This window comes from Bombina bombina, chromosome 4 (genome assembly GCF_027579735.1).
Source record: "Bombina bombina isolate aBomBom1 chromosome 4, aBomBom1.pri, whole genome shotgun sequence".
Lineage (NCBI taxonomy): Eukaryota > Metazoa > Chordata > Amphibia > Anura > Bombinatoridae > Bombina > Bombina bombina.
The window spans coordinates 435,064,861-435,312,747 of NC_069502.1; the positions used below are offsets into that span (position 1 = coordinate 435,064,861).

General features: G+C 40.6%; 2 protein-coding genes across 5 annotated transcripts; both read left to right on the forward strand.

Annotated features, from left to right (window-relative positions):
- Positions 1–36,684: 36,684 nt before the first annotated feature.
- On the forward strand, positions 36,685–85,086 carry LOC128656389 (dynein light chain Tctex-type protein 2B-like). Its single transcript, XM_053710262.1, has 5 exons — positions 36,685–36,799; positions 61,834–61,967; positions 62,652–62,721; positions 69,623–69,686; positions 84,870–85,086. The coding sequence occupies exons 1-5, from the start codon at positions 36,741–36,743 to the stop codon at positions 84,915–84,917; spliced, it is 375 nt and encodes a 124-aa protein (XP_053566237.1). The 5' UTR covers positions 36,685–36,740; the 3' UTR covers positions 84,918–85,086.
- A 13,242-nt stretch (positions 85,087–98,328) lies between these two features.
- On the forward strand, positions 98,329–223,958 carry LOC128656390 (choline-phosphate cytidylyltransferase A). 4 transcript variants are annotated; one of them, XM_053710264.1, is made up of 10 exons: positions 98,329–98,436; positions 125,294–125,355; positions 136,247–136,410; positions 169,598–169,697; positions 171,888–172,004; positions 173,120–173,271; positions 174,840–174,918; positions 176,086–176,228; positions 187,314–187,502; positions 222,897–223,958. In XM_053710264.1, the coding sequence occupies exons 3-10, from the start codon at positions 136,294–136,296 to the stop codon at positions 223,101–223,103; spliced, it is 1,104 nt and encodes a 367-aa protein (XP_053566239.1). In that variant the 5' UTR covers positions 98,329–98,436; positions 125,294–125,355; positions 136,247–136,293; the 3' UTR covers positions 223,104–223,958. The 4 variants fall into 4 exon arrangements, with proteins under 4 accessions (XP_053566239.1, XP_053566241.1, XP_053566240.1 ...); XM_053710266.1 differs by lacking the exon at positions 98,329–98,436 and adding an exon at positions 107,306–107,325; XM_053710265.1 differs by lacking the exon at positions 98,329–98,436 and adding an exon at positions 107,665–107,790.
- The last annotated feature ends 23,929 nt before the right edge of the window (positions 223,959–247,887 follow it).

Sequence of the window (247,887 nt, forward strand, 5' to 3'; positions counted from 1 at the left end):
GTCAAGATTCTGGCAATTACTTACAAGGGCAAAACCTTGTTTGGACCCGGTTACGCAGAAATTATCTCTAATATTACGGGTGGAAAACGATATTCTCTACCTCAAGATAAGAAGAATAGGCCTAAAGGACGTCAGAGTAATATTCATTCCTTTCGTAAATTCAGAGGAAAACCTTCCCCTTCTCCTTCCAAGCGGGAACAATCCAAGTCTTCTTGGAAACACAATCCAGGATAGGATCAGGTGGGGGGCAGACTTTCTCAGTTCTCTCAAGCATGGATATGAGATGTTCCAAATCCCTGGACTGTGAACATAGTATCCCAGGGTTACAAATTGAAATTCAAGACTTTTCCTCCCAGAGGCAGATTCCATCTCTCAAGATTATCTACAGACCAAATAAAGAGAGAGGCGTCCTTGAAATGTATACAAAATCGTTCCTCCCTGGAAGTGATAGTTCCAGTTCCAGTGCAGGAACAGGGTCTCGGGTTCTACTCCAACCTATTTGTAGTTCACAAAAAAGAGGGAACTTTCTGTCCCATTCTAGACTTGAAGTGTCTAAACAAGTTTCTCAAAGTTCCATCCTCCAAGATGGAGACTATACGCTCCATTCTTCCTTTAGTACCATAGACCTAAAGGATGCGTACCTTCATGTTCCTATTCACAGGGACCATCACAGATTCCTGAGATTTGCCTTTATGGACAAAAATTTCCAGTTTGTGGCCCTTCCATTTGGTCTAGCCACAGCTCCCACTATTTTGTCAAAGGTTTTGGGGGCTCCTTTGGCAGTGATCCATTCTCGTGGAATTTCTGTGGCACCCTACAAGGACGACATATTGGTTCAGGTGCCATCTTTTCAACAAGCAAAATCTCACACAGAGATATTGTTGTCTTTTCTTCGTTCCCATGGATGGAATGTGAATCTGTAAAAAAGCTCCCTTTCCCCTGCTACAAGAGTAGTGTTCTTTGGGACCATAATAGATTATCTATTGCTGAAGATTTTTCTGACAGAGGTCAGGAAAAACAAAATAATTTCCTCTTGCCTCTCTCTTCAGGCTACTGCTCATCCTTCTGTGGCTCAATGTATGGAGGTAATCGGTCTGATGGTGGCTTCCATGGACATCATTACTTTTGTTCAATTCCATTTCAGAGCTCTCCAGTTGTGCATGCTCAGACAATGGAATGGCGACCATGCAGATCTAACTCAGAAAATAGAGTTAGATCAGACTCTCTCCCGTGGTGGATTTCTCAAGAACATCTGTCTCAGGGCACATGCTTTTGGAGACCTTCCTGGATGATCGTGACCACTGACGCAAGCCTGCTGGACTGGGGAGCAGTCTGGAACTCGTTAAAAGCTCAGGGCATTTGGACTCGGAAGGAGTCTGCTCTTCCCATCAACATTTCGGAGTTGAGGGTGATTTACAATGCTCTATTGGCTTGGCCTCAGTTGTCCTCAGCCCAGTTTATCAGGTTCCAGTCAGACAACATAACCTCTGTGGCTTACATCAATCACCAGGGAGGAACTCGGAGTTCCTTAGCTATGAAGGAGGTTACTCGGATTCTTCAATGGGCATAGACCCACAATTGCTGTCTATCTGCCATCCACATTCTAGGAGTAGACAACTGGGAAGCGGATTTTCTGAGCAGACAGACTTTTCATCCCGGGAAGTGGGAACTCCACTAGGAGGTGTTTTGCAGCTTAGTCCTCAAATGCGGGGTGCCGGAGTTAGATCTGATGGCGTCCCGTCAGAACGCCAAGTTTTATGTTGTCTGTCAGTTAGTACATTATCACTTACTGAACCTTTAATTGGAGGTGGGTCTTAGATCAGTGATAAGTCTCAGCATTTGTCTCACACTTTGCTTGTTAATCTTGTTGACTTCCTGTTTCTACTGGAGCAGTGATTGGAGAAGCAAACCAGCTTCCGGCATTGTTGTCCTGAGTCTTTTCGCTTCAGCTTCCGTAGCACCACGGAGTTATCTGCATTGGAACTGCCTTTCCTGCTGCACAGATCACACCTCCTGCTGTAAACAGCTGACCTATCCGACCCTTTCTCAACCTGACTGCGTGCTCAAACTAAACCAGGTACGATCATTCCTGCAACACTACAGGAACTCTCAGCTGCACATTTATTACTTACTTAATATAGTAAGACTTTCTATGAACTGCCTTATTCTAAAATTGCCTGACATAACATCATTACCGCAAGGATTACATTTGCAATCTGTGTTCTCATAAGTTAAGTAACGTCACTTGTTATAATCTTGTTATAATCTGCCTGCTCTAACGTCAGTATTTCTGTGTGCACAAGTATATTGTTTCTTTAGCTGTTTATTATGTTCCCTGCAATCTCTCAAACTTTTCTGCGGTCCACTATTGCTTCCATACACATGTTTTCAATATTACATTCTAAGAAGTAAGTTCTTACGGCTAGATTACGAGTTTTGCCTTATGAGTGAAAAAGCAGCGTTATGGGTAATAACGTTGCTTTTTCACTCCCGCTGGTATTACGAGTCTTGCAGATTTAGGGGCACCGCACACTTTTTTGGCCGTACCGCAAATTAAGTTACGCAATTTGCGTAAAGTCTTTTGTCAATGGGACTTCCATAGCGCCGGTATTACAAGCTTTTTCAGGGAGGCCAAAAGGTGAGCGGTACAGCCTATCCCGCAAGATTCGTAACGCAATCTAAAGTCAGTAGTTATGAGTTTTACGCTACAAAGCTGTAGCATAAAACTCAAAACTAAAGTGCTAAAAAGTACACTAACACCCATAAACTACCTATTAACCCCTATACCGAGGCCCTCCCGCATCGCAAACACTAAAATAAAATTATTACCCCTAATCTTCTGCTCCGGACATCGCCGCCACTATAATAAACATATTAACCCCTAAACCACCGCACTCCCGCCTCGCAAACACTAGTTAAATATTATTAACCCCTAATCTGCCGCCCCTAACATCGCCGCCACCTACCTACACTTATTAACCCCCTAATCTGCCGCCCCCAATGTCGCCCCCACTAGTGATATCGCGAATAGTTAGTCGGCGAATAGTTCCCGGCGAACATAGCTTGTTCGCGTTCGCCGCAATGTTCGATCCGTCCCCTATTCGTCATCATTGAGTAAACTTTGATCCTGTATCTCACAGTCTGCAGACACATTTCAGCCAATCAGCAGCAGACACTCCCTCCCAGACCCTCCCAGCTCCTGGACAGCAGCCATTTTAGATTCATTCTGATCCTGCATTCTTAGTGAGAGGAGGGATAGTGTAGCTGCTGCTGATTTTATAGGGAAATTGAAAGCTAGGCTAGTGTATTCAGTGTCCACTACAGTCCTGAAGGACTCATCTGATCTCTGCTGTAAGGACAGCACCCCATAAAGCCCTTTTTAGGGCTAGAACATCTTTTTTTTTTTTTTTTTTGCCTGTGTAATTTTGACTGTGAAACATCAGTCTGCTAGTGTAATCTAATTGCAGTTGCCTGCCTGCAGTGCCACCACTCATATCTGTTGTAATAGTAGTGTAAATTTTGTAAAAAAAAACTTTTTTGACTGTGAAACATCAGTCTGCTAGAGTAATCTAATTGCAGTTGCCTGCCAGCGTGTGTGCCAGGCCCACTTGCCAACTAGTGCCACCACTCATATCTGTTGTAACAGTAGTGTACATTTTAAAAAAATAATAATTTTTGACTGTGAAACATCAGTCTGCTAGTGTAATCTAAGTAATCTAATTGCAGTTGCCTGCCTGCCAGCGTGTGTGCCAGGCCCACTTGCTAAGTGCCACCACTCATATCTGTTGTAACAGAAGTGTAAATTTTTTTTTAAAAAAACTTTTTTGACTGTGAAACATCAGTCTGCTAGTGTAATCTAATTGCAGTTGCCTGCCTGCCAGCGTGTGTGCCAAGCCCACTTGCTAAGTGCCACCACTCATATCTGTTGTAACAGTAGTGTAAATTTTGTAAAAAAAAACCTTTTTTGACTGTGAAACATCAGTCTGCTAGTGTAATCTAATTGCAGTTGCCTGCCTGCCAGCGTGTGTGCCAGGCCCACTTGCTAAGTGCCACCACTCATATCTGTTGTAACAGTAGTGTAAATTTAAAAAAAAAAACTTTTTTGACTGTGAAACATCAGTCTGCGTGTGTGCCAGGCCCACTTGCCAACTAGTGCCACCACTCATATCTGTTGTAACAGTAGTGTAAATTTTTTAAAAAAAACTTTTTTGACTGTGAAACATCAGTCTGCTAGTGTAATCTAATTCTAGTTGCCTGCCTGCCAGAGTGTGTGCCAGGCCCACTTGCCAACTAGTGCCACGACTCATATCTGTTGTAACAGTAGTGTCAATGTAAAAAAAAAACTTTTTTGACTGTGAAACATCAGTCTGCTAGTGTAATCTAATTGCAGTTGCCTGCCTGCCTGCCAGCGTGTGTGCCAGGCCCAATTGCCAACTAGTGCCACCAATCATATCTGTTATAATAGTAGTGTAAATATTTAAAAAAAAACTTTTTTGACTGTGAAACATCAGTCTGCTTTTTTGTGTCAGGCTCACAGCGTATACTGTGCCCACTTGCCCAGTGGCACCACTCATATCTTGTTTAATATTAGTGTAAGTGTACATTTAAAAAAATAAAAACTTTTTGGACTGTCAAACATCAGTCTGCTTTTTTGTGTCAGGCTCACAGCGTATACTGTGCCCACTTGCCCAGTGCCACCACTCATATCTTGTTTAATAGTAGTGTAAGTGTACATTTAAAAACAAAAAAAACTTTTTGGACTGTGAAACATCAGTCTGCTTTTTTGTGTCAGGCTCACAGCTTATACTGGGCCCACTTGCCCAGTGCCACCACTCATATCTTGTTTAATAGTAGTGTAAGTGTACATTTAAAAAAATAAAAACTTTTTGTACTGTGGAACATCAGTCTGCCTTTTTGTGTCAGGCTCACAGCGTATACTGTGCCCACTTGCCCAGTGCCACCACTCATATCTTGTTTAATAGTAGTGTAAGTGTACATTTAAAAAAATAAAAACTTTTTGGACTGTGAAACATCAGTCTGCTTTTTTGTGTCAGGCTCACAGCGTATACTGTGCCCACTTGCCCAGTGCCTCCACTCATATCTTGTTTAATAGTAGTGTAAGTGTACATTTAAAAAAAAATGACAGGCAGAGGCAGGCCACCCCGCAGGTGCCGTCGTGGTCGTGGTGCTGTGATTCCCTTTGGCCCTAGAATAATGCCCAGTGTTCAGAGGCCACGTCCCATGAACTCGAAAAATCCTGAAGAAATAGTTGACTTTTTAACACAGGACACCCAATCTTCTATAGCTTCCGCTCCGAACCTTGATGCACCATCCTCCTCCAGCTTATCTTCGGGCACCTCTCAAGTTACCACTCGCCCGCCTGCCGCCACCACCAACACTAGCACCACAGCCGCTTCACTTGATCTGTCAGAGGAGTTTTTTACACATCAGTTGGAAGAAATGATGTGATGCGCAACCATCATTGACAGAGGATGTAGATAACAGTGATATGTCTCAGTCAGGCAGCATTACAGACATGGACGTATGGTGTGATGATGGTGATGTTGTACCCGCTGCTGCTTCCTTTGTTGATTTGTCAGATACAAGTGAAGCGGTTGATGATGACGATGTGTCCGTGGATGTCACGTGGGTGCCCGCTAGAAGAGAAGAAGAACAGGGGGAAAGTTCAGATGGGGAGACAGAGAGGAGGAGGAGGAGACGAGTTGGAAGCAGGGGGAGGTTGTCGCAAGGAGCTAGTAGCACAGTCAGACAGCATGCATCGGCACCCGGGGTCAGCCAGACAGCACGCCAATCAATGCATGCTGTTGCCACCACCAGAATGCCGTCATCGCAGAGCTCAGCAGTGTGGCATTTTTTTTGTGTGTCTGCCTCTGACAACAGCGATGCCATTTGCAACCTGTGCCAAAAGAAACTGAGTCGTGGGAAGTCCAACACCCACCTAGGTACAACTGCTTTGCGAAGGCACATGATCGCACATCACAAATGCCTATGGGATCAACACATGAGTAGATGCAGCACACAAACTCAAAGCCGCCATTCTCCTCCTAGTCCAGCATCTTCAGCCACGTCAACCACTGCTGTCCTCCTTGCCCCCTCTCAACCATCCGCCACTCTCTCTTCCGGAGCAGTTCCTGCTCATCTGCCCACAGTCAGGTGTCTGTCAAGGACATGTTTGAGCGTAAGAAGCCAATGTCACAAAGTCACCCCCTTGCCCGGTGTCTGACAGCTGGCTTGTCTGAACTCTTAGCCCGCCAGATTTTACCATACAAGCTGGTGGAGTCTGAGGCGTTCAAAAAATTTGTAGCTATTGGGACACCGCAGTGGAAGGTACCCGGCTGAAATTTCTTTGCACAAAAGGCAATCCTCAACCTGTACTCGATTGTGCGAAAGGAAGTAATGGCATGTCTGGCACACAGTGTTGGGGCAAGGGTCCATATGACCACTGATAGCTGGTCTGCAAAGCATGGTCAGGGCAGGTATATCACCTACACTGCGCATTGGGTAAACCTGCTGACGGCTGCCAAGCATGGAATGCGTGGCTCTGCAGAGGAGGAGTTGGTGACACCGCCACGACTTGCAGGTAGGCCTGCTGCCACCTCCTCTACTCCTCCTACTCAATCCTCTTCCATAACCTCCTCGGCTGAGTCCTCTTCTGCTGCTGCGTCTTGCTCCACATCAACGGCACCCCCCCAGCTCCGCAGGTACTATTCCACATCCCGGATACGGCAGTGTCACGCCGTCTTGGGGTTGACTTGCCTGAAAGCAGAGAGTCACACCGGACCAGCACTCCTGTCCGCCCTGAACGCACAGGTGGATCAGTGGCTGACTCCGCACCAACTGGAGATCGGCAAAGTGGTTTCTGACAACGGAAGTAATTTGGTGGCGGCATTGAAATTGGGCAAGTTGACACATGTGCCGTACAAGGCAAATGTGTGTAATCTGATCGTACAATGCTTTGTGCATAAGTACCCAGGCTTACAGGACGTCCTGAAGCAGGCCAGGAAGGTGTGTGGCCATTTGAGGCTTTCCTACACGGCCATGGCGCACTTTTCCGATATCCAGCAGCGAAACAACATGCCAGTGAGGCGCTTGATTTGCGACAGCCCGACATGTTGGAATTCAACACTCCTAATGTTCAACTGCCTGCTCCAACAAGAAAAAGCTGTTAACGAGTATTTGTATGACCGGGGTGCTAGGACAGCCTCTGCGGAGCTGGGAATTTTTTTGCCACGTTACTGGGCGCTCATGCGCAATCCCTGTAGGCTCATGCGTCCTTTTGAGGAGGTGACAAACCTAGTCAGTCACACCGAAGGCACCATCAGCGACATCATACCATTTGTTTTCTTCCTGGAGCATGCCCTGCGAAGAGTGCTGGATCAGGCCGTAGATGAGCGTGAAGAGGAAGAGGAAGAGTTGTGGTCACCATCACCACCAGAAACAGCCTTATCAACATCGCTTGCTGGACCAGCGGCAACACTGGAAGAGGATTGTGAGGAAGAGGAGTCAGAGGAGGAATGTGGCTAACAGGGGAAGAGCTGAAAGTAATCCTCCGACTCCCACGACAACGCCGGCAAGGAAAGGACACTTTATAGACGTGTTGTTGATGGAGGACATGCGGAGCTTTTTAACTCCTATGCATCGCCACAGCCCTTCGGGGTCCACCCTCAGAGAATGACTCGACCGATAGGTAGCAGACTACCTCGCCTTAACTGCAGATCTCGACACTCTGAGGAGCGATGAACCCCTTGACTACTGGGTGTGCAGGCTTGACCTGTGGCCTGAGCTATCCCAATTTGCAAAAGTCCTGTCAGAAAGGACCTTCAGTGCAGCAGGAGGTATTGTCACTGAGAAGAGAAGTCGCCTAGGTCAAAAAAGTCTAGATTACCTCACCTTTATTAAGATGAATGAGGGATGGATCCCGAAGGGACTGACATTGGGCGATACATTCGAGTAAAAAAGGCCTGATGAGATGAGCTGCCTTGGGCTAAAAATGGTCCACACGCTGCTGTATTTTATCTTCGAATGCCGGATGACTTGCGTGACTTATCCGCCACCAACTAGGGTTCAAGCCGCAATGTTTTAGGGCACTTTCTGCCTGGGAAACAAACATCAATTTTTCTGGCCGCTGCTACAGCAGCGGCTGCAACAATACCTAATTTTTCAGGCATGTGTACATGCCAAATTTTTCTGGCCTCTGGTGCTGCACTGTGGCTTCAAAAACCAAACCAAAAAAAAGACACTTAACAGGGATTAAACTGATATGAATAGTACTACTTAACACACCACTCCTATCTGGTGGCACATTAGATTGCATGCGCAGTGCCCCAAATTTGAAGTAGGAGGACCGACCAAGCATATTTTTCCATCTCCCGGTTCCTAAAATCCATGCCATATACACATCCCCTGATAGGGGACACCGCAGTGGAAGGTACCCGGCCGAAATTTCTTTGCACAAAAGGCAATCCCCAACCTGTACTCGATTGTGCAAAAGGAAGTAACCTTACCATGGGTCTCAGCCCGCACATCTATCTATTTATCTATCAAATCTATCTATCGTATCTATCAAATGTATCTATTGCATCTATTGATCTATCTATCTAATCTATGTATCTATCTATCTATCAAATCTATCTATCTCGTGGCCGGACCGACCAAGCATCTTTTTCCATCTCCCGGTTCCTAAAATCCATGCCATATACACGTCTTCTGATAGGGGGCGTAACAGGGATTAAACTGATCAGAATAGTACTACTTAACACACCACTCATATCTGGTGGCACAGTAGATTGCACGCGCAGTGCCCCAAATTTGAAGTAGGAGGACCGACCAAGCATCTTTTTCCATCTCCCGGTTCCTAAAATCCATGCCATATACACGTCCCCTGGCGCCGCAACTGAATCTGGGAACCTTACCATGGGTCACAGACCGCACATCTTGTAATTCTCTGTCTGGGAAATTATCTATCTATCTATCAAATCTATCTATTTATCTATCAAATCTATCTATCGAATCTATCAAATGTATCTATTGATCTATCTATCTAATCTATGTATCTATCTATCTATCTATCTATCAAATCTATCTATCTCTTGGCCGGACCGACCAAGCATCTTTTTCCATCTCCCAGATCCTAAAATCCATGCCATATACACGTACCCTGATAGGGGACGTAACAGGTATTAAACTGATAAGAATAGTACTACTTAACACACCACTCATATCTGGTGGCACAGTAGATTGCACGCGCAGTGCCCCAAATTTGAAGTAAGAGGACCGACCAAGCATCTTTTTCCATCTCCCGGTTCCTAAAATCCATGCCATATACACGTCCCCTGGCGCCGCAACTGCTTCTGGGAACCTTACCATGGGTCCCAGACCGCACATCTTGTAATTCTCTGTCTGGGAAATTATCTATCTATCAAATCTATCTATTTATCTATCAAATCTATCTATCTATCGAAACTATCAAATGTATCTATTGATCTATCTATATACTTTATGTATCTATCTATCTATCAAATCTATCTATCTCGTGGCCGGACCGACCAAGCATCTTTTTCCATATCCCGGTTCCTAAAATCCATGCCATATACAAGTACCCTGATAGGGGACGTAACAGGTATTAAACTGATAAGAATAGTACTACTTAACACACCACTCATATCTGGTGGCACAGTAGATTGCACGCGCAGTGCCCCAAATTTGAAGTAGGAGGACCGACCAAGCATCTTTTTCCATCTCCCGGTTCCTAAAATCCATGCCATCTACACGTCCCCTGGTGCCGCAACTGCCTCTGGGAACCTTACCATGGGTCTCAGACTGCATGTCTTGTAATTCTCTGTCTAGGAAATTATCTATCTATCAAATCTATCTATTTATCTATCAAATCTATCTATCGTATCTATCAAATGTATATTGCATCTATTGATCTATCTATCTAATCTATGTATCTATCTATCAAATCTATCTATCTCGTGGCTGGACTGTTTTGTGACAGCCACTTGTGTTTCAGCCAAATGTCCGTTGGCCAAATGTCCGTCTGCCAAATGTCCGTCGGCTAAAAGTCCGGCCACGATTGCACGCGCAGTGCCCCAAATTTGAAGTAGGAGGACCGACCAAGCATCTTTTTCCATCTCCCGGTTCCTAAAATCCATGCCATATACACGTCCCCTGATAGGGGGCGTAACAGGGATTAAACTGATCAGAATAGTACTACTTAACACACCACTCATATCTGGTGGCACAGTAGATTGCACATGCAGTGCCCCAAATTTGAAGTAGGAGGACCGACCAAGCATCTTTTTCCATCTCCCGGTTCCTAAAATCCATTCTATATACACATCCCCTGGCGCCGCAACTGCCTCTGGGAACCTTACCATGGGTCCCAGACCGCACGTCTTGTAATTCTCTGTCTGGGAAATTATCTATCTATCAAATCTATCTATTTATCTATCAAATCTATCTATCTATCGTATCTATCAAATGTATATTGCATCTATTGATCTATCTATCTAATCTATGTATCTATCTATCAATCAAATCTATCTATCTCGTGGCCGGACTGTTTTGTGACAGCCACTTGTGTTTCGGCCAAATGTCCGTCGGCCAAATGTCCGTCTGCCAAATGTCTGTCGGCTAAAAGTCCGGCCACGATTGCACGCGCAGTGCCCCAAATTTGAAGTAGGAGGACCGACCAAGCATCTTTTTCAATTTCCTGGTTCCTAAAATCCATGCCATATACACGTCCCCTGATAGGGGGCGTAACAGGTATTAAACTGATCAGAATAGTACTACTTAACACACTACTCATATCTGGTGGCACAGTAGATTGCACCCGCAGTGCCCCAAATTTGCCCCCTAAAATCCATGCCATATACACGTCCCCTGGCGCCGCAACTGCCTCTGGGAACCTTACCATGGGTCAAAGACCGCACGTCTTGTAATTCTCTGTCTGGGAAATTATATATCTATCAAATCTATCTATTTATCTATCAAATCTATCTATCTATCGTATCTATCAAATGTATATTGCATCTATTGAATGTATATTGCATCTATTGATCTATCTATCTAATCTATGTATCTATCTATCTATCTATCTATCTATCTATCAAATCTATCTATCTCGTGATTGTGCAAATGGACTGTTTGCGGTGCGTTAAACGGGGAGTTTGGTTTGTCACTGTGAAGCGGGCGTAACCCTTACACTACCTGATTGATACAACATCATACCTGATGTTTTAAAGCACGCTATTCCAAACAATTTAGGAATGTTAGGTGATTTATGCCCTTTATGGATTAAAACCAGACTCTGCATCAACTATGTAATTTTCCGTGCGAGTTTTGCCATGGATCCCCCTCCGGCAAGCCACAGTCCAGGTGTTAGTACCCTTGAAACAACTTTTCCATCAATATTGTGGCCAGAAAGAGTCCCTGTGGGTTTTAAAATTCGCCTGCCTATTGAAGTCAATGGCGGTTCGCCCGGTTCGCCCGTTCGCGAACAGTTGCGGACATTCGCGTTCGCCGTTCGCGAATGGAAAATTTTAAGTTTGCAACATCACTAGTTATCAGATATATGAGCCGCAATACAGGGGTGTAGTGAGGAAACTTCTGCATTCTGTGGGGCCTCCGGAGGCGCTGTAAAGGGTTGGGCACTATCATCCAGTGTTACGGGCTGAGGTTGGGTGTTGAGTCCCCTGGTAATTAAATAGGTCGGCTCCTTTATCGGCTCAGCCATTCTTGTTGTTTGACCAGTGTATTTAGGCTTTGGATTTAGGAATAGGTTACATAGCTCGAGTTCTAGGCTTTTATAGTGATCTCCGATAAGCTGCGTCATCTCAGCTTCCCACCCGGCCAGGGCCTCCATTTTCCGGAGGAGATTTCAAGCTGCTCCACAATGTGAATATTTGTTTACAAGCTTGGTGGCTCCCACAATAAACTGCTCTAGGTGGTGTAGGTTGTGAAGGGAGGAGTATCCTCCGGCAGTCCAACTGTGACTGCTTTACCCGGATAACAGGGGGGGGTGCCTAGGCCTTATGTTGAGGCCGCAGCCTAAGGCCTTGACGGTCCGGATCAGCACTTCAGGGTCATAGGGTCTACAAAACTGATATCAATCGGTTCAGCATAGCGTGATACACATGTAAATGTCCTGGTTTTCCAGAGATGTAGTATAAATCTGTTCAAAATCGGCGGATTGTCCAGATCTCACCCGGAGTTACTGATATTGCATCCTATCATGGACGCTGCCCAGACATGCCCCCAATATTTGTTGTTTTTATTAAGCATTGATGCTGTTGCTTTTTTTTTTTTTTAAAGGTCAATAGATGCATAAAGTATGGAGATATCAACCACACAAATACTCAGCTGCAAACTCAACAAAAATAGGTTTGTATTAATTGTACCAACAACTGGGGGGAAAATGTACCAAATAAAATCTAACGCCTAGATTACGAGTTTTGTCGGTAAAGACCCGCGGTGCTAACAAGCCGTTTTTTTTCCAGCGCAACCTTAAGACAACGCTGGTATTATGAGTTGAATGGCTGCGTTAGCCTCAGAAAAGGGAGGGTTGAGCATAATTTAGATCCACTTCAACCCGCAATACCAGCGTTGCTTACGATAGCAGTAAGCTGGAAAAACGTGCTTGTGCACGATATCCCCATAGGAAACAATGGGGCTGAGCTGGCTGAAAAAAAACCTAACACCTGCAAAAAAGCAGCGTTCAGCTCCTAACGCAGCCCCATTGTTTCCTATGGGGAAACACTTTCTAAGTCTACACCTAACACCCTAACATGAACCCCGAGTCTAAACACCCCTAACCTTACACTTATTAACCCCTAATCACCAGCATTATACTATTAACCCCTAATCTGCTGCTCCGGACACCGCCGCAACCTAGATTATAGCTATGAACCGCTAATCTGCTGTCCCTAACATCGCTGACACCTATATTATATTTATTACCCCCTAATATGCCCCCCCCAACATCGCCGCCACCTACCTACACTTATTAACCCCTAATCTGCCGACCGGACATCGCCGCCACTATAATAAATGTATTAACCCCTAAACCGCTGCACTCCCGCCTCGCAAACACTATAATAAATTTTATTAACCCCTAATCTGCCCCCCCTAACATCGCCGTCACCTACCTACAATTATTAACCCCTAATCTGCCGCCCCCAACGTCGCCGCTACTATAATAAAGTTATTAACCCCTAAACCTAAGTCTAACCCTAACCCTAACACCCCCCTAACTTAAATATAATTTAAATTAAATGAACTAAATTTAATAACATTAAATAAATTATTCCTATTTAAAACTAAATACTTACCTATAAAATAAACCCTAATATAGCTACAATATAATAGTTACATTGTAGCTATTTTAGGATTTATATTTATTTTACAGGCAACTTTGTATTTATTTTAACTAGGTACAATAGCTATTAAATAGTTATTAACTATTTAATAGCTACCTAGTTAAAATAATTACAAAATTACCTGTAAAATAAATCCTAACCTAAGTTACAAATACACCTAACACTACACTATCATTAAACTAATTAAATAAATTACCTACAATTATTTAAACTAAAATACAATTAAATAAACTAAACTATAATACAAAAAACCAAAACACTAAATTACAAAAAATAAAAAAATATTACAAGAAGTTTAAACTAATTACACCTAATCTAAGCCCCCTAATAAAATAAAAAAGCCCCCCAAAATAATAAAATGCCCTACCCTATCCTAAATTACAAAGTAATCAGCTCTTTTACCAGCCCTTAAAAGGGCTTTTTGCGGGGCATTGCCCCAAAGTAATCAGCTCTTTTACCTGTAAATAAAAATACAATACCCCCCCCAACATTACAACCCACCACCCACATACCCCTACTCTAAAACCCACCCAAACCCCCCTTAAAAAAACCTAACACTAACCCCCTGAAGATCTCCCTACCTTGAGTCGTCTTCACTCAGCCGAGCCGAATTCTTCATCCAAGCGGGCCAGAAGAGGTCCTCCATCCGGTTGAAGTCTTCATCCAAGCGGGGCAGAAGAGGTCCTCCATCCGGTTGAAGTCTTCATCTAAGTGGGGCAGAAGAGGTCTTCCATCCGATTGAAGTCTTCATCCAAGCGGAATCTTCTATCTTCATCCATCCGGAGCGGAGCGGCAGCATCCTGAAGACCTCTGACCCGGAACATCCATCCTGGCCGACGACTTCCCGACGAATGACGGTTCCTTTAAATGACGTCATCCAAGATGGCGTCCCTCGAATTCCGATTGGCTGATAGGATTCTATTAGCCAATCGGAATTAAGGTAGGAAAAATCTGATTGGCTGATTCAATCAGCCAATCAGATTGAAGTTCAATCTGATTGGCTGATCCAATCAGCCAATCAGATTGACCTCGCATTCTATTGGCTGTTCCAATCAGCCAATCGAATGTGAGGTCAATCCGATTGGCTGATTGGATCAGCCAATCGGATTGAACTTCAATCTGAATTCGAGGGACGCCATCTTGGATGACGTCATTTAAAGGAACCATCATTCATCAGGAAGTCGACGGCCAGGATGGATGTACCGCGTTGGAGGTCTTCAGGATGCTGCCGCTCCGCTCCGGATGGATGAAGATAGAAGATTCCGCTTGGATGAAGACTTCAATCGGATGGAAGACCGATTGGATGAAGACTTCAACCGGATGGAGGACCTCTTCTGGCCCGCTTGGATGAAGAATTCGGCTCGGCTGAGTGAAGACGACTCAAGGTAGGGAGATCTTCAGGGGGTTAGTGTTAGGTTTTTTTAAGGGGGGTTTGGGTGGGTTTTAGAGTACGGGTATGTGGGTGGTGGGTTGTAATGTTGGGGGGGTATTGTATTTTTATTTACAGGTAAAAGAGTTGATTACTTTGGGGCAATGCCCCGCAAAAAGCCCTTTTAAGGGCTGGTAAAAGAGCTGATTACTTTGTAATTTAGGATAGGGTAGGGCATTTTATTATTTTGGGGGGCTTTTTTATTTTATTAGGGGCTTAGATTAGGTGTAATTAGTTTAAACTTCTTCTAATATTTTTTTATTTTCTGTAATTTAGTGGTTTTTTTGTATTATAGTTTAGTTTATTTAATTGTATTTTAGTTTAGATAATTGTAGGTAATTTATTTAATTAGTTTAATGATAGTGTAGTGTTAGGTGTATTTGTAACTTAGGTTAGGATTTATTTTACAGTTAATTTTGTAATTATTTTAACTAGGTAGCTATTAAATAGTTAATAACTATTTAATAGCTATTGTACCTAGTTAAAATAAATACAAAGTTGCCTGTAAAATAAATATAAATCCTAAAATTGCTACAATATAATTATTCGTTATATTGTAGCTATATTAGGGTTTATTTTATAGGTAAGTATTTAGTTTTAAATAGGAATAATTTATTTAATGTTATTAAATTTAGTTAGTTTAATTTAAATTATATTTAAGTTAGGGGGGGTTAGGGTTAGGGTTAGACTTAGGTTTAGGGGTTAATAACTTTATTATAGTAGCGGTGACGTTGGGGGCAGCAGATTAGGGGTTAATAATTGTAGGTAGGTGGCGGCGATGTTAGGGGGGCAGATTAGGGGTTAATAAAATTTATTATAGTGTTTGCGAGGCGGGAGTGCGGCGGTTTAGGGGTTAATACATTTATTATAGTGGCGGCGATGTCCGGTCGGCAGATTAGGGGTTAATAAGTGTAGGTAGGTGGCGGCGATGTTGGGGGGGCAGATTAGGGGTTAATAAATATAATATAGGTGTCGGCGATGTTAGGGGCAGCAGATTAGGGGTTCATAGCTATAATGTAGGTGGCGGCGATGTCCGGTCGGCAGATTAGGGGTTAAAAAAAATTATTATAGGGTTTGCAATGTGGGGGGGCCTCGGTTTAGGGGGTTCATAGGTAGTTTATGGGTGTTAGTGTACTTTGTAGCACTGTAGTTAAGAGCTTTATGTTCCGGCCCATAAAACTCTTAACTACTGACTTTTTTTTGCGGTTGGAGTCTTGTCGGTAGAGGCTCTACCGCTCACTTCTTCCAAGACTCATAATACCAGCGTTAGGCAAATCCCATAGAAAAGATAGGATACGTAATTGACGTAAGGGGATTTGCGGTAGCCTCGAGTCGCGGAAAGAAAGTGAGCGGTGAACGCAGAACTCGTAATCTAGCCGTAAGCATTTTCAGAAAATATTTTTCTTAGTGTATTTATCCGGACATAAAACCACCCAAAATTATTTTTGTGATCAGATAGAGTGTATAATTTCATAAAACATTCTAGTTTACTTCTTTTATAAAATCAAATTCATTCTCCTGGTATCCTTTGTTGAAAGCAGATAGGAATGTGTAGAAGCATGCATGCAATATATGGAATCAGTTTTAAAACTGTTATACATTTGTATAGTAGTAGTTAACAGCAGTGTTTCCTGACATGTACTGCTCCATCTAGATAGCTCTTTAACAAAGAATATCAGGAGAATGAAGTAAATTTGATAATAGAAGTAAATGAAAACTTTGTATAAAATTGTATGCTCTGTTTGAATCACGAAAGAAAAAAATCTTTTTCAATTTTTTGTAAAAGGGCAAGTAAAAAGCCATTATTTTAACTACATAATTTGAGTTGCAGTGAGAGGTACAGGCAGGTAGTGTATCAAATACGTGTGTGTGAAATGTGATGATTTGCTCATAATAATTTATTAAAGCAGTGACATAATTATACTTTGTGAATACATGATTGGTTTCTATGCAAGAATAATAAAAAAGGTAAGTTTCATGTATAATTTGTATCCAAACTGTTAAATATGATCTATAAACCAATACAATACAATACACAGTACACATATAACTTTTAAATGAACATTTTTCTTTGCACATTAACTCCGCTCTTTGCATGTGCAAGCTAGTGCGCGTATTACAATATGAAAGTAAATCTTTTTCGATCCCATGCGCGAAGAGCCGAAGTTACAATATCGCAACCTCGTTAACATACTCTCCCATAGACATTAATGGAGAGAGAAGCGTGAAAATAAAACTAACATCCATACTCTTGCGTTAACCCGAATCCCCATAAGCTCCCACTCTAATAACCCCTAACCTGCCACATAGCCCACCGCAAAGTATCAACTACGCTATTAATCCCTAACCCCCCACATAGCCCACCGCAAAGTCCCACTACATTATTAACCCATAATCCGCCACACCCCCACATTGCAAAGTAACACACTACACTATTAACCCCTAAACTGCCACAACCCCCATCGCAAAGTAACCCACTTACACTAAAAATAAAAAACCTAACCTTTCCTTAAAACTAACAAACCTAACATTACTGGGGGGGGAACTAGCATTACAATAAAATAAAAAAAAATACTATTACAGAAAACAACAAACAAATTACCAAAAATAAAAAAAGAGTTATACCTATTCTAAAACCTCACTTAAAAAAACCACCCCAACAACGCTCACATAAAAATATTAGGAGCGTTAATTAACGTGAATTTGCGTAAATTAATTTGCTGTAATTTTAAAAGCCCACCAATTGTAATATGGATTTGAGCACAAAGAACACTGCAATCTCTTTATGACATTTACACTCCTTGTGCTAACGACAGTGCTCCACTTGTAATCTGGCCCTGTGTTGGCTGAATAAAAGAATTTAAACATATTGCAAATTGTCATTTACTGTTTAGGCGTCAATTCATATTTTTAACCCGATATGCAAAACAAGCAATGGAAAAAGTCAGTTATGTTTAGACAGCCTTGTTACACACAGTATGATAACTGATTTTCCACTGTGAGATGTTTACCAAACAGATTTAAAGTGAAAGAACATTTCAAATTAGATTTGTATATATTTATATATTACATATACATATTTAGACATATATTTAGCTATATATATACACACACATACATTGGAGTCCTTTCCGGTCAAACACTTTGCCATATACCATATTCTTTTCAACCCTTTAAAAAACTTTTTTGTTAAGATTAAAATAATGTATTTTCATTAAAAGGTGTATATGTGTGCAATAGTTTAATGTGTTTTGGATTTGTTGTATGAATTTGAATTTTTTTTTTAACCTTTGCAGTTTACGTCAGGTCTAAAGTTGCTCTAAATATTCTAGCACAGTTTCGGGCTTCGCTCGAGCTCAAACTATAACTTTTAACTTGTAATGTGAGCGCAAGTTAGCGTTCGCGACATGCATTGAAAGTATAGGCTGCACTCAAGCAAAATTGGCAGCGCTAACCCTTCTCTGGTTAACGCGCTTTACCTTGGACTTTAAGAGGCCCATTTATCAAGCTCTATATGGAGCTTGTGGGCCTGTGTTTCTGGCGAGTCTTCAGACTTGCCAGAAACAGCAGTTATGAAGCAGTTATGAAGAAGAGTACGATCGGATTGATTGACACCTCCCTGCTGGCGGCCATTGGCCACGAGTCTGCAGGGGGTGGCATTGCACCAGCAGCTCTTTTACCTTCTCATCTGCAGGGGGTGCAACATTCAATATATTGGTAAAACTAAGAGACTGCTGAAAGATAGAACTTTTGAGCATATTAGGGATATTAAAAAACCTGTTGTTGTTTTTTACTTCAGTTGCCAAACACTTTAAAAATTAACATTCAGAGTATTCTTACATGGTTCAAATCCAAGCTATAGATCATGTTCCCCTAAGGAAAAGAAGGGGTGGGGGAAAGGGTTTATAGTTTGAGTAAAAAAGAGGTACAGTGGATTTTCCACTTAAATACTAGGATACGACTAGTTATAAATATGGAAGCTTATTTGTATGAATCTGCTCTGTGAAAAGCATCAATTTATTCATTTGAAAACTTGGTATCAGATAGGAAAATATTTCATTATTAAGTTGTACACAATTTTGTATATAGTGTGTTTCACACATTACTCTGTTAAATCTGTCATGAATAGAGTTATTTTTCCCATATTTTTTAAATTTAGTGTATACCTTTAAATTGAGCATTGGGGAACAGTTTTCTGAGCAGTGAACAAGTGTGGAGGTAACGCATGAAACGCGTCTGCGTGTTGCAGTTCCATTACCCTATTTTTTGAGACATGGGACTTTTCTGTTGTTATGCTGTGCACTTAATAATGTTTTTCTACTTTTAGAAGCTATTTTGTATTTTCAGGTGGTGCTGTGAACCATTGCGGCTGCTTACTGTGTAATGTGTATGTTTAGCATCTAGACAAGGATGCTGTTTATCTGGCACCCTGGAGTTCCTGTTTGGTTTGCAGGATGATGATCAGTGCACACACTGAAGGAACATGAGCCTCAAGGGACTGTTGCTGGTAAGCGCCATTGTTTCTCTGTTCATGTGTATGTATTTGAGCTAAGTCACTTGGTTCCAGTGAAGGGTCATCTTAATGCTACAGTAAACAAAACATTTTAGTTACATTTAGAAATACAGTTACACTCATAATAACACTGTCTAATAAAAAATATTTTAAAAATTGCAATAAATAGTTATAAGGGCTCAAAGATATGAGGTTTATATATATATATATATTTATATATGTGTGTGTGTGTTTACATATGTATTATATATTATATTTTATTATTATTATATATTATATATTATAATATGAAAGGGCTTCTAACAGGGCGATGATACACTTTTTGCAATATAAGATCTCATATAGTTATCTAACTTAGTTATAATAAGAGGAATGATTAGTTATAAATACAGCAATTCTCTTCTTTCTCTGTTTGCCTAAATGGGATATGAATGGTCTGACTAACAACTATATTATATGATTAATGAAAATGACATATGTAATAAAGGGCAGCTAGCTGGGAGATGATGTCATAATGTTTAGACCACTAGATATACTGTTTCAGATTTATTAACCTATCAATGACTCTGGTGTATTCACATGCCCATTAGGGGTGTAATTCCCAGCTGATTACTGATTGGCTACTTTAGTGTTTAAATATACTGTTTGTACACAGGTGCCATATGCCTGATGAAACAGCCGTTTTGTGGCTGAGAAACGCGTTGCATTGATAGGGGGCACAATAGATTTTGCCATCTATATCCACTGCTTGTTTGTTTTTATATACTTTTGTATATACTTTTAATTAACCTGTTTTTATTACAACAAATTGAGTGGTAGCACCTGTTTAGTTATGGTCGTCATTGGACTGCACCTGAATACCCAGAGTAACCCACTTTGGTTGTGGGTTGGACCGTATTGATTCTCTGTGTGGAAACCAAAAGAGGGTTAGCTGGTACACCCCAAGTCACCAGCCTGCCCCTACCAGTACATAAGTGTACTTATATCAAATGTGAGTATCCATTTGGCTAGAATACCTGTATGCACATTTATGGATATACTGATGTACACATGAAGCGCCCCTCTGTCTTCTGTTTTTTTGTACATATGTATTATGCATTTATATGTATATATATATATGTATTTACAGAAATATAAACACACATGTATACATATATAGACATATATTTATAAGTGTTTTGGAACCCTTTGCAGTCAAGTAGCTAAAAACATGTAAAATCATCATATTTAATAAGATGCTTAACTGTATTACTGTATACTGTAAATATTTCACATTCCAATGTTCTTTACATAAGAGAATATGTTCTAAGTATTTTAAAATGGATAATTCTATATATATTTTTAAATTTATAATTATATATATATATATATATATATATATATATATATATATATATATATGTACAGGTGGCCCTCGTTTTACAATGGTTCAATTTACACCGTTTCAGAATAACAACCTTTTTTCCAGTCATGTGACTGCTATTGAAAAGCATTGAGAAGCAGTGCATTTATTAAAATAGCCAGTAGGTGGAGCTGTCCGCTTGTGTTGCAGCAAAGCCAAGCAAGCTGAAATTAATCAGTTTAACCAGACCTGAGCTATCGAGCAGATTTCAAAGGAACAAGATCTTCCTGTCTATAAATCAGTCCAGATTGGAATGCATCGAAAGAACCGTTTGCAGAAAAATGCAAGTGAAGTCTGTGTTGTGTGATAATTTTATTAGGTTTATAATGCTGTTTAGCAAATATTTTTGTTCATTTAACTTAATTTAATTATATATTCTGTGTTGTGTGATTATTTTATTAGGTTTATAATGCTGTTTAGCATTTAAAGACTTCATTTCAAAGCTTTAAAAATAATGTATTTGGTGTTACTTATGACAATTTTGAGAGGGGCCTGGAACCTATCTCCCTCACTTCCCATTGACTTACAATATAAACTGGGTTTCAATTTAAAACGGTTTTGATTTACAACCATTCCTTCTGGAACCTAACCCCGGCGTAAACTGAGGGCTACCTGTATATATATATATATATATATATATATATATATATATATATATATATATATATATATATATATATATATATATATATATATATATATATATATATATATATATATATATATATATATATATATATAAAAATATATAACTATATATACCTATATATAATCATGTGTATATATAGATATATCCAATGTGGATCCAGCACTCGCTTTAGTAGACAATCAACCTCCGGGGTGCACTCAAACCTAATTGCACAAGAATAACGAAACAAGGCACTCTCCATTTTCAGCTTAACATAAAGATTACTAAGTGAACGTTTTCTGGGTTTCCCCCGTCCTCAGACTTACATAAAATCACAAACAATCAAATATTTATGTGTTACCTGCACCCGTGTAGCCAAACTTAAGTAGCGTCCCCATCACGCATATATATTTATGTGTTAATATGTGTATATACACATATTAATACATACATATATATATGTATATAAGCACATACATATATATTTACTGGGAACACACAATTCCCATAAACACTTTTCATTCCCTTTTTTTTCTAACACCCCACAGCCGCCAACTTACCCCCAAAATACTGCCTATTGCAGTTATTTTATTAAACAATAAATATGCTGCATTCTTTCGCCTAGATTACGAGTTTTGCGTTATGAGGGGTGCGGTGCTAATGAGCAGTTTTTTCTCACCGCTCACTTTCATGCAACGCTGGTATTACGGGTTTTTATAAACCCGGCGTTAAAAGACAAGAAGTGAGCGTAGAGCAAAATTTTGCTCCCAATCTCACTTCAATACCAGCGCTGCTTAAGTCAGCAGTGAGCTGGTGTAACGTGCTCGTGCACGATTTCCACATAGGATTCAACGGGGAGAGCCGGCTGAAAAAAGTCTAACACCTGCAAAGAAGCAGCGTAAAAATCAGTAACACAGCCCCATTGATTCCTATGGGGAAATACAATTTATGTTTACAGCTAACACCCTAACATGAACCCTGAGTCTAAACACCCCTAATCTTACACTTATTAACCCCTAATCTGCCACCCCCGACATCACCAACACCTACATTATGTTTATTAACCCCTAATCTGCTGCTCCGGACACCGCCGCCACCTACATTATAGTTATGAACCCCTAATCTGCTGCCCCCAACATAGCCGACACCTACATTATATTTATTAACCCCTAATCTTCCGCCCCAATGTCACGCCACCTACCTACACTTATTAACCCCTAATCTGCCGCCCCCAACGTCGCCGCCACTATAATAAGCATATTAACCCCTAAACCACCGCACTCCCGCCTCGCAAACACTAGTTAAATATTATTAACCCCTAATCTGCCGTCCCTAACATCGCCGCCACCTACCTACATTTATTAACCCCTATTCTGCTGCCCCCAACGTCGCCGCCACTATATTAAATTTATTAACCCCTAAACCTAAGTCTAACCCTAACCCTAACACCCCCAAATTAAAATATAATTTAAATAAATCTAAATAAATATATCTATCATTAAAGGGACAGTCTAGGCCAAAATAAACTTTCATGATTCAGATAGAGCATGTAATTTTAAACAATTTTCCAATTTACTTTTATCACCAATTTTGCTTTGTTTTCTTGGTATTCTTAGTTGAAAGCTTAACCTAGGAGGTTCATATGCTAATTTCTTAGACCTTGAAGCCCACCTCTTTCAGATTGCATTTTAACAGTTTCTCACCACTAGAGGGTGTTAGTTCATGTATTTCATATAGATAACACTGTGCTCATGCACGAGAAGTTATCTGGGAGCAGGCACTGATTGGCTAGGCTGCAAGTCTGTCAAAAGAACTGAAAAAAGGGGCAGTTTGCAGAGGCTTAGATACAAGTTAATCACAGAGGTTAAAAGTATATTATTATAACTGTGTTGGTTATGCAAAACTGGGAAATGGGTAATAAAGGGATTATCTATCTTTTAAAACAATACAAATTCTGGTGTAGACTGTCCCTTTAACTAAATTATTCCTTTTAAAACTAAATACTTACCAATAAAATAAACCCTAAGCTAGCTACAATATAACTAATAGTTACATTGTATCTAGCTTAGGTTTTATTTTTATTTTACATGCAAGTTTGTATTTATTTTAACTAGGTAGAATAGTTATTAAATAGTTATTAGGTATTTAATAACTTCCTAGCTAAAATAAATACAAAAGTACCTGTAAAATAAAAACTAATCTAAGTTACACTAACACCTAACACTACACTATAATTAAATAAATGAACTAAATTAAATACCATTAAATAAATAAAATTTAATTATCTAAAGTACAAAAAAACACTAAATTAAAGAAAATAATAAACAAATTACAGATATTTAAACTAATTACACCTAATCTAATAGCCCTATTAAAATAAAAAAAGCCCCCCCAATATAAAAAAAAACCCTAGCCTAAACTACCAATATCGCTTAAAAGGGCCTTTTGCGGGGCACTGTCCCAAAGTAATAAGCTCTTTTAAAATACAAACAACCCCCCCAGCAGTAAAACTCACCCACCCACACAACCAGCCCCCCAAATAAAATACTATCTAAAAAAACCTAAGCTCCCCATTGCCCTGAAAAGGGCATTTGGATGGGCATTGCCTTAAAAGGGCAGTTAGCTCTTTTGCAGCCCAAACCCTAACCTAAAAGAAAAACCCACCCAATACACCCTTAAAAAAACTAACACTAACCCCCTGAAGATTGAGTTACAGGGAGACGTCTTCATCCAAGCCGGGCGAAGTGTTCCTCCAGATGGGCAGAAGTCTTCATCCAAGTCGAGCAGAAGTGGTCCTCCAGACCGGCAGAAGTCTTCATCCAAGCTGGGCAGAAATGGTCCTCCAGACGGGCAGAAGTCTTCATCCAGATGGCATGTTCTATCTTCATCCATCCGGCGCGGAGCAGCTCCATCTTCAAGACATCCGACGCGGAGCATCCTCTTCTTCCGATGGACTAACGACGAATGAAGGTACCTTTAAGTGACGTCATCCAAGATGGCGTCCCTTAGATTCCGATTGGCTGATAGAATTCTATCAGCCAATCGGAATTAAGGTAGAAAAAATCCTATTGGCTGATGCAATCATCCAATAGGATTGAAGTTCAATCCTATTGGCTGATCCAATTCTATTGGCTGTTTGTCGTTAGTCCGTCGGAAGAAGAGGATGCTCCGCGTCGGATGTCTTGAAGATGGAGCCTCTCCGTGCCGGATGGATGAAGATAGAAGATGCCGTCTGGATGAAGACTTCTGCCCGTCTGGAGGACTACTTCGCCTGGCTTGGATGAAGACGTCTCCCGGTAAGTCGATCTTCAGGGGGTTAGTGTTAGGTTTTTTTAAGGGTGTATTGGGTGGGGGGGGTTTAGGTTAGGGTTTGGGCTGCAAAAGAGCTAACTGCCCTTTTCAGGGCAATGGGGGCTTAGTTTTTTTAGTTACTGTCGGGGAGGTTGTTTGTATTATTATTTTTTACAGGTAAAAGAGGTGATTACTTTGGGGGAAATGCCCCGCAAAAGGCCCTTTTAAGGGCTATTGGTAGTTTAGTTTAGGCTAGGGTTTTTTATTTTGGGGGGCTTTTTTATTTTAATAGGGCTATTCGATTAGGTGTAATTAGTTTAAATATCTGTAATTTGTTTATTATTTTCTGTAATTTAGTGTTTGCTTGTTTTTTGTACTTTAGATAATTTAATTTTATTTATTTAATAGTATTTAATTTAGTTCATTTATTTAATTATAGTGTAGTGTTAGGTGTTAGTGTATCTTAGGTTATGTTTTATTTTACAGGTACTTTTGTATTTATTTTAGCTAGGTAGTTATTAAATAGTTAATAACTATTTAATAACTATTCTACCTAGTTAAAATAAATACAAACTTGCCTGTAAAATAAAAATAAACCCTAAGCTAGATACAATGGGCTCTATTTAACAAGCTCCGTATGGAGCTTGATGGCCCCTGTTTCTGGCGAGTCTTCAGACTCGCCAGAAACAGCAGTTATGAAGCAGCGGTCACAAAGACCGCTGCTCCATAACCTGTCCGCCTGCTCTGAGACATGGCCGCGAGTCTGCAGGGGGCAGCGTTGCACCAGCAGCTCTTGTGAGCTGCTGGTGCAATGCTGAATACGGCGAGCTTATTGCTCGCCGTATTCAGCGAGGTCTGTCGGACCTGATCCGCACTGTCGGATCAGGTCCGACAGACCTTAATAACTAGAGGCCAATGTAACTATTAGTTATATTGTAGCTAGCTTAGGGTTTATTTTATAGGTAAGTATTTAGTTTTAAATAGGAATTATTTAGTTAATGATATCAATATTTATTTAGATTTATTTAAACTATATTTGTTAGGGGGTGTTAGGGTTAGACTTAGGTTTAGAGGTTAATAACTTTAATATAGTGGCGGCGACGTTGGGGGCGGCAGATTAGGGGTTAATAAATGTAGGTAGGTTGCGGCGATGTTAGGGACGGCAGATTAGGGGTTAATAATAATAAACTAATGTTTGTGAGGCGGGAGTGCGGTGGTTATGGGGTTAATATGTTTATTATAGTGGCGGCAATGTCGGGACGGCATATTAGGGGTTAATAAGTGTAGGAACGTTGCGGTGACATTGGGGGCGGCAGATTAGGGGTTAATAAATATAATGTAGGTGTCGGCAATGTTGGGGGCAGCAGATTAGGGGTTAATAAATATAATGTAGGTGGAGGCGGTGTCCAGAGCGGCAGATTAGGGGTTAAAAAATGTATTTTAGTGTTTGCGATGCGGGAGGGCCTCGGTTTAGGGGTTAATAGGTAGTTTATGGGTGTTAGTGTACTTTTTAGCACTTTAGTTATGAGTTTTATGTTACAGCTTTGTAGCGTAAAACTCATAACTACTGACTTTCAAATGCGGTAGAAATCTTGACGGTTTAGGGTGTACCGCTCACTTTTTGGCCTCCCAGGACAGACTTTTTAATAAAATACACTACACTGTATTTTGGGCGCATTTGGGGCACATTTATAAAATTAACCAGAGATCTGATGTCTTGTTAATTTTATAAGCGCTAATTGCTACCTCAAGCTCGCGGTAGCAATAACCAGCCACTTGTAATGGCAGATTAATTATTACGCGCCCACAAATGGGCTATGAGAAACTAACTTCATTATAAGTATTTAAAATTGTGTTTTTAAACAACTGGCAGGAAAGTAGCTGTTTGTTAATATATTATTCACATTCTTATAATAAAAAGTTAGTTCTGTGATTCTGTGGAAGGGGGCAAAGAGCTGAGGGCAAGCCACAGCTGTCTCTCTTTTACCATGGGCTAGATTATGAGTGGAGCGCGCTAAGAGATTCGTGCTCGTATTACGAGTTGAAAGTAAAAAGTTTGTGACCCACTTTTGCAAAGTTACTGTAACAAGTAGATTTTGAGAAGTCATGAATGCAAAATCGCATTCTCCATAGACTTCAATGGAGCTGAAGAAGTTGAAAAAAAAACACAAGTCTCGCAAACACGCGGTTATTTAAAGGCGCAATTTAAGAAGATAATATTGCATATTTCATAATCCAATGTTTTGCACATAGCAGAATATGTTCTATTTATTCCAACATACATCTGATTTTTGCAGAAATATATATACATACATACACTAGCTCCCTTTTCAGTCAAACACCTTGTCATATACCATATACCTATCAACCCTTATAAAAATGTTTTTTTATTTAAATGTATATGAATCATTTTAATCAGATAGTGTGTATATATATATATTAAGACCATTGCTTCGTAACTTATGTTTCTGGTGAGCCTAAAGGCTTGCACGGAAACAGCTGTATTCGCAGCTACTTAAATCGGCCCCTTAGTCTGAAATGCCCAGTCCTGTAAAGGGTTAAGGGGGTAAACATTGGGTATTTCTAAACTCAGGTCAAAATTTAGAAACTATTTAGCATGGGTGTTTTTTGGTGGTTGTAGATGCGTAACAGATTTTGGGGGTCAAACTTAGAAAAAATTAATTTTTTTTCTATTTTTTCATCATATTTTATATTTTTTTTATAGTAAATTATATGATATGATGGAAATAATGGTATCTTTAGAAAGTTCATTTAATGGCGAGAAAAACTGTATATAATATGTGTGGGTACAGTAAATGAGTAAGAGGAAAATTACAGCTAAGCACAAACACCGCAGAAATGTAAAAACAGCCCTGGTCCTTAACGGTAAGAAAATTGAAAAATGGTCTGGTCACTAAGGGGTTAAAGAGAAATCCTCAATGAGCTCAGGGGATTGTATATGTATTTAGCCATCTGCCAGCTTTGTTTTCAACATTGATTATTGTAGTGTTATACATTGTTATAAACACTGCTGCCATGGACTGCTAAAGACACATGCAAGTTCCTAAGCTCCTATCTGCCTACCTAGGCTTACTCTTTAACAAAAAATGGCCAAGTGAACAAAGCAATTTTAATAATAAAAGTAAATCATGAATGTTTAAATTTGACTTTACTGTCCCTTTAAATAGATTGGCATGGCAGTTTACATGCGGTGTCATTCTTAGAGGCCTACAAGCTTCCAATTAGTTTTCAATTAGCTGTGCTCCATAAAAATACTGCACAACTTATAGGTGACTGAGCATGGGTATTAGCTGGAGTCACACAATGTCCCCCCCAAAAGCTTAAACTTAGGGCCATGTTTGATCCCACCATGTATATTTTCTTTCATAAAGTTGGCGAGAGTCCACTAGCTGTTATGTATGGGATATACATTCCTACCAGGAGGAGGCAAAGATTCCAAAACCTCAAAAGACTATAAATACCCCACCCATCTCACACATACCTCAGTTTAAAACGTTGCCTCCTTAGGAGGTGGTTGAAGCATAATGTGCTTGATTCTTCAGTGAGAGGTGCTTCAGAGCATTTCCCCTCAGAGTACAATGCTTGTCTGAGGAATGTGAAGGGAGTATTGCCTCATGACTCCAAGTTTTTGCCTCTGGGAAAATCTCTTCAAAGGCTCTCTGCAAATTCAGTCACAGGAATTCATCTTCTGCCTCCCTTTACAGATAGACATTATACTCCTATTCCATTACCTCTGCTGATATGTTTCAGTACGGCTGTCTGCTTTCAGTGGGCAAGTGTCTACAAATCAAAGGTAAGTATTAGTTATTCTCTTTTTATTCATAAATGTGCCTTATAAAGCTTTGGGAAAGTTTGCTTATTAAGGGCTTGTTAATATTTGGTACGGTTCTTTTTACAAATCAGGGTCATACCTTTTTAACAGACACATGGGACTGAGCTCTCGAGCAAGCGCACCCTCGTGTTTTACAGTTTCCAATATGATGTCACTGATGCACAGTTTTTCACACGTTTTTTTGCGCTCAAATTTTGCGCCAAAAATATGTTTAAAAGACTCGGCTTTCCATCTCCATGCGTCCTCATTTTTATTAAGGGCTTTATATAAGCTTCTTGTCGTTCTCTCATAAGTGCTCAGAAATTTTTTGTTTTTAAAGGTTTTTTCTATAGCAAACTTTTCCATACCTTAAAGCTTATAAAGGCGATTAAATTATTTGACATTATTGCTTATTTACAATTTTTTGTTTCTTTGACAAAATAGAGCAGCCTGCACCTGTCCCTAAAGTAACCATAGGACCGGAGTCTGTTGAACACCTTTCTATCGAACCTAAGTGTGCTTTTTTGAAAACTTCTGAAGTAGCTTCTTTAGCTAATTTGTGTGACTCATGTATAGAATTTTTATTGCGTACTGATGATGTTTCTATGGTTTCAAATGCATCAACTGTTTCACTTTCACAGAAGGATGCAGATGGCGTACCCCCAGCAATGAAAAAAAATATTGCTACTGCCATTGAGAAAACCCTGACTGTGCTACCACCTTCAAATAAACGAAAGAGGTCAGCCCATATTTTACAGTCTACAAGTAATATATGTACTGAGTAAATAAATACTGAAGTATCTTCTTATGATGAGGATTCCTCTGATTCTGAGGCTACCTCATCCGATACAGAATCATATAATTATTTTTTATTTAGAATTGAGTATTATCGTTCTTTTTTAAAAGAAGTCTTAGTCAATTTAGGGATTGAAGAAACTAAACCTTCTGAAGATAAACCCTGTAATCATCTAACTTCAGTAGTAGTGTGGTTAATCTCCCTGAGATTTTTCATGTTCCTGATATGATTGCAAATGAATGGTCTAAATCAGGTACCTTTTTTAACCCTTCTTTAAGGTTTAAAAAAATTGTATCCTCTACCTACTGCTAGTTTAGAGCTTTAGGAAACGATCCCCAAGGTCGATGGGGCCATTTCTTCTCTAGCTAAACGTATTACTATTCCTTTGGAAGATAGCACTTCTTTCAAAGATCCTTTAGATAGGAAACTTGAATATTATCTTAGGAGGGCATATTTACATACTGGTTATGTTCTTATACCAAAAAATCATATTAAAGCAGCAGCACTGAAGTTAATTAAGTTTATTGGCACCAAAAAATGCTCACGTTTCGGGAGTTACCCCTTAATTATTGTGGTACTGGTGTGCTTGACTCTGTTTGGACATTTGTATGTTCTGAGACCAGCCATATCTATAGCGGATGTAGCTGCTGCCTCTAATTTTTGGTTATCTATTCTTGTTCAGCAGTTATCTTCAGATCCTGAATGTTCTAACATTCCTAATTTTCTTCAACAGGCGAATAATTTTATTTGCGATGCAGTATTTGATATTATGAAAATCAACATCAAAACTATCTCTTTAGCTATTCTTTCCAGAAGAGCCTTATGGCTTAAATCTTGGAATGCTGATATAGTATCTAAAATGAGATTACTGTCTCCTTCTTTTCAAGGTGAGAATCTATTTGGTTCTCAATTAGATTCCATTATTTCCACTAATACTGGAGGTAAGGGAGTTTTTCTTCCTCAAGACTACAGGGCCAAATTATCAAGCTCTGAATGGAGCTTGATGCCCCTGTTTCCGTGGGAGCCTTCAGGCTCGGCCGAAACAGCAATTATAAAGCAGCGGTCTAAAGACCGCAGCTCCATAACTGGTCCGCTGTCTCTGAGGCTGCGGTCTGCAATTCACCTGATCCTATATGATCGGGCTGATTGACACCCGCTGCTAGCGGCCGATTGGATGTGAATCTGGACAAAAAACAGAAAACTACACCCTCTCTTAAAGCCTCTGGCTCTAACTGAAGCCCATCTTCAAATTGGAATAAATCCAAACAATACAAGAAACCGAATCCAGTCCCTAAGACAGCATGAAGGTGCAGCCCCCAACCCAGTTCTTCTGGTAGGGGCAGACTAAAACTTTTTCAAGAATTTTGGTTAAGATCTGTCCAAAATCCATGGAGCCAGAATATCGAATTGGATTTCGAATAAGACCTCCTATGGCAAGATTTTTTTGTAACTCATATTCCAAAACATCCGATAAAAGCCCAGGCTTTTCTAAAATATGTTTCAGACCTGGAACTCATGGGAATGATTGTCCCATTTCTTTTACAAGAACAGGGGATGGGTTTTTACTCCAATCTCTTCATTGTACCAAAAGAGAGAATTCTTTCAGACCAATTTTGGATCTCAAAACACTAAACAAGTTTGTGAGAATTCCAACTTTAAAGATGGAAATTATAAGAACTATTCTGCCTTTTGTTCAGCAAGGTCACTTTATGTCCACAATAGACTTACAGGATGCTTAGCTTTACATCCCAATTCATCCAGAACATTATTAATTTCTGAGGTTCTCTTTTCTGGAAAAGCATTACCAATTTGTTTCTCTCCCTTTTGGCCTAGCAACAGATCCAGGAATATTTTCAAAGGTTCTCGTGCCCTTCTATCTATAATCAGAGCGTAGGGTGTTGCAGTGTTTTTTTATTTGGATGATATCATGGTACTAACTCAATCTTTTCATTTAGAAGAATCTCACATGAAACAACTGTTGTCGTTTCTTCGAAAACATGGTTGGAGGATCAATTTACCAAATCATTTCTTGATTCCTCAGTCAAAAGTCACCTATTTGGGTTTCCAAATAGACTCAATGTCCATGACTCTTTCCCTGACAAAACAGAGACAAATGAAATTGGTTTCAGATTGTCTAAGCCTTCAGTCTCTATAATTTCCTTCAGTGACTATGTGCATGGATGTACTAGGCCTCGTGATTGCAGAATCGTACGCGATCGCTTTTGCTCGTTTTCATTTGAGGCCTCTTCAACTTTGCATGCTGCGCCAATGGTGCAAGGACTATACTCAAATATCACAACTGATATTCTTGGATCCTAATACACGACTTTCTCTGGCTTGGTGGTTAAACCACCACTCTATTCTTCAGGTGGCTTCCTTTGCTTGTCCTACCTGGTCTCTGACAGCACAAGGAGTTTGGAATCCTCGGGAAGCAAGGTTTCCAATCAATATCTTAGAACTCTGTGCTCTATTCAGGGCTCTTCAAGTTTGGCCTCTATTGAGGAACAAGCCTTATATTTATTTCCAGACAGACAATAACACAACAGTGGCATATGTCAATCATCAAGGAGGAACTCATAGTTCCTTAGCCATGATGGAAATATCTTGAATACTTTCTTGGGAGGATTCTAATTCCTGCCTCATCACTGCGGTTCCATCCCAGGTGTGGACAACTGAGAGGCAGATTAACTCAGTCGTCAGTCCCTACATCCGGGGGAGTGGTCTCTCCACCAAGATGTGTTCTTTTGGATAGTTCATATATGGGGTCTTCCAGAAATAGATCCGATGGCCTCTTATTTGAAGAAGAAACTTCCCAGGTACCTTGCAAGGTCCAGGGATCCTCAGGCGGAGGTGTTGGATGCTCTAGCAGTTCCTTGGTCTTACCAGTATGCTTACATATTTCCTCCTCTAGTTCTGCTTCCCAGAGTAATATCCAGGATCAAAATGGAACAGTCCTATGTAATTTTGATAGCCACTGCGTAGCCTTACAGGATTTGGTGTGCAGATCTATTTTGAATGTCCAGTTGCCCGCCATGGCCTCTTCCTCTAAGACCAGACCTTCTGTCTAGAGGTCCCTTCTTTCATCAAGATCTAAAGTCTCTGAACTTAATGGCATGGAAATTGAATGCCTAGTTCTCAGTCACAGAGGTTTCTCTGACTCCGTGATTAAACACCATGATTCAGCACAAAAACCTGTTTCAAGAAAGATCTATCACAAAGGTGGGAAAACTTATATTTTATGGTGTTCTATGATTACTCCTGGCACTCATTTAGAATTCCTAGAATTCTTCAGGATAGTTTGGATAAAGGTTTGTCTGCCAGTACCTTGAAAGGACAAATCTATGCTCTTTCTGTGATGTTTCACAGAACAATTGCTTATCTTCCAGACATTCATTGTTTTGTTCAGGCTTTAACTCGTATTAAACCTGTTATTAAAAGGTATAGTCTAGTCAAAATTAAACTTTCATGAATCAGATAGAGCATGCCATTTTAAGCAACTTTCTAATTTATTCCTATTATCAATTTTTCTTCGTTCTCTTGGTATGTTTATTTGAAGGCAAGCTTAGGGGCCAGCCCATTTTTGGTTCAGTACCTGGGTAGCACTTGCTGATAGGTTGGCTACATTTAGACACCAATCATAAAGTGCTACCCAGGTCTGAACCAAAAATGTGCCGGCTCCTATGCTTACATTCTTGCTTTTTCAAATAAAGATACCAAGAGAACAATGAAAAATTAATAGGAGTAAATTAGAAAGTTGCTTAAAATTGCATGCTCTATCTGAATCATGAAAGTTTAATTTTGACCAGACTATTCCTTTAAATCTATTTCTCCTCCTTGGAGTCCTTGTCTGGTGTTAAATATCTTACAGGCTCCTGCTTTTGAGCCTATGCATTCTTTGAACATTAAACTACTTTTTTGTTAAGTATTGTTTCTTTTGGCTATCTCTTCTGCCAGAAGAGTTTCTGAATTGTCTGCTCTCTCTTGTCAGTCTCCTTATCTGATTTTCCATCAAGATAAAGCAGTTTTGCGGACTTCTTTCAAAGTTTTACCTAAGGTTGTTACCTATCACAACATTAATAGGGAAATTATCGTTCCCTCTTTGTGTCCTAAACCTAAGAATGATACTGAAAGAACTTTACATTCTTTGGATGTTGTTAGAGCTTTGGAATATTATGTTGAAGCTACTAAAGATTTCAGAAAGACTTCTAGTCTGTTTGTTCTTTTTTCTGGTTCCAAGAAAGGTCAGAAAGCTATTTCTTTAGCCTCTTGGTTGAAACTTCTGATTCACAAAGCTTATTTGGAAGTGGGCGGGCCAGAGAATTGCAGCTCATTCTACTAGATCAGTTGCCACATCTTGGGCATTCAAGAATGAGGCTTCAGTTGATCAAATTTACAAGGCAGCCACTTGGTCTTCTTTGCCTACAATTACCAAATTTGACCATTTTGATGTATTTGCCTCTTGAGAAGCAGCTTTTGGTAGAAACTTCAGGTGGTTGTTTTAATTTGATAATGGTGCCTATATTTTGAGTGTTTTTTTTGTCGTATAAGACTTTATTTTTGGATTTAATTTATCAGCAAAAAAACTTTTTATTTTATCCCTTGCTTTATTGTTACTCATGGACTTCCACATCTTGGGTATTATATCCCATATGTAACAGCTCATGGACTCTCACCACCTTTATGAAAGAAAACATAATTTATGTAAGAACTTACCTGATAAATTAATTTATTTCATTTATTTTACTCCTTAAACACTTCACCACTTGGCTATACAATAAGCTGAGGTATGTGTGAGGTGGGTGAGGTATTTATAGGCTTTTGAAGTTTGGGAAACTTTACCTCCTCCAGGTAGGAATGTATATCCATACATAACAGCTTGTGGACTCTTGCCGCCATGAAAGAAATTTTTCATTTAAATTGTTACATAAATTGTGTTTTTCACAGCTGAGCGGTCATTTTATCCCCTTGTCTGCCAGTAACACACATATGCCATAGTTTGTCCTGTATATTTGTATATATTTTACTGTACAGCTTGCTAAAATAAAGGACTGTCTGGTTGAATACTGGACACCTGGCAACCAATGTGAATTTTTGCTTCTTATGAACTGTCTAGACCTGTATATAAGTCACATGGTCCTGGGCTTTAAAGATTGGCCAGGTTTTCAGGATTACTTTGGAAGAGAGCAGGTAAAATAACCATGTTTACTAATCAGCTGATTACTTCACCTGTGCTTCAGTTTAGATATCTTCAAAATGTGTCCCTAAAGACAGGTTTGAAAAACAGTAATGTATATTAATGTTTAACTTTAGTCTCTAACTTGCAAAATATCCTTGTCCGTATAGGGTTCAAATTACAACATACCCCTCTTCTTGAAAAATACCCAGGAACCAATTGTCCGATTTTTGGAACAATGTTCAGCTGGCCCTTCTTTATGTCCTTTGTTTTCCTGGACTGCAGTGTCCAAATCCATGCATTGGGGAGTGTTCAAAGCACAACCAGGAAGGGCTTGTCAGATTCTTTATTATTACCCCTGTGACCATATTATGGACTATATGCTTGGCTGACCTGGCCTTGCCACTACTGCAAGGTGTCAGCATTTAAAGGAACATTGTACATTAGATTTTTCTTTGCATACATGTTTTGTAGATGATCGATTTATAAAGCCCATATAGGAGTGTTTTTGTAACTTTGTAAAGTTTTGCTTACTTTGTAATAACTGTGCTGATTTTCAGACTCATGACCAAGCCTCAAAGTGTCAAATGTAGACTCAAGTCTACAGATTCCTGCTTGCTCCTGTTTGTGTAAAGGGTATTTTCATATGAAGGGGAGGAGGGTGTCTGCTCTTCCTTCTTTCTCAGCCTCTTTCAATGGGTGTCTCCGCCTAACCTTGTCAAATTTGCTAAACTGGGAGTTTCTAAGTAAGTTTTTAAATGGTTTTATATACTGGATTTTTAGATCAGTATTGGTGCATATTCTTCTTTATAGTAGTGTATATTACAATTAGTTATTTGAAAATGTGTGTATACTGTCCCATTAAAATGGAAGCAGAAGGTGCCAGGTATCCTATTGATCATATTGATAAACGTGCACACACTTTAATAATAAGAACAATAAACAGTACAATTCACAAATTGTTGAATTCTTGTACTGTTTGTTTATTGCACAGAGATCACGATTCATTTAATTGATCCTCAGACATACTCAACTAAAAGCTTTAAAGATAAACATACAAACTACCACATCAATCAATTCTAATTTGGATATATTAGTACAGAGCTTTCCAAACTTTTCATGTTGGTGACACACTTTTTAAACCTACATCATTTCGCGACACAGTAATTCAGTTGTACTAGCAAAAAGGAGGTTAAACTAACTTGTTTTAAAAGATACGGACACATACATAAATTATATAATAACAAAATGCATTTACAAGTAACAGTATGTATGTGCAAGAATTAAAAAAAAGTTTAATAACACCAATAGCTACTTACTATTTTAATGGGATGTATGAGGTTGATGGGATGAACACAGTTTCAGAATATTTGGTTTAATATAAGATAAAGACACTCGCATTTCATCATCAAGCATTTTTAAGCTTCCACTTCCTATCCATATATCAAGAGCAGAAGCAGCAATGCACTACTGGGAGCTAGTCGCAAAAAAAATCACACTGACTTCTGACTTCAGCTCAGCGTTTAAGCTGCCACCCTCAGAGCTCTGTGAGTCCGACTGACTACTGCCCGCACTGCAAACACACTGCTGTCCCACTCACTGGCTACACTTGCAGTCACGAGCCAATTAAGGAAACTACACGTGCAGTCAGGAGCCAATGTGCCGCCAAATCCGCCAATGGTAATAGTTTCAGTTCCCACTGAGCTGTGCGAATTGGTTAGGATGATCTGTTACCCACTAGGTATCAATCACGTGTCAACTATGTGATATGTGTAGCAGGCAGGTGGAAAGTCAGAAACCAAAAAACAATAAAAAAAAATAATGTAATTTAAAAAAAATTTGTGCTGAAGCAGGGACACACCTACACACTGCTGCCGACACACTAGTGTGTCCCGACACACAGTTTGGAAAGCACTGTATTAGTAGTTCATCACGTTTGATGATGCCCCTGAACGAGTCAAAAGAACGTTCCCAATTAGTGGACACTGCAGTTTTACTCAAGTTTTTTAACCTAGATATTTGATGATTTGATTTGAAAAAAAGTTAGGATTAAAATATTATATTGATATAATGTATACGTTTGCATTTTACACACGATAATGTATACACATTTGTATTCAAGTCATACTGTTACGCCTACGATACACTTTCCCCTAAAGAAATATGGCTGACACTGTAGTCACCGGAAGTGTGACGTACAGAACAGGATGTTGTGGTTGCTGTAGTAGCAAGTCAGGACGCTTAGACAGCTGTGTTCTTTCTTCTCCGTGGTCGCTATGATGGACACCGAAGCTTCAGAGAACACGTATACTATACGGCCCAACTTCCAGCACAAGTCAGTAATGCAGTTGTATAAGTTAGTAAGCGGGTGTTTTCTGTTTGCCGTCAACAGTGTCAGTAGTTATAGGGTAGCAGCACGGTAACCTATGGGAAGATAATTTCATTCTGAAGTCAATTTAGGGTCACAGATATTATCACAGTTCAGCATAATCTGCGTTAATTAGTGAATGGTCAGCACCAGTCTCGGCAAACTGAACGCTGTTTTGACATATTGGGAATCAATCAGTTAAATATTTTTTTTTTCTCACAAACTTGATCTATCTAGCTAAATATTGTGCGATAGAAATACTTCAGCTTGACAATGGTATTTCAGTAGGTATTCAAAGGTATGCTAGATCGAGCAGGTTCCCCCACTGAAACACTAATTTACCTATGTTTATCTCAGCCTAGATTTCTTTATAGTCAGCAGCATTGGAAGCTTTAAAAATATATTATCCAAGTATTTCCATCTACAAGAGAATGCTTCAAAATACAAGGCTTTGTTATTTTGAAAAGAAAAAAAGCTCCTGTGCTGAATAAACATATTTTTTGTACACGAGAGTTGTCCCTATCAGCTAGAGGGCAGTAGAGTCCCACTTCTTGTTAGTTTCTACTTAAACAGTTTCTACTAATTATTATTATTATTATTATTTTCTTTGTGTTTAAAGGGATATGAAATCCCAACATTTTCTTTCATGATTCAGCTAGACTTTAGAGCATACAATTTTAAACAACTTTTCAGTTTACTTCAATTAGCAAATTTGCTTCATTCCTTTGGTATTCTTTGTTAAAGGAGCAGCAATGTATTACAGGAAGTTAGCTGAACACATTGGGTGAACCAATGACAAGAGGTATATATGTGCAGCTACCACTTAGCAAGTGCAACCCAGGTACTGAACCAAAAATGGGTCTGCTCTTAGGGCTAGATTTATTAAGCCTCTACGGCAGCAAGTTCTCTAAAGAACTTGCTCGCCGTCATTTATCAAGCAGCGGTCACCAGACCGCTGCTTCCTGAGCCTCTTCGCCACCTCTAATCTGGCGAAATTCAATCTTCTCGGTCTAGTCAGAGCGAGGAGATTGACGGCTCCTGCCCGCGCGCGATTGGCTGTGCGCAGGCAGGGGGCGGGATTGCACGCGAGCGCAAAATTGCGCTCGTGTGCAATGCCAAATACCTGCGGGTATTTTCGCCCCGCCACAGGCGAGCTGAGGTGTACAGGGGCGCGTATACGCTCCCCTATACGCCTCAGCTTTAATAAATCTAGCCCTTAAGCTTTACATTCCTGCTTTTTCAAATAAAGATACAAAGAGAACAAAGAAAAATTGATAAGAAGGGTAACTTAGAAAGTTTATTAAAATTGCATGCTCTATCTGAATCATGAAAGAAAAAAATTGGGTTTAGTATCCCTTTAACTGCTGATTTTCACATATATAACAAAAATGTTTTGCGTTCCACTTCTCTTTTAATGATTATTGCTATTTGGATAGCAGTAACACTAAACAGAAGATAAAAATGTGGCCTTACACATTTTTCAGGACAAGCATCTCCTATTAACATAGAATATTACACAAATTAAATATCTCTTCTTTCATCTGTGCAATTTGCTCCATACAATAAGCAGTACTGCTGTAGAAGCTGAAAGTGTATCTAATGCACTGGGATAAAAAAAAGAAGTAAAATAATAGAGTAATCCGCAATTTTTAAATCAGCGTGATTTAAAATCGCGGGAGTATGCAATTTTTAACCCCGTCCACTATGATGTCACCTATGACTTACAGGAGGGCTCCGCTGCGGCCACATGCGGATAAGGGGCGTGGCAGTGACTTCAATTCCGCTGCAAGGAGTGGGAATGGGGGCAAACTCGGGGCTGTGATGTCTGACCCGGTATAGGCAGGACCCCAGTCACGTGGCTCGCTTACAGCGGCTATGCGGGTGTAGAGCTGTGCGGGTCACCAGGCTAACAGGGCATGTAGGGACACTAACGGTACCGCTGGGAACAGCAGTAAGAAGTTGCAGTGCCGGAACTCTTTAACGGGCGAGAAGGGCCAAGACTTCACCGTCCACCGCACGTTGCTCTATTGCTTGTTCGTTCTCGGCATCAAGCTCTTCTACATCTCCTTCTTCCCCTTCTGGATATGGACAACATGTGTAGTGAGGAGCTGCACATTACAACCCACAGTAGCGACTGCAGGGCGGCAGTGCTGGTTTATTATTCTGTAGGCCTTCCTGCAGCCGCTACTGTGGGCTGTAATTTGTAGTTCCTTACAACATATGTTTTTATTATGCCTAATGATTCTAAAGGGGCTGCAGGATCAGATGTGTAAGATGAACTGTCTGTCTTGTGGTGGGGGGAGGCTTGTCCCTGCTAGCTTTGAGTTATTTTTAAAAAATTGCTATATAAATATATTATTTTTTTTTGTTAAAAAATTGTTAGAAATGTAACTGATATTTGTTTGAGCTGACATTAAAGGACAATTATAGTCCAAAATCTGCATGCTCTAATTTGTTAGGGCATGTAATTTTAAGACTAGCGTAAAGGGGCAAGACACACATTAAAAAAATTGCTCTGGAACCACAGAGCACTGCTGGTGCACAGCAGAAATCGCTGCTGATCAAATCAGCAGCACTAATTGTGCATTTAAGTCGTGCCACTTTTTTTTCATTTTCTTGTTATTCTTTGTTGAAGATATCCATATAGGTAGCGCGCACATGTCTGGATCACTACATGTTAGTAAATAGCGCTGCCATCTAGTTCTCTTGCTAATGTATAATATTGTTAAAAAACTGCTGCCATATAGTACTGCAGGCACGTGCACACTCCTGAACTTACCTTCCAGCTTTTCAACAAAGGATAACAAGAAAACAAAGACATTTTTCTAATAGAAGTAATTTGGAAAGTTGTTTAAAATTGTATGTTCTATCTGAATCTGAAATTGTCCCTTTAAAGGGATCTAAAACAGCCTGTTTCATCATTGTTGTAATAAAATAAGCAATAAGCAGTGGTTTATTTAGTAGAAACCATAACAGAATGTATTATCTATCATTTTAAAAGGATTTTACCTTTTTTTTTTTTTTTTTTTTTTTGGCCTGGGGTCGCTACAGATCAGATTTTCCTTTAAAGTGTTTCTAGGAGACACAATAAAATTGCTGCAGTTAGTTTATTGCTAATACTCAGTAGAGGACTTTTGCTAAAAAAACATGTCATAATATAACTTAAAGGGATACTAAACCCAAATTTTTTCTGTATTGATTGAGATAGAGCAAATTTTCTTCGTTCTCTTGCTATCTTTATTTGAAACAGAAGGCATCTAAGCTAAGGAGCCAGCCATTTTTTGCCATTTTTTGGTTTAGCACCCTGGAGGACAGTACTTGTTTATTGGTGATGTCTAATCAGCAAAGACAACCCAGGTTGTGAACCAAAAATGGGCTGGCTTCTAAACTTACATTCTTGCTTTTCAAATAAAGATAGCAAGAGGACGAAGACAAATTGATACTAGGAGTAAATTAGAAAGTTGCTTAAAATTGCATGCTTTATTTGAATCTTGAAAGAAAAAAAATAGGTTCAGTTTCCCTTTAAAGGGACTTTCCGGTCAAAATTTCAATGCACGTAGATGAATTACATCTTCGAGTAGAAACATATTTGTAATATAAATGTATTGGCAAAAATGCTTCTTGTAAAGGTTATCACCGTTTTAGTGTTAACATTTTTCTCTGCACGTGCATGTGAAGCATTGCTAGCTTTTCTTAGTTGACCAACATTTTAAATACTGCAGCTGCTCAGAGCTCCAATGGGGCTTGTATCATGTCAGTAGTTAACAAATTGAGCCATTATCAGATGGCACAAGCAGCGACTCTCTGATCAAGTGCTGTGATTAAAATGCTGGTGCACGGTGCATACTTAAATACACTTTTGAGACAGCTATAGCTTTTATTAAAGGAATTTTTGCTAAAACATGCATATTACAAAAAGGCTTCTTATTAAATCTGAAATGCATCCATGTGGATTACAATTTTGGCTGGATTGTCCCTTTAAAATGACATGAGACCTCAATATTTTTTTTTTTATGATTTATTTATTTATGTTATCAAATTTGTGTTCTCTTGGTATTTTTTGTTGAAGAGAATATCTAGGTAGGTAGGGTGGCAGCAGATTTATAAGAATGCTTTTGAGCACAAGATTGCAGCGGTGTCTGCACAATGTACAACATTCTTGCAGAAGTGCTCCATCTAGTTCTACAGACAAGTGCATGCTCCTAAGCCTACCTTCCTGCTTTCAATGAAAGATACCAAGAGAACAAAGTAAATTTGATTATAGAAGTAAATTAAAAGTTTTTATTTTAAATTATATACTCTATCAAAATCATATAAGAAAAATGTTGGTTTTCATGTCCCTTTTGTAATAGTGACACTCATATCTAGCTGCAGGCAAGAACACAAGTAAGTTGTTTGCCGTTTCTTTTTATGCTTACTTTGATTTTATATATATATTTATATATATATTATAATCTATCATTAGCTTTAAAGTTTTGTTCAAGAACAACAGAGATTTCTGATGAACATTTGTCGAGCATCTCAGAAAACAAGATGGGAACTAAGTAGGCTCTGCCTATAAGAAGCTGAGAGTATAACGCTATGTGTGTTTTTTTCCTCCCTGCATAACTCTGGGAATCCTTGCCAACCGCTGTTCATACACCTAAGGAAAAAAGATTCTCACCATCGCATGAAAGATCATCAGAGAGTCCAGGGTTACCATTGAATATAAAGACTCAGCCAAACTAATGGGATAAGAAATAGATTAAGAATTCATAAGGACACCATTTTGGGAAAGAAAGATTGAATCACCTTTACACATACAGAGCTGATATCTTACCTCATATGATTGAGGTCTTAGCTGGTAAGAGGGAATTTTTTATTTCAACACACAATATTAAGAAGCTTTCTACAAAAGAAACCAATAAGAACAACATACAGCTACTATTTAAGAACTGTTTAGCTCTATTAAGGCAAAAAAATGTTTTCATATATCAGAAAGACTAACTATAGCAGAGCGCCTTTTAACCTATATTGATTGCTCTTTAACATATATATCTGCTGATCTAACAGGGGAAAGCCTAACCCTGACATCGGAACCAGAACCTTGTGGAGCGCTCAATGGTCTCAGTAATGGCACTGAGCTGGCACCAAGCTCTCCCCGCAGAGGATAGGCTATGTCATTTGCCTGTAGAAAGCAACGATCCACTCATTCAATGGGTAAAAAAACACTTTATTCAAAACTTGTTTAAAAGCATAAAGGGAAGCTCCAAGGATAGAACATAGCGGGCGCAGCACTAGTGTCCCTAGGGACAGAAAATTGGTGTTTTCATAGAAAAGCTCTTCTTCAAGTGGGTTATTTATATCAGACAACTGTCAGTATCTGGTACGATAATTTATTTGCCTAGCTTTCAGATTGGTCTATTGAGGAGGAATTTCTCTGTTGTTTGAAACTTATTAGGTCAGAAAATGCGTTAATCTTTGATGCAAATATTGACATTATTAAAATCAATGCTAAGGATATGACATTCTCTGTCTGTTTTACCAGAAGAGCCCTGTGGCTTAAATCATGGTTAGCTGCCATGGTTTAAAAATCTAGATTATTATCTCTTCTTTTTCTTTTTTTTTGGCCTGGGTTAGATCCCATAATCTCTTCAGTTACTGTAGGTAAAGGATCTTTTCTCCCTCAGGACAAAAGGTCTAAGGGAAATAACAGAGCTACTAATTGCTTTTGTTCCTTTCATCAGTCAAGGAACGAAAGATAATCCTCCTCTCCCCAAAAGCACGATTCTTCTGGATCTTCCTGGAAATCTACCCAAATTGGATCAACACTCAACTTAATGGGTTCCACATTAAGGCCTCCCAGAGGAAGTTTTTTCTTCTGTCCCATGTTCCAAAGGACCCTGTAAAGGCTGAAGCTTTTATCTTTGTTCTCAAGATCTAGAACTCTTGGGAGTGATAGTTCCATTTTCGATATCAGGACAAGGCCATGGTTTTTAATCCAACCTTTTCATAGTTCCCAAAAAAGAAGGAACTTTCATGCCTATTCTGGATTTGCAATGTTTGAACAAGTTTTTCGAGGGTTCCTATTTTCAAAATGGAAACAAGGGCAATATATGTCCATGATAGAGTTGAAAATTGCTTTCTTTCATATTTCTATCCACAAAGACCATCCTCCAGTTCCTAAGATTTGTCTTTCAGGACAGATATTTTCATTTTTGTTGCTCTTCCGTTTTGTCTGGCTACTGCTCCCGGAATTTTTACAAAACGTCTGAGAACTCTTTTTTTGTCTGTAATAAGAGCTCAGGGTATTTCAGTGGCATCAGGGAACATTTATTATCTATCGAGAATGCGGACACAGAAATAAAGAACTACCAATCCCACATCATTTTCTAAAATGTAATGGAGCTGATACTAAATGCTTCTACTACACAGGGATAGCTAAACTAAACATAAATTGGAGAGGGGGAATAAACATAATGAATTATTGAAACTAGAGTCCAAATGGATATATAAACTGAGTACTTTAAAACCTAAATGATTACATTAAGAGTTAGAAATGAATAGCTTTTTATAGCCTTTTTATCGTTTTTTATTGATCTATTCCTATAATTTTTTTCATGATGCGTTTTCTATAATATACATTTTTTTTTATCTAGATATCATGATGTAAGATAGTGAATATGAGTATCTGTTTGTTTTAATTATTCTTATATATAAACCCTTTTGGGTTAGGCTTTTAGGTAGGGTAATTGTTACTGAAGTTCTGAGCATTCCAAATACTTATACGGGACATATAAAATATCTATTGACATAATACAGTAAATATATAAATTTAATTTATATAATTTAATTTTTTTATTCTAAATACACCTTTACATTTTAAACTATAAACTATTTGGAGCAGTTCCACCTTAAGATCCCAATATAAGCATGAGAATGAATCTTAGACATCAGAGCTTGAGAAAGACTTGACCAAAGTTGAAACCCGTTGCTTTAGGCTGTTGGTGTACCTTGTGGCCTGCCACAATCTCAGACGGAGTATCCAAAAAGACTGGAGAAGTCATTAAAGCGAGACCAGAGTTAGGGCTGCATAGACATCCCAATCTGCCAATGCCAGGAATCGGCCATTAAGTTTGGACAAGTATTCATACACACAGCGCTAATACAGAGAGTTTATGGTGTAAGTAAAAAAATACACCTTATTTTCCGTACTTTTATCTTGTGTTCAAAGAACGCTGTCTCTTTTTGCTTTTAGCGCACATTTGAATCACAGAGACTGTATAACATCAAGGACTCTTCTCTGAAACTGATTTATATGTATGCTTGCATTTTTTTATGTGATCTGGAGTATGTGATTTTTATATTGTTATGAAATAGTGCATTATATTTTGTGTACACATAGTGCTTATTTTATTAAATTATTGTTTTATATTATATTTGTTGACACGTTGCTATTTGATACATTGCTGCATTTTTTTGTGTCCATTTAGCTTATAGTATTAGCGTAATCTAAGAAGCCAGTTTTTTTACTATTTCAGTGGCACCATACCTGGATGATATATTGGTACATGCTTTATCTTTTTTCCTTTAGCAATATCTAATAACTACAAGTTTTTTTTTGTTTTTTTTTGTTTCTTCGCAACCATGGCTGGAGTATTAACATTCCCAAGAGTTCCTTATTTCTTCAAACCAGAGTCTCCTTTCTAGGTGTCATTATAGACTCAATAACTATGAGACTTTCCTTCTCAGATCAAAGGCAATCAAAGTTACAGTCAACATGCTTTCTAAAGGGATCTTTTTGGGTCCAGCTACAAGGAATTCTTTGTCCTGTTGGATAAAGAACAAATCCATTTTGTTTGTCAGTCCAACATGGACCATTATCACAATTGCAGTATGGGGGTCTAGTAGAGAACAGGGATGTTGGTCTCCTCAGGAGCGAGGTTACTAATAAGCATCCTAACTCCAGGGCTTTTTAGAGTTGGCCTCTCCTGAAAGAAGAGACTTTCCTTCCCTTTCAATCAAGCAATATCACAGCGGTGGCATATATCAATCACCATGGGGGAACTCGCAGTTCTGTAGCTATGATGGAAGCTAAATTTGGTTCTACGACTTTTACAGGTTTCACTTTTTGAATAGATGCATAGTTTGGACATCCAGTTATTATCATGGAAAGTATTTTTTCTTCTAGCTATATCATCTGCCAGAAGGGCTTCTGATCTGTCTGCTCTTTCTTGTGACCCTCTTTATCTCATCTTCCACAAGGATAAAGCGGTCTTAAGGATAAAATTGAACTTTTATGAAAAAAGTTGTGTCTTCTGATAACATCTGTCGGTAGGTAAATTTATTGTTCCTTATCTTTCTCCTAACCTTCAAAATTGTAAGGAAAAACTTTTACATAATTTGAATGGTTTTAGGGCTTTAATGTTTCTCCTGCAAACTACAAAAGATTTTAGCCAATCTTCTAATCTATTTATTCTTTTCTCAGGTCCACGGAAAGCAGGGCTTGACAAACCCAGGAGCCTGGGAGTCCCTGGCTGCCATTTTTTTTTTTTAATATATATTTTTATAGAGGTTTGCATAGATAACAACATATAGACATACCACTATAACCGTGGTTATGCAATCAAAAAAGTCAACTTAAGTAAGTGTATAGTTAAACAATAATTGGTAACATGGTAATAGGTCATCTGGTGGATATTGCAATTAGACAGGTTGGTAATTATCTATACATGTACCTTGCAACCACATAAGCATATCTACCATAAACAAAAAACAGACTTGGCGATGATGTTGGTACATGTATCGTTAAAACCTCAATTTTTTTTTAGATATAGTACAGGGTCCTCTAATTATACTAAAGGCCACTCTGGGACCATATGACTCTTATGGTGCAGGGTAGAGGACTATTAGTTTATGAAGCAGCCACTTATGGGCCATAGTACATATAGGTATAGTTTTGTATCAGAGAGGGAGAATCAATTATTACAATGTTAAATGGTATAGATAATATAGGAGAAAATAACGCAATGAATCTTTAGTGGATGGGTTAGGGTACAGTGAGATAAAATTGTGAATTAGAGTGGATCTGAGACCTCTAGGTTGGGGTATATTTAAGGAGGCAAGTTTGGGCTATTGGTGCATCCAAAGTGAGATGATATTGGGATCTTGACTAAAGTCAAAAGGGATACAGGAGCATGTATTAATTTATACATGGGATTAATTAAAACCGGTGATATTGTGCTTAGGATAAATGTTAAAGGGAACATATTAGGGTGAATACACTGTGTGGAAAAGCACACTGATAGTCATATCTATAACGAAATTTCACATTTATATATCAGCTAAGCTTGTTGAGAACTGGGAAATAGTCATTAGGCTAAAGAGTAGAGGAATGACTCTCTATCTAGAGATATGTGAGCTGTGTGCAATATATGTGTTCAACTGATGTTTTGAAAGGAGTTTAGGTCTTATTAATACCTAAAATAGGCTTCCTTATAGAAGTGCCATGCTGCCACGGCCGCTAGCAGCACAGCTTGGTAAATAAATGGCATTGGTTTTTCTTTTCACATACAGAGAATTATAACATCAAATAGAAATAGTTGATTCCGTACAATGTGTGCACATCAATTCCTCTTTCTACAATATCTGTGTACAGCCCATAGGACGCCCGTTTACATATCTAGCTATATATTTATCACATATCTTAATTGCAAAATAGAATGAGGAGGGGGCCATAGTAATTTGACAGGAGCGTTCAATACATATTTACCAGCAAAATTAGTGAAAGTCAACTTAGCCTAAATAACTGTAAGCCTTCTTAGAGCTGATTAAAGTAATAGACATCTTTAAAATATTTGGGGTTATAAACACTGCATTGCTACCCATCTCAAACACAAAATGATGGCTAGTAGATATATTTACCCACCTTTGACATCAATATGTATAAAATATCATTGGACAATTATTAATAAACTATGTTTACAAACATACACTGGTGCAATTCTGATTAGGACAAAGAACAGGTAAATAAGTTTAATGCATTTTTTTTTTTTAAACTGTGAGGGCAGGTTGATGAGAAAAGTAGAAGATACACAGTTAGTATCAGGTCTCTCAAACGTTAGATCCCTGGATAAACAATGAACTTGAGGTCTCAGACCGCATGGTCCTCATAAAAGGTTCCGTCTAGTGGAGAAGCACCTATGTAGAACTTAACGGGGAGTTCTTAAGAGCTGGACTGTAGAAATACTTTCTTACCCCACACCAGCTCTCTGCAGTTTAATTCCTATGAGAGTGTCGCCTAGCTGCTGCTTGTCGCAACCGTACAGATCCGATGGGCATAGGAAAGGGACCTTCAAAATATGGATTTTTCTTCTATATAGGTAAGACGAGTCCACAAATTCATCCTTTACTTGTGGGATATTATCCTTCCCTACAGGAAGTGGCAAAGAGCACCACAGCAGAGCTGTCTATATAGCTCCTCCCTTAGCTCCACCCCCAGTCATTCTCTTTGCCTACTCTAAGTACTAGGAAGGGTAAAGTGAAAGAGGTGATAAAATATTAGTTTTTAATTTCTTCAATCAAGAGTTTGTTATTTTTAAATGAAACCGGTTTGTACTATTTACTCTCAGGCAGCAGATGGATGAAGACTGCTGCCTGGAGGATGATGATCTTAGCATTTGTAACTAAGGTCCATTTGCTGTTCCCACAGAGGCTGAGGAGTACAGGAAACTTCAGTGTGAGGAACGGTTTTCATGCTATGCAGCAATGAGGTATGTTCAGTAATATTTTTTCTGGAGAGACTGTGTATTTCAGAAAGGCTGACATTATACGCAGGAGGGTAAGCAGTAATCCTAGAGATAAAAGAAGGGCATTACTTAGCTTGCATATGGGGCCAATTACATATATGTTTACACTGAATGACAAATGTTTGTGAGCAAACGTTTTTTGGATGGGAGTGCTTTAACATTTTTGTGGGCAATAAACGTTTTGGGCAACTTTATTAGGGCACACATGGCTTAACTTTAGGGTTTTGGAACCCACATGGCTAGTTATAACTGCTCTGGTGCAGTTCTTTAAGGCTGAGGAAACATCGAGTGAGATGGGCGGGGCCTATTTTCACGCCTCAGATGCGCAGTTTGTCAGCAAGCAGCAAGCTCTAACTTCTGAGGGCCCTGTTCTATGTTTTGGGCCAAATTGAAGCTTTTACCCCATATTTTCGATCCCTGAGGGCAGGTAGGGCCACAGCAGGGCTGTGGCAAGGTGCTGAGGGGTCTTTTTCCGGATCTGGGCCTATTTTCGATCCGGTTTGGACATTAAGGGGTTAATTGTTAAAAAAAATTGTGGTGCAATCTTAACTACCTATAGTGGGTCTACATACAAAATTTTGAAAAATTTGGTGCATGTTTAGAGTGTTTTGCAGAACGTGTATGCTTTTTTTTCTTTTAAAGGCGCAGTACCGTTTTTTAAGATTGTTATTTTTTTCACTAAATAAATAAAGTGTTTTCATGCTTGTTTGTAGTCATTACTAGCCTGTTCAACATGTCTGACATTGAGGAAAGTCAATATTCAATATGTTTAGAAGCCATTGTGGAACCCCCACTTAGAATGTGTCCCTCATGCACTGAAAGTTCAATAAATTGTAAAGAACATATTTTAGCTACTAAAAGTATGTCGCAGGATGATTCTCAGTCAGAAGAGAATCAGGTTATGCCATCTAATTCTCCCCAAGTGTCACAACCGTTAACGCCCGCACAAACGACGCCAAGTACTTCTAGTGCGTCTAATTCTTTCACCCTGCAAGATATGGCCGCAGTTATGAATACTACCCTCACAGCTGCCTGGGTTGCAGGGGAAGCGCAGTAGGTCTGATGTGAGAACAAACGCTGAGCCCTCTGACGCTTTATTAGCTATATCAGATGTACCCTCACAATTTTCTGAAGTGAGGGATTTGCTGGCTGAGGGAGAGATTTCTGAAAATATGTTCCCTCAGACAGATTCAGATATGACGGGTTTTAAATTTAAACTAGAACACCTCCACTTATTGCTCAGGGAGGTTTTAGCGACTCTGGATGATTGTGACCCTATTGTAGTTCCAGAGAAATTGTGTAAAATGTACAAATTCCTAGAGGTTCCTGCCTACACTGATGTTTTTCCGGTCCCTAAGAGGATTTCGGAAATTGTTACTAAGGAGTGGAATAGACCAGGTATTCTGTTCGCTCCCCCTCCTACTTTTAAGAAAATGTTTCCCATATCAGATGCCGTGCGGGACTCGTGGCAGACGGTCCCTAAGGTGGAGGGAGCTATTTCTACCCTGGCTAAGTGTACAACTATACCTATTGAGGACAGTTGTGCTTTCAAAGATCCTATGGGTAAAAAAATTAGAGGGTCTCCTGAAGAAAATATTTGTTCATCAAGGTTTTCTTCTCCAACCTATAGCGTGCATTGTTCCTGTAACTACTGCAGCGTCCTTTTGGTTCGAGGCTCTGGAAGAGGCTCTTCAGGTTGAGACTCCATTAGAGGATATTCTGGATAGAATTAGGACTCTCAAGCTAGCTAATTTTTTCATTACAGATGCCGCTTTTCAATAGGCTAAATTAGCGGCGAAGAATTCAGGTTTTGCCATTTTAGCACGCAGAGCGTTATGGCTTAAGTCCTGGTCTGCTGATGTGTCATCAAAAGCTAAGCTTTTAGCCATCCTTTTCAAGGGTAAGACCCTATTCGGGCCTGAACTGAAAGAGATCATTTCAGACATCACTGGAGGAAAAGGCCATGCCCTTCCTCAGGATAAGACGAATAAGATGAGGACCAAACAAAATAATTTTCGTTCCTTTCGAAACTTCAAAGGTGGTTCCTCTTCCCCTGCCGCAGACCTAACCAGACTTGGAACAAGGGTAAACAGGCCAAGAAGCCAGCTGCTGCCACCAAGACAGCATGAAGGGGTAGCCCCCGATCCGGGACCGGATCTAGTAGGGGGCAGACTTTCTCTCTTCACTCAGGCTTTTGGGCAAGAGACGTTCAGGACTCCTGGGCTTTAGAAATAGTAACCCAGGGGTATCTTCTAGATTTCAAAGATTCTCCCCCAAGGGGGAGATTCCATCTTTCTCAATTGTCTGTAAACCAGACAAAAAGAGAGGCGTTCTTACGCTGTGTAGAAGACCTATATTCCATGGGAGTGATCTGCCCATTTCCAGATACAGAACAGGGGCAAGGATTCTACTCCAATCTGTTTGTGGTTCCCAAAAAAGAGGGAACTTTCAGACAAAAATTTTGGATCTCAAGATCCTAAACAAATTCCTCAGAGTCCCATCCTTCAAGATGGAGACCATTCGGACTATTTTGCCAATGATCCAGGAGGGTCAATATATGACCTTCGTGGACTTAAAGGATGCGTATCTACACATTCCTATCCACAAAGATCATCACCAGTTCCTCAGGTTCGCCTTGCTGGACAAGCATTACCAGTTTGTGGCTCTTCCCTTCGGGTTGGCCACGGCTCCCAGAATTTTCACAAAGGTGCTAGGGTCCCTTCTGGCGGTCCTAAGGCCGCGGGGCATAGCCTTATCTGGACGATATCTTAATCCAGGCGTCGACTTACCAACTAGCCAAGTCTCACACGGACATCGTGTTGGCTTTTCTAAGATCTCACGGGTGGAAGGTGAACGTAAAAAGAGTTCACTTATCCCTCTCACAAGAGTTCCATTTCTGGGAACTCTGATAGATTTGGTGGACATGAGAATTTTTCTGACGGAGGTCAGGTATTCAAAGATTTTATCCATCTGCCGAGCTCTTCATTCCATTCCTCGCCCGTCAGTGACTCAGTGTATGGAGGTAATCGGTTTAATGGTAGCGGTAATGGACATAGTTCCGTTTGCTCGCTTGCATCTCAGACCACTGCAACTTTGCATGCTCAAACAGTGGAATGGGGATTATGCAGATTTATCTCCTCAGATAAATCTGGACCAAGAGACCAGAGTCTCTCTTCTTTGGTGGTTGTCGCAGGATCATCTGTCCAAGGGAATGTGTTTCCGCAGGCCAGCGTGGGTCATAGTGACGACGGACGCCAGCCTATTGGGCTGGGGTACAGTCTGGAATTCCCTGAAAGCACAGGGATTGTGGACTCAGGAGGAAGCTCTCCTCCCGATAAATATTCTAGAACTGAGAGCGATATTCAACGCGCTTCAGGCGTGGCCTCAGCTGGCGTCGGCCAGATTCATAAGATTCCAGTCGGACAATATCACGACTGTAGCATATATCAATCATCAGGGGGGAACAAAGAGTTCTCTAGCGATGATAGAGGTTACCAAAATAATTCAATAATTCAATCTATCAGCAATCTATATCCCAGGAGTGTAGAACTGGGAAGCGGATTTTCTAAGTCGTCAGACTTTTCATCCGGGGGAGTGGTAACTCCATCCGGAGGTGTTTGCACAATTGATTCAGCAATGGGGCACACCAGAATTGGATCTGATGGCGTCTCGTCAGAATGCCAAACTTCCTCGATACGGGTCCAGGTCAAGGGATCCTCACGCAGTACTGATAGATGCTCTAGCAGTACCCTGGTCGTTCAACCTGGCTTATGTGTTTCCACCATGTGTTTCCACCATTTCCTCTCCTTCCTCGTTTGATTGCCAGAATCAAACAGGAGAGAGCTTCGGTGAGTTTGATAGCACCTGCGTGGCCACGCAGGACTTGGTATGCAGACCTGGTGGACATGTCATCTCTTCCACCATGGACTCTGCCACTGAGACAGGACCTTCTGATTCAAGGTCCGTTCCAGCATCCAAATCTAGTTTCTCTGCGACTGACTGCTTGGAGATTGAACGCTTGATCTTATCCAAGCGCGGGTTCTCTGAGTCGGTCATAGATACCTTGATTGAGGCTCGAAAGCCTGTCACCAGGAAAATTTATCATAATATATGGCGTAAATATCTTTATTGGTGCGAATCCAAAGGCTACTCATGGAGTAAGATCAGGATTCCTAGGATTTAGTCCTATCAGCTAGTTCCTTAAAGGGACAGATATCTCCTTTATCAATTCTACTGCACAAACTTCTGGCAGATGTTCCAGACGTTCAGTCGTTCTGTCAGGCTTTAGTTAGAATCAAGCCTATGTTTAAACCTGTTGCTCCGCCATGGAGTTTGAATTTAGTTCTTAAGATTCTTTAAGGGGTTCCATTTGAACCTATGCATTCCATAGATATTAAGCTTTTATCTTGGAAAGTTCTGTTTTTAGTTGCTATCTCTTCGGCTCAAAGAGTTTCTGAACTATCTGCATTGCAATATGACTCACCTTATCTTGTTTTCCATGCTGATAAGGTGGTTTTGCGTACCAAACCTGGATTCCTTCCTAAGGTTGTTACTAAAAAGAATATTAATCAGGAAATTGTTGTTCCTTCTCTGTGTCCTAATCCCTCCTCTAAGAAGGAGCGTCTATTGCACAACTTGGACGTGGTTTGTGCTTTAAAAATTTACTTGCAAGTGACCAAAGATTTCCGTCAAGCATCTTCTTTGTTTGTTGTCTATTCTGGAAAACGTAGAGTTAAAAAGCTACGGCTACCTCTCTGGCCTTTTGGCTGAAAAGCATCATCCGTTTGGCATACGAGACTGCTGGACAGCAGCCTCCTGAAAGAATTACAGCTCTCTCTACTAGAGCAGTGGCTTCCACATGGGCTTTTAAAAATGATGCTTCTGTTGAACAGGTTTGTAAGGCTGCGACTTGGTCTTCGCTTCATACCTTTTCCAAATTTTACAAGTTTGATACCTTTGCTTCTTCAGAGGCTGTTTTTGGGAGAAAAGTTCTTCAAGCAGTGGTGCCTTCTGTTTAACCATCTGTCTTGTCCCTCCCGTTCATCCGTGTCCTGTAGCTTTGGTATTGTATCCCACAAGTAAAGGATGAATCCATGGACTCATCTTACCTATATAGAAAAAAACTAAATTTATGCTTACCTGATAAATTGATTTCTTCTATGGTAAGACGAGTCCACGGCCCGCCCTGTCATTTTAAGACAGATTATATTTTTTTGAGTTAAACTCAGTCACCTCTGCACCTTGTAGTTTCTCCTTTTTCTTCCTGTACCTTCGGTCGAATGACTGGGGGGTGGAGCTAAAGGAGGAGCTATATAGACAGTTCTGCTGTGGTGCTCTTTGCCACTTCCTGTAGGGAAGGATAATATCCCACAAGTAAAGGATGAATCCGTGGACTCGTCTTACCATAAAAGAAATCAATTTATCAGGTAAGCATAAATTTAGTTTTCCTTTATGCGGTGGTCTCACAAAGGAGGATAGGCTTACTGGGCACATGAGCAGACTATGGTTTAGCCTACTCCCTTGTGGCTCAAAACGCTGACCTGGCTGTTTAGGGAAAAGTCTCTTTGTTGGGAGCTCAGGGGTAACATGGCGCCAGGATGTCTGAGGTAGGTAATGTTCCGATCTGTTAGATAGGGCCCTAGTCTTACCCTTAGGTTCCGGATCATACACTCGAGCAGAAGACAACCTCATAGTATAAGTTAATGAGAGGTCTGTAGTATCATGATATTGACAGGATGTCTGTTCGAAGTGTTGTGCCGTTTGTGTGGAAACCAAGTCCAATTGAACTGGTGTGGCATCGCAAGCATACTTTTGAGGCGACCGAACTTGCGCTTCACCGATTAGCTGTGGTGTACAAAGTAGATCACAGAGGTCTTTCAGCAGACTCTGGTGGTAGTTTTGAATGACTTGCGTCACTCGATGCTCCCATCTAGCTAGCGCCTCCATTGTAGTCTCCCGGAGACTGTTAAATTATAATAGCAGGTTACCTTTTTGTTTATCCTATTGCAGGATATTTAACCCCGAAGTTTGGGGGGGGGGGGGGGTTATGCGGCAGCCCCAGACCTACGCTTAGTATCCTTCTCTGGAGTCGTTGACTGTAATCAATCGACTGCTTGATAACATCCAATGACAAAATGGCTACTAGGCCCTTGTAGAATGTCTACTGCGTAGCTATCCCAAAGAACATAGGCGAAAACATTGTAGTGACTTCAGCTCTAGAGATTATCCTAACTTTAGCTGAAAAGTGAACACAAAAGTGTAAAATAATGTAGATTTGTGGTATGTAACTTGATTAAAATATTTTAATCTCCAGGAGCTTCACTGAGATGCGTCCTGCTGCTTTGAGAGTAGGCTCCACCCCCTTGCTGCTAGAATTTTACTCCTGGCTCCTACCTTTTTAGGTTATTTTCCATATGTCTATATACAAATCCAACTGTCTGGCTCCTAAAAATATGCCTGGCTCCTAAATAGTCTTACTGGCTCCTAATTTTTAATCAGATTTGTCAAGCACTGACGTAAAGGTTAAAAGGTCACTGCAGATTCTTTAGCTTCTTGGCTAAAACTTCTGATTCTCAAGGCTTACTTGGAGGGTCTCCCCAAAGTGTTTTCCGAGGCCATTCTTAAAGATCAGTTTAATCTTCCTGGGCCTTCAAAAATGAGAATTCTGCAAATTTGCAAAGCAGCAACACAGTCAGTCTTTTTCTGAATCTTTCCACTTATGTTTTTTGCTTCTTCTAAAGCAGCATTTGGTAGAAAAAGGCCTCCAGGCAGAAGTGTCTGTAAATTAGGTGCCTGCCTTTTTGTCCTGCCCACCATTACTTGTGGACTCCACAACTTGGGTATTAGTTCCCAGGAGTACTGGATCATAGACTCTCACCACCTTATAACAGAAAACAAAATGTAGGCTTACCTGATACATTTATTTCTTTTACTTAAATTTATGTGGAAGTCCTAATTATAGATAAAGTAAAGTCTTCAAATGTTTCTTCGTATCCTTTGTTAACACTCAGCAACTGTTTGCAACAATGTTTGTAACAATGTTATATAGTGCTCAAGACTTGTGGAGTGTCTTTAGCCTAGATATGCTTGTAAAAGGGCTAAGTTTCAATAAAGGAAACGGAGAGAAAAGGTACATATAATGGCAAACTGGAAACTTTTTTTTTTATTATTTATTTAATGTACACCCTTATCATGAGTTTCATTTTGATTTCCATGTCCAGTTATCCTGTATATATTAAAGTGATGGTAAATTCGTATGTATTGCAAAACATATTCTAGATGCTCTTACTTTTAACTAGCAGATCGATGTGCTTATATTTAAAAAAATAAACTTTTTTTACTTTGTTATTCCGTTTTTATTAGGGTAACCGTACAGTCTAATAATCTGCCTCTCTCTATATTTTTCACAGGGGCAGCTGTGATTGACATCGGTTTTAGCCAAACATCAGCTCACCATGCGCCCCATGTGAAATCGGACCTGCATGCTCCCGTGCTCTCAACTCACTCATTGCTATGGACTGCGCATGCGCAATTCTTAGGCTAATTGCGCATCTCTAAATGATAATACTCATTATTATTATTATTAGTATTATCATTTAGAGATGCGCAATTAGCGTAAGAATTGCGCATGCGCCGTCCATAGCAATGAGTGAGTTGAGAGCACGGGAGCGTGCAGGTCCGATTTCACATGGGGCGCATGGTGAGCTGATGATTGGCTAAAACCGATGTCAATCACAGCTGCCCCTGTGAAAAATATAGAGAGAGGCAGATTATTAGACTGTACGGTTACCCTAATAAAAACGGAATAACAAAGTAAAAAAAGTTTATTTCTCTTGTTAAGTGTATCCAGTCCACGGATCATCCATTACTTATGGGATATTAACTCCTCCCCAACAGGAAGTGCAAGAGGATTCACCCAGCAGAGCTGCTATATAGCTCCTCCCCTAACTGCCATTACCAGTCATTCTCTTGCACCCAACGAATAGATAGGATGTGTGAGAGGACTGTGGTGATTATACTTAGTTTCATACCTTCAATCAAAAGTTTGTTATTTTATAATAGCACCGGAGTGTGTTATTCCTTCTCTGGTAGAATTTGAAGAAGAATCTACCTGAGTTTTTCTATGATTTTAGCCGGAGTAGTTAAGATCATATTGCTGTTTCTCGGCCATCTGAGGAGAGGTAAACTTCAGATCAGGGGACAGCGGGCAGATTAATCTGCAAAGAGGTATGTAGCAGCTTATTATTTTCTGACAATGGAATTGATGAGAAAATTCTGCCATACCGATATAATGTAAACTCAGCCTTAAATGCAGTAGCAGCAACTGGTATCAGGCTGTCATGTATGTATATTTTACACTTCAGTATTCTGGGGAATGGCACTTCACTGGAATTATACTGTATGCATAAAACTTTAGCCTAATTTGCAGGGACTAGCAACAGGCTTTTTAATAACACTCAATTTATTAATGTTAAACGTTTTTTGCTGGCATGTAAAATCGTTTAATTTTCTGAGGTACTGGGTGAAAAAATGTTTTGGGCACTATTTTTTTCCACTTGGCAGTCGTTTTATTTAATTTATGACAGTTTACTGATCTCTCTCACTGTTAGCTATCAGGGTTAGTTATCCTTTGCTAATGGGAGCAATCCTTTGCTAAAATTGTGTTTTTTACAAAGATTTGATGCTATAACTTTTCAGTTTATTAATTTTCAACTGTCATAACTTTTTCTGTGCTTCTTATAGGCACAGTACGTTTTCATATTATAGTAAATTACTTGAAAAGTATTTCCAAGTTGCTAGTTTATTTGCTAGTGTGTTAAACATGTCTGATTCAGAGGAAGATATCTGTGCTATATGTGCTAAAGCCAAAGTGGAGCCCAATAGAAATTTATGTACTAACTGTATTGATGCTACTTTAAATAAGTCAATCTGTACAAATTGAACATATTTCACCAAACAACGAGGGGAGAGTTATGCCGACTAACTCGCCTCACGTGTCAGTACCTGCATCTCCCGCTCGGGAGGTGCTTGATATTGTAGCGCCGAGTACATCTGGGCGGCCATTACAAATCACATTGCAGGATATGGCTACTGTTATGACTGAAGTTTTGGCTAAATTACCAGAACTAAGAGGTAAGCGTGATCACTCTGGGGTGAGAACAGAGTGCGCTGATAATATTAGGGCCATGTCAGACACTGCGTCACAATTTGCAGAACATGAGGACGGAGAGCTTCATTCTGCGGGTGACGGTTCTGATCCAAACAAACTGGATTCAGATATTTCAAATTTTAAATTTAAGCTGGAAAACCTCCGTGTATTACTAGGGGAGGTGTTAGCGGCTCTGAATGATTGTAACACAGTTGCAATACCAGAGAAAATGTGTAGGTTGGATAAATATTTTGCGGTACCGGCGAGTACTGACGTTTTTCCTATACCTAAGAGACTTACTGAAATTGTTACTAAGGAGTGGGATAGACCCGGTGTGCCGTTCTCACCCCCTCCGATATTTAGAAAGATGTTTCCAATAGACGCCACCACACGGGACTTATGGCAAACGGTCCCTAAGGTGGAGGGAGCAGTTTCTACTTTAGCTAAGCGTACCACTATCCCGGTGGAGGATAGCTGTGCCTTTTCAGATCCAATGGATAAAAAGTTAGAGGGTTACCTTAAGAAAATGTTTGTTCAACAAGGTTTTATATTGCAACCTCTTGCATGCATTGCGCCTGTCACGGCTGCAGCAGCATTTTGGTTTGAGTCTCTGGAAGAGACACTTGAATCAGCTCCATTAGATGAGATTACACACAAGCTTAAAGCCCTTAAGTTAGCTAACTCATTTATTTCAGATGCCGTAGTACATTTAACTAAACTTACGGCTAAGAATTCCGGATTCGCCATTCAGACACGCAGAGCACTGTGGCTAAAATCCTGGTCAGCTGACGTTACTTCTAAATTGCTTAATATACCTTTCAAAGGGCAGACCTTATTCGGGCCCGGGTTGAAAGAAATTATCGCTGACATTACAGGAGGTAAAGGCCATGCCCTGCCTCAAGACAGAGCCAAACCTAAGGCTAGACAGTCTAATTTTCGTTCCTTTCGTAATTTCAAAGCAGGAGCAGCATCAACTTCCTCTGCACCAAAACAGGAAGGAGCTGTTGCTCGCTACAGACAAGGCTGGAGACCTAACCAGTCCTGGAACAAGGGCAAGCAGGCCAGGAAACCTGCTGCTGCCCCTAAGACAGCATGAATCGAGGGCCCCCGATCCGGGAACGGATCTAGTGGGGGCAGACTTTCTCTCTTCGCCCAGGCTTGGGCAAGAGATGTCCAGGATCCCTGGGCGTTAGAGATCATATCTCAGGGATACCTTCTAGACTTCAAATTCTCTCCCCCAAGAGGGAGATTTCATCTGTCAAGGTTGTCAACAAACCAAATAAAGAAAGAGGCGTTTCTACGCTGCGTACAAGATCTTTTATTAATGGGAGTGATCCATCCGGTTCCGCGGTCGGAACAAGGACAAGGGTTTTACTCAAATCTGTTTGTGGTTCCCAAAAAAGAGGGAACTTTCAGGCCAATCTTGGATTTAAAGATCCTAAACAAATTCCTAAGAGTTCCATCGTTCAAAATGGAAACTATTCGGACAATTTTACCCATGATCCAAAAGGGTCAGTACATGACCACAGTGGATTTAAAGGATGCTTACCTTCACATACCGATTCACAAAGATCTTTACTGGTATCTAAGGTTTGCCTTTCTAGACAGGCATTACCAGTTTGTAGCTCTTCCATTCGGATTGGCTACGGCTCCGAGAATCTTCACAAAGGTTCTGGGTGCTCTTCTGGCGGTACTAAGACCGCGAGGAATTGCGGTAGCTCCGTACCTAGACGACATTCTGATACAAGCTTCAAGCTTTCAAACTGCCAAGTCTCATACAGAGTTAGTACTGGCATTTCTAAGGTCGCATGGATGGAAGGTGAACGAAAAGAAGAGTTCTCTCTTTCCACTCACAAGAGTTCCCTTCTTGGGGACTCTTATAGATTCTGTAGAAATGAAGATTTACCTGACAGAAGACAGGTTAACAAAGCTTCAAAATGCATGCCGTGTCCTTCATTCCATTCAACACCCGTCAGTAGCTCAATGCATGGAGGTGACCGGCTTAATGGTAGCAGCAATGGACATAGTACCCTTTGCACGCCTACATCTCAGACCGCTGCAATTGTGCATGCTAAGTCAGTGGAATGGGGATTACTCAGACTTGTCCCCTACTCTGAATCTGGATCAAGAGACCAGAAATTCTCTTCTATGGTGGCTTTCTCGGCCACATCTGTCCAGGGGGATGCCATTCAGCAGGCCGGACTGGACAATTGTAACAACAGACGCCAGCCTACTAGGTTGGGGCGCTGTCTGGAATTCTCTGAAGGCTCAGGGACAATGGAATCAGGAGGAGAGTCTCCTACCAATAAACATTCTGGAATTGAGAGCAGTTCTCAATGCCCTTCTGGCTTGGCCCCAGTTAACAACTCGGGGGTTCATCAGGTTTCAGTCGGACAACATCACGACTGTAGCTTACATCAACCATCAGGGAGGGACAAGAAGCTCCCTAGCAATGATGGAAGTATCAAAGATAATTCGCTGGGCAGAGTCTCACTCTTGCCACCTGTCAGCAATCCACATCCCGGGAGTGGAGAACTGGGAGGCGGATTTCTTAAGTCGTCAGACTTTTCATCCGGGGGAGTGGGAACTTCATCCGGAGGTCTTTGCCCAAATACTTCGACGTTGGGGCAAACCAGAGATAGATCTCATGGCGTCTCGACAGAACGCCAAGCTTCCTCGTTACGGGTCCAGATCCAGGGATCCGGGAGCGGTTCTGATAGATGCTTTGACAGCACCTTGGACCTTCGGGATGGCTTATGTGTTTCCACCCTTCCCGATGCTTCCTCGATTGATTGCCAGAATCAAACAGGAGAGAGCATCAGTGATTCTAATAGCGCCTGCATGGCCACGCAGGACTTGGTATGCAGATCTAGTGGACATGTCATCCTGTCCACCTTGGTCGCTACCTCTGAAACAGGACCTTCTGATCCAGGGTCCCTTCAAACATCAAAATCTAATTTCTCTGAAGCTGACTGCTTGGAAATTGAACGCTTGATTTTATCAAAACGTGGTTTTTCTGAGTCAGTTATTGATACCTTAATACAGGCTAGGAAGCCTGTTACCAGAAAGATTTACCATAAGATATGGCGCAAATACTTATATTGGTGCGAATCCAAGAGTTACTCATGGAGTAAGGTTAGGATTCCGAGGATATTGTCTTTTCTACAAGAAGGTTTAGAAAAGGGTTTATCCGCTAGTTCCTTAAAGGGACAGATTTCAGCTCTGTCCATTCTTTTACACAAACGTCTGTCAGAAGTTCCGGACGTTCAAGCTTTTTGTCAGGCTTTAGCTAGGATCAAGCCTGTGTTTAAAACTGTTGCTCCACCATGGAGTTTGAACTTAGTTCTTAATGTTTTACAGGGGGTTCCGTTTGAACCCCTTCATTCCATTGATATCAAGTTGTTATCTTGGAAAGTTCTGTTTTTAATGGCGATTTCCTCGGCTCGAAGAGTCTCTGAGTTATCTGCCTTACATTGTGATTCTCCTTATCTGATTTTTCATTCAGACAATGTAGTTCTGCGTACTAAACCTGGGTTCCTACCTAAGGTGGTCACTAACAGGAATATCAATCAAGAGATTGTGGTTCCATCTTTGTGTCCTAATCCTTCTTCGAAAAAGGAACGTCTGCTACACAATCTAGATGTAGTCCGTGCCCTGAAATTTTATCTACAGGCAACTAAGGATTTTCGACAAACGTCTTCCCTGTTTGTCGTTTATTCTGGTCAGAGGAGAGGTCAAAAAGCTTCGGCTACCTCTCTCTCCTTTTGGCTTCGTAGCATAATACGGTTAGCCTATGAGACTGCTGGACAGCAGCCTCCTGAAAGAATTTCAGCACATTCTACTAGAGCTGTGGCTTCCACTTGGGCCTTTAAGAATGAGGCTTCTGTTGAACAGACTTGCAAGGCTGCAACTTGGTCTTCTCTTCATACTTTTTCCAAATTTTACAAATTTGACACTTTTGCTTCTTCGGAGGCTGTTTTTGGGAGAAAGGTTCTTCAGGCAGTGGTTCCTTCCGTATAAAGAGCCTGCCTGTCCCTCCCGTCATCCGTGTACTTTAGCTTTGGTATTGGTATCCCATAAGTAATGGATGATCCGTGGACTGGATACACTTAACAAGAGAAAACATAATTTATGCTTACCTGATAAATTTATTTCTCTTGTAGTGTATCCAGTCCACGGCCCGCCCTGTCACTTTAAGGCAGGTAATTTTTCCTTTAAACTACAGTCACCACTGCACCCTATGGTTTTCCTTTCTCTGCATGTTTTCGGTCGAATGACTGGTAATGGCAGTTAGGGGAGGAGCTATATAGCAGCTCTGCTGGGTGAATCCTCTTGCACTTCCTGTTGGGGAGGAGTTAATATCCCATAAGTAATGGATGATCCGTGGACTGGATACACTACAAGAGAAATAAATTTATCAGGTAAGCATAAATTATGTTTTTTTAAATATAAGCACATCGATCTGCTAGTTAAAGTAAGAGCATCTAGAATATGTTTTTCAATACATACGAATTTACCATCACTTTAACTCAGAGAGTGGCATGGATGTTTTGCTCACTAGAACATTCTAATCTACTCTTTAGTACGTACACACCATGTTCCTAGATCGCCATCTAGTGCATGTTTTTGTGCAAACCTTTGAGCTATAGAAAGGCTAAACATTCTTTTTTTTTTTTATCAGGTTTGTTACAAACTTGCAAACTATTCTCAATAGTCTAAGCTAAAATGTTACTTAAAGGGACATGAAACAATTTTAGAAGCATAGTATTGAGGTTATTTACCGTCTCCCTCTAGCCATGGGTGCCGCAATTTTGAAGTGTATCTTTCTTTGCATTGCAGTGCTGACATGTTTGAATGTATCTGAAGGAGAGTTGCTGCACATATGCAGGTTCCAGAATGGCAGCACCCTTAATTAGAGGGAGGTGCATGACATGTATTTAGTGTTTAATATGCCCCTTTAAAGATAGTCTCATTAAATATGTTGGTAGTGGTTTGTGATATTATAGTCATAGGCCACATATCGGTGCTATAATAATGAGTTTATGGTGGTATTTTTTCCTTTGCAGATTTAGAACGGCAGCAGTAAAAGAGTGTATTCGATCAGTGCTAAGGCAAGAGCTTGCAGATAAACAGTATGTGCCTGAAGAGATCCCACAGCTTACACGCTTTTTATCAGATACAATAAAGGACAAACTCAAAGGTAACAAAAAAATGGATTTTATTATTCTAGTTAACAAAAATTAAATTTTGAGTGGCTAAAATAATTAAAAAAAAATAACTAACTAATATTCACCTATAAAATTAAATTTATGAAATACAAATAAAAGTATAGCTGTAACATCTTAACAAATATCATAGGGCTTTGATCAATATAATTGTCAAAAGGTAAAATTTAAAAAAACAAAAACAAATGAAGGGCAAATAATTTGAGAGGATTCCAAAATATAATATTTACTTTTAATGGAGCAGGCAGTATAGCATCTAATTGGCTGTACCACCTGCCAATTCATTTAAAAAAAAAAAATGTTGTGCAAACAGAAGTTTAGATCCGCATTGGGTGCATGATTACTTGTGTCTCGTAGGTCTCCCCTGCTGAATAAGTAACCGAGAGCTGTAGAAGCAGAGAGGCAGAAGAGTTCTCTGATATCTTTCCATGGGGCAGATGATATGGGACTGTATAGCCTGTGATTAAATAGAAAAAAATATAGCTTCAGGGCAGGGTAGTTGGCCACATTAATACACACACAGGTTCTAAACAGTGGTTTGGACACTTTTTTTTAAAATAAATACAGCCTTAAAAAAACAAATTTATGGTACCCTAAATTTTTAATTCTCGTTCATAAAAAAATAATAATCTGTATATATTTCTTTTCATAATCTTCAGAAAAGGCATTTGACAGATACAAACTAGCGGTGCAAGTTGTTATTGGTGAACAGAGAGGAGAAGGAGTCAAGTAAGTATTTTGCATATATCAGATGGTTGAGGAACAATACTAATTGTAATAAAAAGGTAGGAAGAAATGGTTTGCTGCTTTTTCTGAAATTAAGACATTTATTGACATAAAATAAATGGTTTATGTTTTTATAGACAGAGGTCTCCAATGTTTTCAAATAAGGTGAACACATTTTCTTAATACTGTTAATCGTAACAAAAATATACTTTTCCGTACAAACCCATTATTAAATTACAAATGGAGCGGTTATTTTCACTACACTTAGTTTTTCTGCGCGTGTCGAGTAGCGCGCATATTACAATTTTGAAAGTAAAATGTTTTTGTTCGCTAACCTGATACGTGCAAAATGCCGAAGTTAAAATATCACTACCGCGTTAATGTTTGCCCCCATAGGCTTCAATGGAAAGCGAAAAGTGGGGGAAGTCTCACAAATCTGATCGCATTTAACCATATTGTGCTAACCCAACATAAAATATTAATATTTCACATTCCAATGTTCTTCACATAGAAGAATATGTTCTATTTATTCTTAAATACATATATATATATATATATATATATATATATATATATATATATATATATAAGCAATGCACTCACCAATCCAAAATGTGTAGTACCGGGGTGCTGTGTAGAAAATAGCAAAGTTGAAATCCATTCATCCAGAACAGAACACCGGATTTTCATTAGAATAAAATGTCCTTTTCTTTCATGTAATTAGCAAGAGTCCATGAGCTAGTGACGTATGGGATATACATTCCTACCAGGAGGGGCAAAGTTTCCCAAACCTCAAAATGCCTATAAATACACCCCTCACCACAACCACAATTCAGTTTTTACAAACTTTGCCTCCCATGGAGGTGGTGAAGTAAGTTTGTGCTAGATTCTACGTTGATATGTGCTTCGCAGCAGGCTGGAGCCCGGTTTTCCTCTCAGAGTGCAGTGAATGTCAGAGGGATGTGAAGAGAGTATTGCCTATTTGAATACAATGGTCTTCCTCTACGGGATCTATTTCATAGGTTCTCTGTTATCGGTCGTAGAGATTCATCTCTTACCTCCCTTTTCAGATCGACGATATACTCTTATATACCATTACTTCTACTGATTCTCGTTTCAGTACTGGTTTGGCTGTCTACTATATGTAGATGAGTGTCTTAGGGTAAGTAAGTCTTATTTTATTATGACACTCTAAGCTATGGTTGGGCACTTTATATGTAAAGTTCTAAATATATGTGTTTAAACTTATATTTGCCATGATTCAGGATAATCAGTATTCCTTATTTTCAGACAGTCAGTTTCATTATTTGGGATAATGCATATGAAATATTTTTTTCTTACCTTAAAAGAATTTTTTCAATTGACTTTTTTTCCCTGTGGGCTGTTAGGCTCGCATGGGCTGAAAATGCTTCAATGTATTGCGTCATTCTTGGCGCGGACTTTTTTGGCGCAAAAATTTTGTCATTTCCGGCGCCCTAATTGACGCCGGAAGTTTGTGCTTGTTTGCTTCATTTTTGACGTTCAGACATTTTTTTGCGCCAAAATTGTGGGCGTCGTTTTTTTCAGCGTCACAGGATGTGGTGTCATACTTGGCGCCAAAAAATATGGGCGTTGTGCTTGGCGCCAATAATGTGGGCGTCATTCTTGGCGCCAAAAAATGTGGGCGTCATTCTTGTCTCCACCTTTTTTTCACATTATTTCAGTCTCATTTTTCATTGCTTCTGGTTGCTAGAGGCTTGTTCATTTGGCATTTTTTTCCCATTCCTGAAACTGTCATTTAAGGAATTTGATAATTTTGCTTTATATGTTGTTTTTTCTATTACATATTGCAAGATGTCTCAACATGACCCTGGATCAGAATCTACTTCTGGAAAGACGCTGCCTGATGCTGGTTCTACCAAAGTTAAGTGTATCTGTTGTAAACTTTTGGTAACTGTTCCTCCGGCTGTTGTTTGTGATAACTGTCATGATAAACTTTCTAATGCAGATTGTGTTTCCATTAGTAATAATCCATTACCTGTTGTTGTTCCTTCAACATCTAATGTTCAGGATGTCCCTGTTAATGTAAAAGAATTTGTTTCTAAATCTATTAGGAAGGCTCTGTCTGTTATTCCTCCTTCCAGTAAGCGTAAAAGGTCTTTTAAAACTTCTCATATTTCAGATGAATTTTTAAGTGACCGCCATCATCCTGACTTATCTGTTTCTGATGAGGATCTATCTGGTTCAGAAGATTCTGCCTCAGATATTGACACTGATAAATCTTCATATTTATTTAAGATGGAGTTTATTCGTTCTTTACTTAAAGAAGTGTTAATTGCATTAGATATGGAGGAGTCTAGTCCTCTTGATACTAAATCTACTAAGCGTTTAAATTCGGTTTTCAAACCTCATGTAGTTATTCCTGAAGTTTTTCCAGTTCCTGATGCTATTTCAGAAGTAATTTCTAGGGAATGGAATAGTCTGGGTACTTCATTTACTCCTTCTCAAAGGTTTAAGAAATTGTACCCTGTGCCATCTGATAGATTAGAATTTTGGGATAAAATCCCTAAAGTTGATGGGGCTATTTCTACTCTTCCTAAACGTACTACTATTCCTACGGCGTATAGTACTTCCTTTAAGGATCCTTTAGACAGGAAGATTGAATCCTTTCTAAGGAGAGCTTATTTATGTTCAGGTAATCTTCTTAGACCTGCTATTTCTTTGGCTGATGTTGCTGCAGCTTCAACTTTCTGGTTGGAGGCTTTAACGCAACAAGTGTCAGATCATAATGCTTATAGCTTTGTTAAACTTCTTCAACATGCTAATAACTTTATTTGTGATGCCATTTTTGATATCATTAGAATTGATGTCAGGTATATGTCTTTAGCTATTTAAGCTAGAAGAGCTTTATGGCTTAAATCTTGTAATGCAGATATGACTTCTAAGTCAACTTTGCTTTCTCTTTCTTTCCAAGGTAATAAATTATTTGGTTCACAGTTGGATTCTATTATTTCAACTGTTACTGGGGGGAAAGGAACCTTTTTGCCGCAGGACAAAAAATCTAAAGGTAAATACAGGGCTGCTAATCGTTTTCGTTCCTTTCGTCAGAATAAAGAACAGAAGCCTGACCCTTCCCTTAAAGGAACGGTTTCTGTTTGGAAACCTTCTCCAGTCTGGAATAAATCCAAGCCTTTTAGAAAGTCAAAACCAGCTCCCAAATCCGCATGAAGGTGCGGCCCTCATTCCAGCACAGCTGGTAGGGGGCAGGTTACGATTTTTCAAAGATATTTGGATCAATTCGATTCACAGTTTTTGGATTCAGAACATTGTTTCTCAAGGATACAGAATAGGTTTCAAGATAAGACCTCCTGTGAGAAGATTTTTTCTCTCTCGCATTCCAGTAAACCCAGTGAAGGCTCAGGCATTTCTGAAATGTGTTTCAGATCTAGAGTTGGCTGGGGTAATTGTGCCAGTTCCAGTTCTGGAACGGGGTCTGGGGTTTTACTAAAATCTATACATTGTACCAAAGAAGGAGAATTCCTTCAGACCAGTTCTGGATCTAAAAATATTGAATAGTTATGTAAGAATACCAACATTCAAAATGGTGACTATAAGGACTATTCTGCCTTTTTGTCCAGCAAGGGCATTATATGTCCACAATAGATTTACAGGATTCATATCTTCATATTCCAATTCATCCAGATCACTATCAGTTTCTGAGATTCTCTTTTCTAGACAAGCATTACCAGTTTGTTGCCCTTCCGTTTGGCCTAGCAACAGCTCCAAGGATCTTTTCAAAGGTTCTCGGTGCCCTTCTCTCTGTAATCAGAGAACAGGGTATTGCGTTATTTCCTTATTTGGACGATATCTTGGTACTTGCTCAGTCTTTACATTCTGCAGAATCTCATACGAATCAACTTGTGTTGTTTCTTCAAAGACATGGTTGGAGGATCAATTTACCAAAGAGTTCTTTGATTCCTCAGACAAAGGTAACCTTTTTGGGCTTTCAAATAGATTCAGTGTCCATGACTTTGTCTCTAACAGAAAAGAGACGTCTGAAGTTGGTTTCAGCTTGTCGAAACCTTCAGTCTCAGTCATTCCCTTCGGTAGCTTTTTGCATGGAAATTCTAGGTCTCATGACTGCAGCTTTGTATGCTGAACCAGTGGTGCAGGGATTATACAAGGATATCACAAATAATATCCTTAAATCCCAATGTTCGATCTTCTCTGACTTGGTGGTTGGATCACCATCGTTTAATTCAAGGGGCCTCTTTTGTTCGTCCAACCTGGACTGTGATCTCAACAGATGCGAGTCTTTCAGGTTGGGGAGCTGTATGGGGATCTCTGACAGCGCAGGGGGTTTGGGAATCTCAGGAGGCGAGATTACCAATCAACATTTTGGAACTCCGTGCGATTTTCAGAGCTCTCCAGTTCTGGCCTCTTCTGAAGAGAGAATCGTTTATTTGTTTTCAGACTGACAATGTCACAACCGTGGTGTATGTCAATCATCAAGGTGGGTCTCACAGTCCTCAAGCTATGAAAGAAGTATCTCGGATACTTGTATGGGCGGAATCCAGCTCCTGTCTAATTTCTGCGGTTCACATCCCAGGTGTAGACAATTGGGAAGCGGATTATCTCAGTCGCCAGACGTTACATCCGGGCGAATGGTCTCTTCACCCAGAGGTATTTCTTCAGATTGTTCAAATATGGGGACTTCCAGAAATAGATCTGATGGCCTCTCATCTAAACAAGAAACTTCCCAGGTATCTGTCCAGATCCAGGGATCCTCAGACGGAAGCAGTAGACGCGTTGTCGCTTCCTTGGAATTATCATCCTGCCTATATCTTTCCGCCTCTAGTTCTTCTTCCAAGAGTGATTTCCAAAATTCTAATGGAACGTTCGTTTGTACTGCTGGTGGCTCCAGCATGGCCTCACAGGTTTTGGTATGCGGATCTCATTCGGATGGCCAGTTGCCAACCTTGGACACTTCCGTTAAGACCAGACCTTCTATCTCAAGGCCCATTTTTCCATCAGGATCTCAAATCCTTAAATTTGAAGGTATGGAAATTGAACGCTTGATTCTTAGTCATAGAGGTTTCTCTGACTCAGTAATTAATACTATGTTACAGGCTCGTAAATCTGTGTCTAGGAAGATTTATTATCGAGTCTGGAAGACTTACATTTCTTGGTGTTCTTCTCATAAGTTCTCCTGGCATTCTTTTAGAATTCCTAGAATTTTACAGTTTCTTCAGGATGGTTTGGATAAAGGTTTATCTGCAAGTTCTTTGAAAGGACAAATCTCTGCTCTTTCTGTTTTTTTTCACAGAAAGATTGCTAATCTTCCTGATATTCATTGTTTTGTACAGGCTTTGGTTCGTATCAAGCCTGTCATTAAGTCAATGTCTCCTCCTTGGAGTCTTAATTTTGTTCTGAGGGCTTTACAGGCTCCTCCGTTTGAACCTATGCATTCTCTGGATATTAAATTACTTTCTTGGAAAGTGTTGTTCCTTTTGGCCATCTCTTCTGCTAGAAGAGTTTCTGAGTTATCTGCTCTTTCTTGTGAATCTCCTTTTCTGATTTTTCATCAGGATAAGGCGGTGTTGCGGACTTCATTTCAATTTTTACCTATGGTTGTGAATTCTAACAACATTAGTATAGAAATTGTTGTCCCTTCATTGTGCCCTGATCCTAAGAATTCAAAAAAGAGATCTTTACATTCTTTGGATGTAGTAAGAGCTTTGAAATATTATGTTGAAGCTACTAAAGATTTTAGAAAGACTTCTAGTCTATTTGTTATCTTTTCTGGTTCCAGGAAAGGTCAGAAAGCTTCTGCCATTTCTTTGGCGTCTTGGTTAAAGTCTTTGATTCATCATGCTTATGTGGAGTCGGGTAAGTCCCCGCCTCAAAGGATTACGGCTCATTCTACTAGGTCAGTTTCTACTTCCTGGGCTTTTAGGAATGAAGCTTCTGTTGATCAGATTTGCAAAGCAGCAACTTGGTCTTCTTTGCATACTTTTTCTAAATTCTACCATTTTGATGTTTTCTCTTCTTCTGAAGCAGTTTTTTGTAGAAAAGTACTTCAGGCAGCTGTTTCAGTTTGATTCTTCTGCTTACGATTTCAGTTTTTTTCATTATTTAGATTAAAACTTTTGATTTGGGTTGTGGATTATTTTTTCAGCGGAATTGGCTGTCTTTATTTTATCCCTCCCTGCTAATTACATGAAAGAAAACATAATTTATGTAAGAACTTACCTGATAAATTCATTTCTTTCATATTAGCAAGAGTCCATGAGACCCACCCTTTTTGTGGTGGTTATGATTTTTTTGTATAAAGCACAATTATTCCAATTCCTTATTTTTGATGCTTTCGCTCCTTTCTTATCACCCCACTTCTTGGCTATTCGTTAAACTGAATTGTGGGTGTGGTGAGGGGTGTATTTATAGGCATTTTGAGGATTGGGAAACTTTGCCCCTACTGGTAGGAATGTATATCCCATACGTCACTAGCTCATGGACTCTTGCTAATATGAAAGAAATTAATTTATCAGGTAAGTTCTTACATAAATTATGTTTTATTGATATAAAGTTAAAACATGAACTTCCCCAAACGTTTCGGCACCCACTGGCGCCTTGTTCACTGGGAGCTAAAGTGCAAAAAATTTATTTTATATATATATATATATATATATATATATATATATATATATATATATATATATATATATATATATATATATATAATCTCTGATGTTTGCCAAGAAAGAAAATAATTTATCAGGTAAGCATAAATTATGTTATCGCTCGCATGCTACATTCAGCGCACCACTTCTGTAAAAAATAAGGCTTCTATTGTCGGAAGAATACTTTTTGTATTGTTCAATTCTTCTAATGCATTCTACAGTGCTTTTTTATTTTCTACCCTCAGAATGGCTGCTAGATGTTTCTGGGATGCTGACACTGATAACTACGCTGAAGACGTTTTTATGAATGTAAGAATTTCCTTTTGCTCCTGTACTGGGTGCTGTAAAATATGATGATTTCAATGATTATAGTTCACATACTATAGGAGGGTTAATGTATTTGACTATTTCTGTATGCCTCACTGCCTGAGGTGTGCAGAAATAGTACAGTCTCACCTCTGTTGGCGAGACCTACGCTATTACAGCTCTGTAAGCACTACAGTCAGCTGACTTACAGGCTACATTAGCTGTTGTTAAGGGGTAAATCTTCAAATATAACCAGAGAATAAAGTCTAAATTATTCTACTTAGCAATTCGAATTTATTCTGAAGAAGAGACTAATGTATAGTTTGATTCAATGTTATGGTTGCTTAGTGTCCTCTTTATTTGAGCGATAGCTCTAGGAGTGTAAGTTCATTGCTGGGAGAAATATATATAGTTTCCAAAAGCTCCCACTAGATCCTATTTTGTGTAGAAATAAAGAAAAAGCCAATACCGATGATTGGTGGGCTACTAATACAAATATGGAGACGCTGAATTATTTTGTTGTAATTGTAAGAAATAAAAAATATATCATTAAAACTGTATAATTGTGAGCATTGAAACCGTATTTGGGATTTATAAATGCTTATCCTGCAGAGACTCGAGATAAGTGATCTACCCTGTACAGTGCACTATTGTGAGTCTAGAACATTTTAAGTTTATACTCTGCAATTCATACTTTTACTTCCAAGTTATGAGATACGGAAGTTATTTTTTGCCAATTAACCCTGTTACTGACGCTAAAAAACACTAGCACCTCTATGAGATTAACCCCTACAAAGGGATTAAACACATAGTAGAATTGCCACTCAGGACCAGCAGCTGCTGATTGTACTAGTGCCAATGCCCACTCCCTTTGCGGGGGTTAAACACATAGAGGTGCAGGGTCGCTAGTCTTACACTTACATGCTTTAATGAAATAAAGCATGGACATTTTTGACTATAATGGTGCTTTAAAATGTGTTTTCATTCTATCTTTTATTATAAGATCTTTTGCTATACCATCACTTCCTGTATATGTGTTAAAAAGGGACATGAAACCCAAAATGTTTTCTCTTGTAAGGTGTATCCAGTCCACGGATCATCCATTACTTGTGGGATATTCTCCTTCCCAACAGGAAGCTGCAAGAGGATCACCCACAGCAGAGCTGTCTATATAGCTCCTCCCCTAACTGCCACTACCAGTCATTCTCTTGCAGCTCTCGACAAGATAGGAAGTAGCTAGAGAGATGTGGTAAATTTATGTAGTTTATCTTCAATCAAAAGTTTGTTATTTTCAAATGGTACCGGAGTTGTACTGTTTTAGCCTCAGGCAGAAAGTTGAAGAAGAGTCTGCCTGTGGTTTTTGATGATCTTAGCAGGTTGTAACTAAGATCCATTGCTGTTCTCACACATAACTGAAGAGATGAGGTAACTTCAGCTGGGGGAATGGCGTGCAGGGTCTCCTGCTATGAGGTATGTGCAGATTAAATTTTTCTAGAGAAATGAATATGCTAGAAAATGCTATTAATACCGGATTTATTTAAGGTAAGCCTGATTACAGTGATTTAATAACGACTAGTATCATGCTTGCTGTAAAAGGTAATATTCTTATTACTTTCTCACATTACTGAAAATAACGTTTGCTGGAAGTGTTTAAACGTTTTTTTCTACATATTGGTGATAACATTTTATTGGGGCCCAGTTTTTTCCACATGGCTGACTAGATTTTGCCTAGGGTTAGTTTTGTTAGGCCCTCTCACTGTGAATACAGGTTGGGAGGGGCCTATTTTCACGCCTAAATGCGCATTAGATTTTGCAATTTGAGACATCCAGTTTCCCTGAAGGAGTTCCCTGAACACTTAGGACCTCTACAAAGGGTTTTTGTGCCTTCAAAAGTCGTTGTATCGGAGGTAGGGCCACAGCAGAGCTGTGGCAGTTTGTTGTGACTGTTAAAAATATGTTTATATCGTTTTTTTTATCCGGTTTTGAAACTAAGGGGTTAATCATCCATTTGCAAGTGGGTGCAATGCTCTGTTAGTCTATTATACACACTGTAAAAATTTCGTAAGAAATTTACTGCTATTTATCACTGTTTTTCAATTTCTGACAAAATTTGTTTCTCTTAAAGGCACAGTACCGTTTTTATTTTTTGCTTGTTTACATTTATCAAAGTGTTTTCCAAGCTTGCTGGTCTCATTGCTAGTTTGTTTAAACATGTCTGACATAGAGGAAACTCCTTGTTCATTATGTTTAGAAGCCATTGTGGAACCCCCTCTTAGAATGTGTACCAAATGTACTGATTTTACTTTAAGTTATAAAGATCATATTCTGTCTTTAAAAGATTTATCACCAGAGGAAACTGACAAGGGGGAAGTTATGCCGACTAACTCGCCCCACGTGTCAGAACCTTTGACTCCCGCTCAAGGGACTCCCACTCAAGTGGCGCCAAGTACATCTAGCGCGCCCATGGCGTTTACTTTACAAGACATGGCGGCAGCTATGGATCATACTCTTACAGCGGTATTGTCCAAACTACCAGGGTTACAAGGAAAGCGAGACAGCTCTGGGACTAGAAAAAATACAGAGCTCTCTGATGCTTTAGTAGCTATGTCTGATATCCCCTCACAATATGCAGACGCTGAGGCAGGAGAGCTTCTTTCTGTGGGTGATTTTTCTGATTCAGGGAAGATGCTTCAACCTGATTCTGATATGTCTACATTTAAATTTAAGCTTGAACACCTCCGAGTGTTGCTCAGGGAGGTTTTAGCTACTCTGGATGACTGTGACTCCATTATAGTGCCAGAGAAATTGTGTAGATTGGATAAATACTATGCAGTGCCTGTTTACACTGATGTTTTTCCAATACCTAAAAGGTTTTCAGAAATTATTACTAAGGAATGGGATAGACCAGGTGTACCGTTCTCTCCCCCTCCTATTTTTAAGAAAATATTTCCAATAGATGCCGCTACACGGGACTTATGGCAAACAGTCCCTAAGGTGGAGGGAGCAGTTTCTACCCTAGCTAAGCGTACAACTATTCCCGTCGAGGACAGTTGTGCTTTCCTAGATCCAATGGATAAAAAGATAGAGGGTTACCTTAAGAAAATGTTTATGCAACAAGGTTTTATTCTCCAGCCTCTTGCATGCATTGCCCCGGTCACTGCTGCTGCGGCCTTCTGGTTTGAGTCTCTGGAAGAGGCCTTACAGGTAGAAACTCCATTGGATGATATACTTGACAAGCTTAAAGCACTTAAGCTAGCCAATTCATTTGTTTCTGACGCCGTTGTTCATTTAACCAAACTAACGGCTAAGAACTCAGGTTTTGCTATACAGGCGCGTAGGGTGCTATGGCTTAAATCCTGGTCAGCTGACGTTACTTCAAAGTCTAAGCTTCTCAACATTCCCTTCAAGGGGCAGACCCTATTCGGGCCTGGACTAAAGGAGATCATTTCTGATATTACTGGAGGAAAAGGTCATGCCCTTCCTCAGGATAGGTCTAATAAATTAAGGACCAAACAAACTAATTTTCGTGCCTTTCGAAACTTTAAGACGAGCGCGGCATCAACTCCCTCTAATGCAAAACAAGAGGGAAATTTTGCCCAGTCCAAGCCGGTCTGGAGACCTAACCAGGCCTGGAACAAAGGTAAGCAGGCCAAAAAGCCTGCTGCTGCCTCTAAGACAGCATGAAAGATCAGCCCCCGAACCGGTAACGGATCTAGTAGGGGGCAGACTTTCTCTCTTTGCCCAGGCTTGGGCAAGAGATGTCCAGGATCCCTGGGCGTTGGAAATTGTGTCCCAGGGATATCTTCTGGACTTCAAAGCTTCTTCCCCAAAAGGAAGATTTCACCTCTCACAATTATCTGCAGACCAGATAAAGAGAGAGGCATTCTTACATTGTGTTCAAGACCTCCTAGTTATGGGAGTGATCCACCCAGTTCCAAAGGAGGAACAGGGGCAAGGCTTCTATTCAAATCTCTTTGTGGTTCCCAAGAAAGAGGGAACCTTCAGACCAATCTTAGATCTCAAGATCCTAAACAAATTTCTCAGGGTCCCATCTTTCAAGATGGAGACTATTCGAACCATCCTACCTATGATCCAGGAGGGTCAATACATGACTACCGTGGACTTAAAGGATGCTTATCTTCACATTCCAATACACAAAGATCATCATCGGTTTCTCAAGTTCGCCTTCCTAGACAGGCATTACCAGTTTGTGGCTCTTCCCTTTGGGTTAGCTACGGCACCAAGAATCTTTACGAAGGTTCTGGGGTCACTTCTGGCGGTCCTAAGGCCGCGGGGCATAGCAGTAGCCCCTTACTTAGACGACATTCTGATACAGGCGTCGAATTGCCAAGTCCCATACGGACATTGTTCTGGCATTCCTGAGGTCTCATGGGTTTAAAGTGAACGAAAAGAAGAGTTCTCTATCCCCTCTCACAAGAGTTTCCTTCCTGGGAACTCTGATAGATTCTGTAGAAATGAGGATTTACCTGACAGAGGACAGGTTGTCAAAACTTCTAAATTCCTGCCGTGTTCTTTATTATACTTCTCGCCCTTCGGTGGATCAGTGTATGGAAGTAATCGGCTTAATGGTAGCGGCAATGGACATAGTTCCGTTTGCCCGCCTACATCTCAGACCGCTGCAACTCTGCATGCTCAGTCAGTGGAATGGGGATTACACAGATTTGTCCCCTCTACTAAATCTGGATCAAGAGACCAGGGATTCTCTTCTCTGGTGGCTATCTTGGGTCCATCTGTCCAAAGGTATGACCTTCCGCAGGCCAGATTGGACAATAGTAACAACAGATGCCAGCCTTCTGGGCTGGGGTGCAGTCTGGAACTCTCTGAAGGCTCAGGGCTTGTGGACTCAGGAGGAGGCACTCCTTCCAATAAACATTCTGGAACTAAGAGCGATATTCAATGCTCTTCAGGCTTGGCCTCAGCTAGCGGCAGTGAGGTTCATCAGTTTTTAGTCGGACAACATCACGACTGTAGCTTACATCAACCATCAAGGGGGAACAAGGAGTTCGCCAACGATGTTGGAGGTTTCAAAGATAATTCAATGGGCAGAGATTCACTCTTGCCATCTATCAGCTATCCATATCCCAGGAGTAGACAACTGGGAGGCTGATTTTCTAAGTCGACAGACTTTTCATCCGGGGGAGTGGGAGCTCCATCCGGAGGTGTTTGCACAGTTGATTCAACGTTGGGGCAAACCAGAACTGGATCTCATGGCATCTCGCCAGAACGCCAAGCTTCCTTGTTACGGATCCAGGTCCAGGGATGCCAAGGCAGCGCTGATAGATGCTCTAGCAGCGCCTTGGTCCTTCAACCTGGCTTATGTGTTTCCACCGTTTCCTCTGCTCCCTCTTCTGATTGCCAAGATCAAACAGGAGAGAGCATCAGTAATTTTGATAGCACCTGCGTGGCCACGCAGGACTTAATATGCAGATCTGGTGGACATGTCATCCTTTCCACCATGGACTCTGCCTCTGAGGCAGGACCTTCTACTTTAGGGTCCTTTCAACCATCTAAATCTAATTTCTCTGCGGCTGACTGCTTGGAGATTGAACGCTTGATTTTATCAAAGCGTGGTTTCTCCGAGTCGGTCATTGATACCTTAATACAGGCATGAAAGCCTGTCACCAGGAAAATCTATCATAAGATATGGTGTAAATATCTTCATTGGTGTGAATCCAAGGGTTACTCATGGAGTAAGGTCAGGATTCCTAGGATATTATCTTTTCTCCAAGAAGGATTGGAGAAGGGTTTGTCAGCTAGTTCCTTAAAAGGACAGATTTCTGCTCTGTCTATTCTTTTGCACAAACGTCTGGCTGAGGTTCCAGACGTGCAGGCATTTTGTCAGGCTTTAGTCAGAATCAAGCCTGTGTTTAAACCTGTTGCTCCGCCTTGGAGTTTAAATTTAGTTCTTAAGGTTCTGTTTTTAGTAGCTATCTCCTCGGCTCGAAGAGTTTCGGAAGTTATCTGCTTTACAATGTGATTCCCCTTATCTCATTTTTCATGCAGATAAGGTAGTGTTACGTACCAAACCTGTTTTTTTACCTAAGGTGGTATCTAATAAAAATATCAATCAGGAGATTGTTGTACCGTCACTGTGTCCTAATCCTTCTTCAAAGAAGGAACGTCTTTTACACAATCTTGACATGGTTCGTGCTTTAAAGTTTTATTTACAAGCTACTAAAGATTTTCGTCAAACATCTGCATTGTTTGTTGTCTACTCTGGACAGAGGAGAGGCCAAAAGGCTTCGGCAACCTCTCTTTCTTTTTGGCTAAGGAGTATAATACGCTTAGCTTATGAGACTGCTGGCCAGCAGCCTCCTGAAAGGATTACAGCTCATTCTACTAGAGCGGTAGCTTCCACGTGGGCTTTTAAAAATGAGGCTTCTGTTGAACAGATTTGTAAGGCGGCGACTAGGTCTTCGCTTCATACTTTTTCAAAATTCTATAAATTTGATACTTTTGCTTCTTCGGAGGCTATTTTTGGGAGAAAGGTCTTGCAGGCAGTGGTGCCTTCCGTTTAAGCGCCTGCCTTGTCCCTCCCTTCATCCGTGTCCTATAGCTTTGGTATTGGTATCCCACAAGTAATGGATGATCCGTGGACTGGATACACCTTACAAGAGAAAACATTTATGCTTACCTGATAAATTTATTTCTCTTGTAGTGTATCCAGTCCACGGCCCGCCCTGTCATTTTAAGGCAGGTGTTTTTTATTTTTAAACTACAGTCACCACTGCACCCTATAGTTTCTCCTTTCTCTTGCTTGTCTTCGGTCGAATGACTGGTAGTGGCAGTTGTGGGTGATCCTCTTGCAGCTTCCTGTTGGGAAGGAGAATATCCCACAAGTAATGGATGATCCGTGGACTGGATACACCACAAGAGAAATAAATTTATCAGATAAGCATAAATTATGTTTTTTTCATAATTCAGATAAAGCATACACTACTGGGAGCTAGCTGAACACATTGGGTAAGCCAATTACAAAAGTATATATATGCAGCTACAAATCGGCAGCTAGCTCTCAGAAGTGCATTACTGCCTGCTCCTGGGGCTACCTCAGTATGCTTTTCAACAAAAGATAGAAAGTTACACAATATAAGTAAATTGCACGCTATATCTGAATTTTTTTAATTTACTTTCCCTTTTTAAGGACTGTTTTTATTTTGCTAAATCTTATCTTTTTACTGGGGTGACACAGGCAACACTAGGTAGGTTCTCTTATAACCTGTCCAAGCTCTTTAATCTCACTGGTTTTATGTACATGAACTGTATTAAATGGGCTGCAGCTGCTTAGGCTGTTAGTGAATCTGCTTCATTGACATACTGAAAGTAACCAGTACATTGATGGAAGATTTTTAGAAATACATCTAACAATCAAATTAATTGCAGGTGAAAGTTCTACTGGGGCTTGCAGCTTTCCAATACTATAACAATATGTTAGATAGGCAAACACTCATCGCTCATATCTCATGTTACTTTTAACTATGCAAATATTTATCCTTTAAAACTATTGTGCTCATAAGGTTTTTTTTTAACCTGATTTAAAGGGACATAATACTCGTATGCTAAATCACTTGAAACTGATGCAGTATAACTGTAAAAAGCTGACAGGAAGATATCACCTGAGCATCTCTATGTAAAAAAGGAAGATATTTTACCTCACAATCTCCTCAGCTCAGCAGAGTAAGTTTTGTGTAAAAAGTTATACTTCAGCTGCTCCCAGCTGCAGGTAAAAAAAATAAAAAAATGAAGAAATGAACAGCAGCCAATCAGCATCAGCAGTGCTGAGGTCATGAACTCTTTTACTGTGATCTCATGATATTTGACTAATCTCTCATGAGATTTCATTGTAACCTTCCCTAATCTGAATAGGGAAATAATATGAGAGTGCACGAGGCTCATCCTTTCAGCTGTCCCAGGACATACATACTAACATGCTGCTTAGAAATCCTTTACAATAGGATGTGGCTACTGAGGAACTTTTGAGATAAAATATCCTTCTTTTTTACATAGAGATGAAGTGTTTAAACATTTGGGTATTATAGCCCTTTAAGCAACAAGATAAGGATCATTTAAATAACCTAGATCTTCTTGCAAAAGTGCAAATTGTATGTGTATTTGCTGTATGTCCGTCTTAAATTCTTTCAATCTATTATAAGATTAAATATATTGAGAGTCAAATAACACATGGTAAAGCAGATACATTGAAATTGTTTTAGCTTTTTCATTTGGTAGTCTTTCCTGTGACGGATTTCATTGCTGGCCACTTATGACAACCTATGTTTACAAAAACACTATTTACTGGTTAGCTTTTTTTACATTTTCATTGAATATATATGTGTGTGTGTGTGTATGTTATAGCCTGAAATACATTCTTAGATTCAACAAAATTTAGGCATAGCTGTCGTGATAGAGAACTGCAATTGAGAAACACTGCACTAAGCGGCTCTTTGTTCACTGTCTTCAACAGGTTGTAACGCTAGGGAAAACAGACTTATTTCTCCAACATAGGTGTGTCCGGTCCACGGCGTCATCCTTACTTGTGGGATATTCTCCTCCCCAACAGGAAATGGCAAAGAGCCCAGCAAAGCTGGTCACATGATCCCTCCTAGGCTCCGCCTACCCCAGTCATTCTCTTTGCCGTTGTACAGGCAACATCTCCACGGAGATGGCTTAGAGTTTTTTAGTGTTTAACTGTAGTTTTTATTATTCAATCAAGAGTTTGTTATTTTAAAATAGTGCTGGTATGTACTATTTACTCAGAAACAGAAAAGAGATGAAGATTTCTGTTTGTATGAGGAAAATGATTTTAGCACCGTAACTAAAATCCATGGCTGTTCCACACAGGACTGTTGAGAGCAATTAACTTCAGTTGGGGGAACAGTGTGCAGTCTCTTACTGCTTGAGGTATGACACATTCTAACAAGACGATGTAATGCTGGAAGCTGTCATTTTCCCTATGGGATCCGGTAAGCCATGTTTATTAAGATAGTAAATAAGGGCTTCACAAGGGCTTATTAAGACTGTAGACTTTTTCTGGGCTAAATCGATTCATTATTAACACATATTTAGCCTTGAGGAATCATTTATTCTGGGTATTTTGATATGATTATATCGGCAGGCACTGTTTTTGACACCTTATTCTTTAGGGGCTTTCCCTAATCATAGTCAGAGCCTCATTTTCGCGCCGGTATGGCGCACTTGTTTTTGAGGACAGCATGGCATGCAGCTGCATGTGTGTGGAGCTCTGATACATAGAAAAGTCTTTCTGAAGGCATCATTTGGTATCGTATTCCCCTTTGGGCTTGGTTGGGTCTCAGCAAAGCAGATTCCAGGGACTGTAAAGGGGTTAAATATAAAAACGGCTCCGGTTCCGTTATTTTAAGGGTTAAAGCTTCCAAATTTGGTGTGCAATACTTTTAAGGCTTTAAGACACTGTGGTGAAATTTTGGTGAATTTTGAACAATTCCTTCATACTTTTTCGCAATTGCAGTAATAAAGTGTGTTTAGTTTAAAATTTAAAGTGACAGTAACGGTTTTATTTTAAAACGTTTTTTGTGCTTTGTTATCAAGTTTATGCCTGTTTAACATGTCTGAACTACCAGATAGATTGTGTTCTGACTGTGGGGAAACCTAGGTTCCTTCTCATTTAACTATATGTATTTTATGTCATAAAAAAATTTAGTAAAAATGATGCCCAAGATGATTCCTCAAGTGAGGGGAGTAAGCATGGTACTGCATCATCCCCTCCTTCGTCTACACCAGTCTTGCCCATACAGGAGGCCCCTAGTACATCTAGTGCGCCAATACTCCTTACTATGCAACATTTAACGGCTGTAATGGATAATTCTATCAAAAACATTTTAGCCAATATGCCCACTTATCAGTGAAAGCGCGACTGCTCTGTTTTAGAAAATTCTGTAGAGCATGAGAACGCTGATGATATGGTTTCTGAAGGGCCCCTACACCAGTCTGAGGGGGCCAGGGTGGTTTTGTCTGAGGGAGAAATTTCAGATTCAGGAAACATTTCTCAACAAGCTGAACCTGATGTGATTATTTTTAAGTTTAAGTTGGAACATCTCCGCGCTCTGCTTAAGGAGGTGTTATCCAATTTGGATGATTGTGATTATCTGGTCATTCCAGAACCACTATGTAAAATGGAAAAGTTCTTAGAGGCCCCGGGGCCCCCCGAAGCTTTTCCTATATCCAAGCGGGTGGCGTACATTGTTAGTAAAGAATGGGACAGGCCCGGTATACCTTTAGTACCTCCCCCCATATTTATAAAATTGTTTTCCTATAGTCGACCCCAGAAAGGACTGATGGCAGACAGTCCCCAAGGTCGAGGGGGCGGTTTCTACTCTACACAAGCGCGCCACTATACCCATAGAAGATAGTTGTGCTTTCCAAGATCCTATGGATAAAAAATTAGAAGGTCTGCTAAAGATGTTTTGTTCAGCAAGGTTCCCTTCTACGACCAATTGCATGCATTGTCCCTGTCACTGCAGCCGCGTGTTTCTAGTTTGATGAGCTAGGAAAGGCGATTATTAGTAATTCTTCTTCTTATGAGGAGATTATGGACAGAATTCGTGCTCTTAAATTGGCTAATTCTTTCACCCTAGACGCCACCTTGCAATTGGCTAGGTTAGCGGCGAAAAAATTCTGGGTTTGCTATTGTGGCGCAGAGCGCTTTGGTTAAAATCTTGGGCAGCGGATGCGTCTTCCAAGAACAAATTGCTTGACATTCCTTTCAAGGGGAAAACACTCTTTGGCCCTGACTTGAAAGAGATTATCTCTGATATCACTGGGGGCAAGGGCCACGCCCTTCCTCAGGATAGGTCTTTTCAAGACCAAAAATAAACCTAAGTTTCGTCCCTTTCGCAGAAACGGTTCAGCCCCAAGGGCTACGTCCTCTAAGCAGGAAGGTAATACTTCTCAAGCCAATCCAGCCTGGAGACCTATGCAAGGCTGGAACAAAGGAAAGCAGGCCAGGAAACCTGCCACTGCTACCAAGACAGCATGAAATGCGGGCCCTCGATCCGGGACCGGATCTGGTGGGGGGCAGACTCTCTCTCTTCGCTCAGGCTGGGGCAAGAGATGTTCTGGATCCTTGGGCGCTAGAAATAGTCTCCCAAGGTTATTCTCTGGAGTTCAAGGGGCTTCCTCCAAGGGGGAGGTTCCAAAGGTCTCAGTTGTCTTCAGACCACATAAGAAGACAGGCATTCTTACATTGGGTAGAAGACCTGCTAAAAATGGGAGTGATTCATCCTGTTCCATTAGGAGAACAAGGGATGGGGTTCTACTCCAATCTGTTCATAGTTCCCAAAAAAGAGGGAACGTTCAGACCAATCTTAGATCTCAAGATCTTGAACAAGTTTCTCAAGGTTCCATCGTTCAAGATGGAAACCATTCGAACACTTCTTCCTTCCATCCAGGAAGGTCAATTCATGACCAAGGTGGATTTCAAGGATGCGTATCTACATATTCCTATCCACAAGGAACATCATCGGTTCCTAAGGTTTGAATTCCTGGACAAGCATTTCCAGTTCGTGGCGTTTTCTTTCGGATTAGCCACTGCTCCTAGGATTTTATCATAGGTACTAGGGTCCCTTCTGGCGGTGCTAAGACCAAGGGGCATTGCTGTAGTACCTTACTTGGACGACATTCTGATTCGAGCGTCGTCCCTTCCTCAAGTAAAGGCTCACACGGACATTGTCCTGGCCTTTCTCAGATCTCACGGATGGAAAGTGAACGTGGAAAAGAGTTCTCTATCTCCGTCAACGAGGGTTCCCTTCTTGGGAACTATAATAGACTCCTTAGAAATGAGGATTTTTCTGGCAGAAGCCAGAAAAACAAAACTTCTAGACTCTTGTCGGATACTTCATTCCGTTCCTCTTCCTTCCATAGCGCAGTGCATGGAAGTGATAGGTTTGATGGTAGCGGCAATGGACATAGTTCCTTTTGTGCGCATTCATCTAAGACCATTACAACTGTTCATGCTCAGTCAGTGGAATGGGGACTATTCAGACTTGTCTCCGAAGATACAAGTAAATCAGAGGACCAGAGACTCATTCCGTTGGTGGCTGTCCCTGGACAACCTGTCACAAGGGATGACCTTCCGCAGACCAGAGTGGGTCATTGTCACGACCGACGCCAGTCTGATGGGCTGGGGCGCGGTCTGGGGATCCCTGAAAGCTCAGGGTCTTTGGTCTCGGGTAGAATCTCTTCTACCGATAAATATTCTGGAACTGAGAGCGATATTCAATGCTCTCAAAGCTTGGCCTCAGCTAGCGAGGGCCAAGTTCATACATCAACCATCAGGGGGGAACAAGGAGTTCCCTAGCGATGGAAGAAGTGACCAAAATCATTCTATGGGCGGAGTCTCACTCCTGCCACCTGTCTGCTATCCACATCCCAGGAGTGGAAAATTGGGAAGCGGATTTTCTGAGTCGTCAGACATTGCATCCGGGGGAGTGGGAACTCCATCCGGAAATCTTTGCCCAAGTCACTCAACCGTGGGGCATTCCAGACATGGATCTGATGGCCTCTCGTCAGAACTTCAGAGTTCCTTACTACGGGTACAGATCCAGGGATCCCAAGGCGGCTCTAGTGGATGCACTAGTAGCACCTTGGACCTTCAAACTAGCTTATGTGTTCCCGCCGTTTCCTCTCATCCCCAGGCTGGTAGCCAGGATCAATCAGGAGAGGGCGTCGGTGATTTTGATAGCTCCTGCGTGGCCACGCAGGACTTGGTATGCAGATCTGGTGAATATGTCATCGGCTCCACCATGGAAGCTACCTTTGAGACGAGACCTTCTTGTTCTAGGTCCGTTCGACCCACTCCAGCTGACTGCTTGGAGATTGAACGCTTGATCTTATCAAAGCGAGGGTTCTCAGATTCTGTTATTAATACTCTTGTTCAGGCCTGAAAGCCTGTAACCAGAAAAATTACCACATAATTTGGTATATCTGTTGGTGTGAATCTGCAGGATTCCCTTGGGACAAGGTTAAGATTCCTAAGAGTCTATCCTTCCTTCGAGAAGGATTGGAAAAAGGATTATCTGCAAGTTCTTTGATGGGACAGATTTCTGCCTTGTCTGTGTTACTTCACAAAAAGCTGGCAGCTGTGCCAGATGTTCTAGCCTTTGTTCAGGCTCTGGTTAGAATCAAGCCTGTTTACAAAATTTTGACTCCTCCTTGGAGTCTCAACCTAGTTCTTTCAGTTCTTCAGGGGGTTCCGTTTGAACCCTTACATTCCGTTGATATTAAGTTATTATCTTGGAAAGTTTTGTTTTTGGTTGCAATTTCTTCTGCTAGAAGAGTTTCAGACTTATCTGCTCTGCAGTGTTCTTCTCCTTATCTGGTGTTCCATGCAGATAAGGTGGTTTTGCGTACTAAACCTGGTTTTCTTCCAAAAGTTGTTTCTAACAAAAACATTAACCAGGAGATAGTTGTGTCTTCTTTGTGTCCTAATCCAGTTTCAAAGAAGGAACGTTTGTTGCACAACTTGGATGTAGTTCGTGCTCTCAAATTTTACTTAGCAGCTACTAAGGATTTCAGACAAACTTTGTCTTTGTTTGTTGTTTATTCTGGTAAACGGAGAGGTCAAAAAGCAACTTCTACCTCTCTCTCCTTCTGGATTAAAAGCATTATCCGATTGGCTTATGAGACTGCCGGACGGCAGCCTCCTGAAAGAATCACAGCTCACTCCACTAGGGCTGTGGCTTCCACATGGGCCTTCAAGAACGAGGCTTCTGTTGATCAGATATGTAAGGCAGCGACTTGGTCCTCACTGCACACTTTTTCTAAATTTTACAAATTTTATACTTTTGCTTCTTCTGAGGCTATTTTTGGGAGAAAGGTTTTGCAAGCCGTGGTGCCTTCCATTTAGGTGACCTGATTTGCTCCCTCCCTTCATCCGTGTCCTAAAGCTTTGGTATTGGTTCCCACAAGTAAGGATGACGCCGTGGACCGGACACACCTATGTTGGAGAAAACAGAATTTATGTTTACCTGATAAATTACTTTCTCCAAGGGTGTGTCGGGTCCACGGCCCGCCCTGGTTTTTTTAATCAGGTCTGATAATTTATTTTCTTTAACTACAGTCACCACGGTAACATATGGTTTCTCCTATGCAAATATTCCTCCTTAACGTCGGTCGAATGACTGGGGTAGGCGGAGCCTAGGAGGGATCATGTGACCAGCTTTGCTGGGCTCTTTGCCATTTCCTGTTGGGGAGGAGAATATCCCACAAGTAAGGATGACGCCGTGGACCGGACACACCGTTGGAGAAAGTAATTTATCAGGTAAACATAAATTCTGTTTTATCTTGTCATCTGAAAGTGGCAGGATGGACAGAAATAATGTTCAGCCATATAAGTCCTATCAGTATTTACAATTAGAAGGGTATATACATTAAACACTGATCTTTATCAAAAATGCAACATTTTAATTGACTTATAAGATGTAAGATTCTATGTATAATTTGTGTTAAAAATAGTAAAGTTGCATAAAAGAGTTCTCAGATGTCCTCCTCTGGGTTTACATTTTCCTTTCTTATTTTCAGGAAATGGAAGATAATTTTTCCCAATAATGTGACTTATGCATCAAATGCAACTCTTAATCATGTTGTTTCATGTAAATCACAGTTTTTTTTTAAACCTGTCCTCAGTCCTCCCTAACAGGCCAGATTTTCAGGATTACCTTGGGCGAGTGCAGATAAAATAACCATGTTTACTAATCAGCTGATTATTTCACCTGTGCTCTAGTTCAGATATCCTCAAATCTGTCCTGTTAGGGAGGCCTGAGGACAGGTTTGTAAACTATGGCTGCCTGTATTTTGAAAAATGCATGTGCATTTAATGCATCACCTGCTTTGACATGTATGTAATATTTTGCCTGTAAATTGCACGTAGGAATATTGTTTGAAGCAGTTGGCATCAGTGTAGAGTGCCCATATAGGGTCAATTTAGAGAGGCAGCATATTGGTTTGTAGCTACATGGTTCATCACACCAAAATAACATCATATAGCACTGTTCTAGATCATTACATAAAGTATTGATTTGTTATTCTATTTATATGGAGATACACAGGTATACACATTTGTGCAGTAATTCTTTTCTATTTGATCAATTTTGAAATATAATAAACTTTAATTTCTTTATCTTTTTTTAGGAACACCTGTTTTGTGTTGCTGCTGCCTTTGGTTGTTTTTACTATTAATTTGTAATTATTTAAGTGTAAGTGTTTCTAAATGTAAAGAGAAGATATTGTGCATCATATATGTGTAAAAATATCAATGTAAATAAAAAGCCTCTTTATACCATTGGCACAAAAAACATATTTCCTGTAAATATATTCTATAATAAATATTAATGTTCATTGTGTTTCACTGAAGTTTCCTTTTATTTTTCAATTAGAAATGTATGAGAGATTGGAAGGTTAACACTAAACAGTTTATTGAATGGCAATCCATATTGTTTTTATTTTGTTACAATCATAAAATTTTCCGATGAATGTAGGGAAGTGTATGTACAATTGCAAAGGCCTGTAAAACTAATGTCAATACAGATGTTGTAGCACACCGACCAATGACAGAGCTTGCTATGCTATTAGTAGGTGTCATTCTTGACCATTAAGTCTGGAGTACAAAAAGCGAACACAAAATTATTAACTAGTTTTTGGGGGTAATGGTAGGGCCCTCATCCAACCTAATATTTTGTTTAAAAATGTCACTGTCTGCATATTCAGGGCAACTGGAACCTTTGAAGTTTGTGGGTGATGTAATAATGAATAGGAGCGCATAGCATCCTTGTAGAACCTTTGCATTTCAGTTTTAACCATTATGTCCCTTAAAGGGACAGTCTACACTGTAGTTATCTTAAAGTCTTACTTTAGATTATGTCCTGCACCCCTTTCTATATCATGCAGCTGGAATGGTAAAAAAGCTCTTTTAAAAGGAATATTGTTTCTGGCCACTTTGAAATGGCTGCCAAGCTCCACCCACTGATGACATCACGATCTGGGCTGCATATGAAGTCCTCACTAGTTGGATTTAAGACTGTCAATGCTATTCAGCAGAGTGCCTAGATGCAGCTGAAGATTATCCTTCCTTTCCGGGCATACACACAATGAAGTTATCGTGAAATTTCATGTCTCAACTGTAAAATGATGGTCAGCATCTGGAACACTTCCTGCATAGGTGCAGTCTAAATATTGCCTGGATGAAGGCCAAATATAAGTTAAAAATGTAGTTGCCTTAGAGACTAGAATTTTGCAGGAGATGTGTTGGAGGCCGAGGGTAGGTGAGGGTCAGAGTAGACTCCAGATAAGCAGCATCAGCAGAGGGTAATCAAGAGAGGTCAGGAGTTAATACCTAATTAGCAGTCAGGAACCAAACATCACAGCAAAGGGTTAATGCAGAAGAATACTCCAAAGTTCTGTTCTAAGGGTCAACAGTCAATCAGTCTGCAAAGCACAGTACAGCTAAGGATGAGTCAACAGTGTACATGCCAGGGTCAGAATCGGGGAAGCAGGCCAAAAAAAGGAATGCTAGAACTTCCTTAAAGAATAACCAAAAACAGAACTGGTGTCAGTAAGGGTCTTTTAACATCCCCCATAGGCCTTGGCGCCGAAACATTTACAGGGGTATTTCTGACATTAAGGTCACAAATAGCACTACCCTTAGAGAAGGTCACTATATCCTTAATGCTAGTAACTTCAAAAGAAATCACAGCTGCTCTATACTGCCAAAGCCGGGCTATCCTTAGCGCAGCTAACAGTATCTTGATTGACAGCAACTTAAAGGAACATTAAACCCAATTTCTTTTCTTTCATGATTCAGACAGAGCATGTGATTTTAAACAAATTTCTAATTTACTTCTATTATCTAATTTGGTTTGTTCTCTTGATGTCCTTTGTTGAAATGGATAGATAAGCTCAGTAGCTGCTGATTAGTGGCTGCACATATGCTTCATGTTATTAGCTTGTCCAATGCATTCAGCTAGCTCCCAGTAGTGCATTGCTGCTGCTTCAACCAAGGATACCAAGAGAATAAAGCAAATTAGATAACAGAAGTAAAATGGAAAGTTGTTTAAAATTATATTCTCTATCTGAATCATGAAATGTTTTTCTTTTTTGTGTTTCATGTCCATTTAAATGGGAGCCACGCTATTCCTAGTTAGCGTTGCGGAACCTGTTTGCGCTCTACAAATACCCGATGATGATGATGATAATAATAATAGTGCACTCCTCCATAACCACCGCTCTAACCTCAATGCTACGACCCCTCACCAAAGAAGATACCAGGAGAGATACAGTGCATCCCAGACCACTTCCTGGTAGGATGTGCATTCTGGTGGGCTGTGTTACACTGGATCTATACACCAGGTACTGTCTCTGTAGTTCAGAATATGTGAAGTGCCAGGGAGACAACCACTGAAAATCCTATTTCTCTTGTAAGGTGTATCCAGTCCACGGATCATCCATTACTTGTGGGATATTCTCCTTCCCAACAGGAAGCTGCAAGAGGATCACCCACAGCAGAGCTGTCTATATAGCTCCTCCCCTAACTGCCACCTACCAGTCATTCTCTTGCAGCTCTCGACAAGATAGGAAGTAGCTAGAGAGATGTGGTGAATTTATGTAGTTTATCTTCAATCAAAAGTTTATTATTTTCAAATGGTACCGGAGTTGTACTGTTTTAGCCTCAGGCAGAAAGTTGAAGAAGAGTCTGCCTGTGGTTTTTGATGATCTTAGCAGGTTGTAACTAAGATCCATTGCTGTTCTCACACATAACTGAAGAGATGAGGTAACTTTAGCTGGGGGAATGGCGTGCAGGGTCTCCTGCTATGAGGTATGTGCAGTTTAAATTTTTCTAGAGAAATGAATATGCTAGAAAATGCTGTTAATACCGGATTTATTTAAGGTAAGCCTGATTACAGTGATTTAATAACGACTAGTATCATGCTTGCTGTAAAAGGTAATATTCTTATTACTTTCTCACATTACTGAAAATAAGATAACGTTTGCTGGAAGTGTTTAAACGTTTTTTTTCTACATATTGGTGATAAAACTTTATTGGGGCCCAGTTTTTTCCACATGGCTGGCTAGATTTTGCCTAGGGATAGTTTTTTATGGCCCTCTCACTGTGAGTACAGGTTGGGAGGGGCCTAATTTCAGGCCTAAATCGTGCAGTAGTTTTTGCAGCTTGAGACTTCCAGCTTCCCTGAAGGAGTCCCCTGAACACTTAGGACCTCTACAAAGGGTTTTTGTGCCTTCAAAAGTCGTTGTATGGGCAGGTAGGGCCACAGCAGAGCTGTGGCAGTTTGTTGTGACTGTTAAAAAACGTTTATATTGTTTTTTTGATCCGGTTTTGAAACTAAGGGGTTAATCATCCATTTGCAAGTGGGTGCAATGCTCTGTTAGTCTATTATACACACTGTAAAAAATTCGTAAGATTTACTGCTTTTTATCACTGTTTTTCAATTTCTGACAAAATTTGTTTCTCTTAAAGGCACAGTACCGTTTTTATTTTTTGCTTGTTTACATTTATCAAAGTGTTTTCCAAGCTTGCTGGTCTCATTGCTAGTCTGTTTAAACATGTCTGACATAGAGGAAACTCCTTGTTCATTATGTTTAGAAGCCATTGTGGAACCCCCTCTTAGAATGTGTACCAAATGTACTGATTTTACTTTAAGTTATAAAGATCATATTCTGTCTTTAAAAGATTTATCACCAGAGCAGATTGACAAGGGGGAAGTTATGCCGACTAACTCGCCCCACGTGTCAGAACCTTTGACTCCCGCTCAAGGGACTCCCGCTCAAGTGGCGCCAAGTACATCTAGCGCGCCCATGGCGTTTACTTTACAAGACATGGCGGCAGTTATGGATCATACCCTTACAGCGGTATTGTCCAAACTACCAGGGTTACAAGGAAAGCGAGACAGCTCTGGGACTAGAAAAAATACAGAGCTCTCTGACGCTTTAGTAGCTATGTCTGATATCCCCTCACAATATGCAGAAGCTGAGGCAGGAAAGCTTCTTTCTGTGGGTGATTTTTCTGATTCAGGGAAGATGCTTTAACCTGATTCTGATATGTCTACATTTAAATTTAAGCTTGAACACCTCCGCGTGTTGCTCAGGGAGGTTTTAGCTACTCTGGATGACTGTGACACCATTATAGTGCCAGAGAAATTGTGTAGATTGGATAAATACTATGCAGTGCCTGTTTACACTGTTTTTCCAATACCTAAAAGGTTTTCAGAAATTATTACTAAGGAATGGGATAGACCAGGTGTACCGTTCTCTCCCCCTCCTATTTTTAAGAAAATGTTTCCAATAGATGCCGCTACACGGGACTTATGGCAAACGGTCCCTAAGGTGGAGGGAGCAGTTTCTACCCTAGCTAAGCGTACAACTATTCCCGTCGAGGACAGTTGTGCTTTCCTAGATCCAATGGATAAAAAGATAGAGGGTTACCTTAAGAAAATGTTTATTCAACAAGGTTTTATTCTCCAGCCTCTTGCATGCATTGCCCCGGTCACTGCTGCTGCGGCCTTCTGGTTTGAGTCTCTGGAAGAGGCCTTACAGGTAGAAACTCCATTGGATGATATACTTGACAAGCTTAAAGCGCTTAAGCTAGCCAATTCATTTGTTTCTGACGCTGTTGTTCATTTAACCAAACTAACGGCTAAGAACTCAGGTTTTGCTATACAGGCGCGTAGGGCGCTATGGCTTAAATCCTGGTCAGCTGACATTACTTCAAAGTCTAAGCTTCTCAACATTCCCTTTAAGGGGCAGACCCTATTCGGGCCTGGACTGAAGGAGATCATTTCTGATATTACTGGAGGAAAAGGTCATGCCCTTCCTCAGGATAGGTCTAATAAATCAAGGACCAATCAAACTAATTTTCGTGCCTTTCGAAACTTTAAGACGAGCGCGGCATCAACTCCCTCTAATGCAAAACAAGAGGGAAATTTTGCCCAGTCCAAGCCGGTCTGGAGACCTAACCAGGCCTGGAACAAAGGTAAGCAGGCCAAAAAGCCTGCTGCTGCCTCTAAGACAGCATGAAAGATCAGCCCCCGAACCGGTAACGGATCTAGTAGGGGGCAGACTTTCTCTCTTCGCCCAGGCTTGGGCAAGAGATGTCCAGGATCCCTGGGCGTTGGAAATTGTGTCCCAGGGATATCTTCTGGACTTCAAAGCTTCTTCCCCAAAAGGAAGATTTCACCTCTCACAATTATCTGCAGACCAGATAAAGAGAGAGGCATTCTTACATTGTGTTCAAGACCTTCTAGTTATGGGAGTGATCCACCCAGTTCCAAAGGAGGAACAGGGGCAAGGCTTCTATTCAAATCTCTTTGTGGTTCCCAGGAAAGAGGGAACCTTCAGACCAATCTTAGATCTCAAGATCCTAAACAAATTTCTCAGGGTCCCATCTTTCAAGATGGAGACTATTCGAACCATCCTACCTATGATCCAGGAGGGTCAATACATGACTACCATGGACTTAAAGGATGCTTATCTTCACATTCCGATACACAAAGATCATCATCGGTTTCTCAGGTTCGCCTTCCTAGACAGGCATTACCAGTTTGTGGCTCTTCCCTTTGAGTTAGCTACGGCACCAAGAATCTTTACGAAGGTTCTGGGGTCACTTCTGGCGGTCCTAAGGCCGCGGGGCATAACAGTAGCCCCTTACTTAGACGACATTCTGATACAGGCGTCGAATTTCCAAATTGCCAAGTCCCATACGGACATTGTTCTGGCATTCCTGAGGTCTCATGGGTGGAAAGTGAACGAAAAGAAGATTTCTCTATCCCCTTCCTGGGAACTCTGATAGATTCTGTAGAAATGAAGATTTACCTGACAGAGGCCAGGTTGTCAAAACTTCTAAATTCCTGCCGTGTTCTTTATTCTACTTCTCGCCCTTCAGTGGCTCAGTGTATGGAAGTAATCGGCTTAATGGTAGCGGCAATGGACATAGTGCCGTTTGCCCGCCTACATCTCAGACCGCTGCAACTCTGCATGCTCAGTCAGTGGAATGGGGATTACACGGATTTGTCCCCTCTACTAAATCTGGATCAAGAGACCAGGGATTCTCTTCTCTGGTGGCTATCTCGGGTCCATCTGTCCAAAGGTATGACCTTCCGCAGGCCAGATTGGACAATAGTAACAACAGATGTCAGCCTTCTGGGCTGGGGTGCAGTCTGAAACTCCCTGAAGGCTCAGGGATCGTGGACTCAGGAGGAAGCACTCCTTCCGATAAACATTCTGGAACTAAGAGCGATATTCAATACTCTTCAGGCTTGGCCTCAGCTAGCTGCGGTCAGGTTCATCAGATTTCAGTCGGACAACATCACGACTGTAGCTTACATCAACCATCGAGGGGGAACAAGGAGTTCCCTAGCAATGTTGGAGGTTTCAAAGATAATCGATGGGCAGAGATTCACTCTTGCCATCTATCAGCTATCCATATCCCAGGAGTAGAGAACTGGGAGGCGGATTTTCTAAGTCGACAGACTTTTCATCCGGGGGAGAGGGAGCTCCATCCGGAAGTATTTGCACAGTTGATTCAACTTTGGGGCAAACCAGAACTGGATCTCATGGCGTCTCGTCAGAACGCCAAGCTTCCTTGTTACGGTTCCAGGTCCAGGGATCCCAAGGCAGCACTGATAGATGCTCTAACAGTGCCTTGGTCCTTCAACCTGGCTTATGTGTTTCCACTGTTTCCTCTGCTCCCTCGTCTGATTGCCAAGATCAAACAGGAGAGAACTTCGGTGATTTTGATAGCACCTGCGTGGCCTCGCAGGACTTGGTATGCAGGTCTGGTGGACATGTCATCCTCTCCACCATGGACTCTGCCTCTGAGACCGGGCCTTCTACTTCAGGGTCCTTTCAACCATCCAAATCTAATTTTTCTGCGTCTGACTGCTTGGAGATTGAACGCTTGATTTTATCAAAGCGTGGTTTCTCCGAGTCGGTCATTGATACCTTAATACAGGTGCGAAAGCCTGTCACCAGGAAAATCTATCATAAGATATGGTGTAAATATCTTCATTGGTGTGAATCCAAGGGTTGCTCATGGAGTAAAGTCAGGATTCCTAGGATATTATCTTTTCTCCAAGAAGGATTGGAGAAGGGTTTATCAGCTAGTTCCTTAAAGGGACAGATTTCTGCTCTGTCTATTCTTTTGCACAAACGTCTGGCTGAGGTTCCAGATGTTCAGGCGTTTTGTCAGGCTCTGGTTAGAATCAAGCCTGTTTTTAAACCTGTTGCTCCGCCATGGAGTTTAAATTTAGTTCTTAAAGTTCTTCAAGGGGTTCCGTTTGAACCCTTGCATTCCATAGATATTAAGCTCTTATCTTGGAAAGTTCTGTTTTTAGTAGCTATCTCCTCGGCTCAAAGAGTTTCGGAGTTATCTGCTTTACAATGTGATTCCCCTTATCTAATTTTCCATGCAGATAAGGTAGTGTTACGTACCAAACCTGGTTTTCTGCCTAAGGTGGTATCTAATAAAAATATCAATCAGGAGATTGTTGTTCCGTCACTGTGTCCTAATCCTTATTCAAAGAAGGAACGTCCATTACACAATCTTGACGTGGTTCGCGCTTTAAAGTTTTATTTACAAGCTACTAAAGATTTTCGTCAAACATCTGCATTGTTTGTTGTCTACTCTGCACAGAGGAGAGGCCAAAAAGCTTCGGCAACTTCTCTATCTTTTTGGCTAAGAAGTATAATCCGCTTAGCTTATGAGACTGCTGGCCAGCAGCCTCCTGAAAGAATTACAGCTCATTCTACTAAAGCGGTAGCTTCCACATGGGCTTTTAAGAATGAGGCTTCTGTTGAACAGATTTGTAAGGCGCGACTTGGTCTTCGCTTCATACTTTTTCTAAATTCTATAAATTTGATACTTTTGCTTCTTCGGAGGCTATTTTTGCGAGAAAGGTCTAACAGGCAGTGGTGCCTTCCGTTTAAGCGCCTGCCTTGTCCCTCCCTTCATCCGTGTCCTATAGCTTTGGTATTGGTATCCCACAAGTAATGGATGATCCGTGGACTGGATACACCTTACAAGAGAAAACAAAATTTATGCTTACCTGATAAATTTATTTCTCTTGTGGTGTATCCAGTCCACGGCCCGCCTTGTCATTTTAAGGCAGGTGTTTTTTATTTTTAAACTACAGTCACCACTGCACCCTATAGTTTCTCCTTTCTCTTGCTTGTCTTCGGTCGAATGACTGGTAGGTGGCAGTTAGGGGAGGAGCTATATAGACAGCTCTGCTGTGGGTGATCCTCTTGCAGCTTCCTGTTGGGAAGGAGAATATCCCACAAGTAATGGATGATCCGTGGACTGGATACACCACAAGAGAAATAAATTTATCAGGTAAGCATAAATTTTGTTTTCTGACAAAAAACACTATTGGGTTGATGAAACTTTCAGGGAATGCATAATTTTATTAAAAAAGGTGAAAGTGGAAGCATACTGTTTCATCTCCTTTGCAAAGGAGTTATCAAAAATCAACCCTTCTACAGAGGCAGCTTAGTCTCATTTGGGGTCTATATCTATGAGAATGTCGCTCATTTGTTAGACAGAAAGTGTGACATTAGCGTTTCCCAAAAAGCAAAGGGCCCTTTGTTCCCTTTCCACAATAGTGTAGGTATCCAGGAATGAGCCTGAGGAAAGGGCCTTGATACTGTATGTCTAATAACTTATCTTCGGATTTCTGAAGTGATTTTTTTCAAGCCCTTCCATACCCGTCTTGGTTAGGAAAGCCACATGTTTCAGGTTGAACTCAGGAGTACCCAGCTCTTTGTTAGTGTGTGATAGCCAAGTAAATTCAGCCAAATGTTTATTGTGGGCCTGCTGCTCAAGTGGTATGCACGGTCACTGTTGGAGAAAAGTATTTATGTAAGCTGCTGGGGTCCACTCCTAGAAGCAGTAGTGTTGTCTATATTTGAGTTGAAAAAGTAGACACTCAGAAGAGTCTAAGATCTCTTCTATTAAGTGGTAAGAAACCATTGCATCTAAGGTTCTGTATCAGAAGGGAGGTCAGGGTAGTAAAGGTCAAAATATTAAGTACGAAGACAATGATTTTGCTTTGAATGGGTCCTCTATAGCCCAAGGTTTTTTATCGCCTTTCAGCTCCTGGGGGGGACTATGTGGCTGCAAAGGAGAATTTTACCTTCTGTGTTTGAGCTGAGGCTAAGAGCACCAAATGTGTTCATCAATATTAGAGGATTCTCTATCAGAGTCTGAAGAAATAGATGCTTCTTCTGATTCTCTGCATCTATGGCTTTATTGATGGCAGGGTCAGATGGGTACATTTTAAGTATATAGAAATATTAATTCTTAAGACAGAGGCCTATAAGAAAATGGTTATAGGAAATATAGGTTCTGATAATGTGGATATTAAACAGTTGTTAAAAAGACCAGCAAAAATCGCCACATCATTTTGTGATAAATGTGAAGTTATTCGAAAATATATTGTAAATAACACCTGGTTGTCTAGTGGATTACAAATTTAGCACAACAGTGGATATATTATGGAGGACCATAGCTCCACAACTAAGTTCAATGTAGATACACGATAGCAGCTAAAAGTCAAAGTGGGTGCATACACCCTAGACCAGGGATGGGGAATCTTGGCACTCCTGATGTTTCAGAACTACATTACCCATGATGCTTAGGCAATTTGAAGTCCAGTTGAGCATCATGGGAAATGAAGTTCTGAAACATCTGGAGGGTCAAGGTTCCCCATCCCTGCCCTAGACAGACAGTGGCAGCAGAAACTAAGGGGAAGACCTCCAAGAAGGGGTAGCTTTAAAAGCGTATTGAATGATATTCCTCTTACTTCCTTTCCTGTTGCCAAATTAGGAGCATATATAAACAAGGAATTCCACATATAAACCAATCACTGTGCATCATGTATCAGGGACAGTGTTTTGTTTTCCACAAAATGCACTTCAGCCTCGCTAATAAAGTGGAATAACTAATAAATGGACATGAAGTCCAATTTTTTTTTTCCCAATTCAGATAGAGCATACAATTTTAAACAACTTTCCAATTTAGTTCTTGTATCTAATTTGATTTGTTCCTTGGTATCCTTTGTTACCTATGTAGGCTCAGGACCTGGGAGCTAGCTGCCGATTAGTGGCTTCACATATATGACTCTTGTTATTGGCTTACTAATGTGTTCAGCTGGCTCCTAGTGGTGCATTTTTGCTTCTTAAAGAAAGGATGCCAAAAGAATTAAGCAAAATTGATAATAGAAGTAAATTGGAAAGTAGTTTACAAATGTATGCACTATCTGAATCATAAAAAAAAACATTTTGGGTTTCATATCCCTTTTAAGAGACACTATAGTGATAAAATGTCATGCTATAATCTGTAAGCAATACTGCAAATCTATGTGATTACACAGTAATTGGTTAATACGTGCAGGACCTTGTTTATATCTGCCCCTAACTGGCCACAGAAAAGGAAGTAAGATCAACATCATTCAAGAGGCTTTTCAAGGGGTTCTACCTGCCTGCAAAACAATTTGTTTTCTAGCAAAATGGTCAAATTCCTCCATCTCAGCTTCACATACCTCCAAGATCCCTCATTTGAAAGAGAATTACCTGTGATCTTGGAAAGCCACAACAAACCCAATTTTTTTTATTTTATTTTAAAGTCAAAACTTAACGCATGGAGTTTTGCTGGGGAATGGGACATTATTGGCTCAATAAAAATAAAATATATCTGTTATGTCTTGAGATCCCTAATGATGTTTATTATATAGTAGACAAGTCCATTAAATATATATTATGCCTGTATAACCATGTGATCACCTTGCAAGAAAAAAAACAAACTTTTATTTATGTACATAAAGTGTAGATTAATAAGCGCAGGGTAAAAACACCAAACTCCTGAAATACCTAAAAAGTCCCTAACATAGGTGTGTAAAATAGACAGAAAATATCGTTTAAACAGGAGCGCTATAGCTAAAGGTGTAGACTAAAGTGAAAGGTAGTTAATAAACAAACTGATAAATTTACGTAGTAGTGGGACACATAAATACGTGTCAAGTCATAAAATGTGATGAGAGATATATCAATAGTGTAAAATGCTTAGTGATAAAGTGATTCGTGCATACTATAAATAGCCAAAAAGTTAAATAAATAAGTGACAAACTTAGTGTTATTAGCAAGGCTCTGCCTAAAGTTTAATGCAGCAAAAAAGAAAACAAATGTCAACGTTAAAAACACAGTAAACTAAAAACGGACGTCTCCGTATATAAAAAAAGGGGTTGCCAACACACCAAAACCAGTAGTAAAATGTCTATCCTTATGGCCAAAAGTATTTGAACAGTCCAGATAAGAGTTATTATGTAGATAGACGATGCAGGCTTAACCCCAAACAATGCGGCTCTCAATACTGGGAAAAAGAAAATTGCAAATTACTGCCGTAGCGGAAGTGACGTTACCTATATGGGCGCTGGCCTGGCTGAGCACTCCGATTGGTCCCTGTGCGATCGCTCTCAGGTTTCAGCTGCTTGGTTCTGCGAAGACAAAGTATCCGCTCTTTAAGTGCCCAAAGCACGCAGGATACTATTGCGAGGTGCTGTGTAATGTGTACAGCTGTTAGAGTTGGTATAAAGTCCAGTATTCCCACCTTCAATTAGGCTGGTAATTTCAGTGCATAGACAAGCACCAGGATAATGCGAAATTCAGAGTTTCACAGATGGCAAACGGCATCAATCTGTGACAGCAACTGTTGGCTGTAAAATCCTCTTTAAAGTTAGATAATAGCAACAAACATCAACGCGTTTCTCCCTCTACAGGGCTTTCTCAAGAGAAAGCCCTGTAGAGGGAGAAACGCGTTGATGTTTGTATATATCATATATATATATATATATATATAATATATATATAATATAATATATATATAATATAATATATATATAATATAATATATATAATATAATATATATATATATATAATATATATATTAATATATATATATATATATATATATATATATAATATATATACAGGTAGCCCTCAGTTTACGCCGGGGTTAGGTTCCAGAAGGAATGGTTGTAAATCGAAACCGTTGTAAATTGAAACCTAGTTTATAATGTAAGTCAATGGGAAGGGAGGGAGATAGGTTCCAGGCCCCTCTCAAAATTGTCATAAGTAACACCTAATACATTCTTTTTAAAGCTTTGAAATGAAGACTTTAAATTCTAAACAGCATTATAAACCTAATAAAATAATCACACAACACAGACTTCACTTGCATTTTTTAGCAAACAGTTCTTTCTATGCATTCCAATCTGGACTGATTTATAGACAGGAAGATCTTGTTCCTTTGAAATCTGCTTGATAGCTCAGGTCTGTTTAAACTGATTAATTTTAGCTTGCTTGGCTTTGCTGCAAAACAAGCGGACAGCTCCACCTACTGGCTATTTTAATAAATGCACTGCTTCTCAATGCTTTTCAATAGCAGTCACATGACTTGAAAAAAAGGTTGTTATTCTGAAACGGTGTAAATTGAACCGTTGTAAAATGAGGGCCACCTGTATATATAATATAAAAATTGATTTTATAATAAATTTGATGCAGCGAGAAGCCATGCCCCAAACCACGCCCCCAACCCCCCCCTCCACGCCCACTTAAAAAGTGTCCAGGAATTTTCTGGGCAAAAGGTGGCAACCCTAGATGCAGATCCAGACATCCCAACCTGCAAAAACTCATTTTAGGGAGGTGGCTACTGAGCCGCCACCCCCCCCCTCCCAGTTATATATTGGACACCTTGAAACCCTAAATAAGAAGATAGGGACTTATCATTAAAGTAGCTTCCCACTAAAGTCACAATTAAAAAAAAAAAGTAGCTTTATTGCACAACCACATACAACAAACCTATTTTCCAGTGATCGTACGCATGTTGAATGCTCAAAAATGATAGAATATGAAGTTTAATTATGTGCAGTAAATAAGGTAGTATTTGTGTTATATTAAAATCAGTGGGGGCTTTTTGGTTACTGGTGCATGCTTTGAGGGATCTATAACGTCCCAGCAACTAAAGGCATTCCTTAAAGAAACACTTTTCCGGATTTGGGCCACATTGCATCATGGTACTTGGAGTTTCATGGAGATTGCATTCCATTTGCTGGCATCAGGGAGCCACTGTTACCATCAGGGAGACTCCCTGAACTTCAGGGAGACTTGGGATGTCTGCAGATCCTTCAACTCAACATAGAGAGCATGTAATTGTGAAACTATAATAGCCCTTTAAATTACAAGAACCGACACATTGTAAAGTTTTTTAATGATGCATAATTAAACACTTTACGGGGAATAACATTTTGATTTTAACATCTCTGTAAAACTAAAGGTAAAATTAGAACTGCCAAATATGTGCAATATACAAGACATTTAAATAATTATATTTCCTTTGCTGTTTTAACAAATAACAAAACTTACTATAGAAGGTAAAGACTAGCATTGACAGTAATATGTAATGCATTTAGAGAACAAAGTGTATATTACTGCTTCTAGTGCTCGACACGGCTTCAAAAACATTAGCTAGTGCTACTTCAATTACAGTAGCCGGAACCTTTGCAGATTGCCTCAGCTTTCCACTGACTAGTTCATGACATGCACCAATCCCTGTGTTGGTCATGAGCTGTACTTCCGGGCGGTGCTGTCAGACTGACACGGAGTAACCCCGCCCGGAAACCGGACACGGAGGCTAAGGTGAGTTGGAGGGGCTACCACTCTAATGCCAATGGGTTTGGGAACATGTGTATGTTTTTAATGCCCCGTTCAGTAGCAGACACCCATGTGTGTCTGTGTATCAGTTTCTCTATAATACCTAATGTGATATAGCACAGGATAAATATCAGAATTAGTGTACATGGAATGTTGGGTGCAGTGTATTCTTACCACTCCCTTGACTGCCTCTGCTGCATTCCTTTGCAGTTTCTTGTTGGTCTTTTTACTCGTGTTCTGCGTCTCTAGTTCTTTAAATGATAGTATATGCTATTTACCATTGTACCTTTTTATTATTTGTCTAATTACCCAGGTTTGTATATATATCTTCTTAAAAGTTAATGTCTCTTCTGATAATATATATCAATTACTTTCTTTTGTAATCCTGTGTCAAATTATTTACATTCTTGTGTTTTGTCTAAATATTTATTTTATGTTTTAAGATTCTAATGAATCTCCAGTAAGTAGAGTTTATCCATTTTCTATTTGTTATTCTGTATTGCACATCAATATCTTTATTTAATAAATTAGATAGGCACAGTAACATGAAATCCAGTATGGTCTAATCAGAATGTTAAATAGAGATATGATTTTGAGGTAAACTCCAAATATTTTTCAGTTAATGTTACATAGTTCCTTTTAATACCTGCCTGCATTCTTCTCAAAGCACATTGCAAGATCTATTTTAGCACCCTACTTGGTGCATGTTTATGTGGTTCCTTAGTCACCCGTTGCTCAGAGCCTTTTTTAACATTTGAGTAGACAAGTGGTATAGCCAGGTGCCAACCACCTGTCTTATTTTCTCTTATTATAAGAGTGTGTTCCCCACATGAAAGAACATTTGGGGGTTTCCTGTCCCTTTTATTTTCTCATAAAGTTTTTAATATCTGGTCTGTGTTATATTAGGGACACCAGTGAGGTTCTCTGTGACCATATACTTTTTTTGCAGGAGTCTATAGCCTCCCATACGGCCATGTGAGTGATTCTTTCTGAATTCCTACATATTTTTTCCCCGCTGATGCAGACTACTGCCAGTCTCTAGTGCAGGTTATGAATGCACTTTATAGGTTGTATTTCTGGTGGGACGTAAAACCTAATGAAAAAATAAATCTATATTCTTTTGCATATATTTGAGCTACTTTGTTGGAAGAAAGAAATGGGAAGTTTGAAACTAGCATTCAATATATGTTTGCACACGTCCTATCCTGTCATATAGCTAACTGGCTGATAATAACTCCTACTGCATGTTTTACAGATAGAAGCACACCATAGTTTTGACTTTTGGGGTTAACAAATCTTTTTGATTGCATGAAGGGCTCTCAGCCAAATGTTACACTACAGAGTCCTGCAACTATTTGGTGGCAGCTGTCCCAGTAAAGAGTAGCAGAATATGTCACTAGTAGAGACAGATTATGCAATATAAGGAGTGTTGGGCAAGATTTAAATAAATTAAAATAGAGAAGACAAACTTTTGCTTTGGTGTATCCATCTGACAGTATGGGCAGCACATATATTAATAATAAAGAAACAGCCAAGCACAGGTATTCATTGTGGCGTGATTAATGTAATTCAGGTGTAGGTACAGTGAGCAAAGTGTCAACATTTAGTTTTTCTATAAATTTGATGGGGACATATGAGTATTTTATTGCAAGCTATCTTCTATTCTGAAGAACCTACAATTTTAAATGATAATTTGTTTGTTGCTTTCCATTGACCTGAGGTAAAATTACCTTCTTTTCACAAGCAAGCTTGTTTAGAGTGATTGGGAATTAGCTAACATTACATATGCTGTCATATATCATGATTACATGTGTGTGTGTGTGTTAATAAATATATATATATATATATATATATATATATATATATATAACTATATAGATAGATATCCAAACAGGTGCACTCACTGTGACATAAGGCATCCGCCGGGGTGCTGCGTAGAAAACATATAGCAATATCCGTTCAACCCCTAGAGGTAGAGAAACGCTTCACTCTCCGGTCTTATTCAAAAATCCTTTATTAGGTATCCAGCATCAAATGACAAATCTCCCAAACGTTTCGATACCAATTGGTATCTTTATCAATGGGTAATCAGAACATATCTATCCCAAAAGAAGGTTCCTAATACTAACCACAAACCACTCACCTATATACACCTGTAAAGCGTCCCTGTCACTTCCGGTGTATCAGAAGCCGCCCCACCACGCGCATGCGTCCAGGAGTTAGCCAACCGCATGGCTAATTAGCATATTCAGTCACGTAATGACGTTTGCGCTCCATCCGCGCATAGTTACTCCTGCTAATGCGCATGTCCGGGTGGCTGGAGTTCCGATGACACCGGACTAACTATTACAAGTATAACTACTCTAAAGTGTAAAAAAACTAACTATACCAAACTAAAATCTATAAAAATATTATAACTACCTGAGTTCTCAAAACAGACTTTGTTCCTTATATTTATAACATCCTAATGTATTAATAAGATACTTTTCTACGCAGCACCCCGGCGGATGCCTTATGTCACAGTGAGTGCACCTGTTTGGATATCTGTACATTGTTAATTTGGTTTGCACCCTGCGCATTGTGAATTCTGTTTGACTGAATATAAGTGACTATGGTTACTACTATCAACTATATTACTACTAATGCTTAATATATCCCTGTGAAGTGCCGTTTCTTCACTTGCAGCTATACTGACTTTAAGTGTACTGCTGTGTTTGTTTTTAAATCACATGGTGTTGTGAATATTACCTGAGTTTTTTCAGTAGACCGGTTAACCTATTAAGGACAGGCTGATTTTATAGCGGATATAATTACTTGATCAACCAACATGGAAGTCAGTGGATCTGCTGCTACTGACACTCCTAATATTGGTGATGATACTGTCAATAGGGAATCCTTTATATTTACAGAAGCAGATGCAGAGCGCATCCTTGCAAATACAGACTTGCGTGAATTGAGAGGGGGGACACCTCTAGATGTTTATCACAAATTGTTGAATTTACAGAAAAGAGAGGTAGATCACCATCTACATACTGTGTACTTGTCTAATTACCATCGTAATAAAAATATACCACGTGGTTTTCGTATTAAGAATACACCCACGATAGGTAGGGCCAACCCTGAATTCTGTAGGAAGTGGTGCTCAATCTTAAACAAGTGCTCATATGACCTCATTTTATTGGTGATTGAGGAATCCAATAGATTATTACATTTAATTAGAGTGGAAATCAATGAGGTTAAAGAGATGAGCTACCAGATCCTAACGGAAGATACAGGGGAAGATTGGGTTAACAAATTACAAGGACAAGTTAACAAATATAAAAATGATTTGTTAACTTTTAAGAATAACAAATTAATTACTGTAGAGACTGATTACAGGGAGAGAAGAGTGTATAGGTGGCTCTATGGAAAAGAGGACAATAGACCACAATTTAGACGTAGGAGACGCTTTAATAATAGAAACATTGCTGACACTGTTGACAGTAGTGGAGGTGATTCATCTGGGCCAGATAATGATGAGACCAACCCAAATGGTAATACTGGTCACCCTTTAGGTGGGGTAAGCACCAGATCTTCCAAAAAACCTCCGCTTCCAGCAAAGCAAAACGAGCAAGACCGCACACGAGGAGGGGAGGATTCAAAGAAAAAAACAGGCAAGAAAAAGTAGATATTATCTACAATCCCCAAGGCAGAACATAGAGTGATCTGAGATGTCATCGCAGAAAATGCAGCATGTCTGCAGAAAGAACAGGAACTGTTAGCACTTTAACTTTTCAGTGCTGCTCCACATTAGGCTGTTCTTTTTAACTAGAGCTGTTCTCTGGCTGCATTGTATAAGTTTTCCTTAACAGTGCATCCAGAGCAAAGTGTTGTTTGAAGACCATCAAATATGCAGTAGTGCTGCAAAGCAGCAGTGCATTGATTGTTGTCTGGCTCTGAGATTTTTGCAAGCTCGTTCCCTAGCTTTTCACTGTCTTCAAAGCTTTTTTTCTCTGAATGTAAGATGTTCGTATGAGCAATGCACCTTTTTATTACTACATTTCTATGTTAGACTAAGAAAAAAGGAAAAAAAATAATTCAAGAGACATTTTACAATTACTTTTTTTTGTCTGCAGCTAATTTGCAATGCAATTTTCAACTACTGCACTAGATTATACAACTTTAAATATTGCTTTATTCTCCAGTTAACCAACACATTGCAATTGATCTGGTGCTTTAATGTAACTGACAAATTTACAATTCTATTTTATTTAAAAATGACCTGCAGAAAAATTTTCACTAAAAAAATCTCATCGCAGAAAGTGAAAAAAAGTTCTGTCTCTGGGTCTACAATTTAAGTGATAGAGCTCTTAGTATAGATGAGAAAAGTTTGCTAAATAAAGGCCTGTCCTTTGTCCCCACTCCAGCTGTGGACAAATTTAAAATGAATGTTGAAACTTACAAACTGCAGAGACAACTTAGGATCAAGGATTTTTTTAAAAATAGTGAACAAACTACAGTCAGCAAGTTCAAAAGTCAGAGCAAGTTTGATCCAATCAACTTAAACCCTTCTATCCGTAGATTTTCACGCATGATTAATGATACGTGTGAACGAGCAAAAGTGGAAAATTTGTTCCCTAACCTCACTAAAGGGGAAAAGGAGGCTCTAAAGAGTTTAAAGAATGATAACACGATCATTATTCATGCGGCGGATAAAGGAGGCTCTATAGTGGTTCAAAACTATGTTGACTATAGAGAGGAAGCCTATAGACAGCTGACTGATAATCGCATCTATTGTAAACTAAGAGGAAATCCAATAAATACATTTAAGAAGGAATTGGATCTTATATTGAAATGTGGGCTAGAATCAGGTATGATTGATGAAAATGAATTTGAATATATGACTACTGCATTTCCGGTTATTCCGGTATTATATCTATTGCCCAAAGTACACAAGACTCTGATTAAACCTCCTGGCAGACCTATTGTGTCTGCCAGGGATTCTTTGTGTTCTAATGTGGCCATTTTTATAGATCATCACCTGCAGCCAGTTGTAAAGGAGTCATATTCCTTTATACTGGATTCTCCCTCACTCATTCGGAGGTTACTTGCTTGGAATGACCTTGGCCCAGATGACTTACTTGTTACAATGGATGTTGACAGCTTGTACACTGTCATCCCTCATGATGGTGGTGTACAGGCAGTCAGATCCATGTTAAGTGAATCATTGGCGTATGCGGGACCACCCATTGAGTTCCTATTGGAACTATTGAGATTTTGTCTAGAAAAAAACTTTTTCAAATTTGAGAAGGAGTTCTTCTTACAAATATCAGGAACTGCAATGGGTTCAAACATGGCTCCCGCATACGCCAATCTGTATATGTCTTGGTATGAGACTATGGTCATGCGGATTCGCACAGTTGATAAAATTAAACTGTACGTCAGATATATTGACGATGTGTTTTTGGTATGGCGAGGGTCAGAGGAAACCCTAGAACAGTGGGTTGACAGCTTAAACCAGCTTGAGTCAACTATTCGATTTAAGGTTGCCCATAACAGGGTGAGCATACCATTTCTAGATTTAAATGTATCTGTCTATACAGAAGATGATTGTTACAAATTCTCTACCTCCTTGTATTCAAAACCGACGGATAGAAACTCATTGTTGCTATCCACAAGTTTTCACCCTAAGCATCAAAAAAAGAGTGTGGTCTCCTCTCAACTCACGCGGGTGGCCCGCAATAACACATTAAGAGAGACTAGAAAAATACAGGAGGATGAAATGATTATGGAGGATGAAATGATTATGAAATTGGAGCAACGCAATTTCTTTGCTACAACCACATGATCCTACTGATAAGGTGGAAAACAATAGCGATATCATTAACTTTGTAACCACGTTCAACCCCGTGTCCAAGATATTGTCTGAGTCTGTCAAGAAGAACTGGGACATTATTAATACTGACAAATCACTACCATTCCTGCACACATCAGCCCCACGGATGCTTATAAGAGAGCACCCAATTTGAAGGATCTACTGGTCCATAATGACCCTGTGAAGTGCTATGAAAAAAGTACATGGCTGGATAACAGGAAAAAAGTTGGCTGCTATAGATGTGGGGATTGCACTATGTGCAATAGTATGCTAACAGGGATGTTCTTTCACCACCCACATACTGGGAGAAAATACAAGATTTTGCACAGATTGTCATGTATGAGTACGTATGTTGTATACATACTAATGTGTCCATGTTCGCTGGTCTATGTGGGGAAGACCTACATTTCGTGAGAGGATGGCCAATCATCGCCATGCGATTAGACAAGCGATAGACAAGAAAACATCTGATCAACCGGTTGCCAGACATTTTCTCCAAGCTGGGCACACAGCGGCTAGTTTAAGGACTATGCTTATTGATCATGTGCCCCCCTTACGAAGGGGAGGAGATAGGAACACGAAACTACTCCAAGTTGAGACCTCCTGGATTTATCGTCTGGACACAGTGGCTCCTAAGGGTCTGAATGTACAGATGGACTTTGGTGTCTTCCTTTAAGTGAAATGTCCATGATTTATCAGTCTAGGTCATCAACATCTAGGAAGATAGACTGGTCCAGAATATATGTGTTCACAAAGTCTCTGAAAGTATGGTGTTCAGTGTATTGCGGTGGCCATAACAAAGTTTCTTACTGCACTCCAATTGGCATAGAAGCTATATGTTTTATTGATAATTGTAATATAACATACTTTATCTAGTAAATAGACATTTTGGAGATTATGGATAGGATAATAAAGGGGCAGTGATTAGCTTAGCAAACTGTATATAAAGATGCAAAGTATCTTATTAATACATTAGGATGTTATAAATATAAGGAACAAAGTCTGTTTTGAGAACTCAGGTAGTTATAATATTTTTATAGATTTTAATTTGGTATAGTTAGTTTTTTTACACTTTAGAGTAGTTATACTTGTAATAGTTAGTCCGGTGTCATCGGAACTCCAGCCACCCGGACATGCGCATTAGCAGGAGTAACTATGCGCGGTTGGAGCGCAAACGTCATTACGTGACTGAATATGCTAATTAGCCATGCGGTTGGCTAACTCCTGGACCCATGCGCGTGGTGGGGCGGCTTCTGATACACCGGAAGTGACAGGGACGCTTTACAGGTGTATATAGGTGAGTGGTTTGTGGTTAGTATTAGGAACCTTCTTTTGGGATAGATATGTTCTGATTACCCATTGATAAAGATACCAATTGGTATCGAAACGTTTGGGAGATTTGTCATTTGATGCTGGATACCTAATAAAGGATTTTTGAATAAGACCGGAGAGTGAAGCGTTTCTCTACCTCTAGGGGTTGAACGGATATTGAGAGATAGATATATATATATATATATATATATATATATATAGTATTGTGGATGCACTCTCACCATCCAACTGCAACTGCCAGGGTGCTATAGAAAGTTAGTACAAAAGTTGTCTGTATAAAGTCCACTAAGTGCTTTATACAGAGAACTTATATATATAATTTCAAGTCAGCGGCCTAGATGCAAGAATGTATATGTATATTATGTACAAAGCAAAATTCTATACTGCCTTTGGACAAAATGGTGTTAATTTATGAAGTTCAATTTCAAATTAATCTTCAGTAACGGGAATTTCAGAAAAAAATGTGTGCACGGTATAAGAGAATTTATAGTATTTTTGCTATCACTCCATTATTTTATTTTTTTAGTAGACAACCCAAGGTATTAATCTAGGCCAGTTTTGGTATATTTCATGCCACCATTTCGTCATCAAATGCGATCATATTTTTAAAAAAAAAAAAATCATTAACTTTTTCACAAACTTTTTATTTCTCACTAAAATTATTTACACATAACTTGTGCAGTCATAAGACAAAAGGATGTAAAAGCTTCGCTGGGACCCCCTTTGTTCAGAAATAGCAGCCGCGCACCACACTTCTGTTTTTTCCAGCATTGAAGGGGTTAATCGGATAGCTTGTAAGGTTAACGTTAGCTGTAGTGTAGAGATTACCCTCCCACCTCCTGATCTCTACCTGATCCCTCCCAAACAGCTCTCTTCCCTCCCTCTCTTCCCCCACTAGTCACCACCATCTGAGCCCCTTAATGACCCTGTACGTCACTGGTCTTTCTTTGGGGGGGTGCCATTTTCAATAGCGGTATTATAGCCACACAATCCCTTAATGACCAGCGACATACAGACAGTCTGCCAGTATGCAGTTTTAGGGCATTTTTTTCCACTGTAGGGATTCCTATTAACCCCCCCCACACACACACACACACACACCTACCTCCCTGATCCCTCCCAAACAGCTCTCTAACCGTCCCCCTCTCACTATAAGCTGCCATCTTAGGTGCCTGCAGCTGTCTGCCAGTAGTCAGTTTATAATATTTCTCTTAATTTTTTAAAATTATTTATTAATAAGAATGCTTTCTATTTTGCTGCGACCCCCCCCAATTATTGTCATCAGGGAACAATCCCCACCCCATTATACCAAATCTTTTTTCTTTAGTGCTCATAATCTTTTAATGGAAAAAATGACTCTTTGTATATCAATTTATGTCAAGGCAAGATCCATGTTTCAGTAGACTAGGGAGTCAAGGAATGGTGACATTTAAGAGCTTGGCTCAAGATTTGTCAAATATGTATTATATATCTTTTTCATTAAATAAAGTGTACAGCACACACTGTACAATCTGATTATTAATCACATTACCCTATTTCCAATACTGCCCTTTGAGCTTCACTGTATCTGTAGATTAGTACTGGCCAAAGTCCAGACAGTGCGATTTATCTGCAGGACACGTACCAGCTGGATATTTCTGCAGTGGGCTAGGATTTCACATATAGCCTTTCTTAGGAGATCTGATCAGGTCAGTCTATATTGTCCATTTTTATATTATAGCTAAATGCTGTCATAAAATGTATACTATAAAAAGTCCATTTTACAGTTTAGTTACGTGGAACAGGTTGCTCCTAGATGAGATTAAATGACAGTGTTGCAAATAATTTAACAGTGTGTTTCTTGCTTTTCCATGAGCTGAATTAGTCACTTAAAATCATTTTGTACGTCACATTTGTTATTTCTGTATTGTGATAATGCTTCACAATTGCATTTCTTTGCAAAAGGTGCGGTTTCAAGCATTGCTTTAGGGGGTAGGCTCTGATCAGTGTATAAAAACTGAGTTTAGTTAGTGGTCATAATATTATACATGAAATGTCTAGACCTCATATGACAGATTAATAATGCAGTGCTAGTTGCTGGCTGGCTGCACAGGCTTTGAGGAGGGAGAGTTGGAAAGAACCAGAGGAATGCTAGAAGAGAGGAAAAATGCCAGGTAAGACAAGAATGGAGAGATGGGAGTGAAAAGGGGAGAGATATTTAGTCATTTGAAACTAACACAGAATAATAACACAACATTCAGAGAAAATGTGTTTTTAAAAATGTTAGCTTTAAGTCTTTTAGCCATGACTTTAAAGGGAAATACAATCCAAAACATTTTTTTCATAATACAGAGAGATCATGCAATTTGAAACAACTTTTTAATTTACTCCTAATATCTAATTAGTTTTGTTCTCTTGGTATCTTTTGTTGAAAAGCATACTTAGGCTTGGTGGCTGCGGATATATGCCTCATGCTATTGGCTCATCCATGTGCATTGCTGTTCAATAAGAAATACCAAGAGAATGAAGCTAATTAGACAGTTGAAGTAAATTGAAAAGTTGTTTAAAATAGTATTTCTTTCTAATGACACGGTAAGTCCACGGATCATCATCATAATTACTATTGAGAATATCACTCCTGACCAGCAGGAGGAGGAAGCTGTTAAATACCACTCCATTACCCACAACCCCCATTCATTCTCTTTGCTTGTATCAGTTGCAAGGAGGGGTAAAGTTAGGTGTCTGATTCTTCAATCAAGACTTTGTTATTTTTAAAGCAGAACAGGGTTGTTCTGATCTTTTCTGGGGTTTAGCAGTAGTGCACTTCAGTCTCTTAAGTAGAGCAGTGGTGGCTTTTAAGCTTTTGGGAACTTGGGGGGTATAATCCCCTCTGTGCCTCCCAGGTTGTTATTGCTGCCCTTTTGGTAAAAGACTTTGTAGGTTTACTTGGACTTTTTTTCTGTATCCGGTCCATGTTAGGAGGGAACCCTTTCAAACCTATTGAGCTGCCCTGTGGTAAGTGCTACTTTTATTTTTCTGATGGGTCAGAAAGGTTTTGGCACTTATGAGGTTAATTTGGGATATCAATCCTGCTTTTTTCTTATGGCAGTATTTTTTTTTTATGTGGGGCACTGTGAGAGGATGGCTCTGTTAGGAGTGTTTTTTTAGCTCTCCTTATTTTGGCTAGTGATCGTTTTATTGGAGTTCTTAATGTAGGTTCATTTATTTTCTATTAGCATCAGTCCTGTTTAGCATTTATTTGTGCAGTTTCTATGATGTGCTTTTCTAAGTGATGCCTAGTGGGGTGCCACATAACGGCTTGTGTTGGAATGTGTCACGTTCTTTCTGTTCCTCCCGGTGTAATGATTAATGACGGTCGGGAGGTGGTTGTATACGGCCACGATGGGCGGAGCTTATTCGGTGCGACTTTTGCGCCCTTTTTATTTTTTCATTTCTGAGTGTAGGAAGTGATGCGTTGTCGGCTCCTGTTCCGGTGTGTGTTAGGCAGAACGGAGAGCGGTTGCTGACAGTGGGGTGTCCGGATTGTCTTTGGCTACGTTTTGTATTGTTCTGGTCCATGGGAGGTTAGATAAGCACCTCAGCAAGACTTGTAGAGGTGCAGCTAGGTTTTGGAATTTATTTTCTGGGTGAAATTTTTTGTGTAACGTTTCTTAAAGTGACAGTAACGTTGTTTTTTTTTTGTTTTTTTTGCTGCTACATTTTGTTGATTTTTTAATTATTTTTTTTGTGTGCTAAAGATGGAACAAGATGACTTGCAAGATGTTACTTGTACTTTATGTCTAGATGGTAATGTAGTGCCACCTATCCCTTTCTGCTCTTCATGTATAGAGAGAACATTAAATTACAGGGATAGGCGTTTTGATTCAGAGCCTTCATTTTCTAAGCAGAATGTTATTCAGGGGTCTCCTGTTCAAGCTCCCCTATCATCCCAAACTCTATCCTCTTCCCAGGCTATTCACATATCCTCTGCTGTATCTGAGGCTCTGTCTGCTTTTCCTGTGTTGCAGGGGAAACACAAAAGGAAGCTTTAGGTTTCTGACTCTGTTGCAGTTATGTCAAATGTTTCTTCCCATAGGTCTGAGGAGGAAGAGACTTCGGTAGTGTCTCAGGGGGAAATTTCAGACTCGGATAGTGTAATTCCTTTTCGTTTTCCTGATTCTGATGTGGCTTCTTTCAGATTTAAGCTGGAGCACCTCAGTTTGTTACTCAGGGAGTTTTTGGCTACTTTGGATGACTCTGACTCGATGGTAATAGGGACTCTCAAGAAGGCTAGTAAACTTAAACTTGTTTCAGAAATTATTTCTCCAATTTTTAGGAAGATGTTTCCTATTGCAGACTCTATTAAGGAATCCTGGCAGATGGTTCCTAAGGTAGAGGGAGCTATTTCCACATTGGCCAAGAGGACCACTATTAAAACTGAGGATAGTTGTATCCCTCAGGATAAGAGAAATAAACAGAAGGGTCATCAGAGTAATTTATGTTCCTTTCATTCCTTCTCTGGTAGTCTTCTTCTTCCTCCTCCAAACAGGATCAGTCCAAGCCCTCTTGGAAGTCCAATCAGTCCTGGAGCAAGGGGAAGCATTCTAAGAAGCCTGCTGCTGACTCTAAGTCAGCATGAAGGGTCTGCCCCCGATCCGGGAATGGATCGCGTGGGGGGCCGGCTTTTACTTTTCACTCAAGCCTGGGTTTGAGATGTTCCAGATCCCTGGGTGGTAGATATTGTGTCCCAGGGATACAAGCTAGAGTTCAAAACTTTCACTCTCAGGGGCAGGTTTCTTCTTTCCAGGTTATCTGTAGACCAGATAAATATAAGGGAATTCTTAAGTTGTGTTCAGGATCTTTCCGACATGGGAGTGATCGTTCCTGTTTCAGTTCAGGAGCAGGGACTAGGGTTGTATTCCAATCTGTTTATTGTCCACAAAAAGGAGGGAACTTTCAGACCCATCCTAGATCTCAAGTGGGTAAACAAATTTCTCAGAGTTCCGTCTTTCAAGATGGAAACTATTCGGTCAATTCTTCCTCTGGTTCAAGAGGGTCAGTTCATGACTATTGTAGATCTGAAGCATGCATATCTACATATTCCCATTCACAAGGATCATCACAGGTTTCTGAGATTTGCCTTCCTAGACAAGCATTTTCAGTTTGTGGCTCTTCCTTTTGGTATTGCAACAGCTCCCAGGGTGTTCTCAAAGGTCCTATGTGCGTTACTAGCAGTTCTCAGATTGCAGGGGGTTGCGGTAGCTCCTTATCTGGACGACATTCTAGTTCAGGCCCCATCTTTTCAACTAGCAAACTCCCACACGTAGTTGTTGTTATCTTTTCTGTGATTCCGGCTACAAGAGTGGTATTCTTGGGAACAATTATAGATTCTCTAGAAATGAAGATTTTTTTTTTTTTGACAGATGCAAGGAAACCGGAAATGTTCAATTCTTGCCTTGCTCTTCAGTCCTCGACCGTCAGTGGCCTAGTGTATGGAGGTTATTGATTTGATGGTTTCGGTCATGGACATCATTCCGTTTGCTCGGTTCCATCTCAGGCCTTTGCAGTTATGCATGCTCTGACAGTGGAACGGGGATTATACGGATCTGTCTCCAAAGATTGTTCTAGATCAGGCTGCAAAAGCTTCTCTTCTGTGGTGGTTGTCTCAGGATCTTCTCTCTCAGGAAACTTGTTTTCGCAGGCCTACCTGGGTGATCGTGACCACGAATGCCAGTCTGCTGGGTTGGAGAGCTGTCTGGGGTTTGCTGAAGGCTCAGGGTCTGTGGACTGGGGAGGAATCAACTCTTCCCATAAATATCTTGGAGCTGAAGGCCATCTTCAATGCCCTTTTGGGACTTCCCTGGCCATGATAGAGGTATCCAATATTATGCAGTGAGCGGAGGCTCACAACTGCTGTCTATCTGCGATCCACATTCCAGGGGTGGACAATTGGGAAGCAGATTTTCTGAGCAGACAGTCTTTTCATCCGGGGGAGTGGGAACTTCATCCGGAGGTGGTTTCCAGTTTGATTCTCAGATGGGGTCAACTGGAGCTGGATCTTATGCATCTCGTCACAATGCCAGGCTTCCAAAGTACGGATCGAGGTCAAGGGATCCTCAGGCTGTACTGATAGATGCTCTAGCAGTTCCTTGGAAGTTCAGCCTGGCTTACACGTTTCCTCCGTTTGCCCTTCTTCCTCGGGTGATTGCTCAGATCAGACGAAAGAGGGCGTCAGTGATTCTCATTGCACCGGCGTGGTCTTGCAGGATCTGGTATGCAGATCTGGTGGAGATGTCATCCTCCCCACCTTGGAGTCTTCCGTTAAGGAAGGACCTTCTACTTCAGGGGCCCTTCCTTCATCCAAATCTCGTTTCTCTGAAGTTGACTGCTTGGAGATTGAATGCTTGATTTTGTCTAAGAGTGGTTTATCTGAGTCGGTTATTGAGAGTATGATTCAGGCGTGTAAGCCTGCGACTAGAAAGATCTATTATAAGATATTGTGTAAATATCTGTATTGGTGGGAATCCAGAGGCTATTCTTGGAGTAGTGTCAGGATTCCTTGGATTTTGTCTTTTCTCCAGGAGGGTCTGGAGAAGGGTTTATCTGCAAGTACCCTGAAGGGGCAGATTTCTGCTTTATCTGCTTATTTTTTTCTGCTTTAGCGCTGCGAAATCTGTTGGCCCTCAAAATAACCGATAATAATAATATCTATTTTGTTGCACAAACGTCTGGCGGATGTGCTAGACGTGCAAAGGAGGGTGTGTGTGTGTATTGGCATACGAATCCTCACAACATAGATAATGAGTATATATAACACTCTTTTTGGCAGTCCTTTAAGGCAATAAAACAATACAATATGTCACGGTAATGGCTTGACATTTACTCACGCTTCTTATGATGGTGGGAGGACCTTCCGCTATTCCTGCGGTGCGAAGAGAGCCGTGCTCCCTATGTCAGCGTTTCTTCCTGTGCAAGCCGCGGCAAACAGCATCCGACTTCTTGGCGCTCTTCTGTACTTTCTCCTTGGCGCTATCCGATGACGATGGCTGAAGCCTTTCAGGAACAGCCGAAGGTACTGGCAAATAGATCGTTCCGTCCTGGAACTAACACCGGATCTGCTGAAATTCGTATAGAAACAGGGAAAAAGAGTCGATCTGATTCCAGGTATTATAAAAAATCCAACTTTATTGAAAACAAATGTTAAAAACGAAGGGGAAGTACCTTAGCAAATTGCGAGTTGTAGCAGGCAAAGCACTTGGCTTACGCGTTTCGGCTTAGTGAGCCGTAATCATAGCCTGGATGTGCTAGACGTTCAGTCTTTTTGTCAGGCTTTGGTTAGAATCCGGCCTATGTTTAAGTTTGTGACTCCTCCTTGGAGTCTTAATTTAGTTCTTAGAGTTCTCCAACAGGCTCCGTTTGAGCCTATGCATTCTTTGGATATTAAGTTGTTAACCTGGAAGGTTTTGTTTTTGGTTGCTATCTCTTCGGCTCGAAGAGTTTCAGAGCTTTCTGCGTTGCAATGTGAGTCTCCTTTTCTTATTTTTCATTCTGATAAGGTAGTTCTTCGTACTGCCCTAGGTTTTCTTCCCAAGGTTGTTTCTGATAAGAATACTTCTTTGTGTCCTAATCCTCCTTCTCATAAGGAACGTTTGTTGCACAATCTGGATGTAGTTCGTTCATTGAAATATTTGCAGGCGACTAAGGTTTTTTGCCAGTCTTCTTCTTTATTTGTTTTTTTTTTCTGGCAAGCATAAAAGTCAGAAAGCTATGGCTACTTCTCTTTCTTTTTGGTTGAGGAGTGTTATTCGCTTGGCATATGAGACTGCTGGTCAGCAGCCTCCTGAGAAAAAATCACAGCTCATTCCACGAGGGCTGTTTCTTCTACTTGGGCTTTCTAAAATGGTGCTTCTGTAGATCAGATTTGCAAGGCTGCCACTTGGTCATCTTTACACACTTTTTCAAAATCTTACAAATTTGATACTTTTGCTTCAGCTGAGGCTGTTTTTGGGAGAAATGTTCTTCAAGCAGTGGTGCCTTCTGTTTAGGCTGTCTTGTCCCTCTCTTATCATCCGTGTCCTCTAGCTTGGGTATTGATTCCCAATAGTAATTATGATGATCCTTGGACTCACCGTGTCATTAGAAAGAAAATGAAATTTATGCTTACCTAATAAATTTGTTTCTTTCTTGACACAGTGAATCCACAGCCCGCCCTGTACTCAGACAGTTTATTTTTTCATAAACCTCAGGCACCTCTCCACCTTATATTACTTCTTTTCTCTTTTCCCTTTGGTCGAATGACTGGGGGTTGTGGGTAGGGGTGTGGTATTTAACAGCTTTGCTGTGGTGCTCTTTACCTCCTCCTGCTGGTCAGGAGTGATATTCCCAATAGTAATTATGATGATCCGTGGACTCACTGTGTCAAGAAAGAAACAAATTTATCAGGTAAGCATACATTTCATTTTTCTACCTGAATCATGAAAGAAAGAAAAATGGTTTTCATGTCCCTTTTTATATTTCATTGTCTTACTTCTCTTTGGCAAGCTTCTTTAATTACACGTGGAAATAAATAAGAGACCACTGCATTTTTTCTGGTTTTACTATTTATGGTTATGTATGTGAGAAAAATTAACATTTTGTTTTATTCTATAAACTACTGACAACATTTCTTTCAAATTCCAAATAAAAATATTGAACATTTATTTGCAGAAACTGGTCAAAATAACAAAAAGATGTAGTGTTTTTAGACCTTGAATAATTTGAAGAAAACAATATATTCATTTTAAATAACACAATACTTTTAGAAATCAGTATTTGGTGGAATTAGCCTGATTATCAATAACAGCTTTAATGCATCTTGGTATGCTCTCCACCAGTCTTTCACATTCCTGTTGGGTGACTTTATGCCATTCCTGGTGCAACAATTCAAGCAGCTCGGCCTTGTTTGATCGCTGTTGACCATCTATCTTCATCTTGATCACATTCCAGAGGTTTTCAATGGGGTTAAGGTTTTGAGATTGGGCAGGGGATGACGGTCTTGATCGGGTTGTCCTCCATCCACACCTTGATTGACTTTGCTATGTGGCATGGAGCATTGTCCTGCTGGAAAAAACAATTCTCAAAGTTGGGGAACATTGTCAGTGCAGAAGGCGTCAATTTTTCTACCAGGATAACCTTGTATGTGGCTTGATTTATGAGTTCTTTAGAAAGATCAATTTGTTCGATTCCAGCCTTGCTTAAGCCAGGCCAATTTAGAGCTTCGCCCAACACCTGGTTGTCTAATAAATAGAAAGAGACCTGAAGAGGCCTACAAGCCATAGTGTCTGGCACCCACTGTGAATTTTGTTGGAGGATTGATCTGGGGGTGCTTCAGCAAGGCTGATATCGGGCAGAGTCATCTTTGTGAAGGTCGCATATATCAAGCCATGTAAAGGTTATCCTGTAGGAAAACTTGCTTCCTTCTGCTCTGAAGATTTATTTTTTTCCAGCAGGACAATGCTCTGCCACACAGCCAGGTCAATCAAGGTGTGGCTTGAGGACCACCAGATCCAGACCCTGTCATCGCCAACCCAATCTCTAGACCTGAACCCCATTGAAAACCCCTGGAATGTGATCAAGAGGAGGATGGATGGTCCAAAGCCATCAAACAAACCCAAGCTGCTTGAATTTTTTTGCCAGGAGTGGCATAAAGTCACCCAACAGCAATGTGAAAGACTGGTGGAGAGCATGCCAAGATGCATGAAAACTGTTGATAATAAGTAATAAGTTTTATTTATTCATAAATATTTATACATATATCTGATGGTATATTCCATAAAGAATGGCACACACCAACTATCAACAGCAGCCCGGTACACTGCTAAATAAACATCCAATGACTCCAAAGTGTATCCAGGATAGGCAGTTTCCTCAATGGGTACACAAGCAGGCAAAACAGGCAAAGGGTCTTTAAAAAAGCCTTTTATTTAATTGTTTAATGTTTAAACAATATTGCCCAAAGCCATAACATTTCAGCTCCCAATGGAGCCTTTATCAAATGGAGGCCAAAGTAGACTTAAACTATTGCACAAGAGAACCCCTTAATAGACCCAACACCCACCTGTGATAATCAGTGATCATCCATAACAGCTGTGCCTCGCATTGGACCAAACACTGTAACCGCACTATAGACAATACAAATTGACCGTGCATCGTGATGATGTCATCAGGAAGTTCCGATGTAGCCATGGCAACACATACACAAAAGCTGTGTATCAGACATCGCTTAAAGGATGCAATCAACAGCTGTTAGATGTAGATGTATAACTACATATAAAGAACATATAAACTATGTATAAATGACAGGACCATATCACAATACCAAAGCGTATAGTTAGTAACAACCACTTAAAAGCTAACATATAATTAATCAATTTATGGCAACTTAAAGCAACTTTATATATCTTAAAATATTCCCCTCAGTACAGCCTAATGTGGTAATCTATACATTGCTGTATCAAAACCACTACTGGCATCTTCTAATAAGGAGAGTATATACAGGACTTTCAACTTTGTGTCTCAAGAGTATGGTAGAAATTGAATTATTTACAAAGTCCTGACATAGAGGAGGATAATACTCAGACATCCTAGGTCCAAACAGTCCCCCTGCTTCAGAGGCGACATGCTGATTGTGTACTCCAACATTCTCATTTCATAAGCCTTCCCTGGGTACAGGGGCTTCACTGACAACTTATCCAGGCTCCTACACATCTAGATTAGAGATAGCAACAGGCAAAGTCCATCATGCTGTTCAGGCCTCTAGGTGAGACTGTATCCAATGAAAAATCCATCTCGCTTCCATCTTTAGCTCTATCACCCCCTTGCTTCAATGGCGGTAGATGGTCGATTAACATTGTACGTAGTGATGATATAGGATGGCCTGCTTTGCTTTCACAAAGTGCCTGGCCATGTGCTGATCAGAATCTTCCTTGTCAATGGCCTGTCTAATGGCTGATTTGTGGTCGGCTAGGCGCTCCCTGAAGGTAGTGATCGTTTTTCCAATATAACACAGAGAATATGGACAGATGATTATATAAATCACATATTCAGAAAGGCAAGTCAATCTGTGTTTGATCTGATATAGCTTATTCGTGTGTGGATGATGAAATGTGCTGCCTGTAATCACACTATTACAAGTCACGCAGTTTCCACAACGAAAACATCCCTTTTTACCTCTGGGCAACCATGTCTCTTTATGATAACAATGGACTGGATCCGTCAGTACCAGAAGATCACTTACATTTTTAAATCTCTTATATACCATTCGGAGAGGTGGAATACCACCAAATGGAAGACTGCTACCCATTGCTACTATAGGCCAGTTATCCTTGAGTGCTGCCGTCACAAATCTAGTTGCCGGAGTATAGGTAGTGATGAAATACATTCGGGTGTCAGGAGCATCATCAGCTCTTCTGATGGTGGTGTGTGCCTGTGTCAGGCCTTTAGCTTTATTAAATTGTTGGGAAATGAGAGAATGTGGGTACCCTCTGTTCAGGAATTTCATAGACATTTCATCAAGTTGTGACATTTTCTGAGTATTATCGATGTTTCGCACCACCCGCAGAAGCTGAGAAGAACTGACCCCATCTTTCTGAAAACGAGGATGAAAACTGCTATAATGCAAAATGGAGTTTTTGTCGGTCTGTTTACTAAAAAGATTAGTATGTAGTTGACATCCCTCTGCTTATAAACTCCTTATATATCTCAAGATCAAGAAAATGAACCATTTTTGTGTCGCTCTCTATCTTAACCCCTTAAGGACACGGCCATTTTTCAATTTCTTTCCCTTAAGGGCCAGGGCTATTTTTACATTTCTGCGGTGTTTGTGTTTAGCTGTAATTTTCCTCTTACTCGTTTACTGTACCCACACATATCTATCTAAAGATACCATTATTTTCATCATATCTTATAATTTACTATTAAAAATATGATAAAATATGAGGAAAAAATGGAAAAAAACACACTTTTTCTAACTTTGACCCCCAAAATCTGTTACACATCTACAACCACCAAAAAACAACCATGCTAAATAGTTTCTAAAATTTGTCCTGAGTTTAGAAATACCCAATGTTTACATCTTCTTTGCTTTTTTTTGCAAGTTATAGGGCCATAAATACAAGTAGCACTTTGCTATTTCAAAACCACTTTTTTTCAAAATGAGCGCTAGTTACATTGGAACCCTGATATCTGTCGGGAATACCTAAATATCCCTTGACATGTATATATATTTTTTTTAGAAGAAATCCCAAAGTATTGATCTAGGCCCATTTTGGTATATTTCATGCCACCATTTCACCGCCAAATGCGATCAAATAAAAAAAAATGGTAACTTTTTCACAAACTTTAGGTTTCTCACAGAAATTATTTACAAACAACTTGTGCAATTATGGCATAAATGGTTGTAAGTGCTTCTCTGGGATCCCCTTTGTTCAGAAATAGCAGACTTATATGGCTTTGGCGTTACTTTTTGGTAATTAGAAGGCTGCTAAATGCCACTGCGCGCCACACGTGTTTTATGCCCAGCAGTGAAGGGGTTAATTAGGGAGCATGTAGGGAGCTTGTAGAGTTAATTTTAGCTTTAGTGTAGTGTAGTAGACAACCCGAAGTATTGATCTAGGCCCATTTTGGTAAATTTAATGCCACCATTTCACCGCCAAATGCGATCAAATTTAAAAAAAAACGTATTTTTTTCCGCAATTTTAGGTTTCTCACTGAAATTATTTACAAACAGCTTGTGCAATTATGGCACAAATGGTTGTAAATGCTTCTCTGGTATCCCCTTTGTTCAGAAATAGCAGACATATATGGCTTTGGCAATGCTTTTTGGTAATTAGAAGGCTGCTAAATGCCGCTGTACATCACACGTGTATTATGGCTAGCAGTGAAGGGGTTAATTAGGGATCTTGTAGGGAGCTTGCAGGGTTAATTTTAGCTTTAGTGTAGAGATCAGCCTCCCACCTGACACATCAGACCCACTGATCCCTCCCAAACAGCTCTCTTCCCTCCCCCACCCCACAATTGTCCCCGCCATCTGAAGTACTGGCAGAAAGTCTGCCAGTACTAAAATAAAAGGTATCTTTTTTTTTTTTTCTTTTGGGAGCATATTTACATATGCTGCTGTGTAGGATCCCTCTTAGCCCCAAACCTCCCTGATCCCCCCCCCAAACAGCTCTCTAACCCTCCCCCTCTACATTATTGGGAGCCATCTTGGGTACTGGCAGCTGTCTGCCAGTACCCAGTTTACAAAAAAAATGTATATTTTTCCCCCACTTTTCTGTAGTGTAGCTTCCCCCCCCCCAAGACTAAACCCCCACCCCCTCCCAGATCCCTTCGATTAACATATTTATCCCCCCTCTCTCCCTCTAAATAGAAACCACTGTTCCATAGTGTAATGGTTCCCACCCGCTCCCTCCCCGTGCACGCGCCCGTCCGCCTCCCCTGTGCGCGCCCCCCAGCAATCCCGCCCACGATCCCGCCCACCGGTAAGCCATCGATCGCCGCCCACCCGCCTCCCACGTCTGCTCCCACCCACCAATGATCGCGGCATCGATGTCCGGTGCAGAGAGGGCCACAGAGTGGCTCTCTCTGCATCGGATGGGGAAAAATGTTATTGCAGTGATGCCTCGATATCGAGGCATCACTACAATAACCGGAAAGTGGCTGGAAACGATCAGGATCGCTTCCAGCCGCTTTCAACCCCAACGTCGTACAGGGTACGTCGCTGGTCTTTAAAGACCAGTTTGTGCAAGACGTACCCTGTACGACGCGTGTCGTTAAGGGGTTAAATCTAATAGTAGATTCCAGTGAGTTCAAGGCATCAAACCAGACCATCAATGAATCAGAGGTAACCCTCCAGATCAAAAACACATTATCAATATTACGGCGGTAAAAACGAATAGATGTGTTTGTGGAAAAGAAGATATTCGATTGTTCGTACATTGCCATATAAATATTGGCATATGTAGGGGCCATACTCGACCCCATAGCCGTTCCAAGGGTTTGCAGAAAAAAAAATGCCTCTTCAAAGTGAAAAAAGTATTTTCCAGACACAACTCTAATAACTGAACAATAAAGTCAATAGGGTGGCCGTTATATTGTTGGTTGCTAATAAGTATCCAACGTACCATATCAATACCGTGTCAGTGTGGAGTTACAGTATACAAAGTAAATTAATTAGTTCAAATGAATCTTTAAGATATGACCGAGTAATCTACTCGCTCATATCTTAAAGATTCATTTGAACTAATTAATTTACTCAAGGCACAAACTGACTTCTCTGAGTCTGATGTACTTGTTACCATGGACGTGGTAAGTTTGTATACTGTAATTTCACACCGACACGGTATTGATATGGTACGTCAGATACTTATTAACAACCAACAATATAACGGCCCCCCTATTGACTTTATTGTTCAGTTATTAGAGTTGTATCTGGAGAATAATGTTTTTCGCTTTGAAGAGGCATTTTTTCTGCAAACCCTTGGAACGGCTATGGGGTCGAGTATGGCCCCTGCATATGCCAATATTTATTTGGCAATGTACGAACAATCGAATATCTTCTTTTCCAGAGAAAGTGTTTTTACAAATGTTAGCTTTAAGTCTTTTAGCCATAACTTTAATATTTGTTTTCCTGTTTAAAACAAACACTATTCATGACACTACTTATTTACTTAAAAGGACAGTAAAATCAAAATTAAACTTTCATGATTCAAATAGAGCATGCAATTTTAAATATCTTTCCAATTTACTAAAGTTATCAAATTTGCTTCGTTCTCGATATCTTTTATTGAAGAGTATGTATATATTAAAGAGTATGTATTTGTGTGTGTGCATGTGTGTATATATTAAAAAAAAAAAAAAAAAATATATATATATATATATATATATATATGTGCGCGCGCACACATACACACACACGTGTGTGTATGTGTATATATATATATATTCACAACCCCGAAAACGTTCCTCAATAAAAGGTTTTGTGGAAGTCCTGTGAGTGCATCCTTACCTTCCTGTATGCTTTATATTCTTGCACCCAGGCTGTTAACTCGTGGTGGGCTGAGCTGGAAATTGGCTTGTTGTGTGTATGTGTATATGTATATATATATATATAAATACAAATTATTCCACTTCTCTCTCCTTTATCTCTGTCATTGGTTTGTATATATATATAAAAAAAGGAACAACTTTTCAAATGTAGATCCTCTTCCAGGTTTGAGGTTTGAACCATCCCTGCTCTCTGACAGATGAACTGTTGGGTTTGGAAGGTTTAGGCTAGTCATTGACACCAGTGCATGACTTGAGTTTGTACATAAGCAGAGTTAGGCATTTATGGGGGGCATTTAGCAGGTCCCTTTAATTTTGTTTTGTGAAACTGGAACCTAAAACAATTATGTAAAGTGGCAGAAGGGGCATAGGGCAGAGCTCCCAACCCTAGAGACAATCCCTTGCCGATTACTCATGTACCATCATATTTGTATGTACGACAAGATGGGACATCTTGGAAATAGGAGAGTTATATATTATTGATGTACTGAACTTGCATGTATACTTGACTGTACCTACATTTAGGCTGACAAAGGCTTGCTTATTTTGTATTCCACTTCATGTTAAAGTGTTGGGGTCATATTCTGCCTTTGGTACAGTGGTTTCTAGTCTTTGTGCAGATAAACACCTCTATGTATAGCTTTTGGCTACCTCATATCATTTTAAAGCTATAAAAAATATTTTTCTCAATGACCGCAAAATACTTTCTTAATTATTTTATCCACAAAGGGCACTTAACTTATTTAACAGATGAATTAAAAAGCTGTCATTAGAAGGGAAAAAAAAAATATGTTCATGTGACTTGCAATCAGTTTATTAAATCTGATTACTTTATATGCATCTATTTACATTGGTTATACGCATTTCAAAATATCAAGAACTTAGTTTTAAATAGTAGATGAGTCATTTTGCTCTTTAGACCACTTGTCAGCGTCACCCAAGTTCTCTTCTCTTTGCAATAAACAGACCAGCACAATTTAGTAACGTGGATTACAAGGCAAAGTTAAATATAGACTGAAAGCTGAGCCGGTTTGGCAGGAGGAAGCATATCTGCAAGCTTGTTTAGTGCATTGCTATCTCCTAGTGATAGGTGGATTGGTAAAACATTATCTGCAGGGTAGAATGCAAAGATCACAGCACATGCAGTACTTTAACCCCTTAATGACCAGAGCACTTTTCCATTTTCTGTCCGTTTGGGACCAAGGCTATTTTTACATTTCTGCGGTGTTTGTGTTTAGCTGTAATTTTCCTCTTACTCATTTACTGTACCCACACATATTATATACCGTTTTTCTCGCCATTAAATGGACTTTCTAAAGATACCATTATTTTCATCATATCTTATAATTTACTATAAAATTTTTTTATAAAATATGAGGAAAAATGGAAAAAAAAACACACTTTTTCTAACTTTGACCCCAAAAATCTGTTACACATCTACAACCACCAAAAAACACCCATGCTAAATAGTTTCAAAATTTTGTCCTGAGTTTAGAAATACGCAATGTTTACATCTTCTTTGTTTTTTTTGCAAGTTATAGGGCCATAAATACAATTAGCACTTTGCTATTTCCAAACCACTTTTTTTTTCAAAATTAGCGATAGTTACATTAGAACACTGATATCTTTCAGGAATCCCTGAATATCCCTTGACATGTGTATATATTTTTTTAGAAGACATCCCAAAGTATTGATCTAGGCCAATTTTGGTATTTTTCATGCCACCATTTCACCGCCAAATGCGATCAAATACAAAAAATCGTTCACTTTTTCACAAATTTTTTCACAAACTTTCGGTGTCTCACTGAAATTATTTACAAACAGCTTGTGCAATTATGGCATAAATGGTTGTAAATGCTTCTCTGGGATCCCCTTTGTTCAGAAATAGCAGACATATATAGCTTTGGCGTTGCTTTTTGGTAATTAGAAGGTCGCTAAATGCCACTGCGCACCACACGTGTATTATGCCCAGCAGTTAAGGGGTTAATTAGGGAGCTTTTAGGGAGCTTGTAGGGTTAATTTTAGCTTTAGTGTAGTGTAGTAGACAACCCCAAGTATTGATCTAGGCCAATTTTGGTATATTTCATGCCACCATTTCACCGCCAAATGCGATCAAATAAAAAAAAAAAGTTACATTTTTCACAATTTTAGGTTTCTCACTGAAAACATTTACAAACAGTTTGTGCAATTATGGCATAAATGGTTGTAAATGCTTCTCTGGGATCTCCTTTGTTCAGAAATAGCAGACATATATGACTTTGGCGTTGCTTTCTGGTAATTAGAAGACCGCTAAATGCTGCTGCGCCTCACACGTGTATTATGGCTAGCAGTGAAAGGGTTAATTAGGGAGTTTGTAGGGAGCTTGCAGGGTTAATTTTAGCTTTAGTGTAGAGATCAGCCTCCCACCTGACACATCCCACCCCCTGATCCCTCCCAAACAGCTCCCTTCCCTCCCCCACCCCACAATTGTCCCCGCCATCTTAAGTACTGGCAGAAAGTCTGCCAGTACTAAAATAAAAGTACTAAAATAAAAAAATAAAAAATTATTTTTTAGCATATTTACATATGCTACTGTGTAGGATCCCCCCCCAAACCGCTCTCTAACCCTCCCCTCTGCCTTATTGGGGGCCATCTTGGGTACTGGCAGCTGTCTGCCAGTACCCAGTTTGCAAAAAAATATGTTTTATTTTATTTTTTACCTGGTTTTTCTGTAGTGTAGCTTCCCCCTCCCCACAGCCCAACACCCACCACCTAACTGATTTATTTTTTTCGTTTGATTTATTTATTTTATGCTATTTTTTTATCATTTTCCTACAATTTTTTTCTGTAGTGTAGCGGTTCCCACCCGCTCCCTCCCCGTGCACGCGCCCGCCCCCGCCCTCCCGTGCACGTGCGCGCGTCAGTGCGCGCCCCCTGGCCTCCCCGTCCACGATCCCGCCCCCCTCCACATCACGAAGGGCCATCCATGGCCGCCACCCGCCTCCCGGTCCGGCTCCCACCCACCAACGCTATAAGCCACCGATCTCCGGTGCAGAGAGGGCCACAGAGTGGCTCTCTCTGCACCGGATGGCTTAAAACGGTTATTGCAGGATGCCTCCATATCGAGGCATCACTGCAATAACCGGAAAGCAGCTGGAAGTGAGCAGGATCGCTTCCAGCTGCTTTCCACATCGAGGACGTGCAGGGTACGTTCTCAGGCGTTAACTGCCTTTTTTTGAGGACGTACCCTGCACGTCCTCGGTCGTTAAGGGGTTAAAGGGACATGAAACCCATTTTTTTTTCTTTTATGATTTAGAAAGAGCATGCCATTTTAAACAACTTTATAATTTACTTCTAGTATCTAATTTGCTTTATTCTCTTGATATAGTGTGCTGAAAAGCATATCTAGATATGCTCAGTAGCTGCTGATTGGTTGCTATACATAGACACCTCCTAGTATGATTGGCTCATCCATGTGCATTTCTATTTCTTCAATAAAGGATAGCTAAATAATGACGCAAACTAGATAATAGAAGTAAATTGGAATGTTGTTTAAAATTTTATTCTCTACTTGAATCATGAAATAATTTTTTTGGGTTTAGTGTTCCTTTAATGTTGGCTTGTTTTTACTTTGCAGCCTTTTAAGGGATCACAGCACATAGCCAAAGTATAACATAATTTATGGATTATTAGATAAAATAATAACTTTGTCTGCAGTAGAAATTTGCCTTTTGAATCGTAACATGGAGTTAAATATATCTGTCCATAAGTAATGATTCTTAAGTAGACCCCACCATAGGATAGTTTAGGTTCATGAACAAAAAATTTGATTAGTAAAGCATTACGTCATTTTTGTCATCCTGCATTGTGTCACTTTGAATTATAACCTGGCCAATGCCTGGTATTAATAACAATTGTCTGTAGAAGTAGTTTATTAAGCAGAATGAAAACAAAGATATGTTTTAGTAACCCAAATGCTTTGTCTCATTAAATATAGGCTAACCGTTCAGGCGTAGAAGAAATTAATATTTTACTCTACTACCAGAAAATCCTTTAATCTCATCAATCAATCTCTCTGTTTCTCAGTTTGTCTCTATTTCTCAGCACAAAAAAATAGATATAATCTTTATTTTCCATATGTAAATGTTTAGCACAATGTATTGTGCAGTGTGGGTGTATTGCAGTTGTGATAAAAATCAAGTGTTGCTACAGTTATTTACTGCTTGAACAAGACTGAGTTAATGAGAAATTATGAAATGCATGCAATATTTCTTCTGTATGATAAATAAGTAAAATAACCATTTGAGTAGGGCTGTGCAAAATATCACAGTTTTTTGATTTAATATTGCGATTTGAATAAAATATTTTTTAAGCATACATTTTGCACTGCAGACTGAGTAGGCCAGAGAATAGAGCACTGCCAGTCCGCCATCTTCCTTGTCTGCGCACACCTCAGGACTGGAGCAGCAAACCATGAGGCTTGTGAAATGGCAGCAGTAGCGTTACATGATTTGACAGGTTTCATTCTTTAGTTTTCAGTTTAAGTAGATTTCATCAGATGATTAACTCCTGGTATATCTGTTGCCTCACAACCAGTGTGTGTTTCTTGTTTTACAGACACATGAGTTGATAGCTCTGCCTCTGAAGTACTGTCCTTTGTACAGCAAAATAACACACAGGTAAGTTGCATATTTATTAGATAATATAGAATTCAGATTATTTGTTTTCTAATTTTCTTAGCAGGAATCAAACCATTAATAATATGATCGCCATATTTTGGTGAAATGTTTATGGCCTATGGTTATGACGTAGCATGACAAATCCCGAGCATCATAGCGTCTATTGCAAGCAAGAGGTGCAGTGCCCACTTATGGCCAGCTGCCACAAGGAGACACATCCCTCCGTGGAACTACCTGCATGTGGTGCTAAAAGGCAGCACAGCTCATCCTAGCCTTGATATTCAAAGGATTCTCCAGCTTGGAGATAATTGTAGTTCAGACTTCACAGTGGTTGAACTCACCGAATACTCAAAAGAAAAAGGGTGGAACTCTGCAGAACTGCAAGATCTCTCTATGTTTGTGAAGGACAAGTCTAGGGCAGTATAGCACTGCATAATATACAAGTTTTGTTGCAATTATTTTATATTACTATACATTTCAGGTTGGCTCAATTGCAAACTTAAACTGACCCTTTCAGAAAGTGGGAGGGACAGGGGAGTTCCCTGGGCTGAACAATGGAGTTCCCAGGGTATGTCTGAAGCTCTCTCGCAAGTCTTGTGACATTTTGTAAGCATATTTCACAAGCTGGTCTCACTGAATTATCTCACCAGCTGTATGCAGAATTCACAATACTTATTTTAACTAACAGAAAGTAATATGTACTAAAATATTGACAAAAGCGAGTTAAATTGTAGTGAAAACATGTCAGTTTCATTTGTAATTGATGCATGTAATTGATACTGAGCCTTTAGATCAGCCCCAGGTGTTCGCCATTTACCTTTTCTCTCCCATGTGAAATTTTGTATCCCAGAGAGCTTTATTACTTTCTATGGAAGGCATCTCTCATCTCTCTAGGACTTTCAAGTTCCTCCCATTTACTTCGAAAATTCAGTAAATTCAGAACTTGTGAAGCCTGCACTATAATCTCTCTCCAAACTATAGAATGTTGGATTATCTGGCCCTTAGAAACTAATGAAGCTCTCTGGGAAACTGAAGCTGACATTTTTTTTTGTTATAAATTGAAGAAAAGCAAAGTGCAATGTAATTTGTAAAAGATGCACATACATGTACAAAGTATAAGACTGATTTGTTAAAGTTACACAGAAACTGTGAAGCCATAATCAGAATTTGTAAAATCCCAATCCTAAATACACTGCTGTGTACAAAATAAAATACATATTTGAAAGTGCAACGTTTAAATGTGATAAAAGTTAATCTGAAGTGTAAAGTGATATAAAATTCAAAGCACAAAGTGTAAATGCAGCAGAACTGTCATGTTATACAGTGCTATATTGCACTGAGGTTGTCTCTCTTTCACATACAGAAATGCAGGGAACTCCCAATGGAGAAGTATAGCAAAATCTGCCTTTAAAAATGTAACTAGGGATCTTGCAGTTGTGGAGGATCATTTTTAGATAATTGAACCTGAGCAGATTTTGTTTTGTAGCCCCCTGACTTACATGTATCATTGCTTTGTCTTTCTTCTGTTATGTGTGATCAGTCCACGGGTCATCATTACTTCTGGGATATAACTCCTCCCCAACAGGAAATGCAAGAGGATTCACCCAGCAGAGCTGCACATAGCTCCTCCCCTCTACGTCAGTCCCAGTCATTCTCTTGCACCCAACGACTAGATAGGATGTGTGAGAGGACTATGGTGATTATACTTAGTTTTTATGACTTCAATCAAAAGTTTGTTATTTTATAATAGCACCGGAGCGTGTTATTACTTCTCTGGCAGACTTTGAGGAAGAATCTACCAGAGTTTTTACTATGATTTTAACCGGAGTAGTTAAGATCATATTGCTGTTCTCGGCCATCTGAGGGAGGTAAAAGCTTCAGATCAGGGGACAGGGGCAGATGAATCTGCATTGAGGTATGTAGCAGTTTTTTATTTTCTGAATGGAATTGATGAGAAAATCCTGCTATACCGTTATAATGACATGTATGTATACACTTCAGTATTCTGGGAATGGTACTTCACCGGAACTACTCTGTTAAAGGTCACTAATCTTTTTAATAAGTATTATATCATGTTAAACGTTTTTGCTGGAATGTAGAATCGTTTACATTGCTGAGGTACTGAGTAAATAAATGTTTGGGCTTTATTTTCCACTTGGCAGTAGTTTGTTTTGAATTGTGACAGTTTCGTTTCTCTTCACTGCTGTGTGTGAGAGGGAGGGGCCGTTTTTGGCGCTCTTTGCTACGCATCAACAATTTCCAGTCAGCTATTATTATTTTTCCTGCATGATCCGGTTCATCTCTGACAGATCTCAGGGGTCTTCAAACTTCTTGAAGGGAGGTACATTCTCTCAGCAGAGCTGTGAGAATTTTTTATATTGACTGTGGATAAAGACGTTACTCAATAATTTTTATGTCAAATTAGTTATGTTATCTTACTAATGGGAACAAAACCTTTGCTAAAAGTTGTGTTGTTTTAAAGTTGATGCTATAACTGTTTCTCAGTTCTTTATCTCAACTGTCATTTAATCGTTTAAGTACCTCTTTGAGGCACAGTACGTTTTTGCTAAAAAAGATTATAACCAGGTTGCAAGTTATTGCTAGTGTGTTAAACATGTCTGACTCAGAAGATATCTGTGTCATTTGTTCCAATGCCAAGGTGGAGCCCAATAGAAATTTATGTACTAACTGTATTGATGCTACTTTAAATAAAAGTCAATCTGTACAATGTGAACAAATTTCACCAATCTGCGAGGGGAGAGTTATGCCGACTAACTCGCCTCACGCGGCAGTACCTGCATCTCCCGCCCGGGAGGTGCGTGATATTATGGCGCCTAGTACATCTGGGCGGCCATTACAGATAACATTACAAGATATGGCTACTGTTATGACTGAAGTTTTGTCTAAATTACCAGAACTAAGAGGCAAGCGTGATCACTCTGGGGTGAGAACAGAGTGCGCTGACAATACTAGGGCCATGTCTGATACTGCGTCACAGCTTGCAGAGCATGAGGACGGAGAGCTTCATTCTGTGGGTGACGGTTCTGATCCAAACAGATTGGATTCAGATATTTCAAATTTTAAATTTAAATTGGAGAACCTCCGTGTATTACTAGGGGAGGTCTTAGCAGCTCTCAATGATTGTAACACCGTTGCAATACCAGAGAAACTATGTAGGTTGGATAAATACTTTGCGGTACCGGCGAGTACTGACGTTTTTCCTATACCTAAGAGATTAACTGAAATTGTTACTAAGGAGTGGGATAGACCCGGTGTGCCGTTCTCACCCCCTCCAATATTTAGAAAGATGTTTCCAATAGACGCCACCACTCGGGACTTATGGCAAACGGTCCCTAAGGTGGAGGGAGCAGTTTCTACTCTAGCTAAGCGTACCACTATCCCGGTGGAGGATAGCTGTGCCTTTTCAGATCCAATGGATAAAAAATTAGAGGGTTACCTTAAGAAAATGTTTGTTCAACAAGGTTTTATTTTGCAACCCCTTGCATGTATCGCGCCGATTACGGCTGCGGCAGCATTTTGGATTGAGTCTCTGGAAGAGAACCTTAGTTCATCTACGCTAGACGACATTATGGACAGGCTTAGAGTCCTTAAACTAGCTAATTCATTCATTTCGGAGGCCGTAGTACATTTAACCAAACTTACGGCTAAGAACTCAGGATTCGCCATACAGGCACGTAGGGCACTGTGGCTAAAATCCTGGTCAGCTGATGTTACTTCTAAGTCCAAATTACTTAATATACCTTTCAAGGGGCAGTCCTTATTTGGGCCCGGTTTGAAAGAAATTATCGCTGACATTACAGGAGGTAAGGGCCACGCCTTACCTCAAGACAAAGCCAAAGCTAAGGCTAGACAGTCTAATTTTCGTCCCTTTCGGAATTTCAAAACAGGAGCAGCATCAACCTCCACTGCACCAAAACAGGAAGGAGCTGTTGCTCGTTACAGGCAAGGCTGGAAGCCCAACCAGTCCTGGAACAAGGGCAAACAGGCCAGGAAACCTGCTGCTGCCCCAAAGACAGCATGAACCGAGAGCCCCCGATCCGGGACCGGATCTAGTGGGGGGCAGACTTTCTCTCTTCGCCCAGGCCTGGGCAAGAGATGTTCAGGATCCCTGGGCGCTAGAGATCATATCTCAGGGATACCTTCTAGACTTCAAATTATCTCCCCCAAGAGGGAGATTTCATCTGTCAAGATTGTCAACAAACCAGATAAAGAAAGAAGCGTTTCTACGCTGTGTACAAGATCTGTTATTAATGGGAGTGATCCATCCGGTTCCGCGGTCGGAACAAGGACAAGGGTTCTACTCAAACCTGTTTGTGGTTCCCAAAAAAGAGGGAATTTTCAGACCAATCTTAGATTTAAAGATTCTAAACAAATTCCTAAGAGTTCCATCGTTCAAAATGGAAACTATTCGGACAATCTTGCCCATGATCCAAAAGGGTCAGTACATGACCACAGTGGATTTAAAAGATGCTTACCTTCACATACCGATCCACAAAGATCATCACCGGTATCTACGGTTTGCCTTCCTAGACAGGCACTACCAGTTTGTAGCTCTTCCATTCGGATTGGCTACGGCCCCAAGAATTTTCACAAAGATTCTAGGTGCCCTCCTGGCGGTACTAAGACCGCGAGGGATTTCGGTAGCTCCGTACCTAGACGACATTCTAATACAAGCTTCAAGCTTTCAAACTGCCAAGTCTCATACAGAGTTAGTTCTGGCATTTCTAAGGTCGCATGGATGGAAAGTGAACGAAAAGAAGAGTTCTCTTTTTCCTCTCACAAGAGTTCCATTCTTGGGGACTCTTATAGATTCTGTAGAAATGAAGATTTACCTGACAGAGGACAGGTTAACAAAGCTTCAAGATGCATGCCGTGTCCTTCATTCCATTCAACACCCGTCAGTAGCTCAATGCATGGAGGTGATCGGCTTAATGGTAGCGGCAATGGACATAGTACCTTTTGCACGCCTACACCTCAGACCGCTGCAATTATGCATGCTAAGTCAGTGGAATGGGGATTACTCAGATTTGTCCCCTACTCTGAATCTGAATCAAGAGACCAGAAATTCTCTTCTATGGTGGCTTCATCGGCCACACCTGTCCAGGGGGATGCCATTCAGCAGGCCAGACTGGACAATTGTAACAACAGACGCCAGCCTACTAGGTTGGGGCGCTGTCTGGAATTCTCTGAAGGCTCAGGGATTATGGAATCAGGAGGAGAGTCTCCTTCCAATAAACATTCTGGAATTGAGAGCAGTTCTCAATGCCCTTCTGGCTTGGCCCCAATTAACAACTCGGGGGTTCATCAGGTTTCAGTCGGACAATATCACGACTGTAGCTTACATCAACCATCAGGGAGGGACAAAAAGCTCCCTAGCAATGATGGAAGTATCAAAGATAATTCGATGGGCAGAGTCTCACTCTTGCCACCTGTCAGCAATCCACATCCCGGGAGTGGAGAACTGGGAGGCGGATTTCTTGAGTCGCCAGACTTTTCATCCGGGGGAGTGGGAACTTCATCCGGAGGTGTTTGCCCAAATACTTCGACGTTGGGGCAAACCACAGATAGATCTCATGGCGTCTCGCCAGAACGCCAAGCTTCCTCACTACGGGTCCAGATCCAGGGATCCGGGAGCGGTTCTGATAGATGCTTTGACAGCACCTTGGAACTTCGGGATGGCTTATGTGTTTCCACCCTTCCCGCTGCTTCCTCGATTGATTGCCAAAATCAAACAGGAGAGAGCATCAGTGATTCTAATAGCACCTGCATGGCCACGCAGGACTTGGTATGCAGATCTAGTGGACATGTCATCCTGTCCGCCTTGGTCTCTACCTCTAAGACAGGACCTTCTGATACAGGGTCCGTTCAAACATCAAAATCTAACTTCTCTGAAGCTGACTGCTTGGAAATTGAACGCTTGATTTTATCAAAACGTGGTTTTTCTGAGTCGGTTATTGATACCCTGATACAGGCTAGGAAGCCTGTTACCAGAAAGATTTACCATAAAATATGGCGTAAATACCTATACTGGTGTGAATCCAAACGTTACTCCTGGAGTAAGGTTAGGATCTCTAGGATCTTGTCCTTTCTACAAGAAGGCTTAGAAAAGGGTTTATCGGCTAGTTCATTAAAGGGACAGATTTCAGCTCTGTCCATCTTGTTACACAGGCGTCTGTCAGAAAATCCAGACGTCCAGGCCTTTTGTCAGGCTTTAGCTAGGATCAAGCCTGTGTTTAAAGCTGTTGCTCCACCATGGAGTTTAAACTTAGTTCTTAACGTTTTACAGGGTGTTCCGTTTGAACTCCTTCATTCCATTGATATGAAATTGTTATCTTGGAAAGTTCTGTTTTTAATGGCTATTTCCTCGGCTCGAAGAGTCTCTGAGTTATCAGCATTACATTGTGATTCTCCTTATCTGATTTTTCACTCAGACAAGGTAGTTCTGCGTACTAAACCTGGGTTCTTACCTAAGGTAGTTACTAACAGGAATATCAATCAAGAGATTGTTGTTCCATCCTTGTGTCCAAATCCTTCTTCAAAGAAGGAACGTCTTCTACACAATCTGGATGTAGTTCGTGCCCTCAAGTTCTACTTGCAGGCAACTAAAGATTTTCGTCAAACTTCTTCCCTGTTTGTCGTTTATTCTGGACAGAGGAGAGGTCAAAAAGCTTCTGCTACCTCTCTTTTTGGCTTCGTAGCATAATACGGTTAGCCTATGAGACTGCTGGACAGCAGCCTCCTGAAAGAATTACAGCCCACTCCACTAGAGCTGTGGCTTCCACTTGGGCCTTTAAGAATGAGGCCTCTGTTGAACAGATTTGCAAGGCTGCAACTTGGTCTTTGCTTCATACTTTTTCCAAATTTTACAAATTTGATACTTTTGCTTCTTCGGAGGCTATTTTTGGGAGAAAGGTTCTTCAGGCAGTGGTTCCTTCTGTATAATGAGCCTGCCTATCCCTCCCGTCATCCGTGTACTTTTGCTTTGGTATTGGTATCCCAGAAGTAATGATGACCCGTGGACTGATCACACATAACAGAAGAAAACATAATTTATGCTTACCTGATAAATTCCTTTCTTCTGTTGTGTGATCAGTCCACGGCCCGCCCTGTTTTTAAGGCAGGTAAATATTTTTTAAAATTATACTCCAGTCACCACTTCACCCTTGGTTACTCCTTTCTCGTTGATTCTTGGTCGAATGACTGGGACTGACGTAGAGGGGAGGAGCTATGTGCAGCTCTGCTGGGTGAATCCTCTTGCATTTCCTGTTGGGGAGGAGTTATATCCCAGAAGTAATGATGACCCGTGGACTGATCACACAACAGAAGAAAGGAATTTATCAGGTAAGCATAAATTATGTTTTTACATTTATTACTAGCAATCAGTTGGTTAAATCACTTCTGCAAGTGTGGTGAGCAGCAATGATTTAATCTATACATTTTTGCCTTTGAAATTAATTGTAGTGAGTTGCTCTTTTAATTACCCTGTGCTCTGTGTAGCCACTGGGTTAAATCACTGTTTTTTTCTGTATATAAAAAAATTATAAAATCATCATGTAGCCCCCCCAATAATTGCTAGCTCCTGGCTTTTGAACACATTTGTTAATCTCTGGGTTATAGTAGATTGTTTAGAGGAGCACCAAAGTCTAGAATATAGTGTGTCTAAACAGTTTGTCGTAAGCAGTTTGTGTTCTTTAGAACTACTATTCTTGGCCTATGTTGATAAGAAATCGGAATGGTTTCTGGAGCTTATGAATGGTATATGCGTGAGTTTGGGTTTTTTTCCGCTCCTCTTCTTTCTCTCACCCCTCCACCATGCTTCCCTCCCACCTAACTCTTGGCGAAGTTATGCTCTCAGGTTTTACTTTTATTTTAGTTTTGCAAAATGAATATACATAAACTTAATTTTTTATCCTGGAACGTGGGGGGGATAACATCACCTATCAAAAAAAGTCAATAATAAAATATCTAAATTCCCTTAACCCACAAGAGCAAGAGATGCACTTAAAACCTGAGGAAGCATTAAAATTAAAATCTAAATGGGTGGGAAACATAATAAGTTCACCATACTGTGGGCGGAAAAGGGGAGTAGCGATCTTAATTAATAAGAGCTTGTAGTGCGATATCCTCTCCCAAGATATAGATCAGAACGGGAGATATCTTATTTTAGAGGTATTAATCCATGAAGTAAAAATTGTACTATGCAATATATATGGTCCTAATAAACCAGATAGATTATTTTGGGATAATTTGAAGTCTAAACTGATGTATTTGAGTAACCAGAAAATTGTAATGGGTGGAGACTTCAATATAGCGCCAAGGCCCCCGACTGGATAGGTTCAAATGCACAAATAAATGCGAACAAGGGAAAAATAGGATTCTTTCTAATTTTAGGACGGATTTAAGGCTAACAGATGTATGGCTAGGGCAGATATTAAGGATATCGTCATTACAGACCACGAGGTTATTTCATTGTTGATAAAGATTGGACCAGATTCTGGCCCTAATTTTTCTAGGCTGTCTTTTTTCTCCTATTTAATAAATAACCTACAGTTTACCAATTGGTTGATAAATAAATGAAACGAGTATAAGTATAATAACGATGCATATGTGGTCAAACCTGAAATTTTCTGGGAAGCATTTAAGGCCTTTATTAGGGGAGAAATAAGAGCATATTTATGTAAATGGATAAGGAAAAGCAAGGCCAGAGAAACTCAGCTAACGAACCAAGTCAGAAATGCCTATGAGTTTTATATAAAAAATCGTGTTAAATTAGCTTGGAACAAATACTCTAATAAATAAATCCCTTTCCTTTTTTTTTTTCAAACATAAGACTCTACAAGAAGATTTAAAATCAAGAGCAAAATACCGCGGGAACTATGGAAGATCGGCCAGATATCTCTCAACCCTGATTAAAAATCGACAAAGCAGTAATAGAATCCATAAAATCAGACTATTAGGACATATAATAGAGCAGATCTAGCTATCTGCCTGTTACTATTACTATCAGTCATTTATAAAGGACCAATATATTATGCAGTGCTATGATATTGAGTATTAAATTGCAGAGTACAATAATTAAGGCATTTGCATGAATTGTAAAGGGCCCTGCCCATAAATCACTGTTATGACCCATTCTGTTTGTTTTGACATATTAAAGTAAAAAGCTAATATATATTTTTTTTTATACCTCATATAGAAATATTTTTTGAGGATTATTCATATTATTAATGGAATGTAGAACCTATATTCTATTTGACATTACATAACTATGTTTCAGTTGAACTGTTTAATGTACAGCATATCATAATCTAATTTAGATTAACCACGTAAACACAATTGTGGTTAACTGTTTTTATGTAAGAGGAAGCTTGCTAATCTGATAAACATATTCAAGCCGTTTTTCCGACTTTAGGTACAATGCAAGTTTCCTCACTTCTCTTTGAAAGGACTAGCAGAAATTCTAGTTTGCACACTTCTTAAGGTGGCAAAAATCTTATTAAGATATCTCCAATATATCTGTAGTTCAAAGACATGGTACAGGATATGTGGCCGGAAATGTGGTTGAGATAAAGCAACCTGTTGTTGTCTCTGCTATATACCCTCCTTTTTACCACACTTGATATTACTGCCAACCACATTCCAAACCAAACCTCTGTATAAACAGTTAAATAATTATTAGACAGTTAAATAGGCTGTCACTAGTAAATACCACATATCTATACAGCTCTTAGATCCACTAGTTAAAGAAAGGAGATATTAGATGACACTGTACTGTACTGTGTGTTGTAGGTTTTTAACAATGGCATGATACACTGTATGCTGCCAGTGAATTGAGAGCTAGAATTTGTATCCCTAGTAATGAAACAACTTTGCATACTCAGTATATGGTCATGTATCCATACCTAGAAGATGCAGGTCCAGCCATGACAATGAAAGAGATGTTTATTTGTACCGCACCACTAATTCATGGCTTTATCTTTTTGTAAATTGGATAACCCACAAGCTGATTTAACTACAGTTTGCAAAGATTTTACTCTTTGCTTTCCATTGATTCCAGTTCTAAGAAATCAAGAATAATTCTCACCCCTGAAACCTACATATGTATGCAAGGTAAAATTATCATGAAAACTATAACTTTTACTAGAAGCATTTTTTTATCACTAGTATGCTGGGAAAAGTAATTTACTTGCACCCAATTTTGAGTTTTATGTCACTTTTAAATTTCTGTTTGTGCTAAAAAAAGTCAGCAGTTTTATGAATTATATCCAGGAAATACAATTGTTACAGCAAAAACTCTGAAGTTAAGGGATTGCATGCTAATGCTATTTTAATGGGGTTTTACTGAAAAACATTTTATTATATTCAAGTGCTTAAAATAGACCATTTGTCTTCACTATGAAAAAGACAAATGAGGAAGTAGTTTAAGATTTTGTATCTTATTAGTGATTACATGATTGTTCCAGATGATAAAATCACAGAATATCAGACCCCCAACACACAAACACACAGTTTAATTCTTGTTAACGTAAAACCCCTGACTTCTGTTCACACAAATATGAAAGTAGATCCTCACTTCAAACTGTTCTGACTGCAACACCCTGGGTACATAGCAGAGAAGTGACAGATGGCCACTGTCCTTTCGAGCCTGCTATATTTATATGCCCAGGTGTTTGTGAAATTGATACTTGATATGTTTCTCATAAGCCGTCTTGTGTTTTTGCCACATTAACACATGTAAAAACATGCTGAAGAGGCACAGAATCAGTCAGCTTCTGTGTAAAAGGTCCTATATATCCTTTGTATGATCTTGTATTTATATAATGAGCAGACAAACATTTTACATCTGTAAATGCAATATTATTTTATTTAGTTACTCCCAGGTCTTGCCCACATACAGTCTACTAACACACTGAGGAGATGGAGGTTCAAAATGTGCCGAAACTCAACTCCCGTAAGAGAAGGAAAGATGTTACAGGACCCAATGGAACAACAGACGAAGGCATGGTGCCTATTAAGGTTCCTCGTCACACAATTGTGAGTATTAAGGGGTCTAGGGATCTATGAGAATCGTTATTGGTGAAAAGGTACTAATGTATTGTTCCTTGCAGGTATAATAGGAGGGATAAAGTCCAACATAAGCACTATTATAAAAGTGTAATTGATCAGAATATATCCACTTTTATTTTATTTTGATTGATAGTACTGGTTGTCAGACCATGTAATTACACCACAATAGTCAACAAAGTACCCTATTAGTTCTATATTAAAATGTTATCCTGTACATATGACTGTGCTTTTGTATTTGTAACTGTCACAAAATGTACATTATTCCTGAAGAAGACTGATACCTAAACATACCTGTGTTTTACTAAAGATGACATGGTTTCAGATTGAGACATATTCTTCTCCCTTTGGCACTCTCCTTTGATTTATAAAATTAAAAAAAAAATCATTCTGCACTTACGCATGCTACTAGTATAGAAACATAAGAAATACGTGTTCAAGAGCAGAATAATCTTCAGTTTGTGGTGATTTTTGTTTTGTTTTCACTCATATATTTTTCTCCAACATAGGTGTGTCCGGTCCACGGCGTCATCCTTACTTGTGGGATATTCTCCTCCCCAACAGGAAATGGCAAAGAGCCCAGCAAAGCTGGTCACATGATCCCTCCTAGGCTCCGCCTACCCCAGTCATTCTCTTTGCCGTTGTACAGGCAACATCTCCACGGAGATGGCTTAGAGTTTTTTAGTGTTTAACTGTAGTTTTTATTATTCAATCAAGAGTTTGTTATTTTTAAATAGTGCTGGTATGTACTATTTACTCAGAAACAGAAAAGAGATGAAGATTTCTGTTTGTATGAGGAAAATGATTTTAGCAACCGTAACTAAAATCCATGGCTGTTCCACACAGGACTGTTGAGAGCTACTAACTTCAGTTGGGGGAACAGTATGCAGTCTCTTGCTGCTTGAGGTATGACACATTCTAACAAGACGATGTAATGCTGGAAGCTGTCATTTTCCCTATGGGATCCGGTAAGCCATGTTTATTACGATCATAAATAAGGGCTTCACAAGGGCTTATTAAGACTGTAGACTTTTCTGGGCTAAATCGATTCATTATTAACACATATTTAGCCTTGAGGAATCATTTTATCTGGGTATTTTGATATAAGAATAATCGGCAGGCACTGTATTAGGCACCTTATTCCTTAGGGGCTTTCCCAAAGCATAAGCAGAGCCTCATTTTCGCGCCGGTGTGGCGCACTTGTTTTTGAGGCATGGCATGCAGTCGCATGTGTGTGGAGCTCTGATACTTAGAAAAGACTTTCTGAAGGCGTCATTTGGTATCGTATTCCCCTTTGGGCTTGGTGGGGTCTCAGCAAAGCAGATACCAGGGACTGTAAAGGGGTTAAAGTTTAAAACGGCTCCGGTTCCGTTATTTTAAGGGTTAAAGCTTCCAAATTTGGTGTGCAATACTTTTAAGGCTTTAAGACACTGTGGTGAAAATTTGGTGAATTTTGTACAATTCCTTCATGTTTTTTCGCAATTGCAGTAATAAAGTGTGTTCAGTTTAAAATTTAAAGTGACAGTAACGGTTTTATTTTAAAACGTTTTTTGTACTTTTGTTATCAAGTTTATGCCTGTTTAACATGTCTGAACTACCAGATAGACTGTGTTCTGAATGTGGGGAAGCCAGAATTCCTATTCATTTAAATAAATGTGATTTATGTGATAATGACAATGATGCCCAAGATGATTCCTCAAGTGAGGGGAGTAAGCATGGTACTGCATCATTCCCTCCTTCGTCTACACGAGTCTTGCCCACTCAGGAGGCCCCTAGTACATCTAGCGCGCCAATACTCCTTACTATGCAACAATTAACGGCTGTAATGGATAATTCTGTCAAAAACATTTTAGCCCAAATGAACACTTGTCAGCGTAAGCGCGGCTGCTCTGTTTTAGATACTGAAGAGCATGGCAACGCTGATACTAATATCTCTGAAGGGCCCCTAACCCTGTCTGATGGGGCCAGGGAGGTTTTGTCTGAGGGAGAAATTACTGATTCAGGGAACATTTCTCAACAGGCTGAACCTGATGTGATTGCATTTAAATTTAAGTTGGAACATCTCCGCATTCTGCTTAAGGAGGTATTATCCACTCTGGATGATTGTGACAAGTTGGTCATCCCAGAGAAGCTATGTAAAATGGACAAGTTCCTAGAGGTGCCGGGGCTCCCAGAAGCTTTTCCTATACCCAAGCGGGTGGCGGACATTGTTAATAAAGAATGGGAAAGGCCCGGTATTCCTTTCGTCCCTCCCCCCATATTTAAAAAATTGTTTCCTTTGGTCGACCCCAGAAAGGACTTATGGCAGACAGTCCCCAAGGTCGAGGGAGCGGTTTCCACTTTAAACAAACGCACCACTATACCCATAGAGGATAGTTGTGCTTTCAAAGATCCTATGGATAAAAAATTAGAAGGTTTGCTTAAAAAGATGTTTGTTCAGCAGGGTTACCTTCTACAACCAATTGCATGCATTGTCCCTGTCGCTACAGCCGCATGTTTCTGGTTCGATGAGCTGATAAAGGCGGTCGATAGTGATTCTCCTCCTTATGAGGAGATTATGGACAGAATCAATGCTCTCAAATTGGCTAATTCTTTCACCCTAGACGCCACTTTGCAATTGGCTAGGTTAGCGGCTAAGAATTCTGGGTTTGCTATTGTGGCGCGCAGAGCGCTTTGGTTGAAATCTTGGTCGGCTGATGCGTCTTCCAAGAACAAGCTACTTAACATTCCTTTCAAGGGGAAAACGCTGTTTGGCCCTGACTTGAAAGAGATTATCTCTGATATCACTGGGGGTAAGGGCCACGCCCTTCCTCAGGATCGGCCTTTCAAGGCAAAAAATAAACCTAATTTTCGTCCCTTTCGTTGAAACGGACCAGCCCGAGGTGCTACGTCCTCTAAGCAAGAGGGTAATACTTCTCAAGCCAAGCCAGCTTGGAGACCAATGCAAGGCTGGAACAAGGGAAAGCAGGCCAAGAAACCTGCCACTGCTACCAAGACTGCATGAAATGTTGGCCCCCGATCCGGGACCGGATCTGGTGGGGGGCAGACTCTCTCTCTTCGCTCAGGCTTGGGCAAGAGATGTTCTGGATCCTTGGGCGCTAGAAATAGTCTCCCAAGGTTATCTTCTGGAATTCAAGGGACTTCCCCCAAGGGGGAGGTTCCACAGGTCTCAGTTGTCTTCAGACCACATAAAAAGACAGGCATTCTTACATTGTGTAGAAGACCTGTTAAAAATGGGAGTGATTCATCCTGTTCCATTAAGAGAACAAGGGATGGGGTTCTACTCCAATCTGTTCATAGTTCCCAAAAAAGAGGGAACGTTCAGACCAATCTTAGATCTCAAGATCTTAAACAAGTTTCTCAAGGTTCCATCGTTCAAGATGGAAACCATTCGAACTATTATTCCTTCCATCCAGGAAGGTCAATTCATGACCACGGTGGATTTAAAGGATGCGTATCTACATATTCCTATCCACAAGGAACATCATCGGTTCCTAAGGTTCGCATTCCTGGACAAGCATTACCAGTTTGTGGCGCTTCCTTTCGGATTAGCCACTGCTCCAAGGATTTTCACAAAGGTACTAGGGTCCCTTCTAGCTGTGCTAAGACCAAGGGGCATTGCTGTAGTACCTTACTTGGACGACATTCTGATTCAAGCGTCGTCCCTTCCTCAAGCAAAGGCTCACACGGACATTGTCCTGGCCTTTCTCAGATCTCACGGATGGAAAGTGAACGTGGAAAAGAGTTCTCTATCTCCGTCAACAAGGGTTCCCTTCTTGGGAACGATAATAGACTCCTTAGAAATGAGGATATTTCTGACAGAGGCCAGAAAATCAAAGCTTCTGGACTCTTGTCGGATACTTCATTCCGTTCCTCTTCCTTCCATAGCTCAGTGCATGGAAGTGATCGGGTTGATGGTAGCGGCTATGGACATAGTTCCTTTTGCGCGCATTCATCTAAGACCATTACAACTGTGCATGCTCAGTCAGTGGAATGGGGATTATACAGACTTGTCTCCGAAGATACAAGTAAATCAGAAGACCAGAGACTCACTCCGTTGGTGGCTGTCCCTGGACAACCTGTCACAAGGGATGACATTCCGCAGACCAGAGTGGGTCATTGTCACGACCGACGCCAGTCTGATGGGCTGGGGCGCGGTCTGGGGATCCCTGAAAGCTCAGGGTCTTTGGTCTCGGGAAGAATCTCTTCTACCGATCAATATTCTGGAACTGAGAGCGATATTCAATGCTCTCAAGGCTTGGCCTCAGCTAGCGAGGGCCAAGTTCATACGGTTTCAATCAGACAACATGACAACTGTTGCGTACATCAACCATCAGGGGGGAACAAGGAGTTCCCTAGCGATGGAAGAAGTGACCAAAATCATTCTATGGGCGGAGTCTCACTCCTGCCACCTGTCCGCTATCCACATCCCAGGAGTGGAAAATTGGGAAGCGGATTTTCTGAGTCGTCAGACATTGCATCCGGGGGAGTGGGAACTCCATCCGGAAATCTTTGCCCAAGTCACTCAGCTGTGGGGCATTCCAGACATGGATCTGATGGCCTCTCGTCAGAACTTCAAAGTTCCTTGCTACGGGTCCAGATCCAGGGATCCCAAGGCGGCTCTAGTGGATGCACTAGTGGCACCTTGGACCTTCAAACTAGCTTATGTGTTCCCGCCGTTCCCTCTCATCCCCAGGCTGGTAGCCAGGATCAATCAGGAGAGGGCGTCGGTGATCTTGATAGCTCCTGCGTGGCCACGCAGGACTTGGTATGCAGATCTGGTGAATATGTCATCGGCTCCACCTTGGAAGCTACCTTTGAGACGAGACCTTCTTGTTCGGGGTCCGTTCGAACATCCGAACCTGGTTTCACTCCAGCTGACTGCTTGGAGATTGAACGCTTGATCTTATCGAAGCGAGGGTTCTCAGATTCTGTTATCGATACTCTTGTTCAGGCCAGAAAGCCTGTAACTAGAAAGATTTACCACAAAATTTGGAAAAAATATATCTGTTGGTGTGAATCTAAAGGATTCCCTTGGGACAAGGTTAAGATTCCTAAGATTCTATCCTTCCTTCAAGAAGGATTGGAAAAAGGATTATCTGCAAGTTCCCTGAAGGGACAGATTTCTGCCTTGTCTGTGTTTCTTCACAAAAAGCTGGCAGCTGTGCCAGATGTTCAAGCCTTTGTTCAGGCTCTGGTTAGAATTAAGCCTGTTTACAAACCTTTGACTCCTCCTTGGAGTCTCAATTTAGTTCTTTCAGTTCTTCAGGGGGTTCCGTTTGAACCCTTACATTCCGTTGATATTAAGTTATTATCTTGGAAAGTTTTGTTTTTGGTTGCAATCTCTTCTGCCAGAAGAGTTTCAGAATTATCTGCTCTGCAGTGTTCTCCTCCTTATCTGGTGTTCCATGCAGATAAGGTGGTTTTACGTACTAAACCTGGTTTTCTTCCAAAAGTTGTTTCTAACAAAAACATTAACCAGGAGATTATCGTACCTTCTCTGTGTCCGAAACCAGTTTCAAAGAAGGAACGTTTGTTGCACAATTTGGATGTTGTTCGCGCTCTAAAATTCTATTTAGATGCTACAAAGGATTTTAGACAAACATCTTCCTTGTTTGTTGTTTATTCTGGTAAGAGGAGAGGTCAAAAAGCAACTTCTACCTCTCTCTCTTTTTGGATTAAAAGCATCATCAGATTGGCTTACGAGACTGCCGGACGGCAGCCTCCTGAAAGAATCACAGCTCATTCCACTAGGGCTGTGGCTTCCACATGGGCCTTCAAGAACGAGGCTTCTGTTGATCAGATATGTAGGGCAGCGACTTGGTCTTCACTGCACACTTTTACCAAATTTTACAAGTTTGATACTTTTGCTTCTTCTGAGGCTATTTTTGGGAGAAAGGTTTTGCAAGCCGTGGTGCCTTCCATTTAGGTGACCTGATTTGCTCCCTCCCTTCATCCGTGTCCTAAAGCTTTGGTATTGGTTCCCACAAGTAAGGATGACGCCGTGGACCGGACACACCTATGTTGGAGAAAACAGAATTTATGTTTACCTGATAAATTACTTTCTCCAACGGTGTGTCCGGTCCACGGCCCGCCCTGGTTTTTTTAATCAGGTCTGATGATTTATTTTCTTTAACTACAGTCACCACGGTACCATATGGTTTCTCCTATGCAAATATTCCTCCTTAACGTCGGTCGAATGACTGGGGTAGGCGGAGCCTAGGAGGGATCATGTGACCAGCTTTGCTGGGCTCTTTGCCATTTCCTGTTGGGGAGGAGAATATCCCACAAGTAAGGATGACGCCGTGGACCGGACACACCGTTGGAGAAAGTAATTTATCAGGTAAACATAAATTCTGTTTTTATCTAGTTGTAATATGCTAATTCATGCCTCAAGTCAATATGGCTTCAGAAAATGGGTACATTTCATTTTAGGTTCAGTCCTTTTTTTATATTTTATTTGTTTTAGAAAAGAATATACATAAGGTTACATTTAAATTAGAAAAAGTGACCATTTAAAGTGAATGTAAATTTTGATGCTAAAGTGCCCGGTTTTTAAAACTTTGATTAAAAACAGGGGCACTTTAATTCATCAAAATTTTCATTTCACTCCTGTTGTGAAAAAAAACTTACCTTTTAATCTTCACAGCAGCTCCAGCTTCCTCCACCCGTTTCAAAGCCTCTTCCTGGATCTAAAATGAGGCATCCGGCTCCCTCCAATCACAGCAGTGAATCAGACACTGAATCCCCCAGGGGGGAAGCTGTGATTGGAGGATGACCTATCAATCATTTCTGACATCAGAAATGGCTTGTGAGACCGGAGGAAGCTGGAGCTGCTGTGACGTTTAAAAGGTAAGTATTTTTGTCACAACAGGAGTGAAATGTAAATTTTGATGAATTAAAGTGCCCCTGTTTTTAATCAAAGTTTTAAAAAACGGGCACTTTCGCATCAAAATTTACATTCACTTTAAATGCCTCATGATCAATATTTATACTGAAAAGCTATTTTTGAAAATTAAATTTGTGCTAATTGAAAATTGAAATGATTTTCTGAACATAGTTTATCAGTTATGCTATTTTTATGATCTGGGTAATCATCATCAGTCAATCATCACTTGAAATCATGTTTCTTAGATGAAAAGTTAGGAATTCTTCTTGTTTGACAATTTAACTTCTTCACAACGTTAGGACGTTTCATGCTGTCCTAACAACGGTGGGCTTTAACGCAGAAGGACGGCATGGAATGTCCTACTTTTATAAGGCGTTCTGCAACCTCCCCCTTTTGACAAAATCAAGATGGTGGAGGGGGGCGTGTCAAGCCAATGGAGGGAGGCCTTTTTCCTTAAAGGGACATGAAACACTAATTTTTTCTTCCTGATTCAGAAAGTGAATACAATTTTAAAGTTTGCCATTTACTTATATTATCAAATATGTTTCATTCTCATGTTATTCTTTGTTGAAGAGATATCTAGATAGGTAGCATGCACATTTGGAGCACTGCATGACAGGAAATAGTGCTGCCATCTAGTGTGCATGCTGATGTATGATATTTTTACAAAACTGATGCCATATAGTGCTGCAAACACATGCACACTCTTGAACTTGCCCTCCTGCTTTTCAACAAAGGATAACAAGGAAACAAAGTACATTAGAAAGTTGTTTAAAACAATATGTTTTATCTGAATCATGAAAGTAATTTTGTGTGTCCCTTTAAAGGGTAGTGGAAGTCGTATTAAAGTTTTATGATAAAATAAAAAAAATACTTTCTATTTTACTTCTATTATCAAATGTACCTCTTTCTTTTAGTATCCTTTGTTAATACTTATTTCCTTTCCATGACAGGCTGCCTAGGTTGGTTTAGCGGTGTGCACATCTATTTAAAGCAATGTTATACATTTAGTGCCCAAGGCGTGTATTTCCTGAGGTTACCTAGCGGTGATCATTTTTGTTTATTTTTACAATAGAGAACTTGCTAATGTCAGCTATTTAACACTCTTGTTTCTTGTTAGAGCATTTATTTTATATGCCACGGTTCCATATGCACTCTTCAAATAGCCCTTACCAGCTGAAGTAAACCGAAATGGTCTGACTGCCCATTGACATGCTATTTCAAAGTTCTGGCTACCATATTTCTTTCATTTTCTTTACCTTAAACCATGCCCTGATTTAGTGACAGTTTCATAAGTGTACACAAAGTGCTACAACCATGACGTATTCCATGACACCTCAGTTGCTTCTAAATCTGGAGAACAGACACATCTTTAGAAGGTAGACAAGTGCAGAGTTTTAAACTGGGACTTGATCTTTTCTTTTCCACTGAATAATATGTTCAAGATGTTGTAGTTTCCTGGACTTGCAAACAGGCATGGCAAATGGTCATAGTCTTCTGTGATTAGGTACCTATAAACAGGCATGGCAAATGTTCATAGTCTTCTGTGATTAGGTACCTATAAACAGGCATGGCAAATGTTCATAGTATTCTGTGATTAGGTACCTATAAACAGGCATGGCAATGGTCATAGTATTCTGTGATTAGGTACCTATAAACAGGCATGGCAAATGGTCATAGTCTTCTGTGATTAGGTACCTATAAACAGGCATGGCAATGGTCATAGTATTCTGTGATTTAGGTACCTATCTCCTGTGTTGTGCTGTCAATGGCTGATATGTAATAATCATATTCTAGTCTGGAATAAGAGTTTATCTGGCAGATCAAAGCCAGCAGCCTTAGAACCGGTGTAATTACATCACATTGGAAAATCTACAGAACCAGTGTATGTGCTGATGGGTCAAAAAAAGAAAAATAAGAAGTTTCAAGTAAATAATGTGAAGAAATTATATTTATACACACAGGAAAATAAAAAAGCTGCAAGGTCTCCTCTGTCTTGTGAGGAAATACAGCAAGCAGTAGCAAAAAGAGGTTTTTAAGAGACATAAAAAAAAATTATTTCATGATTCACATAGAACATACAATTCCTTTGGTTGCTAAGCCATTTCCCACCTGTGTGCTAAGCTGGTTTTGAGACTTTTTGTTGCAGTTCACGTTTAAACACTTTTAGAAGTAAAGTTTGTGTGAATAAACTATACAAACTATTTATTGTTTTTTTTTTCAGCAGATTCAAAATATACCATTAGTATATGTGTATGTATCATCAGATTTAAAAAATACTGCATAAAATGTGAAAAAAGTGTATTTGTTTACTCCTGACTTAATAAATAAATAATAGTATGTCATTTTATTTTTCTAAGCTCTATCATCAAAATCTGTTGTGGATAAATATTTGTAGTAGGTAACCTGTCTGAAATAAGCAGAAATTAAGAACATTTCACTGTTTTCTTCATAAATGGAAAGAGTCCACAGCTGCATTCATTACTTTTGGGAAATAAGAACTTGGCCACCAGGAGGAGGCAAATACACCTCAGCCAAATGCTTAAATACTCCTCCCACTTCCCTCATCTCCCAGTCATTTTTTGCCTTTTGTCCCAGGAGGTTGGCAGAGAAATGTCAGAAGTTAGTTTTGTCTCTTATGGAGGGTAGTACTCTTCGACATTGGACGGGAGTTTTAAGTAATCCTATCAGTCTCTCAGTTAGAGCCTGGATGAAAGTTAGAGTCCGGAGATGCAGGGAGAGTCTTTCTGCAAAACCATCCCGACTCATATTAACAGCTCCACAAGCAATCAGCGTTGTCGAACTTCGCTTTGCTGCATGCCTTTTTCTCTCAAGTCCATGGCGGAGGCACTGCTACTATTCGTCACACTTGAAGGGCCGTGTTCCTGTTCCACGGCGTAGATTCCGGTAAGATCGTTTCATTTTACTTCATCAGAATGTATTGTAACTTATTAATATTTCCCGTAAGGAACTATCTTGCGGGACTTATTAAGTATATTTTTAGGGCCTCAGTGAGGCTCCATTGGTATCTTGGAATCGAGGGTTAATATCTCCCGAGGGGGATTATTGAACAGGTTTTTTTTAATCATGTTTGTTATGTGATTCAATCTGCTTATGTGTAGTGTTAACTGGGCTCTTGGCTTAGAACATAAAGACCTTTAGAAGTGACGCAACCTTATCGTTGGGCTTGCTTTTTTTGGACTGTACGGTCTTCCATTTCTGCATTCCTGATCGTGTGGTGACTGAAAAATTAGAGTCTGCTTGTGTCTGGTTCTAGGAGGTGGTGAGTGCCCCAGCCATTGGGGGTGTCAGGTGCCGTTTAAGTTTTTTCTTAGTCCATATTAGTATATTCTCTATCTAGTTATGTAGGATTCTGATGCTGAGACTGTTCAAATTTCAGATTCTTCGACTTGTGAAGAATGCGAATTCGCCCCGTTGACACAGGTCAATCAGTTATGTTTGATATGCCGTAATAGAGCGCCCTGTTCCACAGGCTCGGGGAATCAGGGGTCTGCTGAGCCATCCGCCTCTGGGGGTTCTGTCCTCCAAGAGGCGAGTTCCCTACCGCTCTCTACTACTACACATGCGGGTAACCCAGTTTATCCCTCCTTACAGGGCGGCTTGTTCCCCCCAGAAGTTGCAGCTCGTTTTCACTTTCACATATTTTTGGCGATTATGCGTCTGCAAAGTCCAGACGTTTATTTGCGTTTGTGCCCGTTTGTCCCGGGCCTATTGACCTTGGGTGGGCCTATACAGTTCGCCGCTGGTGTAGCTGTCCTTGAGTGTTGTGCCTTTCGTTACAGAATAGTGCATCTTCGCGTTTTACTCAGACACGTTTTTGAGTTATTGGAAGATCATTTCCTTAACGGATACGGGAATCCGCAGTTTTCTACTTCAAATGGCTCACCTCATTAGACATGAGGGGATGACGTAATTTCCAAATTGTCTGCTTATTGAGATCTTTCCCAGGTTTTTTTTGGAAGATCAGGGTTCCGTTTTGGCTGGTCCTGTGGGTATGCCTTTTTTCTTCCTGGGCGTTAACCAACGGGTTGCCTCATATTTTCTTTAACTGGTTATTATTATTATCGGTTATTTGTAGAGCGCCAACAGATTCCGCAGCGCTATTAACAAAGGCGGAGTACAACAAAACAGTTATAGGGATCAAATGGGTAGAGGGCCCTGCCAAGAGTTGCACTGTTGTAGTCAGCTCTTAAGAAGGTGATCAACAAACAGCTGGACTCTTAGGCTTACATGCTATGGGGGTTCAGGGGATAGCAATGGAGGAGAGGAACTGGTATAAAGAAAGGTTAGCTTAGGTTGTATGGATCCCTGAACAGTAGAGTCTTTAGGGAGCACTTGAAGCTTTTGAAACTAGAAGAGAGTCTTGTGGAGCGAGGCAGAGAGTTCCACAAGTTGGGAGCCAGTCTGGAGAAGTCCTGTAAACAGGAGTGTGATGAAGTGACAAGAGAGGAGGAGAGTTGGAGGTCGAGAGCAGAGCGAAGGGGACAGGAGGGAGAGTATCTGGAGACAAGGTCTGAGATATAGGGGGGAGCAGTGCAGTTGAGGGCTTTGTATGTCAGAATGAGGCAAGAGGAAGCCAGTGAAGAGATTGGCAGAGAGGTGCAGCAGATGAAGAGCGACGTGTAAGGAAGATGAGTCTGGCAGAGGCATTCATTATGGATTGTAAAGGAGCTAGGCGGTAGGTGGGGAGACCAGAGAGGACAGAGTTGCAGTAATCGAGGCGGGAGTGAATGAGAGAGTGGATTAAAATCTTAGTTGTGTCTTGTGTAAGGAAGTGTCTTATTTTAGAGATGTTTTTAAGGTGGAAGCGGCAGGCTTTAGCCAATGACTGAATGTGAGGAGTGAAAGAAAGATCTGAGTCAAATGTGACCCCGAGACATTGGGCATGCGGGGTAGGGGTAATGATGGAGTTGTCGACAGTTATAGAGAGATTGGGGGTGGAGAGTTTAGAAGAAGGGGAAAAATAAGGAGCTCAGTTTTGGAGAGATTTAGCTTGAGGTAGTGAGAGGACATCCAGTTGGAGATGTGAGAAAGACAGTTAGTGACACGGGTTAGCAAGGAAGGAGAAAGGTCTGGTGCAGAGAAGTAGATTTGGGTGTCATCAGCATACAAATGATATTGTAAACCGTGGGACTTTATTAGGGAACCTAGTGATGACGTGTAGATTGAGAAGAGAATGGGACCGAGGACAGAGCCTTGCGGTACTCCGACAGAAAGTGGTGACGGGGCAGAGGAGGCCCCAGAGAAGACTACACTAAAGGTACGGTTTGACAGGTAGGAATGAGAGGGCTGTGTCACATATGCTGAAGGATTGGAGGTTAGGATGTCTTTTAATTTTGATTATGTGTTTCCTTCAGGAACTTCTGGGATCGATTCTCTCTGGTTGCTTCTTCGAAAGCTTGTTAAGGGACACGTTAGTCCTATGTTTGTCTGTTTTACCTTCCCCTCTGAGGGAGGATTTAGCCAACTTGACAGTTATGACCCCAGCTGCGGCTGGTCCTGCTGGGATTCAGATCTTCTGTCCTGTGGCTTGTTCAGATACGTGGCGCCTGGTCTGCCTGGCTGGACCGGTGGGGCGCTGAGTGCTCACTTTTATTATTTGTGTGTCGTCTTGTTTTTCTTTACAAGTTCAGCTAAACACTCTAAAAGGATCCGTAGGGCTGGAAGGATTGTGTCAGTCCTTATTCAGCACTCAATCTGGTGACTGGGTCAGTGGAGTTCCACTGCGTCACTCTCTTTGCTCCAATTTCCTTGGGGCCTAGAGTTTCTTCCTCTCTGGGGAGGATTGAGGGCTTAGCGCCTCTTTACCGTTGTTTGAGCAGTTTGGCCTTCTGAGGCTCTGGAATTGTCCTTGGACTTGTTCCTGCTGTGGTCCTTTTAGACCTTGCGGACTTCTTCCCTTCCTCGGGTTCCTTAGGGGGACCTGGTTCCCTTCGGGAGTTGGTTTCTTTGTAGGGACAGGGGCAGTGTGGTCTCCTTGCGCTCTGTTTCGGGTTTCTTTCTTCTCCTCTGATTTTTGGGGGTGATGTGGAGGCTAGCCTTTGTTTGAGTGACTTTGTCCTTCAGGTATCCCTTTGCTCTTGGTCTGAGGTGGCTGTTGCGGCTAGGGCCCTGGTGACCTTGTTTCGGTCTCTGCTTCCTTAGCTTCTTGGAGCGTTGGACTCTGGCAAGGGGTGGTCTCGTCTCTGGTCGGAACTTGCAAGTTTTTCTCGTTGTCCATTTTAATTTGGACATTGTATGGTATCTCCCGGGGGTCTGGTTTTATATCAGATGGGGGATTTCAGTTTCTGGGTTCTTGTTTATTTGGGGGGTTCGGACCTTTCCTCATTCTGGCTCTTCTGGTGGATGTGTTTTTCACTCGGCATTTCCTTTGTGGATCCCGTTGCGGGTTGTACCGGACTGTTAGGATCTAGAGCTGTTCCAGGGTTCCCCAGTTCCAGGAAACTTGGGCGGTGTCCTTTGGTTGGACAGTTGATCTGGTTCAGTAAACCAGGTTTTTCTGGGCTTGTCTTTTGCCTATGGTAGGTTCCCCTTGGTTGGCTTGCTGAAATAGTGTGATGAATTTGCTGCACTGCAAGCAAAGGGGTTTGCTGTGGAACCACTGCACCTTGTCTGTGTGCTAGCCAGTTAGATCTTCAGGAGATTCCTTCCAGGTCAGGGCGTTGGAGTTTTGTTCTCTTGGTTCAGCCTACAGCTGTGTCCTGGGGGCAGGTGCTCTGTCCTTCCGGCCCGCTTGCTGGCCCCCCTTTGTCTTGGGTGGGCTTATATCCTTCTTCGGAAATGTGTGGTCCCTATCTTAAGGCTTCTCCTGGCTTCAGGTTAACCTATTTCGGAGAGAGGTGCGCTATCTGGGTTGTTCTGTCCATTTGGAGAGTTGCTGGCTCGGCCTTGAGTCTATGTTGGGCCTTTAGCTAGAACTCTAGGTCTAAGGCCTTGTCGACGGTCTCTATGTGGTATTTCAGGTTGGCACCTGAGCACTATTGTAATGACTTTGCCATTTTTTCTGCTCGTTGTTTGAGCCTGGGGTTTTTCTGGTCCCCTGGTTTCAGATCTGCCGATGCTTGGGCTGGCTGGGATCTGTTGTTCTCTCGGATCTTGGGGGCGCATTGGTCCTCGTTGAGATTCTGGGCTCTCCTTTTCTTTCGGGACATATGTGTAGGTCTGGCGATTTCGGTCGCCTAGAGTGTGCCTTCTGTAATGGAGATTTAGCACTCTACATTTTGGTAGCCGCTTCTAACAAGCATTTCTGAGGATGGCTGCGTGTTCTTGACTCAGGTGTTTACGTCGTCTGGGTCTGCTTCATGTAATTTGCCAGAACTCCTCAGGGTTCTGAGTTCGGATGATGTTTGGTCTTCGTTTTCAGTTGTTCCTAGGCGCTGGTTGACTTGCTGCCTGGCACGTGGAGGGTTGCTCTTTGAAACCAGCTACAGCTGTTTGCGCTTTAAGCGAGTACTAGCTAGCGGTTCCAATCCTTTGCAGGAAGTTGGGAGAACTTTTTCTCTGTTCTGCTTCCGGTTCTAAACCTTGTGGTTCCTATTGGATTGGGCGTTGCCTCCCCTTGTTGCAGGACCCTTTTAGGTCTTGCGAGCTTGCTTTTATTGGGATTTTTTCCTTTTATGGAGTTTGTGGTACCTTTTCGGTTCCCATTTGGTTCTTCCGTGCCTTATTCCTTTGGGTCTTTCGGCCGGGGGTTCCCTTCACTAGTAAAGGGTGTGTGGTGGGGGACCGACTGTTGGGCGACGGTGTCTTCTGGAGGATTGTTGGCTCAGTTGTTTCTGATGTTGCGGTCTCTACCTAGGTTCCGGGCTATCTGCTGGTCAGTGTCCTTGGGGCCTTTTCACTTTCTGTTTTTCTCGGCTTCGGACGAAGCAGGTTTTTTTTGTTGGGTATTGGTTTTCAGGCCTGGTGCCCTCAAAATGTGCCGCCTATTGTACCCTCCCATGTTGGCATTCAGTGTCCTCTATAGCTTGGGTATTGTTTTCTCAAGAGTAATGAATGCAGCAGTGGACTCTTTCCATTTAGGAAGAAAAACATAAATTATGCTTACCTGATAATTTTCTTTTTTTTTTTTTTCCGATGGAAAGAGTCCACAGCTCCCCACCCGTCTTTTTTATGTGGGGCGTCTTTGATTTTTATTCTTCTGGAACCTTTTTCACCCAGATATTTATTCTACTGTTCCTTGTTCCTCGGCAGAATGACTGGGGTTGAGGGAAGTGGGAGGAGTATTTAAAGGGACACTGAACCCAAATTTTTTCTTTTGTGATTCAGATAGAGCATGCAATTTTAAGCAACTTTCTCATTTAATCCTATTATCAATTTTTCTTTGAAAAAGAATGCATCTAAGCTTTTTCTTTCATGTAATTGGCAAGAGTCCATGAGCTAGTGACGTATGGGATATACAATCCTACCAGGAGGGGCAAAGTTTCCCAAACCTCAAAATGCCTATAAATACACCCCTCACCACACCCACAATTCAGTTTTACAAACCTTGCCTCCTATGGAGGTGGTGAAGTAAGTTTGTGCTAAGATTTCTACGTTGATATGTGCTTCTCAGCATTTTGAAGCCCGATTCCTCTCAGAGTACAGCGAATGTCAGAGGGATGTGAAGGGAGTATCACCTATTGAATGGTTTTCCTCACGGGAGATCTATTTCATAGGTTCTCTGTTATCGGTCGTATAGATTCATCTCCTACCTCCCTTTTCAGATCGATGATATACTCTCTCATATACCATTACCTCTACTGATAACTGTTTCAGTACTGGTTTGGCTATCTGCTATATGTGGATGGGTGTCTTTCGGTAAGTATGTTTTTATTACTTAAGACACCTCAGCTATGGTTTGGCACTTTATGTATTAATATAAAGTTCTAAATATATGTATTGTACTTATATTTGCCATGAGTCAGGTTCATGTATTTCCTTTTTGCAGACTGTCAGTTTCATATTTGGGAAAATAAACATATTAAGAAATATTTTTCTTACCTGGAGTTTTACATTAGCTACATTTTTCTTTGCAAATTGCGGGCAGGATTAGGCTGACTTTATTGCGTCATTTTTGGCGTGAAAGTACGTCCGTTGACGCAAGTTCGTCATTTCCGGCGTCATAGTTGATGCCGAGTTCCTTACACAAGGTTGCGTCATTAGTGACGCAAGTATCGGTACGTTGTTGGCGCCAAAAAAATTTCAGTTACGCTGTGCGTCATACTTGGCGCCAAATTTTTCATTATTTTGTCACCCCATTGCTATTTGCCTCTTGCCTTTTTCTATGTTAGAGGGCTATGCTATTTGCATTTTTTCCCATTCCTGAAACTGTCATATAAGGAAATTGATAATTTTTCTTTATATGTTGTTTTATCTTTTACATTTTGCAAGATGTCTCAATCTGATCCTGTCTCAGAAGTATCTGTTGGAACTTTGCTGCCTGACGTTGGTTCTACCAAAGCTAAGTGCATTTGTTGTAAACTTGTGGAGAATATATCTCCGAATGTCATTTGTAATAGTTGTCATGATAAACTTTTACATGCAGGTAATGTGTCCATCAGTAATAGTACATTGCCGGTTGCAGTTCCTTCAACTTCTAATATACATGATATTCCTATGAATTTTAAAGATTTTGTTACTGATTCTATTCAGAAGGCTCTGTCTGCTTTTCCGCCTTCTAATAAACGTAATAGGTCTTTTAAAACTTCTCATAAGATTAATAACATTTCAAATGACCGACAACATAATGAATTATTCTTCTCTGATGAGGATCTATCTAATTCAGAAGATCCTTCCTCAGATATTGACACTGACAAATCTACTTATTTATTTCAAATGGACTATATTCGTTCTTTGTTAAAAGAAGTGTTAATTACTTTGGATATTGAGGAAACTAATCCTCTTGACATTAAACTAGTAAACGTTTAAATTCTGTTTTTAAACCTCCTGTGGTTATTCCAGAGGTTTTTCCTATTCCTGATGCTATTTCTGATATGATTTCTAAGAATGGAATAAGCAGGGTACTTATTTTATTCCTTCTTCAAGGTTTAAAAAATTGTATCATTTACCAGCAATTTCAATAGAGTTTTGGGAAAAGATCACCTAAGTTGATGGGGCTATTTCTACTCTTGCTAAACGTACCACTATTCCTTTGGAAGATAGTACTTCTTTTAAGGATCCTTTAGATAGGAAACTTGAATCTTATCTAAGGAAAGCTTATTTATATTCAGGTCATCTTCTCAGGCCTGCAATTTCTTTATCTGATGTTGCAACTGCATCAACTTTTTGGTTGAAAATTTTAGCGCAACAAGAATTGGATTCTGACTTATCTAGCATTGTTCGCTTACTGCAACATGCTAATCATTTTATTTGTGATGCCATTTTTGATATCAAAATTGATGTTAGATCCATGTCTTTAGCTATTTTAGCTAGAAGAGCTTTGTGGCTTAAATCTTGGAATGCTGATATGACATCTAAGTCTAGATTGCTATCTCTTTCTTTCCAAGGTAATAATTTATTTGGTTCTCAGTTGGATTCTATTATTTCAACTGTTACTGGGGGAAGGGAGTTTTTTGCCTCAGGATAAAAGTCCTAAGGGTAAATCTAAGGCTTCTAACCGTTTTTGTTCCTTTCGTCAAAATAAGGAACCAAAACCTAATCCTTCCCCCAAGGAATCTGCTTCCAATTGGAAGCCTTCCTCAAATTGGAATAAATCCAAGCCATTTAAGAAACCAAAGTCGGCCCCTAAGTCCGCATGAAGGTGCGGCCCTCATTCCAGCTCAGCTGGTAGGGGGCAGATTAAGGTTTTTCAAGGATGTTTGGATAAATTCTGTCCAAAATCAGTGGATTCAGAGAATTGTCTCTCAGGGGTATCGAATAGGATTCAGAGTAAGACCTCCTGTGAGAAGATTTTTTCTCTGAAGTTGCATTGCTTAAAAAAAAAAATATTATTATTGCTGAACCAGTGCACAGGTGAAATAATCGGCTGATCAGTAACTATGGTAACTAACCTGCTCTCACCCATAAAATGATTATTTCACCTGTGCACTGGTTTTGCTTTAATAAAAACATGACCTTTTGGGGGTACTTGAGGACCGCGTTTGGGAAAAACTGCTTTAAAGGGAAGTGGAAGTCATATTAAACTTTTATGATAAAATAAAAAAAATACTTTCTATTTTACCTCTTTCTTTTGGTATCCTTTGTTAAATGTATTTCCCTTTTATGAAAGGTTGTCTACTCTAGATTGGTTCAGTGGTGTGCACATCTGTTTAAAACAATGTTATACCAAGAACATTTAATAATAGAAGTAAATTGGAAAATTGTTTAAAATTGTATGTTCTATCTGAATCATGAAAGAAAAAATGTGGGGTTTATGTCCCTTTAACAACACCTTATAGGGCAAGCTAGTTTTGGAATTGTTGACGCTTGGAGAAAACAAGGGAGAGGATTGATCTCTGAATCTAGGGCAACTGGAAATGGCAATCTTAAAGGGACAGTCAACAATAGATTTTTTGTTAAATAAAAAGATAGATAATCCCTTTATTACCTATTCCCCAGTTTTGCATTACCAACACAGTTATAATAATACACGTTTTACCAATGTGATTACCTTGTACCTAAGCCTCTGCAAACTGCCCCCTTATTTCAGTCCTTTTGACAGACTTGCATTTTAGCCAATCAGTGCTGACTCCTAGGTAACTTCACGTGCGTGAGCTCAATGTTATCTATATGACACACATGAACGAATGCCCTCTAGTGGTGAAAAACTGTCAAAATGCATTCAGATTAGAGGTGGCCTTCAAGGTTCTAAGTAATTAGCATACGAGCCTCCTTGGTTTCACTTTTAACTAAGAATACCATGAGAACAAAGCAAAATTGGTGATAAAAGTAAAATGGAAAGTTGTTTAAAATTACATGCCCTATTTGAATCATGAAAGTTTATTTTGGACTTGACTGTCCCTTTAAAGTAATAACTAAATAAAGTAACACCAAACTGACATTATAGTTTGTGTGTTTTTCATTCAAACAAAAGTCTTAATTTTTGCTGTTAAAGGGACATAATACTCATATGCTAAATCACTTGAAACTGATGCAGCATAACTGTAAAAAGCTGACAGGAAAATATCACCTAAGCATCTCTATTTAAAAAAGGAAGATATTTTACCTCACAACTTCCTCAGCTCAGCAGAGTAAGTTCTGTGTAAAAAGTTATACTCAGCTGCAGCTCAGCTGTGCAGGTAAAAAAAAAATGAAGAAATGAATAGCAGCCAATCAGCGTCAACAGTGCTGAGGTCATGAACTCTTTTACTGTGATCTCATGAGATTTCACTTAAAGGGCCATTATACACTCATTTTTTCTTTGCATAAATGTTTTGTAGATGATCTATTTATAAAGCCCATAAAGTTTGATTTTTAAAAAAAATGTATAGTTTTGCTTATTTTTAAATAACATTGCTCTGATTTTCAGACTCCTAACCAAGCCCCAAAGTTTTATTTGAATACCGTCAGCTACCTTCTCCAGCTTGCTCCTGTTTGTGTAAAGGGTCTTTTCATATGCAAAAGAAGGGGGAGGGGGGGAGTGTCTTATTTCCCACTTGCAGTGGGCTTTCCAACTGCCTTTTCAACAGAGTTAAACTGAAAGCTTCTAAGTACGTTTTTAAACCATTTTATACTGGATTTTTATATCAGTATCTGTGCATCTTATTCTTTATAGTAGTGTCTATTACATGCAGTTATATGAAAATGAGTGTATACTGTCCCTTTAACTCTCATGAGATTTCATTGTAAACTTCCTTACACTGAATAAGGAAATAAGATGAGTGTGCACGAAAACTCGCTCCTTCCGCTGTCCCGGGACAGACATACTGATTTGTTGCTTAGAAGTCTTTTACATTGGGATGTGGCTACTGAGGAACTTTTGAGGTAAAATATCTTTCTTTTTTTACATAGAGATGTTAAGGTGATATTTTCTAGTCCGCTTTTTACAGCTATGCTGCATCACTTCAAAGTGTTTAAACATTTGGGTATTATGGCCCTTTAACAAGTCTGGAAAGAAGCACTGCTTATATTTTTCTAAACAGAATACAGGGAGTGCAGAATTATTAGGCAAATTAGTATTTTGACCACATCATCCTCTTTATGCATGTTGTCTTACTCCAAGCTGTATAGGCTCGAAAGCCTACTACCAATTAAGTATATTAGGTGATGTGCATCTCTGTAATGAGAAGGGGTGTGGTCTAATGACATCAACACCCTATATCAGGTGTGCATAATTATTAGGCAACTTCCTTTCCTTTGGCAAAATGGGTCAAAAGAAGGACTTGACAGGCTCAGAAAAGTCAAAAATAGTGAGATATCTTGCAGAGGGATGCAGCACTCTTAAAATTGCAAAGCTTCTGAAGCGTGATCATCGAACAATCAAGCGTTTCATTCAAAATAGTCAACAGGGTCGCAAGAAGCGTGTGGAAAAACCAAGGCGCAAAATAACTGCCCATGAACTGAGAAAAGTCAAGCGTGCAGCTGCCAAGATGCCACTTGCCACCAGTTTGGCCATATTTCAGAGCTGCAACATCACTGGAGTGCCCAAAAGCACAAGGTGTGCAATACTCAGAGACATGGCCAAGGTAAGAAAGGCTGAAAGACGACCACCACTGAACAAGACAGACATGCTGAAACGTCAAGACTGGGCCAAGAAATATCTCAAGACTGATTTTTCTAAGGTTTTATGGACTGATGAAATGAGAGTGAGTCTTGATGGGCCAGATGGATGGGCCCGTGGCTGGATTGGTAAAGGGTAGAGAGCTCCAGTCCGACTCAGACGCCAGCAAGGTGGAGGTGGAGTACTGGTTTGGGCTGGTATCATCAAAGATGAGCTTGTGGGGCCTTTTCGGGTTGAGGATGGAGTCAAGCTCAACTCCAGGTCCTACTGCCAGTTTCTGGAAGACACCTTCTTCAAGCAGTGGTACAGGAAGAAGTCTGCATCCTTCAAGAAAAACATGATTTTCATGCAGGACAATGCTCCATCACACGCGTCCAAGTACTCCACAGCGTGGCTGGCAAGAAAGGGTATAAAAGAAGAAAATTTAATGACATGGCCTCCTTGTTCACCTGATCTGAACCCCATTGAGAACCTGTGGTCCATCATCAAATGTGAGATTTACAAGGAGGGAAAACAGTACACCTCTCTGAACAGTGTCTGGGAGGCTGTGGTTGCTGCTGCACGCAATGTTGATGGTGAACAGATCAAAACACTGACAGAATCCATGGATGGCAGGCTTTTGAGTGTCCTTGCACAGAAAGGTGGCTATATTGGTCAATGATTTGTTTTTGTTTTGTTTTTGAATATCAGAAATGTATATTTGTGAATGTTGAGATGTTATATTGGTTTCACTGGTAAAAATAAATAATTGAAATGGGTATATATTTGTTTTTTGTTAAGTTGCCTAATAATTATGCACAGTAATAGTCACCTGCACACACAGATATCCCCCTAAAATAGCTAAAACTAAAAACAAACTAAAAACTACTTCCAAAACTATTCAGCTTTGATATTAATGAGTTTTTTGGGTTCATTGAGAACATGGTTGTTGTTCAATAATAAAATTAATCCTCAAAAATACAACTTGCCTAATAATTCTGCACTCCCTGTATATCTCCCTAATAAAATAGATTAATCTGTATATTGTAACATTCAGTTCCTTTTTTTTTTAAGAATTTTAGATTACTTATGCTATGGATAATAATATGCAATTGGAGTACAGTGAGGTGTGGGAGAAGATAAGGAAGTATGATTCAAGGGCACTCTGGAAATATCTTTATTCTGGAGGATATTACTAACATTCTCCTGTCGTCTTTGATAAAACATTATTTCTCAATACAAATGAGAGCAGCATATACACCTATGGGTAACTAACTCTTGGGTTTCATGCTTGTTGAGATTTCTAGAAATCAGAAGGTGCACATTCTTTTGCATTCTGCTAAATATTTTGCCTCTGGTGTTAGTTGATACTGGAGTCCCTTACAGCAAGCATTCTGAGCTTGTGGTATATGTATACCTAGAGTGATTGTAAAGTTTAACCCCTTAATGACCATAGCACTTTTCCATTTTCTGTCCGTTTGGGACCAAGGCTATTTTTACATTTTTGCGGTGTTTGTGTTTAGCTGTAATTTTCCTGTTATTCATTTACTGTACCCACACATATTATATACTGTTTTTCTCGCCATTAAATGGACTTTCAAAAGATACCATTATTTTCATCATATCTTATAATTTGCTATAAAAAAATACAAAATATGAGGAAAAAATGGAAAAAAACACACTTTTTCTAACTTTGACCCCCAAAATCTGTTACACATCTACAACCACCAAAAAACACCCATGTTAAATAGTTTCTAAATTTTGTCCTGAGTTTAGAAATACCCAATGTTTACATGCTCTTTGCTTTTCTCTTGTTAAGTGTGTTCAGTCCACGGGTCATCCATTACTTATGGGATATATTCTCCTTCCCAACAGGAAGTTGCAAAAGGATCACCCAAGCAGAGCTGCTATATAGCTCCTCCCCTCACATGTTATATCCAGTCATTCTCTTGCAACCCTCAACAAAGAAGGAGGTCGCGAGAGGAGCTGGAGTTTTTACTTAACTATTCTTCAATCAAAAGTTTGTTATTTTAAATGGCACCGGAGTGTGCTGTTTTTCTATCTCAGGCAGTAGTTGGAAGAAGAAACTGCCTTCGTTTTTTTTCTATGATCTTAGCAGGCGTAACTAAGATCCACTGGCTGTTCTCGACATTCTGAGGAGTGGGGTAACTTCAGAAAATGGGAATAGCATGCGGGGTCCTCCGCAAATGAGGTATGTGCAGTACTTTATTTTCTGGGAATGGAATTGACTAAGAAAATACTGCTGTTACCGTATGATGTAAGTACAGCCTTAAATGCAGTAGTAGCAACTGGTATCAGGCTGATAAATGTATGCGCAGTCGAGTTATATTCTAGGGACTAGAATTTGACTGAGAAAATACTGTTAACACTGAAATAATACTTAAGCCTTCTCTGCAGTGGTAGCGACTGGTAGCAGGCTTAGTGATAGCTTTGCATGACATTGAAAAATGTTGTTTTTAATAAAACGTTTACTGGCATGTTATTCGTTTTTGTGAGGTACTTTGGTGATAAATCGCTTTGGGCATGATTTTTTTCCACATGGCTAACATATTTTTCTGCATGGAAACCGTTATATCAGGGCTCCCACTGTTGTGATTGGAGTGGGAGGGCCCTTGTTTTAGCGCCTTGTTGCGCAGTTAAAATTATTGCACAGTCTTTCTGCTTCTTCCTCCTTGATCCAGGACGTCTCTAGAGAGCTCAGGGGTCTGCAAATTTCATTTGTGAGGGAGGTAATCAGTCACAGCAGATCTGTGACAGTGTGCTGACTGTGATTAAAAGCGTTAAATCTTAATTGATATCTGTTTTATCCGTTTTGGGTATCGAGGGGTTAATCATCCTTTTGCTAATGGGTGCAATCCTCTGCTAATAATACACTTCTTGTTAAGAATTGTTTAATTATATCTGTATTTTTGAAGCGCTGCAGCGTTTTTTATATTGCTTGTAAACTTATTGAAAGTGATTTCCAAGCTTGTTAGTTTCATTGCTAAGTCTGTTTTAAACATGTCTGATTCAGAGGAAACTGTTTGTTCATCATGTTCAAAAGCCAATGTGGAGCCCAATAGAACGATGTGTACCAATTGTATTGATATTGCTTTGAATAAAAGTCAATCTGTACTGATAAAAAAGCTATCACCAGACAATGAGGGGGAAGTTATGCCGCCTAACTCTCCTCACGTGTCAGTACCTGCGTCTCCTGCTCGGGAGATGCGTAGGATTGAGACACCTAGTACATCTAGGCCCTTACAAATCACTTTACATGATATGGCTAATGTTATGAAAGAAGTATTATATAATATGCCCGAATTAAGGGGCAAACGCGATAGCTCTGGGTTAAGGACAGAGCGCGCTGATGACACGAGAGCCATGTCTGATACTGCGTCACAATTTGCAGAACATGAGGACGGTGAGCTTCATTCTGTCGGTGACGGTTCTGATCCGGGGAGACCGGATTCAGAAATTTCAAATTTTAAATTTAAGCTTGAGAACCTCCGTGTGTTACTAGGGGAGGTATTAGCGGCTCTGAATGATTGCGACACGGTGGCAATTCTAGAGAAATTGTGTAGGTTGGATAGATACTATGCGGTACCGGTGTGTACTGACGTTTTTCCTATACCAAAAAGACTTACAGAAATTATAAGTAAGGAGTGGGATAGGCCCAGTGTGCCTTTTTTCCCTCCCCCGATATTTAGAAAAATGTTCCCTATAGATGCCACCACACGAGACTTATGGCCTAAGGTGGAGGGAGCAGTTTCTACGTTAGCCAAGCGTACCACTATCCCGGTGGAGGATAGCTGTGCTTTCTCAGATCCAATGGATAAAAAATTAGAGGGTTATCTTAAGAAAATGTTTGTTCAACAGGGTTTTATATTGCAGCCTCTTGCATGCATTGCGCCTGTCACGGCTGCAGCGGCATTCTGGTTTGAGTCTCTGGAAGAGGCGATTCGCACAGAGCCGTTGGATGAGGCCTTGAGCAAAGTTAGAACCCTTAAGCAAGCTAATGCGTTTGTTTCAGATGCCGTAGTACATCTAACCAAGCTTACGGCTAAAAATTCCGGATTCGCCATACAGGCGCGCAGAGCGCTCTGGCTTAAATCCTGGTCAGCGGATGTAACTTCCAAGTCTAAGCTACTTAACATTCCTTCAAAGAGCAGACCTTATTCGGGCCCGGCTTGAAGGAAATTATTGCTGACATTACGGGAGGTAAGGGCCACGCCCTTCCTCAGGACAGGGCCAAACCAAAGGCCAAACAGTCTAATTTTCGTGCCTTTCGTAACTTCAAGGCAGGAGCAGCATCGACTTCCTCCGCTCCAAAACAGGAAGGAACTACTGCTCGTTACAGACAAGGTTGGAAAGGCAACCAGTCATGGAACAAGGGCAAGCAGTCCAGAAAGCCTACTCCCGCCCCTAAGACAGCATGAAGTCAGGGCCCCCTATCCGGAGACGGATTTAGTGGGGGGCAGACTTTCTCTCTTTGCCCAGGCTTGGGCAAGAGATGTGCAGGATCCCTGGACGTTAAAGATTATATCTCAGGGATACCTTCTGGATTTCAAAACCTCTCCTCCACAAGGGAGGTTCCATCTTTCGAGGTTATCGACAAACCTAGTAAAGAGGCATTTCTACAATGTGTACAAGACCTCTTAATCATGGGAGTGATCCACTCAGTTCCACGATCGGAACAGGGACAAGGATTGTACTCAAATCTATTTGTGGTTCCCAAGAAAGAGGGAACCTTCAGACCAATCTTGGACTTAAAGATCTTAAACAAATTCCTAAGGGTACCATCGTTCAAGATGGAAACCATTCGAACCATCCTACCCATGATCCAAGAGGGTCAATATATGACCACGGTGGACTTAAAGGATGCTTACCTTCATATACCGATTCACAAAGATCATTATCGGTACCTGAGGTTTGCCTTTCTAGACAGGCATTACCAGTTTGTGGCTCTTCCCTTCGGGTTAGCCACGGCCCCGAGAATTTTTACGAAGGTTCTGGGTTCACTTCTGGCGGTACTAAGACCACGAGGCATAGTGGTGGCTCCGTACCTAGACGACATTCTGATACAAGCGTCAAGTTTTCAGAATGCAAAGTCTCATACAGAGATAGTTCTGGCATTTCTGAGGTCTCATGGGTGGAAAGTGAACGTGGAAAAGAGTTCTCTGTTACCACTCACAAGGGTTCCTTTTCTAGGGACTCTTATAGATTCTGTAGAGATGAAGATTTACCTGACGGAGTCCAGGTTATCAAAGATTCTCAATGCTTGCCGTGTCCTTCATTCCGTTCCAAGCCCATCGGTAGCTCAGTGCATGGAGGTAATCGGCTTAATGGTCGCGGCAATGGACATAGTGCCATTTGCGCGCCTGCATCTCAGACCGCTGCAACTATGCATGCTCAGTCAATGGAACGGGGATTACTCAGATCTGTCCCCTTTGCTAAATCTGGACCAGGAGACCAGAGGTTCGCTTCTCTGGTGGTTGTCACCGGTTCATCTGTCCAAAGGAATGACCTTTCGCAGGCCAGATTGGACGATTGTAACAACGGATGCCAGCCTTCTAGGCTGGGGAGCAGTCTGGAATTCCCTGAAGGTTCAGGGATCGTGGACTCAGGAGGAGAAACTCCTCCCAATAAACATTCTAGAATTGAGAGCAATATTCAATGCTCTTCTAGCTTGGCCTCAGTTAGCAAAGCTGAGGTTCATCAGATTTCAGTCGGACAATATTACGACTGTGGCTTACATCAATCATCAAGGGGGAACCAGGAGTTCCCTAGCGATGTTGGAAGTCTCGAAGATAATTCGCTGGGCAGAGTCTCACTCTTGCCACCTGTCAGCGATTCACATTCCAGGCGTAGAGAACTGGGAGGCGGATTTCCTAAGTCACCAGACTTTTCATCCGGGAGAGTGGGAACTTCACCCGGAGGTATTTGCTCAACTGATTCGTCGTTGGGGCAAACCGGATCTGGATCTCATGGCATCTCGCCAGAACGCGAAGCTTCCTTGTTACGGATCCAGGTCCAGGGACCCGGGAGCGGTGCTGGTAGATGCATTAGCAGCCCCTTGGGTTTTCAACATAGCTTATGTGTTTCCACCATTTCCGTTGCTACCTCGGCTGATTGCCAGGATCAAACAGGAGAGGGCATCGGTAATTCTGATAGCGCCTGCGTGGCCACGCAGGACCTGGTATGCAGACCTCGTGGACATGTTGTCCTGTCCACCATGGTCTCTTCCTCTGAGGCAGGACCTTCTAATTCAGGGTCCTTTCAACCATCCAAGCCTAATTTCTCTGAGGCTGACTGCCTGGAAATTGAACGCTTGATTTTATCAAAGCGTGGGTTTTCGGATTCGGTTATTGATACATTAATACAGGCTCGGAAACCTGTGACAAGAAAATTTACCATAAGATATGGCGTAAATATTTATATTGGTGCGAATCCAAGAGTTACTCATGGAGTAAGGTTAGGATTCCTAGGATATTAGCTTTTCTACAAGAGGATTTAGAAAAGGGTTTATCCGCTAGTTCGCTAAAGGGACAGATTTCAGCTCTGTCTATTCTTTTACACAAACGTCTGGCAGAGCATCCAGACGTCCAGGCCTTTTGTCAGGCTTTGGCTAGAATTAAGCCTGTGTTTAAAGCTGTTGCTCCTCCGTGGAGCTTAAACTTGGTTCTTAAAGTTCTTCAGGGTGTTCCGTTTGAACCCCTTCATTCCATTGATATTAAGCTTTTATCTTGGAAAGTTTTGTTTTTGATGGCTATTTCCTCGGCTCGAAGAGTCTCTGAGTTATCTGCCTTACATTGTGATTCTCCTTATCTGATCTTTCATTCAGACAAGGTAGTTCTGCGTACTGAACCTGGGTTTTTACCTAAGGTTGTTTCTAACAGGAATATCAATCAAGAGATTGTTGTTCCATCATTATGTCCTAATCCTTCTTCAAAGAAGGAACGTCTTTTGCATAATCTAGACGTGGTCCGTGCTCTGAAGTTCTACTTACAGGCAACTAAAGATTTTAGACAAACTTCTTCTCTGTTTGTCGTTTACTCTGGACAGAGGAGAGGTCAAAAGGCTTCGGCTATCTCTCTCTCTTTTTGGCTTCGTAGCATAATACGTTTAGCCTATGAGACTGCTGGACAGCAGCCTCCTGAAAGAATTACAGCTAATTCCACTAGAGCTGTGGCTTCCACCTGGGCCTTTAAGAATGAGGCCTCTGTTGAACAGATTTGCATGGCTGCAACTTGGTCTTCAGTTCATACTTTTTCCAAATTTTACAAATTTGACACTTTTGCTTCTTCGGAGGCTGTTTTTGGGAGAAAGGTTCTACAGGCAGTGGTTCCTTCCGTTTAAGTTCCTGCCTTGTCCCTCCCATCATCCGTGTACTTTAGCTTTGGTATTGGTATCCCATAAGTAATGGATGACCCGTGGACTGAACACACTTAACAAGAGAAAACATAATTTATGCTTACCTGATAAATGTATTTCTCTTGTAGTGAGTTCAGTCCACGGCCCGCCCTGTCTATTTGAGGCAGGTTCTAAATTTTAAATTATAACTCCAGTCACCACTGCACCCTATAGTTTCTCCTTTCTCGTCTTGTTTCGGTCGAATGACTGGATATGACATGTGAGGGGAGGAGCTATATAGCAGCTCTGCTTGGGTGATCCTCTTGCAACTTCCTGTTGGGAAGGAGAATATATCCCATAAGTAATGGATGACCCGTGGACTGAACACACTACAAGAGAAATAAATTTATCAGGTAAGCATAAATTATGTTTTGTTGCAAGTTATAGGCAATAAATACAAGTAGCACTTTGCTATTTCCAAACCACTTTTTTTCAAAATTAGCGCTAGTTACATTGGAACACTGATATCGTTCAGCAATCCCTGAATATCCCTTGACATGTGTGTGTGTGTATGTATGTGTGTGTGTATATATATATATATATATATATATATATATATATTATTATTATTTTTTATTTTTTTTTAAAGAAGACATCCCAAAGTATTGATCTATGCCAATTTTGGTATATTTCATGCCACTATTTCATTGCCAAATGCGATAAAATAAAATAAATGTTCACTTTTTCACAAATTGTTTCACAAACTTTAGGTTTCTCACTGAAATTATTTGCAAGCAACTTATGCAATTATAGCATAAATGGTTGTAAATGCTTCTCTGGGATCACCTTTGTTCATAAATAGCAGACATATAGCTTTGGCTTTGCTTTTTGGTAATTAGAAGGCCGCTAAATGCCACTGCGCACCACACGTGTATTATGCCCAGCAATGAAGGGGTTAATTAGGGAGCATGTAGGGAGCTTCTAGGGTTAATTTTAGCTTTAGTGTAGTAGACAACCCCAAGTATTGATCTAGGCCCATTTTGGTATATTTCATGCCACCATTTCACTGCCAAATGTGATCAAATTAAAAAAAAAAGTACAAATTTTCACAATTTTAGGTTTCTCACTGAAATTATTTACAAACAGCTTGTGCAATTATGGCACAAATGGTTGTAAATGCTTCTCTGGGATCCCTTTTCTTCAGAAATAGCAGACATATGGCTTTGGCTTTGCTTTTTGGTAATTAGAAGGCCGCTAAATGCCGCTGTGCACCACACGTGTATTATGCCCAGCAGTGAAGGGGTTAATTAGAGAGCTTGTAGGGTTAATTTTAGTAGACATGTAGTAGACAACCCAAAGTATTGATCAAATATCGATCAAATAAAAAAAATTGTTCACTTTTTCACAAACCTTTTCACAAACTTTAAGTTTTGCACTGAAATTATTTACAAACAGCTTGTGCAATTATGGCATAAATGGTTGTAAATGCTTCTCTGGGATCCCCTTTGTTCAGAAATAGCAGACATATATGGCTTTGGCGTTGCTTTTTGGTAATTAGAAGGCTGCTAAATGCTGCTACACATCACACGTGTATTATGGCTAGCAGTGAAGGGGTTAATTAGGTCGTTTGTAGGGAGCATGCAGGGTTAATTTTAGCTTTAGTGTAGAGATCAGCCTCCCACCTGACACATCACACCCCCTGATCCCTCCCAAACAGCTCTCTTCCCTCCCCCACAATTGTCCCCGCCATCTTAAGTACTGGCAGAAAGTCAGTCAGTACTAAAATAAAAGGTATCTTTGAATTTTTATTTTATTTAGCATATTTACATTTGCTGCTGTGTAGGATCCCCCCTTAGCCCCCAACCTCCCTGATCCCCTCCCCCAACAGCTCTCTAACCCTCTGCCTTATTGGGGGCCATCTTGGGTACTGGCAGCACCCAGTTTGCAAAAAACAATCAGTTTTAATTTTTTTTTCCGTTTTTTTTCTGTAGTGTAGCTTACCCCCCCCCCACCCCCTGACTGATATTTTTTTATAAAATGTATTCTTCCCCTTTTTTCCACTTTTAACAAAAGTTTTTCTGTAGTGTAGCGGTTCCCACCCGCTCCCTCCCCGTGCACGCGTGGGTCTGTGCGTGCCACCGGCTATCCCTGCCCACAATCCCGCCGCCCTGCACATCAAAAGGCTCATCGATGGCTCCCACCCACTCTTGATATCTTTTATAGAAGAGTAAAACTAGGTAGTCTCATACGAGCTCAGGAGTCTTTAGTACTCTATGGCAGCAGTGTTTTGCAACACTATTTGTAGCTTTGTTATTCAATGTTGCAAAACACTGCTGCCATAGAGTACTAAAGGCACATGCACACTCCTGAGCTCTTATGAGTCTACCTAGTTTTACTCTTAAATAAAAGATACCAAAAGAATGAAGCAAATTTGATAACAGAAGTAAATTGGAAAGTTTTTAAAATTACATGCCCTATCTGAATAATAAAAGTTTAATTTTGACTTTACTGTCCCTTTAATGATTTGCTGGCTAGTATATAAAATTATTAAAAACAGGGGCACTTTCATTGGTTCATTTTTTAAGACACTTCATTTATTAAATATTTAGCATTTAGTGATGGTTAACATCTCGCCGTTCATTCGGCCGCATCTCATACTTTTTTTTTATATTCTTTTATTGAGGTTTTGCGAGGGATACAATACGCAATGGTTGCCATGCAACGGTACAGATAACTATTCAAATAAACAGTAAACAATGAACTAGATAAAACAAGCAGTGAAGTACAGGATACAGGCTTCAGAAACCTCCATTTTACTTATAACAATGTAGTATCTATCAGTAGGACTATTTTGGTTTGTCAGTTATGGACCACTTGGTGGTACATGTTGAAAAGCATATGATAGTCACACTTGTGGCCACATTAGGGCCATATGTCACCTTATAGATTAAAATAAATATTTAAGAGAATGTATCAGCGGTTAAACACCGCTTGTAATAATCTTGTACAAGGAGAAGTTGTGTATAAACAAGTAGTATAGTGACTAAGCATAAATACATATAAAGTGAAGTAAATAGGAGCTAATAATTAAAAATAGAGAGCAGATGAAGATAATTATTAGGTTATTCAAGTTGTAGACGGAAAAACATGTCTGGTCATAACCGCGGCTTAGACACGCCCCCCCCCCCCCGCATTTTATACTTTATTTAGCTGAGCGATGACGAATCGGGCTTCATCGAAAAGTTGCGTGCCCCATTTACTGGACCGCAAGTGAGGCATGCAACGATTGGATGAAGTTGGATTCGTCATCGCTTGAGATGCAGGCGGAGGAACAGTGCGATGTTTACCATCACTAAATGGTAAATATTTAACAAATGAAACATCTTAAAAAAATTTAATTAATGAAAGTGCCCCTGTTATTAATAATAGTTTGATATACTAGCCAGCAAATTAATAAACTTTACAATCACTTTAACAGTTCTTTCTAAATATGTTTAGTTACGTACACTGTTGCCACAGAAGGCTAGTTTGTCCCTATAAATAGCATTGCTATAAACATTGTTGCAAACACTGGTGCCCGATTGTTAAGGACACATGCACGATTCTGAGCTCACCTAGGATTACTCTAAAACAAACAATACCAAAAGAACTAAGCAAAATTGATGATTGAATGTTTCACTTTATGCTCTTTTTTTTTAATGATTCCAATTGCAGTTTAGAATAATAGCCTACAAAAGTAAACCACAAATGACACAAGATGGCATTCAGTTTTGTTGCATGGCATTTGTGATGGATTGGAATGGGGACCATTGTTTGAAAAGAGTGGTCACTTGACAAGTCTAAATACCCCTTTGGTGATGTAAAAATGGAGATTAATCTGATATATAAATTATTAACTGATGTAAAATAGGGCAGATCCTAAAAATCCTAAATATAGATTGTTCTTGTGTGGCTGATGATGTGTTTTTTATATCTTGTTTTTGTCCCTCTCCCCAGATAATAATTCCTGATGTTATACCATCTTGCACCACAAGATGGCAGGCTAGAACTGCTTATGTTGTAAGCTATTCAGATTCTTTTAACAGTGAATACAGTAAATTGAAGCCTTATTAACTTATCTAGCAGGCAGTGTTCACGCTTTTGAAAAAACAAAGACTTTACCAGTAATTTTAAGGGGATTATAGTTATCTGAATGCTTTGTATGTTAAAGGGACATGAAACCCAAAACATTTATTTCATAATTTAGGTCGAACATACAGTTTTAAACAACTTTCCAGTTTACTTCTATTATCACATTTGCAGGCAGCTAAAACCTAGATATTTTTGCTGCTCCTGGGCTTTCCTAGATAAACCTTTCAGCAAAGGATAAGAAGAGAAGGAAGCAAATTAAATAATAGAAGTAAATTTGAAAGTTGTTTTAAAATGGTATGCTCTGTCTTATTATGGCTTTACTGTCCCTTTAAGTACAGGTATTTTGGTGTATCCCTAGAGTAGCCAAATATTTTCAGATATTATTTTTCTCTCATTTACAGGACTAGTGGTGAGGTTAATATATATATATATATATATAATATATATATATATATATATATATATATATATATATATATATATATATATATATATATATATAGAGAGAGAGAGAGAGAGAGAGAGAGAGAGAGAGAGAGAGAGAGAGAGAGAGAGAGAGAGAGAGAGATATGTGTGAGTGTGTGTCAACCATGATAGTTTAATTTTCACTTCCATGTTCCTTTTAATATTCCCAATTTGCTTCTATTATAAAATGTGCTTCATTTCAATGGTATTCTTTGTTGTAGAGATACCTAGGTAGGTGTTTGGAGCACTATATAATAGGTAGTGCTGCCATTTAGTGCTCTTACAAACGAATAACATTCATGCAAAACTGCTGCCATATAATGCTCCCAACACGTGCATGCTTCTGAGCTTATGTCCCTGCTTTTCAACAAAAGATACAAAGACAACAAAGAGAATTTGATAATTGAAGTAAATTAGAAAGTTGTTTAACGCACATGTTCTATCTGTAATATGAAATAAGATTTTGTGTGTCATGTCCCATTAGGTAGTATGGTGGAACACTAAATTAATAAATGAATAATTAGTTCCGTGTTGGCTGGTGCGTTTTGCTAAAAACAAGAGTAGAGAAACATTGTTGAGTGTGATAAAAAGCTTACTGTTGAGTGCAAGCAAATCAAACCTTTAATGAAACGTCTTCACTAGTGGCAGCAACTTATGGTGTTTTTAACCCATCTTTGTAGGGGAACAATGAGCCTGCTCCCTTCTCTGACCAGCTTGAAATTGATTACAGTAAACCGTACAGGAGAGTGACTATGGAGGAAGCAAAAAGAGGGACGCCACGTAAGTACTGACCAGCAACATGAATCAAAATATTAGAGACCCTAAAGATAAATGTTCTTGATTCAGGCAGAGTGTGTAATTGTAAACAAGTTTCCATTTTACTTAAGGTATCTAATTTGCTTCATTCTTTGGTATCCTTTCTTGAAAAGTAAACCTATATAGGTTCAGGCACAGCAATACACTGCTGCAAGCTAGCTTCTGATTTGTGGCTGCACATATATGCCTCTTGTTATTGGCTCACTTGATGTGTTCCACTAGCTCCCAGTAGTACCTTGCTGCTGCTTCTACAAAGGATACCAAGAGAATGAAGCAACTTTAATAATAAAAACAAATTGGAAAGTTTTTTGTTTTTTTTAAATGATATGCTCTATCTGAGTCATGAAAGAAAAACAATGTGTTTCATGTTCCTTTAAGGCAGTGTTATGGCTAACAATAAAAAACTTGGTGGCCATTGTACATCAGCTCGCTCTGTTTAATATACATCTGTATACTCCTTGAGATGGATTTCATATGTACAACATTAGCAATATTAAGCTCGGCTATTTCCAATAGTTAAGATAGTAACCTACATTCACTAAGATCCTAAGAAGACCTGGGTAACACAGGTCATCACTAATTCAGTGTGAACTTCTATAATATCATTATTTAATGTGACATCATTTTGGAGCTGTTTTGGCAGTGTTCCTGTGTGTGCAGTCTGTCACAGTTATGTCAAAAATGATCCCCATCTCCCTTTTTGTTCTTACAAAGACAGTGGTTCTTGTTTCATGCTTTTGATTTTGTTTTAAGACGTTCCTTGTATACCTGCTAAAATGTGATACCTGTATATTAAAGGGATATGAAAACCACAAATTTTTCTTTCATGGTTCAGATAAAGCAAACAATTTAAAAAAATGTTTGTTTACTTCTATTATCAAATTTACTTCATTCTCATGGTATTCTTTGTTGAAGAGATATCTAGATAGTTATGGCATGAAACATTGCTCTGCCACCTACTGTTCTTTGAAAATGTATAACATAGTTATAAAACTGCTGCCATATATTGCTCCTGTCACGTGCATTCGCCTACACCTTCCTAACTGCTTTTCAACCAAGGATACCAAAAGAACAAAGTACATTAGATAATAGAAGTAAATTGGAAAGTTTTTTTTGTTTTTAATTTTTACACTCTGAATCATTAAATAATTTTTTGGGGTTTTATGTCCCTTTAAAGGTAGTAATAACTCTACTCAGGTTAAATGTTGTCAAGTAGATTTACAGGTAATTCCTTGTGAGGCTGACAGTAAAGCTAATGTGCCTGATGAGATTTCCTTTATGGATAATCTAGAGTTTACATCTTTTGTAGAATTTATTTTTGACAAATATTGCCCAGTATGATTTAATTGCATGGGGCATCTTAAAAGGTATAGGAAATTCAAAATTAAACTTGTATTATTCAGGAAGAGCATGCAATTTTAAGACACTTTTAAATTCACTTCTCTTTTCAAATATACCTTGTTCTCTTGGTATCCATTGTTGAAAAATAATATGTACAGTACATATCCTACACTAGTGTGAGCTAGTTGGTGATTGGTGCCTGCACACATTTGTCTCTTGTGAGTGGCTGACTAAATGTGATCAGCTAGCTGCCAGTAGTGTATTGCTGCTAATTGAACAAAGGATACCAAGAGAATGAAGCAAATTTGATAATTGAAACAATAGCAATTTACTTCTAATTTTGTTTTCTGTCTGTATCCTAAGAAACAAATTGTGTTTCATGTCCCTTTAAGTTCCTCAGATTCTTTTGCCTGATCTGTCTTTTGAGTTGTTTTTCGGTGCAGTCTCCTTTCTCCCTCTCAGTATTGTTATTTTTGCTAGGCTATATATAAACTAATTAAAGCAAGCTAGAATTGGTGAGTTATATAAGTGAAAGGGACGTGCCTACAGACAACAAGAGCTATGAATCTATGTGCCCACCAGTACTGAATATTATTCTACATGTATGAAGTATATTGATTTAAACAAATCTAGTGTTTATCATTTACTTGTTATATGCAAACAGTGTTTTATTATTGGTCTTTTAAAAGTTTATTTTCAGAAATGATTTACTTAGTTGAATCTTATTAGCATCAAAGTTTCTTAACACTAACACTGATGCAGCAGATGAGTGTTTCTTTCTTTAATTAGGATCTTTCTGCTTTTCTCCATTAGCTGATCGGCCAGTGAGAGTTTATGCAGATGGAATCTTTGACCTTTTCCACTCTGGGCATGCGCGAGCCTTAATGCAAGCAAAGAACCTTTTCCCAAACACATACCTGATAGTTGGAGGTAAGATCAATATTTACAGTTTGTGCGTCCCTTGTAGCAACTGCAGAGTTTGCAAATCTGTTAGGGTTTGGTCTCACCATTTTCCAGCATCTGTAACCACATGATGATGAACACTGCACACCTTGTGCTGAGCATGAATTCCCTTTACAAAAGCTTCTCTCATGGATTTTCAAGGGCAGATTTTTCTTATGTTTTCTCAGTCATTGAGCTGACCGGTTGTGTGGGTGAAAACCACACAAGACCTCGAGTCGCCAACACCTATGAGTATCACAAAATATTTCCAGTTCACTGTAACTCTTTAAGTCATGGCTCATGTTTATTTCAGCACAATTACACCTTTTGTGTGATGCATAAACATAAGTGTTTTAGGGAAAGGGCATGTGCTGGTGTTTTCTGTATTTTTAATTTGTTGAGAGCGCTTGTGACAGTGGTATCTACACTCCAGTGGTGTATTCTATCTAATGCAGACAATCCCAATCTATATTTGGTACTACCAGAATACATTTCCAGCTCCATTTTTTTATGACACATTTGGTGATTGGACGTAAGGGTTCACTTTTAATCCAAATGTTCAGGCAACAGCAGAAATATTTAAAAAAGCATTTTGATACCAAGGAATATTAGTGTCTAGTTGTTGACCTGCAGTGCATTTGGCAACTTATTGTTATTAGATACCAATAGATCAGGTATATCAGTTTTTTTCTTACTCTGCTAGAAAAAAATGCTAGTTCTTAATGGATAGATATAATTAATTACATAAATATATAAAAGATCAATTTATTGTGCTGTCGGAGTAGTAATCTGACGTTATCTAAATAATGGACCATAAGGATAGTGTTCTGCAGCGGATAGCAAGGAATCCGTGCTTTGTAGGGTGGTGTAGGCCTTTTTTGCTTTAATCTAAGGCATGTAGCTAGAACACTTGTATATACTGTGTTGCTATCCTGCTGGCATTTTATGAGTTAGTGCTGCTTTGTTTTTTACTGTCTGTATTTGCAGCAGTAGAGTTAGCAAACCTTTGTCTTTTTATTGTCAGGTTATAACTATTGCAAAGATCATGAATGTCCACCAGTTCAAAGAGTATTGGATTTAAATATTTTATTTCTTTGTCTTAGTCTGCAGTGATGAGTTGACTCATAACCTGAAGGGCTTTACAGTAATGACAGAAGAAGAAAGATATGATGCAGTACAGCACTGTCGCTATGTAGATGAGGTGGCGAGAAATGCACCTTGGACACTCACCCCAGAATTCCTGGAAGAACATAGGGTAAGTGAGGAGACAGATGTTAATTACATCAGAATTACTCTTGATTTTGACTGTGCCATCAGCCATGATATATATTAATGGGACACTCTACACCAGAATTTTTATTGTTTAAAAAGATAGATAATCCCTTTATTACCCATTCCCCAGTTTTGCATAACAAGCACAGTTATATTAACATATGTTTTACCTCTGTGATTATTGTATCTAAGCCTCTGCAAACTGCCCCCTCATCTCAGTGCTGTTGACAGACATGCAGTTTAACCAATCAGTGCATACTCCTAAATAACTCCACAGGAGTGAGCATAATGTTATCTCTATGACACACATGAACTAACAGTGTCTAACTGTGAAAAACTGTCAAAATGCTCTGAGCTAAGAGGCGGTTTTCAACAGCTTAGAAATTAGTTTGAGCCTACCTAGGTTTAGCTTTTCAAAAATACCACCAAGGGAACAAAGCAAATTTAATGATAAAAGTCAATTGGAAAGTTGTTTAAAATTGCATGCCCTATCTGAATCATGAAAGTTTAATTTTTACTAGACTGTCCCTTTAATTATTCCTGCTGTGTTTCATTTATTTTATTTTTTACTATATGAATGAAACATTTTTCCCATCCAAAAATAACCTGCTTTGGCTGAACTCTATTTTATTTATTTATTTATTTTATTAGTAAGCGCATAAATAGGTTATTTACTATGTATATTAGTTTGTGTGCATATGTATGTGTGAATATAAATAAATGTGTGTGTATATATATATTTATATAATGTTATTGTTAACGTGCACTATTTGTTTATTTTTTATCAAAATTGTATTTATCAGGAATTTCCCATTCAAGTCTTTGTGGGCCACAAAGGTGCCAGTGATCCAATGGCTTTACCTATTTGAGTATCACAGAGTTAAAAGGATAAGAACAGTAAATACATGATAGACAGGCATAATGATGTACTCAAAGCAAATATTAGCCTTAGAATAATGTAGATATATATTTTACACTTCTAATGTGTGTTTAAATATTTAAGTTATAAGTGTTAAGGTTTATTTTCTATAAAGTACTTTAGTTTCTATAAGGTAATGTGCATCGCCACATTTAAACATATTTTCTTCTTATCTTTCCTGCTGAAACCAATTAGAGACAGATATAAAACAGGCAATAAAAAGACTGTGCAAACAAGTTGGTTTGGAAACTTAAATAAGGGAGAGAAGAAGAAAACAAGCTTAAATATGGTGGCACCTATTACTTTAGAGAAACTCAGTGGAATTTTGAAAAACAACCATTTTCAGAGTTCAATTTCAGGAAAGGTCACAAATAAATATTGAAGGTTTATTGCAAAGTTTTTTTGACTGCACATAATTAAACATTTTATATTACACTATTATACTAATATTCCTTTAATGAGGATTTGTAAATTGTATTATTCCTCAAACAGAGACATTTGCTTTGTTTATGGTCCTCTAAGACCCTTGGTATGAAATCTAAAGAGCCATCAATTCTGTCTTTATATTTGAAAGCAATACATATAGTGAAACTCCTTTTAAATTACTTTATCATTTATGCGTTTCATTTTAGATTGATTTTGTAGCCCATGATGACATCCCTTATTCGTCGGCAGGAAGTGATGATGTTTATAAGCACATAAAAGAAGCAGGTACATTTTATGAGCTCTTCATGAACAGAAACAATCCAGAAAAAGAACTATAAACTCAGTGCTTTAGGGCAAAAAACGCTGTGAAGATTTGTAAGGAGTCTTTATGTTTGTTCTCTGTCAATGGCTGCCTTTGGTCAACACAGAGAGAAACGCACTGTCAGAAACAAACAACCAGCTCAATAACTTGTTAGCTTGTTCTATGGCGATTTACCACCTGTGAGCAGCTCCTTTTTAACCCAGTAATGCTTTTCACAGAGTAGAACTTTCCTGGTTTATATCACTCTGATCTTGCCTATTAAGGTCAGTCCAGCACCGAAATACCAGGCAATTCCTCTCTGAACAAGGAACACAGCAACCCCAGACGATCGTTTGGCCTCCATTGGGCCTCATCGGTGAGGTTGAGCCATATTTCTCTAAGCACACTGAGCAAGGAGTCCACGTCTGATTGCCCCTTTTTCCCTTAGGGAGACATAATACATACAGAGAGAAGCGCACTCTCAGGAACGATCAACCAGCTCAATAACTTGCCTGTTCTGTGGCGATTTACCACCTGGGGTTTTGCCGTTTCTATCATTCAGAGAAGGGGTTGCCTGCTATTTTGGTACTGGACTGGACTATACTGTTAAGTCAGGACCAGACTGATATGCTACAGTTTCTTCTGAAACCACTCCGCTTTCTCTTATGAAAAAATCACTGTAAAAGAGGTCTGATGTACTGGACTTTTTTCTCTTGCTTATAGTGCTGCAGTGGGGTAAGCCTCTTAGGGCTAGAAGTGGCCCTTCTTAGTATCTTGGCTACTAATCTTTTGCCACCATCCTTCTACATTATTATAATTATGGTGCATCTGCCATGCTACATTTCCTCTAAAGTCTCTTAGAGTCTTTGTGTGCTGTACTGGCTTAATTTCTTTTTCTTTGGCCATCGTGTGTGCTTACCAGAAAATCCTAGCTGTTTAATGTTGAGGGAAAAGCGCTTTGGTTCAGTGATAGCAGCACAGTAAAATAAATGAGAGCTTTGGTCTCTGTTCTTCTAATGTCCTGAGAATTGTTATTAGTTGGAAGGAGTTATTTGTGATAGTTTGGTATTTATATTTAGGAACCAGTATCTATTTGAACTTTTCTTTTTTATTTATAGAGCCATTGTGACTTTTGTAATTTCTGTTCAAAGGAATGTTTGCACCAACCCAGCGAACAGAAGGAATCTCCACCTCTGACATCATCACTCGGATTGTACGAGATTATGATGTGTATGCACGTCGTAACCTACAGCGTGGATACACTGCTAAGGAGCTCAATGTCAGCTTCATCAATGTGAGTAAATAAAATAAAACTATTACTTATTATTAGATGTACAGAAGAGCTCCTGTGAGTACTTGGCAGTTTATCCATCTCTCCCAGCCCATAAGTGTTTAATAGAAATAATATTTCATTATTCTTTAATTGTATTTATTTTTGTCTACACATAGATGTGTTTGTTATTGATATTGTGGTTATGAATTGAATAATGCTATTATAATTGTCTAGCAAGCACATACTATATTTATTTACATATCTTCATGTTTGACACATATAATACATTTTCTGCTTACTGTCCCAACACATGGCTTCCATTTTGTTCAACTAGAAGGAGAGTTTTGCACAGCTATGTTACTTGAATTATTAATCACCAATTAAACAACAAACATGGTTTAAAAGAAAAGTTGCGCCTAAAGGATCCATTTGTTTAGTATGTTATGGAGTGAGGGCAGCTAACAGGCTTCACGATATATCAAGCAAATAATGACGACAAACAATGAAGATAATAAAAATTATTACCCGGATATGAAACACAATTTTTTTTCTTTCTGCATTCAGATATATACAATTTTAAATAACTTTACAATTTACTTCTATTATCAAATTTTCTTTGTTCTCTTGTATCATTTGTTAAAAAGCAATGAAGCATGCTTAGGAGCCGGCCCATTTCTGGAGTACTATATGACAGCAGATTTGAAATAATGTTATCCCTTTGCAAGAGCACTAGATAGCAACACCATTTCCTGCCAAGTAGTGCTCCAGTCACTTACCTAGGTATCTACAACAAAGAATACCATGGGAATGAAGTGCATTTGATAAAAGTAAAACTTTTAAAATCGTATGCTCTGTCTAAATCACAAAAGAAAATGTTACGGCTAGATTACGAGTTTTGTCGGTAAAAACTTGCGTTGCTAACGAGCCTTTTTTTTTCCAGCGCTCACTTAAAACAACGCTGGTATTACAAGTTTTCTGAATGGCTGCGTTAGCCTCAGAAAAGTGAGCGCTGAGCAAATTTAGCGCCACTTCTCACTGTAATACCAGCGTTGCTTACGGTAGCGGTAAGCTGGCTAAAACGTGCTCGTGCACGATCTCCCCATAGGAAACAATGGGGCTGAGACGGCTGAAAAAAAACCTTGCTCGTGCATGATCTCCCCATAGGACTCAATGGGGCTGAGACGGCTGAAAAAAAACCTAACACCTGCAAAAAAGCAGCGTTCAGCTTCTAACACAGCCCCATTGTTTCCTATGGCAAAATACTTTCTAAGTCTACACCTAACACCCTAACATGAACCCAGAGTCTAAACACCCCTAACCTTACACTTATTAACCCCTAATCTGCCGCCCCCGACATCCTCGCCACCTGCATTATATTATTAACCCCTAATCTGCCACTCCGGACACCACCGCCACCTACATTATACATATGAACCCCTAATCTGTTGCCCCTAACATCGCCGACACCTACATTATATTTATTAACCCCCTAATCTGCCGCCCCCAACGTCGCCGCCACCTACCTACAATTATTAACCCCTAATCTGCCGACCGGACATCGCCGCCACTATAATAAATGTATTAACCCCTAAACCGCAGCACTCCCGCCTTGCAAACACTATAAAATTTGTTATTAACCCCTAATCTGCCGTCCCTAACATTGCCGCCACCTACCTACAATTATTAACCCCTAATCTGCCGTCCCTAACATTGCCGCCACCTACCTACAATTATTAACCCCTAATCTGCCGCCCCTAACGTCGCTGCTACTATATTAAATGTACTAACCCCTAAACCTAAGTCTAACCCTAACACCCCCCTAACTTAAATCTATTTTTAATAAATCTAAATAAAATTACTATAATTAAATAAATTATTCCTATTTAAAACTAAATACTTACCTATAAAATAAACCCTAATATAGCTACAATATAACTAATAGTTACAGTGTAGCTATTTTAGGATTTATTTTTATTTTACAGGCAACTTTGTATTTATTTTAACTAGGTACAATAGTTATTAAATAGTTATTAACTATTTAATAACTACCTAGCTAAAATAAGTACAAATTTACCTGTAAAATAAAACCTAACCTAAGTTACAATTACACCTAACACTACTCTATAATTAAATTAATTACCTAAACTACCTACAATTAAATACAATTAAATAAACTAAATTACGGGGAAAAAACTCCACTAAATTACAGAAAATAAAAAAGAAATTAGAATATTTGAAACTAATTACACCTACTCTAATCCCCCTAATAAAATAAAAAAGCCCTCCAAAATAATAAAATTCCCTACCCTACACTAAATTACAAATAGCCCTTAAAAAGGGCCTTTTGCGGGGCATTGCCCCAAAGTAATCAGCTCTTTTACCTGTAAAAAAAATACAATACCCCCCCCCCAACATTAAAACCCACCACCCACATACCCCTACTCTAAAATCCACCCAATCCCCCCTTAAAAAACCTAACACTAACCCCATGAAGATCACCCTACCTTGAGCCGTCTTCACCCAGTCGGGCCGAACTCTTCATCCAATCCGGCAAGAAGAGGTCCTCTCCAGAGGGTCCGAAGTCTTCATCCTATCTGGGCAGAAGAGGACATCCAGACCGGAAGAAATCTTCATCCAAGCGGCATCTTGTTTCTTCATCCTTGCGGAGCGGCACCATCTTGAAGACCTCCAACGCGGAACATCCTCCTTGACCGACGACGAATGACGGTTCCTTTAAATGACGTCATCTTAGATGGCGTCCCTCGAATTCCAATTGGCTGATAGGATTCTATCAGCCAATCGGAATTAAGGTAGGAAAAATCCGATTGGCTGATTCAATCAGCCAATCGGATTGAAGTTCAATCTGATTGGCTGATCCAATCAGCCAATTGGATTGACCTTGCATTCTATTGGCTGTTCCGATCAGCCAATAGAATGCGAGGTCAATCCGATATCAGATTTTTTCTACCTTAATTCCGATTGGCTGATAGAATCCTATCAGCCAATCGGAATTTGAGGGACGCCATCTTGGATGACGTCATTTAAAGGAACCATCATTCGCCGTCGGTCAAGGAGGATGTTCCGCGTCGGAGGTCTTCAAGATGGTGCCGCTCCGCTCCCGAAGGATGAAGAAAGAAGATGCCGCTTGGATGAACACTTCTTCCGGTCTGGATGTCCTTTTCTGCCCGGATAGGATGAAGACTTCGGACCCTCTGGAGGACCTCTTCTTGCTGGATTGGATGAAGAGTTCGGCCTGGCTGGGTGAAGACGGCTCAAGGTAGGGTGATCTTCAGGGAGTTAGTTTTAGTTTTTTTTAAGGGGGGATTGGGTGGGTTTTAGAGTAGAGGTATGTGGGTGGTGGGTTTTAATGTTGGGGGGGTATTGTATTTTTTTTTACAGGTAAAAGAGCTGATTACTTTGGGGCAATGCCCCGCAAAAAGCCCTTTTAAGGGCTGGTAAAAGAGCTGATGATTACTTTGGGGCAATGCCCCGCAAAAGGCCCTTTTAAGGGCTATTTGTAATTTAGTGTAGGGTAGGGAATTTTATTATTTTGGGGGGCTTTTTTTATTTTATTAGGGGGATTGGAGTAGGTGTAATTAGTTTAAAATATTGTAATTTCTTTTTTATTTTCTGTAATTTAGTGTTTGTTTTTTTTCCGTAATTTATTTAATTTAATTGTATTTAATTGTAGGTAGTTTAGGTAATTAATTTAATTATAGAGTAGTGTTAGGTGTAATTGTAACTTAGGTTAGGGTTTATTTTACAGGTAAATTTGTACTTATCTTAGCTAGGTAGTTCTTAAATAGTTAATAACTATTTAATAACTATTGTACATAGTTAAAATAAATGCAAAGTTGCCTGTAAAATAAAAATAAATCCTAAAATAGCTACAATGTAACTATTATTTATATTGTAGCTATATTAGGGTTTATTTTATAGGTATTTAGTTTTAAATAGGAATAATTTATTTTAATTATAGTAATTTTATTTAGATTTATTAAAATTAGATTTGTTAGGGGGGTGTTAGGGTTAGACTTAGGTTTAGGGGTTAATACATTTAATATAGTGGCGGCAATGTTAGGGACGGCAGATTAGGGGTTAATAAAAAAAATTATAGTGTTTGCGAGGCGGGAGTGCGGCGGTTTAGGGGTTAATACATGTATTATAGTTTAATAACTATAATGTAGGTGTCGGCGATGTTAGGGGCAGCAGATTAGTGGTTCATAGGTATAATGTAGGTGGCGGCGATATCCGGTCGGCAGATTAGGGGTTAAACAATTTTATTTTAGTGTTTGCGATGTGGGGGGCCTCGGTTTAGGGGTTAATAGGTAGTTTATGGGTGTTAGTGTACTTTGTAGCACTGTAGTTAAGAGCTTTATGTTCCGGCGTTAGCCCATAAAACTACACACTTTTAAATGCAGTAGGAGTCTTGGCGGTAGAGGCTGTACCGCTCACTTCTTACAAGACTTGTAATACCGGCGTTAGGAAAATCCCATTAAAAAGATAGGATACGCAATTAACGTAAGGGGATTTGCGGTATGCAAAAGTCACGGAAAAAAAGTGAGCGGTACACCTGTACCTGCCAGACTTGTAATACCAACGGGCGTTAAAAAGCAGCGTTAGGACCCCTTAACGCTGCTTTTTAAGGCTAACGCCAAACTCGTAATCTAGCCGTTAGTATATAATAACCAGGGTGAGGGGAGCTTAAGTAGTGAATTGTACCACAATTTCTCCAACATAGGTGTGTCCGGTCCACGGCGTCATCCTTACTTGTGGGATATTCTCCTCCCCAACAGGAAATGGCAAAGAGCCCAGCAAAGCTGGTCACATGATCCCTCCTAGGCTCCGCCTACCCCAGTCATTCTCTTTGCCGTTGTACAGGCAACATCTCCACGGAGATGGCTTAGAGTTTTTTAGTGTTTAACTGTAGTTTTTATTATTCAATCAAGAGTTTGTTATTTTAAAATAGTGCTGGTATGTACTATTTACTCAGAAACAGAAAAGAGATGAAGATTTCTGTTTGTATGAGGAAAATGATTTTAGCACCGTAACTAAAATCCATGGCTGTTCCACACAGGACTGTTGAGAGCAATTAACTTCAGTTGGGGGAACAGTGTGCAGTCTCTTACTGCTTGAGGTATGACACATTCTAACAAGACGATGTAATGCTGGAAGCTGTCATTTTCCCTATGGGATCCGGTAAGCCATGTTTATTAAGATAGTAAATAAGGGCTTCACAAGGGCTTATTAAGACTGTAGACTTTTTCTGGGCTAAATCGATTCATTATTAACACATATTTAGCCTTGAGGAATCATTTATTCTGGGTATTTTGATATGATTATATCGGCAGGCACTGTTTTAGACACCTTATTCTTTAGGGGCTTTCCCTAATCATAGTCAGAGCCTCATTTTCGCGCCGGTATGGCGCACTTGTTTTTGAGGACAGCATGGCATGCAGCTGCATGTGTGTGGAGCTCTGATACATAGAAAAGTCTTTCTGAAGGCATCATTTGGTATCGTATTCCCCTTTGGGCTTGGTTGGGTCTCAGCAAAGCAGATTCCAGGGACTGTAAAGGGGTTAAATATAAAAACGGCTCCGGTTCCGTTATTTTAAGGGTTAAAGCTTCCAAATTTGGTGTGCAATACTTTTAAGGCTTTAAGACACTGTGGTGAAATTTTGGTGAATTTTGAACAATTCCTTCATACTTTTTCGCAATTGCAGTAATAAAGTGTGTTTAGTTTAAAATTTAAAGTGACAGTAACGGTTTTATTTTAAAACGTTTTTTGTGCTTTGTTATCAAGTTTATGCCTGTTTAACATGTCTGAACTACCAGATAGATTGTGTTCTGACTGTGGGGAAACCAAGGTTCCTTCTCATTTAACTATATGTATTTTATGTCATAAAAAAATTTAGTAAAAATGATGCCCAAGATGATTCCTCAAGTGAGGGGAGTAAGCATGGTACTGCATCATCCCCTCCTTCGTCTACACCAGTCTTGCCCATACAGGAGGCCCCTAGTACATCTAGTGCGCCAATACTCCTTACTATGCAACATTTAACGGCTGTAATGGATAATTCTATCAAAAACATTTTAGCCAATATGCCCACTTATCAGCGAAAGCGCGACTGCTCTGTTTTAGAAAATTCTGTAGAGCATGAGAACGCTGATGATATGGTTTCTGAAGGGCCCCTACACCAGTCTGAGGGGGCCAGGGAGGTTTTGTCTGAGGGAGAAATTTCAGATTCAGGAAACATTTCTCAACAAGCTGAACCTGATGTGATTACTTTTAAATTTAAGTTGGAACATCTCCGCGCTCTGCTTAAGGAGGTGTTATCCAATTTGGATGATTGTGATTATCTGGTCATTCCAGAACCACTATGTAAAATGGAAAAGTTCTTAGAGGCCCCGGGGCCCCCCGAAGCTTTTCCTATATCCAAGCGGGTGGCGTACATTGTTAGTAAAGAATGGGACAGGCCCGGTATACCTTTAGTACCTCCCCCCATATTTATAAAATTGTTTTCTTATAGTCGACCCCAGAAAGGACTGATGGCAGACAGTCCCCAAGGTCGAGGGGGCGGTTTCTACTCTACACAAGCGCGCCACTATACCCATAGAAGATAGTTGTGCTTTCCAAGATCCTATGGATAAAAAATTAGAAGGTCTGCTAAAGATGTTTGTTCAGCAAGGTTCCCTTCTACAACCAATTGCATGCATTGTCCCTGTCACTGCAGCCGCGTGTTTCTAGTTTGATGAGCTAGGAAAGGCGATTATTAGTAATTCTTCTTCTTATGAGGAGATTATGGACAGAATTCGTGCTCTTAAATTGGCTAATTCTTTCACCCTAGACGCCACCTTGCAATTGGCTAGGTTAGCGGCGAAAAAATTCTGGGTTTGCTATTGTGGCGCAGAGCGCTTTGGTTAAAATCTTGGGCAGCGGATGCGTCTTCCAAGAACAAATTGCTTGACATTCCTTTCAAGGGGAAAACACTCTTTGGCCCTGACTTGAAAGAGATTATCTCTGATATCACTGGGGGCAAGGGCCACGCCCTTCCTCAGGATAGGTCTTTTCAAGACCAAAAATAAACCTAAGTTTCGTCCCTTTCGCAGAAACGGATCAGCCCCAAGGGCTACGTCCTCTAAGCAGGAAGGTAATACTTCTCAAGCCAATCCAGCCTGGAGACCTATGCAAGGCTGGAACAAAGGAAAGCAGGCCAGGAAACCTGCCACTGCTACCAAGACAGCATGAAATGCGGGCCCCCGATCCGGGACCGGATCTGGTGGGGGGCAGACTCTCTCTCTTCGCTCAGGCTTGGGCAAGAGATGTTCTGGATCCTTGGGCGCTAGAAATAGTCTCCCAAGGTTATTCTCTGGAGTTCAAGGGGCTTCCTCCAAGGGGGAGGTTCCACAGGTCTCAGTTGTCTTCAGACCACATAAGAAGACAGGCATTCTTACATTGGGTAGAAGACCTGCTAAAAATGGGAGTGATTCATCCTGTTCCATTAGGAGAACAAGGGATGGGGTTCTACTCCAATCTGTTCATAGTTCCCAAAAAAGAGGGAACGTTCAGACCAATCTTAGATCTCAAGATCTTGAACAAGTTTCTCAAGGTTCCATCGTTCAAGATGGAAACCATTCGAACACTTCTTCCTTCCATCCAGGAAGGTCAATTCATGACCAAGGTGGATTTCAAGGATGCGTATCTACATATTCCTATCCACAAGGAACATCATCGGTTCCTAAGGTTTGCATTCCTGGACAAGCATTTCCAGTTCGTGGCGTTTTCTTTCGGATTAGCCACTGCTCCTAGGATTTTCTCATAGGTACTAGGGTCCCTTCTGGCGGTGCTAAGACCAAGGGGCATTGCTGTAGTACCTTACTTGGACGACATTCTGATTCGAGCGTCGTCCCTTCCTCAAGTAAAGGCTCACACGGACATTGTCCTGGCCTTTCTCAGATCTCACGGATGGAAAGTGAACGTGGAAAAGAGTTCTCTATCTCCGTCAACGAGGGTTCCCTTCTTGGGAACTATAATAGACTCCTTAGAAATGAGGATTTTTCTGACAGAAGCCAGAAAAACAAAACTTCTAGACTCTTGTCGGATACTTCATTCCGTTCCTCTTCCTTCCATAGCGCAGTGCATGGAAGTGATAGGTTTGATGGTAGCGGCAATGGACATAGTTCCTTTTGTGCGCATTCATCTAAGACCATTACAACTGTTCATGCTCAGTCAGTGGAATGGGGACTATTCAGACTTGTCTCCGAAGATACAAGAAAATCAGAGGACCAGAGACTCATTCCGTTGGTGGCTGTCCCTGGACAACCTGTCACAAGGGATGACCTTCCGCAGACCAGAGTGGGTCATTGTCACGACCGACGCCAGTCTGATGGGCTGGGGCGCGGTCTGGGGATCCCTGAAAGCTCAGGGTCTTTGGTCTCGGGTAGAATCTCTTCTACCGATAAATATTCTGGAACTGAGAGCGATATTCAATGCTCTCAAAGCTTGGCCTCAGCTAGCGAGGGCCAAGTTCATACATCAACCATCAGGGGGGAACAAGGAGTTCCCTAGCGATGGAAGAAGTGACCAAAATCATTCTATGGGCGGAGTCTCACTCCTGCCACCTGTCTGCTATCCACATCCCAGGAGTGGAAAATTGGGAAGCGGATTTTCTGAGTCGTCAGACATTGCATCCGGGGGAGTGGGAACTCCATCCGGAAATCTTTGCCCAAGTCACTCAACCGTGGGGCATTCCAGACATGGATCTGATGGCCTCTCGTCAGAACTTCAGAGTTCCTTACTACGGGTACAGATCCAGGGATCCCAAGGCGGCTCTAGTGGATGCACTAGTAGCACCTTGGACCTTCAAACTAGCTTATGTGTTCCCGCCGTTTCCTCTCATCCCCAGGCTGGTAGCCAGGATCAATCAGGAGAGGGCGTCGGTGATTTTGATAGCTCCTGCGTGGCCACGCAGGACTTGGTATGCAGATCTGGTGAATATGTCATCGGCTCCACTATGGAAGCTACCTTTGAGACGAGACCTTCTTGTTCTAGGTCCGTTCGACCCACTCCAGCTGACTGCTTGGAGATTGAACGCTTGATCTTATCAAAGCGAGGGTTCTCAGATTCTGTTATTAATACTCTTGTTCAGGCCTGAAAGCCTGTAACCAGAAAAATTACCACATAATTTGGTATATCTGTTGGTGTGAATCTGCAGGATTCCCTTGGGACAAGGTTAAGATTCCTAAGAGTCTATCCTTCCTTCGAGAAGGATTGGAAAAAGGATTATCTGCAAGTTCCTTGATGGGACATATTTCTGCCTTGTCTGTGTTACTTCACAAAAAGCTGGCAGCTGTGCCAGATGTTCTAGCCTTTGTTCAGGCTCTGGTTAGAATCAAGCCTGTTTACAAAATTTGGACTCCTCCTTGGAGTCTCAACCTAGTTCTTTCAGTTCTTCAGGGGGTTCCGTTTGAACCCTTACATTCCGTTGATATTAAAGTTATTATCTTGGAAAGTTTTGTTTTTGGTTGCAATTTCTTCTGCTAGAAGAGTTTCAGAATTATCTGCTCTGCAGTGTTCTTCTCCTTATCTGGTGTTCCATGCAGATAAGGTGGTTTTGCGTACTAAACCTGGTTTTCTTCCAAAAGTTGTTTCTAACAAAAACATTAACCAGGAGATAGTTGTGCCTTCTTTGTGTCCTAATCCAGTTTCAAAGAAGGAACGTTTGTTGCACAACTTGGATGTAGTTCGTGCTCTCAAATTTTACTTAGCAGCTACTAAGGATTTCAGACAAACTTTGTCTTTGTTTGTTGTTTATTCTGGTAAACGGAGAGGTCAAAAAGCAACTTCTACCTCTCTCTCCTTCTGGATTAAAAGCATTATCCGATTGGCTTATGAGACTGCCGGACGGCAGCCTCCTGAAAGAATCACAGCTCACTCCACTAGGGCTGTGGCTTCCACATGGGCCTTCAAGAACGAGGCTTCTGTTGATCAGATATGTAAGGCAGCGACTTGGTCTTCACTGCACACTTTTTCTAAATTTTACAAATTTGATACTTTTGCTTCTTCTGAGGCTATTTTTGGGAGAAAGGTTTTGCAAGCCGTGGTGCCTTCCATTTAGGTGACCTGATTTGCTCCCTCCCTTCATCCGTGTCCTAAAGCTTTGGTATTGGTTCCCACAAGTAAGGATGACGCCGTGGACCGGACACACCTATGTTGGAGAAAACAGAATTTATGTTTACCTGATAAATTACTTTCTCCAACGGTGTGTCCGGTCCACGGCCCGCCCTGGTTTTTTTAATCAGGTCTGATAATTTATTTTCTTTAACTACAGTCACCACGGTAACATATGGTTTCTCCTATGCAAATATTCCTCCTTAACGTCGGTCGAATGACTGGGGTAGGCGGAGCCTAGGAGGGATCATGTGACCAGCTTTGCTGGGCTCTTTGCCATTTCCTGTTGGGGAGGAGAATATCCCACAAGTAAGGATGACGCCGTGGACCGGACACACCGTTGGAGAAAGTAATTTATCAGGTAAACATAAATTCTGTTTTTGTTGTATCAGTGAATTGTACCACAGTTTTTGTGTATCAGATATAAATAAAATGTATTAATTTTTACAAATAAAATTATATTTATTTTTAAAACACTTTTAAATGTTGGTATAGAGCTCTAGTACCATAAAAACAATTGATGGAATGTATACATGTATAATATGCACAATGCTATAAAAACAATAGTCAAGGATATAAGATAAAAACAATTTCTCTGAATATGAAATGACAAATATACATAAATGAGTGGACAAAATATTATGTATACAGTCCCGTATTTCTTGTGCTCAAAAAAGCCTTGTATATTTTTCTTTATTTTTCTCTTAAATTAGAGTGATCTGGCTTGTGGTATACTCTGTTATTTGAACCAGCGGGCGTTAAAAAGCAGAGTTAGGACCCCTTAACGCTGCTTTTTAAGGCTAACGCCAAACTCGTAATCTAGCCGTTAGTGTTTTATATGAATAGCTACAAACGACTGCATCACTACTCTATTTAGATATTTTGTTTTACAACATCAGACCTAGTTTTTTTCTACCTATACTTTGTTGTTCCAGGAGAAGCGCTATAACCTACAGGAACGTGTGGACAAAGTAAAGAAGAAGGTGAAGGATGTAGAGGAGAAGTCCAAGGAATTTGTGCAGAAAGTAGAGGAGAAAAGTATTGACCTAATTCAGAAATGGGAAGAAAAATCACGAGAGTTTATTGGGAACTTCCTGGAAATGTTTGGCCCAGAGGGAGCATTGGTAAGAAAATGTTACTTGGATCAGGCTAGGTATTTGATTGCTGCATATGGAAACACTATGTTGAATCTGTAAATCAATGGCCAAAATACAGTGTTAAAGGGCCATAATAGTCAAAAAATTAAATTCTCTAATTCTTTGCAGCATGTAATTTTAAGACTAGCAACCTTGCATTACTATGTTTTTAAACTGCCCCCCCCCCCCCAAGAGGTTAAACACACAGTAGAAGTGCTGTGGTAACCTGTGCTGCTGATTGGATCACTGGCAGTTTCAGCATGCGACCAGCAGTGCTCTACAGGTTCTGAGTACTTCTACTATGTGTGTAACCCCTTAGTGGGATAGTAGTGCAGGGTCGCTAGTCTTAACATTACATGTTCTAACCAATTAGAGCATTTAATTTCTTTTATCAGATGGTGAGAATCCACGAGTCATCACATGTGGGAATATTCCCCTCCTGACCACTAGGAGGAGGCAAAATACACCCTAACACACCAGCGCTTTAAGTCCCTCCTACTTCCCATGATCCTCAGTCATGTTCTTTTGCCTACTTGATGATGAGAGAAATGCAAAATCTACTCAATGTTTTATAGGGCATCCACTAACCCAGTGTTTCTCAACCACGGTCCTCAAGTAACACTAACAGGCCAGGTTTTTATTATAGCTGAACTAGCGCACAGGTGAAATAATCAGCTGATGGGTGAGAGCAGGTTAGTTACCATGGTTACTGATCAGATGATTATTTCACCTGTGCTCTAGTTCAGCTATAATGAAAACCTGACCGGTTGAGTTACTTGAGGACCTGCAGTTGAGGTAAGCACAGTGGATGGAGGTGCTGAGAGGTAAGTACCTTCACATTCATAGCCCTCCATCTATTAGTATGAACATGTTCACATGCTTCAAATAGTCTTGGCCTGGGGACATATATTTATACACCATACACCTTTTACTAGCAATTTATAGCACTTTTGGGCACTTTAAAAAAAAAAAAAAACTTTTGCTTTGGTTGTTACTGTTGAATTTAGCATATAAAATACTTCTTGCTGGAAGCATTCGCCGCACTGAGCTGCTCAGGCAACCTACAGCAGAACACTATTTTGCTGAGAGGTGACGTTTCCACCTCTTAACCAATAGCTGTGCTGGCTATCCGGCTAGGTGCCAGTTGGAATGCACGTTTTTTTTCTAAGAGGTGGAAACTTTACCTCTCAGCATATATCGTTCTGCCGTGGGCTGCCTGAGCAACTCAGTGTGGCAAACGCTTCCAACTTATACTTCATGAATCCAAATGCTAGGATTTACAATCACCTTAACATGTTCAGAAGTTGCTTCTGATCTATGCGCACAGTATGTTTTACTTTACCTGCACTAAATGTTTGCTTGTTACCTTCATGTTTTTTAGCTTTATCGCTCACCAGCAGCACAGACGTGCTATGTGTTAACTGTTTTAGTGTGCCTTTTCAGTTTTATAATCCTTTCCTGCTCCTGTGTTGTTGTAACATTGTCAACATGTAGAAAGCTTATCCGGATCGGAAGAGGTGGTAAGGCACTCTGATCCTCAGAGCTTGCTTTCAAATTTGACGTACAAAATTGATTTAACCCTTTATGTGCTGTTATTTGCTATGTAAGCTTTTTTTCTTTTACAAAGATATGATGAGTCCACGGATTTCATCCTTACTTGTGGGATATTAACCCCCTGCTAACAGGAAGTGGCAAAGAGCACCACAGCAGAGCTGTATATATAGCCCCTCCCTTCCCCTCCACCTCCAGTCATTCTCTTTGCCTGTGTTATACTAGGAAGACATGGTAAAGTGAGGTGTTAGTTTTAGTTTCTTCAATCAAGAAGTTTTTTATTTTAAATGGTACCGGTGCATACTATTTTCCTCAGGGGGATATGGAAGAAGATTTCTGCCCTGAGGTTGATGATCTTAGCAGTTGTAACTAAGTTCCATGCTGGTTCCCACAAAGACTTCTGAAGGTAACCATGAGACATCTTCAGTGTGGAGACCGGTTTCATGCTACAAGCAGCATTAAGGTATGTGCAGCCTTTTTTTCTGAGGAGACTTGGTGTATAGGAACTGGCTGGCATTATTTCCCAATATGGGAATGGGGTAAGCAGTAAATCCTATTATAAAAGGGATGTTACTAGAGTCCCTATATTATATTTTTCTTTAGTTGATATTTGGGCATTATGTGACATGGGAGACAATGTAAAAAACGATGTGTTACGTTTTTTATTTTTTGCATTTAAAAATTGTTTGTTTTTTGTTTGAGGGTTGTATTCTGTGTATACTTTTACTCTGGTGCAAAACCGCACTTCCATCTGGTTTTGTTTGGGCCTACTCTGACTTTGACCTTAAGGGGCGGAGCTTAGTTTCACGCGCTCAGATGCGCACTTCCTTCAAGCTAAGCAGCAGCAAGCAGTAACTTGGAAGGCTCCTGGACTGTGTAGCTGGTCTGAAGGGTTGGAAACTTGTTTCGAAGTACCCTGGGGGCAGGTAGGCGCCACAGCAGAGCTGTGGCGAGGTGCAGAGGGTATTTTTATCTATCTTTTGATATTAGTACTTCTAAAGCCTCATTTCTACCCTTGCTTCTGGGTGCAGTAATTTTTGGATTAACCAACGATATTTAGTCAAATTTGGGGTTAATTTTATGTTTTTTGAGCATTTTGGAAATATTGTTCACTTTTTCTTTCTTAAAGGCACAGTACACGTTTTTTTCAAATGTTTATTTTTTGCAATAAATAAGTGTTTATACGACTTTTGTGGTACTACTAGTCTGTTCAACATGTCTGACATTGAGGTTTTTCATTGTTCTATGTGTTTAGAAGCCGTTGTGCAACCCCCTCTTACATTGTGTAGCTTTTGTACTAAAAAGGGCCTTACAATGTAAAAAGCATATTTTAAATAAAGAAAGTGTGCCTAAGGATGATTCTCAGTCTGAAGAGAATCAGGATATGCCATCTAATTCTCCCCAAGTGTCACAACCTTTAACGTCCACAAAAGCGACGCCTAGTACTTCTTATGCATCTAATTCTTTTACTCTGCAGGAGATGTCTGCAGTTATGTCAACTACCCTTACAGAGGTATTGTCTAAATTACCAGTGTTGCAGGATAAACGCAGTAGGTCAAGTATCAATGTAAATACTGAATCCACTGATGCTTTATTAGCTATTTCTGATGTTCCCTCACAGTGCTCTGAGTTGGGGATCATGGAATTACTGTCTGAGGGTGAGATTTCTGATTCAGGGAATGTTTTGCCTCAGACAGATTCGGATGTTATGTCATTTAAATTTAAAATTGAACACCTCCGCCTGTTACTTAGGGAGGTTTTAGCGACTCTGGATGATTGTGATCCTATTGTGATTCCTCCAGAGAAGTTGTGTAAAATGGATAAATATTTGGAAGTTCCTACTTACACTGATGTTTTTCCGCTTCCTAAGAGAATTTCGGAAATTATTAGAAAGGAATGGGATAGACCAGGTATACCGTTTTCTCCCTCTCCTAATTTTAAGAAAATGTTTCCCATATCAGATACCATTCGGGACTCATGGCAAACGGTCCCTAAGATAGAGGGAGCTATATCTTCTCTAGCTAAGCGTACTACTATACCAATTGAGGATAGTTGTGCTTTTAAGGACCCTATGGATAAGAAGTTAGAGGGTTTACTAAAGAAATTATTTGTTAATCTGGGGTTTCTTTTACAACCTACGGCTTGCATTGTTCCATTAACTACTGCAGCAGCTTTTTGGATTGAGGCTCTAGAAGAGTCTCTTAAGGTTGAGACTCCGTTAGATGACATCTTAGATAGAATTAAAGCTCTTAAGCTAGCTAATTCTTTTATTACCGATGCCGCTTTTCAAATTGCTAAATTAGCGGCAAAAAATGCAGGATTTGCTATTTTAGCACGTAGAGCATTATGGCTTAAATCTTGGTCTGCTGATGTGTCATCAAAACATAAGCTTTTAGCCATTCCCTTTAAAGGTAAGAGCCTTTTTGGGCAAGAATTGAAGGAAATCATTTCTGATATTACAGGAGGTAAGGGCCATGCCCTACCTCAGGATAAGTCGGTTGAAATGAGGGGTAAACAGAATAATTTTCGTTCCTTTCGGAACTTTAAAGGAGAACCCCCTGCTTCATCTTCCTCTTCAAAGCAAGAAGGGAATTTTACCCAATCTAAGTCAGTTTGGAGACCCAATCAGAACTGGAATAAGGGTAAACAATCCAAAAAACCCAATGCTGGTCCTAAGACAGCATGAAGGGGTGGCCCTCGATCCGGGACCGGATCTAGTAGGGGGCAGACTCTCTTTCTTTGCTCAGGCTTGGGCAAGAGATGTTCAGGATTCCTGGGCACTAGGAATAGTGACCCACGGTTATCAATTAGAATTCAAGGATTTTCTCCCAAGAGGGAGATTTCATCTTTCAAAATTATCTGCAAACCAGATAAAAAGAGAAGCGTTCTTACGCTGTGTAAAAGACCTTTTTACTATGGGAGTAATCTGTCCGGTTCCAAAATTGGAACAGGGACAGGGGTTTTACTCAAACATATTTGTGGTTCCCAAAAAAGAGGGAACGTTCAGACCCATTTTAGACCTCAAGTGTCTAAACAAATTTCTAAGAGTTCCATCATTCAAGATGGAGACAATTCGAACGATTTTGCCAATGATCCAGGAGGGTCAATATACGACTACCGTGGATTTAAAGGATGCTTACCTTCATATTCCTATCCACAAGAATCATCATCGGTTTCTAAGGTTTGCTTTCTTGGACAAACCATTATCAGTTCGTGGCTCTTCCTTTCAGGTTGGCCACAGCACCCAGAATCTTCACAAAGGTTCTAGGGTCTCTTTTGGCGGCTCTCAGACCACAAGGGATAGCGGTGGCGCCTTATCTGGAAGATATTCTGATTCAGGCGTCATCATATCATCTGACAAAATCTCACACGGACACAGTGTTGTCTTTTCTGAGAACTCACGGCTGGAAGGTGAACATAGAGAAGAGTTCTCTTGTCCCACAGACAAGGGTTCCTTTCTTGGGAACTCTGATAGACTCGGTAACCATGAAAGTATTTCTGACAGAGGTCTGAAAATCAAAGATTCTGAATACTTGCCGAGCACTTCAGTCCATTCCTCGGCCATCAGTGGCTCAGTGTATGGAGGTAATTGGATTAATGGTAGCGGCAATGGGCATCGTTCCGTTTGCTCGCTTTCATCTCAGACCACTGCAAATGTGCATGCTCTGTTAGTGTAATGGGGATTATGCGGATTTATCTCCTCAGATAAACCTGGATCAAGAGACCAGAAACTCTCTTCTTTGGTGGTTGTCGCCGGATCATCTGTCCCAGGGGAATGGTTTCCGCAGACCCTCATGGGTGATAGTGAGAACAGATGCCAACCTTCTGGGCTGGTGTGCAGTTTGGAATTCCCTGAAGGCTCAGGGTGTTTGGAATCAGGTGGAGTCTCTACTTCCAATCAATATTCTGGAACTGAGGGCAATATTCAATGCGTTTTCATCAGATTCCAGTCGGACAATGTAACGACTGTGGCATATGTCAATCATCAGGGGGGAACAAGGAGTTCCTTAGCGATGATAGAAGTATTCAAGATAATCAGTTGGGCAGAGGCCCACTTTTGTCATCTGTCAGCGATCTACATCCCAGGGCTAGAGAACTGGGAAGCAGATTTTATAAGTCGACAGACTTTTCATCCGGGGGAGTGGGAACTTCACCCGGAGGTATTTGCCTCATTGATTCTCAGATGAGCAGACCAGAATTGTATTTGATAGCATCTCGTCAGAATGCCAAGCTTCCAAGATACGGATCCCGGTCAAGGGATCCTCAGGCCGAACTGATAGATGTCTTGGCAGTGCCTTGGTTGTTCAGCCTGGCTTATGTGTTTCCACCGTTTCCTCTCCTCCCAGGCGTGATTGTTCGAATCAAACAGGAGAGAGCTTCTGTGATCCTGATAGCGCCTGCGTGGCCACGCAGGACTTGGTATGCGGATCTAGTGGACATGTCCTCTCTGCCTCCGTGGAGAATTCCATTGAGACAGGACCTTCTCGTTCAAGGGCCTTTCCAACATCCAAATCTAATTTCTCTGCAGCTGACTGCGTGGAGATTGAACGCTTGATTTTATCGAAGCGAGGATTCTCTGATTCAGTCATCAATACTTTGATACAGGCTACAAAGCCTGTCACTAGAAAAATCTATCATAAGATATGGTGTAAATATCTTTATTGGAGTAAATCCAAGGGTTACTCATGGAGTAAGGTTAGGATTCTGTCTTTTCTCCAAGAAGGATTGGAGAAAGGGTTATCAGCGAGTTCCTTAAAGGGACAAATTTCAGCTTTGTCAATTCTGTTTCATAAACGTTTGGCAAATGTACCGGATGTTCAGTCTTTTTGTCAGGCTCTATCTAGAATTAAGCCTGTATTTAGACCTATTACTCCTCCCTGGAGTTTGAATTTAGTTCTTCGAGTTCTTCAAGGGGTTCCGTTTGAACCTATGCATTCCATAGATATTAAACTATTATCTTGGAAAGTTCTGTTTCTGGTTGCTATTTCTCCAACATTGGTGTGTCCGGTCCACGGCGTCATCCATTACTTGTGGGATATTCTCCTCCCCCACAGGGAAAGGCAAGGAGAGCACACAGCAAGAGCTGTCCATATAGTCCCTCCCAGGCTCCGCCCCCCCAGTCATTCTCCTTGCCGCTCTGAACAAGTAGCATCTCCTCGGGGATGGTGAGGAGTTTGTGGTGTTTAGTTGTAGTTTTTTATTCTTCTATCAAGAGTTTGTTATTTTAAAATAGTGCTGGTATGTACTATTTACTCTGAAACAGAAAGAGATGAAGAGTTCTGTTTAAAAGAGGATTATGATTTTAGCAGACAGTAACTAAAATCAGTTGCTGTTCCCACACAGGACTGTTGAGATGAGAGAACTTCAGTTGGGGGGAACAGTTTGCAGACTTTTCTGCTCAAGGTATGACTAGCCATTTTTCTAACAAGACTGTGTAATGCTGGAAGGCTGTCATTTTCCCTCATGGGGATTGGTAAGCCATTTTCTTAGTCTCAAACAGAATAAAGGGCTTATTATGGGCTATACACTGGTAGACACTCTTAAGGGCTAAATCGATTGCTTTATTTAAGTATTATATGCAGTTTGAAGTTGAATTTCACACTTTTATAACATTGGGGAACGTTTTTTAGCACCAGGCACTTGTTAAGACACCTTCCCAGTCAGGAAGGGCCTTTCTCTGTAGTAGGCAGAGCCTCATTTTCACGCCATTACTGTGCAGTTACTTTTGAGTACAGTACATGCAGCTGCATGTGTGTGGGTCTGGAATCCACTAAAAACGTTCCTAGAAGGCTTCATTTGGTATCATATACCCCCCTGGGATTGGTGAAGTTGCAGCAAAGGCTGTGGCTGGGACTGTAAGGGGGTTAAAATGAAAAACGGCTCCGGTTTCCACATTTTAAGGGTTAACAGCTTGAAAATTGGGGTGCAATACTTTGAATGCATTAAGACACTGTGGTGAAAATTTGGTAAAGATTGGATAATTCCTTCATAGTTTTTCACATATTCAGTAATAAAGTGTGCCCTGTTTAACATTTAAAGAGACAGTAACAGTTTTGTTTTAAAACGGTTTTTGTGCTTTATTAACCAGTTTAAGCCTGTTTAACATGTCTGTACCTTCAGATAGATCATGTTCTGTATGTATGGTAGCCAATGTGGTTCCCCCTTCAAATATGTGTGATAATTGTGCCATAGCGTCCAAACAAAGTAAGGACAGTACTGTCACAAATTGTAAAGTTGCCCAGGATGATTCCTCAGATGAAGGAAGTAGAGATAGTTCTACATCTTCTCCTTCTGTGTCTATACCAGTTATGCCCGCGCAGGCGACCCCTAGTACTTCTAGCGCGCCAATGCTTGTTACTATGCAGCAATTGACGGCAGTAATGGATAACTCCATAGCTAATATTTTATCCAAAATGCCAGCATTTCAGAGAAAGCGCGATTGCTCTGTTTTAAACACTGTAGAGCAGGAGGGCGCTGATGATAATTTTTCTGTCATACCCTCACACCAATCTGAATTGGCAGTGAGGGAGGGTTTGTCAGATGGGGAAATTTCTGATACAGGAAGAATTTCTCAGCAGGCAGAACCTGATGTTGTGACATTTAAATCAAAATTAGAGCATCTCCGCGCATTACTTAAGGAGGTGCTATCTACTCTGGATGATTGTGACAATCTGGTCAACCCAGAAAAATTGTGCAAGATGGACAAGTTCCTTGAGGTCCCGGTGCACCCTGATGCTTTTCCGATACCTAAACGGGTGGCGGACATAGTGAATAAGGAGTGGGAGAAGCCAGGCATACCTTTTGTCCCTCCTCCTATATTTAAGAAATTGTTCCCTATGGTCGACCCCAGGAAGGACACATGGCAAACAGTCCCTAAGGTTGAGGGGGCGGTTTCTACTCTAGCCAAGCGCACGACCATTCCTATTGAGGACAATTGTGCTTTCAAAGATCCTATGGATAAAAAATTGGAGCGTTTGCTTAAAAAGATTTTTGTACAGCAAGGTTACCTCCTTTAACCTATTTTGTGCATTATTCCTGTCACTACAGCGGTGTGGTTCTGGTTCGAGGAACTGGAAAAGTCGCTCAGTAGGGAGACTCCGTATGAGGAAGTCATGGACAGAATTCACGCACTTAAGTTAGCTAATTCCTTTATTTTAGACACCGCTTTGCAGTTAGCGAGGTTAGCGGCGAAAAATTCAGGGTTTACAATTGGGGCGCGTAGAGCGCTCTGGCTAAAGTCTTGGTCGGGGGATGTATCTTCCAAGACAAAATTGCTTAATACCCCTTTCAAAGGTAAGACCCTTTTTGGGCCAGAATTGAAAGAGATTATTTCAGACATCACTGAGGGAAAGGGCCATGCCCTCCCACAAGATAAACCTTTCAAGGCTAAGAATAAGTCCAATTTTCGTTCCATTCGCAATTTCAGGAACGGACCGGCTTCCAACTTGGCAGCCTCTAGACAAGAGGGTAACGCTTCCCAGACTAAACCAGCTTGGAAATCAATGCAAGGCTGGAACAAGGGTAAACAGGCCAAGAAGCCTGCTGCTGCTACCAAAACAGCATGAAGGGGTAGCCCCCGATCCGGGACCGGATCTAGTAGGGGGCAGACGCTCTCTCTTTGCTCAGGCTTAGGCAAGAGATGTTCAGGATCCCTGGACACTAGAAATAGTCTCTCAGGGTTTTCTTCTGGAGTTCAAGGAACTACCCTCAAGGGGAAGGTTCCACATGTCTAACTTATCTTCAAACCAAATAAAGAGACAGGCATTCTTACATTGTGTAGAAGACCTGTTAAAGATGGGAGTGATACACCCAGTTCCAACTGTGGAACAAGGTCGGGGGTTTTACTCAAATCTGTTTGTAGTTCCCAAAAAAGAGGGAATTTTCAGACCAATTCTGGATTTAAAAATTCTAAACAAATTTCTCAGAGTTCCATTGTTCAAATGGAAACCATTCGAACAATTTTATCTACAATCCAGGAGGGTCAATTTATGACTACCGTGGATTTAAAGGATGCGTATCTACATATTCCTATCCACAAAGATAATCCAAGGATTTTCACAAAGGTGCTAGGGTCCCTTCTAGAGGTTCTAAGACCAAGGGGTATTGCAGTGGCACCTTATCTGGACGACATTCTAATCCAAACGTCGTCTCTTTCCAAAGCAAAGGCTCATACAGACATTGTTCTAGCCTTTCTCATATCTCACGGGTGGAAGGTGAACGTAGAAAAGAGTTCCCTGTCTCCGTCGACAAGAGTTCCCTTCTTGGGAACGATAATAGATTCTTTAAAAATTGAAGATCTTCCTGACAAAAGTCAGAAAGTCAAAGCTTCTAAAGCTTGTCAAGTTCTTCACTCTATTCTGCAGCCTTCCATAGCTCAGTGCATGGTAGTAGTAGGGTTGATGGTTGCAGCAATGGACATAGTTCCTTTTGCTCAAATTCATCTAAGACCATTACAACTGTGCATGCTCAAGCAGTGGAATGGGGACTATACAGACTTGTCTCCAAAGATTCAAGTAGACCAGATGACCAGAGACTCACTCCGTTGGTGGTTGTCACAGGATCACCTGTCTCAGGGAATGAGTTTCCGCAGACCAGAGTGGGTCATTGTCACGACCGATGCCAGTCTATTAGGCTGGGGTGCGGTCTGGGATTCCCTGAAAGCTCAGGGTCTATGGTCTCGGGAAGAGTCTCTTCTCCCGATAAACATCCTGGAACTGAGAGCGAAATTCAATCCTCTCCGGGCTTGGCCTCAACTAGCGAAGGCCGGATTCATAAGATTCCAGTCAGACAACATGAGGACTGTAGCTTACATCAACCATCAGGGAGGAACAAAGAGTTCCTTGGCGATGAGAGAGGTATCCAAGATCATCAAATGGGCGGAGGATCACTCCTGCTATCTATCTGCAATTCACATCCCAGGAGTAGACAACTGGGAGGCGGATTATCTGAGTCGGCAGCCTTTCCATCTGGGGGAGTGGGAACTCCACCCGGAGGTTTTTGCCCAGTTGACTCAATTATGGGACATTCCAGACATGGATCTGATGGCGTCTCGTCAGAACTTCAAGGTTCCTTGCTACGGGTCCAGATCCAGGGATCCCAAGGCGACTCTAGTGGATGCATTAGTTACGCCTTGGTCGTTCAACCTAGCTTATGCATTTCCACCGTTCCCTCTCCTTCCCAGGCTTGTAGCCAGGATCAAACAGGAGAAGGCCTCAGTGATTCTGATAGCTCCTGCGTGGCCACGCAGGACTTGGTATGCAGACCTGGTGAATATGTCATCGGCTCCACCATGGAAGCTACCTTTGAGACAGGATCTTCTAGTGCAAGGTCCATTCGAACATCCAAATCTAGTTTCTCTCCAGCTGACTACTTTGAAATTGAACGCTTGATTTTATCCAAGCGCGGGTTTTCAGATTCAGTGATAGATACTCTGGTCCAAGCCAGAAAACCTGTGACTAGAAGGATTTACCATAAAATATGGAAAGGATATATCTGTTGGTGTGAATCCAAAGGATTCTCATGGATTAATATTCCCAGGATCCTCTCCTTTCTAACAAGAAGGTTTGGATAAGGGATTGTCAGCGAGTTCTCTAAAAGGACAGAGATCTGCTTTATCTGTCTTGTTACACAGACGACTGGCAGCTGTGCCAGATGTACAAGCTTTTGTACAGGCTTTGGTCAGAATCAAACCTGTTTACAGACCTTTGACTCCTCCCTGGAGTCTAAATTTAGTTTTTTCAGTTCTTCAAGGGGTTCCATTTGAACCCTTACATTCCATAGATATCAAGTTACTATCTTGGAAAGTTCTGTTTTTGGTTGCTATTTCTTCTGCTAGAAGAGTTTCTGAACTATCTGCTTTGCAGTGTGATCCACCCTATCTGGTGTTCCATTCAGATAAGGTTGTTTTGCGTACCAAGCCTGGTTTTCTTCCAAAAGTTGTTTCCAACAAGAATATTAACCAGGAAATAGTTGTCCCTTCTTTGTGTCCGAATCCAGTTTCAAAGAAGGAACATTTGTTACACCATTTAGATGTAGTCCGTGCTTTAAAGTTCTATTTAGAAGCAACAAAGGATTTCAGACAAAACTTTTTTTGTTTGTCGTTTATTCTGGTAAGAGGAGAGGACAAAAAGCTACTGCTACCTCTCTTTCTTTCTGGCTGAAAAGCATTATCCGATTGGCTTATGAGACTGCCGGACGGCAGCCTCCTGAACGAATCACAGCTCACTCTACTAGGGCTGTGGCTTCCACATGGGCCTTCAAGAACGAGGCTTCTGTTGATCAGATATGTGAGGCAGCAACTTGATCTTCTCTGCACACTTTTGCCAAATTCTACAAATTTGATACTTTTTGCTTCTTCGGAGGCTATTTTTGGGAGAAAGGTTTTGCAAGCCGTGGTGCCTTCTGTTTAGGTAACCTGATTTGCTCCCTCCCTTCATCCGTGTCCTAAAGCTTTGGTATTGGTTCCCACAAGTAATGGATGACGCCGTGGACCGGACACACCAATGTTGGAGAAAACAGAATTTATGCTTACCTGATAAATTACTTTCTCCAACGGTGTGTCCGGTCCACGGCCCGCCCTGGTTTTTTAATCAGGTTTGAAAAATTTCTCTCTCTATACACTACAGTCACCACGGCACCCTATAGTTTCTCCTTTTTTTCTCCTAACCGTCGGTCGAATGACTGGGGGGGCGGAGCCTGGGAGGGACTATATGGACAGCTCTTGCTGTGTGCTCTCCTTGCCTTTCCCTGTGGGGGAGGAGAATATCCCACAAGTAATGGATGACGCCGTGGACCGGACACACTGTTGGAGAAAGTAATTTATCAGGTAAGCATAAATTCTGTTTTCTTCTGCTCGAATAGTTTCTGAGCTTTCAGCATTGCCGTATGATTCGCCTTATCTAATTTTTCATTCTGATAAGGTGGTTTTACGGTCCAAACCTTGATTTCTTCCTAAGGTTGTTTCGAATAAGAATATTAATCAGGAAATTGTTGTTCCTTCCTTGTGTCCTAATCCTTCTTCTAAGAAGGAGCGTCTGTTACATAATTTGGACGTGGTCCGTGCCTTAAAGATTTACTTACAGGCAACTAAGGATTTCCGTCAGTCAACTTCATTATTCATTGTTTATTCTGGAAAGCGTAGGGGTCAGAAAGCTACGGCTACCTCTTTTGCTGAGAAGTATCATCCGCCTGGCATATGAGACTGCTGGACAGCAGCCTCCTGAAAGAATTACGCCTCATTCTACTAGGGCTGTGGCTTCCACATGGGCTTTTAAAAACGATGCTTCTGTTGAACAGATTTGTAAGGCTGCGACTTGGTCGTCCCTTCACACTTTTTCCAAATTTTACAAATTTGATACTTTTGCTTCTTCTGAGGCTATCTTTGGGAGAACGGTTCTTCAAGCAGTGGTGCCTTCTGTTTAGGTCTCTGTCTTGTCCCTCCCTTTTATCCGTGTCCTATTGCTTTGGTATTGGTTTCCCACAAGTAAGGATGAAATCCGTGGACTCGTCATATCTTTGTAAAAGAAAACTAAATTTATGCTTACCTGATAAATTACTTTCTTTATCAGGTAAGCCCACCCTGTTATTTTAAGACAGATTTATTTTATTTTTTTGAAATCTTCAGTCACCTCTGCACCTTTTTAGCCTTTCCTTTTCTCTTCCTATAACCTTCGGCCGAATGACTGGAGGTGGAGGGGAAGGGAGGGGCTATATATACAGCTCTGCTGTGGTGCTCTTTGCCACTTCCTGTTAGCAGGAGGTTAATATCCCACAAGTAAGGATGAAATCCGTGGACTCGTCATATTGTAAAAGAAAGTAATTTATCAGGTAAGCATAAATTTAGTTTTTACTGTTTTACAGTAATTTTCAACTCTTACTTGAACAGTACCTTATGTTTATTATTATTACAGTTTACCTTTTGAGGGTTTATCAGTTTTACATTGTGCCTTTTCTTCCCTTCTGGGTTAACCATTTTGTGTGATTTATACTGCTTATTTGCTCATGTTTATCTCTCATACTTAAGTTATTTCCTTCTGGTACTATGGAGCAAACTGGTGCAGCTCAGGCCTCGGTTCCATCAGCAGATTATCTAGAAGGGAGATTCTCTATTACTTTAACCTTTCTAGTTTGTGTTTGCTTTGTAAGGATTCTCAGGTGTGTGTGTCCCTGCGCAGCTTTGCACCTCATGTGCTGAGTTATTGCTAATCCTACATAGGGTTTTCCTGCACTTCAGAGTGTGCAATGGTTTTTACCTTATCAGAGTTGCTCCCTGGGTAGTTCATCTGAACTTTCTTCAAAATGTAAGCATTATATTCACTCTTCTGACGTTTGCAAGGATTTGAAGGTGTTCCTTCTTTGGCCTTTAGCTCATCAAGGACTTCCCTTATGAGTGGCTACTCTAAGTTACCCATTAATGATAGGAGTGTTTCTGATTCAGAGGACTTTTATTCTGAGGATAGTCTCTCTGAGTCTCAGGACCTTGCTGCTGTGCAGAGGATGTGTCCTTTAATTTCAAGCTTGATCATATTCATTCATTCCTTATTGCGGGAAGTTCTTATTGCTTTAGAGCTAGAGGATTGTCCTGCTACAGTCAAGCAATCTGTTAAGAGGATTTATAGATTATTTTTTTTAAGACAGCTCCTAAGCAGCCTTCCTCTTTTCCTGTGCCTGGTTCAGTTTCTGAAATAATTTCTAAGGAATGGGAGAATCCAGGTATTCCTTTTGTTCCATCTACCAATTTTTAGTCTAGGTTTCCTCTCCCCTCTGTTAATAAAGAGATTTGTGAAACTGTTCCCAAGGTAGCTGTTGCTATTTCCACTTTGGACAGGCATACCACTATTCCTTTGGAGGGTAGTTCCTCTTTTAAGGATCCTTTAGATAGAAAACTTGAAGGTTTTCATAGGTGATCCTTTCAGCTTGTAGGTGTAATGTTTAGGCCTGCAGTCAGTGTAGCCTGTGTCTCTGCTGTGTCTCTGCTACTACTCTTGTGTGTGATAATCTCTCAGCACATGTTTCTGGGGAAACCACTCTGGATGAGATTCAGGATTGTATTAATTTCCTGAAAACGGCTAATTCTTTTTTTGTGACGCAGCAGTGGAAATGATTTGCTTTAATGCTAAGAATGCTGCATTCGCTGTTTTAGCTAGACAAGCTTTGTGGCTTAAATCCTTGACTGGCTACAGCTCCCAGAGTGTTTACAAATGTAGTGGGAACTCTGTTGTCTGTAGTTTGAGTTCAAGCAATTTCTATAGTTCTTTACTAAGATTACTTTTTGGTTCAGGACCCTTCTTATAATCTGTGTCTGACATTCAGATGGTTCTTCAGTTGCTTCAGAGTCACGGTTGGAAAATAAATCTTTCAAAAAGCGCATTATCTCCTCAGACCCATGTGTCTTTTCTGGGGTTCATAATCGATTCTGTGAATATGCTTTTGCCTCTGACAGATCAGCACAGACTAGCTATTATATCAGGTTTGTGCCCTTCTGCAGCTGTATCCTCTCCCTTCATTTGCTAAGTGCATTGAAGTTGTGGGTCTCATGGTGGCTGCTTCAGATGCAGTTCCATGTGTCAACATTTCATCTTCCGGCCCTTCAATTGCAGATGCTACATCAATGGAATGGGGACCACAAAGATCTGTCTCAGAGTATTCTTTTAGATCAACTAGTGTGAGTAGTAATAGTCATAGATGCCAGCTTGTTAGGTTAGGGTGCAGTCTTAGGGTCTCGGAGAACGCTTGGTGTTTTCTCTCCTCAGGAGGCAAGGTTACCAATAAATATTCTGGAACTCCCTCCAATCCTCAGGGCTCTCCAGAGTTGGCCCGACCTCAGATACAAATTCCTGTCACTCAACATCACGTCCGTGGCTTATGTCAATCATCAGGGAGAGACCATAGTTTCTTAGAGATGTGGTCCGCATCATCATTTGAGCAGAACACCATCTTTGCAGGATTTCTGCCATGCACATTCTTGGTTTGAACAATTAGGAGCAAGATTTTCTCAGTTACCAGTCTTTTCACCCAGGGGAATCGGGAAGTTTTCGACCAAATTGTGAGACGTTGGGGTCAGCCAGAGATAGAGCTCATGGTCTTTTATTTGAATCACAAACTGCCTCAGTATTGTGCCAGGTCTCAGGAACCCTCAGACGATCTGATAGATGGCTTAGTGGTCCCTTGGTTGTTCAACCTGTTTTACATTTTACCTCTATGTGTGTTGCTATCCAGAGTGATAGCCACAATCAAGCAGGAACAAGCCTCAGCAATTTTGTTTGCTCCGGCGTGGCTTTACAGGATTTGGTTTGCCGATCTGGTGCAGATGTCCTCGTTCCCATCTTGGATGTTTCATTAAAGTGAAAATAAACTGATGAAATAGTGCCCGGTTTTTAAAAATACTATAAAATACAGGGGCACTTTCATTCATCAAAGTTTACATTGCAGCATATTTTACAAATACCTTCTCCTGAAACACTGGATCGCCGATCCCCCGCCTGCAGGTCCTCTGTACTTCGACAGCAATGATGAAATCGGCTTCCTCCCATCACGGCTTCCCCCCCCCCCCACAGAAGCGTCCATCTGGTGAGGCCACGCCGTGATTGGAGTAAGCCAGTTTCGTCATTGCTGTGTAAGTACAGCAGGAAGAAGCAGGCTTGGGGATCGGCGATCTGGCGTTTCAGGAGAAAAAGCTAAGTATTTGTAAAATCCGCTGCAATGTAAACTTTGATGAATGAAAGTGCCCCTGTTTTTAATAGTATTTTTAAAAACCGGGCACTATTTCATCAGTTTATTTTCACTTTAATGAAACATCCAAGATGGGAACGAGGACATTAGCCAGTTATTTCATGGGTCAGATTTCAGCTCTTTCTGTTTTGTTTTATACAGAATTGCTCAAATTCCTGACCTTTAGGCCATTTTTCATGCTTTGATTAGATTTATTTGTCCAGTTTATCCTACTTGGAATCTTAATTTGGTTTTGAGGGTTCTTCAAACTCCTCCGATGCATGGTTTAGACCTTCAGCTTTTATATTGAAAAGTTATTTTTCTTCTAGCTATTTCTTCAGCTATTAAGGGTCTCTGAGCTTTGTCATGCTATCCTCCTCTTTTGATTTGTTTTTATCAGGATAAGGCTGTTCTTTTACTAGCTTTCAATCAGGAAATAGTTTCTTTTTGTCCAGCTCCTAAGAATTCTAAGGAGTGATTTCTCCACAACTTGGATGTTGTAAGAGCTTTAAAATATTATGTAGGAAGCCACAAAAGATTTTAGAGTTTCTTCTCTTTTATGGACCTTGTAAAGATCAGAAAGTCAAGACTGTTACTTTAGCAGCTTGGCTTAAAGCTTTAATTCGCAAGACATTACTGATCACAGGGAAAACTCTCCCTGAGTACACTCCACTAGAGCAGTTCTTTGGGTCATCGTGCCTGATTAGTTACATCCTGTCTGCATTGTTTCCTCCCTCATTCATGGTGGTCTCGTGGACTCCATGACTTTGGTATTTGTTCCCACATGTGAAAGGACTTATGGACTATCAACATCTAAATTAATTTCTTTCATGATGGTGAGAGTCCACGAGCTCCACTTTTTTTTTTAGGTGGCAGCAGCTTGTTTTGCACTTTCTTTGCCCTGCTTTATTTTTCCTGCTTTTCTTTTTTCCTTGTCTACCTGGCTATATGTATGACTGAGGGTCATGGGAAGTAAGAGGGCTTTAAAGCTGTGGTGTATTGGGGTGTCTGTTGCTTTTTCCTAGTAGTTAGGAGGTGAATATTACCACATGTTATGACTCGAGGACTCTCTCCACCATGAAAGAAATTAGTTTATCAGGTATGTATACATTTTGTTTTTGTTTTTTTTTGCTATTATGTCCTTTTAAATTATTTTTGCAACACAGAAATAGCCGTATCTAGATAGCAAATCTCAAATTAAAGGGACAGTTTACCCTAATTTTTTCTCTACTTTAAATTGTTTCCAGTGATCCATGTTACCTACTGGAGTGTATTATATTGTTTACAAATGGCTCCTATTATTTTATTTCAACACTTGAAATAGCTATTTTTATCCTGTGGTATCCCCACCTTTCTATAATTAAGTATAGGTTAAAGAGGACCTGTGTAAACATAGCCAGCAGATAAAGATTACACTCCCACTAGGAGATAGAAGAGATACGCAATAAAATGTTCATTTCTTTCCTATGACATGGAAAGTCCACACCATCATTCCAATTACTAGTGGGATATACAACTCCTGGCCAGCAGGAGGAAACAAAGAGCTCCCCAGCAAAGCTGTTAAGTGTAACTGCCTTACCCATAACCCCAATCATTCTCCTTGTCTCTGTCAATGGAGGTTGAATGAAGTTGGTGTCTAAAGATTTTAATTCTTTTATGGGTACTTTTCCCTGCAAGCAAGGATTGGCGTCTAGCTGTGTCCATGTCAGTCTCTTGAGTAAGAGTAGTGGTGGCTTTTAGCAGTTAAAAGGCGGCGAGGAAGTCTTTGCTTTACTTTTAACACTTTGCTACCTCTTTGTAGAAAGCCAGAGTTGGTTACTCTTTTCTTTCTATGACAGGGAGTGAAGCGCGTGCCACACCTAAGGATCATCATCTATTATGCATTTGGATCTAAGGTAAATGCCTTTGGCTTCTAGATACAGAAGGACAGCAGCACTTAAGAGGTTAAACCTCTTTCAGACATAATAATCCTTATTTTTTAATAGAGAGGATTCATATGAGGACAATATATTTAGCACATAACATGAAGGGTAATCCGAATGAAACATGATGGCTAAGGTATGTATGGGGTTAACTATTAAGGATATTTTTTATTAGGTTCCCTAGGTCTTATTATTATATTTTAGGCAGGAGCTTGCAGGACAGAAGTCCGATTGACTTTTGAGGCTGATTTTTTTTTTTTTTAAATTTATAACGATCGTTTAGGAGGAGAGGATTTCCTCTTACTAGTGGGATATCTCTCTTGGCTGTAGGAGCCTCAGACAATCTGAGCTTTTTTCAATTAAAATTAAGCCTTCCTTGCTGTTTTTATAAAAATTTCTTTCTAATTTTCAGTAATTATATTCTAGATTTTATAATCTGGTTCTTTTTATTTTGCTTACTTTTGATTATTACTTGTAGGACCTGTTTATTTTCTGCTATGGACTCTGAACAGGATCAATCCATTTCTATGGATAAATGTTTACTATGTTTAGAGGCCCAAATTGTCCTGCCTATGCAATTTTGCACCTCTTGTTTAACTAAAACTTTAAAATTTAAAGACAAATTACTCCCTTCTGAGCCTACTGTTTCTCAAGATAATGCTGTGCGTGAAATGCCTCAGCTTTCTCCTCAAATGTCCCAAGCCTTAATTGTTTCTTATAATGTGCCTTCTGTGTCCTCTCATCCACCTGCGGTGTATATTTACGTGGGGATTTTGCCGCTCAGATTTCATCTGCAGTAACTGCAGCTTTGTCAGCTTTCCCTTTTTTGGGTAAGCGTAAGAGAAAATCTAAACACCTGATAGTAAGGCTTCTGACTCTAGGTCGGCATTAGCCAATCTTTCTCAGATATCTGATGAGGAGACTACTTCAGTAGCTTCGGAAGGTGAGATCACAGACACTTTAGCAGAAAAATCTTCAGAATCAGAAGAGGTTAATTTTAGATTTAAGCTTGAACACCTCCGGTTACTACTGAAGGAGGTTCTAGCTACTTTAGATGACTCTGAACCTTCGGTTGCTGTCAACCCAACAAAGTCTTCTAAATTGGATAGAGTTTATGATTCCCCATTTTCTGAGGTTTTTCCTGTCCCTATTAAGATGTCTGAAATTATTGCTCAGGAATGGGATAAGCCAGGGGTTCATTTTTCCCCTTCCCCTGTTTTTAAGAAGATGTTTCCTGTTGCTGACTCTATTTGTGACTCATGGTACACTGTTCCTAAAGTAGAAGGAGCTATTTCTACTCTTGCTAAGAGAACTACTATTCCTATAGAGGATAGTTGCTCTTTTAAGGGCCCAATGGGCAAGAAGCTAGAGGCTTACTTAAAAAAGATGTACATCCATTAAGGGTTACAGTGGCAGCATGCAGCGAGTATTGCTACGGTTGCGGGAGCTGCATCTTATTGGTGCGATGCATTGTCTGATCTTATTACAGAGGACACTGCAGTAGAGAAGATCCAAGATAGGATCAAAGCTCTCAAATTGGTCAATACCTTTATCTGTGATGCCAATATGCAGATAATTCGTCTGGGAGCTAAGATATCTAACTTCACAGTACTAGCCCGCAGGGCTCTATGGTTAAAATCTTGGTTGGCCAATGTCTCATCTAAGGCCAAGCTTTGGAAAGACTCTTTTTGGACCTGGTTTGGCGGAGATCATTTCAGAGATTACAGCTGGAAAAGGGATCTTTCCTACCTCAGGACAAGAAGAATAGACCTAGAGGTCGTCAGACTTCTAATTTTCGTTCCTTTCGTAACTTTAAGGGACAAAAGTTCTTCTCTTCAAAACCAGATCAACCCAGATCCTCTTAGAAATCCAACCAGCCCTGGAACAAGGGAAAACAAAACAAGAAGCATTCTGCTGACTCTAAATCAGCATGAAGGTTCCACCCCCGATTCCAGTGTGGATCAGGTGGGGAGGCAGGCTTTCTCTTTTTCGTCAAGCCTGGATACGCGATGTCCCAGACCCTTGGGCGGTGGACATAGTAACCCAGGGTTACAGAATGGGATTCAAGTCTTGCCCTCCAAGGGGCAGATTTCTCCTGTCAAGACTATCCTCAAACCAAATAAAGAAGGAGGCCTTCTTAAACTGTGTAAAAGACCTATACTCTCTGGGAGTTATCGTTCCTGTCCCTCTAAATGAACAGGGTCTAGGATTCTATTCAAATCTGTGGTTCCCAAAAAGGAGGGAACTTTTCGGCCCATTCTCCTGCCTTTCTCTCCAGTCTGCCTTTCGTCCATCTGTGTTTCAATGCATGGAGGTGATTGGTCTGATGGTGGCACCCATGGATATCATTCCTTTTGCTTGGTTCCATCTTCGACTGCTGCAACTTTGTATGCTCCGTCAATGGAACGGAGATCATTCGGATTTACCACAGAGGATAAATCTGGACCCTCTAACAAGAGACTCTCTCATGGTGGGTGTTACAGGAACATCTGTCTCGGGGCACTTGCTTTCTAAGACCTTCCTGAGAAATTGTGACTTCAGACGCCAGCCTCTAAGGCTGGGGAGCTGTTTGGGATCCTTTAAAGTCTCAGGGCCTGTGGTCTCGGGAAGAGTCCTCTCTTCCCATAAACATATTGGAGTTGAGAGCTATCTTCAATGCCCTATCAGCATGGCCTCAACTGTCGTTGGTCTGTTTTATAAGATTCCAATCGGAAAACATCACCTCAGTGGCATACATCAACCACCAGGGAGGGACTCTGAGTTCCTTAGCCATGAAGGAGGTAACTCGCATTCTGCAGTGGGCCGAAGCCTATGATTGTCTTTTATCTGCCATCCACATTCCAGGAGAGTACAACTGGGAGGCAGATTTTCTGAGCAGACAGACCTTTCATCCTGGGGAGTGGGCTCTCCATACGGAAGTGTTCTCTCAGATATCCCTCAAGTGGGGGGTCCAGAGTTGGATCTGATGGTGTCCCACCAAAACGCCAAGGTTCCAAAGTACTGTTCAAGGTCAAGAGATCCTCAGGCCATTCTGATAGATGCTCTAGTGGTTCCTTGGAGGTTTTTCTTCTTAAACGGGAAGAGTCCACAGCTGCATTCATTACTTTTGGGAAATAAGAACCTGGCCACCAGGAGGCGGCAAAGACACCCCAGCCAAAGGCTTAAATACCCCCCCCCATTTCCCTCCTCCCCAGCCATTCTTTGCCTTTCGTCACAGGAGGTTGGCAGAGAAGTGTCAGAAGATTAAAGATAGTCTCTTATGGAGGGGTAGTACTCTAAGAAATGGGACTGGAGTTTTAAGTAATCCTGTCACCCTCTCAGTGAGAGCATGGATGAAAGTTAGAGTCCGGAGATGCGGGGAGTGTCGTCTCTGCGAAAACATCCCGACTTGGCAATCAGCGTTGACGAGTTTCGCTGCCTGCCTCTATTCTCTCAAGTCCATGTCAGAAGCGATGCTACTATCTGTCACACTTGAACGGCCGTGTTCTTGTTCCATGGCATAGATTAATTTTATTTCAATATGGGAATGTGATGTTAACGAAAGAAGTCAGGGTCCCAGTGGGACTCCTTTTATCTTATGGAATCAAGGGTTAATATCTCCTGCAGGGGTTATTGAACAGGGGGACTTTAATCATGTTTATGTTATTCTGTTTGCTAAATGTGTAATGATACTTGGGCTCAGGGCTATTCGGAACATAACTGCCTATCATCAGATTGCGCGGTCCTTTTGGACCGGCACGCCTTTTTTTTTTTGCTAAGCTTACACAGAGCACTGCGTGACCAGGTGTGGTCACGTTGTATTTCCATTTCCGTACTTTGACTCCGTGACAACGGAGCGAGTCTGCTCATTGGTAGTCTAGTTCACAGGAGGTGGTGAGTGCCCCAGCCATTGGGGGTGTAAAGTGCCGTTTAGCTTTTGTCCATATTTACATTCTCCAAATTTAATTTGCAATCTCCAAGTTATGGAGTATTCTGATTTTTTTTAAAGACGGACATCTCCAACTCGGAGTATAAGTCTTGTGAGGAGTATGAAATAGCCCAGGTTATCTATGCCCATCAGTTATGTTCCGATTACCGTACTAGAGTACTCTCTTCCCCCGATTCAGGGAGCGCAGAATGCGTTGAACCATCCGCCCCTCAGGATTCCATGTCCAGTGAGGCGCGTGCCCCAGAACATTCTTTTGCTACGCAAGCAGGTGTCCCTAAAACTGCTACTCCTCTAGAAGGCGGCTTGTTTCCTCCAGAGGTTATGGCACGGTTCCACATGGCCATATCTATGGCGCTGGCGCATTTACATCTCCCAAGAGAAGTATTTCTTAGATACTGTCCGTGTTCTGTTAACCAGGGTCCGTCGAGCGTGAGACTGCCTGAGTCAATTCGACCTTCTGGGGAAGCTATGGCCTCTGAGGCTTCAGGGGTCCCTCCCTCGGGCCGGGGTCATCCATCGATCCGGCGAGGGAACATTTTGCCTTCCATTATAGACTGGCATGCCTTCGTGTCCTACTGAGGCATGTTTTGGCGGTGCTGGAGGATTCCGGTCCTACTGGGCCGAGGGATCCTTAGTCTTCTGTGCAAACTAGGTTAGACGTTGGGGGATGAAGTCTATCTCCTTCACGTCGCCGCCTTCTTCCTTTATTGCATCTGTTCCAGTTCTGAGCTTTGGAGATTGGGGCCTCTAATGGGCTGGTTCCTTTGGCATGCCCTTTCTCCTTGGGCGTTCATCCGCGGGTGCTGCCTTTATTTTATTTTGATCCGGTTAGGATGTGTTTAATTTGTTTTACGAAGCTCATGTTTGTTATAGTTCTGGTTCGGAACATTTCTTTCTTTCTCTGGAACTGATACTTGCGATTTTGTGGTCCCGTAAGCATTTCTTCGGAAGTTAAGCATTACTATATAATACATAGTTATGTTTATTGTTCGTTATCGATCCCTTCGGGGATTTTCCTTGGACCGGGGACAGTTTCGGAAGGTTCTCCTTTTCCAGGCGAGTCCTGGTCGGGCGATAGATGCTGTTCCTTTATGGTTCATGTCATCCACGTGGTGCCAGTATACTGGTTACTCTTTTGGGTGCTGAGATGTTCAAATTGATACATGTTCGTATTTTCTGGTTCCTTGTTAGAAGACGGAGGGGTGCTTAGCAAGACTAAGTGGCCTAAGGGATATCTACCATGCCTAGCAGGGTCCACCTCCCGGTTTTCTACCTTTTGAGGGTTTTTATTTTATGGTTAGCATGTATGCTTATTAAGCCCAAGATAGGAGTTTGAATACTTCTCCATGTGCTACTCTTTAGGGTGTTCCAGGATCGGAAGCTGCTGAGGCTCATCGTGAGAAGCCCTTTAGCCTGGGGACAAAGTTTTCTCCATTACCATCGGGTTTGGAGGTTGGAGGGTACAAGTTGGCTTTGGTCGTCTACATTTTGTGGCTAGTGTCTGGCACCTCTCGTAGGTTGCTAGGGCTACTGAACCCCTTCTTGGGGGTCGGGTCATCGGGGTTTGGAAGTTTGGTTTTCTCCCTTTACTTTCTCCTTTCATATGATGCACTCATCCTTGGGAGCGCAGGAGTCAGGGGTTTTTCCCCTTTGTTTCTCCCTTGGTCGACTTGTCTGCCAGGAGTTGTGAGGCTCCCATGTAGTTTCCTTGTGAGGAGCAGGATTTATGGGAGACTAATCCTGCAAGGATCTCTGATGATATGTTATCTTTCATCCCTCGGACTGGGTTGGTGCCTGTCCCTGTACCCCGTGGTCGGTAGAGAGGGGTGTTCCCTTCTATTCTCTAAGAAATCTTACTCCATGGGTTTCAGCAAGGGGTCCGGGTTAAGGTGGCACCTTTGGGTACTACCCTCTTACTTGACCTGGTAGGATGTCTCCTTAGATTCTTTGGTCTGTATCTCTTTTGAGAACGTCCTGGAGGTCTGGCTTATGGCCATATACTTGTCTGTAGTTTCGGATCCAGTTATGGATCATTCCTAAGGAAGCCAGTTACAGCTCTTTTACACCTTGAATGTGTGTTCTATGCTGTTTAAGGTTCATGCCTGGGTGCAACCTCCGCTTGTCCCTCCAGGGATGAGTTGGTATCTGTCTGAGCCTAGTTTTGCGGTCTCTCAGCAGAGATTTTACTGTTGTTGTCAGGGGACTACTGTTCCACCTTGATGTGGGCTCGTGGTCGTTGTTTTCACCTGAACTGTCAGGTATCTTATTTATGGTTTTACCATTTCTCCTTTCTCTTCGCCAAGTCTATGGCTGGGGTAGCGCTTTCTTTGCGTTGACCCCCTTCAGGGAGGTTGTTGAAGTGGTACGGTTTCTTTGAGGCCTCATAGGTCCTTCTCTTCTCATTCCGAGGCTGGATTCTGGTACTGGAATGCTGTAGTCAGTGTCCTTTCTCCCTTGTTAGGAAGGGAGCTGCGTCCAGCTGCTGGTGCTGGTTATCCATTTAAAAATCTGGATCTGGATCCTATTAGGTGCCAGACTTGTTCTCCCGTGAGTTTGTTCCTTTCAGGGCCCCCACACCCTTTGTTTTTTTTGCCCTTGAGAGGTTGTCCGGAGATGTTGTCTTCTTAATCGGGCGTTGAAAATTCTTTGAACTGGGCCTGTTACATCGAAGGGGGGGGGGGCGGGAATCTGGCTGTGCTGTTGAGTTTTGCCATGTGCTCCAGTTGCTACAGTTCTAAGTGGCCTATGGGTTATCTACCAGTCTCAGAGCTGAGGGTTGGAGGTTCGAATCCTACTGTGGCAGCTCTCTGACCTTGTTCCTGCCTTCGGTGGGGGGTCACGGTGTGGGAAGCTCTTCTAGGCTCTGGTTCCTAGACGAGAGTTGTTCTCTGTCGGATGGTCTCCCACATTGGCTAGGGTCAGCTTTGCTGGCTTAAGGCTGAGTTCATGAGTTCTTGTTCAGAGGGGGCGACGTATTTTCATGTGCTAGCCTTTTTTCTCTGATAGGATAATCATCCTTGTCTGCTAGATCCAAATTGCTTTAGGTTATAGAAGTCCCCTATCTATGTTGTCTAGTTTAGTTACTGTGTTGCTAGACTAGGGTACAGGAGTAGCTTGTGGCTTCTTTGTAGATCCATGAGTCATGAGGATAAACCTTTGGAGTTCTCGGGATTGCATCTTTAGGTGTGTGTTAATCTCTGGTACTGATCCTCTTAGGGCATTCTCCTCTGGGTGGTTGTTTTTGTAACCTTGGGTTCGGTTTAGTTGTGTTGAGGTTTCTTCCTTAGTCATTGGTCCTTTAGATTCTTGGGTCCTCCGTTTTTCTTTTCCCCCCTCGGGGGTAGGTGAAGGCTATTCCTTCGGGTTGACAGTTAGTTCTGTTGGTCGGGACACCCGCGGGACTTGGCTTTTTGTGCTCAATGGATCTAGGAATTTGAGGGATCTCTAACCCAGCCTTGTAGGTTGTTTAACTGATGTACAGTTACTGGGTCCTTCCAGGTTTTTAACCTATTGTTCTAAGTGTTACTGGTTTTTTTTTTATAGGGTTCTGTGTTTTTTTCAGGCTGTGGTGCCCTTCGAAGGGGCCGCCTTTTCTACCCGCCCTTTTGTTGCATTCAGTGTCCTCTATAGCTTGGATATTGTTTTCCCAAAAGTAATGAATGCAGCTGTGGACTCTTCCCGTTTAAGAAGAAAAACTTAAATTATGCTTACCTGATAATTTTCTTTCTTTTACAAGATATGACGAGTCCATGGATTTCATCCTTACTTATGGGATATCGCCTCCTGGTCAGCAGGAGGAGGCAAAAAGCACCACAGCAGAGCTGTATATATAGCTCCTCCCTTCCCTCCCACCCCAGTCATTCTCTTTGCCTGTGTTAGTGATAGGAAGAGGTAAAGTGAGGTGTTAGTTTAGATTCTTCAATCAAGAGTTTATTATTTTTAAATGGTACCAGTGTGTGCTATTTTACTCAGGGCTAGAGCTACAGGCTTTTCAGCAATGGGGACTGGGGAGATTTTCATTCTTTCTGCGACCCCCATACTGTTTGCTGCCCTGCTGATGATGGTCTTAGCAGATATTATCTAAGACCCTGTTTGTTCCCACAGATCTGCTGGAGGTGATGAAAAGAACATCTTAATTGTGTGGGACAAGTTCATGCTGCACTCAGCATTAAGGTATGTACAGTCGTTTGCTTCTGGGGAGACTGAGTAACTCAGAACAGACTGGCATTTATTCCCTATACCGGGAAGGGGTAATCAGTTTGCACAGGGTACATAAATTGTGTGCATGGGTCTCCCCTCTTTATTAGGTGAGCTGAAGTTCAGCTGTACTTTCAGTGGGCTCTAATAAATTATTAGCCCAGTGGATATACATAGATTGTGGGCTTGACGCTGGGAGATTGTGGGAGCTCTTACCCAAGTGTCCTAACCTTAACTTTTGCTAAGCTAATGGCAGGACAGGGGAGTGTTTTTTTGTTTGAGGGGGCACATTGGTGGTTCACGGTACACTTTCTAACAGATTGCGTTTGGTTACCGACATTTTAATTCCCCATGCGGTCTCTACTTTGCCGGGGGAGTTAGTTTCTGCCCACGATGGGCGGGGCTTAGCGTTTCGCATGCTTAGCCGCGCAGTTAATATCCGGATCATGACGATCGGCAGCATGTCTCGAGGCTCCGGTGTGGCTTAAGTCAGCTTGTGTCTGTAATACTCACAAGCGGTCTTAGGTGCACCATTCACGGAGTGCTATTAAGTGATTCGTGGCGACAGGTAGGCACCGCAGCAGAGCTGTGACGAGGTGCAAGTGCTGAATTCTGTCCCTAAGGCGTTATGCATAGTTAGAGTGTACATATATAGGGAGATCTACTGACAGTCTTATAGTGCTTCCCTGTTATTGCATTGTTTATTGCGGAGCAGTAAAAACTATACGGCTTTAAATTTTAAAAGACACAGTACACTCGTTTTTCAGCAAATTTTCTCAAAGTTCTTGCTTTTTATTTTTAATTACAGTACCACAACCAATATTGCTATTGCTTGTTTTTGTAATGGCTGACCTTCAGGAAAGTACATGTTCTATGTGTTTAGATGCCAATGTGGAACCCCCTATTCCTTTTTGTCCCTCATGTACTGAGAGGGCTTTACAGTTTAAAGAACACATTTTCTTTAATGCAAGTATATCTAAGGATGTTTCTCAGACTGATGAGACTCAGGGTATGCCGCAACTTTCTCCCCAAGCGTCACAGCCTTTAACGCCCGCTCAGGCGACGCCGTGTTCTTCAACTGCGTCCACTTCATTCACGCTGCAGGATATGGCTGCAGTTATGTCATCCACTCTTTCAGAAGTTTTATCTAAGTTGCCAGCTTTACAAGGCAAACACAGTAGGACAGAGGCCCATGTGGTCCCTGCGACTTCTGATGCTTTGATGGCGATCTCCGATGTACCCTCCCAGGGCTCTGAATTGGGGGGTAGGGAGGCTCTGTCTGAGGGGGAACTGTCTGACTCAGGAAGTGCATTGCCCCCAACAGATTCGGACGTAAGCTTGAACACCTCCGCCTTTTGCTACGGGAGGTTTTGGTGACTCTGGACGACTGTGACTCTATTGTGGTCCCACCAGAGAAATTGAGTAAGATGGACAGATACTTAGAGGTTCCTTCTTATTCTGACGTTTTTCCGATTCCTAAGAGAATTTCGGAAATTATTGCAAGGGAATGGGAAAGCCTGGGTATCCCGTTCTCCCCTTCCCCTATTTTTAAGAAAATGTACCCTATAGCTGACACCATTCGGGATTCTTGGCAGACGATCCCTAAGGTGGCGTGAGCTATCTCTACCCTGGCTAAGCGTATGACTATCCCTATTGAGGACAGTTGTGCTTTCAAAGACCCCATGGATAAGAAGTTGGAGGGTCTTCTCAAATAACTCTATGTTCATCAGGGGTTCCTATAACAACCGGTGGCCTGCATTGTAACAGTCACAACTGTGGCTGCTTTTTGGTTTGACGCCCTAGAAGAGTCCCTTAGGACTGAGACTTCTTTGGAAGAAATACAGGATAGAATTAAGGCCCTTAAACTGGCTAATTCTTTTATTATTTATGCTTCCTTTCAGATCACCAAATTAGTGGCTAAGAGTTAAGGATTCTCCATCTTAGCACGAAGAGCCTTATGGTTAAAATCTTGGTCTGCGGATGTGTCCTCTAAATCCAAGCTTTTGGCTATTCCTTTCAAGGGAAAGACCCTGTTCGGGCCTGACTTGAAAGAGATAATTTCTGACATTACGTGAGGTAAGGGTCACCTCCTCCCTCAAGATAAGACATCTAAGCAAAGGGGACGACAGAGTAATTTTCGTTCCTTTCGAAATTTCAAGGGAGTCCCCTCTTCCTCTTCCGCTAAACAGGAAGGGAATTATGCACAAGCCAAGTCCACCTGGAGACCCAACCAGTCTTGGAACAAGGGTAAACAACCCAAGAAGCCAGCTGCTGCTACCAAGACAGCATGAAGGGGCGGCCCCCGATCCGGGACCGGATCTAGTAGGCTTGGATAAGAGACGTTCAGGATCCCTGGACACTAGAAATCGTGTCTCAAGGGTATCAGTTGGAGTTCAAAAATTCCTTCCCCAGAGGAAGGTTTCTTCTTTCATGATTATCTGTCGACCAGATAAAAAGAGAGGCGTCCTTACGCTGTGTAAGAGATCTCTCCTCCATGTGAGTAATATGCCCCGTTCCAATACAGGAACAGGGGCAGGGGTTTTACTCAAATCTCTTTGTAGTTCCCAAAAAAGAGGGAACGTTCCGACCCATTTTAGATCTCAAAAGTCTAAACAAGTTTCTCAGAGTTCCATCCTTCAAGATGGAAACTATTCGGACCATTCTTCCATTGATCCAGGAGGGTCAATATATGACTACCGTGGATCTAAAGGATGCATATCTTCATGTTCCTATCCACAGAGATCATCACAAGTTCCTGAGGTTTGCCTTTCTGGACAAACATTTTTAGTTTGTGGCCCTTCCTTTTGGTCTGGTCACGGCACCCAGAATTTTCACAAAGGTTCTGGGGTCTCTGCTGGCGGTTCTCAGGCCGCGAGGCATTGCAGTGGCGCCTTATCTGGACGATATTCTGATCCAGGCGTCGTCTTATCAACTAACAAAGTCTCACACCGACATTGTTCTGTCCTTTCTAAGGACTCACGGGGTGGAAGGTGAATCTAGAAAAGAGTTCACTAATTCCACAGACAAGGGTTCCTTTCCTGGGAACTCTAATCGACTCTTTATCCATGAAAATCTTTTTGACGGAAGTCAGAAAGTTAAAGATTATGAATACATGCCGAACCCTTCAGTCCAATCCTCGGCCGTCAGTGGCTCAGTGCATGGAGGCAATTGGATTGATGGTGGCAGCAATGGACATCATTCCGTTTGCTCGTTTTCATCTTAGACCTCTACAACTGAGCATGCTCAGACAATGGAATGGAGATTATGCAAATTTGTCTCCTCAAATAGATCTGGATCAGGAGACAAGGGACTCTCTTCTATGGTGGTTGTCGCCAGATTATCTGTCCCAAGGGACATGCTTCCGCAGACCCTCATGGATGATAGTGACAATGGACGCCAGCCTGATAGGATGGGGTGCAGTCTGGAACTCCCTGAAGGTTCAGGGTGTGTGGACTCGGTCGAAGTCTCTACTTCTCATCAATATTCTGGAATTGAGAGCAATATTCAATGCGCTTCAGGCTTGGCCTCAGTTGGCTTCGGCCAAATTCATCAGGTTCCAGTCGGACAACATCACAACTGTAGCTTACATCAATCATCAGGGAGGAACAAGGAGTTCCTTGGCGATGACAGAAGTAGCCAAGATAATTCAGTGGGCAGAAGCTCACTCTTGTTATCTGTCGGCAATCTACATCCCAGGAGTGGACAACTGGGAGGTGGATTTTTTGAGCAGGCAGACGTTTCATCCGAGAGAATGGGAACTCCATCCGGAGGTCTTTGCCGACCTGGTTCTCAGATGGCACAGGCCGGAGCTGGATCTTATGGCGTCTCGTCAGAATGCCAAGCTCCCGAGATACGGATCCAGGTCCAGGGATCCTCAGGCCTAACTGATAGATGCCTTGGCAGTGCCTTGGTCATTCAACCTAGCTTATGTGTTCCCTCCATTTGCTCTCCTTCCTCGGGTGATTGCTCGAGTCAAACAGGAGAGGGCTTCGGTGATCCTCATCGCTCCTGTGTGGCCTCGCAGGATTTGGTATGCCGGTCTGGTGGACATGTCATCTCTGCCACCGTGGAAGCTTCAATTGAGGCCGGACCTTCTCATTCAGGGACCCTTCCATCATCTTAATCTAATTTCTCTGCAGCTGACTGCTTGGAGATTGAACACTTGGTTTTATCTAAGCGAGGGTTCTCTGAGTCGGTCATTGATACCTTGATTCAGGCACGTAAGCCTGTTACTAGAAAAATTTACCATAAGATATGGCGTAAATATATTTATTGGTGCGAATCCAAGGGCTACTCATGGAGTAGGGTTAGGATTCCTAGGATTTTATCTTTTCTCCAAGAAGGATTGGAGAAAGGGTTGTCAGCAAGTTCCTTAAAGGGACAGATTTCTGCTTTGTCTATTTTGCTACACAAGCGTCTGGCAGATGTTCCAGATGTTCAATCCTTTTGTCAGGCTCTGACTAGAATCAGGCCTTTGTTTAGACCTATTGCTCCTCCTTGGAGTTCGAATTTAGTTCTTAATATTCTTCATGGGTTTCCGTTTGAACCTATGCATTCCATAGATATTAAGTTATTATCTTGGAAATTTTTATTTTTGGTTGCTATTTCTTCTGCTCGCAGAGTTTCTGAGCTTTCGGCATTACAATGTGATTCTCCTTATCTTATTTTTCATTCCGATAAGGTAGTGTTGCGTACCAAACCTGGTTTTCTTCCTAAGGTTGTTTCCAACAAAAATATTAATCAGGAAATTGTTGTTCCTTCATTGTGTCCTAATCCTTCTTCTAAGAAGGAGTGTCTGTTACATAATCTGGACGTAGTCCGTCCCTTGAAGTTCTACTTACAGGCGACTAAGGACTTTCGTCAATCATCTTCATTATTTGTTGTTTTTTTCTGGAAAACGTAGGGGTCAGAAAGCTACGGCTACCTCTCTTTCTTTTTGGCTGAAGAGTATCATCCGTTTTGCATATGAGACTGCTGGACAGCAGCCTCCTGAACGAATTACGGCTCATTCCACTAGGGCTGTGGCTTCCTCATGGGCATTTAAAAATGATGCTTCTGTTGAACAGATTTGCAAGGCTGCAACTTGGTCGTCTCTTCACACTTTTTCCAAATTTGATACTTTTGCCTCGTCCGAGGCTGCTTTTGGGAGAAAGGTTCTTCAAGCAGTGGTGCCTTCCGTTTAGGTTCCTGTCTTGTCCCTCCCTTTCATCTGTGTCCTATAGCTTTGGTATTGTATCCCATAAGTAAGGATGAAATCTGTGGACTCGTCGTATCTTGTAAAAGAAAAGGAAATTTATGATTACCTGATAAATTTGTTTCTTTTACGATACGACGAGTCCACGGCCCACCCTGTTGTTTTCTAAGACAGGTCTTTATTTTTGTTAAACTTCAGTCACCTCTGCACCTTGGCTTTTCCTTTCTCTTCCTAACTTCGGTCGAATGCCTGGAGTGGGAGGGAAGGGAGGAGCTATATATACAGCTCTGCTGTGGTGCTCTTTGCCTCCTCCTGCTGACCAGGAGGCGATATCCCATAAGTAAGGATGAAATCTGTGGACTCGTCGTATCGTAAAAGAAACAAATTTATCAGATAAGCATACATTTTCTTTTTTCTTCTGACGGGAAGAGTCCACAGCTCCCCGCCCGTGCTTTATCTATGAGGCGGCGTTATTTAATTTTTGTTCTTCTGGCACCTTTTTTCACCCTGATATTTCTGCTACTGTTCCTTGTTCCCTTGGCAGAATGACTGGGGAATGAGGGAAGTGGTGGAGGTATTTAAGTCTTTGGCTGGGGTGTCTTTGCCTCCTCCTGGTGGCCAGGTTCTTATTTCCCAAAAGTAATGAATGCAGCTGTGGATTGTTCCCGTCAGAAGAAAAGAAAATGATCAGGTAAGCATAATTTAAGTTTTCTCTGGCTTATCTGTTTCCTCCGTTTTGCTCTACTTCCACGAGTCATTGCTCGTATCAAACAGGAGAGAGCATCGGTAAAACGAATAGCTCCTGCATGGCCTTGCAGGATCTGGTTGCGGATCTATTAACGATGTCATCTCTACCTCCTTGGAGGTTACCTCAGAGGAGAGACCTTCTTCTTCAGGGTCCTTTCCTCCATCCAAACTTAGATTCTTTGAAGCTAACTGCTTGGTGATTGAACGCTTAAAGGCCCCAGATTTCTATACCAATAAATTAAAAACATATTTAATAGAATGAATTCAAAAACAAAAAAAAGACGAGTGCTAATGGTACGCTAAAAGTTACCTCAAAGTTTGAAAAATAGTCCAAAAACGATCCTCTGTAAAACGGCTATAAAAATGGGTGTTTTTTTCCCCCCCTATCTGCCCATGTCCAATTAGCATTGCCTTGCTGATCAGGCACGGGAGCAGGAACTCAACCGCACGCTCACAGAATTCACACTGACACGCTAGCAGAGCTTGTGTAAATGTTGCAACTCAGTTTAGATTTTTAGGCAGTCTGCTGTACCTGGATCCATTTTACTATCCAAATAGCAGCGGTATCAAAATGAAAATATAGCAGCTATTTAATTAAATAAAAGCGTCCTGCATTGGTGATATAGCGTTCTGCATGAAAGGAGCAAAGTTCACTGAGTGAAATAATTTAAACGGTCTTTGGTTTTTGAGCTTGCCAGAAGCTCAAAAACCAAAGACCGTTTAAATTATTTCACTCAGTGAACTTTGCTCCTTTCATGTAGAACGCTGTTGGCAATGCAGGACGCTTCATAGGTTGCCATAGCAACCATTGCCGACAGCTCTCAAATGAATGCGTGCAGAGGGGCCAGATCTTCTTTCACTATGCTGCAAGGAGCTGAGGAAACACTGACTGCGCAGGCTTCAACTTACATGTCGGTCGTGCGACCGATTAGAATTATTGGAAGCCGAATAGCAGGTCTCAGTGGGCAGTGGAATCATTATAAATTTGTAAGTAAAATATCTTTAAAACCGCAAATTAGTTCTAATACATGTATATTAATAAATTGTTAATCGGGTCATCAACTTTTTGTTAACTCCCAAATAAAAAACTATTATAGTGGCCCTTCAATTCTTTCTAAACGTGTTTTTTCTGAAGCGGTCATTGAAACTATGATTCAGACTCGAAAACCGGTTACTTGCAAGATTTACCATAAGATATGGCGTAAATATCTTTATTGGTGTGAATCTAAGGGGTTCTGGAGTCGGGTGAGGATTCCTCGGATTTTGTCTTTTCTTCAGGATGGCCTGGATAAGGGTTTATCGGTCAGTACCCTAAAGGGTCAGATTTCTGCGTTATCTATCCTTTTGCACAAACGTCTGGCAGACCTACCAGATGTTCAAGCCTTTGTACAGGCCCTGGTTAGAATCAGGCCTGTGTTTAAACCTGTTGCTCCCTGTGGAGCCTTAATTTAGTTCTTAAAGTTTTGCAGCAGGCTCCGTTTGAGCCAATGCATGTTGTTGATATAACACTGTTATCCTGGAAAGTTTTGTTTCTTGTTGCCATTTGTTCCGCTTGCAGAGGGTCTGAGCTTTCAGCTCTGCAGTGTGATTCCCCATACCCTATTTTTAATGTTGATAAGGCGCTGCTTCGTACTAAATTGGGGTTTCCTCCTAAGGTGGTATCTGATCAAAACATTAATCAGGAAATTGTTGTTCCTTCTTTTTGGCCTAATCCTCCTTCTCAAAAGGAACATCTTTAGCATAACTTGGATGTTGTGCAGACTCTAAAATTCTACTTGCAAGCTACTAAAGATTTTTGGCAATCATCTGCCTTGTTTGTTGTTTTCTCTGGAAAACGTAAGGGCCAGAAGGCCACTTCTACTTCTCTGTCTCTCTGGTTGAGAAGTTTTATTCATTTGACTTATGAGACTGCTGAACAGCAGCCTCCTGAGAGAATTACGGCTCATTCCACTAGGGCTGTCTCCTCTTCTTGGGCTTTCAAAAATGAAGCTTCTGTGGATCAGATTTGCAAGGCGGCAACATGGTGCTGTCTACATACTTTTTCCAAGTTTTACAAATTTGATACTTTTGCCTTGGCCGAGGCTTCTTTTGGGAGAAAGGTTCTTCAAGCGGTGGTGCCTTCTGTTTAGGTCCTCCTGCCTTTTTTCTCCCTCCCTGTTCATGCCATGTCCTCTAGCTTGGGTATTGGTTCCCACTAGTAATTGGAATGATGTTGTGGACTCTTCATGTCATAGGAAAGAAAACTAAATGTATGCTTTCCTGATACATTTCTTTCTTTCCGGACATGGAGAGTCCATGACCCCACCCTCTTTTTTTAATATAATTCAGTAGTTTGTTTTTTTTTGTTAACCTCAGGAACCATTTTACCCTTGTGTTTTTCTTCCTTTCCATTTCCTTCGGTTGAATGACTGGGGTTTATGAGTAAGGCAGTTACACTTAACAGCTTTGCTGGGGTGCTCTTTGCCTCCTCTTGCTGGCCAGGAGTTGGATATCACAATATGAATTGGAATGATGTGGTGGATTCTCCATGCCAGGAAAGAGAGAAATTTATCAGGTAAGCATAAATTTTGTTTTTCATTTGTTCTAAGTATTGGGTTTGGTTTACACAGATAATATAAAGAAGCATATGTGTGTAAAGAAAGTGATAAACTAAGGATATCTGATACTCTGCAGCTTGTATAACAAGTAACTGGAGACACATTAAGAAAAAAACAGTTTTACAGTACACTGCCCCTTTAATGTTCACCTTTCAGTAAAGGACATATTTACATTTGGCTTTGCCAGTGGGTCATGGAGTACCTTGCTGTTGGTTGGGAATGGAGAATGTGTTGTATGTACTGCATGTTTACCTTGTAGAATGTTGGTGCACTTTTTTAAATATAGGCTTGATGCATGTATTTGAGGTACATTAGGGATTTGCAAACATCCGTGAAGGTTATTTTAGAGATTTCCAGAACAGGTCAGCAGATTAATTACTCCTTTACAGATATGCTGTCATAGTTACATTTATGTTTGGGATAAAGACTTAAAATGTACAGGTCATTTTGTCATCTACTATAAAATACTACTTATTGCATTGGTCATTTTGTTTTGGATATATTGTATGTTTAAATGTGGCCTTCTCTTACTGGCAGAAACACATGCTAAAGGAAGGCAAAGGAAGGATGCTCCAAGCCATCAGCCCAAAGCAAAGCCCCAGCAGCAGCCCAGCTCGGGAGCGGTCACCCTCCCCATCTTTTCGTTGGCCCTTCTCTACCAAGAATTCTCCTCCAGCATCACCACGACGACGCTCACGACCCTCTGCTAAATCCTATGAGATCAGCGAGGATGAGGAAGATTAGCCTCCCCCTACTTTTAACAAGACTAATGTTTTGCTCCAGCTGCTGATCACTACATCACATCTACCCCAGAAGAGCAGCCACTCAGTGAGGTATAAAGCTCACTGTCTGAGTCCCAGATATCTGCTCTTTTGAGTAGTAGCATGAGAGGGATCCAGAAGAGTGTTACCAGTGGTTAAAACTCAGCACTTTTGTTCCTTACCTAAAATAACCTCTATATATATTTTTTTTTGTTTAGAAAAAAATATATATATTATTTTTAATGAAACACAATTCTTTTTTAAATGAATTGTGTTCATACTGTCATTCTTTAGTCATTGCATTTTCCCTCCTATTTGCAAGGGGGTTTTATTGCATGGGTAGGTTCACAGCTGTCTAACACCAGTCTTATTTAACTGTTTTCCAATGTCGCTGCTCCTTATCTTGGTGTCTGAACTCTCTCACTTTATATAGACACTACAAGATTCTTTTTACGAGAAAACTGAAAACCACAAGCGTATACCTTGAGACGACTCTACTATAATTAGACTATTCTGCAGTGACCAGTGGATTGTCGTATCTGTGTTGAAGCAGTAACCACTTGGAGTCTAGCCATTTCTCATTAAAAGTGCCTGTTGCCATAAAAAAAACTTTAATGATTAATGTTATTTCATTTGTGAAAGGACAGTTATTAACAAAGGACTAAATAATAGATACATTGTATGGCTCTTGATTGTTCTAACCAATTTCTTGTGATAGAAAGGCATTTTAACAATTATACTCTAGGTCCACCTCATGGAGTAAATGCTGTGTCTGCTGAAATACTTGCACAAACCTTTTCTCAAGGTGGCATTAAAAACATTCTTTTATGTAGTGGTACTTTAAAGTGTACAGTTTTTCTTGGGAAGAATTATGATGTATGATTATTTTCTGTGCAAACCATAAGGATTTTTTTTAGAGTTCTTTAGAAGACAGAAAGTTGGTTACTAGATTGTTTACTATAAAATAATGTCTAGTTAAACTAGAAATGGGTTCTGTAAACCTTACTACTGATTGTGAAGTGGGCACAAAGACTGTTGGAACTAATTGTTGCACAGCTCTGTTACAAATACAAAAATTTATTTAATTATTCTAACAAAACCAAATCTGTTCTAAAACATCTGGAAGTTTTGTCCACATAGATTTAACTTTACCACTATAGTTTAACTTCTGGAAGTGAAAACTTACCTTCTTAAAGCAATACTCAGGCTAGGGAAGTCTCTAAAAGCTGAGTTGGAAGAGTAAGTAGCAAGACGAAAGATTGCTTTGATTTTTTTATTTATTATTATTATTTTTTTTTAAATATCTAAGGATTTCAAATTCTATCAATTTATGATCCACATTATGTAAAGAGATAATCCAGCTGCAGGTTTTTGCCAAGGGTGAATTAAAAGTCCAGGCAATGCATTGAGCGTGGAGTGGTAGAGTGCAATACTAGAGGTTGCCTTGTTGGTTATGCTACAAGAGAACTCATATTTGCATTGGAAAATCAGAATTATAGTTCAGTAGACAGCGCCAGAGGTACTGTAAGTTTATAGATAATACTGAACCAAATCTCCATTACATTGTAATTATCTGCAAAGTTGCAGAAAAACTGGCAGCAAGTAATATCTGCCTTGTGCCCTCTTGAAGACTTCCAGTTTTCAGGATTTCTGCCTTTTATATTTAGCCTTTAAGGTTTGTTTCTATGTATTTACAAGGGGAACAGAATAGAATGAAGAGTTTATTCCAGGAAGAAGTGAAAGTTCCAGAAGTTCACTGTATTAGATTACCAGTATAATAAAACAGTGAAAGGATCTAAGGTGAAGTCAGCTGTCCTACGTGTTGAAACACTGATAACAGCAGTTTCCTTCACACAGCTGGATAAAAATGTAACCAAGGTTTATTGTTAAAAGGCCATAATAATCAAAATATAACATTCTCTAATTCATTATAGCAGGGTTCTTCAAACTTTTTTTCCCTAAGACCCAGTACCACGATACCACATACCTTTTATGTGACCCTATTTTTATGCTTGGTCTGAAAATTTCTGAAGTAATATACAACAGGATAGCTGCAATTTTTGGAGAAAGTGACTAAAGTGTGTGCATATTTTATTACACACACATGCTCACTCACTCACATACAACACACACGCCACACACACTCTCATAAAATACACAATCATACAACACACACGCTCTCATACAAAACACACACTCGCTCATACAACACACACACACTCACATACAACACACCACACACACTCTCATAAAATACACACTCATACAACACACACACACAAACACACTCTCATACAACACACATACATCACACACTCACATAAAACACACACACTCATGCAACACACACACACACCACACACTCTCATACAAAACACAGACTATCATACAAAACACACTGTTATACAACACACACGCCACACACACTCTAATACAACACACACGCTCATACAACACACAGTCATATAAAATACACACTCATACAACACACACATTCATACAACACACCACACACACTCATACAACACACCACACACACTCTCATACAACACACACACACCACACACTCTCATATAACACACACACGCCACACACTCTCATACAACACACACACGCCACACACTCTCATACAACACACACACGCCACACACTCTCATACAACACACACACACCACACACTCTCATACAACACACAGTCATATAAAATACACACTCATACAACACACACACTCATACAACACACCACACACACTCTCATACAACACACCACACACACTCTCATACAACACACACACACCACACACTCTCATATAACACACACACGCCACACACTCTCATACAACACACACACGTCACACACTCTCATACAACACACACACACCACACACTCTCATACAACACACACACACTCCACACACACTCAAATACAACACATATGCCACACACACTCAAATACAACACATATGCCACACACACTCAAATACAACACATATGCCACACACACTCAAATACAACACATACGCCACACACACCACACACACTCAAATACAACACATACACCACACACATTCAAATACAACACACACACCACACACTCTCATATAACACACCCACACAACACACAGTCTCGTATAAGAAACACACACCACACACACTCTCATATAACACACAGCACACACTCTCGTATAACACACAGCACCCAACACACAGTCTCATATAAGAAACACACCACACACACTCTCATATAACATGCAGCACACACTCTCATATAACACACAGCACACTCTCTCATATAACACACAGCACACACTCTCATATAACACACCCACACAACACACAGTCTCACTTATACTGCACACACACACACACACAAACACACTCTCATACACACACATACATCACACACTCACATAAAACACACACACTCATGCAACACACACACCACACAATCTCATACAACACACACACACACTCTCATAAATTAAACTCATACAACACAGACTATCATACAAAACATACACTGTTATACAACACACACCCCACACACACTCTAATACAACACACACACGCTCATACAACACAGTCATATAAAATACACACACACACTCTCATATAACACACCCACACAACACACAGTCTCATATAAGAAACACACCACACACACTCGTATAACACACAGCACACACTCTCATAAAATACACACTTATACAGCACACAAACACACTCTCATACAACACACATACATCACACACTCGCATAAAACACACACACTCAGGCAACACACACCACACACTCTCATACAACACACACACTCATAAGTTAAACACTCATACAACACAGACTATCATACAAAACACACACTGTTATACAACACACACGCCACACAAACTCTAATACATCACACACACGCTCACACAACATACAGTCATATAAAATACACACACACTTTCAAACAACACACACCACACACACTCAAATACAACACACACACCACACACATTCTCATACAACACACCACACACACTCATACAACACACGCCACACACACTCAAATACAACACATACACCACACACACTCAAATACAACACATACGCCACACACACTCAAATACAACACATATGCCACACACACTCAAATACAACACAGACGCGCCACACACTCAAATACAACACATACGCCACACACACTCAAATACAACACATACGCCACACACACTCAAATACAACACATACGCCACACACACTCAAATACAACACACACGCCACACACACTCAAATACAACACACACGCCACACACACTCAAATACAACACACACGCCACACACACTCAAATACAACACACACACCACACACACTCAAATACAACACACACACACAACACACTCATATAACACACCCACAAAACACACAGTCTCATATAACACACAGCACACAACACACAGTCTCATATAAGAAACACATAGCACACACTGTCATATAACACACAGCACACACTCTCATATAACACACCCACACAACACACAGTCTCATATAAGAAACACACACTCTCTCATATAACACACCCACACAACACAGTCTCATTTAAGAAACACACACCACACACACACTCGTATAACACACACTCATATAACACACCCACACAACACAGTCTCATATAAGAAACACACCACACACACACACTCATATAACACACAGCTCACACTCTCATATAACACACCCACACAACACAGTCTCATATAAGAAACACACACTCTTATATAACACACCCACACAACACAGTCTCATATAAGAAACACACACCACACACACTCTCATATAACACACAGCACACACTCTCATATAACACACCTACACAACACACAGTCTCATATAAGAAACGCACACCACACACACTCTCATATAACACACCCATACAACACACAATCTCATATAGGAAACACACACCACACACACTCTCATATAACACACAGCACACAACACACAGTCTCATATAAGAAATACACACAGCACACACTCTCATATAACACAGCGATGGATCCCGACCCGTAGTTTGAAGAACCCTGCATTAGAGCATGTCATTAAGACTATCAACCCTGAGCCATTGTCTGTTTAACCACCACAAAAGCGTAAAACGCACAGTAGAAGTACTGCTCATGACCCACAGAGGACTGCTGAATCCGAGCTGAAAACACTGCTGATCCAATCAACAAAATAGATGTTGAACTATCGCTGATGATTGGATCAGCTGCGTTTACCGCTTGGGACTGGCAATGCTCTGAAGGTCCCAAGACATACTTCCGCTGTGTGTTTAACCCCTTTTCTACTATAATGTCCCTTGAAAGTTGACTGCTTTTTTTTCATATTCTACTTATTTGTAATAAGCTAATGTAGTCAGCATGTGTTTGCACAGAACTTTTAGTGCTTCATCCGCAAACCTCTTCACTTGCAATTCCCTGAGCCCTGCAAGTCAACTTTGTTATCTGAATAGCACAAAACTGCAAGTTCACCTTTAAACTCCACACCTGAAGTCCTCTCTCCCCTGCTAGTCACATCCTGTCATCTGAATAGCACAGAACCATTACACTCCTCATCTGCAGCCCTCTCTCCCCTGCAAGTCACATCCTCTCATCTGAATAGCACAGAACCATTACACTCCTCATCTGCAGCCCTCTCTCCCCTGCTAGTCACATACTGTCATTTGAATAGCACAGACTCATTACACTCCTCATCTGCAGTCCTCTCTCCCCTCCAAGTCACATCCTGCCATCTGAATAGCACAGAACCATTACACTCCTCACCTGCAACCCTCTCTTCCCTGCTAGTCACATCCTGTCATCTGAATAGCACAAACCCATTGCACTGCACACCTGCAGCTCTCTCTCCCCTGCTAGTCACATTCTGTCATCTGAATAGCACAGAGACATTACACTCCTCACCTGCAGCCATCTCTCCCCTTCTAGTCACATCCTGTCATCTAAATAGCACAGAACCATTACACTGCACACCTGCAGCCCTCTCTCCTGCTAATCACATACTGTCATCTGAATAGCTTAGAACTATTACACTCCTTACCTGCAGATCTCTCGCCCCTGCTAGTCACATCTTGTCTTGTGAATAGCACAGAATCATTACACTGCACACCTGTAGCCCTCTCTCCCCTGCTAGTCACATCATGTCAGTTGAATAGCACAGAACTATTACACCCCTGACCTACAGCCCTCTCTCCCCTGCTAGTCACATCCTGTCATCTGAACAGCACAGAACCATTAAACTCTTCACCTGCAGCCCTCTCTCCCCTGCTAGTCACATTCTGTCATCTGAACAGCACAGAACCATTAAACTCTTCACCTGCAGCCCTCTCTCCCCTACTAGTCATATGAATAGTACAAAACAATTACACTCCTCACCTGCAACCCTCTCTCCCCTGCTAGTCACATCCTGTCATCTGAATAGCTCAAAACCATTACACTGCACACCTGCAGCCCTCTCTCCTCTGTTAGTCACATTATGTCATATGAATAGCACAGACCCATTGCACTGCACACCTACAGCTCTCTTGCCCCTACTAGTAACATCCTGTAATCTGAATAGCACAGACCCATTACACTGCACACCTGCTGCTCTCTCGCCCCTGCAAGTCACATCCTGGCATCTGAATAGCACAGACCCATTGCACTCTTCACCTGCAACCCTCTCTCCCCTACTAGTCACATCCTGTCATCTGAATAGCACAAACCCATTGCACTGCACACCTGCAGCTCTCTCTCCCCTGCTAGTCACTTCCTGTCATCTGAATAGCACAGAACCATTACACTCCTACCCTGCAGCTCTCTCACCCCTGCTAGTTGCATCCTGCTTTCTAAATAGCACATAATCATTATACTCCTCACCTGCAGCCCTCCATTCTCTACTAGTCACATCCTGTCATCTGAATAGCACAGAACTATTACACTCCTACCCTGCAGCTCTTGCCCCTGCTAGTCATATTCTGTCATCTGAATAGCACAGAACCACTACACTTCACACCCGCAGTCCTCTCTCCCCTGCTGGTCACATCCTGTTATCTAAATAGCACAAACCCATTTCACTGCACACCTGCAGCTCTCTCTCCCCTACTAGTCACATTTTGTCATCAGAATAGCACAGAACCATTACACTCCTGAGCTGCAGCCCTCTCTCCCCTGCAAGTCACATCCTGTCATCTGCATAGCCCAGAACCATTACACTGCACACCTGCGGCCCTCTCTCATGCTACTCACATACTGTCATCTGAATAGCTTAGAACCATTACACTCCTCACCTGCAGAGCTCTCGCCCCTGATAGTCACATCTTGTCATGTGAATAGCACAGAACCATTACACTCCTCACCTGCAACCCTCTCTTCCCTGCTAGTCACATCCTGTCATCTGAATAGCACAAACCCATTGCACTGCACACCTGCAGCTCTCTCTCCCCTGCTAGTCACATTCTGTCATCTGAATAGCACAGAGACATTACACTCCTCACCTGCAGCCCTCTCTCCCCTTCTAGTCATATCCTGTCATCTAAATAGCACAGAACCATTACACTGCACACCTGCAGCCCTCTCTCCTGCTAATCACATACTGTCATCTGAATAGCTTAGAACAATTACACTCCTTACCTGCAGATCTCTCGCCCCTGCTAGTCACATCTTGTCTTGTGAATAGCACAGAATCATTACACTGCACACCTGTAGCCCTCTCTCCCCTGCTAGTCACATCATGTCAGCTGAATAGCACAGAACTATTACACACCTGACCTACAGCTCTCTCTCCCCTGCTAGTCACATCCTGTCATCTGAGCAGCACAGAACCATTAAACTCTTCACCTGCAGCCCTCTCTCCCCTACTAGTCATATGAATAGTACAAAACCATTACACTCCTCACCTGCAGCCCTCTCTCAAATTCTAGTCACATCCTGTCATCTGAATAGCACTACACTCCTCACCTGTAGCCTTCTCTCCCCTGCTAGTCACATTCTGCCATCTGAATAGCACAGAACCATTGCACTCTTCACCTGTAGCCCTCTCTCCTGCTACTCACATACTGTCATCTGAATAGCACAGAACCATTACACTCCTCACCTACAGCTGTCACCCCTGCTAGTCACATCTTGTCATGTAAATAGCACAGAACCATTATACTGCACACCTACAGCCCTCTCTCCCCTGTTAGTCACATCCTGTCATCTGAATAGCACAAACCCATTGCACTGAACACCTACAGCTCTCTCTCCCCTGCTAGTCGCATCCTGTCATCTGAATAGTACAAACCCATTGCACTCACACCTGCAGCTCTCTCCCCCCTGCTAGTCACATCCTGTCCGCTCAATAGCACAGAACTATTACACCCCTGTCCTACAGCCCTCTCTCCCCTACTAGTCACATCCTGTTATCTGAGCAGCACAGAACCATTAAACTCTTCACCTGCAGCCCTCTCTCCCCTACTAGTCATATGAATAGTACAAAACAATTACACTCTTCACCTGCAGCCCTTTCTGAAATTCTAGTCACACCCTGTCATCTGAATAGCACTACACTCCTCACCTGCAGCCTTCTCTCCCCTGCTAGTCACATCCTGCCATCTGAATAGCACAGAACCATTGCACTCTTCACCTGTAGCCCTCTCTCCTGCTACTCACATACTGTCACCTGAATAGCACAGAACCATTACACTCCTCACCTACAGCTGTCACCCCTGCTAGTCACATCTTGTCATGTAAATAGCACAGAACCATTATACTGCACACCTACAGCCCTCTCTCCCCTGCTAGTCACATCCTGTCATCTGAATAGCACAAACCCATTGCACTGCACACCTACAGCTCTCTCTCCCCTGCTAGTCACATCCTGTCATCTGAATAGCACAGAACCATTACACTCTTACCCTGCAGCTCTCCCCTGCTAATCACATCCTGTCATCTGAATAGCACAGAACCATTACACTCCTACCCTGCAGCTCTCTCGCCCCTGCTAGTTACATCCTACTTTCTAAATAGCACATAATCATTATACTCCTCACCTGCAGCCCTCTCTTCTCTACTAGTCACATCCTGTCATCTGAATAGCACAGAACTATTACACTCCTACCCTGCAGCTCTTGCCCCTGCTAGTCACATTCTGTCATCTGAATAGCACAGAACCATTACACTTCACACCCACAGTCCTCTCTCCCCTGCTGGTCACATCCTGTTATCTGAATAGCACAAACCCATTGCACTACACACCTGCAGCTCTCTCTCCCCTACTAGTCACATTTTGTCATCAGAATAGCACAGAACCATTACACTCCTGAGCTGCATCCCTCTTTCCCCTGCAAGTCACATCCTGTCATCTGCATAGCCCAGAACCATTACACTGCACACCTGCAGCCCTCTCTCCTGCTACTCACATACTGTCATCTGAATAACTTAGAACCATTACACTCCTCACCTGAAGATCTCTCGCCCCTGATAGTCACATCTTGTCATGTGAATAGCACAGAACCATTACACTGCACACCTGCAGCCCTCTTTCCCTTGCTAGTCGCATCCTGTCATCTGAATAGCACAAACCCATTGCACTGCACGCCTGCAGCTCTCTCCCCCCTGCTAGTCACATCCTGTCTGCTGAATAGCTCAGAACTATTACACCCCTGAGCTGCAGTCCTCTCTCCCCTGCTAGTCACATCCTGTTATCTGAATAGCACTACACTCCTCATCTGCAGCCTTCTCTCCCCTGCTAGTCACATCCTGCCATCTGAATAGCACAGAACCATTGCACTCTTCACCTATAGCCCTCTCTCCTGCTACTCACATACTGTCACCTGAATAGCACAGAACCATTACACTCCTCACCTACAGCTGTCACCCCTGCTAGTCACATCTTGTCATGTAAATAGCACAGAACCATTATACTGCACACCTACAGCCCTCTCTCCCCTGCTAGTCACATCCTGTCATCTGAATAGCACAAACCCATTGCACTGCACACCTACAGCTCTCTCTCCCCTGCTAGTCACATCCTGTCATCTGAATAGCACAGAACCATTACACTCTTACCCTGCAGCTCTCCCCTGCTAGTCACATCCTGTCATCTGAATAGCACAGAACCATTACACTCCTACCCTGCAGCTCTCTCGCCCCTGCTAGTTACATCCTACTTTCTAAATAGCACATAATCATTATACTCCTCACCTGCAGCCCTCTCTTCTCTACTAGTCACATCCTGTCATCTGAATAGCACAGAACTATTACACTCCTACCCTTCAGCTCTTGCCCCTGCTAGTCACATCTTGTCATGTGAATAGCACATAACCATTACACTGCACACCTGCAGCCCTCTTTCCCTTGCTAGTCGCATCCTGTCATCTGAATAGCACAAACCCATTGCACTGCACACCTGCAGCTCTCTCCCCCCTGCTAGTCACATCCTGTCCGCTGAATAGCACATAACTATTACACCCCTGAGCTGCAGTCCTCTCTCCCCTGCTAGTCACATCCTGTTATCTGAACAGCACAGCCCCATTACACTCTTCACCTGCAGCCCTCTCTCCCCTACTAGTCATATGAATAGTACAAAACCATTACACTCCTCACCTGCAGCCCTCTCTCAACTTCTAGTCACATCCTGTCATCTGCATAGCACTACACTCCTCACCTGCAGCCCTCTCTCCCCTGCTAGTCACATACTGTAATTTGAATAGCACAGAACCATTACACTCCTCACCTTCAGCCCTTTCTCCCCTGCTAGTCACATCCTGTCATCTGAATAGCACAGAACCATTACACTCTGCACCTGCAGCCCTCCCCTGCTAGTCACATCCTGTCATCTGAATAGCATAGAACCATTACACTCTTCACCTGCAGCCCTCTCCCCCCTGCTAGTCACATCCCGTCATCGGAATAGTACAGAACCATTACACTCCTCATCTGCAGCGCTCTCTAAGCTGCAAGTCATATCCTATCATCTTAATAGCACAAAACCATTACACTGCACACCTGCAGCCCTCTCTCCCCTGATAGTCACATCCTGTCAACTGAACAGCACAGACCCATTACACTCCTCACCTGCAGCCCTCTAGCCCCTACTAGTTACATCCTATCGTCAGCATAGCACAGAACCATTACACTGCACACCTGCAGTCCTCTCTCCCCTGCTAGTCACATCCTGTCAACTGAACAGCACAGACCCATTCCACTCCTCACCTGCAGCCCTCTAGCCCCTACTAGTCACATCCTATCCTCAGAATAGCACAGAACCATTACACTGCACACCTGCAGTCCTCTCTCCCCTGCTAGTCACATACTGTCAACTGAACAGCACAGACCCATTACACTCCTCACCTGCAGCCCTCTCTAAGCTGCTAGTCACATCCTGTCATATGAATAGCACAGAACCATTACAATCCTCACCTGCAGCTCTCCCCTTCTAGTCACATCCTGTCATCACAATAGCACAGATCCATAACACTTCACCTACAGTCCTCTATCCCCTACTAGTCACATCCTATCATCAAAATATCACAGAACCATTACACTGCACACCTGCAGCCCTCTCTTCCCTGCTAGTCACATCCTGTCATATGAATAGCACAGACCCATTACACTGCACACCTGCAGCCCTCTCTTCCCTGCTAGTCACATCCTGTCATATGAATAGCACAGAACCATTACACTGCACACCTGCAGCCCTCTCTTCCCTGCTAGTCACATCCTGTCATAGATAGATAATCCCTTTATTACCCATTCCCCAGTTTTGCAGAACCAACACAGTTATAATAATATACTTTTAATCTTTGTGATTATCTTGTATCTAAGCCTCTGCATAAACATCTTATGCAGTAACCTAAAGACATTTCTGGCCTGAAAGATTTTAGTTCTAAAATATATTTGTCTTTTAGATTTTTTTTGAATTTTATATTTTTTCACAAAAGTCGACATTTCACTGCTTAGGAATATCTCACTAATACCAGCGTTAACTAAGCTTAAAAGTACATTGTAATACAAGTACAGAAAAATCAATTGGATGGGACGTCTCCCAATATTAGCACATATACCACCTTTTATAAAATGTAAAAAATATATATAAAAAATGTTGACTTTTGTGAAAAAATATAAAATTCAAAAAAATCTAAAAGACAAATATATTTTAGAACTAAAATTTTTCAGGCCAGAAATGTCTTTAGGTTACTGCATAAGATGTTTATGCTTACTTGAGCAGATATATATATATGCATTCATTTAAGTGGAAGTTCACAGTAGATATCTGTGTGCTGTTAGTTACTTTAGTTTCCGAAAATTAAATCACAGTTCCATGAGGCAGTATTTATGTTTCTTTGTAATAAGCCACAGTCATATAAGTGAACGGTACTCACCCTTTCGTATATTTATGAATAATAAGGGGTACCTTAAAGGGACAGTCTACACCAGAATTTTTATTGTTTTAAAATATAGATAATCCCTTTATTACCCATTCCCCAGTTTTGCATAACCAACACAGTTATAATAATAAGGTAAGTGCTTTTGTCTTCTAGGTCTTGGAGACTTGCACTTCAGAAGAATACATCATATGCAGTAGATGGGTACATTTTTAAAATCCTTTATACAGGATTTTCTTTGGCAGTGGGCAGGCACATTATGTATGTTGAGACTAGGGGTTAAAGGGACAGTCTACACCAAAATTGTTCTTATTTAAAAAGATAGATAATCCTTTTATTACCCATTCCCCGTTTTTGCATAACCAACACAGTTATATTAATATACTTTCTTTCATGTAATTAGCAAGAGTCCATGAGCTAGTGACGTATGGGATATACATTCCTACCAGGAGGGGCAAAGTTTCCCAAACCTTAAAATGCCTATAAATACACCCCTCACCACACCCACAATTCAGTTTTACAAACTTTGCCTCCCATGGAGGTGGTGAAGTAAGTTTGTGCTAGATTCTACGTTGATATGCGCTTCGCAGCAGGCTGGAGCCCGGTTTTCCTCTCAGAGTGCAGTGAATGTCAGAGGGATGTGAAGAGAGTATTGCCTATTTGAATCCAATGGTCTTCCTCTACGGGATCTATTTCATAGGTTCTCTGTTATCGGTCGTAGAGATTCATCTCTTACCTCCCTTTTCAGATCGACGATATACTCTTATATACCATTACCTCTACTGATTCTCGTTTCAGTACTGGTTTGGCTATCTACTATATGTAGATGAGTGTCCTGGGGTAAGTAAGTCTTATTTTTTGAGACACTCTAAGCTATGGTTGGGCACTTTATATGTAAAGTTCTAAATATATGTCTTTAAACTTATATTTGCCATGATTCAGGATAATCAGTATTCCTTAATTCAGACTGTCAGTTTCATTATTTGGGATAATGCATATGAATTAATATTTTTTTCTCACCTTGAAAATTTTCAATTGACTTTTTTCCCTGCGGACTGTTAGGCTCGCGGGGGCAGAAAATGCTTCAATTTATTGCGTCATTTTTGACGCAAACTTTTTTGGCGCAAAATTTTGTCATTTCCGGCGCCGTAGTTGACGCCGGAAGTTTGTTCGTTGTTACGTCATTTTTTGACGCATGTGTGTTCAGACATTTTTTTTGCGCCAAAAAATGTGGGCGTCGTTTTCGGCGTCAGATGACGTGGCGTCATACTTGGCGCCAAAAAATATGGGCGTTGTACTTGGCGCCAATAATGTGGGTGTCATACTTGGCGCCAAAAATGTGGGCATCATACTTGTTCACTTTTTTCACATTATTTAAGTCTCACTTTTTTGTTGCTTCTGGTTGCTAGAAGCTTGTTTGATTTGCATTTTTTCCCATTCCTGAAACTGTCATTTAAGGAATTTGATAATTTTGCTTTATATGTTGTTTTTTTCTATTACATATTGCAAGATTTTCCATTCATTGTTCCTGGATCAGAACATACTGAGGGATTCCTGTTGACTGAGATCAGTCCTACCAAAGCTAAGTTAATTTATTTTAAATGTTATGAATGTTTATCTTTAGCTATGGTTTGTAATAAGTTATCATGATAAACTTTTACATGCAGAATCCATTAGTATTTATGCTTTATATATTGCTATTCTTTTTACATCTCATGTACAAGATATACTTAGAAATTTATAAGAATTTTTGTCTGATTCTATTTTAAAGGCTTTGTCTGACATCCCGCCTTCTAATACATTTTTAGGTCTTTTTCAAACTTCTTTTTTAGTTGATGAAGTTTCAAATGACCAACAACATATTGAATTATCCTTCTCTGATGGTATTTTTTTCTCATTCAGAATTTTTCTTCATCCGATATTGACACTATCAAATCTACTTTATTTTTTAAAATAGAGTACATTTGTTCTTTGTTCAAAGGTGTTGTTTATTTTGGATATTTAAGTAACTAGTTCTTTGGATTTTAAAGACTAGTTAACATTTAAATTCTGCTTATTTATCTTCTGTGATTTCTTCAGAGGTTTTTTCCACTTCCTGATACTAGGATATGGAATAGGCTGAGAATTTTCTTTTAGTCCTTATTTAAGGTTTTTAAATTATATTCTTTGCCGGCAGTTAGTTTTGAGGAAAGATTCCCCAAGTTAATGGGGCTATCTCTACTCCTGCTAAATATACTATTATTCTTATAGCAAATAGTATTTATTTTTTTTCCTTCAGATGGTTGTATCTTATTTAAGGAAAATTATTTTCAGGTACTTTTCTTAGACCTGTAATTTATTTGGCTGATGTTGCAATTGCTTCATCTTTCTGGTTGGATACTTTAAGATCAAGTATCGGATTATGATTTGTTTAGCATTGTTAAAAGGACAAAATCTTCTACTCATTTGAGGTTCAGACTAAGTGCTATTGCATTGTCTTGTTTTCTTGCATTTTGTTGTGCAAGTCCAGTGTGTTGACTGGTCCTTTAACTTAATTAACATGCTAATAATTTCATTTGTATCTTCATTTTATTGAATATTTTCGCAAATGAGGTTTAATCTATGTCTTTAGCTATTTTAGCTAGAAGAACTTTGTGATTTCAATCTTGGAATGCTAATTTGATTTCTAAAATCCATATTTCTTTTTTTCCAAGGTAATCAATTATTTGGTTCATAATTGGATTCAATTCTTTAACTGTTACTATGGGCTTCAAGATTGAGTTCTCAGACTAAAACTTTAAGCTTATATTAGTTTTCTGTTCTTACTAAAGAATGGAGTCCTGAATTCTTCCCCAAGTAACATGTTTATAATTGGAAGTATTTTTCATCATTCAATTAAGCCTTTTTTTAAGTCAGCTCCCCAAATTTGCATGTAGGTGCGGTTCTTATTCCAGCTTGGCTGGTAAGGGGCAGGTTGAGACTTTTTTTAAATTTGTTTGGTTCTATTCGGTCCAAACTTCTTAGACTTTGGGTACAGAATAGGATTCAGAGTAAAACCATCTGTGAGAAGTCTTTTTTCTCTATCGTATTCCAGCTATTTCAGTAAGACTAACACTTTTCTGAAGTGTATTCAAACCTATATGTTTTGGGTACTGGTGAAGCGCGGCTGGTCACCCGTTGGGGCTCAAGCGCTGCTCAGACTTGGAGTCTTCTGGGGTATTTATTCCAGTTCCATCTCTAGGAACTGGGTTTTGGGGTTTTATTCAAGACTATTCATTGTTCCAAAGATAGAAAATCTTTTTGAATTGTCATATAAGTGTACCATCTTTTAGAATGGAGTTTATATGGTCTATTCTGCCTTTTTGGTCAGTGATGGCATTATTTGTTTACAATGGATACAATAGATGCATATCTTCATTTTCTGTTTTCATTCAGATTATTTTATTTTCTGAGATTCTCTTTTTTTGACAAGTATTACCAATTTGTTGCTTTTCCTTCTGGTCTAGCGACAGCTCTAAGAATCTTTTCTAAGGTTCTCAGTGTTCCTTATTTGGATGGTATGGTGGTACTGGTTCAGTCTTTTCATTCGGTGGAATCTCATACGATTCAACTTTGTTGTCTCTTCAAGACATGGTTAGAGGATCTTCTTATCAAAGCTCCTTGATTTCTCACACAAGGGTCACCTTTTTTAGGATTCCAGATTAATTGTGTCAATGTTTTTGTCTCTAACAGACAAGTGACAAGTTTATTGGGTTCCGTTTGTCGGAATTTTCAGTCTCTATTATTTCCTTCAAGTTGCTATATATGCATGGAAGTTTTAGGTTTCTTAGCTGCAGCATTGGATTCGATTCCTTTTGCTCATTTAGGAAACCTTTCCAGTTTTCTTATGCTGAAGAATGGTGCAGGGATTCTAGGATATCACTTTTTATATCTTTGAATCCTAATGTTTAACTATCTTTTGATTCGGTGGTTAAGATCACCATCATTTAGTTCTATAGGTCTCTTCAGTTCTTTCAACCTGGACCATGATCTGCAGATGCAAGTCTTTTAGGTTGGGAGGCTGTCTGAGGATCTCTGTCAGCACAAGGGGTTTGGAAATCTCAGGAGGCGAGATTACCATTTCATATTTTTGGAACTCCGTGCATTTTCAGAGTTCTTCAGTTTGGTTTCTTTTTGAAGAAGAGACGTTTATTGTTTTCAGACAGACATTGTCACAACTGTGGCGTATGTCAATTATCAGGGTGGGACTATCAGTTCTTAGGCTGTGACAGAAATATCTTGGATATTTGCTTGGGCTAAATTCAGCTCCTATCTAATTTCTGTGGTCTTTTTCCCAGGTATAGACATTGGGAACCGGATTATCTCTGTTAATCAAGCTTTACATCCGGGAGAATGGTCTTTTTACCCAGATATGTTTTTCAATTTTTCAGATGTGAGGGCTTCCAGTAATAGATCTGTTGGCATCTCATCTACACAAGGAACTTCCCAGGGGCCTATTCAGGTTCGGGGATCCTCAGGCGGAAGTAGTGTATGCATTGACACTTCTTTGGAATTATCAATCTGCCTATATTTTTCCATCTCTGGTTCTTCTTTTAAAAAGTGATTTTCAAAATCATCAGAGAGCAATCTTTGGTGTGGCTGGTGGCTTTAGCATGGCCACACAGGTTTTGGTATATAGTTCTTGGTCGGATGTTCAGTTGCCAATCTTGGTTACTTCCATTATAGCCAGACCTTATATCTTAACTTTCATTTTTTTCATCAGGAATTCAAATTATTAATTTGATGGTATGAAAATTTAATGCTTAGTACTTAGTCATAGGAGTTTCTATACTATGTTGCAGGCTCGTAAATTTGTGTCTAATAGGATTTATTTTCGAGTTTGGAAGATTTACATCTCATGATGCTCTTCTTATGAATTCTCTTGGCATTCTTTTAGAATTCCTAGGTTTTTATAGTCTCTTCATAAGGTTTTGTCTGCATGTTCCTTGAAAGGACAAATCTCTGCTTTTCCTGTGCTGTTTCACAGTAAGAATTGCTAAATCTTTATAATATTCTTTGTTTTGTTCAGGCTTTGGTTCGTATCAAGCCTGCCATTAAGTCAATTTCTCCTCTTTGGAGTCTTAATTTGATTCTGAAGGCTTTACAGGCTCTTCTCTTTGAGCATATGCTTTCTTTGGACATTAATTACTTTCATGGAAAGTATTGTTCTTTTTTAGACATCTCTTCAACTAGAACAGTTTTAAATGATCTGTTCTTTCTTGTGAATCTCCTTGTTCTGATTTTTCATCAGGATAAGGTGGTTTTTCCTCATTTCAATTTTCACCTAAAGTTGTGAATTCTAACAACATTAGTGGAGGAATTATTGTCTTTTCATTGTGTCTTATTCCTAAGAATTCTTTGGTAAGATTCTTACATTCTTTGGATGTGGTAAGAGTTTTGAAATATTATGTTGAAGCTATTCAGATTTCAGACAGACTTCTAGTCTATTTGTTATCTTTTCTGGTTTTAGGAAAGGTCAGAAGGCTTCTGCCATTTCTTTGGCATCTTGGTTTAAGCTTTTGATTCATCATGCTTATTTGGAGTCGGGTTAATCCCGTCTCAGAGGATTACGGCTCATTCTACTAGGTAAGTTTCTACTTCCTGGGCTTTTTAAGAATGAAGCTTCTGTTGATCAGATTTGCAAAGCAATGACTTGGTCTTCTTTGCATACTTTTACTAAATTCTACCATTTTTATGTTTTCTCTTCTTAGAAACAGATTTTGGTAGAATAGTACTTCAGGCAGCTGTTTCAGTTTGATTCTTCTGCTTATAATTTCAGTTTTTTTCATTTTAAAAATTGAAACTCTTGATTTGGGTAGTGGATTAATTTTTCAGCGGAATTGGCTGTCTTTATTTTATCCCTCCCTCTCTAGTGACTCTTGCGTGGAAGTTCCACATCTTGGGTATCTGCTATCCCATACATCACTAGCTCATGGACTCTTGCTAATTACATGAAAGAAAACATAATTTATGTAGGAACTTACCTGATAAATTCATTTCTTTCATATTAGCAAGAGTCCATGAGGCCCACCCTTTTTTGTGGTGGTTATGATTTTTTTGTATAAAGCACAATTATTCCAATTCCTTATTTTTGATGCTTTCGCTCATTTTTTATCACCCCACTTCTTGGCTATTCGTTAAACTGAATTGTGGGTGTGGTGAGGGGTGTATTTATAGGCATTTTAAGGTTTGGGAAACTTTGCCCCTCCTGGTAGGAATGTATATCCCATACGTCACTAGCTCATGGACTCTTGCTAATATGAAAGAAATGAATTTATCAGGTAAGTTCCTACATAAATTATGTTTTTTACCTCTGTGATTACCTTGTATCTAAGCCTCTGCAGACAGCCTCCTTATCTAAGTGCTTTTGACAGACATGCAGTGTAGTCAATCAGTGAAGACTCCTAAATAACTTCATGGGAGTGAGCACAATGTTATCTATATGACACACATGAACTAACACTGTCTAACTGTGAAAAACTTTCAAAATGCTCTGAGCTAAGAGGCGGTTTTCAACGGTTTAGAAATCAGTTTGAGCCTAGCTAGGTTTTGCTTTTCAAAAATACCACCAAGGAAACAAAGCAAATTTGATGATAAAAGTAAACTGGAAAGTTGTTTAAAATTGCATGCCCTATCTGAATCATGAAAGTTTAGTTTTGACTTTACTGTCCCTTTAATCTTCCCTTTATTTGGACTTTTTCCTCTTAGGGCTAATTTTGTTGAAATACTTTATTAGTATGTGTGTGGCTTTTGTTTTATACAGGGATTTATGTATAAACTTAAAATTTGGCAGTTGCTTTTCTTTGCTTACTTAGCTAGAACAGGCTAACTGATAAACTGCTTGAGTTTGAAACCAGCTGCAGCAACTTACATCTTATGTTGTAGGCAGAGGGAAACACGTGCCTTTTACTTGCTGCGTAGTTTCCTCGCTCTGCCGGTCATGTGACTTCTCTCTGCTGTCGGATATTCACGGAGTGGAGTAGCGTCATTTAATTTCAGTCTCTTCTACTATACAATTGTTTTAGAGACTTCTGGCAGCCAAATTGTGGTATTAAAAATTCTTAAAGTGACAGTGTATTTAAAAAAATGTCTACAATTTGGGGAATTTTTTATTTAGTATTATGGGCATGGACCACGACTCTGTGTTTTTTGACAAATGCTTCTTATGCCTAGAGGCACAAATTGCTTTACCTATGCAATTCTGTGCTGCATGCTTAGCTAGAACACTTCAATTTAAAGATAAATTGTTGCCCTCTGAGCCCAATGTCTCTCAGCCTCTATGGTGTCACATACATTGCCCTGCAGTTCCTCTCAGCCTCCTGGAGGAGTTTATTTGCCTGCAGATTTTGCTGCACAGGTATCTTCTGGGGTATCTGCGGCATTATCTTCTTTTTGTATGCTGGGAAAATGCAAGAGGAAAATTAGACATTCAGATAGTAAGGTTTCTGTTCCACTTGCTGCTGCGCAGGTTGCCCTCCCTCATAAGTCTGATGAGGAGGATACACCGGTAGCCTCTGAGGGTGAAATCTCAGATTCAGACAGTATTATTCCTTGATCTGATACTAAATAAGTAAACTTCAAATGTAAGCTTGAACACCTTTGTGTACTGTTATATGAGGTATTGTCTACTATGGACAACTCCAATACTTCTATCGTTGTCAACCCTAAAAAGTCTAGTAAACTTAATAAATACTCTGATGTTCCTTCCTCTGTGGAAGTTTTTCCTGTCCCAGACCGTGTGACCGAGATTATTTCACAGGAATGGGAGAAGCCAGGGATTCCTTTCTCCCTGTCTCCTGTATTTAAAAAGATGTTTCCTGTTGCTGACATTAAATATTCTTGGTGCTTAGTGCCTAAAGTAGAAGGGGCTATTTCTACTCTGTCTAAGAGAACTATGATCCCTATAGAGGATAGCTGCTCCTTTAAGGATCCCATAGACAAAAAGGTGGAAGCTTATTTGAAGAAGATGTATGTTCATCAAGCTCTTCAATGGCAACCTGCAATTTGTATTGCCACAGTAGCAGTTGCGGCATCTTATTGGTAAGACGCCTTTTCTGAATCAATTTTAGTAGAGACTCCATTGGAGGAGATACAGGATAGGATTAAGGCTCTTAAACTAGCCAATTCCTTGCCACAGCTCCCAGAATTTTCTCAAAAGTTCTGGGGGCTCTCTTAGCAGTGATCAGGTCTCGGGGAATTGCAGTGGACGACATACCTGGACGACATATTGGTTCAGGCGCCATCTTTTCAACAAGCAAACTCACATACAGAGATCTTGTTGTCTTTTCTAAATTCCCACAGTTGGAAAGTGAATCTGGAAAAGAGTTCCATTGTTCCATCTACATGGGTGGTTTTCTTAGGGACCATAATAGATTCCCTATCTATGAAATTTTTTCTGATGGAGGTCACAAAATCCCAAATTCTCTCCTCTCTCTTCAGTCTACTGCTTGGCCATCAGTGGCTCAATGTATGGAAGTAATTGGTCTGATGGTCGCTTCCATGGACGTCATTCCCTTTGCTCGATTCCATTTGAGAGCTCTGCAATTATGCATGCTCAGACAATGGAACGGAGACCATTCAGATCTGTCTCAGAGGATAGATCTAGACCAGTCGACAAGAGACTCTCTCCCCTGGTGGCTTTCTCAGGACCATCTGTCTCAGGGCACATGCTTCCAGAGACCTTCCTGGGTGATTGTGACCATGGACGCCAGCCTGCTAGGCTGGGGAGCAGTCTGGGACTCATTAAAGGCGCAGGGATTATGGACTCAGGAGGAGTCTGCTCTCCCCATAAACATCTTGGAGTTGAGAGCAATTTACAATGCTCTGATGGCTTGGTCTCAATTGTCCTTAGCCCGGTTTATCAGGTTTCATTCGGACAACATCACCTCAGTGGCTTACATCAACCACCAGGGAGGAGCTCGGAGTTCCTTAGCCATGAAGGAGATGGCACAGATTATTCAGTGGGCGGAAGCACACAATTGTTGTCTGTCATCCACATTCCTGGAGTGGACAACTGGGAAGCAGATTTCCTGAGCAGACAGAAATTTCATCCCGGGGAGTGGGCTCTCCATCTGGAGGTGTTCTCCAGGTTAACCCTCAAATGGGGGGTGCCGGAGTTGGATCTGATGGTGCCTCGGCATAACGCCAAGCTTCCAAGGTACGTTTCAAGGTCAAGAAATCCCCAGGTCGCTCTGATAGATGCCCTGGCGGTTCCTTGAGATTTCAGTCTAGCATACATGTTTCCTTCGTTTGTGCTCCTTCCATGAGTTATTGCTTGTATCAAGCAAGAGAAAGCATCTGTAATTCGAATAGCTCCTGCATTGTCTCACAGGATCTGGTATGCAGACCTAGTGAAGATGTCTTCTCGGCCGCCTTGGTGGTTGCCTCTGACTAAGGACCTTATAACTCAGGGTCCATTCCTCCATCCAAATCTCGTTTCTCTGAAGCTGACTGCTTGGAGATTGAAATCTTAGTTCTGTCTAAGCGTCTATTTTCTGAGTCGGTCATTGAGACCATGATCCAGGCTCGCAAGCCTGTTACTCAAAAAATTTACCATAAGGTATGGTGTAAATACCTTTATTGGTGTAAATCTAAGGGCTACTCTTGGAGTAGGGACAGGATTCTTATAATTTTGTCTTTTCTCCAGGAAGGTCTGGAGAAAGGGTTGTCAGTCAGTTCTCTGAAAGGTCAGATTTCTGCATTATTTTGTTACACAAGCGTCTGTCGAATGTGCCAGATGTTCAATCTTTTTGTCAGGCCCTGGTCAGAATCAGGCCTGTGTTTAAACCTGTTGCTCCTCCTTGGAGCCTTAATCTTGTTCATAAAGTTTTGCAGCAGGCTCCGTTTGAGCCAATGCATTCCATAGATATTAAGTTACTATCTTGGAAGGTTTTGTTTTTTATTGCTATCTCTTCTGTTCGGAGAGTTTCGGAACTCTCTGCTTTGTAGTGTGATTCACCTTACCTTATCTTTCATGCGGATAAGGCGGTTCTTCGTACTAAATTGGGGTTTCTTCCTAAAGTGGTTTCGGATAGAAATATTAATCAGGAAATTGTTGTTCCTTCTCTCTGTCCCAATCATTCTTCTCATAAACAACGTCTGTTGCACAACTTGGATGTTATGCATGCTCTAAAATTCTACCTACAGGCGACTAAGGATTTTTGCCAGTCTTCTGCCCTGTTTGTTTTTTTCTCAGGAAAACGTAAGGGTCAGAAGGGTACTTCTACTTCTCTTTCCCTCTGGTTGAGAAGTATGATTCATTTTGCTTATGAGACTGCTGGACAGCAGCCTCCTGAGAGAATTACAACTCATTCCACTAGGGCTGTCTTTTCTTCTTGGGCTTTCAAAGATAAAGCTTCTGTGGAAAAACTTTGCAAGGCTGCAACTTGGTCCTCTCTGCATACTTTTTCCAAATTTTCCAAATTTGATACTTTTGCCTCGGCTGAGGCCTCTTTTGGGAGAAAGGTTCTTAAAACAGTGGTGCCTTCTGTTTAGGTCTGCCTGTCTTGTTCTCCCTCCCTGTTCATTCTGTGTCCTGTAGCTTGGGTAAATTTATGCTTACCTGATAAATTTATTTATTTCCGGATATGGACAATCCACGACCCCACACTTTATTAAGACAGTTATTTTTTACTAAACCCCAGGCACCTCTAGACCTTTGTGTTATTCTTTTTCCATTTCCCTTCAGTCGAATGACTGGGGATTATGGGTAGGGGAGTGACACTTAACAGCTTTGCTGTGGTTCTCTTTGCCTCCTCCTGCTGGCCAGGTGTGATATTCCCCCTAGTAATTGAATGATGTTGTGGACTCTCCATATCCGGAAAGAAAGCATACATTTTGTTTTTCTTTTCCATATTGTGACATTACTTCTGTGGCTGGATGCTAGCTCCATAATCCATACTATGGAACTAGGCGAATGTCTTCTACCTTACTCCCAGAGTCAGGAAACTACCGGCAGGGAGACCTACCTGAAGGAATTCATCTGGTTCCATAAGCAGCACTTAACTTATAGTGATTAAGGTAATTTCAAGTAAGAAGAAGTAGTCTATGTGTGATAATTTATATGAAGTCCAATATACAGTATAGCACTGTCCTATCCTCGCTCTAGTAAAAAGAACCTTATTCCTGAATTAATTTCAGTTGTAAAGATTATGTAGGATTTTTTTTTTATCTGTGTTTTTTGTTGTTGCAGACTAATACTTATTTAATGCTCCCTATCTTGCGCTAACTTTGCTAGAAGTAAGGTTTTTGTGTGTCGGGTAGTGCTCGTATTACAAGTTGAAAGTAAAATGTTTTCGCTTACGCACTAACCTGATACATGTAAAAAGCCGAGCTTTGAATATCGTGATTGCGTTAACATATTCCTCATAGAAGTCAATAGAGCAAAAAAAGTGGAAAAAGACCCTAACACTCTACTCGCGCACAAACCTGATCGCATATTCTCAAGTGCGCTAACCTAACATGAAAATATTAATATTTCACATTCCAATGTTCTTCACATAGCAGAATATGCTCTGTTTATTAATAAATACATATTTTTACATATATTTGATGGATTCGGTACAATATATATCTATAACTATAATTTGTGTATATATATATATATATATATATATATATATATATATATATATATATAATTATACATAGGTATAGATATATAAAATATATATATATGAATATCTATTTATTAAATACATGGAACATTTTCTGCTATGTGCAGAACATTGGAATGTGAAATATTTACACTAAATACACTATAACACTTTATTATATATATATATGTACATATGTATTTATGTGTTTGTGTATATATGTCTGTAAATACATATATGCACATATAAATACACATAAATATAAATACATATCCATCTTTAGATATGTATATGTAGCTATCTCTATGTTAAATCTCTTTGCCTGCCTTTTTTTTTTCTTCTAACATCTGAGACCTCATATTTTTGAGCACTTATAACTTTTTAATGCATTTTTTTTAAATTAAGCAGAGCTCTGAGGCCGCAGTGTCATAAATTGTGATTACGCTGATGCGTTTGTGTTTACTTTCAACTTGTAATACTAGCTCTACACGCACGCAAACACCCGCAATAAACCAATTTTTGTTCGTGCATAACTGCTAACGCGCCACTCGTAACCTGGCCCCTAATGGTTTAATATTTTGTTGTTGTAGACACTAGTTTATATTAGTTACGTTTGCTTTTGCCAATAAAACACTATGTAAACCTGGTAGGGTTTTTTACATTTTGGAAGATCCATTAAAAATAGCAAACATCGGATTAAGTTTTATGACACTTCACTATTCAAAGGCTTTTCAGATACTGCATCTAAATGCACATTGCTCTGTTCCATTTAGCT

What these genes read in the sequence shown, in the direction of transcription:
- LOC128656389 (XM_053710262.1), top strand. Translation starts at nt 36,741, where the DNA reads ATGATGGACACCGAAGCTTCAGAGAACACGTATACTATACGGCCCAAC. An exon ending in AATAAAGGACAAACTCAAAG is followed by an intron (nt 61,968 to 62,651) that starts GTAACAAAAAAA and finishes CATAATCTTCAG; the next exon opens with AAAAGGCATTTGACAGATAC. An exon ending in CTGAAGACGTTTTTATGAAT is followed by an intron (nt 69,687 to 84,869) that starts GTAAGAATTTCC and finishes ATCTTTTTTTAG; the next exon opens with GAACACCTGTTTTGTGTTGC.
- LOC128656390 (XM_053710264.1), top strand. Translation starts at nt 136,294, where the DNA reads ATGGAGGTTCAAAATGTGCCGAAACTCAACTCCCGTAAGAGAAGGAAA. An exon ending in AGGTTCCTCGTCACACAATT is followed by an intron (nt 136,411 to 169,597) that starts GTGAGTATTAAG and finishes CCATCTTTGTAG; the next exon opens with GGGAACAATGAGCCTGCTCC. An exon ending in CACATACCTGATAGTTGGAG is followed by an intron (nt 172,005 to 173,119) that starts GTAAGATCAATA and finishes TCTTTGTCTTAG; the next exon opens with TCTGCAGTGATGAGTTGACT.